The sequence below is a fragment of the Pseudophryne corroboree genome, chromosome 6, assembly GCF_028390025.1.
Source record: "Pseudophryne corroboree isolate aPseCor3 chromosome 6, aPseCor3.hap2, whole genome shotgun sequence".
NCBI lineage: Eukaryota > Metazoa > Chordata > Amphibia > Anura > Myobatrachidae > Pseudophryne > Pseudophryne corroboree.
Genome location: NC_086449.1, coordinates 56976321 through 57241550, shown reverse-complemented (window position 1 = coordinate 57241550; position 265230 = coordinate 56976321). Strand labels below are relative to the sequence as shown.

Genomic DNA, 265230 nt, shown 5'->3' with positions numbered 1-265230 from the left:
CATCTAGGAGTGGCACTGCAGTGTCACGCAGGATGGCCCTTCCAAAAAACCCTCCCCAAACAGCACATGACGCAAAGAAAAAAAGAGGCGCAATGAGGTAGCTGACTGTGTGAGTAAGATTAGCGACCCTAGTGGCCGACACAAACACCGGGCCCATCTAGGAGTGGCACTGCAGTGTCACGCAGGATGTCCCTTCCAAAAAACCCTCCCCAAAACAGCACATGACGCAAAGAAAAAAAGAGGCGCAATGAGGTAGCTGACTGTGTGAGTAAGATTAGCGACCCTAGTGGGCCGACACAAACACCCGGGCCCATCTAGGAGTGGCACTTGCAGTGTCACGCAGGATGTCCCTTCCAAAAAACCCTCCCCAATCAGCACATGATGCAAAGAAAAAGAAAAGAAAAAAGAGGTGCAAGATGGAATTGTCCTTGGGCCCTCCCACCCACCCTTATGTTGTATAAACAAAACAGGACATGCACACTTTAACCAACCCATCATTTCAGTGACAGGGTCTGCCACACGACTGTGACTGATATGACGGGTTGGTTTGGACCCCCCCAAAAAAGAAGCAATTAATCTCTCCTTGCACAAACTGGCTCTACAGAGGCAAGATGTCCACCTCATCTTCACCCTCCGATATATCACCGTGTACATCCCCCTCCTCACAGATTATCAATTCGTCCCCACTGGAATCCACCATCTCAGCTCCCTGTGTACTTTGTGGAGGCAATTGCTGCTGGTCAATGGTCTCCGCGGAGGAATTGATTATAATTCATTTTAATGAACATCATCTTCTCCACATTTTCTGGATGTAACCTCGTACGCCGATTGCTGACAAGGTGAGCGGCGGCACTAAACACTCTTTCGGAGTACACACTTGTGGGAGGGCAACTTAGGTAGAATAAAGCCAGTTTGTGCAAGGGCCTCCAAATTGCCTCTTTTTCCTGCCAGTATAAGTACGGACTGTGTGACGTGCCTACTTGGATGCGGTCACTCATATAATCCTCCACCATTCTATCAATGTTGAGAGAATCATATGCAGTGACAGTAGACGACATGTCCGTAATCGTTGTCAGGTCCTTCAGTCCGGACCAGATGTCAGCATCAGCAGTCGCTCCAGACTGCCCTGCATCACCGCCAGCGGGTGGGCTCGGAATTCTGAGCCTTTTCCTCGCACCCCCAGTTGCGGGAGAATGTGAAGGAGGAGATGTTGACAGGCCGCGTTCCGCTTGACTTGACAATTTTGTCACCAGCAGGTCTTTCAACCCCAGCAGACCTGTGTCTGCCGGAAAGAGAGATCCAAGGTAGGCTTTAAATCTAGGATCGAGCACGGTGGCCAAAATGTAGTGCTCTGATTTCAACAGATTGACCACCCGTGAATCCTTGTTAAGCGAATTAAGGGCTGCATCCACAAGTCCCACATGCCTAGCGGAATCGCTCCCTTTTAGCTCCTTCTTCAATGCCTCCAGCTTCTTCTGCAAAAGCCTGATGAGGGGAATGACCTGACTCAGGCTGGCAGTGTCTGAACTGACTTCACGTGTGGCAAGTTCAAAGGGCATCAGAACCTTGCACAACGTTGAAATCATTCTCCACTGCGCTTGAGACAGGTGCATTCCATCTCCTATATCGTGCTCAATTGTATAGGCTTGAATGGCCTTTTGCTGCTCCTCCAACCTCTGAAGCATATAGAGGGTTGAATTCCACCTCGTTACCACTTCTTGCTTCAGATGATGGCAGGGCAGGTTCAGTAGTTTTTGGTGGTGCTCCAGTCTTCTGTACGTGGTGCCTGTACGCCGAAAGTGTCCCGCAATTTTTCTGGCCACCGACAGCATCTCTTGCACGCCCCTGTCGTTTTTAAAAAAATTCTGCACCACCAAATTCAAGGTATGTGCAAAACATGGGACGTGCTGGAATTTGCCCATATTTAATGCACACACAATATTGCTGGCGTTGTCCGATGCCACAAATCCACAGGAGAGTCCAATTGGGGTAAGCCATTCCGCGATGATCTTCCTCAGTTGCCGTAAGAGGTTTTCAGCTGTGTGCGTATTCTTGAAAGCGGTGATACAAAGCGTAGCCTGCCTAGGAAAGAGTTGGCGTTTGCGAGATGCTGCTACTGGTGACGCCGCTGCTGTTCTTGCGGCGGGAGTCCATACATCTACCCAGTGGGCTGTCACAGTCATATAGTCCTGACCCTGCCCTGCTCCACTTGTCCACATGTCCGTGGTTAAGTGGACATTGGGTACAACTGCATTTTTTAGGACACTGGTGAGTCTTTTTCTGACGTCCGTGTACATTCTCGGTATCGCCTGCCTAGAGAAGTGGAACCTAGATGGTATTTGGTAACGGGGGCACACTGCCTCAATAAATTGTCTAGTTCCCTGTGAACTAACGGCGGATACCGGACGCACGTCTAACACCAACATAGTTGTCAAGGACTCAGTTATCCGCTTTGCAGTAGGATGACTGCTGTGATATTTCATCTTCCTCGCAAAGGACTGTTGAACAGTCAATTGCTTACTGGAAGTAGTACAAGTGGGCTTACGACTTCCCCTCTGGGATGACCATCGACTCCCAGCGGCAACAACAGCAGCGCCAGCAGCAGTAGGCGTTACACGCAAGGATGCATCGGAGGAATCCCAGGCAGGAGAGGACTCGTCAGACTTGCCAGTGACATGGCCTGCAGGACTATTGGCATTCCTGGGGAAGGAGGAAATTGACACTGAGGGAGTTGGTGGGGTGGTTTGCGTGAGCTTGGTTACAAGAGGAAGGGATTTACTGGTCAGTGGACTGCTTCCGCTGTCACCCAAAGTTTTTGAACTTGTCACTGACTTATTATGAATGCGCTGCAGGTGACGTATAAGGGAGGATGTTCCGAGGTGGTTAACGTCCTTACCCCTACTTATTACAGCTTGACAAAGGGAACACACGGCTTGACACCTGTTGTCCGCATTTCTGGTGAAATACCTCCACACCGAAGAGCTGATTTTTTTGGTATTTTCACCTGGCATGTCAACGGCCATATTCCTCCCACGGACAACAGGTGTCTCCCCGGGTGCCTGACTTAAACAAACCACCTCACCATCAGAATCCTCCTGGTCAATTTCCTCCCCAGCGCCAGCAACACCCATATCCTCCTCATCCTGGTGTACTTCAACACTGACATCTTCAATCTGACTATCAGGAACTGGACTGCGGGTGCTCCTTCCAGCACTTGCAGGGGGCGTGCAAATGGTGGAAGGCGCATGCTCTTCACGTCCAGTGTTGGGAAGGTCAGGCATCGCAACCGACACAATTGGACTCTCCTTGTGGATTTGGGATTTCAAAGAACGCACAGTTCTTTGCGGTGCTTTTGCCAGCTTGAGTCTTTTCAGTTTTCTAGCGAGAGGCTGAGTGCTTCCATCCTCATGTGAAGCTGAACCACTAGCCATGAACATAGGCCAGGGCCTCAGCCGTTCCTTGCCACTCCGTGTGGTAAATGGCATATTGGCAAGTTTACGCTTCTCCTCCGACAATTTTATTTTAGGTTTTGGAGTCCTTTTTTTACTGATATTTGGTGTTTTGGTTTTGACATGCTCTGTACTATGCCATTGGGCATCGGCCTTGGCAGACGACGTTGCTGGCATTTCATCGTCTCGGCCATGACTAGTGGCAGCAGCTTCAGCACGAGGTGGAAGTGGATCTTGATCTTTCCCTAATTTTGGAACCTCAACATTTTTGTTCTCCATATTTTAATAGGCACAACTAAAAGGCACCTCAGGTAAACAATGGAGATGGATGGATTGGATACTAGTATACAATTATGGACGGGCTGCCGAGTGCCGACACAGAGGTAGCCACAGCCGTGAACTACCGCACTGTACTGTGTCTGCTGCTAATATATAGACTGGTTGATAAAGAGATAGTATACTCGTAACTAGTATGTATGTATAAAGAAAGAAAAAAAAACCACGGTTAGGTGGTATATACAATTATGGACGGGCTGCCGAGTGCCGACACAGAGGTAGCCACAGCCGTGAACTACCGCACTGTACTGTGTCTGCTGCTAATATATAGACTGGTTGATAAAGAGATAGTATACTCGTAACTAGTATGTATGTATAAAGAAAGAAAAAAAAACCACGGTTAGGTGGTATATACAATTATGGACGGGCTGCCGAGTGCCGACACAGAGGTAGCCACAGCCGTGAACTACCACACTGTACTGTGTCTGCTGCTAATATATAGACTGGTTGATAAAGAGATAGTATACTCGTAACTAGTATGTATGTATAAAGAAAGAAAAAAAAACCACGGTTAGGTCACTGGTATATACAATTATGGACGGGCTGCCGAGTGCCGACACAGAGGTAGCCACAGCCGTGAACTACCGCACTGTACTGTGTCTGCTGCTAATATATAGACTGGTTGATAAAGAGATAGTATACTCGTAACTAGTATGTATGTATAAAGAAAGAAAAAAAAACCACGGTTAGGTGGTATATACAATTATGGACGGGCTGCCGAGTGCCGACACAGAGGTAGCCACAGCCGTGAACTACCGCACTGTACTGTGTCTGCTGCTAATATATAGACTGGTTGATAAAGAGATAGTATACTCGTAACTAGTATGTATGTATAAAGAAAGAAAAAAAAACCACGGTTAGGTGGTATATACAATTATGGACGGGCTGCCGAGTGCCGACACAGAGGTAGCCACAGCCGTGAACTACCGCACTGTTCTGTGTCTGCTGCTAATATATAGACTGGTTGATAAAGAGATAGTATACTCGTAACTAGTATGTATGTATAAAGAAAGAAAAAAAAACCACGGTTAGGTGGTATATACAATTATGGACGGGCTGCCGAGTGCCGACACAGAGGTAGCCACAGCCGTGAACTACCGCACTGTACTGTGTCTGCTGCTAATATATAGACTGGTTGATAAAGAGATAGTATACTCGTAACTAGTATGTATGTATAAAGAAAGAAAAAAAAACCACGGTTAGGTCACTGGTATATACAATTATGGACGGGCTGCCGAGTGCCGACACAGAGGTAGCAACAGCCGTGAACTACCGCACTGTACTGTGTCTGCTGCTAATATATAGACTGGTTGATAAAGAGATAGTATACTCGTAACTAGTATGTATGTATAAAGAAAAAAAAAAAACCACGGTTAGGTGGTATATACAATTATGGACGGGCTGCCGAGTGCCGACACAGAGGTAGCCACAGCCGTGAACTACCGCACTGTACTGTGTCTGCTGCTAATATATAGACTGGTTGATAAAGAGATAGTATACTCGTAACTAGTATGTATGTATAAAGAAAGAAAAAAAAAACCACGGTTAGGTCACTGGTATATACAATTATGGACGGGCTGCCGAGTGCCGACACAGAGGTAGCCACAGCCGTGAACTACCGCACTGTACTGTGTCTGCTGCTAATATATAGACTGGTTGATAAAGAGATAGTATACTCGTAACTAGTATGTATGTATAAAGAAAGAAAAAAAAACCACGGTTAGGTGGTATATACAATTATGGACGGGCTGCCGAGTGCCGACACAGAGGTAGCCACAGCCGTGAACTACCGCACTGTACTGTGTCTGCTGCTAATATATAGACTGGTTGATAAAGAGATAGTATACTCGTAACTAGTATGTATGTATAAAGAAAGAAAAAAAAACCACGGTTAGGTGGTATATACAATTATGGACGGGCTGCCGAGTGCCGACACAGAGGTAGCCACAGCCGTGAACTACCGCACTGTACTGTGTCTGCTGCTAATATATAGACTGGTTGATAAAGAGATAGTATACTCGTAACTAGTATGTATGTATAAAGAAAGAAAAAAAAACCACGGTTAGGTGGTATATACAATTATGGACGGGCTGCCGAGTGCCGACACAGAGGTAGCCACAGCCGTGAACTACCGCACTGTACTGTGTCTGCTGCTAATATATAGACTGGTTGATAAAGAGATAGTATACTCGTAACTAGTATGTATGTATAAAGAAAGAAAAAAAAACCACGGTTAGGTGGTATATACAATTATGGACGGGCTGCCGAGTGCCGACACAGAGGTAGCCACAGCCGTGAACTACCGCACTGTACTGTGTCTGCTGCTAATATAGACTGGTTGATAAAGAGATAGTATACTACTAATATTATATACTGGTGGTCACTGGTCAGGTCACTGGTCACTAGTCACACTGGCAGTGGCACTCCTGCAGCAAAAGTGTGCACTGTTTAATTTTAATATAATATTATGTACTCCTGGCTCCTGCTATAACCTATAACTGGCACTGCAGTAGTGCTCCCCAGTCTCCCCCACAATTATAAGCTGTGTGAGCTGAGCAGTCAGACAGATATATAATATATATAGATGATGCAGCACACTGGCCTGAGCCTGAGCAGTGCACACAGATATGGTATGTGACTGACTGAGTCACTGTGTGTATCGCTTTTTTCAGGCAGAGAACGGATATATTAAATAAACTGCACTGTGTGTCTGGTGGTCACTCACTATATAATATATTATGTACTCCTGGCTCCTGCTATAACCTATAACTGGCACTGCAGTAGTGCTCCCCAGTCTCCCCCACAATTATAAGCTGTGTGAGCTGAGCAGTCAGACAGATATATATAATATTATATATAGATAATAGATGATGCAGCACACTGGCCTGAGCCTGAGCAGTGCACACTGATATGGTATGTATGTGACTGAGTCACTGTGTGCTGTGTATCGCTTTTTTCAGGCAGAGAACGGATTATAAATAAAAGTGGTGGTCAGTCACTGGTCACTATCAGCAAAACTCTGCACTGTACACTACTGAGTACTCCTAATGCTCCCCAAAATTAGTAAATCAAGTGTCTAAACGGAGAGGACGCCAGCCACGTCCTCTCCCTATCAATCTCAATGCACGTGTGAAAATGGCGGCGACGCGCGGCTCCTTATATAGAATCCGAGTCTCGCGATAGAATCCGAGCCTCGCGAGAATCCGACAGCGTCATGATGACGTTCGGGCGCGCTCGGTTAACCGAGCAAGGCGGGAAGATCCGAGTCGCTCGGACCCGTGAAAAAAAACATGAAGTTCTGGCGGGTTCGGATTCAGAGAAACCGAACCCGCTCATCTCTAGTTCCAATATGTGTAATATAATGTTAAAGTCCTCTTTCATCCGATAGCATTCCAATAGACACAGATCTATTTACTAAGCCTTAGATGGAGATAAAGTCGCTGGAGATACAGTACCAGCCAATCAGCAACTACCTGGCATGCCACAGGCTGTGTTTTAAAAATGACAGGAGCCGATTGGCTGGTACTTTGGGGGTCATTCCTAGTTGATCGCTCGCTAGCTACTTTTTGCAGCCGTGCAAACGCATAGTCACCGCCCACGGGCGAGTGTATTTTAGCTGTGCAAGTGTGCGAACGCTTGTGCAGCCGAGCGGTACAAAAACAGTTTGTGCAGTTTCTGAATAGGTCAGAACTTACTCAGCCGCTGCGATCACTTCAGCCTCTCCGGTCCCGGAATTGACGTCAGATACCTGCCCTGCAAACGCTTGGACATGCCTGCGTTTTTCCAACCACTCCCTGAAAACAGTCATTTGACACCCATAAACGCCTTTTTCTGTCAATCTTCTTGCGATCGACTGTGCGAATGGATTCTTCATTAAATCCATCGCCCAGAAACGATCCGCTTTGTACCCGTACGACACGCCTCGCATTGCGGTGCATACGCATGCGCAGTAGTGACCTGATTGCTGCGCTGCGAAAAATGGCAGCGTGCGATCAGGTCGGAATGACCCCCTCTATCTCCATCCAAGGCTTAGTAAATAGACCCTTCAGCCTATGTTACAAAAAATATTTCGTGTCCTCTGGATCTCGCCCTCTTTACACCCAGTGAGAGTTCCTGAAGCGGGGACAGCATTTTGTACCCAGATTTACCAGAAAGTATTACAGCAGTCAGGTGGCGAAATATGTCAGTTAAAGAACCATTTTACCATAATATCCACAGTGTTGCAATTTCATGTCGGTGTAATATAAACAGCACAGTGTGCAGCAACAATTACAACATCTGCACAGTCCAATATTGCACCATAGAAGTTTCTGACCTGTTTCATTACAGGAATTACAAACAGGAGCAGGGGGCACTTTTTACATAGCCTCCTGTTCCAGTACATTGAAGATCATTATTATATAAAACAATTCAAATATCTGAACAATCATTTTGAAATATCAGCAGATAGAGTCGGACAAGCAAAAGCATTAGTAAAAAAAACAACAACATGTGGAGTTGTTGCCCAACTAATCTGATTCCAGCTATTATCTTCTAGAAGCAGCTAGATAAATGTTAAGTGGAATCTGATTGGTTCCTATTAGTGATGAGCGGGTTCGGTTCCTCGGGATCCTAACCCCCCCGAACTTCACCCATTTTTTCACGGTTCCGAGCAGACTCGGATCCTCCCGACTTGCTCGGTTAACCCGAGCACGCCCGAACGTCATCATCCCGCTGTCGGATTCTCGCGAGATTCGGATTCTATATAAGGAGCTGCGCATCGCCGCCATTTTTCACTCGTGCATTGGAGATGATAGTGAGAGGACGTGACTGGCGTTCTCTCGGTTTGGGTGTTCAGTGTGCTGCAAATATCAGTGCTCAGTGTGCTGCAAATATCTGTGCTCAGTGTGCTGCAAATATCTGTGCTCAGTGTGCTGCAAATATCTACGTTCTCTGCCTGAAAAACGCTCCATATCTGTGCTCAGTGTGCTGCAAATATCTGTGCTCAGTGTGCTTTATTGTGGGGACTGGGGACCACCAGTATTATATATTATATAGTAGGAGGACAGTGCAGAGTTTTGCTGACCAGTGACCACCAGTAATATACGTTCTCTGCCTTAAAAACGCTCCATATCTGTACTGCATTGTAGTATATAGTTGGAGGACAGTGCAGAATTTTGCTGACCAGTGACCACCAGAATTATATCAGTATGGTACAGTAGTCCACTGCTCTACCTACCTCTGTGTCGTCAAGTATACTATCCATCCATACCTGTGGTGCATTTAAGTTTTTGTGCACAGTATATATATATATAGTAGTAGGACAGTGCATAATTTTGCTGACCACCAGTATATAATATATAGCAGTACGGTACAGTAGGCCACTGCTCTACCTATCTCTGTGTCGTCAAGTATACTATCCTATCCATACCTGTGGTGCATTTAAGTTTTTGTGCGCAGTATATATATAGTAGAAGGACAGTGCATAATTTTGCTGACCACCAGTATATAATATATAGCAGCACGGTACAGTAGGCCACTGCTCTACCTACCTCTGTGTCGTCAAGTATACTATCCATCCATACCTGTGGTGCATTTAAGTTTTTGTGCGCAGTATATATATAGTAGTAGGACAGTGCATAATTTTGCTGACCACCAGTATATAATATATAGCAGTACGGTACAGTAGGCCACTGCTCTACCTACCTCTGTGTCGTCAAGTATACTATCCATCCATACCTGTGGTGCATTTAAGTTTTTGTGCGCAGTATATATATAGTAGTAGGACAGTGCATAATTTTGCTGACCACCAGTATATAATATATAGCAGTACGGTACAGCAGTCCACTGCTCTACCTACCTCTGTGTCATCAAGTATACTATCCCATCCATACCTGTGGTGCATTTAAGATTTTGGGCGCAGTATATATATAGTAGTAGGATAGTACATAATTTTGCGGACCACCAGTATATAATATATAGCAGTACGGTACAGTAGTCCACTGCTCTACCTACATCTGTGTCATCAAGTATACTATACCATCCATACCTGTGGTGCATTTAAGATTTTGTGCGCAGTATATATATAGTAGTAGGACAGTGCATAATTTTGCTGACCACCAATATATAATATATAGCAGTACAGTACAGTAGGCCACTGCTCTACCTACCTCTGTGTCGTCAAGTATACTATCCATCCATACCTGTGGTGCATTTCAGTTTTGCACAGTTTGCAGACCACCAGTATATAATATATAGCATTACGGTACAGTAGGCCACTGCTGTACCTACCTCTGTGTCGTCAAGTATACTATCCATCCATACCTGTGGTGCATTTAAGTTTTTGTGCGCAGTATGTATATAGTAGTAGGACAGTGCATAATTTTGCTGACCACCAGTATATAATATATAGCAGTAGGGTACAGTAGTCCACTGTTCCACCTACCTCTGTGTCATCAAGTAGACTATCCCATCCATACCTGTGGTGCATTTAAGTTTTTGTGCGCAGTATATATATAGTAGTAGGACAGTGCATAATTTTGCTGACCACCAGTATATAATATATAGCAGTACAGTACAGTAGGCCACTGCTCTACCTACCTCTGTGTCGTCAAGTATACTATCCATCCATACCTGTGGTGCATTTCAGTTTTGCACAGTTTGCAGACCACCAGTATATAATATATAGCATTACGGTACAGTAGGCCACTGCTGTACCTACCTCTGTGTCGTCAAGTATACTATCCATCCATACCTGTGGTGCATTTAAGTTTTTGTGCGCAGTATATATATAGTAGTAGGACAGTGCATAATTTTGCTGACCACCAGTATATAATATATAGCAGTAGGGTACAGTAGTCCACTGTTCCACCTACCTCTGTGTCATCAAGTAGACTATCCCATCCATACCTGTGGTGCATTTAAGTTTTTGTGCGCAGTATATATATAGTAGTAGGACAGTGCATAATTTTGCTGACCACCAGTATATAATATATAGCAGTACGGTACAGTAGACCACTGCTCTACCTACCTCTGTGTCGTCAAGTATACTATGCATCCATACCTGTGGTGCATTTAAGTTTTTGTGCGCAGTATATATATAGTAGTAGGACAGTGCATAATTTTGCTGACCACCAGTATATAATATATAGCAGTACGGTACAGTAGGCCACTGCTCTACCTACCTCTGTGTCGTCAAGTATACTATCCATCCATACCTGTGGTGCATTTAAGTTTTTGTGCGCAATATATATATAGTAGTAGGACAGTGCATAATTTTGCTGACCACCAGTATATAATATATAGCAGTACGGTACAGTAGTCCACTGCTCTACCTACCTCTGTGTCGTCAAGTATACTATCCCATCCATACCTGTGGTGCATTTAAGATTTTGGGCGCAGTATATATATAGTAGTAGGATAGTACATAATTTTGCGGACCACCAGTATATAATATATAGCAGTACGGTACAGTAGTCCACTGCTCTACCTACCTCTGTGTCATCAAGTATACTATACCATCCATACCTGTGGTGCATTTAAGTTTTTGTGCGCAGTATATATATATATAGTAGTAGGACAGTGCATAATTTTGCTGACCACCAGTATATAATATATAGCAGTACGGTACAGTAGTCCACTGCTCTACCTACATCTGTGTCATCAAGTATACTATACCATCCATACCTGTGGTGCATTTAAGATTTTGTGCGCAGTATATATATAGTAGTAGGACAGTGCATAATTTTGCTGACCACCAATATATAATATATAGCAGTACAGTACAGTAGGCCACTGCTCTACCTACCTCTGTGTCGTCAAGTATACTATCCATCCATACCTGTGGTGCATTTCAGTTTTGCACAGTTTGCAGACCACCAGTATATAATATATAGCATTACGGTACAGTAGGCCACTGCTGTACCTACCTCTGTGTCGTCAAGTATACTATCCATCCATACCTGTGGTGCATTTAAGTTTTTGTGCGCAGTATATATATAGTAGTAGGACAGTGCATAATTTTGCTGACCACCAGTATATAATATATAGCAGTAGGGTACAGTAGTCCACTGTTCCACCTACCTCTGTGTCATCAAGTAGACTATCCCATCCATACCTGTGGTGCATTTAAGTTTTTGTGCACAGTATATATATAGTAGTAGGACAGTGCATAATTTTGCTGACCACCAGTATATAATATATAGCAGTACAGTACAGTAGGCCACTGCTCTACCTACCTCTGTGTCGTCAAGTATACTATCCATCCATACCTGTGGTGCATTTCAGTTTTGCACAGTTTGCAGACCACCAGTATATAATATATAGCATTACGGTACAGTAGGCCACTGCTGTACCTACCTCTGTGTCGTCAAGTATACTATCCATCCATACCTGTGGTGCATTTAAGTTTTTGTGCGCAGTATATATATAGTAGTAGGACAGAGCATAATTTTGCTGACCACCAGTATATAATATATAGCAGTAGGGTACAGTAGTCCACTGTTCCACCTACCTCTGTGTCATCAAGTAGACTATCCCATCCATACCTGTGGTGCATTTAAGTTTTTGTGCGCAGTATATATATAGTAGTAGGACAGTGCATAATTTTGCTGACCACCAGTATATAATATATAGCAGTGCGGTACAGTAGACCACTGCTCTACCTACCTCTGTGTCGTCAAGTATACTATCCATCCATACCTGTGGTGCATTTAAGTTTTTGTGCGCAGTATATATATAGTAGTTGGACAGTGCATAATTTTGCTGACCACCAGTATATAATATATAGCAGTACGGTACAGTAGGCCACTGCTCTACCTACCTCTGTGTCGTCAAGTATACTATCCATCCATACCTGTGGTGCATTTAAGTTTTTGTGCGCAGTATATATATAGTAGTAGGACTGTGCATAATTTTGCTGACCACCAGTATATAATATATAGCAGTACGGTACAGTAGTCCACTGCTCTACCTACCTCTGTGTCGTCAAGTATACTATCCCATCCATACCTGTGGTGCATTTAAGATTTTGGGCGCAGTATATATATAGTAGTAGGATAGTACATAATTTTGCGGACCACCAGTATATAATATATAGCAGTACGGTACAGTAGTCCACTGCTCTACCTACCTCTGTGTCATCAAGTATACTATACCATCCATACCTGTGGTGCATTTAAGTTTTTGTGCGCAGTATATATATAGTAGTAGGACAGTGCATAATTTTGCTGACCACCAGTATATAATATATAGCAGTACGGTACAGTAGGCCACTGCTCTACCTACATCTGTGTCATCAAGTATACTATACCATCCATACCTGTGGTGCATTTAAGATTTTGTGCGCAGTATATATATAGTAGTAGGACAGTGCATAATTTTGCTGACCACCAATATATAATATATAGCAGTACAGTACAGTAGGCCACTGCTCTACCTACCTCTGTGTCGTCAAGTATACTATCCATCCATACCTGTGGTGCATTTCAGTTTTGCACAGTTTGCAGACCACCAGTATATAATATATAGCATTACGGTACAGTAGGCCACTGCTGTACCTACCTCTGTGTCGTCAAGTATACTATCCATCCATACCTGTGGTGCATTTAAGTTTTTGTGCGCAGTATATATATAGTAGTAGGACAGTGCATAATTTTGCTGACCACCAGTATATAATATATAGCAGTAGGGTACAGTAGTCCACTGTTCCACCTACCTCTGTGTCATCAAGTAGACTATCCCATCCATACCTGTGGTGCATTTAAGTTTTTGTGCGCAGTATATATATAGTAGTAGGACAGTGCATAATTTTGCTGACCACCAGTATATAATATATAGCAGTACAGTACAGTAGGCCACTGCTCTACCTACCTCTGTGTCGTCAAGTATACTATCCATCCATACCTGTGGTGCATTTCAGTTTTGCACAGTTTGCAGACCACCAGTATATAATATATAGCATTACGGTACAGTAGGCCACTGCTGTACCTACCTCTGTGTCGTCAAGTATACTATCCATCCATACCTGTGGTGCATTTAAGTTTTTGTGCGCAGTATATATATAGTAGTAGGACAGTGCATAATTTTGCTGACCACCAGTATATAATATATAGCAGTAGGGTACAGTAGTCCACTGTTCCACCTACCTCTGTGTCATCAAGTAGACTATCCCATCCATACCTGTGGTGCATTTAAATTTTTGTGCGCAGTATATATATAGTAGTAGGACAGTGCATAATTTTGCTGACCACCAGTATATAATATATAGCAGTACGGTACAGTAGACCACTGCTCTACCTACCTCTGTGTCGTCAAGTATACTATCCATCCATACCTGTAGTGCATTTAAGTTGTGCGCAGTATATATAGTAGTAGGCCATTGCTATTGATATATTACTGGCATTTAATGCCACACATTAAAAAATGGAGAACAAAAATGTGGAGGGTAAAATAGGGAAAGATCAAGATCCACTTCCACCTCGTGCTGAAGCTGCTGCCACTAATCATGGCCGAGACAATGAAATGCCATCAACGTTGTCTGTCAAGGCCGATGCCCAATGTCATAGTAGAGAGCATGTAAAATCACAAAAACAAAAGTTCAGTAAAATGACCCAAAAATCAAAATTAAAAGCGTCTGATGAGAAGCGTAAAACTTGCCAATATGCCATTTACGACACGTAGTGACAAGGAACGGCTGAGGCCCTGGCCTATGTTCATGGCTTGTGGTTCAGATTCACATGAGAATGGAAGCACTCATCCTAGAAAACTGCAGTGCCACTCCTAGATAGGCCAGGTGTTTGTGTCGGCCACTTGTGTCGCTTAGCTTTTTCACACAGCTACCTCATTGCACCTCTTTTTTTTCTTTGCATCATGTGCTGTTTGGGGACTATTTTTTGAAGTGCCATCCTGTCTGACACTGCAGTGCCACTCCTAGATGGGGCAGGTGTTTGTGTCGGCCACTTGGGTCGCTTAGCTTAGTCACACAGCTACCTCATTGCGCCTCTTTTTTTCTTTGCATCATGTGCTGTTTGTGGACTATTTTTTGAAGTGCCATCCTGTCTGACACTGCAGTGCCACTCCTAGATGGGCCAGGTGTTTGTGTCGGCCACTTGGGTCGCTTAGCTTAGCCATCCAGCGACCTTGGTGCACCTCTTTTTTTCTTTGCATCATGTGCTGTTTGGGGACTATTTTTTGAAGTGCCATCCTGTCTGACACTGCAGTGCCACTCCTAGATGGGGCAGGTGTTTGTGTCGGCCACTTGGGTCGCTTAGCTTAGTCACACAGCTACCTCATTGCGCCTCTTTTTTTCTTTGCATCATGTGCTGTTTGGGGACTATTTTTTGAAGTGCCATCCTGTCTGACACTGCAGTGCCACTCCTAGATGGGCCAGGTGTTTGTGTCGGCCACTTGGGTCGCTTAGCTTAGTCATCCAGCGACCTCGGTGCAAATTTTAGGACTAAAAATAATATTGTGAGGTGTGAGGTGTTCAGAATAGACTGGAAATTAGTGGAAATTATGGTTATTGAGGTTAATAATACTATGGGATCAAAATGACCCCCAAATTCTATGATTTAAGCTGTTTTTGAGGGGTTTTTGTAAAAAAACACCCGAATCCAAAACACACCCGAATCCGACAAAAAATTTTCAGGGAGGTTTTGCCAAAACACGTCCGAATCCAAAGCACGGCCGCGGAACCGAATTAAAAACCAAAACACAATACCCGAAAAATGTCCGGTGCACATCACTAGTTCCTATGGGCAGAATCTTCACTTCTAAAAAAGCTCACACCTTAGTAAACAAGGGCGGATCCAGAAGAAAATGATAGGGGGGGCACCATGGAAGTGGCAAGTACATTTGCGCGCGGCTTCGGTGCATGTGAGGTGTCGCTTCTTATACAATGCCCACAGTTGTAGCGCTCATTATGCAATGTCCACTATACTGGTAGTGCCCCTTATATAGACCCCATAGTAGTGGTGCCCCTTATGCAATGCCCGTATTGCCCCCAGTAGTAATGTTGCCTGTAGTTATGCCCCCAGTCATTTAGCGCCCTAGTAGTTATGCCCCCAGTGTTAATGCCCCTGCAGTTATGACCCCAGTAGTTTACCCCCGCCCCCTTTAGTTTAGCCTCCCAGTGGTAATGCCCCCAGTAGTTTGCCTGCTTGTAGTTTAGCCACCAGTAGTAATGCCCCCCTGTAGTTTGCACCATTGTAGTTTAGCCCCTGCAGTTATGCCCCCCTTGTAGTTTAGCCCCCAGTAGTAATGCCCCCAGTAGTTTGGCCCCTGTAGTTATGCCCCCATTAGTTTGGCCCCCCTATAGTTTATCCCCCAAGTAGTAATGTCCCTGTAGTGAAGCCGCCAGTAGTAATGCCCTCCTGTAGTATGCCCCCAGTAGTTAACCCCTTTGTAGTTGGCCCCCAGTAATAATGTCCCCCAGTAGTTTGCCCCCAGTAGATGCCCCCCAGTAATAATGTCCCCCAGTAGTTTGCCCCCAGTAGATGCCCCCAGTAATAATGTCCTCCAGTAGTTTGCCCCCAGTAGTAATGCCCCCTAGGAGTTTGCCCCCAATAGATGACCCCCCAGTAGTAATGCCCCCAGTAGATGCCCCCCAGTAATAATGCCCCTAGTAGATGGCCCCCAGTTAAAATGTCCCCCAGTAGCTGACCCCAGTAGTAATGCCCCCAACAGATGACCCCCCAGTAGTAATGCCCCCAGTAGATGGCCCCCAGTAATAATGCCCCCAGTAGTTTGCCCCCAGTAGTAATGCCCCCCCAGTAGTAATGCCCCTTGTTGATGCCCCCCCAGTAGTAATGTCCCCCCGTAGCTTGCCCCCAGTAGATGCCCCCTGCTGCACTAAGGAAGAAAAAAACATCATACTTACCGAGCCCCGTTCCCGCTTCCAGACCGCTGCAGTCCTCCTCTTGGCGTCCGCTCCTCAGCACTATGAGAGAGACGTCGTGACTGATGTCTCTCCCATAGTGCATGCCGCACAGTGACAGCGCCGGAGGCAGGAGCTCAGTACTGAGCTCCTGACTCCGGCTGCCGCTGTGCAGAGAGACGGGCGTCCGCTGGTAACACAATCTCAGTGGGCGCCCGTCATCTCCCTGTGCGGCGCAGGCACCGGGAGGGGACGGGGGAGGGAGGCCACAAACGACAGGGGGGGCACGGGCCCGAGTGCCCCCCCTCCCTGGATCCGCCACTGACTAGCACCTTTCACAGAGCTAATATTAACTTTTGGGATACCGCACTTTCCATAGAAGATGATAAGATTGTCAACTGTAGGCATCAAAAGCAGGTAGACTGTACAGTAATAGTTTCTTGAATTTTAGAAGTGGTCATTTAACTAGCTGAAAAACAAATTTCCCTATGGTCAGCTTCATCCAATTTGTCCCTCAGGGGTATAGTTACTAACAGTGGCGGATCCAGGGCGGGGGGGCACTCGGGCCCGTGCCCCCCCTGTCATTTGTGGCCTCCGTCCCCCGTCCCCTCCCGGCGCCGCACAGGGAGATGACGGGCGCCCGCTGAGATTGTGTTACCAGCGGACGCCCGTCTCCCTGCACAGCGGCAGCCGGAGTCAGGAGCTCAGTACTGAGCTCCGGCTTCCGGCGCTGTCACTGTGCGGCATGCACTATGGGAGAGACATCAGTCATGACGTCTCTCTCATAGTGCTGAGGAGCGGACGCCAAGAGGAGTACTGCAGCGGTCTGGAAGCGGGAACGGGGCTCGGTAAGTATGATGGTTTTTTCTTCCTTAGTGCAGCGGGGGCATCTACTGGGGGCAAACTACGGGGGGACATTACTACTGGGGAGGCATCAACAAGGGGCATTACTACTGGGGGGCATTACTACTGGGGGCAAACTACTGGGGGCATTATTACTGGGGGGCATCTACTGGGGGCATTACTACTTGGGGGTCATCTATTGGGGGCATTACTACTGGGGTCAGCTACTGGGGGACATTTTTACTGGGGGCCATCTACTGGGGGCATTATTACTGGGGGGCAGCTACTGGGGGCATTACTACTGGGGGATCATCTATTGGGGGCAAACTCCTAGGGGGCATTACTACTGGGGGCAAACTACTGGAGGACATTATTACTGGGGGCATCTACTGGGGGACATTATTACTGGGGGCATCTGCTGGGGGCAAACTATTGGGGGACATTATTACTGGGGGCCAACTACAAAGGGGTTAACTACTGGGGGCATACTACAGGAGGACACTACTACTGGCGGCGTAACTACAGGGGCATTACTACTGGCGGCTTATCTACGGGGAAATTACTACTTAGGGGCTAAACTACAGGGGGGCCAAACTACTGGGGGCATAACTACAGGGGCCAAACTACTGGGAGATAACTACAGGGGCCAAACTACTGGGGGCATTACTACTGGTGGCTAAACTACAAGGGGGGCATAACTACAGGGGCTAAACTACAATGGTGCAAACTACAGGGAGGCATTACTACTGGTGGCTAAACTACAAGCAGGCAAACTACTGGGGGCATTACCACTGGGAGGCTAAACTAAAGGGGGACGGGGGTAAACTACTGGGGTCATAACTGCAGGGGCATTAATACTGAGGGCATAACTACTAGGGCGCTAAATGACTGAGGGCATTACTACAGGCAACATTACTACTGGGGGCAATACGGGCATTGCATAAGGGGCACCACTACTATGGGGTCTATATAAGGGGCACTACCAGTACAGTGGACATTGCATAATGAGCGCTACAACTGTGGGCATTGTATAAGAAGCGCCACCTCCCATGCACCGTAGCCGCGCGCAAATGTACTTGCCCCTTCCATGGTGCCCCCCTATCATTTTCTTCTGGATCCGCCCTTGGTGCTAGTAACATGTAAATTATAATTATTCAAATTGGGTGACTCAACAAAAAGATTGCATAGAAATACTGTAGCTCATGTACAGTATCTAATGTAGAACACAGGGCCCAACCTTGGTCCACCAACCTACAAATGCTCCACCTCAAAGGAACCCATTTATAGATGTCAAATCAAAAGCTCTATGTAATAAAATTAAACTAATGGCACAACACACATAGGAGTGTGTTGTGTAATATCTGTTGACACATCTCCCTCTGTCACATTACAATAATCTCAGTATGCTAAGCAAAGTCTCATTTCAGCATAACAAGTTACAAAGGTGAATCTCTTCTGTATTTTAGTGAAACCACCTCCACACTTTCTATCATGCTTTCTAAACCTGTCCAAAAGTCGTCTTCTCCTCAACTGTGTCCATTCAACTCCCCAAACCTAAGTGCCCTGGTGGAAATCTAGGCACATTTGTGCAATTTGATGTGCCAACTGTGGGCCTAAAGTTGGATTTGTGCTATGGTGTGACCATTTTGCCCTTCATGAAGTATAGATGGGATTGAAATGAGTATGATTCTGCTTTGCTTGTACTTGCGTAGGCTGATTGTTGGTACATGTGCAGAGTCAACTCATGCCTGATATGCTCTGCAAAAGGGGTCATATTCAAATCTCCATCTGCCTCTTAATTAGGGTTACTACCTGCTGGGAATACTCCGGACAGTCCAGTAATGACAAAGACTGTCCAGAGTCCATATGCTTTCTGTTTGCTGATGGTTGGTGTCAGGGACATGCGGTGAGCTAAATGGCTCAGGAGGTACCAGAGCCAGATATATACACAATATGGGGGCATTATACACAGGTGAAGCAGTATATACTGCTGGAAATTTGGCTCTGCCTCACCCCACCGCATATCACTGGTTGGTGTCCAGTAATGCTCAGCTGCTGCTTGGCTCTGACCTGCATGATGCCACAGATAACACTGTGGCATGCTTCTGCTATGTCTCCTCCTCAATACTGGAAGGGCACCCTACCCCTAAGCCCATGTTCCACCTGCCCACCAGTCCTCCGCCATGGCCCATCTGTCCTCTACTGTATAAACCTAGCCACAAAGTGTTCTGTAGTCGGGAGAAACAGACCATATGAAGCTCAGATGGCCAGAGGAGGCAAAGTCTGCTTTGTGTCTGGATCACAGAGTGAGAGCAACCAGGTGGTGGTGGAGGAGAAGAGGTTCAACTTCATGATTTGGTAATCGGCGGGGAGACGACTAAGCTACTGTTGTTAAAATGGGTGGGAAGTACTAACCTTGCTGGGTACATCCCATCACACATCGCCAGACATCGCACCGATACTAATCGAATATGTACTTACTGTCGGGTCCCGGCAGCTGAAGCCAGTTCTCTTACCTGCATTCTGGTCTCTCCTGCTGCGGTCCAGCTCCTGACATTCAAGTGTCTGTGCAATGGCGTCCCACTGCCCTTGTGATCTTCCTGCATCTTCCTCGGGGTTCCTCACAGTCATTTCCTACAAGCTTTGCCCTTTGCACGGTGGGCACCTTCATCTTGGAGAGAGTCAGTTGACTGTGAATTAACCAATAGCACAACGGAGTCCAGTCATCTGATTTGGTTAACTAATCACAGTGCAGCAGGGGGTATAAAAGGACTTTCCAGACTAGGACAAATCGCACAAGCACCTTCGCTTACTAGCCACGTCTCTTGGCAACTGATTCCCGGTGGTCAGTTTCTTTGCTGTTTTCTGATCCAGTGTTCTGCAAACCACAGGTCCTAGCTAGCAAAGAGCTTCAACATTATCTCCAGATTGCTGATTTTTTTCCAGCCAGCTATAAACATTCTATTGTGCGACTACTGCTTCATATTAGCTGTGAAGCAAACTACAGGACTCAGCCAGTCGACTGCATCATATAGGCGGCACCTGAGCATTAGCGGTTACAGCCTGGTTCTATACTATAGCAACTCCAACTCAGCATCTGAGTATTACCAGTTCCAGCCCAGTTCCATATTATAGCCGGACCATCCTTTATCAGAAGCAGGGCTGTTTCTAGACAATTTGGCTCTCAGTATGAGCATTAAAAATTTGCGCCTCCCCCTCCATAGACATTCAAAAATGCACCAAAACACAGACATAAACATTTTTTTGTGTGCGCTCTTGGCGAGGGGGCATGGTCTTGCTAAGATGGGCATGGCCTCATTAAAATAGTCATGGTCTCGCAGGAAAAGACTACCTTTCCTCCTAAGTTTTTGACCCTGCAACAAAAGACCTCTGCCACTACAGGAAAAAAAAAACATTCCACCATATTAAGCCCAACAGAGTAATGCCCCCTGCACCATATTATGCCATACACCACAATGCCTGTGATACATTATGCCCTACAGTTAAGCTTCTAATTACTTTTAAATTACCTGCTCATTGCCAGGGGTTTTATGCACTGGGTGTCACGCTCATTGCCAGGAGTTTCATGCGCTGGTTGTCATGCTCGTTGCCAGGGGTTTTATGCGCTGGGTGTCATGCTCATTGCTCCCCCTCCTCTTCCATAGTACTCCACCCCCGAGCGGAGTACTATGGAAGAGGAGGGGGAGCAGGATAAGTGCCACAAAGTGCCGCGGCAGGCGTCCCATGCAACCACGCGGCTCATCCGCTGCTAGAAACAGCACAGATCAGAAGTATTACTGGTCCAGTCCAGTTATGACTAAAGTCGGGCCCAGCCTGACATCTGTCACTCCGCCAGCTCCTGGCTGGTTCCTGAGTATTCCATTCTAGGGTTGGTCTTCAGTTTGCCGGCTGTCGGTATCCCGGCGCACAGTATACCGGTGCCGGAATCCCTACAGCCGGCATACCGACACTTTATCTCCCTCTTGGGGGTCCATGACCCCCCTGGAGGGAGAATAAATAGCATGGCGCGCCACCGTGCCCGCAGCATGGCGAGCGCAGCGAGCCCGCAAGAAGCTCATTTTCACTCGCCACACTGTCGGGATGCCGGCGGTCGGGATTCTGGTGCCAGTATGCTGGTCGCCGGGAGCCCAGCCGCCAGCATACAATATTACACCCCATTCTAGAAGTCTCTTAAGCCCAGTACAGCTAGATTCCGTGCAGCCTATGAGTAGGAATTACACTTGTCCATCTCGATTCCTGTATACTAGAATTACTACCAAAGACACTCCAGCATCTTCTCTGAGAACACCCGAATCCAATGTTCACTGTGTAAGTCACGCCAGCCTGGCCTACTCAGCCCCAGCCCATGCTGTATGTTACGTGCAGGCAGCACCTAATAAATTATTTATATATTGCTGGCCTAGCCTAATGGCCTGCCTGTGTACACCGTATGCTGCCTTTGGGCAAGGCTTTATGCCATAGCATGGGGGAGGGGTGCTGTAGGGGTGACAATGCATGTAGGATGAAGGGGGAGGGGTGGCTGTATCAGGTAATTTGGAGATTGTAGCCATGTACTACATAGCAACATAGTAACTAAGGTTGAAAAAAGACAATTGTCCATCAAATTCAACCTATTTGTGGTCTCCTATGCAGTCTTGTTATAGGACTAGGACTAGTTCAATTAACTATAATGCGTGCCTACGCACCATAGCCCTGAATATCTTTATGCAATAGGAATTTAACCCATTTTTAAAGGTGTTGACTGAGTCCGCAGTTACTACTCTCTCAGGCAGGGATTCAAAACACGTATTGTCCTTACTGTGAAAAAACCTTTTCGCCTCAATGTGCAGAAACTCCTCTCCTCTAACCTAAGTGAGTGACCACGTGTTCTCTGTGCTGATCTTATAGAAAACAGGTCCCTCCAAAGCTCTGTGTATTGACCCCTTATATATTTGTATATATTGATCATGTCCCCTCTTAGTCTCCTCTTTTCCAATGTAAACATGCCTAGCCTTGCAAGCCTTTCCTCGTATTCCAGCGTCTCCATGCCCTTTATTAGTTTGGTCGCCCACCTCTGAACCTTTTCTAGCTCCAGGATATCCTTTTTGTAATATGGTGCCCAAAGTTGCACACAGTATTCAGGATGTTGCCTCACTAGTGAACATGGGGGAGGGGTGGTCCATTTATTACTGTGGTTTTGGTCACTTACCCTGATCACTACCCCTGGCCATGCCCGCTGTCTGGGAATCTGAAGATGAAAATTAAGTAAGACTACTCTACATTGGTATACGGCTCAGGGGCCACATGTCACATGACCATCCCCAGAAGTATAACTAATGAGAATGTGATCCTTACCTATTCGGAAAGTGGCTATGTAAAATGAGTTAGTCAGACCTTTGAAACTCTTTTGTAATTTTAACTGTATGTTCTGACTTACAGGGGGGATTTTCTATTGGCTTAATGCTTATCTAGTGATGGACTCTGTTCGATTCAAATGCAAATATGTACCATTGTGCATGGCTTAGAAATCATAGCTGATGAGAAAGTAGAAGGTCACCTGTATCAGCGCAAGACGGGAGGGAATTCAGCTAAACTCAGAATCACAATTGGCAAAGTTGCAATGCTTGAAAATATCACCTAGGGGGAGATTTATCAAAGCTTGGAGAGAGAGATAAAGTGGGGAGAGGCAAAAGTACCAACCAATCAACTCGTAACAGTCATGTTACACTAGATAGTAGGGAGGCCAAATCCGGGAACCCGGGATTGAAAAAACGGTCAATCCCAGGATTTCTAGGATAACCGGGATTGGCTAGGGAACAAAATAGAAATAAAAATACCCATCTCAGGTCTGACTGTTGGTGAGTTCGGGTGGCAACGGTGGTGCTGTCAGCAGCTATAGGAGGCGGGTCCGGCTGTCATTGAGTCTGGGTGGCAGATGCGGCCATTCCGGCCGGCAGCGCAGCTTGCACTGTGCTACACTACGAAACCTCTAACACCACGTCCCAAACTCCTAGACCAGGGACGTGCGGTGAGATAAGTGCCTCACACACAACGAATGAGCCAAAGGGTGCATCTGGACATTATACACAGGTGCAGTAGTATAAACGCAGGGAAATTTGGTGAGATTTTATCAGAGATGGGCAGAAAAGGTAGGCAGCGGCGGCACTGCCTCACCTGCCATAGGCTTTTTACTCCAGAGTTAGGGCTATAAAAATTATTAGAATAATGCAAAGAAGATATTTCAAGCATGTTCTTTGTATTTTTCATATACTTTATACAGTCAAAACACTGGTTAGTATGACAGGAAAGGCTCTGCCTCACCTGCCTCACTCCACCGTATGTCACTGACCTAGACCACTAATTTGGGTCTAGCTACGATGTAAATAATAAGGAAGATATAAGCATCACTACCTGTACCAGCCAATCAGCTCCTATCTGAAAGGTCACAGGCCCTTTTTGAAAAATGACACTTAGGAGCTGGTTGTTTGGTAGTTTATCACTCTCCACTTTATCACTTTTCAAGGCTTAGTACATCTAGCCCCCTGTATGGCAAAAAAGTATAATTGTAGGCGGACATATGTGCAAAACATAAAAACCAGATACAATCCCTGGTAAAGAGATATCGTGGGTAACTATGGAGATACCTATTTTTTCAGTCTCCTCTTCATCCGGGATAAGCCCAGGGAGGAGATGCTGTATGTCACTTAGGAGGGCGGGACCAAAAAATCACGTCATTAGGCCCCGTCCCCAAGCACTTGGAAACACCTGTGATTCACAGGTCCACGGTGAGGGGTGGAGCTTAAGATCCACCCCCCAACTCAGGGAAAAACCTGCGATTCGCAGGTCCACAGTCAGTGACGGCGCCAAGTGGCTAATTCCAGTCATTGGGTAGTGGGCAGCATGCAGGAGAGTCGCCCACTTGTGGGTTTGTGGGAGATTACACCAAAAATTGTAAGCCTCCTGCAGCTTCCTGGAGGGCAGGTAAGTAACGTTGTCAAATTAAAAGTCACAATTCAACTTCTGAAGTGAAAGCTGGATTGGTTTCAAGTGTTCATTGCTTTGATATCTGAAATATTTGTTAGCCAAAATTTCTGCAGAAAAAAAAAAGAGGTCAATTGTTCTACAGTAAGGATACAACATAGACAGGAAAGCAGTGATATGCTGCCAACCTGCATACACCTACATTGTGTAATTCTTTTATACTGTATCTATAGGAATGTGTGAGTGCTTGAGTGTGTGTGTGTGTGTGTGTGTGTGTGTGTGTGTGTGTGTGTGTGTGTTTGCAATTTCCCGTAAGCCTTGATTTTGTAATATAGACATTCCTGACCTGTACCTGACAGGTAAATATTTGTGTGCACACCTTGGCACCTAACTACCTTAAATTATCTGCAGTTACTGATTAAAAGGAATGTTTGCTCAGAGCTCCAGACCTCATAGGGTGACTCTCTATATAAACCCCCCACCACTCAGAGGCAGCACAGACCCCAGACGGAATCATGGGGGCCAGTGCACTCTGTGTCCTCCTGCTATGTGGGATTATTGGGGCCTACGCACAACAGTGAGTATGGGAATGTTCACATCTCCTGTCAGTTACACAGTAGTTATCAAATATATCTGTGTAAAGTGTTTTTTTTTTTTTTTTAAGCCACTGCATATATTGATTAAACATGCACAGTTTGCACTTATATAGACTTTCACATTATCAGCAACATTTTGTGTGCATGATTGTATTGACTTTATCTTATAAATTATCTATAAATGATCTAGCAATCTATAAATGATCTAGCAATCTATAAATAATTTAGTAATCTATAAATTATTTAGCAATCTATAAATGATCTAGCTATCTATAAATGATCTATCAACATATAAATGATCTAGCTATCTATAAATAATTTAGCAATCTATAAATGATTTAGCAACCTATAAATGATCTAGCTATCTATAAATTATTTAGCAATCTATAAATGATCTAGCAACCTATAAATGATCTAGCAATCTATATATGATCTAGCAACCTATAAATGATCTAGCTATCTATAAATGATCTAGCACATCTTTAAATGATCTAGCAATCTATAAAAGATTTAGCAATCTATAAATGATCTAGCATCTTATAAAGGATTTAGTAATCTAAAAATTATTTACTGTAGCAATCTATAAATTATCTAGCAATCTATAAATGATCTAGCAATCTAAAAAAATGCATCCAATGGTGATATAATCTCTTAAAGCATAAACAGAAGTGAAGATATAGATGGTCCTTTTACTGTTGCAGACAGACATCAATGTGAGCTGCTCAAACTGTTTTAATTCTGTGATTAGGTGCTCAAACACAATTGTGAGACCACATCAAGCAAAACTATCTGGAGATCCCAAAATCCAAAAAGCTATCGACAAAGCAGATAGTATTTAATGAACGGCTAAGTTCCAAATATTAGGAAGACTCTTAGATTTTAGACTAGGGTGTATGTTTACAAAAAGTAGATTTGCGTTGATTTGAGCGATTGTTGGTCTTTTTTTATTGATTGTTGGCCAATTTTTGATGGATTTTGTGTTTAAGGGTCTAAATCCTACATTTACTAACAAAAGTTTTTTAGACATTTTGTTTTAAAAATATGTCAAAAATCATCCATTAGTAAATGTGGGATTTATGGGTATAGTTACTAAAAATCGATCTGGGTAGATTATTGGTCATTGCATTTCAGGGTCTAAATCCCACATTTACTAAATGATGATTTTGTGGGATTTAGACCCTGAAACACAAAATCGATCAAAAATCAACCAAACATCGACCCAAATCAACTTTTCGTAAATATACCCCTAGATTGCCTGTGTTGTTAAAAGATATAGACAGTGTCTCTGTAGAATGTACCTGATAACAGAGAACAGTGGCTTTATTAAGTGATACAGTATGGCAAGTGGTACAGCAATTGTATGTATAATGTCAAACATGCAACTTTCTTTTACGGTATGGAAGCTTTGACATTTTTGTATTGTATTTAGGTTTGTGAATGATATTCTACTAGAGCACAGGTTGTGCCTCCTATATACAAAATTCAGAAAAAACAAGATATTTAGAAATATGTCATTTATTTTAGCACGAATGAGACAGTGACACCATTGTATTCTTACGGCTCAATGTACACCAACATTGTTTCATGTGCACAATGGTTAAACATAGTTTATAAATTTCCTTCTGTCTATGTGTATAAGGTGCAAATGAAACATAAATGCATTTCGTGTTTAGACCTGGGTCCCATCCCCAAGATCTCTCATTATGGTATGGAAATATTCCAAAATACAGAAAAATCTGAAATCCACAATAATTCTGATCCCAAGTATTTTGGATATAGGAGATTCAACCTGTATATAAAGGTAAACCAACATACAGGTTGAGTAATATCTACTTTTAGAAGAGCAAAACAGTCCAAATATGTTTCCAGGCCCTTTGGATGCAACACAAGCGGCAACAATATTCTCAATGCGTTTTAATGAATGCAGTAGATATACATTTGCTTTGTAAAGTAGGGAAGACTCTATTGGGTATATTTACTAAGGTGCAGGTTTATAGCAGTGGAGATGTTCTCCTGAGCAACCAATCAGATTCTGCTTCTCATTTATGGGTGTGGTTCATTAGGGCGACATGAGTTAGGTCGACATACATTGGGTCAATCATGTTTGGTCGACATGCATTAGGAAAAAGTTCGACATGAGATTTTTTCATTTTTTTACCTTTTTCTATACTTAACGATCCACGTGGACTGCAATTGGGAACGGTAACCGGTGACCTGCAAAGGGCCACGGTGCACTAATTGCCCTAATGACCGCCATCCCTTATTTATCGATCACCTTCTAGAAGATAATAGCTTGAATCTGATTGGTTGCAACATCTCCACTTTTATAAACTTGCACCTTAGTAAATATACCCCTATGTCACATTAACTTCATAGGTTACAAAGAACAATATATATATTTTTTTTGTTTAGAAAAAAAATAAAACATAAAAAAAATGATCGTGGGTGATGACTACCGTACTGAGCAATGACGATGTTGACTCTGTGTTCTGGTGTAAAACCTAAGGTGGGACCTGCTAACCTATCTGTACCTCCTCCAGTGCCCAGTATATTATGTGGACTGTGTAATGCATACTGGGCTTTGGAGGCAGCATTGTGCAGAGATCCCTGCATGGACCAGAAGTAGCTCCCCCTTCCCTACTGACATTGGGGGTAATTCCAAGTTGATCGCAGCAGGAATTCTGTTAGCAATTGGGCAAAACCATGTGCACTGCAGGGGAGGCAGATATAACATGTGCAGAGAGAGTTAGATTTGGGTGGGGTGTGTTCAATCTGCAATCTAATTTGCAGTGTATAAATAAAGCAGCCAGTATTTACCCTGCACAGAAATAAAATAACCCACCCAAATCTAACTCTTTCTGCACGTTATATCTGCCACACCTGCAGTGCACATGGTTTTGCCCAACTGCTAAAAAATTTCCTGCTGTGATCAACTTGGAATTACCCCCATTGGGCCTGATTCTGAGATGAGAATTGCGTAAGCATAGGCGTGCGTAGCACATTTTATTAGGGGGTGTACTGTCAGAGGGGCGTGTCTAGCACCATCTATTGACGGTCAACGCAATATAAAATATCCACCCTTGTACCAATCCTAATAATGCAGATACATTGTCAGATGTTGTGGTGTACACCAAAAAAACACCCCTGATGGCACTCACTGCTATTACACTGCTCCTCCTCAGCCTGGTCTGGTTCCCCCTCTCTTTCCCCAGCAAGCTGCAGCAGCTTACTTACAAGTAAGTCACTCACTGACACAAACAGTCGCAGACTAGTAGTGCTGCTGCTGGAAAAACGAGTGACGTGTCAATACTGCTGCCGGTCGCCTGCCAGTATTGAATTTGTCTTCTTAAGAGGAACGCTGGCTGCATGGTGATCCTCATCAGTGGCTGGCGTTGGCATAGCATAGAAGAAGAGAGGTGGGCGTGTGGCGGGTGGGCGTGCGAGCAGCATGACGTAATCACGTCACATCACACTGTTTTTGTACATGGAGGTGGAGTTTGAAAGCCGGTGGCAGTGGCACCCTTGATTAACCTATGCGTCCGGTCAGTAATGCAGTCCTGACAGGGTGCAGTGCAGAGGGGACAGTAATCAGCCTCAGAGGCGGAACTACCGCCAGTGCAACCAGTGCGTTGCACTGGGGCCCGCCTCTGTCCAGGGGCCCAAAGCATGTAATGAGTCAAACTGACTCATTACATGCCGCTGTGTGCTGCGGGCAACCGCTGCCCGCAGCACACAGCCGCCCAGAGAGGAGAGGAGCGCACTGCAGCGGCACAGAGGTGGAGCAGGAGGGAGGTGGAGGAGGGAACCGCAGCAGCGCTTTGTTACTGGTTGAGGCGCTGCTGCTGCTGTCCCTCTGCTTCACTATAGGCTGTCTTCCGAGAACAGCCTATAGTGAAGCAGAGGGGCAGCAGCAACAGCGCCTCCACCAATGACACATCGCTGCTGCGGCTCCCTCTCCTGCCCGGGAATCGTCAGAAGCTGCACGGAGGAGCCTGAGCCAGCGGAGATGGTAAGTATAATTCTTCTTTCTTTCTTTCTTTCTTTCTTTCTTTCTTTCTTTCTTTCTTTCTTTCTTTCTTTCTTTCTTTCTTTCTTTCTTTCTTGGGACTGCCTGCCGCAATGTGTAAAAATGGGGAATCTGCCTGCTGCAATGTGTAAAAAGGGGGAATCTGCCTGCCGCAATGTGTAAAAATGGGGAATCTGCTTGCCGCAATGTGTAAAAAGAGGGAATCTGCCTGACGTGATGTGTAAAAAGGGGGAATCTGCCTGCCGCAATGTGTAAAAAGGGGGACGCTGTCTGCCGTAATGTGTAACAAGGGCACGCTGTCTGCCGTTATGTGTAAAAAGTGTTCGCTGTCTGCCGCTATGTTTAACAAGGGCACGCTATCTGCCGTTATGTGTAAAAAGTGTACGCTGTCTGTCGCTGTGTGTAATAAGGGCGCGCTGTCTGCCGTTATGTGTAAAAAGGGCACGCTGTCTGCCGTTATGTGTAAAAAGGGGGATGCTGTCTGCCGTAATGTGTAAAAAGGGGACGCTGTCTGCCGTAATGTGTAAAAAGAGGAATCTGCCCGCTGTAAGGTGTAAAAGGGTCTCTACCTGGTGTAGTGGTGCTACTGAGCGGCGTAATTTGAATAATGGAGACTAATGTGCACCGTTTTATGAATTGGTATTATTTTGTGGCCACACCCCTTCCCCACGAAGCCACGCCACTATGTATTTTTGCGGGCGCCTACGGCGTGCACTGCCCGTTTTGCATGCAGTGGTGGGGCTCCGATGCCGTTTCTTGCACACAGTGCTAAAATGTCTAGTTATGGCACTGTTGCTAGGTATCCATTTCTCTGGCCCTGAGCAGGTCCCCCTCACCAGATCCTCTCCAGGGGTGAGGGGGTGGACTTGGATGGGATGGGGGGGGGGGGAAGCATTTTGTCGCACCTGGGCCCACCGCTCGCTAGTTCCACCACTGATCAGCCTGCTCGGCGATTGCTGCATCAGGCATGTGAGATCGGGGTGCTGGACATTAGGGGGTGCCTGTGCACACCGGGCACCCCTCTGTGCACACCTAAGGGCGTGAGAAAGAGGAAGGAACTGTACACCTGGGCAAAACCATGTTACTCTGCAAGGGGCTGCAGATATAAAAAGTGAGGAGAGATTTGTATTTGGGTGGGGCATGTCCAAACTGAAATCTAAAGGGCAGTGTAAACATAAAGCTGTTCAGTATTTGTGGGCTACATGGAAAAGCGGCCAGTATTTACCCTGCATGCAACATGGTTTGTCCAGTTGCACAGTTATGCTGATCATACACCAGAACGATATCATTCCAACCAGCCAACTGGTTGGACACCCCTCCAAAGCAGTGGAGCAGCCTCTCACCCACTGCGGGCGCTATGTCCTCCCCCACAGCTGCCATCAGCCGCTGTCCGGGCAGCCCAGGGCTCACTCATGCCCCCTCTCACTGTGAGCCAGTGGAAAAGTTGCCCATGGCAACCAATCAGCTGCTCTGTATAATTTTATAGTATGCAAGTGATAAATGTTACTTCAATGTTGATTGGTTGCCATGGGCAACTTCTCCACTGGTCATAGAACCAGAAGTCCAGCAGCCACAGAGCATTGAGAAGGACAGCTGGGATCGAAAGAGCTGTCCTTCGCAACACTAATCGTTGAACATATGTGATTAGCGTTGGTGTGATATGTGGCGGGATGTACCGCAACAGGTTAGTACATTCTGTCCTATGGCTTTAGTGCAGGTTCTTCTCTTCATGGTTGCGGGATTCTAGAGTGTTTCACTTTCTATAGCTTCTATACCTGACTCACAGATCAGAATTCCTATAAGAAGTAGGGATGGCCATCGGTGTGTTTACCATCGATGGTTGCCTTTGATGGCAAAATTGTGAGTGGCCATCGATGGTCACCAACTATGCTATAGGAAACCATTGATGGTTTCACTCATTGATGGACATCCCTGTTACTTGAGTGAATGACCCGTGAGCCAATCACGGCCCGGAGGTGTGGCTTCACGGGTGTTGGGGAAAGAGCTATGCTCCGAGTCCCAGCTCTTTGCAAAAAAAAAAAATGATGCTGTGCCATCAATGGAGGGAAACCATCTGGTTCTCTTCCATCGATGGCAAAAGCATTTGACATCGGCCATAAACCATCAATGATTGGGAATCATCGGTGGTTGATGGCCATCTCTAAGAGAAAGCTGATTGCAGGAAGATGTGTACTCATGCTGGATAATATAATAAACGCTGTGTGATGCCACTCTAAATAATTGCTATAGCTTTACATGTTGCAAGCACCGTAAAATAACATTTGCAACTACCTGCCTGTATGCCCGTAAATCCTTTCCGTGTTGTTAAAATATTTGATATGTTAATTTAAATGTATGTAGTTATATTATACTCATATATTTTCCACCTACCAGATGCCTCCTGATAACATCCAACGTCCTGCGAGCGGACAGCGAAGAGACTATTGTCGTGGATGGACAAGGCGCTGCATTTGAAGCTGACATCACGATCCAAGATTTCCCCCGGAAGAGAATGAATATAGCTCAGGGAAGAGTCTCTGTCAATAGTGCTAATAAATTCGTCGGAACAACTGCACTGACGGTAAGGCTCCGGTCTGTGATTTGTGACATGAACTAGTATCATGGGGAAACGCGGTGTGTAAATGTATACACGTAGATCAGATACAGACAGTAAGCACCACGGTATACAGAGATCTGGACCAATGAATACAGTAACCACATGTACAGGGGAGGGAGTAAGATTAGATGGCTGGTTACACTTTTTTTATACAGCAGCTGCGTTTGCTGAAATTAAGGGGTAGATGTATTGACGTAGGTATGACGAGAAGTGCTAGCAGCATACGTTATGTACACTATACCACTACTCTTCCATGTGTGTGGTATATCACAGGGGCGCTGTATCGGTGCTGCTATCTACACGATAGCACAAGCACACAGATATGCCGGGCAATGTATGAACGGTCAGTGGCACTGACTGTTCCGGCACCCGCAGCTATTGATTTTGACAGCTGCAGTTGTCATTGCCCCATCACCCCAGCAGGGGCAGCTCTGTCCTTGCTACGATGCAGCAGCCACATATTTTTTCCAAGCCAAGTTCCGTTGTGCTACTTACACAGACAGGGTCTATTTACTAAGTCTTGGATGGAGGAAAAGTGGACGGAGATAAAGTACCAACCAACCAGCTGCTAGCTGTCATTTTTCAGACACAGCTTGTGGCATAGCAGTTAGGAGTTGATTGGCTGGTACTTTATCTCCATCCACTTTTTCTCCATCCAAGGCTTAGTAAATAGACTGGGCCAGTCACATACAGAAAGTGTTGCATATCAAATATGCCATTGCCATACCTCTCACACTCCACCTCCATATCTCTCTCATTGCCCTCTCTATATCTTTCTAGTTACCGGCACCATTTTTCTCTCATTGGCCTTCCATATCACTGTTACAGTCCCTCCTTATCTCTCTCATTGCCCCCTCCATCCATATCACTGTTACAGTCCCTCCTTATCTCTCTCATTGCCCCCTCCATCCATAGCACTGTTACTGTCCCTCCTTATCTCTCTCATTGCCCCCTCCATCCATATCACTGTTACAGTCCCTCCTTATCTCTCTCATTGCCCCCTCCATCCATAGCACTGTTACTGTCCCTCCTTATCTCTCTCATTGCCCCCTCCATCCATATCACTGTTACTGTCCCTCCTTATCTCTCTCATTGCCCCCTCCATCCATATCACTGTTACAGTCCCTCCTTATCTCTCTCATTGCCCCCTCCATCCATATCACTGTTACTGTCCCTCCTTATCTCTCTCATTGTCCCCTCCATCCATATCACTGTTACTGTCCCTCATCTCTCTCATTGCCCCCTCCATCCATAGCACTGTTACTGTCCCTCATCTCTCTCATTTCTCCCTCCATCCATATCACTGTTACTGTCCCTCCTTATCTCTCTCATTGCCCCCTCCATCCATATCACTGTTACTGTCCCTCATCTCTCTCATTTCTCCCTCCATCCATATCACTGTTACTGTCCCTCCTTATCTCTCTCATTGCCCCCTCCATCCATATCACTGTTACTGTCCCTCCTTATCTCTCTCATTGCCCCCTCCATCCATATCACTGTTACTGTCCCTCATCTCTCTCATTTCTCCCTCCATCTATATCTATGTTACTGTCCCTCCTTATCTCTCTCATTGCCCCCTCCATCCATATCACTGTTACTGTCCCTCCTTATCTCTCTCATTGCCCCCTCCATCCATATCACTGTTACTGTCCCTCCTTATCTCTCTCATTGCCCCCTCCATCCATATCACTGTTACTGTCCCTCCTTATCTCTCTCATTGCCCCCTCCATCCATATCACTGTTACTGTCCCTCATCTCTCTCATTTCTCCCTCCATCTATATCTATGTTACTGTCCCTCCTTATCTCTCTCATTGCCCCCTCCATCCATATCACTGTTACTGTCCCTCCTTATCTCTCTCATTGCCCCCTCCATCCATATCACTGTTACTGTCCCTCCTTATCTCTCTCATTGCCCCCTCCATCCATATCACTGTTACTGTCCCTCATCTCTCTCATTGTCCCCTCCATCCATATCACTGTTACTGTCCCTCCTTATCTCTCTCATTGCCCCCTCCATCCATATCACTGTTACTGTCCCTCCTTATCTCTCTCATTGCCCCCTCCATCCATATCACTGTTACTGTCCCTCATCTCTCTCATTGCCCCCTCCATCCATAGCACTGTTACTGTCCCTCATCTCTCTCATTTCTCCCTCCATCTATATCTATGTTACTGTCCCTCCTTATCTCTCTCATTGCCCCCTCCATCCATATCACTGTTACAGTCCCTCCTTATCTCTCTCATTGCCCCCTCCATCCATATCACTGTTACTGTCCCTCCTTATCTCTCTCATTGCCCCCTCCATCCATATCACTGTTACTGTCCCTCATCTCTCTCATTGCCCCCTCCATCCATATCACTGTTACTGTCCCTCATCTCTCTCATTTCTCCCTCCATCCATATCACTGTTACTGTCCCTCCTCATCTCTCTCATTGCCCCCTCCATCCATATCACTGTTACTGTCCCTCCTTATCTCTCTCATTGCCCCCTCCATCCATATCACTGTTACTGTCCCTCATCTCTCTCATTTCTCCCTCCATCTATATCTATGTTACTGTCCCTCCTTATCTCTCTCATTGCCCCCTCCATCCATATCACTGTTACTGTCCCTCCTTATCTCTCTCATTGCCCCCTCCATCCATATCACTGTTACTGTCCCTCCTTATCTCTCTCATTGCCCCCTCCATCCATAGCACTGTTACTGTCCCTCCTTATCTCTCTCATTGCCCCCTCCATCCATATCACTGTTACTGTCCCTCCTTATCTCTCTCATTGCCCCCTCCATCCATATCTATGTTACTGTCCCTCATCTCTCTCATTTCTCCCTCCATCCATATCACTGTTACTGTCCCTCCTTATCTCTCTCATTGCCCCCTCCATCCATAGCACTGTTACTGTCCCTCCTTATCTCTCTCATTTCTCCCTCCATCCATATCACTGTTACTGTCCCTCCTTATCTCTCTCATTGCCCCCTCCATCCATATCACTGTTACTGTCCCTCCTTATCTCTCTCATTGCCCCCTCCATCCATATCACTGTTACTGTCCCTCCTTATCTCTCTCATTGCCCCCTCCATCCATATCTATGTTACTGTCCCTCCTTATCTCTCTCATTGCCCCCTCCATCCATATCACTGTTACTGTCCCTCCTTATCTCTCTCATTGCCCCCTCCATCCATATCACTGTTACTGTCCCTCCTTATCTCTCTCATTGCCACATTCATATCCCTCTTATTACTCTCTTTTACTGTACATTTATTTAATTCTTTACTCATCCTCTCTCATTGCCACCTACATGCCTCTCATTGCCACCTCAATATCTCTCTCACTGCCACCTGAATATCTGTGTCATTGTACACTCCCTAAACATCTCACTGCGTCCTCACAGCTCTGACTCCCCTCATAGGTCTCACTGCCCCCTTCATCTCTGTGTCATTGCCCCTTGTCGTCCTCTTCCATTGTTACTGGTGGACCAGGATAGGCTTCTTCTGCAGTGCCGCTCCAGTGAGCACTCCATCTACTGTGCTATTCAGTCAGGAAGTGACCACACTTCCCCTGAGTGCAGGGACATGGGCCTGACTTTTCCTCAGATCAGTTTGGTTAGTAATAATTTAGCTCTGCGGGTTAGGTATATAACAAGGTGCAGGTTTTCGCCAGGGATCCCTGCAAGGGGGTATAGGCCTGCTAAATACATGACCCTTCAGGTAAGCCCCAGATTAAGCTGCAGGATTCATTTTGGGGCATTTTCATGTATTGCAGATTCCGTCCAAAAATTTGGAAGCAGACCCAACTAAGAAACAGTTTGTCTATGTCAGTGTGCGGTCCCCCGGCTGCACTCTGGAGAAAGTCGTCTTGGTGTCCTTTCAGAGTGGATATATTTTCATACAGACCGACAAAACCATCTACACCCCGGGATCCACAGGTGAGGGACCGCAGATATACAATATTGGGCTGAATCTGAGTCGGATGCAAAGGGTCTGTGTTTGTGTGATGACGTGCAAGCCAGATGTATTTCCTTATGCTATTATGAGCATCCATAGGGTAACGTGAGGATCCGCGTGGCTTCAAGTGAGAATTGTTTTACCATCCACAGCCTCAATATTCATTGTTAGTAGTGGCCCTTGTACCTGTCCTGTTCTGGGTGTAAGAGATCCGGCAAAAACAGGCTTTCCTTCTCAATAGGCATGACTGAGAATATCATGGAACACTAGCTATAAATCCATGACACTCACATGATCCTCTCATAAGACAGAACAGTTCTGTGCATTTTACGATGTCATGCACCTATTTTTACACAATTGTTCTGATCATGGCAATTACTGTAGATGACTTATCTCTGCCATGTCAGCTGCATTTGTTGTACCCTGATTTACTCAGGTGTAGACAAGGTTTGGTGGTGGCAGGATAATGTGTCTCACCTTTGTAGTGTCCAAATTCAGGTCATCTCTTAGGCGATGTGGCTCATGTCTCAGATAGTTCCACCTGTTAGGAGTTGACCTGAGGAAGACACAAATATTAACAACCTACATACTGTACTGCACAACAACAACAACAACAACAACACATCACAACAACAACAACAACAACAACAAAAGATGACCTTGAAAACCTGCAGTATATCAAAACGGTATTGCTGACCCATATAACTATGGAAAAATGAAAGCACAAACTAGAACTGCATTAAATGACATAAAAAACTGACAATTTGTACATAAAATAAATTTCCTTAGAAATATAGATTCAAATAATTATGATGAAGCAATACACTGCAATAAAACTAAATAAAATCATTAGTGCCAAGGACTACTCATATTTGAGAGGCTCAATAAAATTGATGGATGAAATTAAAAGGTCACAGCTATTATTTACCTAAATAAAGATAATAACCAACAAAGAATTGGGTGGCTAAGAAGTGTGGTGTTCTCCGCTGTAGACTAATGACGATTATCGCAGTACATCTGAGGCAGATGTAAGCCACTGACGCAACCTGACCCACGTAGGTCACATCATCCTCTATTGGCAAAACACTACCAGGCCCGACCACTGGGAGGAAGCCTAGGCACCACTATTTTGGACAGAGATAGCTCGCCCTGAGAAAGGTAAGGTGCCCCACAGCTACCACTTGCTTCCCATGGAGCCGCCGAGAAGTAATGCTTACCCACCTCATCTGTGTCTCATCTGGAAAGCAAAAGTTAGAACATAAACACACAACAATTAAGTAATTAACACACCAGTCACGACACAAGAAGATGGGATGGAGCAAGGAGCACAGCAATCAACAAGATCCAGCCCTTTATAAAGAGCCCGAGACCCTCCCCAACCTTACCAGCAGTTGGCTAGAGAAGCAATTGTCAATCAAAAGGAAACTAAACCAACCCTTAACCTAATATCTGCTAATACATCCAGGGTTGGACTGGCCCACAGGGGCACAGTGGAAACCCTCAGTGGGCCCCACTGCTGAGCGCAGGGTCGGACTGGCCCCCAGGGGTACCAGGGAAACCACCGGTAGGCCCCACTGCCTGAGGGCCCAATCCTTCCTCTAGGGATCAGGTTCCAGACTGTGCATTTGTATTATACATGGTAGATATGTTGCATTACACTGCACTAAACTATTGTGCATTTCAAACCTCTGTGGAGGCTGGCCACACCCCCTTTGTAGGCTGGCCACACCCCTAAGTATGGGCCCCTATCACTGCATTCCCCGGTGGGCCCATCATGCCCCAGTCCGACACTGGCTGAGGACCAACCTCCTCCTCTAGGGACAGGGGTGGATTGGGAACAAAAAGCATCCCTGGAAAAATTTGTATTAGTGGCCCCACATGGGCAGCACCAGAGGTGTAAGGTCTAGCCACGGGCCATGGCAGCAGCACCCTCTCCCCAAGACTTTCCAGATAGTGGGCATGTCCAGCATCAAGGGGGAAGTTAAAAAGAAATAAAATTAAATATTATGAGCACATTATATGATACACCTTCAGAATTTAGGAAACTATATCATTCTTTAGAAAGATATATTTTCTTGCTTATTACACCAACCGTATCCCAATCACTATTCACTCAATCTTATATGTCAGCCAAGCAGGCAGACAGAGCATACACTAGATCATCTGCAATCACAGGCTAAGTGGCAAAGTCATTTTCATATATGCAAATTATTTTGCATCTTATTCATTATGTCTATAAAAAGGACCACATGTCCTCAAACAAAACAGGCCCCACGGGTGCGCCGGCCCACCGGGAATCTTCCCTGTGAACCCTATGGCCAATCTGCCTCTGTCTAGGCGGATCAGGTTCTAGACTGTGCATTCAAATTATACATACTGTATGTTAAATTATACAGAACAGGACTATGAAGTATTTTTTATGGTGCATTGCTGTTAGTATTCTGATATATAATCAAGCATGCACTAGCAGTATTTACTATATACTGTATATATTTATTAAGTGATCCTGACCATGCACTCTCTAATTGTCAGCCAAGCACTTGTGGTGGCTGGCCACACCCCTAAGCATGGGCCCCTAGCACTGCATACCTCCCAACTTTCTGTTGTTGTGGAGCGGGACACGTGCGCGGCGAAGCCGCGCGCGATCCCAAAAGGGGGCGTGACATATGAAAAGGGGGCGTGGTTTCACGGGAGGGCCCGCGATCGCGAGCCACGCCTCCGTTTTCGTCACTGGGGGGGCATGCCCAGCGCTCTGTGAGCAGCTGGCATGCTCCCTCTCCCTCTGACTCCACTGAATAGACGCTGTGCGCATGCGCACAGCGTCTATTTGCTGCTCTGCTAAGCAGAGCAGCGATTGACAGAGCCTCCCAACTGACCCCCCCCACCGCGGGACACTGTGGCCCGCGGGTGGGACAGCGGGACAGTCCCCAAAAAACGGGACTGTCCCGCGAAAATCGGGACAGTTGGGAGGTATGGCACTGTATTTCCCTGGGGGGGCCTTCATGCCTCAGTCCGTCACTGTATGCCTCAGTCCGACACTGAGTAAATCTACTGCCCGCCAAATTAATTTCCTATGTAAAACTATTATTATCCATTTGTATTGCAATACAGGTTGAGTATCCCATATCCAAATATTCCGAAATACAGAATATTCCGAAATACGGACTTTTTTGAGTGAGAGTGAGATAGTGAAACCTGTGTTTTTTGATGGCTCAATGTACACAAACTTTGTTTAATACACAAAGTTATTAAAAATATTGTATTAAATGATATCCAGACTGTGTGCATAAGGTGTATATGAAACATAAATGAATTGTGTGAATGTACACACACTTTGTTTAATGCACAAAGTTATAAAAATATTGGCTTAAATGATCTACAGGCTGTGTGTATAAGGTGTATATGTAACATAAATGCATTATGTGCTTAGATATAGGTCCCATCACCATGATATCTCATTATGGTATGCAATTATTCCAAAATACGGAAAAATCCCATATCCAAAATACCTCTGGTCCCAAGCATTTTGGATAAGGGATACTCATCCTGTATTAACTATATTTTATATATAAATGTTATATTAATTATAGTTACACAGTATTTCTTTGTTATGTGTGTCTACTTTATCTTTGTCATTTCTGTTAAAATTGTGTATTTTACACAATTTGACAGTTTTTAAAAGCTTTTTTATTTTTTGTTAATGTTTTATAGGGGCAGATGTACTTAGCCTTGGAGAGTGATAAAGTGAAAAGAGAAAGTACCAGCCATTAAGTTCCTAACTGTCATTTTTCAAACACAGCCTGTAACATGACAGGTAGGAGCTGATTGGCTGGCACTTTATCTCTCTCAACTTTATCATGCTCAAAGGCTTAATACATCTCCCCCTTAGAGCAATAAACACTTGTGAGATATATAAAGTCCTTTTAGCTTGTTTATTAGGGAGTAACATACAGGTATGATGGGGAAAGGATTCCTCAGGAATGGGAGTGATGGATAGGCAAACAAGGGGAACAAGGGGTGACATTGTCACACTTAGGGGGAGATGTATCAAAGATTGGAAAGAGATAAGGTGGAGCAGGAGAAAGTATCAGCCAATCAGATCCTAGCTGTTATCTTTCAAACACAGCCTGTAACATGGCAGTTAGGAGCTGATTGGTTGGTACTTTATCTCTCTCCACTTTATCATTCTCCGTGCTTTGATATGTCAAACCCCATATAAATTAAAATGATAACATTTTAACATGGGTTGTTTGGAAATACTGTACTTGGACATCATCATAATTTTTTTTTTTTGGGGTGGGGGGGGTATAAAGTAATAAATACTGCAATGCAGAACAGTCAGCATTATGAATCATACAAAATAGAAGTAAACGAACATAATAATAAGTACAGTACATATAAGAGCTTGTAGTCTAGTACTCTCTCTGCAAATGTTATATCTGCCCTCCCTGCAGTGCACATGGGGGGTCATTCCGAGTTGTTCGCTCGTTGATGATTTTCGCAACGGAGCGATTAAGGCGAAAATGCGCAGTGCGCATGCGCTAAGTATTTTAGCACAAAACTTAGTAGATTTACTCACAGCAGAACAAAGAATTTTCATCGTTGTAGTGATCGTAGTGTGATTGACAGGAAGTGGGTGTTTCTGGGCGGAAACTGGCCGTTTTCTGGGAGTGTGCGGAAAAACGCAGGCGTGCCAGGATAAAACGCGGGAGTGTCTGGAGAAACGGGGGAGTGGCTGGCCGAACGCAGGGCGTGTTTGTGACGTCAAACCAGGAACGAAACGGCCTGAGCTGATTGCAGTGTAGGAGCTACTCAGAAACTGCTAAGAATTTTCTATGCGCAATTCTGCTAATCTTTCGTTCGCAATTCTGCTAAGTGAAGATACACTCCCAGAGGGCGGCGGCCTAGCGTGTGCAATGCTGCTAAAAGCAGCTAGCGAGCGAACAACTCGAAATGAGGGCCATGGTTTTGACCAACTGCTAACAGATTTGCTGCTGCGATCAGGTCTGAATTACCCCCAGAGTGTGATTGGTATAATGTGCATGTTATTCTCTCCTCCCATTCAGTTCTCTATCGGATATTTACCATGAGTCCAAGTTTGAAACCTGTGGACAAGGCAGTGGTCATCGAGTTCCTGGTGAGTTGTTGTTCTTCTTCTCCAGTACCTGCACAGTACCTGTTACAGTAGATGACCAGACAGAGCGTTCATTGAATAAATGCTAATTACATAACACATGATTGCGTGTGTAATACAACAAAGTATTATGCTACTCTTCTATAGACAATCGTGAGGTGATATGATATATAAAGTATAGACTCTAGTTGTGATTAGAGATGAGCGGGTTCGGTTCCTCGAGATCCGAATACCCCCCCCACTCCCCCGAACTTCACCCATTTTACACGGTTCCGAGGCAAACTCGAATCTTCCCGCCTTGCTCGGTTAACCAGATCGCCCCCGAACGTCATCATCCCGCTGTCGGATTCTCACGAGATTCGTATTCTATATAAGGAGCCGCGTGTTGCCGCCATTTTCACTCGTGCATTGGAGATGATAGCGAGCGGACGTGGCTGTGTTCTCTCAGTTTCTGTGTTCAGTGTGCTGCAAATATCTGTGCTCAGTGTGCTGCAAATATCTACGTTCTCTGCCTGAAAACGCTCCATATATGTGCTGCATTGTAGTTGTGTGCAGTATATAGTAGGAGGACAGTGCATAATTTTGCTGACCACCAGTATATATATATAGCAGTACGGTACAGTAGTCCAGTGCTCTACCTCTGTGTCGTCAAGTATACTATCCATATCTGTGCTGCATTGTAGTTGTGCGCAGTATATAGTAGGAGGACAGTGCAGAATTTTGCTGACCACCAGTATATATATAGCAGTACGGTACAGTAGTCCATTGCTCTACCTCTGTGTCGTCAAGTATACTATCCATATCTGTGCCACATTGTAGTTGTGCGCAGTATATAGTAGGAGGACAGTGCAGAATTTTGCTGACCACCAGTATATATATATAGCAGTACGGTACAGTAGTCCATTGCTCTACCTCTGTGTCGTCAAGTATACTATCCATATCTGTGCTGCATTGTAGTTGTGCGCAGTATATAGTAGGAGGACAGTGCAGAATTTTGCTGACCACCAATACATATTTAGCAGTATGGTACAGTAGTCCATTGCTCTACCTCTGTGTCGTCAAGTATACTATCCATATCTGTGCTGCATTGTAGTTGTGCACACTATATAGTAGGAGGACAGTGCATAATTTTGCTGACCACCAGTATATATATATATTATATATATAGCAGTACGGTACAGTAGGCCATTGCTATTGATATATTACTGGCATATAATTCCACACATTAAAAGATGGAGAACAAAAATGTGGAGGGAGGCCGGCCACTTGGGTTGCTTAGCTTAGCCATCCAGCGACCTTGGTGCACCTCTTTTTTTCTTTGCATCATGTGCTGTTTGGGGACTATTTTTTTAAGTGCCATCCTGTCTGACACTGCACTGCCACTCCTAGATGGGCCAGGTGTTTGTGCCGGCCACTTGGGTCGCTTAGCTTAGCCATCCAGCGACCTTGGTGCACCTCTTTTTTTTCTTTGCATCATGTGCTGTTTGGGGACTATTTTTTTAAGTGCCATCCTGTCTGGCACTGCAGTACCACTCCTAGATGGGCCAGGTGTTTGTGCCGGCCACTTGGGTCGCTTAGCTTAGCCATCCAGCGACCTTGGTGCACCTCTTTTTTTTCTTTGCATCATGTGCTGTTTGGGGGCTATTTTTTTAAGTGCCATCCTGTCTGGCACTGCAGTACCACTCCTAGATGGGCCAGGTGTTTGTGCCGGCCACTTGGGTCGCTTAGCTTAGCCATCCAGCGACCTTGGTGCACCTCTTTTTTACTTTGCATCATGTGCTGTTTGGGGACTATTTTTTTAAGTGCCATCCTGTCTGACACTGCAGTGCCACTCCTAGATGGGCCAGGTGTTTGTGCCGGCCACTTGGGTCGCTTAGCTTAGCCATCCAGCGACCTTGGTGCACCTCTTTTTTTTCTTTGCATCATGTGCTGTTTGGGGACTATTTTTTTAAGTGCCATCCTGTCTGGCACTGCAGTACCACTCCTAGATGGGCCAGGTGTTTGTGCCGGCCACTTGGGTCGCTTAGCTTAGCCATCCAGCGACCTTGGTGCACCTCTTTTTTTTCTTTGCATCATGTGCTGTTTGGGGGCTATTTTTTTAAGTGCCATCCTGTCTGACACTGCAGTGCCACTCCTAGATGGGCCAGGTGTTTGTGCCGGCCACTTGGGTCGCTTAGCTTAGCCATCCAGCGACCTTGGTGCACCTCTTTTTTTTCTAAGAAACATAGAAACATAGAATTTGTTGGCAGATAAGAACCACTTGGCCCATCTAGTCTGCCCCTTTTTTTTTATATTATTTTTATCTCTAACTTTATTTGATCCTTATTTCTTTGTAAGGATATCCTTATGTCTATCCCATGCATGTTTAAATTGCTCTACTGTCTTAGCCTCTACCACCTCTGATGGGAGGCTATTCCACTTGTCCACTACCCTTTCTGTGAAATAATTTTTCCGCAAATTTCCCCTGAACCTCCCCCCCTCCAGTCTCAGTGCATGTCCTCGTGTCCTATTGCTTCTTTTCATTTGGAGAATGTTTCCCTCCTGGACTTTGTTAAAACCCTTGATATATTTGAAAGTTTCTATCATGTCCCCCCTTTCCCTTCTCTGCTCCAAACTATACATATTGAGATTTCTTAGTCTTTCTGGGTATGTTTTGTGATGTAGGCCATGCACCATTTTAGTTGCCCTCCTTTGTACAGTTTCTAATGTATTAATATCCTGTTGAAGATATGGCCTCCAGAATTGAATACAGTATTCTAGATGAGGCCGTACCAATGACCTATACAGTGGCATTATTACTTCTTTCTTTCTGCTGCTGATTCCTCTCCCAATGCAGCCAAGCATCTGACTAGCCTTCCTCATTGCCTTGTTACATTGCTTACCTGCCTTTAAGTCATCTGAAATAGTGACTCCTAGATCCCTTTCCTCCTCAGTAGTTTCCAGTATAGTGCCATTAATACTGTATTTAGCTTTAGGATTTTTGAGACCCAAGTGCATGATTTTGCATTTTTTTGGCATTAAACTGTAATTGCAGACTCTTGACCATTCCTCTAATCTACCTAGATCCTCAATCATTTGTTTTACCCCACCTGGTGTGTCTACCCTGTTGCATACCTTTGTGTCATCTGCAAAAAGGCATACTTTCCCTTTAATGCCATTTGCAATGTCACCAATAAAGATATTAAAAAGCACTGGTCCAAGTACAGATCCCTGGTGTACTCCACTGGTAACATTTCCCTCCTGTGAATGCACTCCATTTACCACAACTCTCTGTTTTCTATCCTTCAACCAAGATCTTATCTATTCAATAATCCTAATATCCAATCCCAAACTTTCAAGTTTATTTAGCAGTCTGCGATGTGGAACTGTGTCAAAAGCCTTACTAAAGTCTAGATAAGCTATATCCATGGCTCCACCTTTATCCATCACTTTAGTCACACAATCAAAAAAGTCAATAAGATTTGTTTGACATGATCTCCCCCCAGTGAATCCATGCTGTTTGGGATCCAGTAAATTGCCGGATTTGAGATAATCTACAACTCTTTCTTTTAAGAGTGTTTCCATCAATTTCCCTACTACTGATGTAAGACTCACTGGTCTGTAGTTGTTTGCCTCTTCCTTTCTTCCACTTTTGTGCAGTGGGACTACGTTTGCTCTTTTCCAGTCCCCTGGAATTACTCCTGTAGCTAATGACTGGTTGAATAATTCTGTCAATGGTGCTACCAGCACCTCTTTAAGTTCTTTTAGTATCCTTGGATGTATCCCATCTGGCCCCATAGATTTGTCCACTTTCAGCTTTGAGAGTTCTGTTAGGACCTTCTCCTCTGTAAATGTACTTGTTTCATTTTCCTGAATATCCCTGCAACTTAACTGTGGCCCCTTCCCCTCTCTTTCAGTAGTAAATACTGAGCAAAAATAATCATTAAGATGATCTGCTATTAAATTGTCTCCTTCAACAAGACTCCCAGTGTCCGTCTTTAGTTTTATAATTCCGCTTTTTGTTTTTCTCCTTTCGCTTATATACCTAAAAAAAGTTTTGCCTCCTTTACCCACTGACTGGGCCATTTTCTCCTCAGCTTGTGCCTTTGCACATCTGATTACCTTCTTTGTCTCCTTCTGTCTAACAAGATATATCTTTTTGTCTTCATTATTTTGTGTCTGCTTATATTTCCTAAAAGCCATCTTTTTTGCTCTCACAATATTTGCTACTTCTTTTGCAAACCACACTGGCTTCCTTTTCCTTGTGTTTTTCCTAACAGTTTTGATACAAAGGTCTGTTGCCTTCAATATTGCACATTTTAATGTTTCCCACCTCTCCTGCACTGTTTCCAAGTTCCTCCACTCTGCCAAAGAATCGCTTACACATTTTCCCATCCCTACAAAATCAGCCTTCCTAAAATCCAACACCTTTGATTTTGTATGGGACGAGTCAGTCTCTGTCTTAATGCTGAACCATACTGCTTGATGATCACTGGATCCCAGGTTTTCACCCACTTTTACGTCCGATAATCTGTCTCCATTTGTAAGTATTAAGTCTAATATTGCGTCTTTCCGAGTGGGCTCCCTCACCAATTGGTGGAGGGATGCTCCCTGAAAGGAATTTAAAATGTTCCTACTTCTAGTGGAACTAGCAACAGACACCTCCCAGTTTACATCAGGAAGATTAAAGTCTCCCATGATTATTACCTCTCCTTTTAATGCCATTTTAGTTATGTCCTGCAATAGGTTCTTGTCAAGTTCCTCTTCCTGACCTGGTGGCCTGTATATCACGCCAATACGAATAATCAACTTTTCCCCTGTTTCTATGGTCACCCAAAGGGCCTCAGTTTTTTCTTCAATACTTTGTATTAATGTAGTATTTATGGCATTTTTTTACATACATTGCTACCCCTCCTCTGATTTTTCCAATTCTGTCCTTCCTAAATAAAGTATATCCCGGTATAGCTATGTCCCAGTCATGATTTTCATTGTACCATGACTCTGTAATTGCCACAATGTCTAGATCATCCCTTGTCATTATTGCAGTTAGTTCTGGGATTTTATTTCCTAAGCTCCTAGCATTTGCACACATAGCTTTTAGAGTTTTGTTTGTGCTTTTTCTGTTCCTAGCTATGTTCTTCTCTCTGCCTATTTTTATTTGGTTTTGATCTGAATTATCTTCTGTTGCTGTGGATATGCTTCCTATTCCCTTTGCCTGCATAAACAATACCTCTGTGTTGGGGGAGCAGATTTCTTTATTCCTGTTTGGTTCACTGCCCCCCTTTGTTAGTTTAAATAGTTCTTGATGAAGCATCCAAACTGTTCAGTTAGTATTCTTGTTCCCCTTGAAGATGGGTGCAGGCCGTCACTTTTGTATAAGCTCCTATCTTGCCAGATGGTGTGACTGTGGCCTATAAATCCAAATCTCTCCTCATTGCACCATGTCCTTAGCCAAACATTGAAGTTTCTGATGCAATGAGTTCTGTCTTCCCCTCTGTGTACTGGCAATACTTCTGAAAAAGATACAGTGGTTGCCACCTGCTTCAGAGCAGTCCCTAACTTCCTATATTCATCTTTTACAGCCATGAGTACAGCATTTGCCAGGTCATTTGTCCCTAGGTATACAATGACATCCACCTCCCCATCTTTTCTTGCTGCCTTTACAATTCTTAGCATGCGCTCTTTATCCCTTGGAGCTGTGGCTCCAGGTAAGCACCTTACTTGTTTCTCTACTTCATTTGCATTTCCCAGATGTATTCCTCTAATAATGGAATCTCCCAAGAGAAGTGCAGTCCTTTTTGGAGATGCAATTTTCCTGTTCCATTTCCTGTTCCTATAGTTGGTAGAAGTCCCCATATCCTCCTGTTCTGTAGTGCCTCTATTAGTTGTATCTTCCAGCCCTGCAAGAGTAGCATACGCGTTTTGCAGTGTCACCGCTTGCGGGAGGTGTCTGTGTCCCTCTGGAAATCATCTTTGCATCATGTGCTGTTTGGGGACTATTTTTTTAAGTGCCATCCTGTCTGACACTGCAGTTCCACTCCTAGATGGGCCAGGTGTTTGTGTCGGCCACTTGGGTCGCTTAGCTTAGTCATCCAGCGACCTCGGTGCAAATTTTAGGACTAAAACTAATATTGTGAGGTGTGAGGTGTTCAGAATAGACTGGAAATGAGTGGAAATTATGGTTATTGAGGTTAATAAAACTATGGGATCAAAATGACCCCCAAATTCTATGATTTAAGCTGTTTTTGAGGTGTTTTTTTTTTTTTTTTTAAAACACCCGAATCCAAAACACACCCGAATCCGACAAAAAATTTTCAGGGAGGTTTTGCCAAAACGCGTCCGAATCAAAAACACGGCCGCGGAACCGAATCCAAAACCAAAACACAAAACCCGAAAAATTTCCGGTGCACATCTCTAGTTGTGATAGTATTTTATAGACATTTTCCATTCATGTGCCTCGTGAATAAAATAATGTATTTGTAAGTCAGTATTTGGTATTGGTGTCTGCATAACTTGGATTTTCTCTTTCCTTTGTAGACTCCCCAGGATGTGATTGTGAAAAAAGATTTGATCAAGCAAACCAGCAAAACAGGCATCATCTCTCTGTCTCATACTCTGTCTGAGCTTGTAAGGTGAGAATCAGGCACACAAGGTGGTGGAGCCTCTCTTTGGGCAAGACAGCTTCACTTTTTCGGGAAATGTCCCAACTTTCCACCAATGGGCTGCAGTGTAGAGTTGTAGGGAGCCAAAATAGATGCCAGAATTTCTGCAGTGCAGAGGAAGGGAACAATCCAGCATCTGCGGGAATGTTAGGTACACCCCCAAAGTGATGGAAATGGCAAATTGCCAAAATGACAGGCCTCTTCCCCATGAGGCCATGCCCCTTTATTGGTGCGCTGACACCCAAATTTAAAGTGTAGTTGTATTAATAGTAGTAGTAGTAGTAGTAGTAGTATCATTATTAATACTCCGATGAACTCATGCACATGTAGCCAGTTCTTACTATATATGGCTATATTAAGGTAATATGAGGTAAAAAAGTAATCTATTTGTGTAATAAAGACGTTATAGTAGTTGTGTTATGGTAATGATATTATGTATATTACCACTGACTGTTGTACAGTATGTAGACTGATGGTTTATAGAAACACCGAAGCATAGACTATTATAATATATGGTGATAGATACATAGGCAGCGGGGTTAAGGTGGAAACTTCTGGAGCTTCCATGCGCACAGTGTAAGGGAGTTGGAGTAGGGGTACGCAGAGATATAGTACCAGTCAATCAGCTCCTAACTGTCATTTTTCAAACCCAGCTTGTAACATGGCATGGAGCTGATTGGCTGGTACTTTATCTCCGTCCAAGGCTTTGTACATATCAGTCACTGGCAGGCAGGGTTTCCAATCAATGAAACCCTAAGTCCCTAGTCAGGTCTGATTCCGGAGTCGGGGGAATGCCAGCAGACATGAGATGAGCCTTATGCAGCAGCGCTTAAGACTCTTAACGGCGGGATGTACTGATCAATGGCTGTACATCCTGTTTTTGGTGCATGTGCAGAGTGTCGCAGCGGCCAGGGGGGATGCTGGGAGGGAAGCAATTGGATTTCTTTGAGAGCACAATGCAGAAAGAAGCCCATAGGCTTCTATAGGGTAATGCCAGCAAAAGCAAAGGCTTTTGGCCACAGATTCCCTTTAATACATCGCTCCCTGAGAGTGAGGTAGATTAAATAATAATTTAAAAAAAATAAAAAACAAAACAACTGCACTGTCCCCGCCAACAGCTGCCTCCTGCCCCCCCCCCCCCCCCCCGTCACTGTATTCATCATTATCTGCTGCTCTCACAGACTAAGCCAACATTGCGGCGCCCATAGGGAGCCAGCAACATGGCGCCTGCACCATCCTGATGCTGTCCTGTATTTGAGGTGTGTACAGGGGCAGGAGGCGCTGATGTGGGGGGAGGGGGAGTAATACTATGATTGTGCTAATGCCCAGTGACAAGGGAGGAGGACTGGGGTAACAGTGATCACCTCACCTGGGTACATGCCCTTCGCCTCACTGCCTGCTGGGGATGGCCATCGCTGCATCACCTGTGTAATGCCCCCGCCCTGTCTCCCCCCTCTCACAACATACCTGGGTACATGCCTCTCATTGCCCGCTAGAGATGGCCATCGCTGCATTACCTGTGTAATTCCCCCACCCTGTCTCGCCCCTCTCACACCTCACCTGAGTACGTGCCCCTCACTCACTAGGCATGGCCATCGCTGCGTTACCTGTGTAATGTCCCCGCTCTGTCTCCCTGGCTCTACCTGGTGCAATGTGTATAATGTACTCTGCCTGGCGCAAAGTGTATAATGTGCTTTACCTGGTGCAATGTGTATAATGTGCTCTGCCTGGCGCAAAGTGTATACCGTGATCTACCTGGCACAAGGTGTAGAACAGAGGTTCTCAAACTCGGTCCTCGGGGGCACACACAGTGCATGTTTTGCAGGTCTCCTCACAGAATCGCAAGTGAAATAATTAGCTCCACCTGTGGACCTTTTAAAATGTGTCAGTGAGTAATTAATACACCTGTGCACCTGCTGGGTTACCTGCAAAACATGCACTGTGTGTGCCTCCGAGGACCGAGTTTGAGAACCTCTGGTGTAGAATGTGCACTATCTGGCGCAATATGTATAACATGCTCTACCTGGCGCAGTGTGTATAGGAGGTTCTACCTGGTGCAATGTGTATAATCGGCACTACTGTGTGGTGTAATGTGAATTGGCACTATTATGTGGCCACGCCCCTTCCCACGAAGTCACGCCCCTCCAATTTTGCAAACTTTCCATCCATGCTTGTGGTCACGTTTGCTCAGGATTTCTGAGCAGTAATCCAGCCCACTTGACAGACTCCACTCCCTCAACAGACCCCCCACCGCCCTCCGATTAGGGCTTCTTCCATAAATTTCCCGGGCTGTTTTTCGATCCCAATCCGCCCCTGCAATGAACTGCTTACTATAAGCCCCATGCAGAATGACTATGAACTGATTTGACCTGAGCTCAACCAATCACAAGTACTATCCCACGGCCCAGCCGGGTTGCGTAGTGGCCAGCATGTATAACCTCACGGATGGCTGTGAAGGCTGGTCTGGATCAATTAAGTTTACCATACATCTAAGGAAGGGCAGAACTCATAGGGTGAACATAAGTGGACATAGGGTATTGAGAGTCATTACCGGATGATTGAATTGAATGCAGGATCATTAGTGCTTCCCTATCTAATTACAGCCTCTCTGTACAGTACACAAAACCTCACATATCTTGTCTTTCTTTACTCTCACACCCTCCTGACACTTGGCCAACGTTGCTGGGTGATCATATCATACAACCCTCTAAGGATCTAGCAATCTTGTGGACCATTATGCAATAGATAGCACCTATCCTTGTGTATCAAGGACTATTTCCCGATAGATTGTAAGGTTGTGAGCAGGGCCTTCCTACCACTATGTTTGTCTGTTTTTACCCAGTTTAGTTCTGTTACGGTTGTTCCAATTGTAAAGTGCAACGGAATATGCTGCGCTATATAAGAAACTGTTAACAAATAAATAATAAATCAAACAAATAAATAAATAATAAATCAATATGTATGTAAATCCTACCTAGTATACTTAATTATGATCGTTCCTTCATTGTAAGCTCCGTAGAAATCAGTGGCGGAACTAGCGAGCGGTGGGCCCAGGTGCGATAATACTTTGGGCCCCCCATCCCATCCAAGTCCACCCCCTCACCTCTGGAGAGGATCTGGTGAGGGGGACCTGCTCAGGGCCAGAGAAATGGATACCTAGCAACAGTGCCGTAACTAGACATTTTAGCACTGTGTGCAAGAAACGGCATCGGAGCCCCACCCCTGCATGTAAAACAGGGGCAGTGCGTGCCGTAGGCGCGCGCAAAAATACATAGTGGCGTGGCTTCGTGGGGAAGTGGCCACAAAATAATACCAATTCATAAAACGGTGCACAGTAGTCTCCATTATTAAAATTACGCTGCACAGTAGCACCACTACACCAGGTAGAGACCCTTTTACACCATACGGTGGACAGATTCCTCTTTTTACACATTACAGCAGACAGCGTCCCCTTTTTACACATTACGGCAGACAGCGTCCCCCTTTTTACACATAACGGCAGACAGTGTGCCCTTTTTACACATAGCGGCAGACAGCGTGCACTTTTTACACATAACGGCAGACAGCGTCCCCTTTTTACACATAACGGCAGACAGCGTGCCCTTGTTACACATAGCAGCAGACAGCGTACGCTTTTTACACATAACGGCAGACAGCGTGCCCTTGTTAAACATAGCGGCAGACAGCGTACACTTTTTACACATTACGGCAGACAGCATCCCCCTTTTTACACATTACGGCAGGCAGATTCCCCCTTTTTACACATTGCGGCAGACAGCGTCCCCTTTTTACACATCACGGCAGACAGATCCCCCCTTTTTACACATCATGTCAGGCAGATTCCCCCTTTTTACACATTGCGGCAAAGATTCCCCCATTTTACACATCACGGCAGACAGATTCCCCCTTTTTACACATCACGTCAGGCAGATTCCCCCTTTTTACACATTGCGGCAAAGATTCCCCCTTTTTACACATTACGGCAGGCAGATTCCCCCTTTTTACACATTGCGTCAGGCAGATTCCCCCTTTTTACACATTGCGGCAGGCAGGTTCCCCTTTTTACACATTGCGGCAGGCAGATTCCCCCTTTTAACACATTGCGGCAGACAGTCCCCCTTTTTGTACATGGAATGAAAGAAAGAAAGAAAGAAAGAAAGAAAGAGAAAGAAAGAAAGAAAGAAAGAAAGAAAGAAAGAAAGAAAGAAAGAAAGAAAGAAAGAAAGAAAGAAAGAAAGAAAGAAAGAAAGAAAGAATTATACTTACCCTCTCTGCTGGCTCAGGCTCCTCGATGCAGCTTCTGGTCACGATTCCCGGACAGGAGAGAAGGAGGAGGGAGGTGGAGGAGGGAGCCGCAGCAGTGCTGTGTTATTGGTGGAGGCGCTGCTGCTGCTGCCCCTCTGCTTCACTATAGGCTGTTCTCGGAAGACAGCCTATAGTGAAGCAGAGGGACAGCAGCAGCAGCAGCGCCTCAGCCAGTAGTAAAGCGCTGCTGCGGCTCCCTCCTCCACCTCCCTCCTCCTTCTCCCCGGTACCGCTCCTCTCCTCTCTGTCCGGGCGGCTGTGTGCTGCGGGCAGCGGTTGCCCGCAACACACAGCGGCATGTAATGAGTCAGTTTGACTCATTACATGCTTTGGGCCCCTGGACAGTGGCGGGCCCCAGTGCAACGCACTGGTTGCACTGGCGGTAGTTCCGCCTCTGGTAGAAATCCACAGGTTTAACAACAAATGCAAATAAAACTTTCAAAAGTACAAAATACAGAGCTGTTACTGTTAATTCTTCAAAGCAGTGTTATGCTGTCAAAAAGACTGCAATAGCTTTAAAGGGGTGGTCTTCAGTATGCCGAATGTCGGGATCCCGGCGCACAGTATACCGGCGCCGGGATCCCGACACCTGGCATACCGACAGCTATTCTCCCTCGTGGGGGTCCATGACCCCCCTGGAGGGAGAATAAATAGCGTGGCGCACGCTCGGATAGTCGCCACGCAGCCAGAGTGGAAATCCGCCCCGTGCAAGTCTGCAAAAAGCTTTGCAAACGTCAGTCAGCTGCAAATCCGTTCGCAACTCACTCACCATCGAATGTTTTATCTAGTCTGTGTAGTCTGTGCGTAGCCCAGGACCTACTCCTACACTGCGATAGAATCAGACTGATCGGGGCCGGAGCTGATGTCACACACCCTCCCTGAAAACGCCTGTGTTTTTCCTGACACTCCCAGAAAACGGGCAGTTACCACCCACAAATGTCCACATCCTGTCAATCAACCTGCGGTCGCCTTGCGATTGAAAAAAAAACCGCAGTATTTTTTGGCAGTTTGGCCCACGCATTACAATCTGTACACATGCGCCGCTGCGCGATTTTGCACAACAGCGGTCAGGTCTGAATTAGGCCCTTAGATAGAAATGTATATGGACTATGTAGTATGGGTGTTCTTCATGTACTTTAAGTATTTACTTTTTTATTTTATTTTACAGTTTGGGAGTATGGACAATATCAGCAAAGTTTGAAGACACACTGATACAGAATTACACCACAAACTTTGAAGTGAAAGAATATGGTATGATTTAGGCGCCTATAGGGGAGTGTATTTTTGCTTTGCAAGTGTGCGATCGCATGTGCAGCCGAGCGGTACAAAAAAGTTTTGTGCAGTTTCTGAGTAGCTCAGAACTTACTCAGCCGCTGCGATCACTTCAGCTTGTTCTTGCCAGGATTTGACGTCAGACACCCGCCCTGCAAACGCTTGGACACGCCTGCATTTTTCCAACCACTCCCAGAAAACGGTCAGTTGACAAACGCCTTCTTCCTGTCAATCTCCTTGCGATCGGCTGTGCGAATGGATTCTTCGTAAAATCCATCGCTCAGCAACGATCCGCTTTGTACCCGTACGACGCGCCTGCACATTACGGTGCATACGCATGCATAGTAGTGACCTGATCGCAGCGCAGCGAAAAATCCTAGGGTGCGATCAGGTCGGAATGACCCCTTATGTTGGGTGTAGGGTGAGTGGTGCACATGGGGCCTTGGGTTCAGGGGTGCCCAAGTCACACACCCTGCACCTATATATTATACTCGCCTCTCTGGAGTGCCCATGGCGGTACCCCCTTCTCTCTTAAACTTCCCCTGGTTTATATGGTACAACTATCTTATGGCTATGGTAAGGCCATTGAAAAGAAAAACAATAATAATTTTTTTCCCCCCAACTTACCTTACCCCCAAACTAGCATTGCCAGGGGCGCAATGTATGGGGCCATATGTTTTTAAGAGAAATACACACCCCTTGTCTTATTTAATGGATCCTTTTCTTGTTCAATTTCAGTGCTAGTTGTGGACAGTGGACAAACGCTATTCTGCTAGTTGGAATACAAGTGATATCATTAAATATAACATTTTTATGAAAATATCTTTATTTTCCGATGTGTGTGCATGGTGCATGGAAGCTGCAGGAGCAGGTCATAAATGGATGCATGTTTGCTGCAGAGAGATCTGGCATTCCGAAATGCATTTGAAAGGAGAAGTGGAGAAATGAAAGTGAGGGTGGAAGACTTGGAGGCATGTGGTGGGTGGGATATTTTGTACCGTAATTTATCAAGCTTTGGAGAGTGATAAATTGCACGGTGATAAAGTACAAACCAATCAGCTACTAACTGTCATTTTTTTCAAACACAGCCTGTAACATGTCAGTTAGGAGCTGATTCGTTGGTACTTCCACACCATACAATTGATCACTCTTCAAGTCTTGGTAAATCTGGGCGTAAAAGTGTAGACAGACAGTGGGAATTGTGTGGGGTTTGCTTTTAGGGTAATGCCAACAGAGTAGCAGGTTGGTAAGAAAAAAAACCAGGAAGAGAGTTTACAGGGTTAGAGGGTATATATAGGGAATGTAGACTACGCAATGATGAAGGAGTAGGGAGCAGGGCATTTAAAGTTACAAGGGGGAGATGTAATGAAGAGAATGATAAAAATAGATGTTAGAGACAATGTATTTTAAAAAAGTATGCATTCTAGTTGTCAACTAGACTAAAAACAGTCTTTACTTGAGTCATTATTGGTAAATCTATGGTTATATAGAGAATAGTGTAGGATCAAAAATAAAGATTGAACTCAATGGACAACTTGTCTTTTTTCAACCTCATTAACTGTTACTATGGGGGACATTTACTAAGCAGTGATAAGAGCGGAGAAGTGAGCCAGTGAAGAAGTTGCCCATGGCAACCAATCAGCACTGAAGTAACATTTATAATTTGCATACTAGGCAAACAAAAATTGTATCTGCACACACACTGTATTTGACTTAATCTATATTTGAAACATAAGTTCCATCATAAACCCCTGTTTAGATTCGTGGTAATTACCATCTATTATGGAGGTGCTACCAACTACAGTTGTCATAGATACATTAAAAAAAAGAAGAAGGAAAGGACTGTATTGTCGGTGCACAAAAGGAAGACTAGACCTGGTTATCACATCTGCCTATATTTGATTAAATTTTAATAAAATATAGGCAGATGTGATAACCAGGTCTAGTCTTCCTTTTGTGCACCGACAATACAGTCCTTTCCTTCTTCTTTTTTGTGTAATTTGCATACTATAAAATTATACAGAGCTGCTGATTGGTTGATGGGGCAACTTCTCCACTGGCTCACTTCTCCACTCTTATCACTGCTTAGTAAATATCCCCCTAAGTTACTATGTTCAGTATTCAACCATCCAGTTTTGCAAAAGGTACAGTAACTTGCACAGCAATCAGCACTCAGGGGAGTAGCTAGAAAAGGTCTGTTCCTGTATACTGTAACATTTTCATGGTGTACTCTTCAGCCAAATTTGAGAGGAGATCACCTAAATCCTAAAATGATCCCTTTTACTTTATTTAAGTACAGGAGTTAATTACAGCACATATCATTTTTTAATTTGACAGGAATCAACTTCGGTAATGATACTAATATCAGTTTCTTTCTTAACCCTTTCAGTCCTGCCAAGTTTTGAGATAAAGCTTGAGGCAGATCAAAAATTTTTCTACATAAAAGCTGAAGAACTAAGAGTGAAAATTTCTGCAAAGTGAGTAAATGTGTACTTCTGGTGATTGCCTTACATATGTACAAAAGATGTGCAGTTTAGTGATAAGTAATATACAGTAGGTACAGGATGCATCTGTGTGTAAAGGGCCCTACACACTCGGCGATTTGCTGTTGAGCTGCCAAATGGCCGATACGGCTGACGGACAACCCGGCGGCGGGAGAGAGGTGATGGGGCACTCCCCCCCATCACCCGGCTCCATAGCAGTGCATGCTAATATGGACGAGATTGTCCATATTGGCTTGCATGCATAAGCGACCCTGCACCAACGATGAACGAGCGCGGGGACGCTCATCGTTCACCGTTGGTGCCTACACGCTGAACGATATGAACAAGTTCTCATTCATATCGTTCAGTGATATATTTAAGTGTGTAGGTCCCTTTACAGTGATCTGTGATATATGTACAGGAGGTGTCTGTGTGTACTAGTGATCAGTGATATATGTACAGGAGGTGTCTGTGTGTACTAGTGATCAGTGATATATGTACAGGAGGTGTCTGTGTGTACTAGTGATCAGTGATATATGTACAGGAGGTGTCTGTGTGCTCTAGTGATCAGTGATATATGTACAGGAGGTGTCTGTGTGTCCTAGTGATCAGTGATATATGTAGAGGAGGTGTCTGTGTGTTCTAGTGATCAGTGATATATATACAGAAGGTGTATGTGTGTACTAGTGATCAGTGATATATGTACAGGAGGTGTCTGTGTGTCCTAGTGATCAGTGATATATGTACAGGAGGTGTCTGTGTGTGCTAGTGATCAGTGATATATGTACAGGAGGTGTCTGTGTGCTCTAGTGATCAGTGATATATGTACAGGAGGTGTCTGTGTGTACTAGTGATCAGTGATATATGTACAGGAGGTGTCTGTGTGCTCTAGTGATCAGTGATATATGTACAGGAGGTGTCTGTGTGTACTAGTGATCAGTGATATATGTACAGGAGGTGTCTGTGTGTACTAGTGATCAGTGATATATGTACAGGATGTGTCTGTGTGCACTAGTGATCAGTGATATATGTACAGGAGGTGTCTGTGTTCTAGTGATCAGTGATATATGCAGAGGAGGTGTCTGTGTGTTCTAGTGATCAGTGATATATGTACAGGAGGTGTATGTGTGTACTAGTGATCAGTGATATACATACAGGAGGTGTCTGTGTGCTCTAGTGATCAGTGATATATGTACAGGAGGTGTCTGTGTGTACTAGTGATCAGTGATATATGTACAGAAGGTGTCTGTGTGTACTGGTGATCAGTGATATATGTACAGGAGGTGTCTGTGTGTACTAGTGATCAGTGATATATGTACAGTAGGTGTATGTGTGTTCTAATGATCAGTGATATATGTACAGGAGGTGTCTGTGTGTACGATCAGGGTTATATGTACAGGAGGTGTCTGTATGTTCTAGTGATCAGTGATATATGTACAGGAGGTGTCTGTTTGTACTAGTGATCAGTAATAAATGTACAGGAGGTATCTGTTTGTACTAGTGATCAGTGATATATGTACAGGAGGTGTCTGTGTGTCCTAGTGATCAGTAATAAATGTACAGGAGGTATCTGTTTGTACTAGTGATCAGTGATATATGTACAGGAGGTGTCTGTGTGTCCTAGTGATCAGTGATATATGTACAGGAGGTGTCTGTGTGTACTAGTGATCAGTGATATATGTACAGGAGGTGTCTGTGTGTACTAGTAATCAGTGATATATGTACAGGAGGTGTCTGTGTGTACTAGTGATCAGTGATATATGTACAGGAGGTTTCTGTGTGTACTAGTGATCAGTGATATATGTACAGGAGGTGTCTGTGTGTACTATTGATCAGTGATATATGTACAGGAGGTGTATGTGTGTACTAGTGATCAGTGATATATGTACAGGAGGTGTCTGTGTGTACTAGTGATCAGTGATATATGTACAGGAGGTGTCTGTGTGTACTAGTGATCAGTGATATATGTACAGGAGATGTCTGTGTGTACTAGTGATCAGTGATATATGTACAGGAAGTGTCTGTGTGTACTAGTGATCAGTGATATATGTACAGGAGGTGTCTGTGTGCTCTAGTGATCAGTGATATATGTACAGGAAGTGTCTGTGTGTACTAGTGATCAGTGATATATGTACAGGAGGTGTCTGTGTGTACTAGTGATCAGTGATATATGTACAGGAGGTGTCTGTGTGTACTAGTGATCAGTGATATATGTACAGGAGGTGTCTGTGTGCTCTAGTGATCAGTGATATATGTACAGGAGGTGTCTGTGTGCTCTAGTGATCAGTGATATATATACAGGAGGTGTCTGTGTGTACTAGTGATCAGTGATATATGTACAGGAGGTGTCTGTGTGCTCTAGTGATCAGTGATATATGTACAGGAGGTGTCTGTGTGTACTAGTGATCAGTGATATATGTACAGGAGGTGTCTGTGTGTCCTAGTGATCAGTAATAAATGTACAGGAGGTGTCTGTGTACTAGTGATCAGTGATATATGTACAGGAGGTATCTGTGTGTACTAGTGATCAGTGATATATGTACAGGAGGTGTCTGTGTGATATAGTGATCAGTGATATATGTACAGGAGGTGTCTGTGTGCTCTAGTGATCAGTGATATATGTACAGGAGGTGTCTGTGTGTACTAGTGATCAGTGATATATATACAGGAGGTGTCTGAGTGCTCTAGTGATCAGTGATATATGTACATGAGGTGTCTGTTTGCTCTATTGATCAGTGATATATGTACAGTAGGTGTCTGTGTGTCCTAGTGATCAGTGATATATGTACAGGAGGTGTCTGTGTGTACTAGTGATCAGTGATATATGTACAGGAGGTGTCAGTGTGATCTAGTGATCAGTGATATATGCACAGGAGGTATCTGTGTGTACTAGTGATCAGTAATAAATGTACAGGAGGTATCTGTGTGATCTAGTGATCAGTGATATATGTACAGGAGGTGTCTGTGTGTACTAGTGATCAGTGATATATGTACAGGAGGTGTCTGTGTGTACTAGTGATCAGTGATACATGTAGACGAGGTGTCTGTGTGTGCTAGTAAAATTCACAGAATGTGTTGTATAAAGTTTGCTTTCTCAGTATTTTTTTCTCTTCTTAGTTATCTATATGGGAAGCCTGTGTATGGAAAGGCGTTTACACTGTTTGGAGTGAAGAAAGACAATGAAAGGAAAAGTCTGTCAGAATCTCTAAGAAGGGTTGAGGTACATAAATCTCTCTTACTGTATATCAGAACACAGCCTCTATATTCTACTGCTAATACTGTATGTATTAACATCCAGTTAATTAGGAATCCCACTGTCCTTTATTCTTTTTTCAGGCATAGCAAAGGCAGGTTTTGCCACCCTTTAATGTCAGCACTACCCACAGTAAGGGGTCTATTAGTCACTGGTTGCTGGACCGCTACTGATGATTAACCACTTGCCTAGCATGGTCGCATCAGATGCGACCACACCAGCAAGTGCTCTATCTGACCTGGTCGCACGGGATACGACCAGTCAGATAGAGAGTGTGTAAAAAAAAGGATTGAGTATCCCGCACAGAACATGGAAAATAATATATAAATGAAATTATTTTTAAACCAGCTTATGCATGAATTATCTCACATTAATTTAGTGTCAACGCCGGAGGTGCTCCACGGAACTGAATATCACATACTCAAAAAAAAAAAAACAGAAATGATTCCCAGAAGAAAAAAGTCCCTTTGTGGAGCACTCTTTTATGTATATAATTAGTAATTTAATAAAACATAACTTTTATTCACTCTTGTTAAAAGACTAACTAAACATGGACATATATTACAAATACAATGAACATGTATATCATACGCTCACCAAATATTAATGGTAGTGGTGGTATTTTTAAAGCATCAAATGAATAAATACATGTAACACATCAGTGCACCCGATAGAGCTTTAGATGCTATTTCATAGTCAACTCCAGCTAGTGGTACCCTTAAATCAATTCTTAATAGGTTACTATCATTTCAAAATATTCCATACAGTTCATTCATTGGCAATCTGTTTTGGATAACGTGCATTAAATCATAAACAATATGCCACAAGTGCTACACTTGAACATGATACCATAATTAGCATAAAACCTCATAAATGAGTTATGGCTCATGCTCCCTGTGAGCACCAGAGATTGTCATCCTATACACATAAATCTGGGAATTCTCCTGCAAGTTGCCCAGAAAGCCAAATATTCACAATAATTGTTAGTTCTTATAACAGTTACTATTGTAGCATGACTTTGGAATGATTGTATAGATTATAGAACCAAGGGGATGGCAAACATGCCCTATCCCTTTAGCAGGTGTCAGGTATTTATTTGAATGCACTAAATAGGATAGACAGAGACAGCGTGAGAATATGCCGCCCCTTCTGCTGCCGCCGTCTTCTGTGAGCGGACGGGGGTGAGAGCGGGACAGACAAACGCTGATCACGAAACGGGAGATACAGTGATAAGCCCTTTCTCCTCCGTTTGTGGTGTTAGATGGCCCTGATTACACTAGGCATCGCAGGGACCAAATTCGCCACCGGGAGGAGGGCAAACACCGAAAATGATGAGATAGAGGCACAGATCATATAAACATATACTGTAATGATTATAATCGGGTAGAATTTAATCCAAACACAACAGCACTGTAAGTATCTTGGCTGTATCCCGGAAAGTGGTCTTTATTACTATGTAACAATGCACTGAAAGATTACTGTCTCATCTATCGTTGTGCATATAAGTTGAGTTATTTATAAGCAACACAGTATCCCTGGCATAAGTGGATTCAATAAGTATCCAATAGATTGAGAGATAGGGACAGCGTGGGAATCTGCAGCCCCTTCTGCTGCCTCCGTCTTCAGTGAGCGGACGAAGGTGAGAGCGGAGCATGCAGCACGCTGGCCAGAGAAAGAGATACGGTGTGCGGCCCCGTCTCCCATATGCGGTGTTAGGTGGCCCTGAGTACACAGTGCATAGCAGGGACCAAATGCGCCGCCAGGAGAGGAGAGGACACCTGAAAGGGGAGAGAAAGGGTACCTGACTTTGTAAGCTGGAAGGTGTAGATGTGTAAATGCTGTTCCCCCTGCAGTGGGGAATCAGCAAACGGCCAGAACGCGTTTCACCACGGGCGGCTTAATCACCAGGTGATTAAGCCCTCCGTGGTGAAACGCGTTCTGGCCGACGGAAGACGGAGGCAGCAGAAGGGGCTGCAGATTCCCACGCTGCCCCTATCTCTCAATCTATTGGATACTTATTGAATCCACTTATGCCAGGGATACTGTGTTGCTTATAAATAACTCAACTTATATGCACAACGATAGATGAGACAGTAATCTTTCAGTGTATTGTTACATAGTAATAAAGACCACTTTCCGGGATACAGCCAAGATACTTACAGTGCTGTTGTGTTTGGATTAAATTCTACCCGATTATAATCATTACAGTATATGTTTATATGATCTGTGCCTCTATCTCATCATTTTCGGTGTTTGCCCTCCTCCCGGTGGCGAATTTGGTCCCTGCGATGCCTAGTGTAATCAGGGCCAGCTAACACCACAAACGGAGGAGAAAGGGCTTATCACTGTATCTCCCGTTTCGTGATCAGCGTTTGTCTGTCCCGCTCTCACCCCCGTCCGCTCACAGAAGACGGCGGCAGCAGAAGGGGCGGCATATTCTCACGCTGTCTCTGTCTATCCTATTTAGTGCATTCAAATAAATACCTGACACCTGCTAAAGGGATAGGGCATGTTTGCCATCCCCTTGGTTCTATAATCTATACAATCATTCCAAAGTCATGCTACAATAGTAACTGTTATAAGAACTAACAATTATTGTGAATATTTGGCTTTCTGGGCAACTTGCAGGAGAATTCCCAGATTTATGTGTATAGGATGACAATCTCTGGTGCTCACAGGGAGCATGAGCCATAACTCATTTATGAGGTTTTATGCTAATTATGGTATCATGTTCAAGTGTAGCACTTGTGGCATATTGTTTATGATTTAATGCACGTTATCCAAAACAGATTGCCAATGAATGAACTGTATGGAATGTTTTGAAATGATAGTAACCTATTAAGAATTGACTAAGGGTACCACTAGCTGGAGTTGACTATGAAATAGCATCTAAAGCTCTATCGGGTGCATTGATGTGTTACATGTATTTATTCATTTGATGCTTTAAAAATACCACCACTACCACTAATATTTGGTGAGCGTATGATATACATGTTCATTGTATTTGTAATATATGTCCATGTTTAGTTAGTCTTTTAACAAGAGTGAATAAAAGTTATGTTTTATTAAATTACTAATTATATACATAAAAGAGTGCTCCACAAAGGGACTTTTTTCTTCTGGGAATAATTTCTGGGTTTCTTTTTTTGAGATAGAGAGTGTTAGCAGCGGCAGGGGAAGATAAACTTCCTTCCGCTGCTGCTGTCAGAGGGAACGGAAGGTCCCCCTGCCTCCCTGCACTCTCCCCCTGTGTCTGCCGTGCTGCTGATCGGTCAGCACGGCAGTATCCCCCCTCTCCAGCAGCTGCAGCCAATGGCAGCCGCTGGGGAGTGTAACTGAACCCTCCCAAGCCCCCCCCCCCCCCCCCCCAAATCCCCCCCCCCCCCTGTATACCTGCAGGCTGTCCCGGCTTTCAAAATGAAAGCCGGGATGGTCGCGAAGTTCCGATGGTCACAATGTTCTCGATCGATGTTCGATGTTTGGGGGGAAAATTATAAAATATACCAAATAAACATTTTTTTCCCCTTTTTTTTTTAACTAAAATCATTTAGGATAGGGTTAAAGTCATGTTCTACACCTAATTCACTCATAAAAAAACCCGACAATTTTGGAGCGGTTTTCGGTGAAATAAATCGTCAGTTATGTGGTTAATTATCCAACTGACATGAGTTGTGGTGCTGGATACTTAATTAATGGAGCCATTCAGCATTGCTCTGGTGCAGGGACAGCCGTCCCCATAATCAGCAATACTGCTACTTCTGTAGCAGTGATACTTACCACCGATGCACCAACTTCTTCACATGTGTGACCTGCTGTTTTAGGCTGCACAATCAGGAGGCAGTGGATGAATCCATTCCGATTCCTCTTCACAACCCTGGAACTTCTTCCCACACTATAGGAAGGAGTAGAGTTCTGGGAACAAATGCCATCTGAAGATGGCATTCGTTTTCACAGACCAACTCTGTAAACTCCCCTAATAATGAATGATATGGATACTTAAAACATGTGGAAACTAGCATTTTTGCATGTGTAACAGGCCCTTGAGAGATGCTGAATACTGTAGGCTCCCAATTTGAAATGATATTGTCTAAAACAGTCCAGGTTTTTCTTATATCAAGTAGGAGAACCTAAATGTAAAATGCTCTATGCTAAATACAGTAGAAACGAGGATAAATGCCAAACATCTGTACATATTACAACGAGGGAAAGGCACTGTGAGAAAACCATTAAATAAAGCAACAATAAGTCAGACACATGAAGGGGCCTATTTTTTGAGGTGAACAGGCCCATTACAGTTTTGGAAACAGTAGTTTCTGCAAGGTTAAGTACCATCCCAATCATACTTAGGACCCTGCTGTGGACTCACTGGCGTATTTATAATGGGTCCAGTGTCTGCAGTGCCCACGGGCCCCCAGGGTCCAGGGTAGCCCACACTGCATACCCTCCACCCATTTTTTTTATATGTACTCTCCGCAGACCCACGTTGGGAACAGATGTGCTTCAGAAATCAACAGGAATATGGCGCAGCGGCCATTTTCCCAGTGTTTTGCATATGCACAGTATGGAAATCACTGGGAAAATGTCCGCCGCTGCATTTTCCCAGAGACCTGTGCATGTGCACGAGACTCTGGGACAGCGCTAGGGTCCCCTAGTGATCCTAGTGCCCATAGACTACAATACTGCAGGCTAGAGAGAAAGAGGCCCAGACAGAGTCAGCACGTTAGTCTCCTCTCCAGATGCGCCCCACTGTGGACTGTTACATTGGCAGAACCTATGTTAATAGGTGTCAGCGGTGTGTGATGGGGGTCAGTCCATATAATGAATAACTTAACCAGCATTTCAACCACTCTCCAAGGAAGCTTCACAAAAAGAGGCTTATAGGATTCTATAGGCATTTTCTGTAGCTGGTAATGCCTTTTGGGTAGAAGGACAGAAAGTTACGCTTTACAGAGCTTGGTGTATATAGGTCTGCTGTGCTGGTGGTCCACAGCAGATATCTCCACTTTAATACATATGGGGAATCATATTTATTGCTGTAAACCTCTGAAAATGGCAGTTATCAGAGCTTTGACTGCATTTTATTGATACATCCTATCCAGCAGCAGGTAAAAGGGGAATATTCTTGTTGATAGGTATACACTAAAAAAGACATGAAGTCAAACATACCGAAAATGTACTAAAAAATTTAATAATAATAATAATAAGAATAAGAATAAGAATAATAGTAATAAATAATAATAATAATAATAATATAGATAGAGAGAGCAGCATAAGATAAATTGGACGTATTGCAATAATGGGGGTCATTCCGAGTTGATCGCTTGCTGACGATTTTTGCAGCGCAGCGATCAGGTGAAAAACGGCATTTATGCGCCTGCGTATGCCCCGCAATGCGCACGCGCGACATACGGGTACAAAGTCCTTTGTTGTTGTGCTCAGGTTCTAGCGAAGTTTTTCTTTGCACTGGCGGCCGCAAGAAGATTGACAGAAAGCAGGCGTTACTGGGTGTCAACTGACCAGTTTAAGGGAGTGTTAGCAAACATGCAGGCGTGTCTGGAAAATGACATGAATAGGCTGAAGTGATCGCAAGCGCTGAGTAGGTTCAGAGCTACTGTGAAACTGCACAAAGTGTTTTTGCAGAGCTCGGCTGCACATGCGTCCGCACTTCTGCTAAGCTAGCATACACTCCCAGTGGGCGGCGGCATAGCGTTTGCACGGCTGCTAAAAACAGCTAGCAAGCAATCAACTTGGAATGACCCCCAATGTTCATTATAAGAAAACGGCGTCCACGTTGCAACAATTTGTTCAACAGAGCTCACATTCAGCATTATGTTGTTTTATCACTGCCTTCCGACACTATTTTATATACAGTACTTAGAAGTAGAGAAACATAGAAACATATAATTTGATGGCAGATAACAACCAGCTATTCTGCCCCTTTTTTAACCATATTATTATGTCACACCCTATTTGTTCCTTAAGTTTTTGTAAGGATATATTTATGTCTATCCCATGCATGTTTAATTTGTTCTACTTTCTTAGCCGCTACCACCTCTGACGGGAGGCTATTCCACTTGTCCACTACCCTTTCTGTGAAGTAATTTTCCTCCAATTTCCATTGAACCTCCCCCCTCCAGTCTCTGCTTTTTAGCAGAATCGGCAATTCTTTCAATTGCACGCTGGGGGCCAATCATGGCAAGGCAAGGCCGCTTAGCATGCAGCCCTCCCACTGTGATCACACTGAAATTGTGATGGCGCCGCAATTTCAGTGTGAATTTGCTAAAATTGTGGATGCCTCCTGCCGGCGCAGCCTGGCTGTGACGGCAGGAGACCCGACACCATTTTTTTAGTTCAGAGTGGGTGCGTGTGACAACATGCAGCTGCCCTGAAAACGCCTCCCTTCATACTGATACACCCCCGTTTACCCTGCGCCGCCCTCACAATGGACCGCCGCCCGCCCCTGCCCCACGAACACCTCTGCCTGTCAATCAGGCAGAGGCGATCACATGTTATGCTAACCATTAGCATTAGCTGTGTGTGTACGCACAGGGTGGGACCTGCGCAGTGGGAGCCATAAAAAAAAACTGTGGTTGGATCGCGATTTGCATTTCCTTGTGTTCTATTATTTATCTTCCATGGAAGAATGTTTCCCTCCTGGACTTTGTTAAAACCCTTGATGTATTTGAAAGTTTCTATCATGTTCCCCCTTTCCCTTCTCTGCTCCAAACTATACTTATTGAGATCTTTTAGTCTTGCCAGGGAAGTGTTGTGATGTAGGCCATGCACCATTTTATTTAACCTTCTTTGTACAGTGGTAATAGTCCCTGATGGTCGGTATGTTGACCGGCAGGATATTCAGGGTTCCGGATCCCGCCATCAGTATTGTGACCGGCAGTCTCCCGACCGCTGGTCACATAACTGCATGTCCTCTAATGTATTTATATTCTTCCAGAAATATGGACTCCAGAACTGGACAGAGTATTCTAGATGAGGTCATACCAATGGCTTATACAGCGGCATTATTACTTCTTTCTGCTGCTGATTCCTCTCCCAATGAAACAAAGCATCTGACTAGCCTTCCTCATTGCTTTGTTACATTACTTACTTGCCATTATGTCACTTGAAATAGTGACTCCTACTGTAGATCCCTTTCCTCCTCAGTAGTTTCCAGTATAGTGCCATTAATACTATATTTAGCCTTTGGGTTTCTGAGACCCAAGTGCATGATGTTGCCTTTTTTGTCATTAACCTGTAGTTGCCACATTCTTGACCATTCTCTAGTCTGCCTAGATCCCCTGTTGTATACCTTTGTGACATCTTCAAACAGGCATATTTTACCTTCAATACCACTTGCAATGTCACCAACAAAGATATTGAAAGCACTGGTCAAAGTACAGATCCCTGATGTACTTTACTGGTAACACTTCCCTCCTGTGAATACACTCCGGGCCAAATGTAATAGAGACTGCGCGTTTCAGAAAGTGAGAGTGGTAAGGTTTTTCAGTTTTTTTTAAAGTGGCAATCATTTACACTGTAAAACTAGGTTGATCTTGCTGTGTAAATGATTGCCACTTTTAAACAAAAGCCTACAAAACCTTACCAAATCTCTCACTTTTTGAAACTCTCACTCTATTACATTTGGCCCTCCGTTTGCTATAACCCTCTGTTTCATAACCTGCAATCAAGATCTTATCCAATCAACCATCTTAATTTCCAATACCATGCTTTCAAATTTATTCAACAGCAGACACTATATCATGTCACTAATATACCCCCCTTTTCAATTACTATAGGCACCCAGTCAAAAAGTCAATAAAATTTGTTTGGTATGATCTCCCCCAAAGTAAATCCATGCTGTTTGGTATCCTGTAAATTTCTGGATTTGAGATTATCTACAACTCTTTCTTTTAACAATGTTTTCATTATTTCTACTGCTGATGTAAGGCTCACTTGTCGATAATTACTTGCCTCTTCCTTGATTCCACTTTTGTGCAGTGGGACTATGTTCGCTCTTTTCCAGTCCTGTGGAATTACTCCTGTAGCTAGCGACTAGAATACATTTGTTATTGGTGTTACCATAACCCCTTTAATCTCTTTTAGACTCCTTCGATGTATCCCATCTGGCCCCAATGGCCTCCACATTCAGTTTTGAGGGATCTGTTAGGACCTTCTTCTCTGTAAACACAGTTTTTTAAATTAGTGTGGCAAAGGTCGCCACCGGGCCCACAGCGCATCGAGATCTCGGCGTCGGGCTCCTGACCACTGGGATCCCGACAACTGGGATTTCATACTGAATCCATCCACATGGCTGGTGTTAATTTCAAAATTCTGGTCACCAAATTATATGTTTGTTTTTGTTGCTCCCAACTGTGAGCCAGCCTCCAGCCTCAATGTACACATGATTGATCCTCATTACACATACATATTGTACCAAAGGTTTGTGTTCAGCTTAGGGTAATATTCCTCACCTGTGTTTGACTGGGCCATTTTAACAGCAGCATAGGCCCCCAGGCACAGCAATGCACTGGGCCTCCTACCCATCCTCCAGTGGTAGCGGTGGGGGGTACTATCAGAGGCAGCTTTGATGTCCTGCGAGCGGAAGGGGGTGTTGTATTATTTGCTCAGCATGTAGACCTGGAGCAGTAATTTCTGCTAATTACTCCCTTACTGCACAGATGGGGCAGGAGGGAAAATACTAAACTGCAGAAGTGGACATTGGGCTGAATGAAGGGGCCCTGGTACATGACTTTCAGGGTGGTAGGGGGTGTTTAAAATGTAGGGGAGGGGTGGTTAGTGGAGTGGGCTTAATATTCATAATTTTCTGGTGGGAGGGCAGCTTGCTTGACTGCAGATAACTCAAGTTCCTGAAAATAGATATTTTAGCTTTGAAAGGGATACAAAAACGAGAGAGTCCCTACTTTCAAGAGGTACTGGGGACATGGAGATCAGAGATCAGGAGCTAGAGCAACCCACCAATGACAATACAAAACTGCATATTAGGCATCTGGAGCGGTAGCAGGGACCAGCTGCTTGAAGGCTAATATCTCTGGTTCTGGACATAGTAGAGACAGTCTGCCAGTGTCCACCAAAAGGGGAGAATCCCAGTTTTTGGAGTATACACTCATAAAATCTCAGAACCCAGAAAGAACCCAAGATATCTAGCTGGGAAGAGCATTTAACAGGCTTGGTGGGGTCCACTGCAAGTCGGATATCTTTGGTTCCCCAAGGCTGATTTTTAAAAATATGGTACCCCTTGAAAGAGGGGATCCTCAGCTATCAGCCTAGGGCCCTTATACTCCTGGGGCCATTGGGCAAGTGCACACTGAGGCCATATGCGAAGACAACCTTGGTGTTTGATTTTTTATATTTATTTTTTTCCCATTGGTATGAACTAGATATATAATGGTGAAGGAGAAGCCATTTTGGAAAGGAAAGACCTAGTGAAGTATTTCCAGAATGAGGAAGACATGCTGCAGTGGAGGCTGTATCTGACTGTGACTGTCATCACTGGCTCTGGTAAGATATGCAGACCATTTTTTTCATTTCCTCCTTCACAGTCGATATTTGATATTTACTGTAGACCACTTGGCATAAGTATAGTCCATTAGCCAAGGAAATAAACATAGGTCTTTGCTTTTGTCCTTTTCAAAACCTAGTTACAGTATGATTAATCAACTGTTGAAACTTCTTTTGAAGGCAACAATAGATGTATTAGTCAAGGGCATATATGTAAAATTACAGGGGTGTTGTTGAAATACAGGGGTGCTGGCCCTGTCCTGTATGCTGTAAAAATACAGGGGTGCTGTTGTTGAAATAAAAGTACACTGGCCCAAATACAGGGGTGCTGTTGTTAAAATAAAATTATACTTGCCCTGTCTTGTGTACTGTAAAATTCCAGGGGAGTTGTTCAAATGCAGGGGTGCTGGTCCTGTTCTGTATGCTGTAAAAATACTGACAATGCTAAATTCCTTTGTCGTATAAACAACCCTTTATGAAGCTAAGAACACTGTACGCTGTTTACTTAAGAAGTACCGTAATGGTACGCTAGTTGCGTAACGATCGCTCAGCCGTAGGCGAGACGCTCAAGCGTCACGTTCGCTCACGGCCCAGGGATCACAGGACACGTTATTGGTTATGTCTAGGGTAATGATTCGCTATGGCGTAGCTTACGCTCGAGACCACGAGGAGGTCACCAGCGATGCAGACGCTCACAACACTATACCTTTATGATAAAACCTTATACCAATGAAATACACTGAATACCTTAATGTGAGTACAGGGTCTAAGTGCAACCTTGTGTAACCTGACTAACTACAAAGCTGCTTGAGCGTCACCGACGCTCAAGTGAACACTTAACACTATAGAAAATACACAGATACTGGTTTAGGTTCCAAGGCCTATTAACTGTATTATATCTAATATACTTGTAAAAGGGGATAACAGTACAAATGATACACTACAATATAACAGAGACTTCCTAACCACAGAACTAAACAATAAATACAAAAAGACAATACTACACTGACCTAAATGCAATACAATACAATACTATCTAATACAATACAATACTAGCCTAGTCTAGGGGAGATATGAGAGAACAGACCAGAGAGAGAGAGAGAGAGAGAGAGAGAGATGAGATGAGAGAAATTGGCTCACAGAAAGACAATGATAACGGAGAGAAACTTACGCACAAAGGGTATGATCGCCTGCGCCTCGATATCCAGCTCCCGGCTATCAGCAGATAACCGTTGATGAGAGAGTGAGAGCTGGATGTGGTCGGCCTGCCTATTTATGCCCCACACACAATGCAATCTCCTGGTCCTACAATCCCATTGTCCATTGGCCGAAGGAATTCGGCCCTGCATCATAACAAAAGGTCATAGGGTGATTCATACAGGTGGGCTGTGACGATTTCCAACAGCTCAGGTGGGTGGGAAACTGGGTTTCCCGCCGCATACCTGAGTATGTGTAAATAATAGAAATGGACATAAACTTCTTATGTCCATAACTATTCGCACGAGCGATTAATACGCTCCAAACCAACACCGGAATATTGCTAATTAAATACTCTTCCGATGGGTACCAAACACTGCTGTATGATTCCTGTTAGACCCTTTGTACGATATAAAGAGGGATTCCTCAGCTCTGGGACATTGTATTTTAACCAAACTTTCAGAATCCATCGAAGGGACCATGATCTATAAACTACATTAATTGTGAACATTTGTAACGAATGAGTCGCACGCTACGACTACATAAACTCTACCGTAAATACGCATACCGCGCCTGCGAGTGCACGTTATTGCGGGTATGCGCATCCACGGGAGAGCGCACGCACGCGCAGCGCGGACCAGTGTGCGGTGCAAATATGGCAACGTGCATTGAGACATTTTTCTGACTTTGACAGTCCACCCTTTGGCAGTCAATAATAACTGCCACAAAACATTTAAGGAGAAAAATGTAAGTCAGGGGTTAATTGATTTCCATGGTTGGGTAGGGGAGGAGAGAGGAGAAGGTGTGAAGAGGGTATGACCTAGTGAGATAGCAGAAGCATGTGTGTATGAATCCATGTTTGGGGGGTCATGTATCATCGTGCCGTACGTGTTGTAAATCAAGCTTCGAGGTATTGCGAAGTATACATTTGAATTCCTTCTTATCCTGTGGTACAGGTCTGTGGATGGGCTGTCAAACTCTACCGAGCTCATTTCGGCTGTGGTTGTAACAAAATGGGGATGCACATTTTAGTTGATGATACATGAATGGGGGAGGTATGTGGTTGCTGATATCTGTGCCTGTATTCCCTATCGTCTATGTGTGTCGTTACCTGAGGGTTGTAGAGATGAAGATAAAGAACACTTACGAAAAATGCAATGATATTCTATGTCAGGGAAATGTACATCTGTCGTCGAAGTTGTTTTCGGTATCTGTTGAGAGTCGTCTTCTTTGTGCTGTATTGCTCCTTAGGCATGAGCAAATAGCTTTGTCTGAGCCATCAGATTTACAAAAATGTTGGGCTAGCGTGAGTTTAAAGATACTAGGGAAACTGGGGATCCATGGCAAAGTTCATCAAGTGTCCATATTTAAAGTTGTCAAATCTTCTTCTTCGGTGCTTGTCTGTTGTCTGTATACATCTCGTCTCGTCAGCTTCCTCGTCCAAGGGGGTCTTTGTATCTTGGAGAAAAGCAGAAAAACAGGTGAAAGAAACGGACCGTATAATCGCATTTTCATCACATTCTGGTTTCTATCATTGGGTCATAAATCAAATCCAGGTTAATTACAGTTTCCTCACTCCTCAAGCTCATCACTTTTGTACTTTGTTTGCACCTCATTAAAGCCTGCCCGCATCTAAATATCAATCCAATCGATATAACGACACCCAAGATACATAGTAGAAACTTTCCAACATCCATTATGACTCCTTGAGCCCAGTCTCCTAAACCGGAGAACCAATTTCGCGGGTTCAACCATGACACCCAACCAGTCAGCTCATTACCTACAGCAGCAAGGGTGAGATTGTGTTTTCGACGAAATTCCCACTTCAATTGGAGAATATCGTCCATCTTTTGGTCTATGACCTCTACCGGATCCTCGGTGCTATTTGTGATATACGTGCAACACTTTATGCCGTACTGTGTTGCCAATGTAACACAATGGCCCTCATTCCGAGTTGTTCGCTCGCAAGGCGATTATAGCAGAGTTACACACGCTAAGCCGCCGCCTACTGGGAGTGAATCTAAACATCTTAAATGTGCGACCGATGTATTCGCAATATTGCGATCAAAACCGAGTTAGCAGTTTCTGAGTAACTCCAGACTTACTCTGCCTGTGCGATCAATTCAGTGCTTTTCGGTCCCGGCTGACGTCATAAACACACCCAGCGTTCGCCCAAGCACTCCCACCGTTTCTCCAGACACGCCTGCGTTTTTTCCGGAAACGGTAGCGTTTCCAGCCACACGCCCCTAAAACGCCGTACATCCGCCCAGTAACACCCATTTCCTGTCAATCACAATGCGTTCTCCGGAGCGACGAAAAAGCCGTGAGTAAAATTACTTTCTTCTTAGTAAAGTTACTTGACGCATGCGCAGTGCGAACATTACGCATGCGCACTAAGAGAATTCTCACTGCGATGCGATGAAAAATACCGAGCGAACAACTCGGAATGAGGGCCCATATCCGCCTGTTACTGCTGTAAGATAATTAAGAACCATCCTATGCTGAACTAGTTCTGTTTTATAAGCTTGAAGTTCTCTTCCAGTGTATCTAAACGTGTCATCATACATTTCAGTGATATTATCTAACAAATTGGCGAGTGCGGAAATGTATCTATAATTCATCACTCCCCGAGCGGTACGAGTGAAATCTAACGCTACCAGAACCTGAATCCCGGTGGATTCATGGATAAGATCAGAGGCCGGATGCTCTAACCTTTCTGACAGTTGTCTTTTAACTCGGTGCTCGTAATGAGTGTGAGTATAAGGAGCTTGGGCACCACGGTGTATGTCCTTCATTTTGTCATGTGTAACAGTCATCACTTCAGGCAATACTTTTCCAATATAACACAATCCTTCAGAGTTTGGGGCAAGCCATTTGTACGCCTTTCTCCCGCATATGAAATATGCATCATCGGGGAGAACATAAGGGACGGAGAAGGACATGACCATGTTACAAACCTTCCAGGTGAAATCTCCTGACCCTAATTCTTCCAACTGCTTAATGCACGTATCGGTTTGTACGATATGTGCACAGTATCCTGGTGATACCTCTCCAACTCTAGTAATCCTATTTCCTAAGGTATATCGATACCGGAAAGATTTTCCTCTACTGGCTATGTGGCGTACGAGCTCTGTATCTGTAGGCATTCTATCTGCTCTGTGTGAAAAGGTCATGGTAAGGTTGCTCCATGACACTTCCCAATTTCCCGGTTTTCTGGGATTGGAGATGTTAAAACATAAGAGGGACCTATCCACATGGTATTGGTGGAGCTTCAAACTAGGAGGGCTGGAGATATTAAACCTCCGGTCCACCGGTCTCCCACCACTTAGCTCAAGTACCTCCCCTAACGTTAAAGGAAATGGTACTAGCCCTGATTTGCTGTGACCCTGAGGTACTTGAGAGCATACCCAACAATCTGTTTGGTTTAACACGTTACCCACTAAGGAGTGATAGTCACTCAATGGATGCCGGTCTATATGGATATTAAAACTAGATTGGCATTTCTTTATGCATCCATCTTCAACCAGATTATCACAGAGCCTACAGATACAATTTTCTTCAGCTAACAATCCATCACAATTTCTTCTATCGGATCGTTTTCTGATACTCGCCTTTGCTTGTTGGTTTGGTTGATCTTGGAAAACTACGCCTCCATCATCATAATCGGAACCCATTCCAGAACCTCTTTCGACCTCTATGGTACTCTCGCCGGAACAGACTGCTCTGGTCAACATCATGGTTAACATCAAAATCCGGATCACAGTCTCTTGGGGCAAGTCCATCTTTGAGGAGGAAATAGAGAAGAATGAGGAGGGGGAAAAAGAAATTTTAAGGGAGAGGGGCTGGGAAGTGGAGAAAAACAATAAAAGGGAGAAGGGAGTCGACAACTGCTTTCGGTCTTCAAGGCTCAGGTGCCGCCTCAATCCTCCTGGAACAGACACTCCAGTGATACAACCTCTACCGTCTGTTCCTTATCGCGGGACTTCTCTGGATCAGCAACCTTTTTGCAGTGGGATGAATGGACCCAAGTCTCTCTCTCAGCAACCTTCAATGCTGTGGTGCTAGTCAATAAGACCTGGTATGGTCCTTCCCATCTATCAATAAGACAACCTGAGCGTAGAAAATTTCGTATCATTACATAATCCCCAGGTTCAATGTCATGACAATTACTATCTGGTAAATCAGGAATCACCAACTTCAGATTATCATTTTGATTCCTCAACTGTTTACTCATGTTAATCAAGTACTTTACAGTTACTTCATTGTTACATTTCAAATCATCCTGAGGGTTAATCATGACATGCGGTTGTCGACCAAACAAGATTTCAAAAGGAGACAGATTAAGAGGGGACCTGGGAGTGGTTCTGATGCTATACAAAACAATGGGTAAAGCTTCTGGCCACGTCAATCCTGTCTCTGCCATTACTTTACTCAATTTATTTTTAATAGTGCTGTTCACTCTTTCAACCTTCGCACTCGCCTGTGGACGGTACGGAGTGTGCAGCTTGCTATCAATACCCATCAATTTACACATTCCTTGAAAGACATCACCTGTAAAATGGGTACCCCTATCACTTTCAATGATTCTAGGGATACCATATCTACATACAAATTCCTGCACAATTTTCTTAGCTGTAAACATAGCGGTATTTGTAGCTGCTGGAAAAGCCTCGACCCAATTAGAGAAAACATCTATACAGACAAGTACATATTTCAAATTTCGACATGGGGGTAATTGAATGAAGTCAATTTGTATTACCTGGAAAGGGCCGCCGGCAGGTGGGATATGGGATGGTTCTGTAGGTATTGCTTTTCCAATATTCTTTCTCAGACAGGTAAGGCATGACATTGCTCTTTTACTCGCATGAGAGGAGAATCCTGGGGCGCACCAGTATGCTCTTACCAATTTGCACATCCCCTCCTTGCCTAGATGAGTCAGCCCGTGAGCTGCTTCAGCCAGACATGGAAGGTATGCCCTGGGGGCCACTGGTTTACCATGTCCATCCGTCCAGAGCCCTGAGGACTCCTGGCCATATCCCTTTGCCTTCCAGACTGCTCTTTCCTGTGTGGAACACAAATTCTGCATCTCACACAACTTCTGTGTGTTGATGGTATTAAATACCATCAACTGTGTGGTGTCTGTCCGTGTGGGGGTAGCAGCTGCAAGCTTTGCGGCTTCGTCTGCTCGGCTGTTACCAAGGGATACTGGGTCTTGGCTATATGTATGTGCTTTACATTTGATAACAGCCACTCTGTCGGGTTCCTGTATCGCTGTTAGAAGCCTTTTTATGTGAGCTGCATGCGCTATCGGTGTACCAGCTGCCGTCATGAAATTTCTGAGCCGCCATAGGGCTCCGAAATCATGGACTACCCCGAACGCGTATCTGGAATCGGTGTAGATATTGGCTGACTTACCCTTAGCCAATTCACATGCTCTGGTTAGGGCGACCAGTTCAGCAACCTGGGCTGAGTGAGGTGGGCCTAGCGGTTCCGCTTCTATGGTGTCTTGGTCATCTACGACTGCGTATCCAGTACACAAGTCTCCCGAGTCTGACTGTCTGTGACAACTACCGTCCGTGTAGAACGTGAGTTCTGCATCTTTCAGTGGATTGTCACTGATGTCAGGCCTTGCGGTAAAATTTTGGGTCAAATATTCCATACAATCATGTGTATCTTCCTTTGCATTAAATCCTCCTTCCCCATCACTCTCACCTTCCACCCTTTGTGTCTGACCAGGCACACCTGGGAGAAATGTTGCAGGATTTAATGCGCTGCATCTCCTTATGGTGATGTTTACGGGGGCCATTAATGCCAATTCCCATCTTGTAAACCTTGCTGATGAGACGTGTCTGGTTTGGGCAGAATTCAATAAGGCAGATACCGCATGCGGTGTATGGATTGTGAGGTTGTGGCCTAGCACGACATCTTCGCTTTTTGTCACTAGCAATGCTATTGCCGCAACGCTACGCAAGCATGTGGGGAGGGATCGCGCTACCGTATCTAGCTGGGCGCTGTAGTATGCAATTGGCCTGCTGGCATCACCGTGTTTTTGTGTTAGTACACCTGCTGCGCACCCAGCACTTTCTGTTCCGTATAGTTCAAAGGGTTTCCCATAGTCTGGCATACCTAGTGCTGGTGCCTGCGTTAGGCACTGTTTGAGTCTCTCAAATGCTGTTTCAGATTCGTCTGTATGCGAAATCCGATCAGGTTTGTTTGAAGAGACCATTTCCTGCAAAGGTAGCGCCAATATGGAAAACCCTGGGATCCAATTACGGCAATACCCACACATTCCTAAAAACGTCCTGATCTGTTGCTGGGTTTGTGGCAGTGTCATGTCTCTAATGGCTTGGATTCTATCAGCGGTCAGGTGTCTCAGTCCTTGTGTTAGACAGTGTCCCAAATATTTTACCTTAGTTTGGCATAATTGTAACTTGTCTTTGGAAACCTTGTGACCTGTGTCTGAAAGATGAAACAGGAGCTGTTTCGTATCCTTCAGAGATGCTTCCAGTGAATATGAACACAGTAATAAATCGTCCACATACTGTATCAATACTGATCCACTGTCTGGTTGGAAAGACTGTAAACAATCATGCAAAGCCTGAGAAAATATACTTGGACTATCTATGAAACCTTGGGGTAACCGAGTCCACGTGTATTGGACTCCTCTGTATGTGAATGCAAACAAATATTGGCTGTCAGGGTGCAGAGGTACCGAAAAGAAAGCGGAGCAGAGGTCAATAACAGTGAAAAATTTGGCAGTGGGAGGAATTTGCATTAGGATGACAGCTGGATTAGGCACTACGGGGAACTGACTCTCAACTATTTTGTTAATCCCCCTTAGATCCTGCACTAGCCTGTAACCCCTCCCCCCACTCTTTTTAACAGGGAAGATGGGACTATTTGCGGTGCTGGACGTTCTTACTAGAATGCCCTGTTGTAGCAAGCGCTCTATTACGGGAAAAACTCCTAGCTCCACCTCTGGCTTCAGAGGATACTGTGGGATTTTTGGAGCTATCCTACCATCTTTTACTTGCACAACTACTGGAGCTACGTTTGCCATTAATCCAGTGTCCTGTCCATCTTTTGTCCAAAGTGACTCTGGTATCTGAGATATCATCTCTTCTACTTGGGATGGATTCCTATTTGTCATAATGGAATGTGACATTAATTTTGATGGGGAGTCTAACATGTCTCGTACTTCCTGAGCGTGATTCTCAGGAATGTCCAAGAATACACCTTCAGGAGTACAATAAATGACGCAACCCATTTTACATAGTAAGTCTCTTCCCAGGAGATTAGTTGGTGCAGATGCAGCCAGCAAAAAGGAATGCTTGGTATGCAAAGGCCCTATTGTAATCTCGGCTGGTTTGCTAACAGGGTAGTGCTGGACTACTCCTGTTACTCCCATGGCTGGAATTGTCCTACCAGTGGTTCTCATGCCCACTGTCGAATTTATCACTGACTTGGCCGCCCCTGTGTCTACAAGAAAGTTTAAAGTTTTACCAGCTACATTGATTGCAATTTCTGGTTCGTTTCCAAGACTAGCAATCAACTTAACTGGCTGCAGATTACAGGTATGGCCACACCCCTATTGGGTATGCTGACCTCCCAGAATCCCGCTGGCAGCAACTACTTGTGAGGGAGTTAGCTGGGAACTACCAGAGGCATGCCAATCTCTGTTCGGGGGATATCTTTTTGTTTCCCCTGTATGTGGCTCAAAACTCCGCCTCTGTGGACCCTGCTCCCAATGTCGTGTGTTGTGTTGTTGTCTAGGGGGTTGAAAAGATCTTTGTACATTCTTTGTTCTACATTCTCGTGCAAAGTGTCCCGGTCTGTTACAAGAAAAACATGTTATTACACTTGCCTTACCCACAGGATTCGGTGGTACATACGCAGGCTGCCTTGTGGTCAGCGCCTGTATACTTACGGACATCAACTTATCACTTTGCGATTCCCTGTGCCTAGTGATGTTTCTGTCGTGATCAATAGCAGCTTCTCTCAAGCCGGACACTGACAGACCTCGCCAGCACGGTTGCGTGGTCTGAACCCTAGTCTTTAATGTTTCCTTTAAACCATCCATCAGTACAGATACTGCTACTTCCCGATGGTTTGGGTTGGTCTTAATGTCTTCTATACCAGTGTACTTTGCCATTTCTAATAGTGCCCGGTGAAAATATTCTGTTGCCGTTTCGGACTCCTTTTGCTTAATGGAAAATATTTTATTCCATTTAACAACGGCTGGGAAATACTCCTTTAGCTGTAAATTTATCCTTTTTACATTATCCTTGTTGTACACGTCTGTAAGCGGTACATCTTTATCCAATGCACAATCAGCTAAAAACTGAGTTGCATCAACATTGGAAGGTAAACAAGCTCTTAGCAGTATCTGCCAATCCTTGTTGTTGGGTTCTACAGTGTTACCTAGATCCCTGATGTATTTTTGGCTAGCAACTAAATCCTTCCTGGGGTCAGGAAATTCGGACACTATTGTTCTTAATTCCATTCTGGAAAATGGAGTGTACATGGCAATGTTCCTTATGGGAGTGGCTCCAGACACATCTGTTTTTCCATTGGGAACTGCTATTACCCTTACAGGAGCAATTCTAACAGCCTCTTCCTGTGTAGATTCTACAGCTTGTTGTGGTACAATTGTTTCAGTGTAGTGCATGGTGCCGTACTTACCCGTTGACACGACCTCACCTATCCCTCCGCTAGGGGCTTTCACTAATCTCGTGGGTGTCGCTGTGCCTACTGTGGTCTCTGCTATGGTGGCTGCAAGAGAGAGAGCTGAAATTGTTGCTGAATCGTCTTCTTGATCACACTCCTGAGGAAGGTTCAAAACAGGGTACATCTTGCACGGGTTAATACTTGCATGAGTTATTTGGTTAACATCATTAACATTTACAGGGTTACTAAGAGTTTGTGTTTTACAACCCAGTGCGTTTCTCTCCGCAATCAACTTCTCTCCTGCAATGTATGGTGGAGGAGGAGCTGTGGCAATCAACTTCCTGACTGCCCCAGATCCTGCCGCCAGAGCCAAACCTCTCTGTATCTCACCTTCCTGGTGCCATAACTGTAAACAATCATGATGTTGAATTCGTCTCTTTGTTGATTTTACGAGACATATCCTCCTCCTTAAATTTTGTAACACTTCTGGACTAAAGCTACCTATTCTTGGGAATTTGTCCCTGTCTTGTACAGTCATTCTCTCCCATTCATCACATAAAGATTCGGTGTGAATTCCATATTTTTCACACATTACATATCGTGCCGACCCAACTGGTCGGTTCACAGAATCAACCTGAACCAGGGTTGATCGCCCCCTACCTGAACAAATGGCCCCCATAATCTGCAGGCGTTGCTTATTCCTCCTTGAATATCAAGGCTTTCAGCGAACCCTTACAAACAAACCAAGATGTCCTTGGGCAGGCCGGCGGTGGTGGTTTATCAAGTACCCCACTTACTTCTCGCCCACGTTGGCCTGTGCTGCAATCACTGTAGCCAGAGCTGCTGTACCCAACCTAGGGCCCCTGTGAACCTTTATTTACTGGAACATATGAGGGTTACCCGCAGGACACTTACTCTTTCCAGTAAAGTTGGGGTTGTTAGATAGTTCCTGAGTGACCAGCGAACTTCCCTTCCAAAAATAAAAAATTACACAAATCACGTCAGAATGTACAGATAGCGTTTGTGACTACTTTACTCTAATGGTATTAGGTCAGATTACTAACTACTGCACACAATAACGTGCGGTCCAATCGTTCAGTATACGAGCACTACTTGTCATGTACTGAAAGATCAATGGAATCTATGTTTCCGGCTGCGATTCCTTCAGCCAGAGCTTGTATGGCCTATATGGGTTCTGCACCAACACCCCAGGCGTTGTGCCACTGGACTTTTATAGCGGACCTTTTACCTTACGACCTCCTGGTCTTGTTACCTTATGGTCCGCTATACTCTAATGCTCAAATATTATTTAACCAGGGATGCCTCCCTGGCCACCGTATATGTCACTTACACGTATGTCCCTTGACGAGTACCCGGCTTTCCTTTTGGTTCCACCTTAAAGTTATATAAACTTTTGTATACAAAACACACTCACTCAACACATGTACACTTTTGTTTTTATATCTATTTCTGCGCAGAAATTGTCTTTAGGCCAAAAGTGTTACCAATTAGGAGCAGGATCTGTTAAACTAAATTTCAGATTTTCCAAAAAATAGATTTGCGTTATTTACCGCTTCGCGTTATCTACCGCTGTGCGTTACTTATCGCCTTTGCGTTACTTCACTTTATCACAACTTGAGCTACGTGGGCGTAACCGGACGCTACGTTGCGTAATGAACGCTGCGTGCGTCTGCCTTTTGGATTGCGTACGCTAGTCTTTGTTAGCGACACGTGTATGCAATGCAAAGGATCCACCGTAACACAATATATTTTTATCAATGTAAATGATCCCTGATCATCTACCGCAATCCACACTGACTGCCTTGTATCTCAGACAAACCGTGTGTTTGTTCTATACTTTAACTATCACCTCTACTATTAAATAACAGCACATCTCTTTTTAGCACTTTCTATCAACTATAAAATTGGCAAACAGGAATAGTGATATACGAAAAATGAAACAGAAATGCAGATATATGTATGCGTGCGTGTATACGCAAGACAGAAGAGAAATAAAAGTTTTAAAAGACACAAGCGTTTTGTTCTTACTTCCGGTTCCCGGATTCCTTCAGCATTCTTTATCTAAGCGAAGCAGACGCTTATCCCGTCAGCACTGTGAGACAACCTCCCACCCTTTGCTGGAGGGATAATGTCTGCTGATCTACCTAGTGCAGATATGAGAAGGATAGGACGAGTCCCCAATTGACAATGCTAAATTCCTTTGTCGTATAAACAACCCTTTATGAAGCTAAGAACACTGTACGCTGTTTACTTAAGAAGTACCGTAATGGTACGCTAGTTGCGTAACGATCGCTCAGCCGTAGGCGAGACGCTCAAGCGTCACGTTCGCTCACGGCCCAGGGATCACAGGACACGTTATTGGTTATGTCTAGGGTAATGATTCGCTATGGCGTAGCTTACGCTCGAGACCACGAGGAGGTCACCAGCGATGCAGACGCTCACAACACTATACCTTTATGATAAAACCTTATACCAATGAAATACACTGAATACCTTAATGTGAGTACAGGGTGTAAGTGCAACCTTGTGTAACCTGACTAACTACAAAGCTGCTTGAGCGTCACCGACGCTCAAGTGAACACTTAACACTATAGAAAATACACAGATACTGGTTTAGGTTCCAAGGCCTATTAACTGTATTATATCTAATATACTTGTAAAAGGGGATAACAGTACAAATGATACACTACAATATAACAGAGACTTCCTAACCACAGAACTAAACAATAAATACAAAAAGACAATACTACACTGACCTAAATGCAATACAATACAATACTATCTAATACAATACAATACTAGCCTAGTCTAGGGGAGATATGAGAGAACAGACCAGAGAGAGAGAGAGAGAGAGAGAGAGAGAGAGAGAGAGAGAGAGATGAGATGAGAGAAATTGGCTCACAGAAAGACAATGATAACGGAGAGAAACTTACGCACAAAGGGTATGATCGCCTGCGCCTCGATATCCAGCTCCCGGCTATCAGCAGATAACCGTTGATGAGAGAGTGAGAGCTGGATGTGGTCGGCCTGCCTATTTATGCCCCACACACAATGCAATCTCCTGGTCCTACAATCCCATTGTCCATTGGCCGAAGGAATTCGGCCCTGCATCATAACAAAAGGTCATAGGGTGATTCATACAGGTGGGCTGTGACGATTTCCAACAGCTCAGGTGGGTGGGAAACTGGGTTTCCCGCCGCATACCTGAGTATGTGTAAATAATAGAAATGGACATAAACTTCTTATGTCCATAACTATTCGCACGAGCGATTAATACGCTCCAAACCAACACCGGAATATTGCTAATTAAATACTCTTCCGATGGGTACCAAACACTGCTGTATGATTCCTGTTAGACCCTTTGTACGATATAAAGAGGGATTCCTCAGCTCTGGGACATTGTATTTTAACCAAACTTTCAGAATCCATCGAAGGGACCATGATCTATAAACTACATTAATTGTGAACATTTGTAACGAATGAGTCGCACGCTACGACTACATAAACTCTACCGTAAATACGCATACCGCGCCTGCGAGTGCACGTTATTGCGGGTATGCGCATCCACGGGAGAGCGCACGCACGCGCAGCGCGGACCAGTGTGCGGTGCAAATATGGCAACGTGCATTGAGACATTTTTCTGACTTTGACAATACAGTGGTGCTGTTGTTAAAATAAAAGTACACTGGCCCAAATACAGGGGTGCTGTTAAAATAAAATTTACTGGCCCTGTCTTGTATACAGTAAAATTACAAGGGTGTTTTTTAAATTCAGGGGTGCCGGCCCTGTCCTGTATGCTGTAAAATACAGGGGTGCTGTTGTTAAAATAAAAGTACACTGGCCCAAATACAGGGGTGCTGTTGTTAAAATAAAAGTACACTGGCCCTTTCTTGTATACTGTAAAAATTCCAGGGTGTTGTTCAAATGCAGGGGTGCTGGCCCTGTCTGTATGCTGTAAAAATATAGGGGTGCTGTTGTTAAAATAAAAGTACACTGGCCCTGTCCTGTATGCTGTAAAAATACAAGGGTGCTGTTGGTAAAATAAAAGTATACTGGCCCAAATGCAGAGGTGCTGTTGTCAAAAAAATTACACAGGCCCTGTCCTATATGCTGTAAAAATACAGGGGTGTTGTTGTTAAAATAAAAGTACACTGGCCCTGTCCTATATGCCGTAAAAATACAGGGGTGCTGTTGTTAAAATAAATGTACACTGGCCCTGTCTTGTATTCTGTAAAAATACAGGGGTGTTGTGAAAACAAAGGGGCACTGTTCTGTGTGCTTTAATAATAAAGGGGTGTGGTCCTGTGAAATGGAGAACAAAAATGTGAAGGAAAAAATAGTGAAAGATCAAACCACTTCCAGTTCCTAGTACTAGTGCTGAAGATACTGCTGCCACCAGTCATGACATTGATGATGGAATTACATCAACGTTGTCTGCTAAGGCCGATGCCCAATGTCATATAAGGCATGTAAAATCCAAGAAGCAAAAATTAATAATCAGAAAAATTTTTTATCTGATGAGAAACGTAAAATTGGCAATATGCCATTTATGACACAAAATGACAAGGAAAAACTAAGGCCTTGGCCTATGTTCATGACTGGTTGTTTAGCTTCTCATAAGGAAGGAAGCCCTCCTTCCTCTTGAAAATTAAAAAAAAATTAAGCTTGTTAAAGCCCAGGAAAAAACAACTGTGCATTCAGAGTTATCACAAATCCCCAAAGCGAGTCCAAGTGTGTCCATGGTTGCAATGTCTAGGCCTGACCTTCCCTAGACTGTATGGGAAGTGGAGTCTCCTACCACCATTTTTTTAGCGCACCCTGAAAGTGCTGGAAGGAGCACCGCCAGTCCAGTTGCTAATATTGAGATTGAGGATGTCACTGTAGAAGTACACCGGGATGAGGAAGATATTGGTGTAGATGGCGCTGAGGCAGAAGTTGACGATGAGGATTCTGATGGTGATGTGGTTTGTTTGAATAAGGCACCAGTGGAGACAGTTGTTGGCTATGGGATGAAAAAGCCCATTGTCATGCCTGGGTAAAATACTAAAAAAGCTGCCACGTTGACGTGGAATTATTTCTCCACAAATACGGACAACAGGTGTCAATCCATGTATTGCCTTTGACAATCCATTATAAGTAGGGGAAAGGATGTTAACAACCTAGGAACATCCTCTCTTATATGTCACCTGCAGTGCATTCATCAGAAACTTTGGGTAATAGCGTAAGCAGTCAACTGACACCTAAATACCTTCTTCCTCCTTTACCCAAGCTCCTGCAATCCACAACAACAACTCTCTCAACATCAATTTCCTGCTCAGTCAGGAACGTCAGTAGTCCTGCAGGCCATGTCACTGACATGACTGACGAGTCCTCTCCTATTTGGGATTCCTCCGGAAGATACTTGAGTGGTATGCCTACTGCTACCGCTGCTGCTGTTGTTGCTACTGGGAGTCGATCGTCATCCCAGAGAGGATGTCGGAAGACAACTTGTACTACTTTAACTAAGCAATTGACTGTCTAACAGTCCTTTGAGAGGAAGATGAAATATGACAGCTGTAACCCTGTTGCAAAACGTATTACTAAGGCCATAACAACTATGCTGGTGTTAGACGTGCGTCTGGTATCTGCCATTAGTGCAGTGGGATTTAGACAGTTGCCAAATCCCATCTAGATTCTACTTCACTAGACAAGCGATTAACGGACTGTACAGGGACATTAAAAAAGTGTCCTCAGTGTCCTGAAAAATGCGGTTGTTTCCATTGTCCACTTAACCACGGACATGTGGACAAGTGGAGCAGGGAAAACTAAGGACTACATGACTGTGACAGCCCACTGGGTAGATGTATTGCCTTCTGCAGCAACAACAGCAGCGTCACAAGCAGCAGCATCTCACAAACACCAGCTCATTCCTAGGCAGGCTACGCTGTGTATCACCGGTTTCTGTAAGAGGCACACTGCAGACAACCTCTTAAGGAAACTGAGGAACATCATCGCACAATGGCTTACCCCACTTAGACTCTCCTGGGGATTTGTGATATCTGACAATGACACCAATATTGTGCGTGCATTACATGTGGACAAATTCCAGCACATCCCATGTTTTGCACATACAATTAATTTGGTGGTGCAAAATTTTTTTTTTAAACAACAGGCGTGCAGATGCTGTCGGTGGCCCGAAAAATTGCGGGCCACTTTCGACATTCAACGACTGTGTGCTGAAGACTGGATCGCCAACAAAAACTCCTGAACTTGCCCTGCCATCACCTGAAGCAAGAGGTAGTGATGAATTGGAATTCAACCCTCGATATGCTTCAGAGGATGGAGGATCAGCAAAAGACCACTCAAGCCTATGCATCCACCTATGATATAGTCAAAGGAGGGGGAATACACCTGACTCAAGCACAGTGTAGAATGATTTCCGTGTTGTACAAGGTTCTCCAACCCTTCGAACTTGCCACACGTGAAGTCAGTTCAGACACTGCAAACTTGAGTCAGGTCATTCCCCTCATCAGGCTTTTGCAGAAGCAGCTGTAGAAACTGAAGGAGGAGCTAAGACGGAGCGATTCCGCTAAGTATGTGGGACTTGTAGATTGAGCCCTTCATTCGCTTTGCCAGGATTCAAGGGTAGTTAATCTGTTGAAATCAGAGCACTACATTTTGGCCACCGTGCTCGATCCTAGGTTTAAAGCCTACGTTGTATCTTTGTTTCCGACGAACACAAGTCTGCAGAGGTGCAAAGACCTGCTGGTGAGAAAATTGTCAACTCAAGAGGAACATGACCCCTCAACAGCTCCTCCTTCATTTTCTTCTGCAACTGGGGCTGTGAAGAAAAGAATACAATTTCTGAGCCCACCCGCCTGCGGTGATGCAGGGCAGTCAGGAGCAGGTGTTGACATCTAGTCTTGACTGAAGGAGTTGCCAACAATTACGGACATGTCTACTGTCACTGTATGATGCTATCACCATTGAAAGAATGGTGGAGGATTATATCGTTGACAGCATCACTGTGGGCATGTCAGACAGTCCGTATGTATACTGGCTGGAAAAAGAGGCAATTTGGAGGCCCCTGCACAAACTGGCTTTATTTTACCTAAGTTGCCCCCCCCCTCCAGTGTGTACTCCAAAAGTGTGTTTAGTGCAGCTGGTAACCTTGTCAGCGATCGTCGCAGGAGGTTACTTCCACAAAATGTGGAGAAGATGATGTTCATCAAAATGAATTATAAATTCCTCCAGGAAGACCTTTACCAGCAATTGCCTCCAGAAAGTACACAGGGACCTGTGATGGTGATCTGCAGTCGTGCGGTAGACCCTGTCGCTGAAATGATGGGTTTGTTAAAGTGTGCATGTCCTGTTTATACAACATATGGGTGGTTGGGAGGGCCCAAGGACAATTCCATCCTGTACCTCTTTTTCTTTTTTGCATCATGTGCTCTATGGGTTCTAGTTTTTAAAACTGCCATCCTGTCTGCCACTGCAGTGCCACTCCTAGATGGGCCAGGTGTTTGTGCTGCCCACTTGTGTCGTATAGTTTAGTCATCCGGCTTCCTCGGTGCAACCATTTGGCCTGTAAGCAATATTGTGAGGTGTGAGGTGCTCAGTATAGACTGGAAATGAGTGGAAATTAATATTATTGAGGTTTATAATACCGTAGGATCAAAAATACCCCATATTCTGTGATTTTAGCTGTTTTATGTTGTTGTTTTTAAAAAAATACAGATCCAAAACCAAAACCCGAAAGGTTTTTTTTGGGCGAAACCAATCCAGATCCAAAACACAAAGAGAGATCCAGATCCAAAACCAAAACACAAAACCTGAAAAGTGTCTGCTGCACGTCTCTAGATACATAACATATTCTGGTGTTATTTCTGATACCTTTGTGACGCAGTTTATACGTCTTGGCACTGTTTCTTATTCATCTGTCTCTTTTGCAGGCAGTGATTTGGTAGAAGCAGAGCTGGATGATATTTATATTGTGAAGTCTCCTTATAAAGTTCTCTACACTAAAACCTCCAAATATTTCAAACCTGGAATGCCCTTCGACCTCATGGTAAAAAAATACCTTCATGAACTATTTCTAAATGTGCTACAGATATATCAGTGCATTGTAGTGTTGGCCATTGATTTATCGCCTCCTGCATACGTCAAAAAGTGTCTCACATCTCTTTTTTTTTTCTTCCTATCTTAGGCATTTGTTACTAACCCAGATGGGTCCCCGGCACATCGTGTCCCTGTAGAGGCTGAACCAGGGAAAGTGAGAGGAATAACACAGGAGGATGGGACAGTTAGACTTACCGTCAATACACCCACAGATAGAAACACACTGCAGATAACGGTAATCGTGGTGGTGGTGTGTGTATGTGTGTGGGAGGGAGGGTTATAAGAGCCTAGCAAATTGTACTAGGAAGGTTAGTATTTACTCCCCCCCCCCACCCATCTTCTTCACCACAAGAAGCAGTATGGGGACTCCCTTATTTGAAAGGGCCTGGTGATCGAGTCCTGGAATGAAAAGGGTGAGGGAGGGGCAGTATGTACTACCCCAACCTAGTTTCAAGTAATTCATGAGCACACACACATTTGAGAGTAGACCCCTTTTTCAAATAATGGGGGCCCTTAGTACTTATTGTATTATGATCACCTGTGGGCAGATGATATTTGCCTATATTATGGAAAACACATTTTCATTTTATGAGAAGGAGAGCACTATGTAACATAGTATTTGAGGTTGAATAGAGGCAAATTGCCCATCGTGTTCAACCTGTATTAAGTTGTGATGATTCTACATACCGGCTGAGTAATGTTTTATGACTAGTTAGCTACTATAACTCATGGTACCCCCGGATTAACCATGTTGATATTTTAAATATTATAACCTTTAATATCATTTTCATTCAGAAATGTATCCATTCCTTTTTTAAATCCATTTAAAGAGTCTGCCATTACCACCTTCCCTGGCAGGGAATTCCACATCCTAATTGCCCTAACAGTGAAGAACCCTTTCCTCCCTCGCGTTCTGAACTTTCTCTCCTCCAGCCGCAGCGAGTGGCCACGTGTCCTAAACTGTGTTCATTTAATAAATAATTCCTCTGATAACTCTTTGTAATGCCCCTTTACATATTTGAAGATATTAATAATATCCCCTCTTAGACGCCTCTTTTCTAGTATATATATATTCAACCTATTAAGCCTTTCATCATAATCCAGTCCCTCTAGGCCTTTAATCAATTTAGTAGCTCGCCTTTGAACCCTTTCGAGCTCACCGATATCTTTTTTATACAGTGGTGCCCAAAACTGTACACAATCTTCCAGGTGCGGACGTACCAATGCTTTATACAGCGACAGGATTACATCCGAGTCCCTTGACTCAATTCCCCGTTTTATGCACGCTAGCACTTTACTTGCCTTCTTTACTGCGCTTTGACATTGTATATGGTTATTAAGCCTGTTATCAATGAGTACCCCCAAATATTTTTGCAAATCTGTTTTACCTAGTCGTTCCCCATTTAGTATGTAGGCTACAAGTTTGTTTTTAGTCCCGAAATGCATAACCTTGCATTTGTCTGTATTGAACCTCATTTTCCATTTAGATGCCCAGAGTTCCAGTTTAGATAGATCATTCTGCAAGGACTCCACATCCAATTCCGAGTTAATTACCTTACACAGTTTAGTAACATCTGCATAGATTGACACTGTGCTTTCCAGGCCTATTTCTAGGTCATTGATAAATATGTTGAACAGTAGTGGACCGAGTATGGACCCTTGTGGTATTCCGCTGACTACTGGGAACCAGGTTGAGGACTTCCCGTTGACTACTACTCGCTGTACCCTGCTATCCTACCAGTTGCTTATCCATATGCAAATAGTTATTCCTAGGCCAAGCTCCTTTAATTTGATGATCAGTCTCCTGTGAGGCACTGTATCGAAGGCTTTTGCAAAATCTAGGAAGACTACATCCACTGCTTTTCCCTGATCAAGATTATTGCTCACTTCCTCAAAGAAGCTGATTAAGTTAGTCTGACATGACCTGTCCCTCACAAACCCATGCTGGTTCTTGCTAATAATCCTATTGGTCTGTAGATACTCCTGTATGCTGTCCCTTAGAATTCCTTCCAATATTTTTCACACTATAGACGTCAAACTAACTGGTCTGTAGTTGCCCGGAAGATTTTTGGATCCCTTTTTAAATAATAGCACTACCTCAGCTGTACGCCAATCCTTCGGTACCATGCCAGATCTAATTGAACTATTGGAAATCAAGTATAGGGGTCGTGCTAGTTGTGAACTAAGCTCCCTAAGAACCATCGGGTGAAGTCCTTCGGGACCAGGTGATTTATTAACCTTAATTTCTCTGACGTCCTAGTGGATGCTGGGAACTCCGTAAGGACCATGGGAATAGACGGGCTCCGCAGGAGACTGGGCACTCTAAAGAAAAGATTAGGTACTATCTGGTGTGCACTGGCTCCTCCCTCTATGCCCCTCCTCCAGACCTCAGTTAGAATCTGTGCCCGGCCAGAGCTGGGTGCTCCTAGTGGGCTCTCCTGAGCTTACTAGTAAAGAAAGTATTTATTAGGTTTTTTATTTTCAGTGAACTTCTGCTGGCAACAGACTCACTGCTACGTGGGACTAAGGGGAGAGAAGCAAACCTACCTGCTTGCAGCTAGCTTGTGCTTCTTAGGCTACTGGACACCATTAGCTCCAGAGGGTTCGAACACAGGCACCTGTCCTCGATCGTCCGTTCCCGGAGCCGCGCCGCCGCCCCCCTCGCAGAGCCAGAAGAACAGAAGCTTGAAGACGACGAAATCGGCGGCAGAATACTCCTGTCTTCATTTAAGGTAGCACACAGCACCGCAGCTGTGCGCCATTGCTCCCAGCACACTTACACACTCCGGTCACTGTAGGGTGCAGGGTGCTGGGGGGGGGGGGGGGCGCCCTGGGCAGCAATTGAAGTACCTTTTGGCAATAAAAATACATATATACAGTCTGGCACTGTATATATGTAAAAACCCCCGCCATTTTTTTACACAGAAAGCGGGACAGAAGCCCGCCACAGAGGGGGCGGGGCCTTCTTCCTCAGCACACCGGCGCCCTTTTCTCTTCACAGCTCCGCTGGAAGCAGCTCCCCAGGCTCTCCCCTGCAGTATCCAGGTACAAGACGGGTAAAAAAGAGAGGGGGGGCACATAAATTTAGGCGCAAATAACATATATAAGGCAGCTATTGGGTAATCACTTATTATAAGTGAAAATCCCTGTGTTATATAGCGCTGTGGTGTGTGCTGGCATAATCTCTCTCTGTCTCCCCAAAGGACTTTGTGGGGTCCTGTCCTCAGTCTGAGCATTCCCTGTGTGTGTGCGGTGTGTCGGTACGGCTGTGTCGACATGTTTGATGAGGAGGGTTACGTGGAGGCGGAGCAAGGGCAGATAAGTGTGGTGTCGCCCCCGTCGGGGCCGACACCTGATTGGATGGATATGTGGAAGGTCTTAAACGACAATGTAAGCTCCTTACATAAAAGGTTTGATGACGCTGCAGCCTTGGGACAGCCGGGGTCTCAGTCCGCGCCTGCCCAGGCGACTCAGAAACCGTCAGGGGCTCATAAACGCCCTCTATCTCAGATGGTTGACACAGATGTCGACACGGAGTCCGACTCCAGTGTCGACGATGATGAGGCACATTTACAGTCTAAAATGACCAAGGCCATCCGATACATGATTATTGCAATGAAAGATGTATTACACATTTCTGAGATTAACCCTGTTAATACCAAGAGGGTTTATATGTTTGGGGAGAAAAAGCAGCCAGTGACTTTTCCCCCATCTGATGAATTAAATGAATTATGTGAAGAAGCGTGGAGTTCCCCTGATAAGAAACTAGTGATTTCTAAGAGGTTACTGATGGCGTACCCTTTCCCGCCAACGGACAGGTTACGTTGGGAAACATCCCCTAGGGTGGACAAGGCGCTGACACGCTTATCTGAAAAGGTGGCCCTGCCGTCTCAGGATACGGCCGCCTTAAAGTAGCCTGCGGATAGAAAGCAGGAAGCTATCCTGAAGTCAGTGTATACACACTCTGGTACTCTACTGAGACCTGCTATTGCTTCAGCCTGGATGTGTAGTGCTGTAGCAGCATGGACAGATACTCTGTCAGACGACATAGATTCCCTCGACAGGGATACTGTTTTGCTAATGCTGGGCCATATAAAAGACGTTGTCTTATATATGCAGGATGCTCAGAGGGACATTTGCCTGCTGGGCTCTAGAATTAATGCTATGTCCATTTCTGCCATGAGGGTCTTATGGACTCGGCAATGGACGGGAGATGCTGATTCTAAAAAACACAAGGGTGAGGAATTGTTTGGGGACGGTCTCTCGGACCTCGTGTCCACAGCGACAGCTGGAAAGTCGACTTTCTTGTCTCAGGTTTCCTCACAGCCTAAGAAAGCACCGTATTATAAAATGCAGTCCTTTCGTTCTCAGAAAGGCAAGAGGGTCAGGGGTGCATCCTTTCTTGCCAGAGGCAGGGGTAGAGATAAGAAGCTGCACCATGCAGCCAGTTCCCAGGAACAAAAGTCCTCCCCTGCTTCCACTAAGTCCACCGCATGACGTTGGGGCTCCACAGGCGGAGCCAGGTGCGGTGGGGGTGCGTCTCCGAAACTTCAGCAACCAGTGGGTTCGCTCACAGGTGGATCTCTGGGCTGTACAAATTGTGGATACAAGCTGGAATTCGAAGCGACTCCCCCACGCCGTTACCTCAAATCAGCCTTGCCAGCAGAGGTAGTACTGGCGGCAATTCACAAGCTGTACCTCCAGCAAGTAATTGTCAGGGTCCCCCTCCTTCAACAGGGAAGGGGTTACTATTCCACAATGTTTGTGGTACCAAAACCGGACGGTTCGGTGAGACCCATTCTGAATTTAAAGTCCTTGAACACTTATATAAAGAAATTCAAGTTCAAAATGGAATCGCTCAGAGCGGTTACTGCAAGCCTGGAAGAGGGGGATTTTATGGTGTCGCTGGACATCAAGGATGCTTACTTGCATGTCCCCATTTACCCACTTCACCAGGAGTACCTCAGGTTTGTGGTACAGGACTGTCATTACCAGTTCCAGACGTTGCCGTTCGGCCTGTCCACGGCACCGAGGATATTTACCAAGGTAATGGCAGAAATGATGATACTCCTTCGGAAGAAGGGAGTTATAGTTATCCCGTACTTGGACGATCTCCTCATAAAGGCGAGGTCCAGAGAGCAGTTGTTGATCAGCGTAGCACTCTCTCAGGAAGTGTTGCAACAGCACGGCTGGATTCTGAATGTTCCAAAGACGCAGCTGATTCCTACGACGCGTCTGCTTTTCCTGGGCATGATTCTGGACACAGAACAGAAGAAGGTGTTTCTCCCGGTGGAGAAGGCCCAGGAATTAGCATCTCTGGTCAAGGACCTCCTGAAACCAAAACAGGTATTGGTGCATCACTGCACGCGAGTCCTGGGAAAGATGGTGGCTTCATACGAAGCCATTCCCTTCGGCAGGTTCCATGCAAGGATCTTTCAGTGGGATCTGTTGGACAAGTGGTCCGGATCGCATCTTCAGATGCATCGGCTGATCATCCTGTCCCCAATGGCCAGGGTGTCTCTTCTGTGGTGGCTGCAGAGTTCTCACCTTCTCGAGGGCCGCAGGTTCGGCATACAGGACTGGGTCCTGGTGACCACGGATGCAAGCCTCCGAGGTTGGGGGGCAGTCACTCAGGGAAGAAACTTCCAAGGGCTGTGGTCAAGTCTGGAGACTTCTCTACACATAAATATACTGGAACTAAGGGCCATTTACAACGCCCTGAGTCAAGCAGAGCCCCTGCTTCGAAACTGGCCAGTGCTGATTCAGTCAGACAACATCACGGCGGTCGCCCATGTAAACCGCCAGGGCGGCACAAGAAGCAGGATGGCAATGGCGGAAGCCACAAAGATTCTTCGGTGGGCGGAGAATCACGTGCAAGCACTGTCAGCAGTGTTCATTCCGGGAGTGGACAACTGGGAAGCAGACTTCCTCAGCAGACACGACCTCCACCCGGGAGAGTGGGGACTTCATCAAGAAGTCTTCACACAGATTGCAAAGCGATGGGAACTGCCACAGGTGGACATGATGGCGTTCCGCCTCAACAAAAAGCTAAAAAGATATTGCGCCAGGTCAAGGGACCCTCAGGCGATAGCTGTGGACGCCCTAGTGACACCGTGGGTGTACCAGTCGGTATATGTGTTTCCTCCTCTTCCTCTCATACCCAAGGTACTGAGAATAGTAAGAAAGAGAAAAATAAGAACAATACTCATTGTTCCGGATTGGCCAAGAAGGACTTGGTACCCGGAACTGCAAGAAATGCGCACAAAGGATCCATGGCCTCTGCCTCTCAGACAGGACCTGCTGCAACAAGGGCCCTGTCTGTTCCAAGAATTACCGCGGCTGCGTTTGACGGCATGGCGGTTGAACGCCGGATCCTAGCAGAAAAAGGCATTCCGGATGAAGTTATTCCTACGCTGATAAAGGCTAGGAAGGACGTAACAGCAAAGCATTATCACCGTATATGGCGAAAATATGTTGCTTGGTGTGAGGCCAGGACGGCCCCTACAGAGGAATTCCAGCTGTGTCGATTCCTGCACTTCCTACAGTCAGGGGTGACTATGGGCCTAAAATTGGGGTCCATAAAGGTCCAGATTTCGGCCCTATCCATTTTCTTTCAAAAAGAACTGGCTTCACTGCCTGAGGTACAGACGTTTGTTAAGGGAGTGCTGCATATTCAGCCCCCTTTTGTGCCACCAGTGGCACCCTGGGATCTTAACGTTGTGTTGGATTTCCTGAAATCCCACTGGTTTGAGCCACTTAAGACCGTGGAACTAAAGTATCTCACGTGGAAAGTGGTCATGCTATTGGCCTTAGCATCGGCTAGGCGTGTGTCGGAATTGGCGGCTTTGTCATGTAAAAGCCCATATCTGATCTTCCATATGGACAGGGCAGAATTGAGGACTCGTCCCCAATTTCTCCCAAAGGTGGTATCATCGTTTCATTTGTACCAACCTATTGTGGTGCCTGCGGCTACTCGGGACTTGGAGGACTCCAAGTTGCTGGACGTAGTCAGGGCTTTGAAAATATATGTTTCCAGAACGGCTGGAGTCAGGAAGACTGACTCGCTGTTTATCCTGCATGCACCCAACAAGCTGGGTGCTCCTGCTTCAAAGCAAACTATTGCTCGCTGGATCTGTAGCACGATTCAGCTGGCTCATTCTGCGGCTGGATTGCCGCATCCAAAATCAGTAAAAGCCCATTCCACAAGGAAGGTAGGCTCTTCTTGGGCGGCTGCCCGAGGGGTCTCGGCTTTACAGCTTTGCCGAGCGGCTACTTGGTCGGGTTCAAACACCTTTGCAAAGTTCTACAAGTTTGATACCCTGGCTGAGGAGGACCTTGTGTTTGCTCATTCGGTGCTGCAGAGTCATCCGCACTCTCCCGCCCGTTTGGGAGCTTTGGTATAATCCCCATGGTCCTTACGGAGTTCCCAGCATCCACTAGGACGTCAGAGAAAATAAGAATTTACTCACCGGTAATTCTATTTCTCGTAGTCCGTAGTGGATGCTGGGCGCCCGTCCCAAGTGCGGACTTTCTGCAATACGTGTATATAGTTATTGCTTAAATAAGGGTTATTGTTATGAGCCATCCGTTGAGTGAGGCTCAGTTGTTGTTCATACTGTTAACTGGGTAAGGTTATCACAAGTTGTACGGTGTGATTGGTGTGGCTTGTATGAGTCTTACCCTGGATTCCAAATATCCTTTCCTTGTAATGTCAGCTCTTCCGGGCACAGTTTCCCTAACTGAGGTCTGGAGGAGGGGCATAGAGGGAGGAGCCAGTGCACACCAGATAGTACCTAATCTTTTCTTTAGAGTGCCCAGTCTCCTGCGGAGCCCGTCTATTCCCATGGTCCTTACGGAGTTCCCAGCATCCACTACGGACTACGAGAAATAGAATTACCGGTGAGTAAATTCTTATTATTGCTTAATCTCTCTCGGATTACTTCTTCACTTAAACAAGTTTCTAACCATGGATCTTTACTGTCACAATTGTTATGCTCTACTCCCCCCATCAGTTCTTCTCTGGTGAGTACTGATGAAAAAAAAAATTGTTCAGTATTTCCGCTTTTATTTTGTCATCTTTTATCAATTCTCCAAATTCATCTTTTAATGTACCTATATTCTCCTTTTTTAACCTTTTACCGTTTATGTATTTAAAAAAATTTTTAGGATTGGTTTTACTCACTATAGCAATTTGCTTTTCATTTTCCATTTTAGCTGCTCTTATTGCTTTTTTTCATTTCTTATTACATTCCTTGTAATACTTGAAAGACTCTTCCTTTCCATTAGATTTAAATGCTTTGAAAGCCCGCTTTTTTTTTATCCATTTCTGTCTTAACTTTCTTGTTAAGCCACATCGGCTTGAGTTTAATACTCCTGCGTTTACTGCCCATGGGAATAAATTTATGAATATTGCTATCCAGCAACCTCTTTAAAACATACCACATTTCCGAAGTATTCTTCTTATTGAACAAAATCTCCCACTCTATGGCCCTCATTCCGAGTCGTTCGCTCTGTAAATTTCATCGCATCGCAGTGATTTTCCGCTTAGTGCGCATGCGTAATGTCCGCACTGCGACTGCGCCAAGTAATTTTGCAATGAAGATAGTATTTTTACTCACGGCTTTTTCTTCGCTCCGGCGATCGTAATGTGATTGACAGGAAATGGGTGTTACTGGGCGGAAATAGGCCGTTTTATGGGCGTGTGGGAAAAAACGCTACCGTTTCCGGAAAAAACGCGGGAGTGGCTGGAGAAACGGAGGAGTGTCTGGGCGAACGCTGGGAGTGTTTGTGACGTCAACCCAGGAACAACAAGCACTGAACTGATCGCAGATGCCGAGTAAGTCTGAAGCTACTCTGAAACTGCTAAGAAGTTTGTAATCGCAATATTGTGAATACATCGTTCGCAATTTTAAGAAGCTAAGATTCACTCCCAGTAGGCGGCGGCTTAGCGTGTGCAATACTGCTAAAATCGCCTTGCGAGCGAACAACTCGGAATGACCTCCTATGTCGTTTCGTGCACATCCTAAAATTAAAAGTTTTGGTGGAACCCCTGTAGCTATGTTTCCTGAAACTGATGTCGAATGTAATCATACAGTGGTCACTGTTACCCAAGGTCTCCCCAACTTTAGTGTTTGATATAATATCCACATTATTAGTAATTACTAGATCCAAGGTAGCTTTACCCCTAGTTGGGTCCTCGACTAATTGAGACAAGTAGTGATCGTTTAACATATTTAAGAACCTATTGCCCATCGTTTTAGCACATGAATCGTTACTCTAGTTTATATCCGGGTAATTAAAATCCGGGTAATTAAAATCCCCAATCACAGGGGTGCCCCCCAATCCCACTGCCGTTTCGATTTGTTGCAAGAGTTGTTCTTCCTCATGTGTGCTAATATCCGTCTGTTTGTGCCCTGTTATCCCCTAATTGAGCCTGAACATATGAGACTAACATCATTTGAAAAAGCGATTTCACTTTCACAAGATGTAACCCTTCAGCAAATATTGATCACATGCAAACACCGTATGGCTCCACAAGGGTACCGCAGCGCCAGACAATGTACATATAATCAAATTAGCAAAATAAGAAAAAACGCAGCTTACAGTACTAGACAATGTAGGAGAAGTACATGGTATATAAACATTCTGCATCAGCGGACCTGACACTGAAATAAGCATCAGGGTTGCGGAAACCAAGTTTCAGGTGCCATTGTTGTGAGCATGGAGTAGAAGATAGGAAAATCACATGAGGGAAGAGGACCCTGCTCGTGAGAGCTTACACTCTGATGGGGAGGGGCAGACAGACAGGGGAGACGCCTATCAAATCATTTCCCCATAGCCCTATCTTTCCTCTTTTGTATTCTGCTGTATCCAACACTTCCGGTTGGTACTTTCTCCATCTTTTTGGACAAAGGGCCCTTCGCTCTCTTGGTTCTCACCACGCACCATCCTTGTCTCCAACGTGTTCCCCTCTCACAATGACTCTAAGAGGAGATGCAGCAAACAGTGAAAAGAATGGCAAAATTGACAAGTACAAAGAGAAAGGTATTGAGACTGCGCTGAATTTGATGAATACAACAATGTTGATATATTAAATAAAACAGTTTTATTCCTAAAATAGTTACAGTAGGTATATATTAAAAACTAGATTGGTAAAATGAGTACATGTCAGAAACAGTAGGTATAATTTCTAATTTGCAAATTTTCAAATAAACATTCTAAGGGGTTACCCAATTCGCCAGGTAGAGAGAGTAGAGTTTGTGGAGATTTATGCATTGACCGTTCCAGATATTTTTCCCTGTAATGTTACAGTCCAGCTTTAAACAACAGTCTCAGAATTAAGCAAGGTCCAGTGGATGGACTATTTACCGTTAGAGGGTAATGTGCTCCAGAATCTTTGATGGAGAGCTCCTCATGCGTTACGGTTGATACAGTCCTTTATGAAGTACTTGCTATATGCAGTCCGAGAATTTGGAAAGGCCGTCTGGACAAAGGTTAGGGAAATGGTTCGGTCCTCCTTCAAATCAATTCCTGGCGAGGGTCCCTGGTTCACCTGACGCGTTTCGCTGCAATCAGCTGGCAGCTTTATCAAAGGTATCCACAGTTAAGACATGTGGGGTTTATATACCCCCTCTAATATGGTGGCTAATTAGCCCCTAGGGGCACCTGATTGTACAATTACGTGATCACTTTAGAATTAGATGTATAAAATTAGAGCAAGCTTATAAACTGAGACAGACCTACTTCAGATGGAATATAATAGACAACGAATGTGTAAATTATTCATAAAAACCAACTTGGTTAAAGGTTTTTTTAGTAAATAAATAAATAAATAAGAGCAAACAGGAAGTGTGCTGAGAAACAGTAACCAATGAGGGGATTTGTTGTTAGACATGTTGTCATGGAGATAACACTGATAGCTTTTGTTATTGGTGGGGGAACATAACGAAGGACGGTGCTGGGATTACGTATTTCCCAGTCAGTGTTCCGATCACGTGACCTGTGTGTCACGTGATCGGAGCTTTGTATTGCATGTCTCCGCCGTGCGGGAGGAGAAATGGTTACTAAGCAACCAAGTAACATAGTGGGTTGCACAGACCGGGGGCCGTAGCGGCTCTTCCGCCCTGGTCCGTGTAATGAGGGAGACGTGATTACGTCAATGTCAGTGACTAGGGGTAAGCATCACTTCCGCCCTCCAGTCTATCGGGGATGTGGTGCTTCCGCCAACCAGACAGTCAGAAAATAAAAGTTTATATTTAGGTGGAACAACGACCATTTAGATAGTTTTATAAATCTACCACAACAGGACTAGTATCCAAAGATAAATAAAAAGATTTCTTTTGATTTAGATACGAAATGACAAGTATCTTAATTGCAGCAATATCACATCCATTATATAGGAATTAAATAGTTAGTTTCCCAGAGGGGTAAATGGAATATAGTTTTACATATCTACTTAGTACTCGATATATTAGTTTTATTTATATTTATATGTTATGGTAAGTATGGTGATATAGGGACCGAGCATGTGTCCCCACAACTAATCTATATATATTTTTTATAATAAAAAAAAAAAAAATTTTTTTAGTAATTATTTGTAAGGTTCGGCAGGGTAAGTAAGGCACTGAGAAAGAGAAACGCATGTCCCGCCAGGGTGCAGCTGTTTTATAGAAAAGGTTGTAGCTTTTCAAAAGGAGCTATATAATCTTTATAGGGGAGAGAATTGATTATTGGCGATATGTCATATTATGGTGTTCAGTTCTACAGCCTCATTAAGACCCCCGGGGTAAATGGAGCCCATTCTTAACATCCAATATGTTTCCTGTTGGCATAATTTTTGTATCGATCCCCACCCCTATTAGTTGTTGGGATGTGTTCCACTCCAATTAGTTTAAGGCAGTTGGGATTGCCTTGGTGGAACTCATGGAAGTGTTGGGAAACACTATGGGATGTCAGTCTTTTAATAATATTTCTACGGTGTTCGAGAAACCTGATTTTAAGTTTTCTGGTAGTACGACCTACATATTTGAGACCGCATTCACATGAAAGAATATATATAACATAAGATGAATTACAGTTAATGAAGTGTTTAATTTCATATAGTGCCTCATTGTTTACAGTTTTAATAGTTTTAGTTCTGTTATCTATATGATTACAGGTAATGCATCTAGTTGCTCCACATTTAAAGAACCCCTTAGTGTTGGACGGAAGCCAGGAGTCTAATTGGGCCGTAAATTTTGAATCAGGTTTCAAGAAGCTGGGTGCTAGTGAGTTCCTGAGGGATCTGTTCTTCCTGAAAATAAAGACGGGGTCAACTGGTAATAGGGGAGCTATTAGGTAGTCCTGTTTAAGGATATTATGGTTTTTCTTTATAATTTGTTTAATTTGAGGACAATAACTATTGTAAGTGGAGATAAATGCTATTGGTTTCTTGTCTCCTATTATATTAACTTTGTCCTTTTTTTGAAATAATAATGCGTTTCTGTCTATTTTTCTGACTTCTTCAAGTGCTTTATTTAGGAGGGTTATAGGGTACCCTCTCTGTTCAAATGATTTTAGCATCTCTAATGCTTGAGCTTCAAAAGATGCTGTATCAGAACAATTGCGTCTGAGGCGTATGAGCTGTCCCCTGGGGATGTTCCTCTTCCAGGGGGGGTAGTGAGCACTAGAATAATGCAAATATGCATTAGTGCCTACTTCCTTGACATAGTTGTTGGTGTGTATTTTACCATCTTTGGCTTCTAGTGACACATCTAAAAAATTAATACATTGGGAGTGATATTGGTGAGTGAAGGTTAAGCCGTAAGTGTTGGAATTAAGAAAATCAACAAATAACTGTGCTGAGTGAGAATCCCCATCCCAAATAATAAAAAGATCGTCAATGTACCTGCCATATAGGACCAGGTGCGCCTCCCAACCCCCCTCCCAAATAAGATGTTCCTCCAGTTCACCCACATAGAGGTTGGCGTAGCTGGGGGCGAACCTGGTCCCCATGGCGGTACCCTTGACTTGTAAATAGTGAGATTGAAGAAATAAAAAATAATTGTGATGTAAGATGTAAGAAATAGAATCAATTATAAATTTCTTGTGGGTCTCACTCAGGTCCCCATCTTGATTAAGTCGGTTAGATATTGTGAGTAGGCCTTTTTCATGTGGAATATTTGAGTATAGGCTTTGAACATCTAGGGTAAGAAATGCATATGAATTTAACCATTTCACATCTTTAATAAGGGATAGGAAGTGAGTAGTGTCTTTGATGTGGGACCTGAGTGTGGGTACACGCGGTTGTAAATGTGAATCAACGTAAAAAGATAAATTGGACGTGAGGGAGTGAATGCCGGAAATAATAGGTCGCCCTGGGGGTGAAGTGAGGGATTTGTGTATCTTGGGTAAATGATAATATACCGGAGTGACAGGGTGTGCAGAATACAAAAAGTGGTATTCATCTTTGGATATGACTTCAGCGTCTAGGGCCCCCCCCAGAAGAGTTGCAAGCTCCCGGAGGAAATCTTGAGTGGGGTCACTACTCAGTTTGGTGTAAAACTCGGGATTTTCTAGCTGTCTCATAGCCTCCGATATGTAGTCGGTCTTGTTCTGTATAACAAGCCCACCCCCCTTGTCAGCTTCCTTAATAATTATGGATTTATCTTTGGTTAAGTTGTTAATTGCCCTCTTCTCTTGTCTGGACAGGTTAGATTTACTCTTTTGCGGATGAAGATAGATATCAGAACACATTGTCTTGAAATCATCTAATGTGACCTTGTAGAAAGTTTCTATACTTGAGCCTTTAGATTTAATTGGGAAGAATTCCGACCTTTGTTTGAAGTTCTTTCTAGATATGTCATACAGTTTCTCTGTTTTATTGATGGTACATTGTTCTGTGCTGCCTAGTTCCTCCAATATATCCAGGGCTAACTGGTCATCATTATCGAGCACTATGGGTATGGCCTCTTCTTTCCTTTGTTTTATGTGTTGTTTGGCAAAATATCTTTTGCGACATAGGGTTCTAATATATCTGTTAAGTTCCACAAACAGGGTAAAGATGTTTGGGGGAGTGGATGGGGAGAATTTTAGACCTTTATTTAAAAGAGTAATTTCTGAATCTGTGAGTACCTTTGAAGATAGATTGAAAATGGTTGTGGTCTTTATTCCCTTGTTCCTATTCCTATTTAGTTTCTTGTATTTTTCTTTCTTACCCCCTCTTCTACCTCTGAATCTGTACTTCTTCTCCCTCTTTTTGATGATATCTGTTGTTCGTTTGCGTATGGTATTTGGTCCCATTGTAGTTTGTTTGGGCGTTTGTCTAAAAAAACTTCTGTTGTAGTTTCTATCTTACTCATATTCAAATCTCTCTCTTTAGGTCTCGCTCCTCTACTCTGTGTGTCATGGGATGGTCTATCCCGTATTCTAGGGGATACTGGGTGGGAGTACCTAGAGTATGAGGTTTCTACTTCATTTCTTTTATCTCTCCTAGAGGAGGGAGAGCTATTGGGCCAGTATTGTCTAGTATGTTCCCCCTCTCTATGTTGGGGGTAATTAAGGTTCCTATATGGAGATGAATATGTTTTTCTAGTGGAGAAATTTCTACGTCTAGTTGATGTTGATTTGTTATATGGTCGACCCCGAATTCTTTCGTATGGTCTTCCTCGCTTCCCTTTTCCTGAGACTGCAGCTTGGCGAAACATCTCATACCTAAAGCGCCCGAGTACCCCTGGGCAACCAACCTTTCCACACCTACACATAGTCATCCTTGGGCTGCTAGGATATGAGCTGTTTCGCCAAATTTGATGAAAGAGCAAATAGAAGACAGACCTACTTCTCGAGGTGGGACACTGGGAATGAGGATAGAGGTGAAAAGTCTGAGCCACACCTTAGACTAACGGAGGAATTCTATAAATTAGAAGACCTACTAAAATCCGAGTTGAAACAATGGCTAGACGGTGTAAATTTACAAAAATACATCGACAAGAAAATGATCCCAAGGGGACTCAGACTCTTCAAACCCTCTATCTTCCAAGAGAATAAATTATTCCAGGAACAATGGGAGAATATTCTTGATAGATGCTCCCTCTCCTTAATGGAGTTAGTTATTAAATACAGACTAGAAAGAGCCAAACAAATAGAACAAGAAATTGAGGAAGTTAAAAAGAGACTTGAACCCCATGCTAACACATCTGAATTCAAAGAAAGGGACAGGATCATTACGGAAAAAATTGACAAATTCGAACAAACGCTTCTAGACACTAAATGTAAAAAATTTAGACGAGATTTTGATGACTATACAAAAGGAACAGTGAGAACATATAAACTAAAGAACAGGGAGGAACAGATGGAACAGCGAGGAAGACCATACGAAAGAATTCGGGGTCGACCATATAACAAATCAACATCAACTAGACGTAGAAATTTCTCCACTAGAAAAACATATTCATCTCCATATAGGAACCTTAATTACCCCCAACATAGAGAGGGGGAACATACTAGACAATACTGGCCCAATAGCTCTCCCTCCTCTAGGAGAGATAAAAGAAATGAAGTAGAAACCTCATACTCTAGGTACTCCCACCCAGTATCCCCTAGAATACGGGATAGACCATCCCATGACACACAGAGTAGAGGAGCGAGACCTAAAGAGAGAGATTTGAATATGAGTAAGATAGAAACTACAACAGAAGTTTTTTTAGACAAACGCCCAAACAAACTACAATGGGACCAAATACCATACGCAAACGAACAACAGATATCATCAAAAAGAGGGAGAAGAAGTACAGATTCAGAGGTAGAAGAGGGGGTAAGAAAGAAAAATACAAGAAACTAAATAGGAATAGGAACAAGGGAATAAAGACCCCAACCATTTTCAATCTATCTTCATAGGTACTCACAGATTCAGAAATTACTCTTTTAAATAAAGGTCTAAAATTCTCCCCATCCACTCCCCCAAACATCTTTACCCTGTTTGTGGAACTTAACAGATATATTAGAACCCTATGTCGCAAAAGATATTTTGCCAAACAACACATAAAACAAAGGAAAGAAGAGGCCATACCCATAGTGCTCGATCATGATGACCAGTTAGCCCTGGATATATTGGAGGAACTAGGCAGCACAGAACAATGTACCATCAATAAAACAGAGAAACTGTATGACATATCTAGAAAGAACTTCAAACAAAGGTCGGAATTCTTCCCAATTAAATCTAAAGGCTCAAGTATAGAAACTTTCTACAAGGTCACATTAGATGATTTCAAGACAATGTGTTCTGATATCTATCTTCATCCGCAAAAGAGTAAATCTAACCTGTCCAGACAAGAGAAGAGGGCAATTAACAACTTAACCAAAGATAAATCCATAATTATTAAGGAAGCTGACAAGGGGGGTGGGCTTGTTATACAGAACAAGACCGACTACATATCGGAGGCTATGAGACAGCTAGAAAATCCCGAGTTTTACACCAAACTGAGTAGTGACCCCACTCAAGATTTCCTCCGGGAGCTTGCAACTCTTCTGGGGGGGGCCCTAGACGCTGAAGTCATATCCAAAGATGAATACCACTTTTTGTATTCTGCACACCCTGTCACTCCGGTATATTATCATTTACCCAAGATACACAAATCCCTCACTTCACCCCCAGGGCGACCTATTATTTCCGGCATTCACTCCCTCACGTCCAATTTATCTTTTTACGTTGATTCACATTTACAACCGCGTGTACCCACACTCAGGTCCCACATCAAAGACACTACTCACTTCCTATCCCTTATTAAAGATGTGAAATGGTTAAATTCATATGCATTTCTTACCCTAGATGTTCAAAGCCTATACTCAAATATTCCACATGAAAAAGGCCTACTCACAATATCTAACCGACTTAATCAAGATGGGGACCTGAGTGAGACCCACAAGAAATTTATAATTGATTCTATTTCTTACATCCTACATCACAATTATTTTTTATTTCTTCAATCTCACTATTTACAAGTCAAGGGTACCGCCATGGGGACCAGGTTCGCCCCCAGCTACGCCAACCTCTATGTGGGTGAACTGGAGGAACATCTTATTTGGGAGGGGGGTTGGGAGGCGCACCTGGTCCTATATGGCAGGTACATTGACGATCTTTTTATTATTTGGGATGGGGATTCTCACTCAGCACAGTTATTTGTTGATTTTCTTAATTCCAACACTTACGGCTTAACCCTCACTCACCAATATCACTCCCAATGTATTAATTTTTTAGATGTGTCACTAGAAGCCAAAGATGGTAAAATACACACCAACAACTATGTCAAGGAAGTAGGCACTAATGCATATTTGCATTATTCTAGTGCTCACTACCCCCCCTGGAAGAGGAACATCCCCAGGGGACAGCTCATACGCCTCAGACGCAATTGTTCTGATACAGCATCTTTTGAAGCTCAAGCATTAGAGATGCTAAAATCATTTAAACAGAGAGGGTACCCTATAACCCTCCTAAATAAAGCACTTGAAGAAGTCAGAAAAATAGACAGAAACGCATTATTATTTCAAAAAAAGGACAAAGTTAATATAATAGGAGACAAGAAACCAATAGCATTTATCTCCACTTACAATAGTTATTGTCCTCAAATTAAACAAATTATAAAGAAAAACCATAATATCCTTAAACAGGACTACCTAATAGCTCCCCTATTACCAGTTGACCCCGTCTTTATTTTCAGGAAGAACAGATCCCTCAGGAACTCACTAGCACCCAGCTTCTTGAAACCTGATTCAAAATTTACGGCCCAATTAGACTCCTGGCTTCCGTCCAACACTAAGGGGTTCTTTAAATGTGGAGCAACTAGATGCATTACCTGTAATCATATAGATAACAGAACTAAAACTATTAAAACTGTAAACAATGAGGCACTATATGAAATTAAACACTTCATTAACTGTAATTCATCTTATGTTATATATATTCTTTCATGTGAATGCGGTCTCAAATATGTAGGTCGTACTACCAGAAAACTTAAAATCAGGTTTCTCGAACACCGTAGAAATATTATTAAAAGACTGACATCCCATAGTGTTTCCCAACACTTCCATGAGTTCCACCAAGGCAATCCCAACTGCCTTAAACTAATTGGAGTGGAACACATCCCAACAACTAATAGGGGTGGGGATCGATACAAAAAATTATGCCAACAGGAAACATATTGGATGTTCAGAATGGGCTCCATTTACCCCGGGGGTCTTAATGAGGCTGTAGAACTGAACACCATAATATGACATATCGCCAATAATCAATTCTCTCCCCTATATAGATTATATAGCTCCTTTTGAAAAGCTACAACCTTTTCTATAAAACAGCTGCACCCTGGCGGGACATGCGTTTCTCTTTCTCAGTGCCTTACTTACCCTGCCGAACCTTACAAATAATTACTAAAAATTTTTTATTTTTTTTATTATAAAAAATATATATAGATTAGTTGTGGGGACACATGCTCGGTCCCTATATCACCATACTTACCATAACATATAAATATAAATAAAACTAATATATCGAGTACTAAGTAGATATGTAAAACTATATTCCATTTACCCCTCTGGGAAACTAACTATTTAATTCCTATATAATGGATGTGATATTGCTGCAATTAAGATACTTGTCATTTCGTATCTAAATCAAAAGAAATCTTTTTATTTATCTTTGGATACTAGTCCTATTGTGGTAGATTTATAAAACTATCTAAATGGTCGTTGTTCCACCTAAATATAAACTTTTATTTTCTGACTGTCTGGTTGGCGGAAGCACCACATCCCCGATAGACTGGAGGGCGGAAGTGATGCTTACCCCTAGTCACTGACATTGACGTAATCACGTCTCCCTCATTACACGGACCAGGGCGGAAGAGCCGCTACGGCCCCCGGTCTGTGCAACCCACTATGTTACTAGGTTGCTTAGTAACCATTTCTCCTCCCGCACGGCGGAGACATGCAATACAAAGCTCCGATCACGTGACACACAGGTCACGTGATCGGAACACTGACTGGGAAATACGTAATCCCAGCACCGTCCTTCGTTATGTTCCCCCACCAATAACAAAAGCTATCAGTGTTATCTCCATGACAACATGTCTAACAACAAATCCCCTCATTGGTTACTGTTTCTCAGCACACTTCCTGTTTGCTCTTATTTATTTATTTATTTACTAAAAAAACCTTTAACCAAGTTGGTTTTTATGAATAATTTACACATTCGTTGTCTATTATATTCCATCTGAAGTAGGTCTGTCTCAGCTTATAAGCTTGCTCTAATTTTATACATCTAATTCTAAAGTGATCACGTAATTGTACAATCAGGTGCCCCTAGGGGCTAATTAGCCACCATATTAGAGGGGGTATATAAACCCCACATGTCTTAACTGTGGATACCTTTGATAAAGCTGCCAGCTGATTGCAGCGAAACGCGTCAGGTGAACCAGGGACCCTCGCCAGGAATTGATTTGAAGGAGGACCGAACCATTTCCCTAACCTTTGTCCAGACGGCCTTTCCAAATTCTCGGACTGCATATAGCAAGTACTTCATAAAGGACTGTATCAACCGTAACGCATGAGGAGCTCTCCATCAAAGATTCTGGAGCACATTACCCTCTAACGGTAAATAGTCCATCCACTGGACCTTGCTTAATTCTGAGACTGTTGTTTAAAGCTGGACTGTAACATTACAGGGAAAAATATCTGGAACGGTCAATGCATAAATCTCCACAAACTCTACTCTCTCTACCTGGCGAATTGGGTAACCCCTTAGAATGTTTATTTGAAAATTTGCAAATTAGAAATTATACCTACTGTTTCTGACATGTACTCATTTTACCAATCTAGTTTTTAATATATACCTACTGTAACTATTTTAGGAATAAAACTGTTTTATTTAATATATCAACATTGTTGTATTCATCAAATTCAGCGCAGTCTCAATACCTTTCTCTTTGTGCATTACATACGGGAGTGACTTCCCTTTTCCTGAGACTGCAGCTTGGCGAAACATCTCATACCTAAAGCGCCCGAGTACCCCTGGGCAACCAAAATTGACAAGTAGCCCATAACAACTGATATGCTTCTATCTATCATTCCATAGAATGCACTTGATAAATGCTACCTAAATCTGATTGGTTGCTATGGACAACTTCTTCACTTGACCACTTTACCACTCTTTACGCTAGTTGGTACATCTCCCCCAGGGTCTTTCTGTTTAAGCTGCCTCTGAGTGTCAAAACGCATGAAAAACTCAATACCTTCTGCACCCTTGAAGGGGTGGAGAGAGGAGATAGTAAACTCTACCTATGGTGGAATAAGGCATTAACTTTCCCTGGAATCCATTTATTGTTAAACAACTACTGATGCTGGCATGACTGGAAACTAAATGATGGTAACCTGTCCATTAACCTTTTGTAATTGCTAAATTAAATAGGAAAAGGGCCAAACAGGGACACCAAAAACAGGGTGGGGCTGGCACAGATTACCCGGGCCTGTCACGGCAGTGCGCACATTTGCAGCAATATGCCATCATAGAACCACATCTCCACTTTAGTACAGGGGCCCGACTTGATGTCTCGGCAGCCATGGTGACAACTATACATAGACCACGCAGATCAGTTTATAGGATTAATTGGTTCCACTGCTTACACTTTATTAAAGGTGGGATGTATCACATCTTAGAGAGAGAAAATGCAGAGTAGCTGCCCAGAGGAATCAAACAGCGTCTGTCATTTTAAAGATAGTACTACATAAATGACAGATTCTGTGGGCTACTTCCCCACTTTATTGGCCTGAAGCAGATGTGGACTTGAGCATCCAGGGCCATATTACCCATTAGGTTGACTAGGCTGAAGACTAGGGGCCTGGCATGGACAAGTGGCCCATCAGTTCTATACAATCCTCCATTGGCACACCATCATATGCACCATTGGCACTTGCACCTGACCTATGGCAGATGTGGTTCCGTCATCTGTACAGGACCTCTGTGTAAGCAGCTGTGCATCTGGGAACGCAGCCGCTATCACTGACACACCAGCGATACTCCCATAACATGCCCGTGAGACAGACTCTTTTTGCGTTTACTTCAGGCCACCTTCCAGTCACTGCCCTGGAACATCCATCACTTTTTCTGATCCTATCTGACCCATTTTCAACTGTGCCTTTGTGTAAACACTCAGGGTAATACAGGAGTGTTTACACAAAGGCACAATCGGGGATTTTCTGAATTGCAAACTTAAATATGACATAGTTATCACCATGCACCAAGAGCGTAAGAATGCTCTTTCTATAAATGTGAATAATGTTATTCTGGATAGACGATGAATGGGTCTGTAACTCTATATACCAAGCCTTGGAGAGACATAAAGCGGGGAGAGATAAAGTACCAACCAACCAGCTTCTAACTGCCTTGTTACAGGCTGTGGAGACCATTTTTGTATGAGTTTTAGCTATTTAAAACTCACTGTGTATGATAAATCCAGCCAATCAGCGCCTAACTGTCATGTCTTTGTACAATGACAGTTAGGTGCTGATTGGCTGGAGCACCATTTATCATATGCAGTGAGTTTTAAATAGCCAGAACTCATTCATATGGGCCGCACCGCCCGTAACAAGGCAGATAGGAGCTAATTGGCTGGTTCTTTCTCTCTCTCCACTTTACCTTTCTTCAAGGTTTAGTCCGCCCCGCATGTCAGGCCCTAACCCCCATTTCTGCACAAGTACAAAAGCATCGCACAGCAGCGATGGTTTTGTACTTGACGAGTAGCTCCCTACCTGCGCAGCTCCCGGGAGCTGTTCGTCACTGTCCGGGTCGCAGCGGCTGCGCCCGCCGTGGACCACCCCCATCTGCGTTGCTCAGACCGCGCCCCCAAAATGGCGGTCAGAAGCCGCCGGTCCGCCCCCTTCCGCCCAGCGACCGCCTCTACCTGTCAATCAGGTAGAGTCGATCGCTGGGCTAAAATGGCCATCGGCTGTCTGGCATACGAAAACGCACACCAGCGATCAGGTTTGAATTACGCCCACAGACGCCAAAATCCCAGTATAATTGGAAAACATGGGATTCTGTGAACCTGGTGATGATAAGGTGAAGTAAGCATGCCTAACCCAAACATGTGCACTGTTGTCATATACTGTATTGTTTTGGCTTCTCTCTACTTATAGGTAAAAACCACAGATCCTAAATTACAAGATGTCCTGCAAGCCTCTTCCACCATGGAAGCCAACGCATATAAACCTATTGGGGGCAATTACCTGCATCTCGGTGTCACAGGAGGGGTGCTGAAACCAGGAGAAAATCTTAATATCAACTTTAATATCCAGAATAAGGAAGCCGGAGTTCAAAACCAGATTACCCGCTTTAACTATGTGGTAAGGACCAAGATCATTGCTTGAGCTCCTACATCATTGGTGTCTCTTCTCACAAAGTACAGTTATACCCTTTTCCACTAGCTAAATTTACCTGTGTTTTTGCATGGGGGCGCACATCAACAGGAGTTTTTAGTTTGTGGCAACGTCTCGACACGCGTAGCTACCTTGGTTGAACACGGTAATGACTCGGATAACTGTGCAGTGGAAACGGTCATTACCCGTGTTTTCAGACCCGAATAACGAGTGACATCAATAGCTTTTACAGAGCTTACCCGGGATAAGTGGAAACAGATCCGACCCGGGGATAACCCGTGTCGAAGTGCAGTGGAAATGGCGGGAACAACACGGGTTGTAGCCGGGTTAAACATTCTGGATCGGACCAGGTACACAGGTGGAAAAGGGGTATAACTGTATCAATGGATTCTCCAGTTATCATCTCAAGACAGACAAAAGCTACCTCTTTTCAAGCTTATACATATATATATATATATATATATATATATATATTTGCAAATTATTATTTAAGGTTTTTTTCTTTCCTTGCTATTATTGGAGCAACAAACATGCAGGGGTTTATAATATTGACTGTGTATATGGATATATGCAGATTTCTGGGGAAATACTGACAAGTTACAAATTGCCATATGCAATAAAGACAAAGTGGGCAAAAGGGACTGATTCACTTTGGTAAGAAAAGCAGAAAAGTAAGTAACTGGGTAAACCCATCTTGCACTGCAGGTGGGGCAGATATAACATGTGCAAAGAGATTTAGATTTGGGTGGGGTGTGTCCAAAATGACACTGTCTAACATGTGTGGGCTCCATGCAAAAGCAGCAAGTATTTACCCTGCACAGAAAAAATAAAACCCACATAAAAATCTAAATCTCTGCACGTTACATCTGCCCCACCTGCAGTGCAACATGGTTTTGCCCAGTTGCTTGCTTTTTTTGCTTTACTTACAAACATGAATCAGGTCCAATTTCTTGAAGTAAAAGCGATAGACGTTGCAAGTCATCTTACTAGTTCTTTCTAGTGAGTTGATTACAAGTTTCTAGATAATGATTAAATAAAATAAAAAATATGGTAGGTGCTGATTACAGTGTCTAAATATGGCATCCTATGTAAGCGACTGAGTATCTCTGTACATAACCGCTTTTTGCGACATGCCACCAACAGCTTCACCACCCGCCTGTTTCATTTAATTTTCAAATTTGCAAATGACAATATACTGTACTTTTTTTTATTAGATATTAGATATACTTAGCAATGCAACAGATTTTGGGCCCGATTCAGGTTGTATCAGCATGCTGGGGGCCGCCTTGCCCTGCGATGGGCAGCCCCCAGCATGCAATCCTTACTCAACTGGGCCCATAGTCTGGTTTTGGGGGTATTTTCTTATAAATTGCATTTTACGTTGTTAATTGACAGCAATAATATCAAATAATATGATATTAAATTCAAAATCAGACCTCTTTTTGCATTTACAATTATTGCCAAATTAAGCTGTATGGGCAAAACATCAAACAATCGGCAGCTTTGAAATACACTCCTCAAGTTCCTGCTGGTACCTGAAAATAGTCCTGTGATCGAACAGTGGGGCTTGTGATCAACTCAGATCTACTTTATTTGTGTTCAATTCATATTCTATGCTACCTTACAAAGCCAGTAATAATAAAATAAAACAACACATCTGTACCATTGAACAGTTCAGTCTATTTAATATCCCTATCAAAAAGAATTAATTAATTTAATGAATCAAATTTATAATCATGGAGATGACGTGTAACATCTATCTGCTGTTGCTCAGACCAGTGGGACATATTCACATCAGTTGTATCTGTAAAGTACAAGTCACAAAGTTAGGGGCGGTCCAAGAGAGGAGTTAGCAATTTTTCTAACAATTTGAAGGACGAAAGATATCTTTGGAATTGGCACCTTTTTTTTTTTTTTTTTTTTTTTTACATATTTTAATATTGGGGAGGCATTTCTGGGTGTGTGGGCAGCGCTGTAGAAGGGGAAACCAATAAAGTTTTTTTCACCCACTGCCCCACCGATTTCCACTGTGCCACCAACTTATAGGCCCTACTTATTTACGGATACCACTGAAAGATATGAACGATCTTGTTTATTAATGAACAAGATATCATTCATATCTTTCAGTGTGTAGGCACCAATGATGAACGGTGCGTGGTCCCGTGCTCGTTCATCGTTGGTGCCGGCTCGTTCATACCTGCAAGCCAATATGGACATTATCGTCCATTTCAGTATGCAGAGCTATGGGGCCGGGTGATCGTCAACCGCCCCCCCCCCCCCTTCCCATTATAATGATTTTTTTTATTAAGTTGGTGGCACAGTGGAGATTGGTGGGACAGTGGGTGAAAAAAACTTAATTGGTGGGGCAGTGGTAGAAAATTAATTGGTGGTGCAGTGGGAGACGCTGGGCGTGCGGCTCCCGTCAGTGGCTCAGCTAGAATGGAGCCGCTGCCGGGGAGGAAGCCGCTGCTGGTGAGAAAGCCGCTGGCGGGGAGGAGGAGCAATGTTCACATCGTTAACATCGCTCATAGCGGCTCCGTACACAAATGTCATGATGAGCGATGTCACAAGTAACATTGCTGACATTGAGCATGCAGTGTTTCTGACCGCCAACCTGCAATCAACGAGCGCGAGTGCTTGCATCATTGATTGCTAGGACCATACACACTAGACGATGTGACGATGTTCACAATCATCGGTATAGGCCATATAGGTCATAATAATCATCTAGTGTGCATGGCCCTTTAGTGGGGCCCTTGTGCAGACTCCTAGCAGGTTCCCCCAAGCTCTTGCCGGTGCATGCACCAAGCAGACTCTAGCACTATGCCAAAGTTATTGTGTATGTACAAATCTCCAGGAAAATGGCTCCAGCATTATTTTCCTGGAGACCTTCACATGCCCAGTAGGCACTTGGTGGAGAGGTAAGGATATTCTATTGTGTGCGGAATAGGCCCCACTTGACCCGGGGAGCCGTGGGAATTGATAAGCTCAAGTGTCTGTACATGTAATTCTCTGTGTTAGTGCACTGTACGCTTATATGGACATGCATTTTCTTTATACAGATACTAAACAAAGGCAGAATAATGAGAGTGGGCACACAGGATAGGTCACCAGGTCAAAACCTGGTAACTCTGTTGCTTCCAATAACCGGGGACTTCATTCCATCTTTCCGCATTGTGGCTTATTATGTTGTGACAACTGGTGGAGTCCGTGAGGTGGTGGCTGACTCTGTCTGGATTGACGTGACAGATTCCTGTATGGGGACGGTAAGAGATTATTAGAGTATTTGTAATGTATATACTTAATCAGTGAAGATCAACAATCGAAATTGAAGATAACTCCCTCAATATTGTTGTCAGTTTTTCTTACTCTGGATCGAGTGTTCCACCCTATAGAGTTAGATCCCCCAAATCTGCTGTTGTGCGGCCGTACACTAAAGCTGGGTACACACTTTTGCGATCAGTCATATGATCGGGTACACGCTCCAGATCAACCAAGTACCTGAGGCTTTTAAAATACTGATACCTCATCAACGGGTTCAGTATGGTATGCCGGCGTTCGGGCTCCCGGCGACCAGCATACCGGCGCCGGGAGCCCGACCGCCGGCTTACCGACAGTGTGGTGAGCGCAAATGAGCCCCTTGCAGGCTCGCTGCGCTCGCCACGCTACGGGCACGGTGGCACGCTCTAATTCTCCCTCCAGGGGGGGCGTGGACCCCCACGAGGGAGAATAAGTGTCGGTATGCCGGCTGTCGGGATTCCGGCGCCGGTATACTGTGCGCCGGGATCCCGTCAGTCGGCATACTGAAGACCACCCCTCATCAATCAGTGCATTCTGTGATAATCTTGTCATTCCAGCTTACTAGCACTTTTACATAAGGGCGTCAGTTCCATGTTTTTATTGCTCAGATGTCAAATTTCATCAACTCCAGGTGGGGGTAGATGACTGTTATGGGGACCTGCCTCCACATCATGGGAAGGGATGTGACACCTTCAATGGTGTGGTCAGTGTAGATGGTTCCACCTAGAGATGTGCACCAGACATTTTTCGGGTTTTGTGTTTTTGGTTTTGGATCTGGATCTCCGTTCGTGTTTTGGATCTGGATTGGTTTTTGTTTTTAATGTGGATTTTTTTGAACCCGCCCCCCCCCCCCCCACATGAAAACAGCTAAAATCACAGGATTTGGTCTGTTTTTTTATCCTACTGTATTATTAACCTCAATAATATTCATTTCCAGTCTATTCTGAACACCTCACAATATTGTTTTTAGGCCAAAAGGTTGCACAGAGGTCGCTGGATGACTAAGCTAAGTGACACAAGTAGCAGCAAAACACGTGGCCCATCTAGGAGTAGCACTGCAGTGGCAGACAGGATGGCAGTTTTAAAAACTAGGCCCCAAAGAGCACATAATGCAAAGAAAAAAAGAGTAGCAAAATGAAATTGTCTTGGGCCGTCCCACCCACCCTTATGTTGTTTAAACAGGACATGCACAGTTTAATAAACCCATCATTTCAGCGACAGGTGGTTACCCTGGAAAAAGCTCACCAAGTTCTCCGAATCATAGCTAGTTACAAACATACCACCTCCATATTTGATGACTTTTCACATTATGAGAAGAGGCAAGAGAAAGAGGACAGTGTCAAGAAGGTGATTAAAAATTAGAGAGGCACACGCAATCAGGAACAACACACAGGCTTTCACCTCCACTCCTATATTGGTGTGGAACAGAAAGGACTTTAACCAAGCAAATATATAATTACCACATTACTGGAGAAACTGAACAACTAGGGGCCAAAGCCTCCAACTTTGTACCCCCTTCTCCATGTTCAGCGATTAAGATAGTCTTGGATTTAATGCTGGGATGCAAACAAACTGGTGTATACAACAGGATCAAGATTAGATATTTTCCCCCCCGCGGAGTCTGGAGACTTATTTTGTGGAAATCACGTGGGTTTTATTGCATTTTTATTTACATATGTTGTGGCGGATGCCTTATTTTAGTTTTTCACATCTCCCAGTTACACGCATGTGAGCATACCTGTATATTCCAATTACACACATGCGAGCATACCTGTGTGTCTTGTTTATTTTATTCATATTTTATTTTTAAATAAAGCAGCCCCTTAGATGTTTTAGCAGCCCCTCCTGAGTCCCCACAGCAGCCCCGGGTCGGGCAAGTTGAGTTCGGGTGAGTTTAGTACAGTACTAAGCAGGACTGTGCAGTGAATTTTTTGTTATTCAGCCCCTGCCATAGTGGAGCTTACCACTCTAGTCATAACTCATTTCATAGTACAAGTAGGACTGTGGGAGGAAGCAATGCTAACCTCTGTGCCACCAGCATGCCTCAGCCTGGCAAGCCAGACATCTTCCTGGATGTAAGACACCATGAGACTCCATACTGGGCCTTATTCAGTAACTGTTTGTGCCTCACAGGAGCTCCTGGCCCATTTAGTGCTGCAGTGCAATGGAAATCTGATGTAATGCAAGATCACTGAAACTCTGTTCTTCTAACACTGTGAGTTCTTGCGATAATCCTATGCAGCCCTTACATTGTACAATTATTAACGAGAAAACATTTACAAAATAAAGGAAAAGAACCCTGTACAACAAATGTGCATCTTGTAAATAATCCCAAAATGTGGAACATTAATAATAAATCAAAAATAAGGTTGACTAATTGAAGCCATTCATTTGAATCCCTAACATGAAATAATTGAGAAGAACCTCTCTAATCCTGGGTACACAGTGCACACTAGAAGATATACAGTATCTACTAGAGATGAGCGTGTTCAGACAGGGCACCCCGGGAATTATATGGCAGACATATAGACATAGGTGTGTTTGGAAAATCTAGTTTTCTCCGGCAGTTGCCAGAGAAAATGAAGTAGGAGATGTTGCCATGTCACGTTCCGCTGGATTATGATTCTGTCTCTTCTGAGTCTGACTGACTTTGGTCACAAATGTGGTCTCTCCCCACTTTATTGGAAAACACTTTGACAAAATTGAAATTTCCATTTCCACCATTGCAGCTGTATGTTTTCACAATTCTGGTTGTGATATTGAAGCTTGTTTCATATTCTGCTCTAGGCTTTAATTTAAACCTAGGATCAAATACCGGAGCATCCCTGGAATTATACGGCAGGGCCTCTGGATTTATACAGCAGATAGGCAACACCCCTGGATTTATACAGCATAGGCAGCACCCTTGGAGAATTACAAAGCACAGCAGACAGGCAACAGCACCCCTGGACTTAAACGGCAGTGGGGCAGCATCCCTGGACAGATAGGGCAGAGAGGCAGCACCCCATATAGGGCAACACCCCAGGAATGATGTGGCAGACAAAGAAAAGGCATGCAAGATGGAATTGTCTCATCCATCCTTATGTTGTATAAACAGGACATGCACACTTTAACAAACCAATCATTTCAGTGACAGGGTCTGCCACACGACTGTGGCTGAAATGATTGGTTTGAACAAACCAATCATTTCAGTGACAGGGTCTGCCACACGACTGTGGCTGAAATGATTGGTTTGTTTGGGCCCTCACCAAAAAAGAAGCAATAAATCTCCCCTTGAACAAACTGGCTCTACAGAGGCAAGATGTCGTCCTCATCCTCATCCACACAGAGAAATAATTCCACACCAAAGAGGCGGATTTTTGGTATTTTGCCTTGGTATGACAATGGGATTTTTCATCCCATGGCCAACAACTGTCTACACTGGTGCCTTATTCAAACAAACCACATCACCATCACAGTTCTCATTGTCAACTTCCTCCTCAACGCCAGCTACACCAATTTCCTCCTTATTCTGGTGTTCTTCTACAGTGACATCCTCAATCTCAATATCAGCAACTGGACTGGCAGTGCTCCTCCAAGCACTTGCAGGGGGCATGAAAATGGTGGTAGGAGCCTCCTTTTCCCATACAGTCTTGGGAAGGTCAGGCCTAGACATAGCAACTGCAGACACACTTGGACTCTCCTTGGGGATTTATGATATCTCTGAATGCATAGTTGTTTTTTCCTGTGCTTTAACCAGCTTTATTTTTTTAATTTTTCGAGAGGGAGGAGGGCTTCCATCTTCATGAGAAGCTGAACCACCAGTCATGAACATAGGCCAAGGCCTTAGCCTTTTCTTGCTACTTTGTGTCGTGAATGGCATATTGCTAATTTTACATTTCTTATCAGATAATTTCTTTTTTTTGTGTGGTTATTTTTGCTTCTTGGATGTTACATACCCTCTATGACATTGGGCATTGGCCTTAGCAGATGACGTTCATGGAATTCCATCATCAATGTCATGACTGGTGGCAGCAGCAGCTTCAGCACTAGAACTAGGAAATGGAAGTGGTTACTGATCTTTTACTAATTTTTTCCTTCAAATTTTTGTTCTCCATTTCACAGGAAAGCACCCTTTTATTATTATAACACACAGAACAGTGCCCATGCATTTTCACAGCACCCCTGTATTTTTACAGCATACAAGACAGGACCAGTGTACATTTATTTTCACAGCACCCCTGTAATTTTACAGTATACAAGACAGGGTCACTGTACATTTATTTTTACAGCACCCCTGTATTTTTACAGCATATAAGACAGGGCCAGTGTACATTTATTTTCACAGCACCTCTGTATTTTTACAGCATACAGGACAAGGCCAGTGTACCTTTGTTTTAACAACAGCACCCCTGTATTTTTTACAGCATACAGGATAGGGCAAGTGTACCTTTATTTTCACAGCACCCCTATATTTTTACAGCATACAAGACAGGGCTAGTGTACTTTTACATCATGCCTGAATTTTTTACTGCATATAGGACAGAACTAGTCCCCCTGTATTTCTGTATTTTCATAGCATCCCTGTTTTTTTTTACAGCATACAGAACAGGGCCAGCACCCATGTATTTTAACAACATCCTTGTAATTTGACAGCATACAAGACAGGGACAGTGTCCCTTTATTTTAACAACAGCACCCCTGTATTTTTACAGCATACAGGCCAGTGTACATTTATTTTCACAGCACCCCTGCATTTTTACAGCATACAGGACACACCCCTGTATTTTTTATAGCATACAGGACAGGGTCAGTGTATATTTATTTTCACAGCACCCCAGTAATTTTACAGCATACAAGACAGGGCCAGTTTACCTTTATTTTCACAGCTCCCCTGTAATTTTACAGCATACAAGACAGGGCCAGTGTACCTTTACAACACCCCTGTATCTTTTTTACAGCACACAGTACAGCACCCCTAAAGAGCCCACATGACGCCACCACCCACAGAGAGACAGAGGTCCATGGACCAATGAAAAACCTGGGGCGGGGCCTAGCAGGTATCAGGTGGGTGGAGCTATGCTCCATGTCCTGGCACCACATTAAAAAAGTATTTTTATCGATGGAGGGAAACCATCTGGTACTCCCCCATCGATGGCAAAATATTTTTCTACATCAACCATAAACCATCAATGATTTTGAATCATCGATGGTCGATGGCCATCCCTAGTTAAAAAGCAGAGAAAGTGGGAGTGAATGTGGATGGCAATGAAATCAGATATGTTAGAGGGAGTGGAACAACAGCATGGAGATTAACCAGTGGCAGATGGGGAGCCAGGGAAGCAATTTGGAGAGGGAAGGCTGACCCTGTGTGCTGACAAAGATAAATGAGACAGCTTATATGACTGCTCGCAATAAGTGACAGGAAGGCCAGAGAGGAGGAGAGGAGAAGAACATGGATGAGAGTTTTACTGGTAACTATGGTGAGAAATGGACTGATTCTAGATATAATTTGAAGGTGGAACAGCAATATTGTGAGATACACTGAATGGGGTCAGTGAAGGAAAGCGAGGCGTGAGGTTCGCACCTAGATTTTGTACAAGGCTCCTTCCCGGTGCGACCCGGCTGAGACTCCTTTCAGACTGGTGGCCCAACCTGGCTCATTGCCCTGTTGGTGACATCATCTCCGACATGTGCCGAGGTGGCGCTTGGAGACGAGATGATCTACAAACGCCGCCTTTTCCTATGCAGTAAACGAGTGCCGGGTTGCATCGACCCAGCTTACATGTTCACACTGCACTGCAAGCCAGGTTGTACCCTGTGTTCAACCCTACTTGCTACCCAGGTTGAAATACCGGGTGTATTGACCCAGGTTATTTCAACTGTCCCCTTTCAGATGGCGCCACAACCCTGGTTGCTACGCATTCACGTGCAAGAACCGGGGTTATTGCTGGCAGTCTGAAAGGGGTATAATTATGGCCATGACATTATAACTAAAGTACACACAAATGTATATGTGGAATTAAATATTGCAAAAATAAATATACAGTGCTGTTGCATGCAAGAGTTTATTGATAAACTAATATATAGTGATTGCGTCCCACAGCTGGAGTTGACGGGAGAAAAAAAACAGGACAATGCGATACAGAGTCCTGGGACATCAATGAAACTGAGACTGAGAGCAGATCACAAGGCCAGTGTGGGGCTGGTGGCTGTGGACAAAGGTGTCTACGTGCTGAACAGCAAGTTCAAGATCTCACAGAGCAAGGTGCGTAGAGTTATGTGTGTGAGGTATTGAAGTTTTTGTATAGTAGTAAGAAAGAACATGTTTCCAAATTATCCGCACCTCAAAAAAAACTTTTACATTTTTTTCCTTTTAATTTAGAAGTGTGTGATAGCTTCAGTATGTATATACTGTTTGTCTGATATCTCATGTGTCCTTCTTACTGTGCAAGGTCTGGGACGCTGTGGATAAGTATGACATTGGCTGCACACAGGGGAGCGGTGCAGACGCCCCAGGAGTGTTTTATGATGCTGGGCTGGCCCTACATACCAACTTCCAGATGACAACTGCTCAGAGATCAGGTGATTATTGTAGATTATTGCCAAAAGACACTAATGCAAATCCACACACAGATCACTTCTAATCTGATAGTGAAAGTATACAAATGGTTCAGTGCTTCTGTGGAGCTGAATCTGAAATGAAAGATGGCTTCGTCAAAACCAAACTGTAAAATGTACTTTTTAGTGGAGTTCCAATAAAAATGTTAAGTTGTAGTTATCCGAGTTGCAGGTTTCCTAGCATCCAGGCCCATTTCCTTCCAAGACTTTATAGATTCCATTTATAGTAGGTGACTATCAGAAAGCAGAGCAGTAAATCAATATAAAATGATCAGCTATAAAGAGACTTTAACCTTGCATCTTTCCCATGTATAGTGTAAATATTAAATGATGACTATATTCACGCTTCTTGTTGTAGGACATCACCAATTTTTATGATTGTAGCAATAAGCCTACTTTTAGAGCACAATAATTATTATTATAGTGTTATCTCTTCTCCATAATAACTTTAACTCCTTCAGAAATTCTTCAGCCAAATAGCTCTCCTCTATAATAATCAAATTCCTTGAGGATATTGTGTAATAACAATGAGCAGCGTTATATTGCTTGGACATTAAGTCATTGTGAAACACATGGATATTCATGCTAGGTTACACTGGGTCTTCGTGGAGTTCAGGACTGCACAGTCAAGGACACCAGTGGAGACACAACGGTATATTTATTGTATGGTATGAAACCATATAATACAGTAGGGTAAAACTACAAGCCATGGTGCATTAACAATGGCCAGATGATCACAAGTCTACGAGTTGAGGTTTAACCCACACAGTTCACCTGAAAGCATAGAGTAGAGCGCACTCCACTCCCTAGTAATCTGTGAACTTGTCTGATAGAAGGACTTTACAGATTTATATAAGGTTACTTGTATCATCAGGGATGTGACGTTGCTTACTCAGCCAAACTGGTGTTACTCTGCCAACAGATACTGACTGTGAACATCAACTGCAAACCGGTTCAGAGGTGTGGCTAGACCTATGGGGACCCCATAGCAAAATGCCCTCCCTGTTGTGCACCACTCAGTGTGGGTGTATATATTTAAACATAACTTTTTTGCTTATAATACTAAATGCTAATCAACCTTCATGTAATCTTGTATGTCAGCTAAGCAGGCAGATAGTGCAAACAGTAGATAATTCACAATCATAATGGATAAGTGGCAAATGATGTATATGCTAATTATTTTGCGGCTTAGCCATAAGCATTCAGCATGTTAATATTTTTAATTTTACATTTTGTTCACGTCTGCGTTTGCCATTAATAACTGATAGAGTCTAAAATTGTAATACACCTGATTAGAATTAAAAGGAAAAAGCTAATAATAATTTAATGTCTCTATTTACCAGAGCCAATTTTATAATATTGGAATGGTTGTTAAGTTAGTGATCATGTTATAGATAGCTCTTTGGAGAAGATCTACTAAACCTTAGAGATTGATAAACTGGAGAGATAAAGTATCAACCAATCAGATCCTAACTGCCATGTTGCAGGTTGTTCTTGAAAAATGATAGGAGCTGATTTGTTGGTGCTTTATCTCTTTCCAATTTATCACTCTCAGAGGCTTAATACTTCTGCCCCTTAAACTGTTAGCTTCTTCATATGATTGTCTTGTATTATTTTCCACAGAGCCTTTATGTCAACCAAAATTAAAGCGCAGACGACGATCATCAGCAGCACTGGTCCAGCATAAAGACACTAAAGGTAAAACTAAAATAGAATCCTCTAATTGTTCCCGGGACACTGAAACTGTCTATAATCTCAGATGCTGAAGGTTCTGATCACCTTAAGATAAATGTAATTTATTCCATTTCACACCACCCCAGCTCATTTCTATTAACTATTTTTACTTTTAATTAGTTTTATTAATTAGATTTAAAAAAATATATTTATTATCCAGTATGAAGGAGGAACAGATGATTCAGATGAGATTAGTGCATTATAGTTTGTCAACCCTTGCATTCTTTCTAGAATTAATTATTTTTCAAACTTTTAGTTGAGGAAATTGGAGGTAAACTTCCAGGACTCATTGCAACACCATAGTAAATCAATGCACAATAAATACTCTTCCTTTAAGTCTATACTGAGAAAATGGCATCATGCCTGCCTAACTCAGGGTAAAAAAAATGAGGGATGTTGTAATGTGCTGTTTCTCCAACCATACTAATTATAGCACATGCTGTGACTAGACAACTTGTTGATAATTAAATGATTCAGCTTTAATATCAAGGTCTTGTTAGACAAATGATGGACAATACTGACTATATTTTTCTTAGAACATACTTATTTCACCTCCTTCTAGGACTTTGCTAAGTTTTAAGCCATGTGCACTGGCACACTTTTTAGGAAAGAGAAAATCAAAAAGAAAAACCATTTTGCCAATGCACCAGGGACAGAGTGTAGCCCTGGTTTAGGTACTTACTAATTTTTCAGCCTTAATTATGCAATATCAGCATAAGACACTGCATAACTAAATGGTGGTAGTTATCTTTGTTATATGTAAAATACATTGATTTTAGTATTGTAAATAATAATTATATATTATACATTATGTATAGTTTTTTTTATTGTTAATGTGGTATTAATAGCTAATAGAGACCAGAAAACATGCTTTTTATTTAGGTAGGAGTGTCCATTATGCTGTGGGGTGTTTTGAAGGTTTCTATGGTTACCCAAGAGGAGCTATAAATAGCACTGTGACATGGAGGGTGACAATTGGTCTGAGATAGATAACTGGATGGGCAGATTCCTGCTGTCTCCCCTACCTCTGATGAATGGAAAGAGGGAGCATTTCATGAGGAAAAGGCCTGAGTGAGGAGACAGGCTCCAGAACTGGTGAAACCTGTCTAAGAGGCTTATCTGTGTGAAGGTAGTTTCCTCTGACAGCACAGGCAGAAGGAGAGGCGACTGGTCTTCAGGGAGTGGCTTGGGCTACTGAGATAATTAAACTTTCTGGCAACCAGAGAGATCAGCAGTGATAGAACAGCTGATGGAGCTGTGCACAGGCAGTTACTGTGGAGGTGACAGACAGAATACTGCAGGACCAGGTCTGTCAGATTATTTTAAAAGGAGAGAGCATATCTCTGGGACAGAGAAGGACAGATAAATAGATACTGTAGACTCTCACTGAGAATATTAGGATAGAAAGTAGGAGAGAGACTTAATAGTAACTATTATGGCCAGAACAGTTCTAGCATTCACATCTATCCATCAAGAGGGCAATATGTCCTCTTTGTGTTGTTGCCGCAATGGCATAAGTGTTGTGGGATAGCGGGAGTGTGCGTTTGAATGCAACCAATTACCCATTCAGTATTCTATATTTCACCGTCTACTCTAGTAAGCAAGAGTGAAGAGATCAACCCACAGACAAAATTCTCATCCAGCTTTAATAAACAGGAATTAGGTATTTTGGCTGTTTAAAGAAAGTAAAAAAAGTTCTACAACATTCTAAAAAATCTACTAGAGAAGAAAATGTATATGTGCAAAAATTACCATTCAGGTCTAGATATTTTGATAGTCCTTACAACAAGGGAATTTAATTTCTTCCTTTAAGTGTCATTTTAGTCTTAGTTTTAAGCAAAGAAAGTGAAACATTGTGTGTCACCCTGTATACAAGGTCTTAGTGGTTTCCTGATCCAATTCCTGGTTGGCTTTTCCTCTTCAAGCAATCAAAGAATGACTTAGGTGGAGGCACTGCAATACATACACAAATAAGAAAGTACAAAGTGACCTATTTCCACCAAGATCCTATAAGAAGTGAATCAGGTTTACACTAGTAATAAGCCAGGTCCAATAACTGGGTTTAGCATTCAACTTCCAAAATGTTAAACTTTTGTTTTCACCCAAACTTTTGTTTACTATTTACCTTTTGTTTATGTGCTGCGCGGGTAGCTTTACAGAACAAATACTAATTATGTGCCTCTATTCTGCAGCCTCCCAATACTCGGGCAAGGAGAAGATGTGTTGCCAGGATGGCATGCTAGAAAACCCCATGGGTGACAGCTGTGAGCGTCGCTCCCGTCACATACAGGATGGAGAGAAGTGTATTGCTGCCTTTATTGACTGCTGCAAGGAGATTGAGAAGCTGAAGTCATCTGAGAGGGAACTGAAAGATCATGATGATCTAGCAAGAAGTAAGGAGACCTAAAACAGAGAAATGCACCATAATCTACATACAGTATACATTAGAAACAAAACACATTAGGGACACTCTCACAAAACGTATGAAGGTAAAAGACAACATTTTCATTATTGAGAATCTATTTCCTATGTGGTGACAAGGCTCCTTTTTAAGGGCACACCACTGAGAGCAATCCCATTGGATGAACTCCTTTAAAAAAATACTTCTATTTCAAAACTTTAAATTAAAACTGGATATTAAGGAAATATAGCAAAATCTTAATATTTAATCCATATTTTTTTTTAACCTTTCTCAGTAACGGAATCACCCTTAAGGTGGGTACACACGTAGCGATGTGTGCTTAATTTCTAAGCAATCTGACTAGATTGCTTAGAAATTAAGCATGGATCTCTCTGTGTATATGCCCCATAGCGATTGTTGCACGTTTTAAGTTAACCATATCATGGAGAGAGAAATATTTATGGCTGTTAAATTGCCTTATTTCCATTATGTTAACACTGATATTGAGATATTGGTGTATATTTACTAAAGGTTGATTTTATTTGATTTTAGATCAATTTTAGATCTATTTAAATCAATCTTAATTGATGTTGTGCTTCCAGAGTTAAAACACTAATTTACTAATGTTTAAAAATGAATATAAAAATAGTCATTGATTAAGATCGATCTAATCATCTATCTAAAATCGAACAAAATCGATAAAAATTGACCTTGAGTAAATGTACCTCATTACGTAATATTTAATAAAACATACATAAGTCTTTAGAAAAATTTCTCCTTTCCAGGGGTTCATTCTCTTGCTCTGTGAATATCAGCACATTTGATCCTCACAGAGTCCAGTCCACAATAAGCCAATAGCTCAACTCGAGCTACTTTTTAGTGTGGAACTTGACCACGTGATACTCATCAGGCTCCAAATTCACATAGCTTCACAATCCTTAATTTTCCTTATTGATAAACTCAAAAGCAAACAGAAAAATAATGGTAGAGTCTTTGTTGCATATTGGAGTTTAGGTTTTGACTCCTAACTGCCATGTCTGAAATGCAATGTATCCTGCTGCACCGAGAACTCTATCCTCAAATATCTAAAGAAGGCTTGGCTTGCTGGAAAGGGTTGGTCAAAATCAGAAGTCTCTTGAATAAAGCTTCTACCAGGTTTTTGGCTTGCTAGCAGAACATGTATCCAATTAGAGATGTGCAAAGGCCCCTGTGTTTTGGTTTTGGTTTTGGCTATAAATCCTTGCCATGTTTTGGTTTTGGCAAAACCACCCTCAAGTCTTTTGGTTTTGGCTTTGGATCTTGGTTTCTATAAAATTGCTAACATCATGTCATTTGGACTGTTTTTTGTTCTTACAGTAATATTAACACCAATAACATTCATTTCCAGTCATTTCCAGTGTGAAATGGTTCCTGAAATCCTGAGGAAGGGACTTACATGCCATCCAAAATATGCATGATTAATTTTTCAGATCTGAGATCATTACTTGGTGGGATGACCGAGCCATGACTTGGTTTCACATTGGAACCCCCAAAGTGACCCAAGCCTAGACTTGGTTTTACTTGAAAACCCAAACTTCTGGTGTCTTAAGCAAAACCAAGTCACTCATCTCTATATACAATGTTTTTATTTGCTAATTAAATAAATTGGTAGTCATTTTCTAAGTACAGTTATGAATAGAAATGTGCAATACAGGTTATATACTACTCTTAAGCAAGGCAACAATGAAATCCTACCTTTTGGGAAGAATTCTCTAAGTCAATAGAATATGAACACTGATTATACACTGCTCAAAAAAATAAAGGAACACTAAAATAACACATCCTAGATCTGAATGAATGAAATATTCTTATTAAATACTTTGTTCTTTACATAGTTGAATGTGCTGACAACAAAATTACACAAAAATTATCAATGGAAATCAAATTTATTAACCCATGGAGGTCTGGATTTGGAGTCACCCTTAAAATTAAAGTGGAAAAACACACTACAGGCTGATCCAACTTTGATGTAATGTCCTTAAAACAAGTCAAAATGAGGCTCAGTAGTGTGTGTGGTCTCCACGTGCCTGTATGACCTTCCTACAACCCACACAAGTGGCTCAGGTAGTGCAGCTCATCCAGGATGGCACATCAATGCGAGCTGTGGCAAGAAGGTTTGCTGTGTCTGTCAGTGTAGTGTCCAGAGCTTGGAGGCGCTACGAGGAGACAGGCCAGTACATCAGGAGACGTGGAGGAGGCCGTAGGAGGGCAACAACCCAGCAGCAGGACCGCTACCTCCGCCTTTGTGCAAGGAGGAACAGGAGGAGCACTGCCAGAGCCCTGCAAAATGACCTCCAGCAAGCCACAAATGTGCATGTGTCTACTCAAATGATCAGAAACAGACTCCATGAGGGTGGTATGAGGGCCCGACGCCCACAGGTGGGGGTTGTGCTTACAGCCCAACACCGTGCAGGACGTTTGGCATTTGCCAGAGAACACCAAGATTGGCAAATTCGCCACTGACGCACCGTGCTCTTCACAGATGAAAGCAGGTTCTCACTGAGCACATGTGACAGACGTGACAGAGTCTGGAGACGCCAAGGAGAACGTTCTGCTGCCTGCAACATCCTCCAGCATGACCGGTTTGGCAGTGGGTCAGTAATGGTGTGGGGTGGCATTTATTTGGGGGGCCGCACAGCCCTCCATGTGCTCGCCAGAGGTAGCCTGACTGCCATTAGGTACCGAGATGAGATCCTCAGACCCCTTGTGAGACCATATGCTGGTGCAGTTGGACCTGGGTTCCTCCTAATGCAAGACAATGCTAGACCTTATGTGGCTGGATTGTGTCAGCAGTTCCTGCAAGACGAAGGCATTGATGCCATGGACTGGCCCACCCGTTCCCCAGACCTGAATCCAATTGAGCACATCTGGGACATCATGTCTCGCTCCATCCACCAATGCCACATTGCACCACAGACTGTCCAGGAGTTGGCGGATGCTTTAGTCCAGGTCTGGGAGGAGATCCCTCAGGAGACCATCTGCCACCTCATCAGGAGAATGCCCAGGCATTGTAGGGAGGTCATACAGGCACGTGGAGGCCACACACACTACTGAGCCTCATTTTGACTTGTTTTAAGGACATTACATCAAAGTTGGAGTAGCCTGTAGTGTGTTTTTCCACTTTAATTTTGAGGGTGACTCCAAATCCAGACCTCCATGGGTTAATAAATTTGATTTCCATTGATAATTTTTGTGTGATTTTGTTGTCAGCACATTCAACTATGTAAAGAACAAAGTATTTAATAAGAATATTTCATTCATTCAGATCTAGGATGTTTTATTTTAGTGTTCTCTTTATTTTTTTGAGCAGTGTATTTTTCTGATTTTTGAGATAAGGCAAAGCTAATGAAGCCTTTTAAATTTATATCAGGTGATGATGACAGTGATTACATTGAAGATTCTGAAATACAATCCAGGACAGAATTTCCAGAAAGTTGGCTCTGGAAGGTGGAGACAATGAATGAAAGACCAGATGCTGAAGGGTAAATATCCTGTTTTTTTATCAATCGGCAAACTTCACATATTTAACACGTTATTCAGCAAACAAAATTGGTCCCATAGAATGTACGCTGGATGCTCAAGTTATTCTTCCAAGATGAAAGTAAATTAATTAATTTTGGTTATTTGGCATATTGTCATATTCTGTTTAGCTATCTAGAGGTCTATTCATGAAGCAGTGAAAAGAGTGGCAAAGTGAGCCAGTGGAGAAATTGCCCATGGCAACCAATCAGCTTTTAAGTAACATTTGTCAGTGCATTCTATAAAATTATACGTAGCAGCTGATTGGTTACCATGGGCAACTACTCCTCTGGCTCACTTCTTCACTCTTTTCACTGCTTTATGAATATAATCCCTGATCTCCTAGCAATTATATTTACCTACATTTATATGATTCACTTGCAAAAAAACCAGGAAAATAATTGATAGGGAAAATATTATTAACACTATTAACTAAATGCTGAGTTTCAATACTGCTTAGTTTTTACGATATGAATAATCATACATAGAAGGAATTTCTGCAAAATACCCCCTGTCACTTATACATTAGCTATGGTATACAATGCAGTCATTTTGAGTAACAAGAGCATCATGGTGCACTAAATTGCACTAATGACTCCCTTTGTACCTCTTTGCAATAACAGATTAGACAGCCCTGTTCAATAATTCAAACCACTTCAGTGGCCATTAACAGAAAGTGGAGATGCTCTTCTGCGTTTGAGGTAGGCGCCAGAGCAATCCCATGAAAGTAAAGTCTATATTCCCTATTCTTGGTGTGTTTTAAAGAAACACTACTTAAAAATCAATGGGGTAAATTTACTAAGCTCCCGATTTTGACCGAGATGCCGTTTTTTCATCAAAGTGTCATCTCGGTAATTTACTAAGCAATAATCACGGCAGTGATGAGGGCATTCGTAATTTTTTGCAAGTCCAAGAAAAAAATTACGAATGAATACACCATCGGTCAAAACGCGGCTGTTTAAGTATGAATCTCGGTAATTTACTAAGAAGTGCAAAGCAAAAAAAAAACAAACACTGCCGTGAAAAATTACAACTCGTAAAAAAGAGCTAAAAAAAAAACAGACCTGCTTTTTTTTTCCGTGATTGGATAGGCATGCAGGGATCCATGAGATCCGTGCATGTATATCAGTGGGAAGGGGTGGGAAAGTTGTTATTTTATTTAAAAAAATTGCGTGGGGTCCCCCCTCCTAAGCATAACCAGCCTCGGGCTCTTTGAGCCGATCCTGGTTGCAGAAATATGGGGAAAAAATTGACAGGGGTTCCCCCATATTTAAGCAACCAGCATCGGGCTCTGCGCCTGGTCCTGGTTCCAAAAATACGGGGGAATAAAAGAGTAGGGGTCCCCCGTATTTTTAAAACCAGCACCGGGCTCCACTAGCTGGACAGATAATGCCACAGCCGGGGGTCACTTTGATATAGTGCCCTGCGGCCGTGGCATCAAAAATCCAACTAGTCACCCCTTGCCGGGGTACCCTGGGGAGTGGGGACCCCTTCAATCAAGGGGTCCCCCCCCAGCCACCCAAGGGCCAGGGGTGAAGCCCGAGGCTGTCCCCCCCCATCCAATGGGCTGCGGATGGGGAGGCTGATAGCCTTTTGTGATAATGAAAAGATATTGTTTTTAGTAGCAGTACTACAAGGCCCAGCAAGCCTCCCCCGCATGCTGGTACTTGGAGAACCACAAGTACCAGCATGCGACGGAAAAACGGGCCCGCTGGTACCTGTAGTACTACTACTAAAAAAATACCCAAAAAAAGACAAGACACAGACACCGTGAAAGTAAAGATTTATTACATACATGCACACAAACATACATACATACTTACCTTATGTTCACACGCAGGTCGGTCCTCTTCTCCAGTAGAATCCAAGGGGTACCTGTTGAATAAATTCTACTCACCAGATCGCGGGTCCCAGGGTCCTCGGGGCATCCATTTGTAATCCACGTACTTGCATAAAATAAGAAAACGGAAAGCCGAGCCACGAACTGAAAGGGGCCCCATGTTTTCACATGGGACTCCTTTCCCCGAATGCCAGAAACCCACTCTGACTGATGTCTAAGTGGGTTTATTCAGCCAATCAGGGAGTGCTACGTTGTAGCACTCTCCTGATCGGCTGTGTGCTCCTGTACTGAGTGACAGGCGGCACACGGCAGTGTTACAATGTAGCGCCTATGCGCTCCATTGTAACCAATGGTGGGAACTTTCTGCTCAGCGGTGACGTCACTTTAGGTCAACCGCAGGGCAGAAAGTTCCCACCATTGGTTACAATGGAGCGCATAGGCGCTACATTGTAACACTGCCGTGTGCCGCCTGTCACTCAGTACAGGAGCACACAGCCGATCAGTAGAGTGCTACAACGTAGCACTCCCTGATTGGCTGAAGAAACCCACTTAGACATCAGTCAGAGTGGGTTTCTGGCATTCGGGGAAAGGAGTCCCATGTGAAAACATGGGGCCCCTTTCAGTTCGTGGCTCGGCTTTCCGTTTTCTTATTTTATGCAAGTACGTGGATTACAAATGGATGCCCCGAGGACCCTGGGACCCGCGATCTGGTGAGTAGAATTTATTCAACAGGTACCCCTTGGATTCTACTGGAGAAGAGGACCGACCTGCGTGTGAACATAAGGTAAGTATGTATGTATGTTTGTGTGCATGTATGTAATAAATCTTTACTTTCACGGTGTGTGTGTCTTGTCTTTTTTTGGGTATTTTTTTAATATTAGTACTACAGGTACCAGCAGGCCCGTTTTTCCGTCGCATGCTGGTACTTGTGGTTCTCCAAGTACCAGCATGCGGGGGAGGCTTGCTGGGCCTTGTAGTACTGCTACTAAAAACAATATCTTTTCATTATCACAAAAGGCTATCAGCCTCCCCATCCGCAGCCCATTGGATGGGGGGGGACAGCCTCGGCTTCACCCCTGGCCCTTGGGTGGCTGGGGGGGGGGGACCCCTTGATTGAAGGGGTCCCCACTCCCCCAGGGTACCCCGGCAAGGGGTGACTAGTTGGATTATTGATGCCACGGCCGCAGGGCACTATATCAAAGTGACCCCCGGCTGTGGCATTATCTGTCCAGCTAGTGGAGCCCGGTGCTGGTTTTAAAAATACGGGGGACCCCTACTCTTTTTGTCCCCCGTATTTTTGGAACCAGGACCAGGCGCAGAGCCCGATGCTGGTTGCTTAAATATGGGGGAACCCCTGTCAATTTTTTCCCCATATTTCTGCAACCAGGATCGGCTCAAAGAGCCCGAGGCTGGTTATGCTTAGGAGGGGGGACCCCACGCAATTTTTTTTAAGGATTTTACAGTGTTTAATTTAAAAAAAAAAATGAACCCCAGCACGGATCACACAGATCCGGCCGAGATTCATTGTAAAAAAGTCGGCAGTGTTTTGCTAATCACTGCCGTAAAAATAAAAAATAAAACACGAATGACATCGACATCGGAACAAAAGAAAAACCCGAATACGGCAGCTTAGTAAATCCGTCGTAACAAATTCAAAAAGTTGCAGTTTTACACTTTCGATGTCATTCGTGATTGAACTTTGACCTGAAACGGGAAAATACGAATGTTAGTAAATTTACCCCAATGTATGTTAACCACTGTCTTGGTATGGTAGCATCAACGCTCTCATCCAGATATGGATGAAGATGCCATTGCTTCCTTGGAAGCAGCAATGATAGAGCTCTTTAGGGATGCAGAAGGAGGTGTTTATTACAGGTAGATGCCTCCCGCTACAGTAGTGATACAGCTTTGTTTGTTGTATTCTGAGGAAGGGGGTACATCTCCCAAAACGTTGATGTCCCAATAAATCACGATTGGAGGTTATTTGCACTTTAAATAAGTCTCTGAGTGCCGCCTATATATGCATGCTGTATTTTGGGGCTGCCATACCGCAGAAGAAGGCACCAGAAACATAAACATAATTTAATTACAGCAACAAATAGTGACAGAGCCATTGAGAACATCTATTCAGTGACTGCTGCATCTGAGGTCTTATGAAAGGATCATTTTCTGTCATGTATTTTGTCATATGGAATTTAAAGTTAGGAATGCAGCCCAGGGTATATATTGGTCCCAGCTGGGGAATTAATCAAAAACATTTGTTTTTAACAGAATTTCAACCAAAAGTCTCAGTGTATTCTTAAAAGATTCAATAACTACATGGGAGGTTCTGGCTGTAAGTTTGTCTGAAAGCAAAGGTAAGCATTCCCACAATTAGGACATGTGTGATCTAGGATCAGTATGACGTTTCCTCATGCTAGACATTTATGATTGTGGATCCAGATATTTTTAGAAGTCACTCTGACTAATCAACTACTTTCCATAGCTCTGTTATGAGCCAATCAGAATTCAGTACAACGTAAGTGACCAATAGGGCAGTGGAAGGGAGGGTTTAAGTACCTATGGGAAGAGAAATGCAGGGAGATGGGAGACAGATAAAAGACATGAAGCGGGAAGTATTGAAAATGGATACAGATGGGACAGAGAGCCAATGACTTGCCATGGGAGAGCTGCTGCAGGTGGTGGTGGCTGGAGATTAATAAAATTGGACCATGCACAGGCCAAGAGGAATCTCTGGAGTCTGCAACCACTGCAGGAAGTACCTGTGTTCATGGTGGAGCAGGAAAAAGAGGCACACACACAGTCAGGGCTGGCTCCACCATTAGGCAGCTGTAGGCGGCTGCCTAGGGGCACCAGCTCCTGGAGGGCGCCACTGAATTCATCTAGCAAAAAACTGAAGGATGTCTCTGTATGCGGCCTCCACCTTTTACACTGCACTGGCTGCTGCTGCGGGTCTAATAAGGTCCAGCCGCCACTATCAGGCTGTACCACATAGTGTTTCAGCGCTTCCTCTGTGCCGACATGAGTAACATCAAGTCATGTGAAGGCACATAGGATGTGGATGTAACTATGGCTCCCGAGGGGCACCCCAACGGCTGCTCCTAATAGCCATGATGCACCTCCTGCAGGAGAGTTGCATGTTAGGGGACACCAGGTTGAAGCTTTGCCTAGGGTGCATAGAGACCTTGCACCGGCCCTGCACACAGTCAGAGGGTGGTGCAGACAAGTGTCTTAAGTGCCCAGGGCCCCGCAAAGTCTTAATCCGTCCTTGGTACCAGAATTATTCTTACTCACATATGATGTTTGATGTTTCCTTCTTTTCTTTGCAACTTTAATGACAGGTATCTGTGTGTCTAAACCACATGACATCCAGGTTTTGTTAAACTTCTTCATTGACCTGAAGCTGCCATATTCTGTGGTGAGGAATGAACAAGTAGAGATACGGGCCATTCTCTACAACTATGGCAACAGCCCACAATCGGTAAGTCAACCAGTTTGTATAGTAGTAACAGTAACAATTAGAGTCACATACAACTCCACACTGCTAATTCTCTAGTGCAATGCCACATGCCTACTTTACTGCAAATATTATCAAGGAATTACCAAGATGTTTGAGCCAAGATGGTGGACTACTTATAGATACAAACGGTTGCAATGCGTTTGTAGAAGTTGGGAAGATCATTGATGTTCCATGCTGAGGTGGGATTTTTTGCATGTACAGTGCTCACAGGCTAAAAAATAGATGTCATTTTTTAGGACAATTTTAATTAAATGGGAAGTAGAGAAAATTTTACAGAGGCATTCCATGGTTTACAGGTGTATTTTCTTAAAAAAAACTCTACCATCTCTGTAGATACAGAATTCGAGATCCATCCAATGCATTAGATGGAACTAACCAATACCGTATTCTAAACTAACCAATACCGTATTCCATGAGCAAAATATTTCAGTTGAATTTAATGAAGGAGTTTCGCTAAATTGTTGGAAGAAAATTGACTATGATGTGGAAATTCCCTCTCGCCACCATGCTTGTATTAAAGTAGAATAATTGGATTGTCCAGCCTAGGGCATGATGTAATTTTCTTCTTATTTGTTTAAAAAGCAAAAAGAAATATGGTTGACATGAAACGGCTGAATTTCAGCCAAGCCATCAATAATTAAATTTCTTAGCTTAAGGCAGGGAAGGCTTGCTCTTAAATACATAAAATCTCATGCAAAATAAGTGGGTTAGTATCAGCATAATGCATACAGGATAAGGGTTAGTTTTAACTAGAGATGAGTGGGTTCGGTTTTACTCAGATTTACTCGGATTTACCCGAATCTCCTTATTGGCTCTCGGACGTCACGTGTTTTGGTTAGCCAATAAGAAAAATCCAGAAAAAAAGAAATGGCGATAATTCTAGCGTAAAGAACCGAGTATATCTGGACCCGCTCATCTCTAGTTTTAGCATTAACTATATGTAGGAGTTTCCTCATCATTGTTCTTCCCAAATAGGACAACTGCAAGAACAGTGCATTCTATATTGACCAGCAGATGACAGTAGAAGACAATTTATAGTATTCAGCAATCCTCTTTACAAATCATAGGATATGGATGCGTTCCTTCAAATGTCAACTTTGAAATTAAAACAAGATTGATACCAATGGAGCATCCTTTGCAAGAGGCTTGTTAAAACAGATTACATTCACATACATCCTTAGATTTTTGGACAACGGTTATACGTCCACTAAGGGTGAGGAAGCTAGAATCCTGACATCCTTATGCTTTTCCTGTAGACTCTTCTCTGTCACCAAAAGATTCAATACTATACACTTTTAGGCTCAATAATTAGCCATTACTTAAGTATTTTATATATTCTTAATATCTAGGCTACTAATATACAGTAAGAGTATACATTTTATATATTATATATATATATATATATATATAAAACGGATAGTGTAATGGTTAGCATTACTACCTGAAAGAACTGAGGTCATGGGTTCGATTCCCACCATGGCCCTAACTGTGTGTAGTTTGTATAGTCTCCCTGCGCTTGTGTGGGTTTCCTCTGGGTACTCCGGTTTCCTCCCACAATCCAAAAATAAACTGGTAGGTTAATTGGCTCCTAGCAAAATTAACCCTAGTGTGTGTGTGTGTGTGTGTGTGTGTTCATGTGGGAGGGAATATAGGGATCTATTTACTAAGCCTTAGATGGAGATAAAGTTGCTGGAGACCTGATCGCTCCTGCGCATTTTCGCATAGCGGGCGATCAGGTCTGAACTGCGCATGTGCATGCCAGAGATGCGATGGGCATCTCAACCCAACGATTGCCTCTGTCTGATTGACAGGCAGAGGGGTTCGCTGGGTGGGAGAGGGCGGGCCGGTGGCATTCGGCCACCGTTTTGGGGGCGCTGTCTGGACAACGCAAGCGTGCATGGACGGTCCGCGGATGATGTGTGACATCACACGCAGCCGCTGCGACCCTGGACACGGTGAAAAGTCACCTACCAGCACAGCAATGCTGCACAGGTAGGGACTTACTCACCTGGTGTGGTAGCATCACTGCCGTGGAAAGCAATCACACCTGTGCGGTGGGGGGAGGGCAAGACATGTGGAGCGGAACTAGCCCTGTGCTGGGCGTCCCCCCGCATGTCAAGGTGGCTGATCGTAGCGGCTACGATCAGGTCTGAATTAGCCCCAGTGTTTGAAAAATGACAGTTAGGAGCCAATTGGCTGGTACTTTATCTCCAGCGACTTTTTCTGCTGCGGGGTACACTGGGCTCCACAAGTCTGGACAATGGGGTGTAGAGTAGGATCTTGATCCGAGGCACCAACAGACTCAAAGCTTTGACTGTTCCCAGAATGCACAGCGCTGCCTCCTATATCACACCGCCTCCCAGCACAGGAGCTCAGTTTGTCAGTTGGTGCTGCAGTAAGCAGGCACTTAACAGAGGGGCTGCTCCAAGCAGCCCTGAGAAAAGCTTTTCATGAGGTAAAAAGTGAAGACTTCAAGGGCAGCAGCGGTGGTAAATGTTTTGTGACATTCACTGCTGCAGCTCCAGCTCTCCCCAGCGGCGCTGTAAACTCCCGAGCCCTGTTTGCCGGGTACCTACAGCGGAGGCTCCGGTTTTCTTCATGTTAGACACACACAGCTGGGGCTCTCCAGGATCACGTGACCGCGCTTCGGGAGGTGGTAAGTGGGTCCCACTCGCGGGACCCGGTCTTTATCGCGATCTGGCGTGGTCAGTGGTAGGCGGGCCGCGCGCGCTGGCGGTGGACACTGTGGCAGTACAGGCGATCCCACTAGATCACCAGGGCATGGGCGCAGGTCGGGTTTTCTCTCTAAACCACTTCTTATATCGCCCACAGTAACCGGTGGTTTTGCCAGCAAGGGGGATAAGGCTTAGACCTGAAGCCCCTCCCCCAGCCCCAGGGCGCCATTTCCCGCAAATGTTCCCACCCTGGAGCTGCATATCTGTCTTTTCCTCACTCCCAGTCAGTGTCTGCGGCGCCATTATCCCTCAGCTCACTGTTCCTGGGACTGCTTGGGCAAATCCTCCTATGTAAAGCCACCTGGTTGTCAGCGCTGTGCCTTTACATTAGTTAAGAAAGAGTGCATTTATTCAGGGTTTTATAGTACAATTACCCTGTGATATACATCCAGTTCTTACTGTGTACTGTTATATCTCCTGTTATATAGCTGTGTAAGCTAGTCCAGTGCAGTATTATTGTCTGAAATATTTATGCATTGTACAAACTGTGACTTTCTGTGTGTGCATTTGATAGCTGAGTGTTGTCCATCTCGTGTCTTTCACTCAACTTGCTATCCCTATATAGTGTTCACTCTAGGAGTGAAAAGGGGCAGGGCGCCGGACTCCGGGGGCACATGTGCGCTTGCGCGGCGAAGCCGCGTGCGCACCCGAAACGGGGCACTGCCGCGCAAATTAGGGGGCGTGGCCACACCTACGTCATTTTAGGGGCCGGGCGGCCCACAGACGCTACTATAGAGAGCATCTGTGGCCGGCGACGTCACTGTTGGGGGCGTGCCCAGCACCTCCGTCGGTGCTGGGCTTCCCCCAGCCCTCTCCCAATGCGTGAATGGATGCCGCGCGCATGCGCACGGCATCTATACACGCCGGGAGGGCAGGAAGCGGGCGGCTGTTCTAGCAGGGCGCCGCAAAAGGGGCAGGGCGGGTTTTGCCTGCTAAAAAACGGGCAGGGCGCGGCGCCCTGCTAAAACAGCCTAGAGTGAACACTACCTATATTCTATAACCTGAGGGGGCTTGGTGCGTCAGGTGCAGAGCTGGCCATAGGCATAGGCAAACTAGGCAATTGCCTAGGGCATTTGATATGCCATGGGGCATCAGCAGCTTCTGCTGATTAAAATGATATGCGGCATGCCTATATTCTGTGTGTAGCATTTCATATGCAGATACAGCCACAGTCTTACACAGTATATAGGCATGCTACATATAATTTTAATCAGCAGAAGCTGCTTGTGCACGCTAGCCACATACCAATCCAAATAAGATGCATTTTCATTAAAAAAAAAAGGTGCCCGACGTTAGCATTGAGGCAAGATTTATGAGGACACATCTGTTTCCAAGCAGAGGCAGAGGTCACAGTGTTAGTGGCAGTGTGAGTGATGTGTGCATGTGAGTGGGTTGGCTGTGCAGTAGTGTTCGGAATATGTGTAAGGAGCATTATGTGTGTCATGTAAAAATGCATTAATGATGTACAACATATGTGTAAGGGGCACTGTGTGTCATTATGTGTATAAGGGCATTAATAATGTGTGGCATATGTGTAACAGGGTACTACTGAATGTGTGTCATTATGTGTATAGGGGCACTAATAATGTGCAGCAAATGTGTAGGGGGCACTATGCATGTCATTTTACGTATAAGGGCATTAATAATGTACGGCATATGTGTAAGGGACATTATGTGTAAAAGGGCATTAATAAAGGTTGTCATAATGTGTAAGGCGCATTATGTTTATAAGGACATTAATAATGTATCTCATATGTGTAAGGGGCATTACTGTGTGGAATTATGTGTATAAATGCATTACTAATGTGTGGCATTATGTGTATAAGGTTCTCTACTATGTGGCGTTGTGTATAGAAAGGGCACTACTGTGTCGTCTAATGTGAATAAAGAGCGATAGGGGGTGTTGTAATGTGAATAAGGAGCAATTCAGTGTGATGTAATGTGAATAAGGGGCTCTACTGTGAGGAGTAACATTTATAAGGTAAAGTGATACTACTGTGGGATGTAATATAAATTATGGACACTATTGCATGATCAAATGTGAATAAAGTTGCAGTACTGTGTGGCATAATAGGAATTGGGGTTACTATTGTGTGGCCATGCCCCTTGCCAGCAAAAACACACTCCTTTTTGGCCTGTGCGCCAAATGTGCGAACTGTTCCTATTTAAAATATAGGGGGTACAAACCCCAAAATAAGGACTACTATGGGTGAGGGGTGATGGTGCTGGGAAAGAGGTACAAGGTCAGAGGCGGAACCAGTGGTGGTGCTAGGGGGCACCAGCCAAAATCTTGCCTAGGGCATCATATTGGTTAGGGCCGGCTCTGGTCAGGTGTTATCTAATATAGGATTTTCACAAAGATATACTGTATTACGTATTTTTCTCTGTGATTTGGTCACCATATCTCTCCTTTATCTCTGCTAGTGCTGACTACACTGCCCAGGGGTTTGGGTTTGGGATATTGTGCTGCTGATAATTGTACTGTGTTACCTGATACTGCAAGTTATATCATGTCTGCTTCTGAGGGTAACGGTTCTGGGGCGGAACACACTGCTGGTGTTGCTGAAGCCACAGGCACATATGAGGAGAATATAGCAGCTGTGGGCTCTGGTTCTGGGGGCTCCTTGCCCCCCAGTGGGACTGTGACAACGGAGGCACTTACTGACCCACCGTGTGCTGCTTTTTCCACGCTTCTGCATACGCTAGTTCATAAACTAACACCCCCAATGCCGGTACAACCGTATGTGGGCCCTGCAGCTAACGCGCCGTGGGCGGACGATTTATCTGCTCAATTAAAGAAGTTGAACCAGTCCTTGACTACTAAAAAGTCTGACCAAACCAACGCTCGCCTAAGTCCAAGAGGTCCTCTAAGCGAGCGCTCGTCTCCTCACAATCCACTGCTGTCACTGACACCTCGTCTGATGAGGACGGCACTTACACTGACCCCACAGGTTCTGACTCAGATACGGCTGATGGGGAGGGTAGTTTACATGTGGATGTTCCTGACCTTTTGGAGGCGATTAAGTTAATTCTGCAGATTACGGATGATCCTGAGCCATCCGTGCTTCCTAAGAAACCAGATAGGTTCAAGCGTCAGAAGGTGGTTAAACAGGTTTTACCTCACTCTGATCACCTAGTGGATATACGTCAGGAACCCTGGGAAAACCAGGGTACGAAGTTTGTGCCTCAAAAGAGGATGCTGGCTCGCTATCCCCTTGCGCCAGAGCTGTCTAAGAATTGGGAAACACCTCCTCCAGTGGACTCACATGTGGCTAGGATGGTGGTTTCCTCAGCTCTACCTGTCACTACCATCACGTCTCTGAAAGAGCCTACGGATAAACGTGTGGAGGGTTGTCTAAAAGCGATTTACACTCTCAAGGGTGCTGCACAAAGGCCTACTATTGCAGCTTCATGGGTTTCTGAGGCGATTGAAGCATGGGCCTTGGAGTTAGAAGCTGAAATCTCCTCTGACCATGCTAGACATTGCTTGACATATATTGTCACAGCTTCTCGATATATTAAAGAGGCGGCTTCTGATGCCGGTATCCTGGCAGCCAAGGCCTCTACTATGTCAGTTCTGGCTAGCCGGATATTGTGGCTGAGATCCTGGTCTGTGGATCTGGACTCTAGAAAAACCCTGGAGGTACTCCCTTTCAAGGGAGATATTCTGTTTGGTGAGGACTTAAATAAGATAGTAGCTGACTTGGCTACTGCCAAAACTGCCTGTCTACCTAATACCGCTCCTTCTATGTCGAAGGCTAAAGGCACGTCCTTTCGACCCTTTCGTCCTTCAAGTAAAGCAAAAGGTCAGGCGTACCATAAGCAGGCCCGCACTTCCAAACCTGGTAAGCCAAAGCCCAAAAGAGCCTGGGCTGCCCATCAGCCAGCTGCCAAGACGATAAGCCTGCCGCATGACGAGGCGGGCCTCCCCCTGGGGGATCCCAGGGTGGGAGGCCGGCTTCTAGGGTATACCCAGGAATGGTTGAAGACCACTTCAGATGCCTGGGTACGGGAAGTCATCACTCGAGGTTACGCCATTGCCTTTAAAAACCGACCCCCTCATCGATTTTGCCAGATAGACGTCCCTTTGGACCGGACAAAGGCAAAAACTCTACACTCGGTGGTACAGACCCTCCTGGATACAGGAGTCGTAGTACAGGTGCCTCTTGCTCAGAGGGGCCGGGGGTACTATTCTCTGCTGTTTCTAGTACCGAAACTGAATGGGTCCTCAGGCCCATTCTCAACCTCAAGGCATTGAACAGGTTTGTGAAGATTTCCAAGTTCCGTATGGAAACCCTTCGCTCTATAGTTCTGGCCTTGGTACCTGGGGACTACATGGTCTCCTTGGACATACAGGATGCTTACCTGCATATTCCTATAGCAGTGTCACATCAACAATACCTGAGGTTTGCTATTGGCAACATCCATTGCCAGTTTCGGGCGTTACCTTTTTGGTTTAACAACGGCTCTGCGAGTCTTCACCAAAGTTATGGCGGTGATGACGGTGGTACTCCGCCGTCAAGGGGTCAGGATACTGCCGTATCTGGACGACTTGTTAATCCTGGCAAATTCCCCAGATCTTCTCCTGTGTCATCTGGATATGACGGTCCGGTTTCTAAAAGCCCACGGGTGGCTCATCAACTGGAAGAAATCCTCCCTGGTCCCTGCTCAGAGCATGGTGTACCTGGGAGCGCTGTTAGACACTCACAACCAGAGGTTGTTCTTGTCTCAGGAGAAAGTCTTGAAGCTTCAGGACAGGATTCGTTGTTTCCTTTCTCGTCCGCAAGTGTCGATACATTCGGCTATGCAGGTGCTGGGCCTCATGGTGTCAGCATTCGACATGGTGGAGTATGCTCAATTCCATTCTCGCCCCCTCCAGAAGCTGATTCTAGCCAAGTGGGACGGCCTGCCTCACCGGATCAGGTCTCACATGATCTCATTGACTCCGGAGGTCCGTCTGTCGCTACTCTGGTGGCTCCAGGACCAACAATTGTGCAGGGGCCGTCCCTTCTGGATATCCAACTGGGTCCTGTTGATGACAGATGCCAGTCTAAGAGGTTGGGGCGCGGTGCAGGAGCAGCACTCCTTACAGGGTCGGTGGACCAAGGAGGAATCTCTCCTCTCGATCAACATTCTGGAGTTGCGGGCGGTCTTCAATGCGTTGAACCTGGCCCAGCATTTAATTCAGAACCGTCCTGTTCAAGTACAGTCGGACAACACCACCACAGTGGCTTACATAAATAATCAAGGCGGCACTCGAAGCCGTTTGGCAATGAAGGAAGCCTCACGGATTCTACAGTGGGCAGAACGCCATCTACCGGCAATATCGGCAATATTCATTCCGGGAGTCCTGAATTGGGAAGCGGACTTTCTCAGTCGTCAGGACGTGCATGCCGGCAAGTGGGGCCTCCATCCAGAAGTGTTTCAACTCCTCGTGGAAAGGTGGGGTCTTCCAGATGTGGATCTGATGGCTTCTCGACACAATCACAAGTTTCCGGGCTTCGGAGCAAGGACAAGGGATCCTCAAGCAGCAATCGTGGATGCGCTGGCGGTACTGTGGATGTTTCGGCTGCTGTACGTGTTTCCTCCGGTGTCAATCCTGCCCAGGGTAATTCGGAAGTTCAAGCAAGAAAAAGGAAATCTGCTTCTCATAGCTCCGGCGTGGCCCAGACGGCACTGGTTCTCAGACCTGCAAGGCCTATCGTCAGAGCGTCCACTTCTACTTCCACAACGCCCAGACTTCCTCGTTCAGGGCCCTTGTGTCTACCAGGACCTAGCCCGGCTATCTTTGACGGCGTGGCTCTTGAAGCTTCAGTCTTGAGGGCTAAGGATTTTTCTGAAGAGGTCATTAAAACTATGTTGCGGGCCCAGAAACCGGCTTCTGCTCGGATTTACCATAGGGTCTGGCATTCATACTTTGTTTGGTGCGCATCTAACAATTATGATGCTTTCAAGTTTAATACAGCCAAACTTTTGACTTTTCTGCAGCAAGGCCTAGATTTAGGCCTGCGTCTGGCCTCCCTCAAGGTTCATATTTCTGCCTTGTCGGTGTGGTTTCAGAGAAAAATTGCGACTTTACCTGATGTTCATACTTTCACTCAGGGTGTGTTGCGTATCCAACCTCCCTATGTCCCGCCTGTGGCTCCTTGGGACTTGTCGGTGGTTTTGGAGGCATTGCAGGAGCCTCCATTTGAACTTCTTGGTTCAGCTGACCTTAAGTGGCTTTCCCTTAAGGTGGTGTTCTTGCTGGCTTTTGCCTCTGCTAGAAGAGTGTTGGATCTGGGTGCCTTGTCTTGTAGTTCCCCATATCTGGTTTTTCACCGTGACCGGGCGGTTCTTAGGACTCGTCCCGGATATTTACCTAAGGTGGTTTCTTCGTTCCACCTTAATCAGGAGATTGTGGTTCCAGCCTTTGTCTCTCCTGATTTGTCTCCCAAAGAGCGGTCTTTGGATGTGGTACGGGCTCTCTGTATCTATGTGAAGAGAACTGCTTCTATTCGAAAATCTGATTCTCTCTTTGTTTTGTTTGGATTTCACAAACGTGGCTGGCCTGCTCACAAGCAGACCCTGGCCAGATGGATTAGAATGGTGATTGCACATGCTTATGTGAAGGCTGGTCTGTCAGCTCCTGCTCACATTACGGCCCATTCTACTCGGTCTGTTGGACCTTCTTGGGCGGCCCACCGTGGTGCGACCCTTGATCAATTGTGCAAGGCGGCTACATGGTCCTCCGGGAACACGTTCATAAGATTCTATGCCTTCGATACTGCCGCTTTCCAGGATGCTTCTTTTGGACGCCGGGTTCTTGTGCCCGCTACAGTGCGTCCCCTCCCATAAGGAACTGCTTTAGGACATCCCCATTGTCCAGAATTGTGGAGCCCAGTGTACCCCGCAGCAGAAAACGAGTTTTATGGTAAGAACTTACCTTTGTTAAAACTCTTTATGCGAGGTACACTGGGCTCCACAAGGCGCCCACCCTGACGCACTTAGCTTCTTTGGGTTGATATGGCATTAGCCGCTGACACTTCTCTTGTCATGAGAGTGTGGTATATGTGGCTACTAACCGTTGTCGTCTCTTTTCCTGCTACTGCATTGGGCTGGTTAACTAAACTGAGCTCCTGTGCTGGGAGGCGGGGTGATATAGGAGGCGGCGCTGTGCATTCTGGGAACAGTCAAAGCTTTGAGTCTGTTTGTGCCTCGGATCAAGATCCTACTCTACATCCCATTGTCCAGACTTGTGGAGCCCAGTGTACCTCGCAGAAAGAGTTTTAACAAGGGTAAGTTCTTACCATAAAACTCATTATCTCCATCCTAGGCTTAGTAAATGGACCCCATGGTTTTATAAGCTCCACATTGGGCAGGGACTGATGTGTATGGCCAAATATTCTGCAGAACATGTGCGCACATATAAATAACTGGTAAAAAATATGTGTATATATACATATATATATATATATACACACACACACACAGTGGTTGAAGTGGAAATTTTGAAGTGGGGGTATGGAAAAGTTAAGTATGCAGTTATGCGAGTGCTCCAGAAAAGGGGCGTGATCACCCAAAAGGGGGCATGTCCAGTGTAGTAGAACCCCTTATACTATCTATTACTGGTGCCTCTTTCACCTTATAGCACACGGTATGAGCCGAAATTCACATTATAGCACACTGAATAAGCCAAAATTCACATTATAGCACACTGAATAAGCCAAAATTCACATTATAGCACACTGAATAAGCCAAAATTCACATTATAGCACACTGAATGAGCCGAAATTCACATTTTAGCACACTGAATGAGCCGAAATTCACGTTATAGCACATGGTTTGATCCAGAGTGACAGCACGGACAGCCAGAGTGACAGCAGGGACAGGGAGAGAGAGAGTGACAGCAGGGACAGGGACAGGGAGAGTAACGACAGGGAGAAAGAGTGACATCTATGGAGTTCAATCTATGGAGGGAAATGTTACCAGTGGAGTTCCCCAGGGATCTGTACTTGGTCCAGTTCTCTTTAATATCTTTGTTGGTGACATTGCAGATGGTATTGAAGGGAAGGTATGCCTTTTTGCAGATGATACAAAGATATGCAACAGGGTAGACACACCGGGAGGTGTAAAACAAATGATTGATGACTTAGATAGGCTTGAGAATTGGTCAAGAACGTGGCAACTACAGTTTAATGCTAAAAAATGCAAAATCATGCACTTGGGTCTCAAAAACCCAAAGGCTAAATATAGTATCAAGGGTACTATAATGGAAACTACTGAGGAGGAAAGGGATTTAGGAGTCACTATTTCAAGTGACTTGAAGGCAGGAAAGCAATGCAACAAAGCAATGAGGAAGGCAAGTCAGATGCTTGGTTGCATAGGGAGAGGAATCAGTAGCAGGAAAAAAGAAATGATAATTACACTGTATAGGTCATTGGTGCGTCCCCATCTGGAATACTGTGTCCAGTTCTGGAGACCATATCTCCAGAAAGATATAAATACATTAGAGAGTGTACAAAGAAGGGCAACTAAAATGGTGCATTGCCTACATCACAAAACTTACCCGGAAAGGCTGAAAGATCTTCACATGTATAGTATGGAGGAGAGAAGAGAAAGGGGGGACATAATAGAAACTTTCAAATATATCAAGGGTCTTAACAAAGTTCAGGAGGGAAACATTCTTCAAAGGAAGAGAAGTATTAGAACTCGAGTACATACACTGAGACTGGAGGGGGGGGGGGTTTCAGGGGAAATGTAAGGAAAAATGACTTCACAGAAAGGGTAGTGGATAAGTGGAATAGCCTCCCATCAGAGGTGGTAGAGGCTAAGACTGTAGAGCAATTTAAACATGCTTGGGATAGGCATATGAATATCCTTACTAAGAATTAAGGTTCAAAAAGGGTTGAGATTGCCTAAAGGATAAAAAAAAGGGGCAGACTAGATGGGCCAAGTGGTTCTTATCTGCCGTCAAATTCTATGTTTCTATATTTCTATGTTTCTATCAGGGAGAGAGAGAGTGACAGCAGGGACAGGGAGAGTGACAGCAGGGACAGGGAGAGAGTGACAGCAGGGAGAGAGAGTGACAGCAGGGAGAGAGTGACAGCAGGGACAGGGACAGGGAGACTAATGACAGGGAGAGAGAGTGACAGCAGGGAGAGAGAGTGACAGCAGGGAAGCAGGGGAACATTACCTGACTGTGGTCGGCGGAGGCACCCATGGGCAGCGGCGGTGAAAAGGAGGCCTTTGGTGCAGTGAGGTCCCTCTGACCGCCATTTGTTGCGGGCGGGTGGCAGCCGGCTGGTGGCTGGCGGCGGCGAGCGGTGGGCGGCAGTGAGCATCGGGCAGCTGGTGGCTGGCGGCAGTGAGTGGTGGGCAGCTGGCGGTGGTGAGCAGCGGGCAGCTGGTGGCTGGCGGCAGTGAGCAGATGGGCAGCTGTGAGCTAGTCCAGCGCTCTACACTGCCGCCGATCAGGGACGGGAGCACCATGTGCAGCAGGATGGCCACTTCCCTCGCCTCCTGCTGCACACTCTTTCATTTAATTATAAAAAAAACCTTCTGGGTCAGTGGAAGAAGTGACGGTATGCCATACCGCCGTATACCGCCCTACTTCGAGCACTGTATATACAGTTATGATAGTCCATATAGATAAATCGATACACAAGCACATTGCTATTCTTATGCGTAACAGGATGAATGTTAGCCTTAAATTTGAAACACCTCATTGTTCAGTTGTATACAATAGAAGGAAACCTCATATATTATCTTGTCAATACAAAGACACATGTTTTAGCGGTTAGAGATTAGCTGTTTTTGTTTCTCATAAACTTCTTACAGAACTACAAGGTAGCAGATCTTGCTTACAGTAGAGATGTGCGGCTGGCACTTTTCGTGGTTTTTTTTTTTGGTTCTACTTCCACTTTCGTGTTTTGGTTTTGGCTTGGTTTTGCTAAAACCACCCTTTCGTGTTTTGGTTTTGGATCTGGATGATTTTTGAAAAAAACATAAAAACAGCTAAAATCACAGAATGTGGGGGTAATTTTGCTCCTACGGTATTATTAACCTCAATAACATTCATTTCCACTCATTTCCAGTCTATTCTGAATACCTCACACCTCACAATATTGTTTTTAAGCCTAAAAGTTGCACCAAGGTGGCTGTATGACTAAGCTAAGCGACACAAGTGTGCGGCACAAACACCTGGCCCATGTAGGAGTGGCACTGCAGTGTCAGACAGGATGGCACTTTTCAAAAACTAGGCCCCAAACAGCACCTCATGCAAAGATGTAGAAGAGGTGCAATGAGGTAGCTGTATAACTTAGTCAAGCGACACAAACAATTGGCCCATCTAGGAGTGGCACTGCAGTGGCAGACAGGAGGGCAGATATCAAAAAAAGGCCCCAAACAGCACATGATGCAAAGAAGAAAAAAAGGTGCATCGAGGTTGCTGTATGCCTAAGCTAAGCGACACAACCACCTAGCCCATCTAGTAGTGTCACGCAGTGGCTGAATGTCGAGAGTGGGCCGCAATTGTTCGGTCCACTGAAAGTATCTCCAGCACGCTCCTGTCGTTTTAAAAAAATTCTGCAATTGGTGGATTTATACGGTAGTACCCAAAGGACTAATACAGCAGTACCCTTGGACTCATAAAGCAGCGTCAGACAGGATGGCACTTTTCAAAAACTAGGCCCCAAACAGCACCTCATGCAAAGATGTCGAAGAGGTGCAATGAGGTAGCTGTATGACTGAGCCAAGCGACACAAACAATTCCCACTGGAATTATGTGTCCAAATCACTGGAATTATACGTACAAATCACTGGAATTATACGTCCAAATCACTGTAATTAAATGGCAAAATCACTGGAATTATATTTCCAAATCACTGGAGTTATATGTCCAAATCACTGGAATTATACGTCCAAATCACTGGAATTAAATGGCAAAATCACTGGAATTAGACGTCCAAATCACTGGAATTATATGTCCAAATCACTGAAATTATATGTCCAAATCACTAGAATTATATGGCCAAATCACTGGAATTAAATGGCAAAATCACTGGAATTATACTGCCAAATCACTGGAATTATAAATTCAAATAACTGGAATTATACATCCAAATCACTGGAATTAAATGGCAAAATCCCTGGAATTATACCTCCAAATCACTGGAATTAAATCGCAGTACCACTGAACATATACGGAAGTGTCAGACAGGATGGCACTTTAAAAAATAGTCCCCAAACAGCAGATGATGATAAGAAGAAAAAGAGGTGCAAGATGGAATTGTCCTCCCACCCACCCTTTTGTTGTATAAACAGGACATGCACACTTTAACAAACCAATCGTTTCAGCGACAGGGTCTGTCACACGACTGTAGCTGAAATTATTGGTTTGTTTGGGCCCCCACCAAAAAATGAAGCAATCAATCTCTCCTTGCACAAACTGGCTCTACAAAGGCAAGATGTCGACCTCACCCTCTGATTCCTCACCCCTTTCACTGTGTACTTCCTACTCCTCACAGAGTATTAATTCGTCCCCACTGGAATCCACCATCACAGATGCCTGTGTACTTTCTGGAGGCAACTGCTGGTAAAGGTCTTCCCCGAGGAATTTATCATTTGTTTTGATGAACATCATCTTCTCCACATTTTGTGGAAGTAACCTTCTACGCTGATCGCTGACAAGGTAACCGGTTGCACTAAACACTCTTTTGGAGTACACACTGGAGGGGGGGCAATTTAGGTAAAATAAAGCCAGTTTGTGCAAGGGCCTCCAAATTGCCTCTTTTTCCTGCCAGTATACGTACGGACTGTCTGACATGCCTACTTGGATGCTGTCACTCATATAATCCTCCACCATTCTTTCAATGGTGACAGAATCATATGCAGTGACAACAGACATGTCAGCAATCGTTGGCAGGTCCTTCAGTCCGGACCAGATGTCAGCACTCGCTCCTGACTTCCCTGCATCACCGCCAGTGGGTGGGCTAGGAAATTTTATCCTTTTCCTTGCAGCCCCAGTGGCGGGAGAAATTGAAGGAGGAGCTGTTGACGGGTCACATTCCGCTTGAGTTGACAATTTACTCACCAGCAGGTCTTTGCACCTCTGCAGACTTGTGTCTGCTGGAAATAGAGATACAACATAGGCTTTAAATTTAGGATTGAGCATGGTGGCCAAAATGTAGTGCTCTGATTTCAACAGATTGACCACCCTTGAATCCTGGCAAAGTGAATGAAGGGCTCCATCCACAAGTCCAACATACTTTGCGGAATCGCTCCATCTTAGCTCCTCCTTCAATTTATCCAGCTGCTTCTGCAAAAGCCTGATGAGGGGAATGACCTGACTCAAGCTGGCAGTGTCTGAACTGATTTCACGTGTGGCAAGTTCGAAGGGTTGGAGAACCTTGCACAAGACAGAAATCATTCTCCACTGCACTTGAGTCAGGTGCATTCCCCCTCCTTTGCCTATATAGTAGGGGGATATATAGGCTTTAATTGCCTTTTGCTGCTCCTCCATTCTCTGAAGCATATAGAGCAGAGATTTTCAACCTTTTACAACTCGCGGCACACTGAAAAAGATGAAAATATTGCCAAGGCACATTGAAATGTAATGGTGATGCATGGTGAAGTTGCGTGTCCTAGGATGTCATTTCGCAGCTTCTCCATAGGTAACACCTGAGGCACATCTGAGAAAGCCAGAAGAGCCCAAAATTAGAACTGACTTTTCAACCACTAAACCTACCAGTATTGATCGTTCAGGGCGTCAGTAGCGGCAAAACACTGACGGGCCTGGCTGTGCTTCTATGGCGGCACACCTGGAGACTGCTCAGGGCACACTAGTGTGCCACGGCACAGTGGTTGAAAAACACTGATATAGAGTGTTGAATTCCACCTCGTTACCACCTCTTGCTTCAGTTGATGGCAGGTCAGGTTCAGGAATTTTTGCTGTCGCTCCAGTCTTCGGCACGTGGTGGCAGAATGTCGAAAGTGTCCCGCAATTTTTGAGGCCACCGACAGCATCTCCTGCACACCCCTGTAAGAGGTTGTCAGCTGTGTCCCTCTTAAGGAAAGCGGTGATACATAGCGTAGCCTGCCTAGGAACGAGTTGGCATTTGCGAGATGCTGCTACTGGTGCCACTGCTGTTGTTGCTGTGGGAGGCCATACATCTACCCAGTGGGCTGTCACAGTCATATAGTCCTTAGTCTGCCCTGTTCCACTAGTCCACATATCCGTGGTTAAGTGGACACTGGATACAACCGCATTTTGTAGGACACTGGTGACTCTTTTTCTGACGTCTGTATACAATCTCGGTATCGCCTGCTTAGAGAAGTGGAACCTAGATGGGATTTGATACCAGGTACACAGTACCTCAAACAATTCTCTAAGTCCCACTGAACTAATGGTGGATACCGTACGCACGTCTAACACCAACATCGCTGTCAAGGCCTCAGTTATCCGCTTTGCAAAAGTATGACTGCTGTCATATTTCATCTTCCTCACAAAGGACTGTTGGACAGTCAATTGCTTAGTTGAAGTACTACAAGTGGTCTTCCAACTTCCCCTCTGGGATGACAATTGACTCCCAGCAGCAATAACAGCAGCGGCAGCAACAGCAGGCATACCACTCAAGGATCCTCCGGGAGAATCCTGATTAGGAGAGGACTTCTCAGTCTTGACAGTGACATGGCCTGCAGGACTGCTGACGTTCCTGACTGAGGAGGAAGTTTACATTGAGGGAGTTGGTGGTGTGGCTTGCAGGAGCTTGGGTACAGGAGGAAGAAGGGATTTAGGTGTCATTGGACTGCTTATGCTCTTACCCAAAGTTTCACAACTTCACACTGACTTATGATGAATGCGCTGCAGGTGACATATAAGGGAGGATGTTCCTAGGTGGTTAACATTACTTATTACAGATTGACAGAGGCAACAGATGGCTTGACACCTGTTGTCCGGATTTGTGGAGAAATAATTCCACACCAAAGAGGTGGTTCTTTGGTAGTTTGCCCAGGCAATGGGCTTCTTCATCCCACGGACAACAGGTGTCTCCCCCGGTACCTGACTTAAACAAACCACATCACCATCAGAATCCTCATTGTCCACTTTTTCCTTAGCGCCAGCAACACCCATATCCTCATCCTGATGTACTTCAACAGTGACATCTTCAATTTCAATATCAGGAACTGGACTGTGGGTGCTCCTTCCAGCACTTGCAGGGGACGTGAAAATGGTGGAAGGAGCCACCTCTTCCCGTCCAGTGTTGGAAAGGTCAGGCATCACAACCGCCAACACTTGGACTCTCCTTGGGGATTTGTAATAACATCTCAGAACGCACAGTTCTTTTCTGTGCTCTTTCCAGCTTAACTCTTTTAATTTTTCTAGCGGGAGGATGAGGGCTTCCATCATCATGTGAATCTGCACCACTAGTCATGAATATAGGCCAGGGCCTCAGCCGTTCTTTGCCACTCTGTGTTGTAAATGGCATATTGGCAAGTTTACATTTCTCCTCAGACCATTTAAATTTGTTTTTTGGGGGGCTTTTTACTGAACTTTGGCTTTTTGGATTTTACATGCCCTCTACTATCACATTGGGTATCGCCTTGGCAGACGACATTGATGGCATTTCATCATCTATGTCATGGCTAGTGGCAGCAGCTTCAGCACTAGGAGGAAGTGGTTCTTGATCTTTCCCTATTTTATCCTCAAAATTTTTGTTCTCCATTATGTCATGTGTCCTGTTTTAATTGGGTATTTTTTTTGCAGTGGAACTACAGGTACCAGCGGGCCCGTTTTACCCCTGCATGCTGGTACTTGTGGTTCTCCAAGTACCAGCTTGCGGGGAAGCATGCTGGGACTTGTAGTTCTGCTGCAAAAAAACAATATTCTTTAATTTTTACACATGGCTATCAGCCCCCCATCCGCAGCCCTTGGATGGGGGGGACAGCCTCGGGCTTCACCCCTGGCCTTTGGGTGGCTGGAGGGGGGGGACCCCTTGATTTAAGGGGTCCCCACTCCTCCAGGGTACCCCGGCCAGGGGTGACTAGTTGGGGTTTTAATGCCACGGCCGCAGGGACCGATATAAAAGTGTCCCCCGGCTGTGGCATTATCTCCCCAGCTAGTGAAGCCCGGTGCTGCTGTAAAAAATACGGGGGACCCCTACGTCTTTTGTCCCCCATATTTTTTGCACCAGGACCGGACGCAGAGCCCGGTGCTGGTTCTAAAAATACGGGGGATCCCATGTCAATTTTTCCCCCCTATTTTTACAACCAGGACCGGCTCAAAGAGCCCGAGGCTGGTTATGCTTAGGAGGGGGGACCCCACGCAATTTTTTTTCGGGTTTTTTAACGATTTTTGTGCCGTCGGAAAAGTCGTATCCAGGACGCACTTATCCGTCAATTGGTCCGTTTTTCGGCTGGAATTCGACGGTCGAATTGTGTCGAATTTAAAAACGGGCGAAAAAATGCCGCGATTCGCCCGGAATTGCATATACCCCAAAGGCGGGCCGGTTATATTGCAATTTTCATCTGAAAATTTACACATCCTGCAATTTGTTGCGATACGTCCCACCTCTATTTTCATGCATATCTGGAATTTTTAACGTGATACAGAACTGTCATGGTGATTAAATTAATCCCGAGTTTATGACTCAGGAGTCTTAATGCCATCCCAAGCCCATTCACAAGCTGCCAATGGGCATATTGCAACCACATGGAATTCCATGGCACTTGCTGATATCTGCTGCAGACCTTTTTGATACTTATGGGATTCCAAATATATTGCTGCAAACCTTCAAAAGGGTTCAGTATGATCTACCACTCGTCGGGATGCCGGTGGTCACATAACTGACACCGGCATCCCAATTTCGAATTCCCGATGTCAGAGGGGTAAGTATTTTTATTCTGCTAGTTACCCCCCCTAGTGCCTAACCCTAACCCTCCCCCCACAGGGCCCTAACCCTAACAGGTACCCTGATACCTACCTTTGGGATGTTGGCAGTCGGTCTTCCGAGTGGTGTCAGGATTCTGGTGTTTCTTCACATGACCACCGGTACCTTGTCCATGCATCTCCTTCAAAAACTGTCATTTCACTTTCTGCAGCTCGATGCATATAGGCACGTTGCAGCCCTATAAAATTATATGGGGACTGCTGTGTTGGGGGCCTGTAGCATGTATCTCCAATATCTGCTGCAGAACTTTTTAGTAGATATGGTGAGACATATGTATTGTGGTAAACCTCATTAAATGTAGGTTTTACCCCACTTTTACTAATGGTACATCCGACCCTTGCCTTTTTAAAAAGTACAATGGGGGTAATTCAGAGTTGATCGCAAAAGCAAATTTGTTAGCAGTTGGGCAAAACCATGTGCACTGCAGGGGGGCAGATATAACATGTGCAGGTAGAGTTAGATTTGGGTTATATTGTTTCTGTGCAGGGTAAATACTGACTTTTATTTTTACACTGCAATTTAGATTTCAGTTTGAACACACCCCACCCAAATTTAACTCTCTCTGCACATAGGTGGTCATTCCGAGTCGATCGCTAGCTGCATTTGTTCGCAGCGCAGCGATCAGGCTAAAAAACTTCAGTTCTGCGCATGCGTATGCAGCGAAATGCGCATGCGCATTGTGCGGCCACAACTAACGATGTAGTTTTGCACAGGGTCTAGCAAAGCATTTCAGACGCACTGGTGGCCACAGAGTGATTGACATGAGGTGGGCGTTTCTGGGTGTCAACTGACCATTTTCAGGGAGTGTTCGGAAAAACGCAGGCGTGGCTGGGCGAACGCTGGGCGGGTTTGTGACGTCAAAACAGGAACTGAACAGTCTGAAGTGATCGCAAGCGTTGAGTAGGTTTTTTGTAGCCGCTCTGCGATACATTCGTTCGCACTTCTGCTAAGCAAAAATACACTCCCAGTGGGCGGCGGCATAGCATTTGCACAGCTGCTAAAAACTGCTAGTGAACGATCAACTCGGAATGACCCCCATGGTTTTGCCCAACTGCTAACAAATTTGCTGCTGCGATCAACTCAGAATTAGACCCAGTGAGTCTTTGCTTTACAACAGTGATGATTGCTGAAATCAATGTTTATGGCTTTCAAGTTCAATGTTTATATTTGGTGTACTGTAGGTGCGCGTGGAGTGGACTTATAATGAAAACTTCTGCAGCCTCTCCACCGGTAAAAAGAAGTACCGCCAAGATGTCCACATCGAACCTGAATCATCAGTGGCTGTCCCATTTATCATTGTGCCGCTAACTTTGGGCTTTCATGATGTTGAGGTGAAGGCAGCTGGTCGGTTAGTCGCAGATGGGGTCAAGAAGAGGCTGAAGGTCGTGGTGAGTAATGAAGATCATTGTGTTGCTCCACTTGCTTTTGGGAATATAGTATCACTGAGAAGTAACAATATTTAATATTTATTTATTTATTATAACAATATAAACACAAACAATAATTGCTCTAAATTACAAACCTATTTAATTGTCTTGCCAATAGATTGCAAGTGATCGGTGATCAGTACATCACATTAGTCTTCATCATTCCAGCTTAGAGACTCCACTACACATCTCTCAAATGCATAACGGTATCCGGACTCCAGGTCGACAACAAAAAGGTCGACACACCTTAGGCCGACGCCAATTGGTCGACACACCTTAGGGCGACATGGACAAAAGGTCGACATGGACAAAAGGTCAACAGGAACAAGGTCGACATGGAAAAAGGTCGACATGAGTTTTTCACAATTTTTTTCTTTTTTTGGAACCTTTTTATACTTAACTATCCACGTGGACTACGATTGGAACGGTAATCTGTGCCGAGCGAAGTGAAGGCACCATGCCCGAAGCATGGTGAGCGAAGCGAGCCATGCGAGGGGACGCGGTGCACTAATTGGGGTTCCCGGTCACTCTACGAAGAAAACGACACCAAAAAAACATAAAAAAACTCATGTTGACTTTTTTCCATGTCGACCTTTTGTCCATGTCGACCTTTTGTCCGTGTCGACCTAAGGTGTGTCGACCAATTGGTGTCGACCTAAGGTGTGTCGACCTTTTTGTTGTTGACCTGGAGTCTCAGACCCTGAATAACACCTCTTTTGTTTCAGCCGGAAGGAAGACGCGTAACAGAGATTTTGAAATCAGTGGTATTGGATCCAGAAACAAAAGGCAAAGGTCTGTATTTCCACTCACTTTCAGTTTCATAATTGTAAAATATATAATTGTATTATGATAATAGTATCATTCCAATAAGATAGTTTATGTCAGTTTATAAATATTGGACATAAATTATGAAGTGCACAAAGGTCCTTGGTTCTCCACCAATGCACCTCACTATGACGTTCCACCAGGTACATATCAATGTGTAGTGCATCTTTCCACTCTAAAGAGATCCTTCCACAGACTAGGGGAGTCTGTGTGATTATTTGTAGTGCACAGATGCAGATGGGATGCTGCTTTCAGACAGGATTGTTTCAAGTAGCATAGAACACCCTTAATAATTTACCCTCTTATCTATTTTGTCATTAATTGGTAATCTCACCTGGCAATAGGGTATTTAGATGAGCCAGTGCACTGTTCAGAATACCAGCCAATCACCTTATAACTGTCATTTTTCAAACACAGCCTGAAAAATGAGTTGGCAGCTGATTGGTTGTTTTTTTCTTATCTCTCTCCACTTTGTCTATCTACAAACTTTGATAAATGTACACCTTAATAAGGAGCATTCTTAGCCCCAAATGTAATAGTCTGTGATTTATGGGCACTGACACTATTTTGGCCAAGTTAGCTGCTAGATTAAAGGCTGCAATAAGTTTTAAGTTAAAGCCAACCTGATTTTGCCTTAAAATGAATTGGCACTTTAAATCTGGTGGGCCTTACTCTTTTCTGTGCAATAACCTGTGCTTTTGAGATATAGTGCCACCATAGTGATTTTTGAGCCATACGTCTGCTATTTTGCAATTAGATAATTAATGTCAATAAAACCAGTTGTGTTTTAATTATTATTTTTATTTTTTTGGTGGTGTTGTGAGAAGCAACAGTTTTGACAGAGCATGTTATGTAATGTAAAATGTCTTTAATACAGGTGGGTTACAAGAAGAATTAATCCCATCTGTGGATGCCAAAAATATTGTTCCCAAAACAGAAAGTGAAACCATCGTCACCATACAAGGTAAACATTTGAAATGTTATAAACCGTGTACCAGGTCTCATTGTTTTATTCCCAGGTCTGGTCTCATAGCTGTGTTCTCCCTGCAGGAACTCCAGTTAGTGAAATGGTGGAGAAATCCATCGATGGTGCCAACATCAATCACCTGATCACAGCTCCTTTTGGATGCGGGGAACAGAACATGATGAGTTTGACTCCAACTGTAATTGCTACACATTTCCTGGATTCTACTGGCCAATGGGAGAGAGTAGGCGTACAACGCCGGGAACAAGCCATACAGTACATCAGAAATGGTGAGACAGCCCATACAAGCTAAGATAAGAAACTGGCATTCCATTGTGGTGACCGGGTGAGACAATAGATGGTGTCTCTGTCTCATGCTCTTGAACAAAGTATATGAACAAGTTTGAGTTGTTAATGAATATGGGCGTGGCAGAAGGATTAATGATTTACAAGGGTAACAGCTCCCAACTGTCATTTTTCAAAGACATGACAGTTGAGAGCTGAACACTTGACAGTTGGGAGCTGATTTGTCATATGCAACGAGTTTCATCACTCAATAAATTAGCCCCTTATTTTTGGTTTCTATATCCATACGTCACACCATAGAGCTCACACCCCCATTGGGGTGTTGGTGGGAAACGACATCTGTTACTGTTGGAAGTTGTTTTTGTGATACCTTTTAATTATGATATAAGAAGTTCTTTAAATTAATTTTTTTTTAAATATTTGTATCATGAATTAAAAGTATTCAGATATTTAAGTATTAAGAGGCTGTCTGAGCCATGTCTGAGGTGTTTCTGGTGAGAGGGTATATTACAGATTGATCGACTCATCGTGTTTATTTTCAGTGGCTCAAGTTCTGATGAAGAAAACTTCAATTCTGGAATAAGACCAAATCCAAGTCAACCAGTACTCACATATGGACATTTTTTTAACCAGTCCAAGTCAATCATGGACTTTTGAAATTATTATTATTATAGCGCCCCTTTGGTTTTGTTTTTTATATTGTTATTTATTTTGTTTCCATTGACAGGAGTTCTACTGTGAGATGCTGCTATAGATTAACTAGCATGTAATAAGGGTATTTGTGTGTGTATATATACACACTACCCGGGCGGGATGTAATGTTGCCCAAGTTCGGCGGCCGTGCAGGATGATGGCCAAACTTGGATCTTTTTTTAAAAGGGGCAATCACGTACAAGGCAAAACCATGCCTTGTAAGTGATTGCCCCTTTAAAAAACAGCCGAGTTCGGCCAGCATCCCGCATGGCCGCCGAACTTTGGCCGCATTACATCCCATCAAATGTGAGTTAAGATCAACACACCGCGACTTATTTCCCCTGTGTAAGTGATCACCACCTCCCTATGATTTTAGAATGCCACCATTTTTCCTTTGTCTTTAAAACAGGTATCGTCAGTCAGAAGGCATTTTGTAAACCAGACTCCTCATATGCCGCTTGGATCAATTCTCCATCCAGCACATGGTAATATAGACCTACCTATACAGACTTAGAGTATATCATTCTACACAATGAACATTGTTATCTTTCTCTTTATAATCTACTAGCTGGAGTACCTGGCGTTGCCCGGGATTTTGAGAATGCTTGTTTACAAAATTAATTTAAATATTAAACACAGTATAAATAACATAGTATAAAAAGGCATGTAAAATGTCATACACATCAATAAAATGAAAACCCAATGTGCTGTTGGGGGACCATGCTACTCCCACTATATAACTGTCAGTGTGTGGGTTCATGCTACCTCCATTCCCTTCCTCACATCATGTCACTGGCCCTGTCACATGCAGCCCTGTCATCACTGACATATCATGCATGTCCTGATATACTCTGTGCTGCTGGGGGACCATGCTACTTCCACTATATAACTCTCAGTGTATGGGTTTGTGCTACCTCCATTCCCCTCCTCACATCATGTCACTGCCACTGTCACATGCAGCCCTGTCATCACTGACATATCATGCATGTCCTGATATACTCTGTGCTGCTGGGGGACCATGCTACTCCCACTATATAACTCTCAGTGTGTGGGTTCATGCTACCTCCATTCCCTTCCTCACATCATGTCACTGCCACTGTCACATGCAGCCCTGTCATCACTGACATATCATGCATATCCTGATATACTCTGTGCTGCTTGGGGACTGTGCTACTTCCACTATATAACTCTCAGTGTGTGGGTTTGTGCTACCTCCATTCCCTTCCTCACATCATGTCACTGCTCCTGTCACATGCAGCCCTGTCATCACTGACATATCATGCATGTCCTGATATACTCTGTGCTGCTGGGGACCCTGCTCCTCCCACTATATAACTCTCAGTGTGTGGGTTTGTGCTACCTCCATTCCCCTCATCACATCATGTCACTGCCACTGTCACATGCAGCCCTGTCATCATCACTGACATATCATGCATGTTCTGATATACTCTGTGCTGCTGGCCCACCCCTAGGAGTGCTAGTGGTGTGTTACCCCCACAGTGTTTGTTCCCAGAGTGTAAGTCATATGTGTAGCAAGTTTGGTGTAAATTGCTGCAGGCATTCCAGAGTTATTCTGTCTGCTGAACAACTCTGTGCTACTGCTTTACCCCTAGGGGTGCAAGTGGTGTCTAACCCCGACAGTGTTTGTTCCTTGCTTGTAACTCATATGTGTACCCAGTTAGTTGTGAATTGTGCTAGGCATTCTGCAGTTAGGCTGTCTCCTGAAATACTCTGTACTGCTGTCCCACCCCTAGGGGTGCTAGGAGTGTCTTCCCCCACAGTGTTGTTGCCAGATTGTAAGGCATATATGTACCAATTTTTGAGTACATTGCTCCAGAAATTTCGGAGTTATGGTATCTCCTGATATACTCTGTGCTGCTGTCTGCCCCCCCCTAGGGGTGCTAGGGATTTCAAATTGTTTTAGTTGCCTCCGCCATGTTTTAATACGCATCTCTGTAAAATTTCACGATTTTCGCTTGTAAACTGTGAATTTGTATAGAAGGACAGACAAATTTTCATTTTTATATATTAGATTATCTGCTTTCCTTAAATTGTATCACTGATAGCCTATTTACTCTGGTTTCATTGTTCCCAGATCTATCAAGTAATCACCGCCTTTTATATATGTACTTTCTTATATTCAGCCTAGTACATGCTAATAATGAGTTCTCCTCTGCTGGATGCCAGGGATTATGTACCAACAGGGCCGGCGCTACCATTAGGCAGTTTCAGGCAGCTGCCTATGGGCGGCAGCCACTAGGGGGCGGCATGCTCCTGCTGAATCGCAGCCCGCAGTCTTATCCTCCCTCCCTCCTCCTTCCTGACTGCAACAGGGGGTGTAAAAGGGGAGTACAGCCAGCCTTCCTACCTGGTTGTACAGCCACTGGGGAGAGAGTCAGCGTGGGAAACGTCCGGGGACTCCTGAGGCGAGGTGTTAAAATGCAGTGTGCCTGGAGGAAGGGGAGTTTCTGGGGCGTGCTGTGACCGGAGGATCTTTGAGGAGCGCTGATCGGCTCCTTTCATCTGAGGCAGACAGCAGAGGCTGAAGTCCTGTGTGTCAGCCCCGGAGTGCTCTGGCAGCCTTTGTATCAGTGGCACTGCAGTGACAGCTGGGATTTCCACTGTGAGAGAGAGAGAGCATCGGGAGCAGAGATGACCTATGACACTCCTGCCCATATAAGGAGTGTATGGTGGGCAGCTTCAGTGAGGGAATCCCTGACAGGGGAGGGAGAGAAAGCTCCGCAGAGAACAGGGCTTTGCAGTGATCTCAGCCCGCCCATATAAGGGAAAGAGCAAGCAGCTGCAAACGGGGAGAGCCTCGAGGAGAAAGCACTGCAGAGTCAGCATCCAGAGGGAGCCCTAATGGGATTCTGGTGTCCATTCCAGAGGAGGATCAACACAAGTAAGCAGGGACACTGCTGGTACATCTCACACACCACTTAGTGACCTGTATTAGAGGGTACAATTCTTGTTGATGTGACACAGTGCGACCCATTGTCAGCACTTCACCTAGATTACCCCCTTCCTTATGTCACCACCCTGACTGTTAGCAGCAGCAGAGTCTTGTGTCAGCGTATCCACCAAGTAGATTTCGACTCCCACAAGTCAGTAACACTTTACCTCAGCCCAACAGTGCCAGGCAGGCAGAAGTGCAGAGGAGGCTGGAGAGGAGAGTATAGAGAAAGAAACTGAAATTGACAGGAAGAGGGGAGGTGGTACAAACCAGAGCCGTAACTAAGTGTGTGCCAGGTGTGCCTGCCACACAACGCAGGCGCCCTGAGGGCGCACAGCCAGCAACTATGTCAGCGGCTTGTAATGAGTCAAATTGACTCATTACAAGCCGCCTGTGCTGTGTGCGCCGCCGGAGGAGAAGAGGAGCAGCGTCAGGGGAGGACCCAGAGGAGGAGGAGGAGGGAGGGGGACTGGAGCCGCAGCAGCGCTATGTAATTGGTAGCGGCACCGCAGCAGCAGGTCTTCTACTTCCGCATTGGCAAGCCGGCGCTGCTATGAATGCTGGGATGCACTTCCCTCATCCCAGCATTCACAGCGGCGGCGGGCAGCCAATGTGGAAGCAGAGGGACTGCTGCAGCGATGCCACCACCAATTACACTGTGCTGCTGCGGCTACAGTCCCCCTCCCTCCTCCTCCTCCCCTGCCCGGGATCTGCCAGCACCGAGGAACCTGACTGCCTGAGCCAGCGGGGAGAGATGGTAAGTATCTGTCTATCTGTCTGTCTGTGTGTGTCTCTCTCTCTCTATCTCTCTATCGACACTGTTTGCCGTAATGTGTAAAAAGAGGGATGCCGTCTGCCATAATGTGTAAAAAGGGGGACGCTGTCTGCCATAATGTGTAAAAAGGGGGACGCTGTCTGCCATAATGTGTAAAAAGGGGGACGCTATCTGCCGTAATGTGTTAAAAGGGGGACGCTGTCTGCCATAATGTGTAAAAAGGGGGACGCTGTCTGCCATAATATGTAAAAAGGGGGATGCTGTCTGCCGTAATGTGTAAAAAGGGGACGCTGTCTGCCGTAATGTGTAAAAAGAGGGACGCTGTCTGCCATAATATGTAAAAAGGGGGACGCTGTCTGCTGTAATGTGTAAAAAGGGGGATGGTTTCTGCCGTAATGTGTAAAAAGGGGGACGCTGTCTGCCGTAATGTGTAAAAAGGGGGACGCTGTCTGCCGTAATGTGTAAAAAGGGGACGCTGTCTGCCGTAATGTGTAAAAAGGGGGACGCTGTCTGCCGTAATGTGTAAGAAGGGGGACTGTCTGCCGTAATGTGTAAAAAGGGGACGCTGTCTGCCGTAATGTGTAAAAAGGGGGACGCTGTCTGCCGTAATGTGTAAGAAGGGGGACTGTCTGCCGTAATGTGTAAAAAGGGGACGCTGTCTGCCGTAATGTGTAAAAAGGGGGACGCTGTCTGCCGTAATGTGTAAGAAGGGGGACTGTCTGCCGTAATGTGTAAAAGGGGCTCTACCTGGTGTAGTGGTGCTACTGTGCACCGTAATTTGAATAATGGAGACTACTGTGCACCGTAGTATGAATTGGTAATATTTTGTGGCCACACCCCTTCCCCATGAAACCACACCCCTAAATTTGTTGCGTGCCTACGGCGCACTGCCCGTATTTTTCTTTATATTTATTTATTTATAAACAGGAAAGGGGATATGGGGCACAGAATCAATAAATATATATACACGAAGGGGAGTGACTAGCATTTGCAACTATAATTAAAGAAGGAAACATAATAGGCACTCACTGACTGGGTTTCATGAAAAGAATATATTATATTATAAAAAGATTGGATTCATATATATATATGTTTATATAATACATATATAATGTCGTTTCATTGTTATGTATAATGTGTACCCTGGGAGCCATCAAAGCACACTGCAGGCAGTACTACTGTGTGGCATAACATGGATGTGTTCTACTGTGTGGTTTAATGTAAATGGGCTCTACTGTAGTGTAACGTGAACATGGGACACTACTGTGTGATGAAACATCAATAAGAGGCACTACTGTGATGTAATGTAAATATGGGGGGGTTAGGTTTCAGTTTTGCCTATGGTGCCGGAAAACCTTGCACCGGCCCTGTGTACCAAGCATATGATTTGACATCTTGGTGGCTAGTATACTACTACCCATGCTTGATTTATTGTGGGCATCCGTATTCCAATGCGTAACCAGGAGACAGTCAGTTGACCGCCAGTTTGGATCCCGACTGTCAGGATACCGACACCGGAATTCCGACACCAGGTGAAATACCGGTGGTCAGAATCCCGTCTACCGGCTGGTATCCTCACTTGGGTGGGGGTCCACGCCAGCACTTGAGGGGGAATAGAACCATGTGGCGACTGAAGTTCACCACCGGGCCTGACGAGTAATGAGGGGACATGCTGCGCTCGCGTTGGTCTCCTGACCTCTGGGATCCCAACCGCCAGGATTTCATACTGATCCCGTGCAGACAATATATCATATATGCGTACTTCGGTGCACACGCAGTCAGCTACCCCACTTGTCCCCATGAACATTTCAAGGTAGAGTCCCACATTAACGATATGGGGCTAAAAGTACCTGATATTGTGTGGTTCACAGATTCTCTGATATATATATATATATATATATATACAGTATATATATATATATATATATATATATACATATATATATAAGAGATGTGCGGCTGGCATTTTTCGTGTTTTGTGTTTTGGTTTTGGTTCTAATTCCACGTTCGTGTTTTGTATCTGGATAGGTTTTGCCTAAACCACCCTTTCATGTTTTGGTTTTGGATCTGGATGATTTAAAAAAAAAACATAAAAACAGCTAATATAACAGAATTTGGGGGTAATTTTGATCCTACGGTATTATTAACCTCAATAACATTAATTTCTACTCATTTCCGGTCTATTCTGAACACCTCACAATATTGATTGTAGGCCACAAGGTTGCATCGAGGTGACGGTATGACTAAGCTAAGCGATACAAGTGTGCGGCACAAACACCTGGACCATCTAGGAGTGGCACTGCAGTGGCAGACAGGATGGCAGATTTTAAAAATAGGCCGCAAACAGCACATGATTCAAAGAAGAAAAAGAGGTTCAATGAGGTAGCTGGATGACTAAGCTAAGCGACACAAGTGTGCGGCGCAAACACCTGGACCATCTAGGAGTGGCACTGCAGTTACAGTAAGGATGGCATTTAAAAAAACTAGTCCCCAAACATCACATGATGCAAAGAAGAAAAAAAGGTGCAAGATGGAATTGTCCTTGGGCACTCCCACCCACCCTTATGTTGTATAAACAGGACATGCACACTTTAACAAACCAATCATTTCAGCAACAGGGTCTGCCACACGACTGTGGCTGAGATGACTGGTTTGTTTGCGTCTCCACCAAAAAAGGAGCAATCAATCTCTCCTTGCACAAACTGGCTCTACAGAGGCAAGATGTCGACCTCATCCTCATCCTCCGATTCCTCACTCCTTTCACTATGTACATCCTCCTCCTCACAGAGTATTAATTGTCCCCACTGGAATCCACCATCACAGGTCCCTGTGTACTTTCTGGAGGCAATTGTTGGTAAAGGTCTTCCCGGAGGAATTTATAATTCATTTTGATAATCATCTTCTCCACATTTTGAGGAAGTAACCTCCTACGCCGATAGCTGGCAAGGTTACCGGCTACACTAAACACTCTTTCGGAGTACACATTGGAGGGGGGGGGGGGGGGGACTTAGGTAAAATAAAGCCAGTTTGTGCAAAAGCATCCAAATTGCCTCTTTTTCCTGCCAGTATACATATGGACTGTCTGACATGCCTACTTGGATGCTGTCACTCATATAATCCTCCACCATTCTTTAAATGGTGACAGAATCATATGCAGTGACAGTAGATGACATGTCAGTAATCGTTGGCAGGTCCTTCAGTCCGGACCAGATGTTAGCTTTTGCTCCTGACTGCCCTGCATTACCGCCAGTGGGTGGGCTAGGAAATCTTATCCTTTTCCTTGCAGCCCCAGTGGCAGGAGAAATTGAAGGAGGAGCAGTTGACGGGTCACGTTCCGCTTGAGTTGACAATTTACTCAACAGCAGGTCTTTGCACCTCTGCACACTTGTGTCTGCCGGAAAGAGAGATACAACGTAGGCTTTAAACCTAGGATCGAGCACGGTGGCCAAAATGTAGTGCTCTACAATGACTACCCTTGAATCCTGACATAGCGAATGAAGGGCTCCATCCACAAGTCCCACATACTTTGCGGAATCGTTCCATCTTAGCTCCTCCTTCAATTTCTCCAGCTGCTTCTGCACAAGCCTGATAAGGGGAAAGACCTGGCTCAAGCTGGCAGTGTCTGAACTGACTTCACGTGTGGCATGTTCGAAGGGATGGTGAACCTTGCACAAGATGGAAATCATTCTCCACTGCGCTTGAGTCAGGTGCATTACCCCTCCTTTGCCTATATCATAGGTGGATGTATAGGCTTGAATGGCCTTTTGCTGCTCCTCCATCCTCTGAAGCATATAGAGTGTTGAATTCCACCCCGTTACCACGTCTTGCTTCAGGTGATGGCAGGGCAGGTTCAGGCGTGTTTGATGGCGCTCCAGTCTTCGGCACGCGGTGGCTGAATGCCGAAAGTGGCCTGCAATTTTTTCGGGCCACCGACAGCATCTCTTGCACGCCCCTGTCATTTTTCAAAAAATTCTGCACCACCAAATTAATTGTATGTGCAAAACATGGTACGTGCTGGAATTTGCCCAGATGTAATGCACGCACAATATTGGTGGCGTTGTCCGATGTCACAAATTCCCAGGAGAGTCCAATTGGGGTAAGCCATTCTGCAATGATGTTCCACAGTTTCCATAAGAAGTTGTCAGCTGTGTGCCTCTTACGGAAAGCGGTTAAACATAGCGTAGCCTGCCTAGGAATGAGTTGGTGTTTGCGAGATGCTGCTACTGGTGCCGATGCTGTTGTTGCTGCAGGAGGCCATACATCTACCCAGTGGGCTGTCACAGTCATATAGTCCTTAGTCTGCCCTGTTCTACTTGTCCACATGTCCGTGGTTAAGTGGACAGTGGGTACAACTGCATTTTGTAGGATACTAAGGCCACTTTTTCTGACGTATCTGTACATTCTCAGTATCGCCTGCCAAGAGAAGTGGAACCTAGATGGGATTTGATACCGGGGACACAGTACCTCAAACAATTCTCTAAGTCCCACTGAACTAATGGCAGATACCGGATGCACGTCTAACACCAACACAGCTGTCAAGGCCTCAGTTATCCGCTTTGTAAAAGGATGACTGCTGTCATATTTCATCTTCCTCACAAAGGACTGTTGGACAGTCAATTGCTTACTGGAAGTAGTACAAGTGGTCTTCCGACTTTCCCTCTGGGATGACGATTGACTCCCAGCAACAACAATAGCAGCAGCGGCAGCAACAGCAGGCGTAACACTCAAGGATCCTATGGAGGAATCCCGGTTAGGAGAGGAATCCTCAGTCTTGACAGTGACATGGCCTGCAGGACTAATGACGTTCATGACTGAGGAGGAAGTTGACATTGAGGGAGTTGGTGGTGTGGCTTGCAGAAGCTTGGGTACAGGAGAAAGAAGTGATTTAGGTGTCAGTGGACTGCTTACGCTCTTACCCAAAGTTTCACAACTTAACACTGACTTAAGATGAATGCGCAGCAGGTGACGTATAAGGGAGAATGTTCCTAGGTGGTTAACATCCTTACCCCTACTTATTACAGATTGACAGAGGCAACAGATGGCTTGACATCTGTTGTCCAGATTTGTGGAGACATAATTCCACACCGAATAGGTGGCTTTTTTGGTAGTTTGCCCAGGCATCACAATGGGATTATTCATCCCATGGACAACAGGTGTCTCCCCCGGTGTCTCCCCGGTGCCACATCACCATCAGAATCCTCATCGTCAACTTCCTTCTCAGTGCCAGCAACACCCATATCCTCATCCTGGTGTACATCAACAGTGACATCTTCAATTTCAATATCAGGAACTGGACTGTGGGTTCTACTTTTCAACACTTTCAGGGGGGGGGTGCAAATAGTGGAAGAAGCCACTTCTTCCCGTCCAGTGTTGGGAAGGTCAGGAATCGCAACCGCCGACACACTTGAACTCTCCTTGGGGATTTGTGATACCATCTCAGAACGCACAGTTCTTTTCTGTGCTCTTTCTAGCTTAACTCTTTTAATTTTTCTAGCGGGAGGATGAGGGCTTCCATCGTCATGTGACGCTGAACCACTAGTCATGAACATAGGCCAGGGCCTCAGATGTTCCTTGCCACTGCGTGTTGTAAATGGCATATTCGCAAGTTTACGTTTCTCCTCAGGCCATTTAAAACATTTTTTGGGGTCTTTTTACTGAACTTTGGCTTTTTGGATTTTATATGCCCTCTACTATCACAATGGGCATCGGCCTTGGCAGATGACGTTGAAGGAATTTCATCATCTATGTCATGGCTAGTGGCAGCAGCTTCAGCAATAGGAGGATCTTTCCCTATTTTATCCTCCAAATGTTTGTTCTCCATTATTTTTCTGGAGTTATATAACACAATATGCGGCACAAGAGAGCATAACCCTACACCTCACAGGACAATCCCTGTAAAAATTATTTGGATTAAATATTAATAACCCTTTATTTGGAGTAAATAATATACAGTACAGGACAGCACCACTGAACTTATATGGCAGCACAACTGGACTGGATTCATACGGAATTATATGGATTTATATGGAATTATACGGCAGGATAACTGGAATTATATGGCAGTATCACGGGAATTATACGGCAATATCACAGGAATTATACAAAAATATCATAGGAATTATACAACAGTATTCTGAGAATTATACGGCAATGTCACAGGAATTATATGCCAGTATTCCGAGAATTATACGGCAATATCACAGGAATTATATGTCAGTATCACTGGAATTATATGGCAGTATCACAGGAATTATATGACAGTATTCCGAGAATTATACGGCAATATCACAGGAATTATACGCCAGTATCACAGGAATTATACGCCAGTATCACAGGAATTATACGCCAGTATTCCGAGAATTATATGGCAATATCACAGGAATTATACGCCAGTATCACAGGAATTATACGCCAGTATCACGGGAATTATATGGCAGTATCACAGGAATTATACGCCAGTATTCCGAGAATTATACGGCAATATCGCAGGAATTATACGACAATATCATAGGAATTATATGTCAGTATTCCGAGAATTATACAGCAATGTCACAGGAATTATACGCCAGTATTCCGAGAATTATACGCCAATGTCACAGGGATTATATGCCAGTATTCCGAGAATTATACGGCAATATCACAGGAATTATACGGCAATGTCATGTGAATTATGCGCCAGTATTCCGAGAATTATACGGCAATGTCACAGGAATTATACGCCAGTATCAAGGGAATTATACAGCAATATCACAGGAATTCTACGCCAGTATCACGGGATTCATACGCCAGTATCAAGGGAATTATACAGCAATATCACAGGAATTATACGACAGTATCACGGGAATCATACGCCAGTATCAAGGGAATTATACAGCAATATCACAGGAATTATACGCCAGTATCACGGGAATCATACGCCAGTATCAAGGGAATTATACAGCAATATCACAGGAATTATACGCCAGTATCTAGGAAATTATACGGCAGTAACACTGGATATATGGCAGCAGAGGACACCACCACTGTGACTGGTCACTGGACTGATGCTGCACAAGACACTACCCCTGGTCTAATGCAGGACAATACAGCACCACTGAAAGGGACTTATACAGCTACACCGGATATATGGCAGCAGAGGACACCACCACTGTGACTGGCTGGACTGATGCAGCATAAGACACTGACTACACTGGACTAAGCAGCACAAGACAGCACTAGAATCACCACCCCACTTTCCCGCCCCCATGCAGACACTGAGGACAGAGACACGTCCTCTCACTACACTCTCCGAGACTGGAGTGAAAATGGCCGTGACTTGCGGCTCCTTATATGGAATCCAAATCCCGCAAGAATCCGACAGCGGGATGATGACGTTTTGCCTCGTTCGGGTTTCCGAGTCAGGCGGGAAAACCCGAGCCTGGCTCGGAACCGGACTCGAATGGTGAAGTTCGGTATGGCTCATCTCTAACATATATATATATATATAAACATCAAACATCTTTCCTGGGTTCAGGGGGCCGGGGGGGGGGGGGGGAGGGAGGTTGACTGTGGCCCTAGAGACATAAATGTACTGGGCCCCCAAGATTTCTGTTGCTGCCCCTGTATTACACAAATGAGACATATGGCCGGTGCAGGCTGCATGTGATTAAAATGTATGTGCAGCTGCTCCTTTGTGTACCCCTCTGTACCTTGGGACCCGGTAGGAGTGTACCCTTTGAAGCCCCCTGCCTTGTGTGTTTTTTATTTGGCATGTAGGTCCCTCCTTCATGATTGGAAACGACTGGAAATTAATCTTCCAATTTCTATTAATGTTAATAATACTAAAAGAACAACAACAGGTCCAAATATTAATTGGTTGTATTTTTTATCAGTTTTACAGCAAACCAAAACACTTGAGTGTAGTTTTCTCAAAACCAAACCAAAACCAAAATATGGGTCTGCACACATGTGTAATTCTAGGTATAGAGAAGGCGCTGTCTCCACCACATCACAGATGTACAGTAAGGAATTGATCTTGGAGATAAAGTGGAGACAAAGAACCAACCAATCTGATTCTGTCTTTTTTCCAGAAGAGCCTGTAACATGGCAGTTAGGAGTTCATTGGCTGGTGCATTATCTCTCTCTCTCTCTCTCTCTCTCTCTCTCTCTCTCTCTCTGATTTGATAAATGTCTCATATTGCAAGAATAAAAGACTCCCTGCCACGAAGCAGCAAATGATGGTGTGTGATAATGTGCCATCTCCAGTACTTTATGTACAGTAGCTCAAACAATCCTGTCTCACTGCATGAAATATTGTGATCACACATTAAATGCAAATCTAGGCGCGTCCAGGAGAGTCCGGGAGAGCCTGCTCAGTACAAGTCAGCAGTCTTCAGTGGACAGATGACACAAAGGGAGGAATTCAAATGTTTGAATAGTCGGTTGGGTGTCTGATTTTTCCTATTAGATACCCAACTGACTTTTCAAACAATTGAATTTCCCCCAATGCATCTAACATAGTCTGTTAGCAGGGGCGTATCTACCCATTGGCCAGGATGGCACTCGCCAGGGGCGCCAGGCAAGGAGGGGGCGCCGCTTGGCGTTGCCACCCGCGGCCAAATGGTAGAAAAGTAGTACTGTCAGACTGTACCTGGTGAGAGTCTGTTAGTGCTGGAGCGGCGCTGGTGTCCGGCAACACCGCTCTTGTGATCAGACTCAAAATAAACTACAACTCCCAGCAGCATGGGCTGCTGGGAACTGTAGTTTATTTTGAGTCTGATTACAAGTGCGGTGTTGCCAGACACTAGTCTGATCACTAGTGCAGTGCGGTACGGACACCGGGGCCGCGGCGACAGTAACAGACTCTACCAGGTACACAGCAATTGTTATATAGCACAGTGCTATAGATCTATTTGTTGTTGACGATAATAAAAAAAGTGTCAGTGTTTGGGAGAAGGGACTGTAGTACCTGGAAAACGACATGATTTTCATGCATGTTAGATGTAAGTAGGTAGAGTAAGTAAGCGAAAACTTTAACTTGTTGAGTGTAATAAAGAAAATACATATCTTACCTATTTCAAGGCCAGGTTCAAGGAAATGTGTCTCAGTTAATCGTATAATTGATCATTTTATCTCGGAAGTGATGGCACTCTGATGTTTTTTCTAACAGGAAGCACTTCTACCATCCAACTAATGGTGTTTGGTTAATGGCTGGGTCCATTTGAGGCTCATCTCACAGCATCTCATTAGCATTTCATTCGGGATGCAGTCAAGATGCCGGCGTTTGGCATCCCAGCGGTCGGAAAGATGATGCCAGCATCCCGAAACTGCTCGGAATGCTGATGCTGGCATCCCAACATAGATAGCGATGCAGAATGCCGAGTTGGTGCCAAAATCTCCACTGGCAAGCTGCGTGGGAGGGTTAGGGTTAGGCTGCAGGGGTGGGAGGGTTAGGGTTAGGCTGCAAGAAGGAAGATTTGGAAGGGTAGATTAGGGTTAGGCACCACTGAAGAGGCTGGGGAGGGGGGGGGGGTTAGGGTCAGGCTGTGGGAAAGGTGGGTTAGGAGGGAGGAATGGTGTGACATAAATACGAGACACTACTTTGCGGTGTAATGTAATGTGAATACCTTACACCGCACAGTAATGGAGAGGGTAATAATGGCGGACTCTGTAAATGTATTTAAAAGCGGATTGGACAAATTCCTAACTTGTAAATGTATCCAGGGCTATAGCATTTAACATATGGACATTACATTATCTGGGAGTGGTAAGAATCATTGTTTTCATTTGGAACTAAGACATTACTTCAGCAGGCACATAATAATATGTATAGATTAACAAAATACAGGTTGAACCCGATGGGCAGTTTGCCTCTTTTCAACCTCACTGACTATGTAACTATGTAACTAATAAGGGACACTACTGTGTGGCATAATTTGAATTGAAAGTTCTATTGTGTCCATGCCCTTCCCCTATAAGACCATGCCCCATTTCCAATACTCACACCTTATTTCAAATGTCTGTAGGGGGTGGGGGTGGGGGGCACCAGCCCCTTACTTTGTCAGCGGTGTTCGGACCCCTAGATACACCCCTGTCTGTTAGGCCCAGATTTATCAACCTTGGAGAGTGATAAATTGCACAATGACAAAGTACCAGCCAACCAGCTCCTAACTGTCATGTTAAAGGCTGTGTTTGAAAAATGACAGCTAGGAGCTGATTGGTTGGTGCTTTATCACCGCACAATTTGTCATTCTTCAAGGCTTGATAAATCTGGGCCTTAGAGAGGAGTGCTCTTCAGAGCTATCCCCTGTTCCATTACTGAAGCCAGGGCAGCCACCTTTAACACGATGGCCACCTCAACCAATTAGCTTCAGCCTATCCTATTATTGAATGAACATGCTAGCTAGAGGCTGATTAGTTGCTATTGGCAACTTCCCCACTTGTCCGTTACTCCACTCTTTACAAGGTTTGATACACTACGCCCCCTTATTACTCTGTTCTTACTAACACCCATCGCCTCCATTGCTCAATGTAATTACCACTCATCATTCTTATTTCTGCAGCAGGGTACACTGGTATTCCACAGGGAATAACATCGGGGTGTAGAGTTGGATCTTGATCCGAGGCACCAACAGGCTAAAGCTTTGACTGTTCCCAGGATGCACTGCACTGCCTCCTCTATATCCCCACCTCCAGGCACCGGAGCTCAGTTTGTAAGTTGGTGCTTGCAGTGCAGGCAGCTAACAGGGAGGGCTGCACTAGGCAGCCCTGAAAAGAGCTTTTCTGACAAGAAAGAAGACTTCAAGGGCCGCAGCATAGGCACTTGGTGCTATATGTCATACTGACATATCGTGCTGCGTCTCCCTCACCTCCCCCAGCGGTGCTGTATACTCCCGCGCCCTGGTTGCCAGGTACTTACAGCGGAGGCGCTCCGGTCTCATCAGGCACACATACCACCGCTGCCTCCCTGGATTGCGTGGCCGCACGATAGGGAGGAGGTAAGAGGGTCCCCCAGGCGGGACCCGCCTAAATCGTGATCCAGCTGCGGTCTCCGGAGACGGACCGTGCCACTGGCGTGGACACTGTGGCCGTGCAGGGACCCCACTATATCCACCAGGGCAAGGACCACAGGTCGGATTTACTAAAATCCATTTAGTATAGGCTCCATAGTACCCGGTAGTGAATTCCAGCAGAGGGGATAAGGCTCTGACCTGTAGTCCCTCCCCCAGCCCCAGGCGCTATCTACAGCAGATGTTCCTGCCCTGGAGCTGCATCTCTCTCCCTCACTCCCAGTCAGCGTTTGGGCGCCATTACACAGAGCTGCGCTGATTCTGGGACTGCTGGGCACTGTCTCCTCTGTAAAGCCGCCTGTCTCATCAGCGCTGTGCATTTACAGGACACTTAAGTATTCTATATGTCATTTAGACAGTGTTAGTTAAGAACAAGTACATAACTACAGGGATATTTAGTACAAGTATCCTGTGATATATATCCAGTATTTACTGTGCATTGTTATATCAGTATACATATATAGCTTTGCTTAGTTTTGCTAGTCCAGTGCAGTTTTATTGTTGTTTGTAATAATTTCTGCATTGTACATGTGACTGTGTGTGTGCCAATAGCTGCTGTGTGGTTCCTATTCTGTGTATCTCACACATATTGCTATCCCTATATTCTGTGCCCTGACGGGGGCTAAGTGCATCAGGGTCCTATATATATATATATATATATATATATATATATATATTATATATATATAGTGTTTTACAGGATATACTGTTTGGTATTTTTCTCTGTGTATTTCAATCACCATATACCACTTTTCTCTGACGTCCTAGTGGATGCTGGGAACTCCGAAAGGACCATGGGGAATAGCGGGCTCCGAAGGAGGCTGGGCACTCTAGAAAGATTTATGACTACCTGGTGTGCACTGGCTCCTCCCACTATGACCCTCCTCCAAGCCACAGTTAGATTTTGTGCCCGGCCGAGGTTGGATGCACACTAGGGGCTCTCCTGAGCCCTTAGAAAGAAAGTATAGATTTAGGTTTTTTATTTTCAGTGAGACCTGCTGGCAACAGGCTCACTGCAGCGAGGGACTAAGGGGAGAAGAAGCGAACTTGCCTGCTGGCAGCTGGATTGGGCTTCTTAGGCTACTGGACACCATTAGCTCCAGAGGGATCGACCGCAGGCCCAGCCTTGATGTTCGGTCCCGGAGCCGCGCCGCCGTCCCCCTTACAGAGCCAGAAGCAAGAAGAGGTCCGGAAAATCGGCGGCATGAAGACTTCTGTCTTCACCAAGGTAGCGCACAGCACTGCAGCTGTGCGCCATTGCTCCTCTCACACACTTCACACTCCGGTCACTGAGGGTGCAGGGCGCTGGGGGGGGCGCCCTGAGGCAGCAATAAAAACACCTTGGCTGGCAAAACAATCACAATATATAGCCCCAGAGGCTATATATGTGATAAATACCCCTGCCAGAATCCATAAAAAAGCGGGAGAAAAGTCCGCGAAAAAGGGGCGGAGCTATCTCCCTCAGACACACTGGCGCCATTTTCTCTTCACAGTGCAGCTGGAAGAAAGCTCCCCAGGCTCTCCCCTGTAGTTTTCAGGCTCAAAGGGTTAAAAAGAGAGGGGGGGGGAGGGGGGGGGGGGACAAAATTTAGGCGCAATATTATATATACAAGCAGCTATTGGGGAAAATTCACTCAGTTATAGTGTTAATCCCCACATTATATAGCGCTCTGGTGTGTGCTGGCATACTCTCTCTCTGTCTCCCCAAAGGGCTTTGTGGGGTCCTGTCCTCAGTCAGAGCATTCCCTGTGTGTGTGCGGTGTGTCGGTACGGCTGTGTCGACATGTTTGATGAGGAGACTTATATGGTGACGGAGCAGATGCCGATAAATGGGATGTCGCCCCCTGTGGGGCCGACACCAGAGTGGATGGTTAGGTAAAAGGTATTAACCGACAGTGTCAACTCCTTACATAAAAGGCTGGATGACGTAACAGCTGTGGGACAGCCGGCTTCTCAGCCCGTGCCTGCCCAGGCGTCTCAAAGGCCATCAGGGGCTCAAAAACGCCCGCTCTCTCAAATGGCAGACACAGATGTCGACACGGAGTCTGACTCCAGTGTCGACAAGGTTAAGACATATACACAATCCACTAGGAACATCCGTGACTTGATCCCGGCAATAAAAAATGTGTTACACATTTCTGACATTAACCCAAGTACCTCTAAAAATGGGTTTTATGTTTGGGGAGAAAAAGCAGGCAGTGTTTTGTTCCCCCATCAGTTGAGTGAATGACGTGTGTGAAAAGCGTGGGTTTCCCCGATAAGAAACTGGTAATTTCTAAAAAATACTGATGGCGTACCCTTTCCCGCCAGAGGATAAGTTACGCTGGGAGATATCCCCTAGGGTGGATAAGGCGCTCACACGGTTGTCAAAAAAGGTGGCACTGCCGTTTTAGGAACGGCCACTTTGAAGGTACCTGTTGATAAAAAGCAGGAGGTTATCCTGAAGTCTGTATTACACACTCAGGTACTAGACTGAGACCTGCAGATCGTGCTGCTGCAGCGTGGTCGGTGACCCTATCAAACATGAGAACATATTAAAGACGTCGTCTTATATATGAGGGATGCACAGAGGGATATTTTGCCGGCTGGCATCCAAAAATGAATGTAATGTCCATTCTGTCAGGAGGGTATTAGAGACCTGTCACTGGACAGGTGATGCTGACTTTAAAAGGCGCATAGAGATTCTGCCTTATAAGGGTGAGGAATTATTTGGGGATGGTCTCTGGGACCTCGTATCCACAGCAACAGCTGGGAAGAAATATTTTTACCTCAGGTTTCCTCACAGACTAAGAAAGCACTGTATTATCAGGTACAGTCCTTTCGGCTTCAGAAAAGCAAGCGGGTCAAAGGCGCTTCCTTTCTGTACAGAGACAAGGGAAGAGGGAAAAAGCTGCACCAGTCAGCCTGTTCCCAGAATCAAAATTCTTCTCTCGCTTCCTCTGAGTCCACCGCATGACGCGGGGGCTCCACAGGTGTAGCCAGGTACGGTGGGGGGCCGTCTCAAAAATGTCAGCGATCAGTGGGCTCGCTCACAGGTGGATCCCTGTTTCATTCAAGTAGTATTTCAGGGATACAAGCTGGAATTCGAGATGTCTCCCCCCAGCCGTTTCCTCAAATATGCCTTGCCGACAACTCCCTCAGGCAGGGAGGCTGTGCTAGAGGCAATTAATAAGCTGTATTCCCAACAGGTAATACTCAAGGGCCCCTACTTCAACAAGGACGGGGTTACTATTCCACACGGTTTGGGGTACCGAAACCGCATGGTTCGGTGTGACCCATGTTATATTAAAATCCTTGAACACATACATAAAAAAATTCAAGTTCAAGATGGAATCGCTCAGGGCGGTTATTGCAAGCCTGGAAGGGGGATTACATGGTATCCCGGGACATCAAGGATGCTTACCTGCATGTCCCCATTTACCATCCTCGCCAGGAGTACCTCAGATTTGTGGTACAGGATTACCATTACCAAGTCCAGACACTGCCGTTTGGACTGTACATGGCACCGAGGGTGTTTACCAAGGTAATGGCCGAAATGATGATACTCCTTCGAGAAATGGGAGTTTTAATTATCCCGTACTTGGACAATCTCCTTATAAGGGCGAGGTCCAAGGAGCAGTTGCTAGTCGGGGTAGCACTATTTTGGAAAGTGCTAAAACAGCACGGTTGGATTCTAAACAGTCCAAAGTCACAGCTGGTTCCTATGACACGTCTACTGTTCCTGGGGATGGTTCTGGACACAGACCAGAAATAAGTGTTTCTCCCGGAGGAGAAAGCCAAGGAGCTGTCATCTCTAGTCAGAGACCTCCTGAAGCCAAAACAGGTATCGGTGCATCATTGCACGCGAGTCCTGGGAAAAAGGGTAGCTTCCTACGAAGCAATCCCATTCGGCAGGTTCCATGCAAGAACTTTTCAGTGGGACCTGTGGGACAAGTGGTCCGGATCGCATCTTCAGATGCATCGGCGGATAACCCTGTATCCAAGGACCAGGGTATCTCCACTGTGGTGGCTGCAGAGTGCCCATCTTCAAGAGGGCCGCAGGTTCGGCATATAAGACTAGGTCCTAGTGACCATGGATACCAGCCTTTGAGGCTGGGGGGGCAGTCACACAGGGAAGAAACTTCCAGGGACTTTGGTCAAGTCAGGTGACTTCCCTACACATAAATATTCTGGAACTGAGGGCCATTTACAATGCCCTGAGTCAGGCAAGGCCTCTGCTTCAAAACCAGCCGGTACTGATCCAATCAGACAACATCACGGCAGTCGCCCATGTAAACCAACAGGGCGGCACAAGAAGCAGGATGGCGAGGGCAGAAGCCACAAGGATTCTCCGATGGGCGGAAAATCAGGTGTTAGCACTGTCAGCAGTGTTCATTCCCGGAGTGGATAACTGGGAAGCAGATCTTCTCAGCAGACACGACCTCCACCCGGGTGAGTGGGGACTTCATCCAGAAGTCTTCCAAAGGATTGTACACCATTGGGAAATGCCACAGGTGGACATGATGGCGTCCCGCCTCAACAAAAAGCTATAAAAGATATTGCGCCAGGTCAAGGGACCCTCAGGCGATAGCTGTGGACGCTCTGGTAACACCGTGGGTGTACCAGTCGGTTTATGTGTTCTCCCCTCTGCCTCTCATACCAAAGGTACTGAGAATAATAAGAAGGCGAGGACTAAGAACGATACTCGTGGTTCCGGATTGGCCAAGAAGAGCTTGGTACCCAGAACTTCAAGAAATTATATCAGAGGACCCATGGCCTCTGCCACTCAGACAGGACCTGCGGCAGCAGGGGCCCTGTCTGTTCCAAGACTTACCGCGGCTACGTTGTGACGGCATGGCGGTTGAACGCCGGATCCTAAAGGAAAAGGGCATTCCGGAGGAAGTCATTCCTACGCTGATTCAAGCCAGGAAAGATGAAACTGCAAAACATTATCACCGCATATGGCGGAAATATGTTGCTTGGTGTGAGGCCAAAAAAGGCCCCAACAGAGGAATTTCAACTAGGTCGATTTCTGCATTTCCTACAAGCAGGAGTGTCTGTGGGCCTAAAATTAGGCTCCATTAAGATACAGATCTCGCTCTGTCAATTTTCTTCCAGAAAAAACTAGCTTCACTACCTGAAGTTCAGACATTGTAAAAGGAGTGCTGCATATTCAGCCCCGGTTGTACCTCCAGTGGCACCTTGGGATCTCAACGTGGTGTTGAGTTTCTTAAAAATCACATTGGTTTGAGCCACTAAAAACCGTAGATCTAAAATATCTCACGCGGAAAGTGGTCATGTTATTGGCCTTGGCTTCGGCCAGGCGTGTATCAGAATTGGCGGCTTTGTCATATAAAAGTCCTTATCTGATTTTCCATATGGATAGGGCAGAATTGAGGACTCGTCCCCAGTTTCTCCCTAAGGTGGTATCAGCTTTTCACTTGAACCAACCTATTGTAGTGCCTGCGGCTACTAGGGACTTGGAGGATTCCAAGTTACTGGACGTAGTCAGGGCCTTGAAAACTTATGTTTCCAGGATGGCTAGAGTCAGGAGAACTGACTCGCTGTTTATCCTGTATGCACCCAACAAACTGGGTGCTCCTGCTTCTAAGCAGATTATTGCTCGCTGGATTTGTAGCACAATTCAGCTGGCGCATTCTGCGGCTGGATTACCGCAGCCAAAATCTGTAAAAGCCCATTCCACAAGGAAGGGGGCTCATTTTGGGCAGCTGCCCGAGGGGTCTCGGCTTTACAACTTGCCGAGCTGCAACTTGGTCAGGGACAAACACATTTGCAAAATTCTATAAATTTGATACCCTGGCTGAGGAGGACCTGGAGTTCTCTCATTCGGTGCTTCAGAGTCATCCGCACTCTCCCGCCCGTTTGGGAGCTTTGGTATAATCCCCATGGTCCTTTCGGAGTTCCCAGCATCCTCTAGGACGTCAGAGAAAATAAGAATTTACTCACCGGTAATTCTATTTCTCGTAGTCCGTAGTGGATGCTGGGCGCCCATCCCAAGTGCGGATTGTCTGCAATACTTGTAAATAGTTATTGCTAACTAAAGGGTTATTGTTGAGCCATCGGTTGTGAGGCTCAGTTGTTTTCATACTGTCAAACTGGATATAGTATCACGAGTTGTACGGTGTGATTGGTGTGGCTGGTAGGAGTCTTACCCGGGATTCAAAATCCTTCCTTATTATGTCAGCTCGTCCGGGCACAGTGTCCTAACTGAGGCTTGGAGGAGGGTCATAGTGGGAGGAGCCAGTGCACACCAGGTAGTCATAAATCTTTCTAGAGTGCCCAGCCTCCTTCGGAGCCCGCTATTCCCCATGGTCCTTTCGGAGTTCCCAGCATCCACTACGGACTACGAGAAATAGAATTACCGGTGAGTAAATTCTTATTAAATCCTCTGTTTGTGATCTGCATTGCTGTCACACTCCACAGGGTTTTTTTTGTCAGGTACTGTGTCTGGCTGTATTGTACTGTTGCGCCCTAGAGCTACATTCTCCAATAATGTCTGCGTCACAGGTCGGGTGATCTGTGGCTGGTCCTGCGTCATGCAGTGCTGACACTGCGGATTTATCTGAGGAAAATATTCCAGCTGAGGGTCCAGGTATTGGGAGTTCTGTACCCATGGGTCAGCCTGTAGCACCGGTGGCACACCAAGACCCACCTTGGGCTGCTTTTTCCAATTTACTGACTACGCTAGTAACGAGACTTGCGCCCCCTGTGGGACCTTCTGTGCCGGTACAATCACATATTGTCCCTGTTGTAAATCCACCATGGGTGGATTCTCTGTCGACTCAGTTACAGCAGTTAAATCAGTCTTTGGTTAAACAAAAGCCTGACCCTCGCCCCCCTAGAACTAAAGGGTCATCTAAGCAGGCCACTTCTTCCTCACAATCCACGCATGTTTCGGATACTTCATCCGATGAAAATGGCGTATATACTGACCAATCAGACACTAATGCAGATGCTTCTGATGGGGAATCTACAACACAGGTGGATGTTCCTGACCTCTTGGAGGCTATCAAACTGATTCTTCAGATCGATGATGAAACTGAATCTCCAGATACGTCTAAGAAACCTGAAAAGTTCAAACGTCAGAAGGTTACAAAATTAGTTTTACCATATTCTGACCATTTCGTTGACATACGTCAGGAATCCTGGGAGTCTCCAGAAAAGAAATTCTCCCTGTCTAAAAAGATGCAAGCTCGTTATCCCCTCGCTGCAGCGTTAAGTAAAAATTGGGAAACACAGCTGCCGGCGGACTCACATGTTGCATGTCTGGTGGTGTCTTCTACTCTGCCTGTCACTACCGTCACCTCTCTGAAGATGCAGACAGATAAGCGTATGGAGGGTTGCTTGAAGTCTATTTACACTCTTGCGGGTGCTGTGCATAGGTCTACTATAGCGGCTTCTTGGGCTGTAAAAGCTATTGAAGCCTGGGTTCAAGAAGTTGAAGCGGGAGCTACCTCCTAATTTTTCTGATAATGCCAGACAGTGTCTTTCATATATTACCACAGCCTCTGATTACATTCAGGAGGTGGCCTCTGATGCCGGCGTGCTGGCAGCCAAAGCGTCTACTACGTCCATTCTGGCTCACCGGATTCTGTGGTTGCGGTCCTGGTCTATGGATCTGGACTCTAAAAAGTCATTGGAGGTGATCCCTTTTAAGAGAAACATCCTTTTTGGGGAAGATCTGAACAAGTTTGTTGCTGACTTAGCGTCTGCTAAAACTGCATGTCTGCCGAGAACTAATCCTTCGGTTCTGAAGGCTAAGAGTACCACTTTTCGTTCCTTTCGACCTCCAAGTAAAGCAAAGGGTCAGGAGTACCCGAAACAGGCTCACACTTCCAAAACCTCTAAGCCCAAACCTAAACGTTCCTGGGCTGCCCGTTAGCCTGCTTCCAAACCATAAAAGCCTGCTGCATGACGGGGCGGGCCTCCCCCTGGGGGACCCCAGAGTGGGAGGCCGACTTCTGTGGTTCACCCAGGTATGGTTACAGACCACTTCAGATGCCTGGGTGAGGGAAGTCGTCACTCACGGATACGACATATCTTTCAAGAAACGTCCCCCTCACCAGTTTTGCTCGACAAATATCCCTTTGGATCCGTTGAAAGCAAAAACTCTACATTTGGTGGTACAATCCCTCCTGGACACATTAGTGATAGTGTCGGTGCCTCTGGCTCAGAGTGGCAGGGGGTACTATTCAACTCTGTTCCTAGTTCCAAAACCGAATGGATCCTCACGGCCCATTCTCAATATCAAGTCTTTGAACAAATTTGTGAAGGTATCCAAATTCTGTATGGAAACTCTTTGCTCTATTGTTCTGGCCTTGGAGCCCAAGGACTATGTGGTATCCCTGGACATACAGGATGCTTACCTACATATACCTATTGCCATGTCGCTTCAGCAATATCTGCAGTTTGCTATTGGCAACCTACATTATCAATTCCAGACCTTGATTTTTGGACTGACCACGACTTCGCAAATCTTCACCAAGGTCATGGTGGTCATGACGGCCCTTCTCTGCTGTCAGGGTGTGAAGATACGGGGTTCTTCTAATCACTCAGACACAGAGCCGATGAAACCAAAGTGATGGTTTATTTCTCACAGCACACAGGAATAGATAATTCACAGGAAGCAGAAGTAAATATAGCCCAGAAACAGTATACAGGTAGCAGTCCAGATAGTAAGTCCCAGTAGAGGATTTAGGTCCACAGCAATTCCGTGCAGAAGTTCCAGATAAACAAGTCCATACAGCAGAACTATCACTGAGTCCACACAGCAGTGATAGCAGATTAGTCCATGCAGTAGTAGTAAGTACATATAACTCCACACAGCACTGTTGATGCGTTCCACAAGGTACCCTGGCAGAGAATCACCCCTTAGCCAAAGTCCTGCGACTAGTGATTAAATATGGTTGAAGGCTGCGCTCACATTGGGGGATGGTGGCTGAGTGTGCAGCTGACCTGGAGGTGTCCCACCTCCTGTTACAATTGCGTATTTCGTGGTGGTCAGCGCGCTCTAAAGGGTGTGCGAGGGATTGGATTGATTGGAGAGGTGGATGGTGGTGTGTGAAGTGATGTGTTCTCTGTGTATCTATTTGTAGGGGATGTGGTAATGATCACTCGATGTAAATGAAATATAGGATTTTATTTGGATGTAATAGGATTAATATTCCATAGTCAATAATGAATGTCCCAGGTTGGTTCACCACTTATCAGGTGTGTCTTGCAGACTACCCTTTCTCTGAGTATACCCTCCTATTGGTATACTGATGGAGCTACAGCTCAGGTAAATGTTAGGTATGCCCTAGGGGCCACCTTTACCATAGGTGTGGATGGTCCTATGTATCCTCTGATGCTGTGTCTATTGTTAGGTTTGTGGTTAAGTTTATGGTGTGACTAGTGCGGCGTCCCGCCTGTCAGACCCTTCCGTGTGTGGCAACGAGTGGCGTGGTCATATACTGTGTAATGAAACTTACCGCCGGGGGCAGGTGCTACCTGCCGCCGGTGACCAGTTCTTAGCCGTCCTCAAGCCTGTGTTCCTCGATGTATCCTCTCTGGGTGTCCTCCGTGTCTCAGAAGCCGCGCACCTTGTCTGTAAATGCCGGTCTCCTAAACTCCCGTCCCGTCCTCTGACTTCCTGGTTCGCGCGTCACGTGCCGGGTCACGTGAGCGCGATGTGTGCGGAAGCGTCTCCTTCTCCAGCCGGAGAGAGGAGAATGTATGTGGCAATGTCGGTAGTAAAGTCTGTGGGTCCCAACGCGTTTCAGCACTGATGCCTTTTTCTAGGGTTACCCATATGGTGTTCAGTGGCTTATTTATGCTGTGATCGCTTTCCTGATTGGTCCTTCCTCGGTGTCCCAATCTCTATTCTGATTGGGAGGCGGACATGTCAATCATCCAGATTAGGTGTCAGTGATTGGATGTGTGACTGTTTTGATTGTGTACATGAATTGGGTGTTAATCGGATATCCTTTACATAGGAAACCTTGTATTTATGTTGATGTGTGTTAACCTGCATGGTGGAAGAAGGTTGTGTACCAAAAAATGTACTGTTGGAGGGGAGATACTGAATGTTTTTTGTTGTGATATAAAGAAATTGTCACCGTTAGTGATACTGTGAATATTTTCTATATTGTGATAGAAGGAATTGTCACAGTTAATGGTACTGTGAACATGAATGGATATTTGTTAATATAATGCATGTGTGTTGTTATTGTGTGGTCGTAATTGTCACAGTTAATGGTACTGTGAACATGGTTGGATATTTGTTAATATATTGCATGTGTGTTGTTATTGTGTGGCCGTATATGTCCTTTACTGATGATTGCGGACCAGGGTGATATGGTGGTATGTGTCGATGACTGGCCCATATTGGGGAGGGAAGTGGTGCAGAAGGTCTCAAATGGGGGGATGTGGGATCAGCTTGTACTAAATGGCTGTTGCTGATTCTAGTAAATTGTTCTGGTGCGTGTATTGTATGCTGCACCAAAAGTGTCAGCAGTACCTAGCTAGATTTTGTTAATATGAACATTGAGGATGAGCGAGTGTGGGGGGGGGGATGAAAGGGCAGGTGGGGATAGGATTGCAGGTACATTATTTTTGCTGTAGCTGTGATTTACATGGCAGTGGTCGTGTTGTACTCTATATTAAGGCCTCGTGGTGCGAGTGTCTTTAGATTGAAGATCCACCTGAGTTCTTCTCTATTGATTTTTTTCACATAATCCCCCCCTCGCCAGTTGTTAGTAACCTGTTGTATTGCTATGAATTGTATTTTGGATGGGTCCTGCATGTGTGTCTCCTTGAAATGTTGTGAGACGCTGTGTTGTTCATAGCCTTTCTTTATGTTGTGGATGTGTTCAGAGATCCTGATCTTAAGTGTTCTAATGGTACGCCCGACATATTGTAGTCCGCACGGGCATGTGATCAGATAGTAGTCTGCAAGACACACCTGATAAGTGGTGAACCAACCTGGGACATTCATTATTGACTATGGAATATTAATCCTATTACATCCAAATAAAATCCTATATTTCATTTACATCGAGTGATCATTACCACATCCCCTACAAATAGATACACAGAGAACACATCACTTCACACACCACCATCCACCTCTCCAATCAATCCAATCCCTCGCACACCCTTTAGAGCGCGCTGACCACCACGAAATACGCAAAAGTCCTGCGACTAACATGAGGAGCTGACCTGCGCAACCTCTTTTAAAACCTTCCAAATGCCCATCATGCCACGCTCACCTGGGGAGGAGACGCAGGTTCCTGATTGGTGGTATCCCACCTCAGGTATTTCCCTACTCCCTCCCACAGCTGGCCTTCTCCTGCTGACCACATGCTGGGTCAGGCTCCGAGTTGTCTGTGAGAGACCAGGATGGGACAGGGGACAGTAAACAGAAGGAACAATGACAGGGAAATTGGTTTAAGTCCTGATTGTCCCCTGTGGAGGAGAAGCTTCAAAGAGACATTACCTGGTCCTCAAATGTATTTCCTGTGTGACCATATAAGGATCATAGATGGACTCAATAGGCATGGCAATGATAACCTGTAGTAACCTCATACCAGACTGGCATTCTCCTACAAGAACATAACATGACAGCACTAGGTGCAAGGTCACAGCACACCTGTATTTACCTGGGTAAGATTATAGTACAGAATATATAGGGTAATGGATGAACACACACATGGGGTAATAGTGACACAAGCCAGAGAGACATGGGAACAGAAGGAATAAAAAGTACATTAAACGCTATAAAGATTGCAATGCCATAAATACAGTTTTACCCTCTGTCTCATATCTTTACATTCCTTCCTCTACTTTTTATTCCTGTTCTGAAGTGTTGAGGAAACATTACCACCCAGGAGCGGTGGGTGCAGGGGAGAGAACATCATGCATGTGTGTACCACCTGAGTCCCACAGGGTGATGTCACACCAGACCCATGTGGTAAGAGGCAGTAGTGTTAAACAACCAGCAAAGACAATATTACAATATGACACATTCATTTTCACCAGCAGGGGATTTAGCAATTCAGATGTTGGGTATCCCCACTCCGCAACATTGCAAACTTTTACACCCGGCCCACCTATTGGGTGTACTAATACCTGTTCCTCTGGCACAACGGGGCAGGGAGTACCTTCCACCTCCCCCCCTTGCACAAGGAACAGCTGCCTAAAGGCAGGCCAATGTTGGGGTTCTGCCCCCAGCACTTCCGCAACTCTGTCCAGTCCTTCCTTCCTCAAACCCCAACTAGGGGGCTGGCAAATTTCCGTACAACACGTCTCAATACCTAGTGCTGAGGATGGACCCTTCATCAGAAACAATTCAGCTGGTGGCTGCAGGGGAGTCACCAGCACAGGCTGGTCCTGTGCCCGCGCTCCCCCCTCAAAAGCCAGTATCTCACCTGCAGCTCCTTCTGCGCACACCTCCTCCTGGATAATCTCCTCCCCCGCCAGTCCTGTGCGCTTGGTAGCTGGTGGGGTACCAGTCAGGGTTTTAACAACTGAAGCTTCCACAATTATCTCCACAACTTGCTCTTGCTCTGCAGATGGAAGGGGTGTGGGTGGCACTGTGCCTTCACCCTGGTAAAGGAGACGAGATAGCAAGCGGCATCTCCCAACCTCCACTTGATCTGTAGTTGCTAGGATCTGGCTTATGGCAGGCACATCCCTCGGCACATAGTTACAGTCCACACTTTCACAGGTATTACGGTGGTGCAACACATCCTTTTCTGGTTCCTGCTCTGATATTATGTTAACAGTCTCTGCTACCAATGTCACTGATGAATCACAGGGTACGTACCAGTATTCACATCGCAGCTCCTCATTCCCCAAATTGTTAAAATGGAATAATCCTTCATAAACTTCTTGTGGAGTTAGGGTAGCAGGAGATCCACAGGGCATGTTCTCATCAGCCTTCCTCAGTGAAATGAATGGGGCTGCCATTGCCAATCCGTCGCGATGAGCCTCCCCCAGCTGAATAAGCTGGGCATCCTGGAGCAAGAGGCCATCCGTGACTGGTATGTTTGTAGTCGGGGAGTGGAACAATACTCCCCCATCCATGGTGATCTCTTGGGCACAGTCTTCATTGATTCCCTGGCAGCTGGTTACTAGGTCTACATCTTCCACCTCAGCAAAAGGGAAGGTGTAGCACAGCTCCTCCTGGGATGTCTGTATTGTGGGCATAGCCTTCACTTCAGCGCTAGCCTCTCCCAGCATAGTACACCGGGCAACTGCTTCCCTTGGGTGTGGGAGAAGCTGTTGCAGACGGTGCCTTTCTGCATCCACCCTGCAACACTGGTCTAGCCATGCTGGGGTATCCAGGAGCCCCCGATCCATTGCCTCTTCCTCTGCCACAATGAAGCACTCCTCCAGACACTCCAGCTGTTCCCACACACTCATCCCTGGGCCGAGACGAAGGATCCACGTCCGGTAATCGGTGAACGCTTTTGTTGGATCCCGCTGATCCTGGAGAATAAGCTGGAGGATTTCCCTGCGAGTGCAGAATTGGAAAGGGATGCCTCGCAGCTGGCATTCTGCTATCAGCTCCTCCATGCTCATTTCTTCCAATGTGGTTATGGGCCCCGCTGACAATGACTTTACTCCCTTGGTAACAGGCACTTGCAAGGTGGACCCCTCAGTCATCTGCCTGGGTTGCAGTGGCCCCAATTTGGATATTTCCTCTGGCTCTAGCCCAGACGATAATTGATTCTGGACTTGCCCTTCAGCCTCAGAATATTGACTTCTCTGTATAATTTGGGTCACTGTAGCAATCACTTCCTCTGTGAATTCTACAAACTCTGGCTCCCTCAGCAGATTCCATGAGGCTGCCTCACTTTTACAGTGCAGGAATGCATCCCCCAGGTAACACAACTTGTCCTGTATGCTGGATACTCTCCAGCCACTGATCATCCGCATAGCTTCATTCCAGTACTCCCAAATGTACTGCATCTTTATAGCAATCAATAACAGATCCGGCTTACCAGCCTGCCGATACACCGACACACCTCCATCCACGAGCTCCACTGCCCTGGGAGACTTGAGGCATTCATTTTCTTTCCTCGGAAACATTTTCTTTTGCACAGGACTGACACCTGCTCACTTGTTACCACCTCACTGCAGATCCTCTTGCATTACATATGGCCTGATCCTCTGTTCTCTGCTGGGCCTTCACGCTTCCTGCGGTCGTTGTTTGGTGTCTGAATGATCCCACTGCTGCCGCCAAATGTGAAGATACGGGGTTCTTCTAATCACTCAGACACAGAGCCGATGAAACCAAAGTGATGGTTTATTTCTCACAGCACACAGGAATAGATAATTCACAGGAAGCAGAAGTAAATATAGCCCAGAAACAGTATACAGGTAGCAGTCCAGATAGTAAGTCCCAGTAGAGGATTTAGGTCCACAGCAATTCCGTGCAGAAGTTCCAGATAAACAAGTCCATACAGCAGAACTATCACTGAGTCCACACAGCAGTGATAGCAGATTAGTCCATGCAGTAGTAGTAAGTACATATAACTCCACACAGCACTGTTGATGCGTTCCACAAGGTACCCTGGCAGAGAATCACCCCTTAGCCAAAGTCCTGCGACTAACATGAGGAGCTGACCTGCGCAACCTCTTTTAAAACCTTCCAAATGCCCATCATGCCACGCTCACCTGGGGAGGAGACGCAGGTTCCTGATTGGTGGTATCCCACCTCAGGTATTTCCCTACTCCCTCCCACAGCTGGCCTTCTCCTGCTGACCACATGCTGGGTCAGGCTCCGAGTTGTCTGTGAGAGACCAGGATGGGACAGGGGACAGTAAACAGAAGGAACAATGACAGGGAAATTGGTTTAAGTCCTGATTGTCCCCTGTGGAGGAGAAGCTTCAAAGAGACATTACCTGGTCCTCAAATGTATTTCCTGTGTGACCATATAAGGATCATAGATGGACTCAATAGGCATGGCAATGATAACCTGTAGTAACCTCATACCAGACTGGCATTCTCCTACAAGAACATAACATGACAGCACTAGGTGCAAGGTCACAGCACACCTGTATTTACCTGGGTAAGATTATAGTACAGAATATATAGGGTAATGGATGAACACACACATGGGGTAATAGTGACACAAGCCAGAGAGACATGGGAACAGAAGGAATAAAAAGTACATTAAACGCTATAAAGATTGCAATGCCATAAATACAGTTTTACCCTCTGTCTCATATCTTTACACAGGGTATCAGGATCCTGCTGTATCTAGACAACTTGTTGATCCTGGCGAACTCCCCAGAGGTTCTTCTCCGTCATCTGAAACTGACGGTCCAATTCCTGCAAGCCCACGGGTGGCTCATCAACTGGAAGAAATCCTCTCTTGTTCCTGCTCAGAGCATGGTACATCTGGGGGCGTTACTGGACACACACAACAAACATTTTTTCTTGTCTCCGGAGAAGGTCCTGAAACTTCAGGACAGGATACGATGCTTCCTCTCTTGCCCTCGTGTGTTGATACACTCAGCGATGCAAGTACTAGGCCTCATGGTGTCGGCTTTCGACATGGTGGAGTACGCTCAATTTCATTCTCGCCCTCTGCAGCTGTTAATCCTTTCCAAGTGGGACGGCCTGCCTCACCGGATCAGGTCTCACATGATTTCCTTAACTCCGTAAGTTCGTCTGTCTCTGAGCTGGTGGCTCCAGGACCAACGATTGAGCAGGGGTCGTCCCTTCTGGATCTCCAACTGGGTCCTCCAAACGATGGATGCCAGTCTGCAGGGTTTGGGTGCGGTGTTGGAGCAACACTCTCTTCAGAGTCGGTGAACCAGGGAGGAATCTCTCCTCCCGATAAACATTCTGGAGTTGCGGGCAGTGTTCAATGCTCTGGTACAGAACAGGCCTATTCAAATACAGTCGGACAATGCCACCACGGTGGTGTACATAAATCATCAAGGTGGCACTCGAAGCTGAATGGCAATGCAGGAAGTGTCAAAGATTATTCTATGGGTGGAACGCCATCTGCCAGCCATATTGGCAGTGTTCATTCCGGGGGTCCTCAAAGGGGAAGTGGACTTCCTCAGTCATCAGGATGTACATGCCGGAGAGTGGAGCCTTCATCCGGAAGTTTTTCAACTCCTAGTGGATAAGTGGGGGCTACCAGATGTGAACCTGATGGCGTCTCGACACAATCACAAGGTTTCCGGTCTTCGGCGCAAAGGATAACAGATCCTCAAGCAGCTTTCGTGGACACCCTGGCAATTCCATGGAACTTTCGGCTGGAATACGTGTTTCCTCCAGTGCCACTCCTGCCCAGGGTAATAAGGAAGTTCAAGCAAGAAGGAAAATTACTACTTCTAATCGCTCCCGCGTGGCTCAGATAGCATTGGTTCTCAGACCTGCAGGGTCTCTCGATAGAGTGTCCTCTTCTACTTCTGCAACGCCCAGACCTCCTCGTTCAGGGCCCTTGTGTCTACCAGTATAAGGCCCGACTGGCTTTGACGGCGTGGCTCTTGAAGCTTCAGTTGTGAGGGCCAAGGGATTTTCTGAGGCGGTCATTCAAACTATGTTTAAAACCTGTAAACCGGCTTCGGCTCAGATTTATTATAGGGTCTGGAATTCTTACTTCACCTGGTGTGCAGCTAAGAATTGTGATGCGTATAAGTTCAGTACTGCCAAACGTTTGGCTTTTCTGCAACAGGGCATGGACTTAGGCCTTTGGCCTCCTTCAAGGTTCATATTTCAGCCTTGTCGATATGGTTTCAGAGAAAAATTGCAACTCTGCCTGACGTTCATACTTTCACTCAGGAAGTTTTACGGATTCAACCTCCCTATGTTCCTCCTGTGGCTCCTTGGGATTTGTCGGTTGTTCTGGATGCCCTACAAAAGTCTCCATTTGAACCTCTTGAGTCTGTGGACCTTAAATGGCTTACACTTAAGGTCTTATTTTTGCTGGCTATTGCCTCTGATAGAAGGGTTTCAGACTTAGGTGCCTTGTCCTGTCGGTCACCCTTTCTGATTTTTCACCGTGACCGTGCGGTTCTTAGAATCTGCCTAAGGTGGTGTCGTCTTTCCACCTTAACCAAGATATTGTGGTTATGACCTTTATCTCTCCTGGTTTGTCCTCCAAAGAACGGTCTTTGGATGTGGTACGGGCCCTCCGTATATATGTGAAGAGAACCGCCTCTCTTAGGAGATCTGATTCTCTCTTTGTCCTTTTTGGTTTTCACAAGTGTGGCTGGTCTGCGAATACGCAGACCTTGGCCAGATAGATTAGAATGGTGATTGCACAAGCTTATGTACAGACTGGACTTCCAGCTCCTGCTACTATCAAGGCCCAGTCTACTCGGTCTGCTGGACCTACTTGGGCGGCTCTCCGTGGCGCATCCCTAGAACAATTGTACAAGGAGGCTACGTGGGCCTCAGTGAACACGTTCTTCAGGTTCTATGCCTTTGATACTTCCCAGGATGATTCCTTTCGACGCCGGGTTCTTGTGCCCGCTACAGTGCATCCCCTCCCATGAGGAACTGCTTTAGGACATCCCTGATGTTATTCCCTGTGGAATACCAGTGTACCCCGCTGCAGAAAAGGAGATTTATGGTAAGACTTACCATGGTTAAATCTCTTTCTGCGAGGTACACTGGATTTCACAGGGCGCCCACCCTGACGCACTTAGCTTCTTTGGGTTTGTATGGCATTAGCCGCTTGTAACTTCTCCTGTCATGAGAATGTGGTTGTCTGTGGCTACTAACTACTGTCGTCTCTTTTACCTGCTACTGCATTGGACTGGTTGAAAAAACTGAGCTCCAGTGCCTGGAGGGGGTGATATAGAGGAGGCGGTGCAGTGCATCCAGGGAACAGTCAAAGCTTTAGCCTGTTGGTGCCTTGGATCAAGGTCCAACTCTACACCCTGATGTTATTCCCTGTGGAATCCAGTGTACCTCGCAGAAAGAGATTTAACAATGGTAAGTCTCCTTTTTAGCTCTTCCTCTGTGTAGTGTGCACTATTACTTCCCACCCGCTCAGTGGCAGTGCAATGCTTCCTCCTTATACTGTGGCATCTTCTCCTTAGGCTCACGGCTTATGTTGCGAAAGTGTTCGCCTTGGCTGCAAAATTAACCGATGTTAATAGAAATGAAATTTGCGATTCTGTGAAGTGGCTGATACTGAATAAACAAAAGCCGGATGGGTTATTCCAGGAGGATTTCCCCGTCTATCATCAGGAGATGGTGGTATGTATGAACACATTGTGGCTTTCTTTTCAAAAACAAAACACAAGTTTTGAACCTCATTTTATGCAAGATACATTTGACAACAGAGTTTTCCTGCACAAATGTAGTTTTACTCTGTGCTCTTATGGGACCCTGCTCCTACTTGTATTTACGTCCCAGTCTGTGTCTTCCTGCTGGCCTGCATTCCTCTCCTCACATTTTGGCATGGACCCAACATTTTCTTTCCTTACCATTATAATCATACAACAAAGACAACAAATTAGTACCCTCAGCCTTTGCTGGGATCATTCCTGTTATCTGATTGGCTACATATAATTTTATGCCTTCCCATTATAAAACTGAAGATGCTTTGGAGAAGCTGAGGTGTTTTAAGAGCTATAGGGCACAGTGTCCCCACCAAGCAGCTTTCCCTTACATATCTGTACCCGTTGATGCCATCTAAAGTGTGTCTCCTCTTGATAACATTTGAGACATGTATGAAAATTTCCAGAGGTAAGTCCTCTGAATCACATTAAAGAAATGTCCCTTGTACATAGTAGATGACCAAGAATTACATGATACACTGAAAATACGCAGTACGTCCTGGGTAGAAATAAAAGGGAAATTGGTAAGCCATTGCCTTAATCCAGTACTAGAGACCTCATGGTTAACAGGTTCCCTTAAAAAAACATATAGAAATAAGATATAGCCTTTTGAAACAGAGGACCCCCTAAGATAATTTTATCACATGGCTTATCACAATCCGATGCTGACTTACAGTGGACACATAGGCCCTGACTTATCAAGCCTTTGAGAGTGATAAATTGCACTGTGATAAAGTACCATCCAATCAGCTCCTAACTGTCATTTTTCAAACCCAGTCTGTAACATAACAGTTAGGAGCTGATTGATTGGCGCTTTATCACTCTCTAAGGCTTGATAAATCCGGGCCAAAGTGTTAGGCCTATGCAAGGCGAAATGGGAATTTAAAGTTGTCATGGAAAAAATTGCAAAAGTGGCCCTATGTGGGCTCTCTAGCAGCAGAGTGCGTCCAAGATATGGGGCATGGCCTTTATGTAAGGGGCCTGGCCTTGAGTAAAATACCATGCTCACAAGTCACCCCCTTCCGTCCCATTTTCATCATGCAGGGGCATGCCCAGTGATCCGAGAGCACCTAGCAACTATTCACTGATTGCTCTGCTAAGCACAGCTGGAGGAGATCTGTTTCATAAGACAAGGATGCCCTCATCTCGTAATGTTAAGAGACCCTCAGCGGGATACTCTGCTTCCTGTGACAGATGCCAACAGGCTGTTCATGCAAGTGAAACACTACTAGCAGGGACAGTTCTAGACCAAGAAGAGCCCTAGGGTGAAATGTTCCTTTGGCACTCCCCTTAAAAAGAAATCTATACTGTTTTTTTCTGTGTACAAAATAAAAATACACCTTACCTATTTGGTGGTTTGTCTGTAATAGGGAACATCAGGGGAAATTAACCCTCCCTGGCAGATAGTCATTTCAGTCACTATTCACGGTCCAGAAAATGCCTATTTTTGAAGAAATATATCCATCATCATCATAGAACAAAGGTTCAACCAGACTTGTGCCAATTCCTGCCCCCTTGGTTTCTCCATTCTCCTGTCCCAAAACCATGTGTTTGGCTTGCAGAATATGCATTTTTCTAATAGGCTGCAAGAAAACTTAAAAAAAAAAACATTCTATACAGTGGGAACTACTCTCCACCATGTCTAAGAAAAATAAATTACATTTTTATTTAATTGTAAAGATTATGGACACAAAAATGACCAAAGCAGCAGCTTGCATTAGTGGCACATTTGCATTCAACCAATCAGAAAGGTTTTGCATGTGTTAGCGAAGGTTGTTATTATTATCATTATCATCATCATCATCATCACCGTCATCCTCATCGTCGTCGTCGTCATCATCATCATCATCATCATCATCATCGTGTATTTCACATCTGCCCACAGCCACCTGAAAATTATACAGATTACACAGATATATGTTGTATGTGTTCTACATCCAGAGCCAGTGCAAGGTCTCTTGGCACCCTAGGTAAAACTTTAATCTCCCCACCCCCACACACACACATCAATACCCACTTCCAAACCCCTCAGGTGAAAGTGTAGATGTGGCATCTCAGTAGTTGAACAGTCGCTGTCTGAATGAAGTTCAACAAGGATGCCTCTCACAGAAACATCCTTACCTTTTTGATTGGTAGACTCAGATTGCCCCCCAGATCCCGACACCATAGGCAGCCGCCTAAAGCTGCCTAATGGTAGAGCTGGTCCCACCTACATCTATACTCAATTGTGTGGACATGGCCTTACTGTACTCTGCCTGTGTCCAATCAATCCGTCCACTATTCCCATATATATTCCACTATAGCCCAGGTTATGCACAAGTGGATTCAAGTTCTCAAAATCATGCAACACTCTACTTCATTCCCTCTATGTCATACAGTCATTTCAATCTCATATCTCCATCTTGAACTAACACATAGATAAATGTATGTTCTATGTATTTGTGTTTTACACAGGGTGGCTTAACACAGGGAGCTAAGGAGTTGGATACTACACTGACTGCCTTCGTCCTCATCGCTATGCTGGAAAGTGAAGATCTCTGTGGACACATTGCTGTAAGTGCCTGGACCAGTTCTCACCTGAACAGTTTCTCATCCCATTCAGCAACCATGACCCTTAAAGAGCCACCTCTTGTTTATGTCTTCTTTTTCCACCTGCTCTATTAGTAATGGGTTGTGAATGTAGAAAGCCCAGTCCATCAGAAAGCCTGAGTGTAGCATCTGGTATATTGATAATACAATCCACACTGACAGCATAGCACAATATCCCAATGTCCACCCATGAGCCAAAATATTATGACCACTGCCATATCAAATGAATGACATTGACTATCTTGTAACATCGGCACATGTCAAGGTCAGGGATATATTAGATGGTAAGCTGACATTCGGTACTCATAGTCAACATATTGAATAAGGACAATATGAGCAGGTGGTTTTGAGAAGGGCTAAATCATGGTGGTTATGCTAGCATTTCTAAAATGTAAGGTTGGTGATCTACCTTGACCTTGAGTCATGGTGAGTGCCTACTGACAGTGTATTAAGGAGGGAAAAAACCATGAACCACCGACAAGTTGTTGAGCAGCCAAGACTCATCTGGTATGAACCAACAGAAGGGCTACTGTTGCACAAAAATTACAGAAATATATAATGAAGATGATGGAAGTGATATGTCTTGACACTCAGTGCCTTGACCCTTGCTGCATATGAGGATACATAACCGCAGACCAGCAAGAGAGCCCACAATAGTCCCTGTCCATGGCCAAAAGTGCCTACATGGAGCATGCAAGTTTTAGAGTTGGACCCTAGAATAATGAAATAAGGTCACCTAAATCTCATTTTCTGTTGCATCCTGTTAATACACAAAAGGGGAGGGGGGAAAGGATTAGCACACTGGGTTAGTCCCCTAGGGGGAAAAAATATATATATCTCGATAACTGTGCCAGTATAAGAAGGGAATATCTATCAAATTGTTCGCTGTTTAGCATGAGAAAATGTTTATATAAAGGTTATTAAAGAACTGCTGGTGCTCCCCAGAGTTGTAAGTAACACTAATAGGATTTTTTGGGCACTCTTATTATTATTAATAAAAGTGCCAAAATAATAGAGTTGTCCTTTTGCATCCTGTTAATACCCAGCACTGTGTGCCTCACTTACTGTGCCTAGGGGAGAATTGACACCAGTATGCACTGTGGGGGAAAAAACACTCCAATAAATTCTGCTTCATCTGCATGGAGCATCTCCTGTACCCTACATACCTTTACTAAAAATAAACCTCCAAATATTGTTATAATAATATTTATTTGAGAACTTACTCTCTTTTTTCACCCCAGAATCTACGTGGAAGCATTGACAGTGCAGTATCCTATATAAGTGAACAATATCCATCTCTGAACAAACCATATTCTATAGCAATTGCTTCATATGCACTGGCCAGAGCCGGAAAGCTGCCGGATGCAGAGAAGCTGATGTCTGCATCTACAGGTATAGTAATGGGCATAAATTAAGTACCCCAACTCCATTTAGGAGACCTATCTCCTGCAGATGCTGGAGCACTAGTGGAATAATATTTATAGCTCATGATGACCATTGGCAATACTGTCTTGTCTGGCTGATTACATATTGGCCAGTCCAGCTGATAGTACTGACATTTGATGCTCCTATTTGATTATTAAAACAACATATGTTGATTTATTGGTATTTAATTACTTTTTAGATTGAAAATGAAGCTCTAAGTTTGCACTTGTCTATATGGCGCTTCATTACATATGTTATATTGTGTATAAATAGGGTAATGCATCCTCAGCATATACTACTAACACTGTCAAGCCTCAAATCTTTTATATTGTGTATCTGGTGCAAATGCTACTGTTCTTCAGCTCTACGGATCTTGAGAACAAAAATAAATTGGGCCTAATGCAGAGTTGTATGGAAACTTGATTGAGTATGTATGATCTTGCCCTGAAATCTCTTTCCAGATAACAATCACTGGGTAGAGCCGAACTCCCACCAATTATCCCTAGAGGCTACATCCTATGCAATCCTCGCACTTCTCAAGCTAAATAAGTTTGAGCAGTGTGGACCAGCAGTTAGATGGATAACAGAGCAGCAATTCCGTGGAGAAGCTTGGGGATCAACACAAGTATGTACCCCCTACATTAAACTCACATTGACAAATTGTATAAATGTAAACAGTTCATATGGGTGTGAGAGAGTCTGAGTAAGGGGCACATCACAATCAACTGATCCAAAAGGCAAATTTGACAATACTCGAGCTCAAGATGATCCTGAGTTTCTCATTGACAAATCATGGACGTCAGCAAAGATTTTCAGCGATATTCTCAATAGCATAAGAAGTCAGTTTCTGTTGAATTTATGCTTTAATCTTGGGTTAACCAGTTCCCTATCTCTATAATTATTGTAGCATTTATTTTGTTGATGAAAATATTGACTAAAAGTATTAGTCGACTACAGTTTATTTCAGAACTAAAATTAGAATAAAATGAAAACTGAGATCCACTGACTAAATCTTAACTAAAACAAAGCAAAAAAAAAAGCGACTAAGACTAAAACTCAATTTAAAATCCTTGTCAAAATGAACACTTAAAGTAGATTTTTACATTTTTTAAAGAACAATTATATGTTCTAGATATTTGCAGAAAACAAATATGCACTTGTTTATTCTAACAAACTTAAGGCATTCATTTGTATATGATATATGGGAGCAGTGTGGTAAGTCAGACTCAGTATGTAACACATTCTCAGCCTACTGAGCCTAGATTGCATACTGTAATTAAAGATATGCAAACTTCTCAAGGAAATGTTCTTCAGCAAAATTCACTACAGTATAATTTACTAGGAGCTACAATTCTCTACATTTAAAGATTATTCAGGATCAATGAGCATTGGTGAATTGTATATTCCACAAAGTGGTCTTCCTGTTGTCTGAGACATGTGTTTCTAAAGGAAAGACTCAGCCACTGATTTCACAGTCATTGCTACCTCTCATCACTGGGACTTTGGGCTGGGATGCAGTTAAAATGTTGACATCACAATGTTGACAGTTATGAGAATGCCGACATGGAAACAACAACATTCTGCATGGAACGCCAGTGGATATTAAGGGTTAGGCTACAGGAGGAAAGTTTTGCTTAGGCTGCCTGAGGGAATGTTTGAGTTAGGCAACTAGGGAGGATAGGATTAGGCACTAAGTGGAGGTTTAAGGGTATACTTGTCAATACTCTAACATAAGTTAAAATGTTTGTGCCCTGGAAGTACCTGTCTTACTTTACAAGCTGTGTATATTAGTACCATGCCTATTGGACAGGGATATTAGTACCATGCCTATTGGACAGGGTTATTGCACAGGGATATGATGTTGGCTAGATCTTAGTGAATACAAAATCTCATACAACCCTACAGTATGTAATATGTTTACAATAAATAATAATAATAATAATAATAATAATAATACTATGGATATTAGACATAGTTTCTCAATGTTTGGATGCATGTGTTATTGCAATGATATTTTTGATCCTAAACTCATTAGAATGCTGTTGTCATTAAAGTAAAACCTATACACTGTCCTACATCTTTTTGTTCTAGGCTACTATCATGATGTTCCAGGCTCTTTCTCAGTATCAGATTGATGTCCCACCTGCCAAAGATTTGGATATGGATGTCTCTTTTAAGCTCCCTGGTAGATCGCAAGGTACAACTCATCGCATCAATCTTCAAAATGCCATGTTGGCACGCTCGGACCAGGTGAGAGCTTACGTGGTTTGATGTGGGCAATGTTAAGCGTGGCACTTATCTTTGTGGTGCAGATATTGGAATGTGGGTGATTATCTGCAATGTGCTCACAGGGGAGAATGTAACACCGTGTACTTGATGGAGATGTTTTCAAGTGTTAACTGAAGCAATACGTCTCGTTGCAGACATCAATAAATCAAGAATTTGTGATCACTGCGAAAGGGAAGGGACAAGGTTCTTTGAGGGTAAGTGTAATACAGAGTTTATAACCAATTTATTTACTTAATTTTAAGATTTTGCAAATTGCATATAATTATATGTGACTAATAATAAATAAATAAATAAACAATATTCTGGCCACAGACACATGGATTTCTGCCTTGATGTAAGGTATTTTAAACAAAATCCAATTATTTTCCAATTATTCAATCACAATATACAGGTTGAGTATCCCTTATCCAAAATGCTTGGGACCAGAGGTATTTTGGATATCGGATTTTTCCGTATTTTGGAATAATTGCATACCATAATGAGATATCATGGCGATGAGACCTAAATTTAAGCACAGAATGCATTTATGTTACATATACACCTTATACACACAGCCTGAAGGGCATTTTATCCAATATTTTTTATAACTTTGTGCATTAAACAAAGTGTGTCTACATTCACACAATTCATTTATGTTTCATATACACCTTATACACACAGCCTGAAGGTCATTTAATACAGTATTTTTAATAACTTTGTGTATTAAACAAAGATTGTGTACATTGAGCCATCAAAAAACAAAGGTTTCACTATCTCACTCTCACTCAAAAAACTCTGTATTTCGGAATATTCCGTATTTCGGAATATTTGGATATGGGATACTCAACCTGTATTGGCTTATTCAGTGACATGTTGGTAAATCTGTAAGTCTGTGCAAATATACTTTGACTGTATTATTAGTGTCTCATGACAACACAAGAGATTGGCCAGATCAATGCTGCCACCTGCCTGAGAGAGTAGTAACTGAGGACTCAGTCAACACCTTTAAGATTGGGTTAGATAAATTCCTATTGGATAAAGGTATTCAGGGTTATGGTGCGTAGGCACGCATTATGGTTACTTTAACTAGTCCTAACATAAAAATGACTAGTCCTATAATAAGACTGCATAGGAGACCACAAATAGGTTGAACTCGATGGACAATTGTCTTTTTTCAACCTTAGTTACTATGTTACTATGTTACCTCAACATGCAACATACCTATGGTCAGATTAGCATTTTATGGCTTACACTTCTCCAAGTCTTTTTACTGTATCACGTCCCTAATGCAACCTCCCTCTCTGACAATACCCAGCAGCAATAATAGGTGGTTAGCAAAGATAATTTATGTTGCCACTTTTTCACTAAGTGTAACTAAAATTGTGCATATAAATATATATTTCTTAATATCTCTGGTCTGATCAGGTCTTTAAATAAAAAAAACGTTCTCTTCTATTTCACAAACCGCAACATTTATATCCAACATTAACATCTACATGCAGATATATTTGAGAAAAAATAGTGTGACCAATTGAACATAATTTTGGCTCATTTTATTATTATGTTTCTAAGTATGATTTTTCTGTGCAAAATTTACTAATTGGATATGTTTGTTTCTAGTACATCTTGCAGAATTTTTAAATGGACATGTTGCGCACACCCCTACACCCCAGTTTCTGTTAGTGCCCCAGGAATACTGATTACTTTGCATTAATTATTAATCAATGACAATGTCATTCTTACTCCAGGTGTCCTCTGTGTATTATGCTATTGAGACAGAAAAGGAGAAGAAATGTAATAACTTTGATCTCTCTGTGAAAATTAAAGATGAACCTTTAGGTGAGTATATGTGTCCTTAGAATTGTGTTTTACAGTAGCATCTTCTGTCTGTATGGCTATAAAGAGGAGACATCTATTATCTCTACAACAATTTCCAACAAGCCACAATGTTTTTGGATGTCTTATACGGCACAATGTTGATTTATTGTTTGTGTTACCAGGTGTTCAGTGCCAAATTTTGTTTTTCACTTTTAATCAAGAGGTTCTCAGTCGCGGTCCTCAAGGCACGCCAGTGGTCCAATATTTAGATATATCCATGGCTGAAGCACAGATGGTTAAATCAAATTGACTGAGGTGCTAATTCAGTTACCTGTGGCCAAGTATGGATACATTTAAAGCCTGGGCCATTGTGGTGCCTTGAGGACCGCGTTTGAGAACCTCTGCTTTAATTCTCAGTTTGTCTGGATAATCTATTTCCCAAGCACAGACAATGCATCAAGCCACGTATGTACAAGTTTAGGCTACCGGGGGGAAGATCCTAAGATTCTCTAGAGCAAAACTCTACAAAAAAGTATACGCTATAATGGCTATGGGAAAGTTAAGTTCCAGTCCACTTTAAAAACAATGGGGACTGCAGTAAATGTCATTACTTAGCTGAACGCAGGAGATATAGATGTGTTCTTATGCTCCAAACATCCACACACCATACGGCGTTGCAGAGCCTCTTCAAGAAGTGCAGCGCACCACATTTTTCTGTAAATTATGCATCTTATTCAGATGAAGTCTAACACCAATCACAATGTATTAGATTCACTAGGCTACGACTTTAACAACACAGGAATTAATTATAAACATGTTCTTAGTTGTAGACTTTCTCATGCACAACAGGACTTGGCATGAGAAAAAAGATTTAGACACAGTCACAAACAGATGTACAACTGTTGCCAGGGTTGGACTGGCCCACAGAGGTACAGGGGCACAGAGGCCCATCTCCTCCTCTAGGAATCAGGTTCCAAACTGTGCACTTGAGTTAAACATTCTGCATATTCCTCATTGTATTTACAGAAAATTGATATTTAGCAATATATATACTGTATATTTATTAAGTGACCCAGACCAGACCAAGCCTCTGTGTCCACACCCATAAATATGGGCCATTAAAAATGCATTCCCCCGGAGGGCCCTTTATGCCCCAGTCCGACACTGAGTGTCGCCCATCAAAATGATCAGTGTAAGCTAGCAATGTAGTTTTGTTGCTCACAGTTGTGTGAATTAGATACACATTTTGAACAAGAGAAACGCTCAGCATGGCCAAGTCGCCCAGGACATGGTGCTCCAAGTGGGGACATTTGCCACAACTAGAACCACAGTGTATGGGAACACATCTGTATTTCTGATTCAGAATTGCAAGATTAGGGTGATGGACAAACCATAAGAGGGGGGAGCTTTCATTTTACAGTGAGTCACCAGCCAAGGAAGTATAGATTGGTGCAGTTTCATAGGCAAGGAGAGAAGAAAGGAGAAGACACTGTATGAATTGAGAGACATGGGACACAGCTGTAATTTCAAGGGAATAAGCAGAAAGAGATATGAGAACTGAAGGGGCAGATAGCAGTTACAGCATAGTGTGGTAGAGTTCGAAGCAATGGAGGGGCAGAAACAGTACTGCTATGTGAGTGGGCAGCAATATATTGGGACAAGCAGTGTAAGAACCAATGGATACAGAGATACCAAGCAAAGACAGTGAACAAAGATTTCTGCAGTGACTTTATGCAGGAATTGAGAATGCAACAGACCTACAGAACTGTACACCGTATTTTCTCTGACGTCCTAGTGGATGCTGGGAACTCCGTAAGGACCATGGGGAATAGCGGCTCCGCAGGAGACTGGGCACAAAAGTAAAGCTTTAGGACTACCTGGTGTGCACTGGCTCCTCCCCCTATGACCCTCCTCCAAGCCTCAGTTAGATTTTTGTGCACGAACGAGAAGGGTGCACACTAGGTGGCTCTCCTGAGCTGCTTAGTGAAAAAGTTTAAGTATAGGTTTTTTATTTTCAGTGAGTCCTGCTGGCAACAGGTTCACTGCACCGAGGGACTAAGGGGAGAAGAAGCGAACTCACCTGCGTGCAGAGTGGATTGGGCTTCTTAGGCTACTGGACATTAGCTCCAGAGGGACGATCACAGGCCCAGCCATGGATGGGTCCCAGAGCCGCGCCGCCGGCCCCCTTACAGAGCCAGAAGACAGAAGAGGTCCGGGAAATCGGCGGCAGAAGACGTCCTGTCTTCAATAAGGTAGCGCACAGCACCGCAGCTGTGCGCCATTGCTCTCAGCACACTTCACACTCTGGTCACTGAGGGTGCAGGGCGCTGAGGGGGGGCGCCCTGAGACGCAATAAAAACACCTTAGATGGCGAAAAATACATCACATATAGCTCCTGGGCTATATGGATGCATTTAACCCCTGCCAGTTTTTCCTTAAAAAAGCGGGAGAAAGGCCGCCGAGAAGGGGGCGGAGTCTATCTCCTCAGCACACAAGCGCCATTTTCCCTCACAGCTCCGCTGGAAGGACGTCTCCCTGACTCTCCCCTGCAGTCCTGCACTACAGAAACAGGGTAAAACAAGAGAGGGGGGGCACTAATTTGGCAGATTAATCAATACAGCAGCTATATAAGGGAAAAACACTTATATAAGGTTATCCCTGTATATATATAGCGCTCTGGTGTGTGCTGGCAAACTCTCCCTCTGTCTCCCCAAAGGGCTAGTGGGGTCCTGTCCTCTATCAGAGCATTCCCTGTGTGTGTGCTGTGTGTCGGTACGTTGTGTCGACATGTATGAGGAGGAAAATGGTATGGAGGCGGAGCAATTGCCTGTAATAGTGATGTCACCCCCTAGGGAGTCGACACCTGACTGGATGGTCTTATGGAAGGAATTACGTGATAGCGTCAGCACTTTACAAAAGACTGTTGACGACATGAGACAGCCGGCAAATCAGTTAGTACCTGTCCAGGCGTCTCAAACACCGTCAGGGGCTCTAAAGCGCCTGTTACCTCAGATGGTCGACACAGACCCAGACACGGACACTGACTCCAGTGTCGACGGTGAGGAAACAAACGTGTTTTCCAGTAGGGCCACACGTTACATGATCACGGCAATGAAGGAGGTTTTGAACATTTCTGATACTACAAGTACCACAAAAAAGGGTATTATGTGGGGTGTGAAAAAACTACCCGTAGTTTTTCCTGAATCAGATGAATTAAATGAGGTGTGTGATGAAGCGTGGGTTTCCCCCGATAAAAAACTGCTAATTTCTAAAAAATTATTGGCATTATACCCTTTCCCGCCAGAGGTTAGGGCGCGTTGGGAAACACCCCCTAGGGTAGATAAGGCGCTCACACGCTTATCAAAACAAGTGACGTTACCGTCTCCTGATACGGCCGCCCTCAAGGAGCCAGCTGATAGGAAGCTGGAAAATATCCTAAAAAGTATATACACACATACTGGTGTTATACTGCGACCAGCAATCGCCTCAGCCTGGATGTGCAGTGCTGGGGTGGCTTGGTCGGATTCCCTGACTGAAAATATTGATACCCTGGACAGGGACAGTATATTATTGACTATAGAGGATTTAAAGGATGCATTTCTATATATGCGAGATGCACAGAGGGATATTTGCACTCTGGCATCAAGAGTAAGTGCGCTGTCCATTTCTGCCAGAAGAGGGTTATGGACGCGACAGTGGTCAGGTGATGCGGATTCCAAACGGCATATGGAAGTATTGCCGTATAAAGGGGAGGAGTTATTTGGGGTCGGTCCTGGTGGCCACGGCAACGGCTGGGAAATCCACCTTTTTACCCCAGGTCACCTCTCAGCAGAAAAAGACACCGTCTTTTCAGGCTCAGTCCTTTCGTCCCCATAAGGGCAAGCGGGCAAAAGGCCACTCATATCTGCCCCGGGGCAGAGGAAGGGGAAAAAGACTGCAGCAGGCAGCCTCTTCCCAGGAACAGAAGCCCTCCCCCGCTTCTGCCAAGTCCTCAGCATGACGCTGGGGCCTTACAAGCGGACTCAGGTACGGTGGGGGGTCGTCTCAAGAATTTCAGCGCGCAGTGGGCTCACTCGCAAGTGGACCCCTGGATCCTGCAGGTAGTATCTCAGGGGTACAAATTGGAATTCGAGACGTCTCCCCCTCGCCGGTTCCTGAAGTCTGCTTTACCAACGTCTCCCTCCGACAGGGAGGCGGTATTGGAAGCCATTCACAAGCTGTATTCCCAGCAGGTGATAATCAAGGTACCCCTCCTACAACAGGGAAAGGGGTATTATTCCACGCTGTTTGTGGTACCGAAGCCGGACGGCTCGGTGAGACCTATTTTAAATCTGAAATCCTTGAACACTTACATACAAAGGTTCAAATTCAAGATGGAGTCACTCAGAGCAGTGATAGCGAACCTGGAAGAAGGGGACTATATGGTGTCTCTGGACATCAAGGATGCTTACCTCCATGTCCCAATTTGCCCTTCTCACCAAGGGTACCTCAGGTTTGTGGTACAGAACTGTCACTATCAGTTTCAGACGCTGCCGTTTGGATTGTCCACGGCACCCCGGGTCTTTACCAAGGTAATGGCCGAAATGATGATTCTTCTTCGAAGAAAAGGCGTCTTAATTATCCCTTACTTGGACGATCTCCTGATAAGGGCAAGGTCCAGGGAACAGTTAGAGGTCGGAGTAGCACTATCTCAAGTAGTACTACGACAGCACGGGTGGATTCTAAATATTCCAAAATCGCAGCTGATTCCGACGACACGTCTGCTGTTCCTAGGGATGATTCTGGACACAGTCCAGAAAAAGGTGTTTCTCCCGGAGGAGAAAGCCAGGGAGTTATCCGAGCTAGTCAGGAACCTCCTAAAACCAGGCCAAGTGTCAGTGCATCAATGCACAAGGGTCCTGGGAAAAATGGTGGCTTCTTACGAAGCGATTCCATTCTGCAGATTCCACGCAAGAACTTTTCAGTGGGATCTGCTGGACAAATGGTCCGGATCGCATCTTCAGATGCATCAGCGGATAACCCTGTCTCCAAGGACAAGGGTGTCTCTCCTGTGGTGGTTGCAGAGTGCTCATCTTCTAGAGGGCCGCAGATTCGGCATTCAGGACTGGGTCCTGGTGACCACGGATGCCAGCCTGAGAGGCTGGGGAGCAGTCACACAGGGAAGACATTTCCAGGGCTTGTGGTCAAGCATGGAAACGTCATTTCACATAAATATCCTGGAACTAAGGGCCATTTACAATGCCCTAAGTCAAGCAAGGCCTCTGCTTCAGGGTCAGCCGGTGTTGATCCAGTCGGACAACATCACGGCAGTCGCCCACGTAAACAGACAGGGCGGCACAAGAAGCAGAAGGGCAATGGCAGAAGTTGCAAGGATTCTTCGCTGGGCGGAAAATCATGTGATAGCACTGTCAGCAGTGTTCATTCCGGGAGTGGACAACTGGGAAGCAGACTTCCTCAGCAGACACGACCTCCACCCGGGGGAGTGGGGACTTCACCCAGAAGTCTTCCACATGATTGTGAACCGTTGGTAAAAACCAAAGGTGGACATGATGGCGTCCCGCCTCAACAAAAAACTAGACAGATATTGCGCCAGGTCAAGGGACCCTCAGGCAATAGCTGTGGACGCTCTGGTAACACCGTGGGTGTACCAGACAGTGTATGTGTTCCCTCCTCTGCCTCTCATACCCAAGGTACTGAGAATCATAAGAAGGAGAGGAGTAAGAACTATACTTGTGGCTCCGGATTGGCCAAGAAGGACTTGGTACCCGGAACTTCAAGAGATGCTCACGGAGGACCCGTGGCCTCTACCTCTAAGAAAGGACCTGCTCCAGCAGGGACCCTGTCTGTTCCAAGACTTACCGCGGCTGCGTTTGACGGCATGGCGGTTGAACGCCGGATCCTGAAGGAAAAAGGCATTCCGGATGAAGTCATCCCTACCCTGATCAAAGCCAGGAAGGATGTAACCGTGCAACATTATCACCGTATTTGGCGTAAATATGTTGCGTGGTGTGAGGCCAGGAAGGCCCCTACAGAGGAATTTCAACTGGGTCGTTTCCTGCATTTCCTGCAAACAGGACTGTCTATGGGCCTAAAATTAGGGTCCATTAAGGTTCAAATTTCTGCCCTGTCGATTTTCTTCCAGAAAGAACTGGCTTCAGTTCCTGAAGTTCAGACGTTTGTCAAGGGGGTACTGCATATACAGCCTCCTTTTGTGCCTCCAGTGGCACCTTGGGATCTCAATGTAGTTTTGGGGTTCCTAAAATCACATTGGTTTGAACCACTCACCACTGTGGACTTAAAATATCTCACATGGAAAGTGGTAATGCTGTTAGCCCTGGCTTCAGCCAGGCGTGTCTCAGAATTGGCGGCTTTATCCTATAAAAGCCCTTACCTAATTTTTCATACGGACAGGGCAGAATTGAGGACTCGTCCTCAATTTCTCCCTAAGGTGGTTTCAGCGTTTCACTTGAACCAGCCTATTGTGGTACCTGCGGCTACTAGGGACTTGGAGGACTCCAAGTTGCTGGACGTAGTCAGGGCCCTGAAAATATATGTTTCCAGGACGGCTGGAGTCAGAAAATCTGACTCGCTGTTTATCCTGTATGCACCCAACAAGCTGGGTGCTCCTGCTTCTAAGCAGACTATTGCTCGTTGGATTTGTAGTACAATTCAGCTTGCACATTCTGTGGCAGGCCTGCCACAGCCAAAATCTGTAAAAGCCCATTCCACAAGGAAAGTGGGCTCATCTTGGGCGGCTGCCCGAGGGGTCTCGGCTTTACAACTTTGCCGAGCAGCTACTTGGTCAGGGGCAAACACGTTTGCTAAATTCTACAAATTTGATACCCTGGCTGAGGAGGACCTGGAGTTCTCTCATTCGGTGCTGCAGAGTCATCCACACTCTCCCGCCCGTTTGGGAGCTTTGGTATAATCCCCATGGTCCTTACGGAGTTCCCAGCATCCACTAGGACGTCAGAGAAAATAAGAATTTACTTACCGATAATTCTATTTCTCGTAGTCCGTAGTGGATGCTGGGCGCCCATCCCAAGTGCGGATTGTCTGCAATACTTGTACATAGTTATTGTTACAAAAATCGGGTTATTATTGTTGTGAGCCATCTTTTCAGAGGCTCCTCTGTTATCATGCTGTTAACTGGGTTCAGATCACAGGTTGTACGGTGTGATTGGTGTGGCTGGTATGAGTCTTACCCGGGATTCAAAATCCTTCCTTATTGTGTACGCTCGTCCGGGCACAGTATCCTAACTGAGGCTTGGAGGAGGGTCATAGGGGGAGGAGCCAGTGCACACCAGGTAGTCCTAAAGCTTTTACTTTTGTGCCCAGTCTCCTGCGGAGCCGCTATTCCCCATGGTCCTTACGGAGTTCCCAGCATCCACTACGGACTACGAGAAATAGAATTATCGGTAAGTAAATTCTTATTTATTATTATCACTAATGTAAAAACTTTCCACAACACAGCTAAGGGTCCAGAAGGCACAAAGTCAACAGTCTCCATTACCATCTGCACCAGGTAAGCCATATTTACTAATTACTCTGATCCATGCTCACATTATCTCCCGCATTGATAATGATTGTAATAGTCCCCTGACCGGTCTTCCCAAACACAGGCTCTCACCACTACAGTCCATTTTGAATGCAGCTGCGAGGTTAATCTTCCTCGCTAGACGTTCATCGTCTGCAGATCTGCTCTGTCAGTCCCTCCATTGGTTACCGGTAGTCTACCGTATTAAATATAAAATTCTTTTACTTACATACAAGGCTATTAACCAAACTGCATCAACATACATCTCTTCATTCATCTCAAGATATCTACCTAACCAACCTTTCCACTCTGCACAAGATCTGCGTCTCTCATCCACACGTATTACTTATTCCCTCTCAAAATTAGAAGACTTTATCCGGGCTTCACTTCACTCTGTGGAATGCCCTCCCATGCACTTTAAGACTCACCTCTAGTCTCCAAAGCTTTAAACGTTCCCTGAAAACTCACCTCTTCAGAGAAGCCTATCAAATTTTAGACCCACCTACATAAACCTTCAATGCTTCCATATCTAATTAAATCCTCTCTGTACTGTACACATAACCACACATATTTTGTCTTTCTTTACTCTCACACCCTCCTGACCCCATGCCAAAATTGCTGGGTGATCATATCATACAATCCATTAAGAACCTAGCAATCTGGTGGACCTTATGCAATAGGTAGCTTCTATCCTTGTGTAACAATGCCTATTTCCCTATAGATTGTAAGCTTGCGAGCAGGGCCTTCCTACCACTCTGTCTGACTGTTTTTACCCAGTTTTGTTCTATTACTGTTGTCCTAATTGTAAAGCGCAACGGAATATGCTGCGCTATATAATAAACTGTTAATTAATAAATAAATGATAAATAATTAAGCAAGTTTCTACTTCTACTACTAATGTGTATTACACGTGATCACATGCCAGGGATAAGAGACATCAGTATATAACTGACTACATTTTAGGCTCAATATAATCAATAAAATATAATATTTAAAACAAAATGCTGCTCTTAGGAGATCGGCTGTCCTGGAACTATGGGCCTTTGTTCAGTGTCACCTGTGCACAATGGAGTCAGTTAATCAAGTTGGACGTAGCATTTGCCCTGAAGTCCTTAGCTGAATTTGCTCTGTCCTGATTGTTATAATGGGAGAGCACCACTGTAACATAGTGGGAGATTCCGCTACCCGCATTCTGTGTATAGTCACTGGCTGGTGGGCTGCTATAACCCCACAGCGCTACAAGCTCTGCTTCAGGCCAGTGTAATCACAGTGTGTATGGCTGTACCTATAACAATCATAAACTACAATACTGGTTAAGTTACTAGACTGATCTTTGGATCAGTAACCTTCTGCTGGTATGTACACTACTACTACTATACCATCTCAGGTATACACACAGCAGGTTACAGGTCACAGCATACCACTCTGTGTTCTAACATGCAAAGGTGGAACAGACTTCAGCGGCTCCTTGCATAACACCACACACCCAGGCTATAGCCTGGGCGACTATTTCACCATCAGGAGCATTATCCCTGTGCACTAAAAGCATTTTTAAAGTTAGCTAATGCTACTTTCAGATCGCAAATGCCGGATCACACCCGGTAAGAGAAACGTGTGCTTACCAGGTGGGATCCGGCATTTGCGCTCCTTTGCTGGATTTCCAACCCGGCAATATACCGGGTCGGTTGCCATAGCAGCGGGGGGCGCAGCAGCAGCAGGGGCGGGGTGGAGGCGGCGCTGGGAGATGAGCTCATCTCCTGCGCCGCCTCTCCCTATGCTGTGAATGGGAGCCGTGTCGCATTGGAACGGCTCCCATTCACACTGCACCTGACCCGGTATTCAACCCGGTAATAACCCTTCTTTTTTACCGGGTTGAATTGCCGGGTCAGGTGACCCGCTAATTCAGCAAAGGAGCTTTCACATCGCACACTGACCCGTTTCGACACGGCAATATGCCGTGTCGATACCGGGTTATTTGTGCGATGTGAAAGGGGTATAACAGGTGCTACTAATCAGCTTAGCTGCAGTACTTTGACAAGAAAACCTGGACTGGATCCATGTTCAACTGCTCTTCCATATTTAAATAAGTGAAATCCTGCTGTCCCTGCCACAATATAGAGATAGATAGATAGATAGATAGATAGATAGATAGATAGATAGATAGATAGATAGATAGATAGATAGATAGATAGATTATGTTTGGTCAGTTTGGTCAGTAAACATAAATTAATTTGTTCTCTGTACTTGTAACTTTTCTTGTAGATACCTTAAAAGTCATGATGCCACCATGTCCATTTTTGATATTTCTATGATGACCGGCTTTGCTCCAGATATTAATGACCTAAATAAGGTGAGTTCCAAGGCCAGTAAACAGCATATATGTGTATAAGAGTCTCATTATCTAAGGGACTTAGGGATAACCAGCTCCGTGATCCTCTCACCAACTAGTCTAATTTGCCTCCTTCAAATTGTCCATGCAGCTTTGGTGAGAGAACCACAGATATAGAGTTGATGTACAGACAATGGGCATTCTGGATTAAAACTTGACGCTGGTATGACAAAATTCTCACATGCCTAAAGTGCTGTTTTGTTTTCAATTAGATCTTCTAGTTGGCCACATGTAGGCCTGTCATCTTCTACTGCGAACTTCCCTACACATTATTGAACATAAAATACTTGTAAACTTTGTATGTTCTTGTTCTCTTGGTCTGTTATTAGGTGTTATTTGACTTTAGTATCACATGTAATTGTGTCTGTCCAACGTTGGTGATTTTTGTGGAATCTTAGAAATAAATTGGACTGATGATGATCATACTAATAAAAATCATCAAGCCGCTATATTTTATTACATCACAAAAATCTAAAAGTATAAAAAATAATATTTAGATATAGTTAGATAATTACCATATTCTGCAAAAATGATATTTAAAACCACTGTTTAGCTCCTTTTAGAGCAATATAGAATTAATCTAGCACGTTCAAAATTTAATTTTCTCAGGCTCTGTCAATTCAGAATTTCCTGAGCAGTGTGACGCATTTAGTTCATTCTTCAGAGAAAGTTACACCTGAAGAAGAGGCCATCACGGAGGATATTTGAATAAAGGGTTCTTAATCATGCTATGAATAGTTTTTTCCCTTATGCCCATATATATTCTTCATACTGTATTGTGAACTATAAATTCCCTGATATCTACTCTAAGGCAGTGGTTCTCAAACTCAGTCCTCAGGACCCCACACGGTTCACATTTTCCATGTCACCCAGCAGGTGCGCTATGTATCACCAACTGTCACATTTTAAAAATCTACAGGTGACCTGCAAAAAATGAACCGTGTGGGGTCCTGAGGACCGAGTTTGAGAACCTGTGCTCTAAGGTAATAGATTTGTAGGTATATTATAATTTTTATTATTTAAAATGAGTATTTCCTTTACCTACAGCTTAAAAACAGAGTGGATAGATACATCTCCAACTACGAGATCAACAAAGGAGATAATGATAAAAGCACACTAATTCTGTATGTTGACAAGGTGAGATGACTTTCATTAACACATTACTGTTTATTGTATCTTTCAGTTATTCTTGAATGTTTTTCTCTAAATAATGTGGAGTTTTAACGATGGAGATGAAAATGTTTCATGATTATCATAGAACTAACAAGAATTGAAATAACATAGTGACCCTTGGGGTATGAAAAGGGTCGGACTGGCCCACAGGGGGTGCAGGGAAAACCCCCGGTGGGCCCCACTGCCTGCCCCCCACCTCCACCTCTAGGGAACAGAATACAGAATGTGCACTTGAATTATACATTATACATACAGATGGAGCCGTGCTCATCTGAGGCCGCTACATCGCAGGCGTGCACTCCTGGCGTGAACTAGGCGATCCTCCAACCTAGCCTCGCCGGGAGTGCACAGACAAGCTCTCCCATTCACTAGAATGGGGCGCGTCTCCGTCACGGATGCAAGCGCCCCGGATTGAGATGCTCTCCCATTCTAGTGAATGAGGCACGTCTCCGTCATGGGCGCACGCGAGCGCCCGCCCGGACGGAGATGCTCTCATCGATAGCGATAGCGTGGCTTTATCTGTATGTTACCTTTATAGTGCAGAGGACTATGGTCTATTTTCTACTGTACATTGCTGTTACTGCTTCGACACATGCTCATGTATGCACTAGCAGTATTTACTATATGTATTTTTATCTAGGGGCCCAACCCATGCACTCTGTAATGGTAAGGCAAACCAATGTGGTGGCTGGCCACACCCCTTTTGGATACTGGCCACACCCCTAAACATAGGCCCATTCCACTGCACTCCCCGGTGGGCCGTTTATGCCCCAAGCCGACACTGGGTAAAGTAAGAGCATCAATGGCACTCACTTGTATGAGAAGTGTTCCTAATATTGTGATTATTGTAGTTCAACTACTATTTCAATCTATATAACTATGTAACCTGCATTTTAGGTCAATATACCATTCACTTGTATATCATTGCATCCTCAGGTATCCCACAAAGAGGAGGACTGTGTAAAGTTTAATCTCTACCAGTACTTTGAAGTTGGTCTCATCCAGCCTGCGTCTGTCACAGTGTATGACTATTACTCCCCAGGTAAGAGATTTACCTACCAACACTGTAACCCTGCCGTCTGACCACTCTCTGATCATGACAGCATAATATAGTGTCATTGATTGTTATCATTCAGCAGAACACTGTCACGGGTCCTGCTTTGTGTTGGACTAGTAATAGGGAAAACATGAGAAGGATGGGAGGGGGGGGGGGGGTGGAGCACAGCCAGTATACCTTGAAATTGTATGCAAAAGAAACAGTCAAAAAGGAACTTTAAAAAAAAGATGTTTATGAAAGGAAAAATATTCAGTAAAGTTCCTTAATAAAGTAATTTTTTAATGCACTTTATTATACTTTTCTTTTTTTATACCTATCCTTATATTTGAACGTCCACCTTCATACAGGATGATTAGTGACCGTTTGAGGCTTTCATTTCATGCAAAGCTATATCAGAAAACCAAGGGCATGGCAGGTCCCAAATGTCCTCTGTATTCCTTCCATCATGTGTTTCTTGACAGCCAACAAGCCCTAACTCTTATGTCTGTCCCTTAGTCTGCTTATCAAAAGTTTCCCTGAGCCTCAACCCACAGAATTGTTGTTTTATTGTAACATGACATCCAGAAGTTGTAGTTAAGTATGCAGAGGGGTATGAAGATGAGGTTGGGTGTGGATTCTTATTACCCAGACCTTGGCATGTTGGAGGGGGCCAGTGCGGATTTGGGCAATATGCTTTGTCCCTCAGTGATGCCACTGGCGTCACCTGTTGGACCGCCCCCACCCCTTGCGACCACTGGTGCCCCATGTGGCCACTGGTGATGCTTTGCGGCACCTTAAAAAATCCTTTTTTTAGAGGTCATGGCCATGCCTCCATGGATTTTGTCATATTCCCCTCCGTACCAGACCCTTTGGCTGCTCTTGGTTGCACTGGGCATACAGATATGTCCTCTTACTCCTTTGCTCTAGGAAAATAACACATCAACTTTTGAAAAAAAAGACTCTTGCTGTGGCTTGGTTGCAAGGTCTCAAGTGGCTATTAGGTGGATCTATTCTTATTTATCTCCTTTATCAATTAGGTTATCTCAGATGAACACGACCAGGCATCAAAGAAATTGGTTTAAGTATCTGGTTTTTTTTTCCTCTTGACAGAAAACCGCTGCACCAAATTCTACCATGTGGATGAGGACAGTAAACTGCTGGGTAGGATCTGCCAGGGAGACGTGTGCCGCTGTGCTGAAGGTAACATACAAGGCAACATATTGTTTGGAGCATCTAACAGTAAATCGTATGTATATAGTCAAGGTGCATTGATGATGTATTTACATTTAAACAACATTAATGTAAAAAAAAAAGCAATAGCTATTTTTTAATATATAATGATTATCAAACCAATTGAAAAATATGCTGCAAAATAATTGTCATTTGAAAGCACATAACCCATGGATTTACAGGTAATTTGAACGGATTTTAGGGGGCATATGTAATAGGGTACGAAATTTTCGGAGGGGCGGGATGCCGGACCTACCTCTGAGTATTTTTTAAAATGGCAATATCCATGCGTTGTAAAATATTGCCACTTTAAAAAAACCTCAGAGATTTCCTGGCATTCTGCACCTCCGTCAAATTTGGCCCTTATTATATATGCCCCTCAATTGTGCCATTTACCTCCACCTGTTAAAATTATAATATAAAGTTTTTATGTCTGTACATAAAACAGTGAAAGTATTTAAAGACTTGCGTAGCATTGAGAAGCCACAGAGTTATTTTGAATGGGCTTTTACATAAACAGTCATCAGACAGCAATTTCTAATTAAATGCAAAGTGCATAACCATAAATTTCCTATAGACTCCAATGACTTTCAATCTTTCGTGTTGCAGAAAATTGTTTTATGCAGCAGCAGTTGGCGAAGGTTGACGCCAATGAACGATTTAAGAAAGCGTGTGACGTGTCTGTGGACTACGGTAGGATGATGATGATAACATGGATATTAATGAGAACAATAAAATGAAAACTATAGCGGGAAACTAGCTATAAACATTAACAATTGAGTCCTCTTAATGTTTGTTATAATATGAATCACTTAGTCCTTGGCTGTGGTCGCCTTATTACAAGTTATAAAAGGTTAATTTAATTTCAAGTATTCATTTTTTTCCCCACAGTGGTCAAGATCTTGCTGACTGCCATTGAGCACAAGGACAGCTACGACACCTATGTAATGAAAATTGTTCAAGTCATTAAGGAAGGTAACTCAGCCGTAATACAGTACATGTAATGCATCTTTTTTAAACCGTTCTCTGATTTCTTCGCATTCCCCTCTGTGGTGCATGGGAACCATAACACATAGCTGGATCAAGACCTCATGTTGATCTAGGCAATATGTTGTTTGGGACCCATTCCCACCTGTGTTTGTCCAAAAACAAAACCTGCATAAAGGTAGTTTAGGGAAATATGAACCCCTCAATGACCTAGGCAGGAGCTTAGCTTGCCTAACAGATGATCCAGCCATGTCATTAATGATTAAGCGGTTGGAGACGCTAGAATACGAGGAAAGGCTTGCTAGGCTAGGCATGTTTACACTGGAAAAAATGGAGATTAAGAGGGGACATGATTAACATTGACAAATATATAAGGGGTCAATACACAGAGCTAGCAGGGGATTTGTTTTTGGTAAGATCATCACAAAGGACACGTGGACACCCACTTAGGTTAGTGTAGAGGAGATTTTGCACACAGAGACGGAAAGGTTTCTTCACAGTAAGGCCAGTACATATTTGTAATTCCCTGCCTGAGAGAGTAGTAATGGCAGACTTGGTCAATACTTTTAAGAATGGACTAGATTTCTAATGGATAAGGATATACAGGGTTATGGTGGGTAAATCATGCACTATAGTAATAATATGAAGGAAAAAAAAGGAGGAATTGACAATGGCTAAACATTTACCACAGTTAAAATTACTCTCAAAAATATTACAGTGTAGGAGATCACTAACAGGTTGAGCTCAATGTACAAGTTGTCTTTTTTGAACCTCAGAAACTATGTTACTATGTATTACATTTAAGCTTTAAGTTATGACAGTGTCATTGGATACATTTGGCCTGATTCTGAGCCACACTCAATCCGCGTGTGTAAGGTGCACAAAAAGTTCTAAGAAACTGACATAGCACATGTGTCACATAGAGAGTAAACACAGAGTTACTGCAGTGATTGAGATGGAATCTGTCCCATAGTACATACATAATACATATTTATGGGTCCTTATTCATGAAGCAGTGAAAAGAGTACAGAAGTAAACCTGTGGAGAATTTGCCCAATGCAACCAATCAGCTGCTCCGTACAATTGTATAGTATGCAAATTATAAATGTTACTTCAATGCTGATTAGTTGCCATGGGCAACTTCTCCACTGGCTCACTTCTCCACTCTATTCACTGCTTCATGAATAGACCCCTTCGTAAATAAATAGTCCTCCTGCCTACACCTGGCAGAACTTTGAGGTCCATTATCAGGAAGCATAGCAGCTGGGATAATTGTCCCTCTCTAGTTCTGCTATGGATGTTCTCTCTGCATCAACCTGAGACTGAGAAGAGGAAGGACCTACAAGGGTATGGGGAGAGGTCTGGTGACTATTAATGGACCATGTGGGTGGGATTATCCTCTACACAGGAGGAAAATATAAAAAAAAGAAGAGAAAAGTTAATGAGTGGAATGGATTTAATAGTTTCAGTGAGCAAGATTTGCATTTAAGCAGACAACATTTCTTACAATAAACAATGTCCATCTTCTCATATAACCATCTTCTATTTTTTGTAAAATATTTAGAAAGTGGTGAATTATTGTTAAAAAAAATCATTGGGATGGATTGTTATTACAACATATCCCTTTATGGCATGTTAAACCATTCATTTAAACCCTTGAATTATGAATAACTCAATAAATGGAACACGGTCTTGTTTTGTCTTCTGTTCACTTATGGAGAGCCACCTTCACATGTCAATGTTTTCTGATTCTAGGCACCGAAGTAGAGCTTGAGGGCAAAACACGCAATTTTATCGCTCACAAAAAATGTCAAGGAGCCTTAAAGTTACAGATTGGTCGAGAATACCTGACCTGGGGTGTCAGTAAAGATCTCTGGAACACGGGTTCTGAGTAAGTACCAGTAAAGAAACATTAGAATGAATTACCAGTAAAATTTACTACAGTATATATAAATGCAATAATGTGCAAAGCGGGTGGTGTGCCATCAAAGCAGTCTTGTAATGCTCGTAGTAACAGTACATAATGACCGCAAGTCCGCAACATACAGATGGTTCCACGGTTACCTTGACTAGTTTTCTGCGCCTAGGCACAACATGATTTATTAGCATAAACCCTTCATCTATTGTTCTCAGATGCAATACAATACAGAGAACAATACAGCAGGGGATTATGTAATTACAGCAGGGGATTAAATCCGACTGGCCAGTCTCAGTTAATCCTATTAAAGGTCTAGATAAATGTGGACCCATCTGTAACCCTTTTTAACCTCTCATTCTTGTAGGGAACGACAGTAAATGAGTAATGCTGTTTGGGTGTGTGACCATGGACAGGCATGGAGTCACTGCACTCTCCAGCCTGTGAATATTATCCTGTAGCTGTTTACAGCTGGATTCTCTTACCTGTCTTGGCTGGCTGCTTCCTGCTGGTACCTCTGCAGCAGCTTTCGGCATTGAAGGGCCACTGGTGGACCTGGTGAGGCGCTATGGAGCCCGTGGTGCAGGACAGCTATAAACTGTGGGGGCCTGCCCCAGTTCCTTTCTGGGTGTGTTGCCAGGGGAACCAGGTGCTCTACTGGCATCTTCAATTGCCTCTCCCTACTCTGATTGCCCCCCATGCAGTTTCCTTTTGGGGATCCAGCAGTGCGGTCCTCCACAATTGCGGCTGCATCAGCCGCCATCTTGTGTCAGCGTCTCCTGTTGAGAGGCAGCAGTTCTTACCTGCTCTGGACTAAGGGGAACATTTACTAAGTAGTGATAAGAGTGGAGAAGTGACCCAGTGGAACATTTACTAAGTAGTGATAAGAGTGGAGAAGTGACCCAGTGGAGAAGTTGACCATGGCAACCAATCAGCACTGAAGTAACATCTATAATTTGCATACTATAAAATTATACAGAGCTGCTGATTGGTTGATGGGGAAACTTCTCCACTGGCTCACTTCTCCGCTCTTATCACTGCTTAGTAAATGTCCCCCTTACTCTCCTTGACCTCCCCTGCTGGGGGATGATTGTTGGACTGCTGTCTGCACTTGTCCCTCGTACACATGTACTGGTGACATACTCTGTGCCTGCCACCTCTGGGTCTACTCTCAGACACCATTTTGGAGTGTGTCTCTTATCTGTTCAGCCGAGGTACATCTTCCACATAGGGACAATGATTTGCTATTGTAACTGAGTCTGAGGGGTATATTTACTAAGGTGAGGATTTAGAGAAGTGGAGATGTTGCGCTAGCAACCAATCAGATTCTACTTATTATCTAGCACCGTCTAGAAGATAATAGCTGGTATGTGATTGATTGCTATGTGCAACATCTTCACTTTTCCCATATTAGAGGATACTATTTATCCTGTCCCGGGGGCATCTGACAACCCTGTAGTCTCAGATGGCGGCCTGCCAGCAGAAGCTATTAGAGATTGAAGGATGACTCCACAGTACTAATATGCAGCAGGTTGAAATTTGTTGGAGAAGGCCCTCTGACCTGGAGCACTTCTTACAAACCTGGTTGATTACCACTTTTGGATGGGACACGTTTACTCGTCAATTCGCTATTGAAAGAGCCCATCAGATCCCTACCAGGCAATTTCCTTTGGGGGCAATGCCGAGCGCTTTCATTGCAAAAATTCTACATTATAAAGACAAGGACAGTGTTTTTCGTCATGCCATAACAAAAGGCCTCTTGGAATATATGGATCACCATATTTCAGGACTTCTCCTGGGAAGCACAAAAATCCAGCGCAAGAAACACTTGCGGGATTTACAACTTCCATATTGCATGACTTTCATGGTCACTTGAGCTGTCTCAGATGGAAGTGTTGGTATAGCAGTGACGTGCGGTGAGGTAAATGGCTGGGGAGGCAGTGGCTAGCATCAGAGTCAGATTTACACACATTATTCAAAAATATATATATATACGTCACAAACACGCCCTGCGTTCGGCCAGCCATGCTTACGTTTTTCCTGGCATGCCTGCGTTTATTAGAACACTCCCTGAAAACGGTCAGTTTACACCCAGAAATGCCCTCTTCCTGTCAATCACTCTGCGGTCAGCAGTGCGACTGAAAAGCTTCGCTAGACCTTGTGTAACAATACATTGGCCATTGTGAAAGTACGTCGCGGGTGCACACTGCACCGCATACGCATGCGCAGAAGTGCCGTTTTTTCCTTAATCGCACCGCAGCGAACATTTTCAGCTAGCGATCAACTCGGAATGACCCCCATAGTTGGAACACAAGGTGACATCATCTTGACCCAGGAAATATAGTTGCAACATAAGGTAACATCATCCTGACCCAGGAAATATAGTTGCAACACAAGGTGACATCATCCTGACCCAGGAAATATAGTTGCAACACAAGGTGACATCATCCTAACCCAGGAAATATAGTTGGAACACAAGGTGACATCATCCTGACCCAGGAAATATAGTTGCAACACAAGGTGACATCATCCTGACCCAGGAAATATAGTTGCAACACAAGGTGACATCATCCTGACCCAGGAAATATAGTTGGAACACAAGGTGCCATCCTCCTGTGTCGCAGGAACCATTAGCACACGAATTCTGCGCATGCTCAAAGTACCAAACATCAGAACTTTGCGGAGCAGGACGGCACGCTATCCACATCTGAACCAGGATAGAACCTGGTTTATCTGAACCCTAGATAAAACATGGGGACCCTACCCCCTACCCCCCCCCCCCCCCATTCACGGCATTTGCATAAAGTCACAGATGTGTAGCCGGCAATAGATGCAGAGATGGATGCCACTGTAAAGCAGTTTTCTGAACACTTGTTGCACTGATATTTGTAGCCTCTTGCCGGACAGAACATGTGTACATAACGTATTTTTATTGTAAATGTCAAGTTTTCAAGTATATTTATATTTAAAACACGAATGGCAAAAGTGGCACACCCGCCACCCTGCGCTAATTCTACAGTCGCCCCCGAGCTCTACTGTACACACTTTCTATATTGGAGACGGTATATTGTCGATGTAGCCGCTCAATATTATATATGTCAACAGCAACAGATTAATCTCCCAAGTTATATCAGATTCGTCAACCAAATCACAATGTCATCCACATACCGCACACTCATCTCACAGTCTCCATTCTCTAGGCTTGCAGCTCACGTTCATATCTTCGCCTGATCAATTATTTAATCACTTTAGCGACTGCAGGACAGGGAAACGCCGCCAATACCTGCGGCTATCAGGAGGTGAGTCAGGATGACATCCCAAAGGTGAGTATCGGGGAGAGGGTTAGGGCCCGGGGAGTGGGGGATTAGGGGTAGGCACTAAGGGGGGGTTTAGAGTTAGCCCAAGCAGCCACCCCTGGAGGGATAGGGTTAGGGTAGAGGGCAGGGAAGGGTAAAAATTCTTACCCCCTCCAAAGTCAGGATTTTCAATGTTGGGATGCCGCAGTCAGTCATGTGACCACTGGCATCCAAACCGCCGGGATGCCATACCGAAACCCTCTCTGGAAGTGAGAGTGAGAAGGCAGTGGCTGCAAGCTATGGGGGGGGGGGGAGTCAGTAGTGCAAGTAGAAATATTTTCTAAGTGGTACTGAGTGTCAAAAAATGGGCGTGATCATATGTAGTGAGGGGGCGTAGCCACATGCTGCTAGTGGGAGTGGCTACATGACACCAGTGGCATGGCCACATGACACAGCCCCTTTTCTTTTTTTTTAAATCTGGAGGCAAGGCTGAAAATATATAGTAATGCCTCCAGTATATTAGAAATATATAGTGCTACCTCCAGTATAATAGAAATATATAGTAATACAGGTTGAGTATCCCATATCCATATATTCCGAAATACGGAATATTCCGAAATACGGACTTTTTTGAGTGAGAGTGAGATAGTGAAACCTTTGATTTTTGATGGCTTAAGGTACACAAACTTTGTTTAATACACAAAGTTATTAATAATATTGTATTAAATGTCCTTCAGGCTGTGTATATAAGGTGTATATGAAACATAAATGAATTGTGTGAATGTAGACACACTTTGTTTAATGCACAATGTTATAAAAAATATTGGCTAAAATTACCTTCAGGCTGTGTGTATAAGGTGTATATGTAACATAAATGCATTCTGTGCTTAGATTTAGGTCCCATAACCATGGTATCTCATTATGATATGCAATTATTCCAAAATACGGAAAAATCCCATATCCAAAATACCTCTGGTCCCAAGCATTTTGGATAAGGGAGACTCAACCTGTACCCCCAATTTAATAACAATATATAGTAATGCCTCCATTATAACAGGAAAATACAGCCACTGTCGCACTCTCAGTAACCCTGACAAAGTGGGAGGAGCCGTCATGCAGCCAAGCACCATGGTCTTGTTGCTTTGTGGCACATTATTATAATTGTGGTAATGGCAAAGTGTGTGGTAGTGGGTACTGCGTACCCGCTGCCAAATTCTTAAGGGTACTCCGTACCCGAGCGTACCCGCATACTTGCACCACTGGGGGGAGTATTGTGTTGCCCGACCTTGACTTAAGTCACTAAGGGAAGGGGGAGCTGAAATAGCCCATCCTATAGAAATGTGGGGCCCCTGGGCAACTGCCTTTTTTCTGTCCTTTTAAGGGCTCATAAACTAAAGTCATTATATAAAGCAGTTGTCATTTCTGTACTTGTGGCAATATTGTGTGTTCAGTATTGTGTGTTCCGAACCAGGGGTATTAATTATTTATATTACAGGCCAACCCTCCTCTTCCATACGTATAGGGTTTCTGTATGAGCAAGATACTTTTCCCTGGATAAGGAAGGTTGAGAGTTTATCAACTCCAACCCCTCTTTTGACCGGTGTGTCGACTTTCATCACTGACCTCATTTTCCTAGATCTTGTTTGTATCAAGGATACAATGGACACTTTGCAAAAGGAAACGTCATGTACTATAGGTTGTATGATTTTGATAGGGTCACTTGGCACACACCCAGGAGTTATTTGCTTGTTTTGAAGTTCCGACAGTAATGTGTTTTTATTTTACTGACATTAAAATCTTCTCTCTTCCTACAGCTTTTCTTACATGATAACAAAGGACACGTGGATTGAGTATTTTCCAGATAACAGGGAATGTCAGAGGGCTGAGAACAGGCAGCTCTGTGAGGAGTTATTGAGCTTCGCAGAAGAGTTGGTGGACCGTGGCTGTGCCAATTAAATCACCATAGTATTTACATATCCCATCCATAAATGTACTGATTTTATATAGTAATAAATGATGTCTTCTCTATTGTTGTGTTCTTTTTGTAAAACAATTATCAACTGTATTCTATTATATACGAAACACGCACCATGTAGTAAATGCAGTTTCCGGGGTCGTCTGTTTCTCTGAGCTTAAAAGTGACGATGGTAGAACCACTCTATCCAATACTCAGTATTAGCAACACACATAACACAGCACTGAAATATCTTTTGAAAGGAAAAAATAAATTAATACATTTACAGATGTGTCCGCATAAACCCTTTGCTCAGATTGTGCCAAATAGGCCCATTTAGCATGCCACAGACTTTGCAATTTATACTGGACATACACAATACAATTATCTGTCAGATAATCTGCCAGATCTGGCTGGTTGGAAAGAAAATCTGGTAATAGATGAGAGCATATGACAATGGAATATTTTCTCCCAAACTCTGGAAAATGGACACAAAATCTGTTGTGGATTTAACCAATTTGTATTAACAACAGTTTTTGTCTTCCAGTGTTTGGGAGGAAATGTTCTATTGTCATTTGCTCTTATCATTACCAGATTATCTTTCCAACCAGCCAGATCTGGCAGATTATCTGACAGATTATTGTATAGTGTATTCGCAGCATTAGCCACGGCAACCATCCTGACAGAGGATTTTCCCCCCAAAATATGTGTCTAAATTGCATCATTAATGCAACAAACCTAGACTGCATCGGTGCTCTGACTACTGGTGCAGGCATTTAATAAACTTCTGTGCAGTGGCGTAACTACAAATGTTGTGCCCCCCCATGCCAAAAAATGTTGTGTCCCCCCTCCTCTTCCTTTCCATGGTACCTGCTCATTGTCAGGACTTCTGCTCCCCCACCACAGCCACCGCTGCCTGCCTACTTCTATGTCCTTCCCAAAATGGCGGCCACCTCCTCTAGCATCTTTAATAACTGTCTTCTATGAGGCGGTGGCCATTTTGGGAAGGACATATCTCCCACTGTGAAGCTCCTCAGTCCGTCGGCTCCTCTCTGTTGCACTGACAGCAACGTGGCAGCTCGGGACAGCTATCCCCACAGTACCCCCAAGTGTCTCCAAACCGCAGCAGGTTCTGCGGAGACTGTTGCTATGCCACTGCTTCTGTGTCTGACTAAGTTGCTAATTTGGGTAAAACAGGCAAAAGACAGAGTTCTGATATGAGCAATAGCATCATGCATCATTAGGCAAAATCTGTGATTGTATACCAATTTATTTGTGCAAAGTACTACTCTTATCATAAACAATGTTGAAAATTGTACTTTATATAAAACATAGTAATTTACTGTATTATCTCCACTAGAATCCTCCCTTTAAAGGATGATATCACAGACCTGCAATGGAAACTTTATCTGAAAACAAACAGCTGCTATTTATAGGACTTTAGGTGCTTTTTTCAGAAAACATACTAAAAAAGATCATTATAACCCTTTGAGAAAAAATGTTATACTACCATTCTATCAAGTTTTGAAGAAAGAGCATTCTAAGAACAATGGGCAGTGGCGCACCCAGGGGGGGTTTCCGAGTACCCAGAAACCCCCCTCCACTAAAAAAATTTTTTTTAGCTGCATGAGTATTATTAATGACTGTCTAGCGTCCTCTGCAGCCTGCTGTCTTCCTGGTGGCACTTGCAAGTGCAATAAAAGTTTACTTTATTTTAATTATAGTACATATATATCCATGTGCCTACATATATACACATGTATATACATACATACATATAAACACACACACACACATATGATATATATATATATATATACATGTGTATATATATGTGTACTGTATGTGAATGTGTATATATATATATATATGTATGCATGTTTAATATGCTATGTATATGTGTATATGGGTTCACTACGACCTCCCGGCGGCCGGCATCCCGGCGACCAGCATACCGGCGCCGGGAGGCCGGCCGCCGGCTTACCAACAGTGTGGCGAGCGCAAATGAGCCCCTTGCGGGCTCGCTGCGCTCGCCACACTACGCGCACCACACTATTCTATTCACCCTCCAGGGGGGTCGTGGACCCCCACGAGGGAGAATAAGTGTCGGTATGCCGGCGGTCAGGCTCCCGGCGCCGGTATGCTGGTCACCGGGAGCCCGACCGCTGGCATACTGAAGACCACCCGTGTATATGTATGTGTGTGTATGTATATATATATATATATATATATATATATATGTGTGTGTAGATATATGTATATATATATATGTGTAGATATATATATATATACACACACACACAGACACACTAGTTTTACGGACCCAGCATATACTGGGTCACCTCAGTCCCCACCCCCGTGATTGGCTCCGCCCAGTTCTGGCAACCCCCCCATGCAAATCCTGCGTTTGCCACTGATGGGGGGTGGGGTTGGTGTTGGGTTGGCTATTCTGTGATTACAATAGGTACCATGAGTCATGAAGAATAAGTGCAGAGATGTAGCAGCGTTCATAAGAGACGGGGCACAACCAACAAACAAACTTAGCTTAATAATATCCAGAAATACCCAATGGTATTTAATGAGTGACAACATTTAAATTGTATACACTCATAATACATATAATAAAGGCATAAATAAACCAATGCCTTTGAGAAAGTCACGTGTATCCGTGATGAAATGCGTTAGGCCTCTACCCTTGTCAATTATTACGGATACGTCCCATACATACTGAGGACGGAACTTAGATCCCTGGCTTTTCCCTGCTATTCTGTCACTCCATTGCGTCATCCAGAGAGCTGGAGCGGGACACGGAATATTTCCCGGCAAGGTGGACTCAGCAACTTCATTGACAGCAGAACAGAATAACCCCCAGGATTGCACAGGAATTGGCCTCCATTTGGATGCTTGGGTATACCAGCCACCTGGGAGGTGACAATCTTAATCTTTATTTCTATACCACCCGCCGTTCTCCGGGAAAGGTGACTCATGTGAAAAGTCACTGATCTAAGCCTATGTACACACTATACAATTATCTGGCAGATAATCTGCAAGGTGTAGCTGGTTGGAATGAAAATGTGGTAATGGATGAGAGCAAAGGGCAATCGACCATTTGCTCCCAAAAACTGCAAAATGGACAAAAATAGTTGTTCATCCAAGTTGGTTACATTTGTGTTTAGCCAATTTGTATGAACGACAGGTTTTGTCAGTTTTCCAGTGTTTGGGAACAAATGGTCGATTGCCATTTGCTCTCATCCATTACCACATTTTCATTCCAACCGGCTACATCTGACAGATTATTTGACAGATAATTGTATAGTGTGTACCTACCTATAGTTTATTGATTGACTGCTGTTACAATTGTTGCCATATCAAAGTTACTAAACTCTTCAGTGGCTACAGCATAATTTCTGGAAAGTGTAACCATTCAAACCTGAAACACTTATCTGTAGCCAACAGCATAAGAGGGACTGACTGCAGATGATGATAATCCAAAACCAAAGATATCCTGTGACTAGGGTCTGCGATTACACCTTATTTCTACAAAGTGCTTTTTCTACCACACCACTTGTGACAGTTTTATATCTTATCTTTATTACAGGTATTTTAGTCATTGGTTTATTTATGCCTTTATTGTATGTATTGTTATTGTATACAATTAATATTTTGTCACTCATTAAATACCATTGGGTATTTCTGGCTCTCTCAGTATTATTAAGCTAAGTTTATTTGTTGGTTGTGTCCCAGCTCCCATGAGCTCTGCTACATCTCTGCACTTATTCCTTATGATCTTATAAAGGTTTTGCACAGACCCTTTCTTTAGCAGCGAACGTGGGATCAGTTTCACAGTCCATTTATGACAAACTTTGGCGCGCCATCAATTGTTAATTACCATGAGTCATCATGACTCATAGAGCGAGATTTAATTGCTATCCCACTAGATGGCGCCCAAACAGAGCTATTCAATTGTAGCTCCCTTCGGGCATGATGGTTGCTTGCCAGGGGTGGAGAGCTGAAATGTGTGCAAAAGTGCACCATTTGGGCACCCACATGGCACTTTTTGCATTCGTGCCGAGCACTTTGGTCGGGTTTAGCTGGTTTACGTGGCTAAACCAGGCCTTTATGGGCATAATAAATTTTTTTTTTTTTTAAATTGAATTGCGTCCCACAATCTCCCGTCACTTTAGACAGGAGATCAGGCTTGCAAAACAATTGAATATCACCCATAGACTATTTCCCTGGAAATCTTGTCACTGTAAGTAAAGAACAGGGGAAAGATTTCATGAAGATATCAAGGAGATGGAACGCAGATACCAGGGTAGGTGGAATGTCACCATGATTACGAAATACTGTTGGATGCTGCACAAAGAAGAACTGCAGGCCATCTACAAGAGAAAAAAATACCAAAAGGAGCTTTGAGTGGAAAAGGAAAAGGCAGTATAACAACTTTTACTGTAAATGTGCATAAAACTATTTTATAATGTCAAAATGGATTTCTATCAATCATGTTGTGTATAAAACTATGTTTTTTTCTCAAATAAATACGTTTCAACCAGAATACTTATTATTATGCTATTTATTATTATTTTCACATTCACTTGGTGGACATATTTTAAATCAGCGTGCCAAAAACAATAAGAATTAGTCATCAAATTGTTGACAATTACCAGTAAACCCAATTCTGCGGGCCAGTAACCCCAATTCTGCAGGCCAGTAACCCCAATTCTGCAGGCCTGTGTAATCTGTTAACAAAAGTCTTTTCATAAATCACAGTAATTTAAATGGATAGATGCAACGCATTTTTATTTAATATATTTTCATTTCAAATATACTATGTAAGTGCCAAATTTATGGGACCTTTTTGAGAAAACAGTACTTCACTTCCACGTATATGGCAGTCCCAGTGGATATCCAGATTTAAGGCACCTAATCAGCTGTACGAATGAATAATAGTTCTTATATGCAGTTCTTAGCTAAACATACTGTAGATATTGGAATTTTTTAGCTTCCAACTGCATAAAAGTCCATCTGTACAAAGTAACATTGTAACAATTTGTGAGACAGGCACCTGATCAATGCATGCAATTAGGAAGTTTAGAGTTAATAGTGGTATTAAAATTAGTGATGTGCACCGGACATTTTTCGGGTTTTGTGTTTTGGTTTTGGATTTGGTTCCGCGGCCGTGTTTTGGATTTGGACGCGTTTTGGCAAAACCTCACCAAAAATTTTTTGTCGGATTCGGGTGTGTTTTGGATTCGGGTGTTTTTTTCAAAAAACCCTAAAAAACAGCTTAAATCATAGAATTTGGGGGTCATTTTGATCCCATAGTATTATTAACCTCAATAACCATAATTTCCACTCATTTCCAGTCTATTCTGAACACCTCACAATATTATTTTAGTCCTAAAATTTGCACCGAGGTCGCTGGATGGCTAAGCTAAGCAACACAAGTGGCCAACACAAACACCTGGCCCATCTAGGAGTGGCACTGCAGTGTCAGGCAGGATGGCACTTCAAAAAAATAGTCCCCAAACAGCACATGATGCAAAGAAAAAAAGAGGCGCACCAAGGTCGCTGTGTGACTAAGATAAGCGACACAAGTGGCCGACACAAACACCTGGCCCATCTAGGAGTGGCACTGCAGTGTCAGACAGGATGGCACTTCAAAAAAATAGTCCACAAACAGCACATGATGCAAAGAAAAAAAGAGGCGCAATGAGTTAGCTGTGTGACTAAGCTAAGCAACACAAGTGGCCGACACAAACACCTGGCCCATCTAGGAGTGGCACTGCAGTGTCAGGCAGGATGGCACTTCAAAAAAATAGTCCCCAAACAGCACATGATGCAAAGAAAAAAAGGCGCACCAAGGTCGCTGTGTGACTAAGCTAAGCGACTGTTATGCACACCAGTGCCAGCAGGAATGTACTGGTGTCTGAACGGTGAGGGATGCAAAACAAATGAACTCACAGACAGACTGGGGAATATGACATTACATACACAGAAGGTGATAGGGTAACAAAATAAACACAAAGTGAACAGAAAAGCCCAAAGGCTAAGAAACTGGGTGTCTCCCTAGTATTAGGAATGCTCAGATGGAAAGAAGCGAGATGTAGTGATTTAATACGTAGAGAACCCGAAATGCTGTGCTAAGGGCAACAGCAAAACCCTAAAGGGTTACCAACGGGTGTGGCAGTAAACTCCTTGGTCAGAGATGGAATAATAGACACAAGGAGAGTCTCCACAATCCTAGTCCTCACTTGCAGTGCACTGGTTCAGCTTACTGCCACTAAACTGACACCTGAACACCTTGCACAGTGAGAAAGGATTTTGGCAGGCAAGTCTGAGAATACAGCCGCAAACTTGCTAGGTTCACAGAGTAGCAAAAGAACCCCAGCAGGTTAAACGACTGACTCCAGTCTTACTGCTAGGTCTGGATTGGCAGAGTGTAATACCAAATCCCAAGGCCTATTTGCAGTAAGCAACAAACAAATACAAAGTTTACACAGTACTAGCTAGCTTTCAGGAACTGACTAACCAACAAAGATTCAGCAGCATCTGCCTAACCTGAGAAGAGGGTTTATATAGCAGGTGCTGTCCATGCCCAACTCAGACCTCACAGACTGTGAGCACAAAAACCAGCACCGGATCCCCTGCCGTGCACAGAGTCTGTAACCACTGCACAGCAAAAGACCGGAAGCGGAGTATCAGCAACGCTCAGGTTACTCCGCTAGCACTTGTCTCCCGGTTGCCATGACAACGTGGCAGCACAGAGCAGGAGACCCTAACAGCGACACAAGTGGACGACACAAACACCTGGCCCATCTAAGAGTGGCACTGCAGTGTCAAACAGGATGGCACTTCAAAAAAATTGTCCCCAAACAGCACATGATGCAAAGAAAAATGAAAGAAAAAAGAGGTGCAAGATGGAATTGTCCTTGGGGCCTCCCACCCACCCTTATGTTGTATAAACAGGACATGCACACTTTAACGAACCCATCATTTCAGCGACAGGGTCTGCCACACGACTGTGACTGAAATGACTGGTTGGTTTGGGCCCCCACCAAAAAAGAAGCAATCAATCTCTCCTTGCACAAACTGGCTCTACAGAGGCAAGATGTCCTCCTCATCATCATCCTCTGATTCCTCACCCCTTTCACTGTGTACATCCCCCTCCTCACAGATTATTAATTCGTCCTCACTGGAATCCACCATCTCAGATCCCTGTGTACTTTCTGGAGGCAATTGCTGGTGAATGTTTCCACGGAGGAATTGATTATAATTCATTTTGATGAACATCATCTTCTCCACATTTTCTGGAAGTAACCTCGTACGCCGATTGCTGACAAGGTGAGCGGCTGCACTAAACACTCTTTCGGAGTACACACTGGAGGGAGGGCAACTTAGGTAGAATAAAGCCAGTTTGTGCAAGGGCCTCCAAATTGCCTCTTTTTCCTGCCAGTATACGTACGGACTGGACTGTCTGACGTGCCTACTTGGATGCGGTCACTCATATTATCCTCCACCATTCTTTCAATGGTGAAAGAATCATATGCAGTGACAGTAGACGACATGTCAGTAATCGTTGGCAGGTCCTTCAGTCCGGACCAGATGTCAGCACTCGCTCCAGACTGCCCTGCATCACCGCCAGCGGGTGGGCTCTAAATTCTTAGCCTTTTCCTCGCACCCCCAGTTGCGGGAGAATGTGAAGGAGGAGATGTTGACGGGTCACGTTCCGCTTGACTTGACAATTTTCTCACCAGCAGGTCTTTGAACCTCTGCAGACTTGTGTCTGCCGGAAAGAGAGATACAACGTAGGTTTTAAATCTAGGATCGAGCACGGTGGCCAAAATGTAGTGCTCTGATTTCAACAGATTGACCACCCGTGAATCCTGGTTAAGCGAATTAAGGGCTCCATTCACAAGTCCCACATGCCTAGCGAAATCGCTCTGTTTTAGCTCCTCCTTCAATGTCTCCAGCTTCTTCTGCAAAAGCCTGATGAGGGGAATGACCTAACTCAGGCTGGTAGTGTCTGAACTGACTTCACGTGTGGCAAGTTCAAAGGGTTGCAGAACCTTGCACAACGTTGAAATCATTCTCCACTGCGCTTGAGTCAGGTGCATTCCCCCTCCTTTGCCTATATCGTGGGCAGATGTATAGGCTTGAATGGCCTTTTGCTGCTCCTCCATCCTCTGAAGCATATAGATGGTTGAATTCCACCTCGTTACCACCTCTTGCTTCAGATGATGGCAGGGCAGGTTCAGGATTGTTTGGTGGCGCTCCAGTGTTCTGTACGCGGTGGCTGAATGCCAAAAGTGGCCCGCAATTCTTCGGGCTACTGACAGCATCTGTTGCACGCCCCTGTCGTTTTTTAAATAATTCTGCACCACCAAATTCAATGTATGTGCAAAACATGGGACGTGCTGGAATTTGCCCAGATGTAATGCACGCACAATATTGCTGGCGTTGTCCGATGTCACAAATCCCCAGGAGAGTCCAATTGGGGTAAGCCATTCTGCGATGATCTTCCTCAGTTTCCGTAAGAGGTTGTCAGCTGTGTGCCTCTTCTGGAAAGCGGTGATACAAAGCGTAGCCTGCCTAGGAACGAGTTGGCGTTTGCGAGATGCTGCTACTGGTGCCGCCGCTGCTGTTCTTGCTGCGGGAGGCAATACATCTACCCAGTGGGCTGTCACAGTCATATAGTCCTGAGTCTGCCCTGCTCCACTTGTCCACATGTCCGTAGTTAAGTGGACATTGGGTAAAACTGCATTTTTTAGGACACTGGTGACTCTTTTTCTGAGGTCTGTGTACATTTTTGATATCGCCTGCCTAGAGAAATGGAACCTAGATGGTATTTGGTACCGGGGACACAGTACCTCAATCAAGTCTCTAGTTGCCTCTGAATTAACGGTGGATACCGGAACCACGTTTCTCACCGCCCAGGCTGCCAAGGCCTGAGTTATCTGCTTTGCAGCAGGATGACTGCTGTGATATTTCATCTTCCTCGCAAAGGACTGTTGGACAGTCAATTGCTTACTGGAAGTAGTACAAGTGGTCTTCCGACTTCCCCTCTGGGATGACGATCGACTCCTAGCAGCAACAACAGCAGCACCAGCAGCAGTAGGCGTTACACTCAAGGATGCATCGGAGGAATCCCAGGCAGTAGAGGACTCGTCAGACTTGCCAGTGACATGGCCTGCAGGACTATTAGCTTTCCTGGGTAAGGAGGAAATTGACACTGAGGGAGTTGGTGGTGTGGTTTGCAGGAGCTTGGTTACAAGAGGAAGGGATTTAGTGGTCAGTGGACTGCTTCCGCTGTCATCCAAAGTTTTTGAACTTGTCACTGACTTATGATGAGTGCGCCGCAGGTGACGTATAAGGGAGGATGTTCTGAGGTGGTTAACGTCCTTACCCCTACTTATTACAGCTTGACAAAGGCAACACACGGCTTGACACCTGTTGTCCGCATTTGTGTTGAAATAATTCCACACCGAAGAGCTGATTTTTTTTGTATTTTGACCAGGCATGTCAATGGCCATATTCGTCCCACGGACAACAGGTGTCTCCCCTGGTGCCTGACTTAAACAAACCACCTCACCATCAGAATCCTCCTTGTCAATTTCCTCCCCAGCGCCAGCAACACCCATATCCTCATCCTGGTGTACTTCAACAGTGACATCTTCAATTTGACTATCAGGAACTGGACTGCTGGTGCTCCTTCCAGCACTTGCAGGGGGCGTGCAAATGGTGGAAGGCACAAGCTCTGCCCGTTCAGTGTTGGGAAGGTCAGGCATCGCAACCGACACAATTGGACTCTCCTTGGGGATTTGTGATTTAGAAGAACGCACAGTTCTTTGCTGTGCTTTTGCCAGCTTAAGTCTTTTCATTTTTCTAGCGAGAGGATGAGTGCTTCCATCCTCATGTGAATCTGAACCACTAGCCATGAACATAGGCCAGGGCCTCAGCCGTTCCTTGCCACTCTGTGTCGTAAATGGCATATTGGCAAGTTTACGCTTCTCATCAGACATTTTCAATTTTGATTTTTGGGTCATTTTACTGAACTTTTGTTTTTTGGATTTTTCATGCTCTCTACTATGACATCGGACGACGTTGATGGCATTTCATTGTCTCGGCCATGACAAGTGGCAGCAGCTTCAGCACGAGGTGGAAGTGGATCTTGATCTTTCCCTATTTTAACCTCCACATTTTTGTTCTCCATTTTTTAATGTGTGGAATTATATGCCAGTATCAATAGCAATGGCCTACTACTATATATACTGCGCACAACTAAAATGCACCACAGGTATAGAATGTAGATGGATAGTATACTTGACGACACAGAGGTAGGTACAGCAGTGGCCTTCCGTACCGTACTGATATATATACTGGTGGTCACTTTGTCAGCAAACTGCAAAACTAAAATGCACCACAGGTATAGAATGTAGATGGATAGTATACTTAATGACGACACAGAGGTAGGTACAGCAGTTGCCTTCCGTACCGTACTGCTATATATACTGGTGGTCACTGTGTCAGCAAACTGCAAAACTAAAATGCCCCACAGGTATAGAATGTAGATGGATAGTATACTTAATGACGACACAGAGGTAGGTACAGCAGTGGCCTTCCGTACCATACTGCTATATATACTGGTGGTCACTGTGTCAGCAAACTGCAAAACTAAAATGCACCACAGGTATAGAATGTAGATGGATAGTATACTTAATGACGACACAGAGGTAGGTACAGCAGTGGCCTTCCGTACCGTACTGCTATATATACTGGTGGTCACTGTGTCAGCAAACTGCAAAACTAAAATGCACCACAGGTATAGAATGTAGATGGATAGTATACTTAATGACAACACAGAGGTAGGTACAGCAGTGGCCTTCCGTACCGTACTGCTATATATACTGGTGGTCACTGTGTCAGCAAACTGCAAAACTAAAATGCACCACAGGTATAGAATGTAGATGGATAGTATACTTAATGACGACACAGAGGTAGGTACAGCAGTGGCCTTCCGTACCGTACTGCTATATATACGGGTGGTCACTGTGTCAGCAAACTGCAAAACTAAAATGCACCACAGGTATAGAATGTAGATGGATAGTATACTTAATGATGACACAGAGGTAGGTACAGCAGTGGCCTTCCGCACCGTACTGCTATATTTACTGGTGGTCACTGTGTCAGCAAACTGCAAAACTAAAATGCACCACAGGTATAGAATGTAGATGGATAGTGTACCTAATGATGACACAGAGGTAGGTACAGCAGTGGCCTTCCGTACCGTACTGCTATATATAATATAGTATACTGGTGATCACTGTGTCAGCAAACTGCAAAACTAAAATGCACCACAGGTATAGAATGTGGATGGATAGTATACTTGACGACACAGAGGTAGGTACAGCAGTGGCCTTCCGTACCGTACTGCTATATATACTGGTGGTCACTGTGTCAGCAAACTGCACAACTGAAATGCACCACAGGTATAGAATCTAGATGGATAGTATACATGACGACACAGAGGTAGGTACAGCAGTGGCCTACTGTACCGTAATGCTATATATTATTATATACTGGTGGTCACTGGTCAGCAAAACTCTGCACTGTACTCCTCCTGTATAATATTATACTGGTGGTCCCCAGTCCCCACAATAAAGCAGAACACTGAGCACAGATATGGAGTGTTTTTCAGGCAGACAACGTATACTGGTGGTCACTGTCAGCAAAACTCTGCACTGTACTCCTGCTATATAATACAGCTGCTCCCCAGTCCCCACAATTAAGCAGTGTGAGCACAGATATATGCAGCACACTGAGCACAGATAAGGAGCATTTTTTTCAGGCAGAGAACGGATAAAACTGGTGGTCACTGATCAGCAAAACTCTGCACTGTACTCCTCCTATATTATACAGCTGCTCCCCAGTCCTCCCCACAATTAAGCAATAAAGCACAATCAAGTTCAACAATAACGGAGAGGACGCCAGCCACGTCCTCTTCCTAACATTTCCAAAGCACGAGTGAAAATGGCGGCGACGCGCGGCTGCTTATATAGAATCCGAATCTCGCGAGAATCCGACAGCGGGATGATGACGTTCGGGCGCGCTCGGGTTAACCGAGCCATACGGGAGAATCCGAGTATGGCTCGGACCCGTGTAAAAAGGGTGAAGTTCAGGGGGGTTCGGTTTCCGAGGAACCGAACCCGCTCATCACTAATTAAAATCCACTCAGGCTGCTTCTACAACATAATAAATACTCCTTTTGTTAGGTCCTAACGCATTTCAGCGCGGTCTAGCACATTTCTCAAAGGTGAGTAAAAAGCAGACTGTCCACACAACCCAGTCTGCAGATTAGTCATTTGAACCAATGAGATAATTAGGCTTCCAGGTGTACTTAAATGAGTCATTAATGAGAAGATATACAATACTTCTCAAATACTGCCCAGTGTTCACCGAAAAATATTTATTAAATTACACGCATATATTCTCAAAATAACATTGAAAAAACTGATTGAAATACTGTAGATAATAAAACATTTAATGTACAAAATGTTTAAGATAAATAATATATGCCTCTTGTGAAGTGGTTCTCAAACTGTGTGCCGTGGCACCCTGGGGTGCCTCGGGACACTTGCAAGGGTGCCTTGGATTAGTGGCCCAGGACAAATTCAAATGATTTATGGTCAATGAAATAGGCAAAGCCAGTGCTGGTGGCTGTCAATCATAAAATATGTGGACAAACAGAAGCAAATCCTGTCCGTTACCACACAGTTGGACCTAAGGATGACATATAAACACAATTTGCTTAATTTAATATTTCTTTCCAAATAAGAAACTTTTGGCCTGGGGGTACCGTGAAAAAAATTCTGATGCTCTAGGGCGCCATGATTCAAAAAAGTTTGGGAACTTCTGCTCTAGTGTATTATCTCCTAAACTTTTTGGATAATGATAACACACACTCAAAACATGAATATGATTTGTATAAAATAATGACCACCAGTCTCCTAATATAAATGTAATAATAATAATAATAATAATAATAATAATAATATAAAAGACATGGACTTCAATAACAAAAATATGTCTGATAATAATAATAATAATAATAATAATAATAATAATAATAATAATAATAATAATATTATACATACATACATACATAAGCTTATAACCAAATATAATACAACATAACCAAAAGTAAAAAATACTGTGTGGTTCTATCTGGTTCTCAAACCCCACATAACAACTCATGTACATCATCTTCCCATCCATTGGTGAGCACATAACCTTACAGTTTATATTTTCATTATAAGAGTTAGTGGATCTTAGATCACTATTAAATTCTAGGTCAGTATTAGCTAATGACTAGCTGTTCTACCCGTTGTTCGCACGGGAGTTTCTGATTTTTACTGCTGTAAATATAATTGAGTGTTAAAAATTTGGTACTGTAAATCTATAGAGATGTAAATTTGAGACTTCTTAATGTAAGTAAATATGAATCCACGGTTCTTGGCATTACCCGAGGAACAACCGTAGCAGATACAGATGCAGTTTATTAAATTGGCCACACTGGAGATGCAATCCAAATTTTGATCCGATTATCCATTTGGGTGTAATCGTTCACGTAACGAAAGTCACACATTGGTAATGATGTCATTATGTCAAACCCAGATCATCCCCTTAGGGAATTAAAATTCTAATTTCATAGTTTTCCTATTTCCCACCTGAAGAATACCTACAGTATGTCAATTTCAGCTTCCTAACATATTGGGAAGTAAGAGAGTTAGTGATGAGTGAGTGAGTGAGTGAGTGAGTGAGTGAGTGAGTGAGTGAGTGAGTGAGGGCTTTCACATTGATATATATAGATTATATAAATATATAATTAATTAAATCTCTAAATTAAATGTGCCGAATTGATAGAAGTATAAATGTTAGTCTTAATAATGTTTCCATTTTTATGTTTTGGATTCAAAAGAGAAATCCCATCAAGCATCATAGATTTTTTTATAGGCTTCATTTAAAATATCATTAGGGCATGATGTCTGTCTCAAAAAGACTAAAAAATGTTTGGTCTGACTTCTAAATATTTCCACATCCATGTAGTTCTTATATAGTCTGCAAAGTTGTACAAATTGAATATTTGTGTGCCAATTATTAATGATTACTGCTAAAATGGATGTAGTTATTAGTATCTTCTGGCTTAAAATAAGTAGACGTGATAACAAAATCACCATCAGTCAGACAATTCCGAAATTAATTTGTTCAATAAATGCTCATGAATTTTAAAGTCAAATTATTGTGATTGAGGTTTTCAGTGACTAATGATATAGAATTAAAATCCCCATTTCCAAATGAAGAACATGTCATCTATGTAAGGTGTGTAAAGGATGTGATGTACTCTGAATCCAAGACATATGTAATAGTCCTTAAAATAATGTAAAAATATTCACAAAACTCGAGCAAATCTTGTCCCCATATCTATGCCAAATACTTGAAGATAGTATTGTTTATATTTAAAAAAACATATATATATATATATACACTGCTCAAAAAAATAAAGGGTACACTAAAATAACACATCCTTGATCTGAATGAATGAAATATTCTTATTAAATACTTTGTTCTTTACATAGTTGAATGTGCTGACAACAAAATCACACAAAAATTGTCAATGGAAATCAAATTTATTAACCCATGGAGGTCTGGATTTGGAGTCACACTCAAAATTAAAGTGGAAAAACACACTACAGGCTGATCCAACTTTGATGTAATGTCCTTAAAACAAGTCAAAATGAGGCTCAGTAGTGTGTGTGGCCTCCACGTGCCTGTATGATCTCCCTACAACCTACACAAGTGGCTCAGGTAGTGCAGCTCATCCAGGATGGCACATCAATGCGAGCTGTGGCAAGAAGGTTTGCTGTGTCTGTCAGTGTAGTGTCCAGAGCATGTAGGCGCTACCAGGAGACAGGGCAGTACATCAGGAGATGTGGAGGAGGCTGTAAGAGGGCAACAACCCAGCAGCAGGACCGCTACCTCCGCCTTTGTGCAAGGAGGAACAAGAGGAGCACTGCCAGAGCCCTGCAAAATGACCTTCAGCAAGCCACAAATGTGCATGTGTCTACTCAAACGATCAGAAACAGACTTCATGAGGGTGGTATGAGAGCCCGACGTCCACAGGTGGGGGTTGTGCTTACAGCCCAACACCGTGCAGGACGTTTGGCATTTGCCAGAGAACACCAAGATTGGCAAATTCGCCACTGGTGCCCTGTGCTCTTCACAGATGAAAGCAGGTTCTCACTGAGCACATGTGACACGTGAGAGTCTGGAGACGCCAAGGAGAACGTTCTGCTGCCTGCAACATCCTTCAGCATGACCGGTTTGGCAGTGGGTCAGTAATGGTGTGGGGTGGCATTTCTTTGGGGGGCCACACAGCCCTCCATGTGCTCACCAGAGGTAGCCTGACTGCCATTAGGTACCGAGATGAGATCCTCAGACTCCTTGTGAGACCATATGCTGGTGCAGTTAGCCCTGGGTTCCTCCTAATGCAAGACAATGCTAGACCTCATGTGGCTGGAGTGTGTCAGCAGTTTCTGCAAGACAAAGGAATTGATGCTATGGACTGGCCTGCTCGTTCCCCAGACCTGAATCCAATTGAGCACATCTGGGACATCATGTCTCGCTCCATCCACCAACACCACGTTGCACCACAGACTGTCCAGGAGTTGGCGGATGCTTTAGTCCAGGTCTTTGAGGAGATCCCTCAGGAGACCATCCGCCACCTCATCAGGAGCATGCCCAGGCATTGTAGGGAGGTCATACAGGCACGTGGAGGCCACACACACTACTGAGCCTCATTTTTACTTGTTTTAAGGACATTACATCAAAGTTGGATCAGCCTGTAGTGTGTTTTTCTACTTTCATTTTGAGTGTGTCTCCAAATCCAGACCTCCATGGGTTAATAAATTTGATTTCCATTGACAATTTTTGTGTGATTTTGTTGTCAGCACAGTCAACTATGTAAAGAACAAAGTATTTAATAAGAATATTTCATTCATTCAGAACTAGGATGTGTTATTTTAGTGTTCCCTTTATTTTTTTGAGCAGTGTATTATCCCGCAGGGCACACAGAAATTATTTTTAACCATTGTACCATTGGATGTGTGCCCAGGAATCGAATGCATTGTAGTACGAAAAAAAAAAAAAACAGCACATGGTAATTACAGCCAGATGATTTCTTTGTGGGCCAGTGCGCACCCTAGGCGTGCTTTAAAAATATAGGGGCGTGGCTTCATGCGGAAGGGGCATGGCCATAAATTAATAATATTATTCATATTACACTGTACAGTAGTCTTGATTTTTCAAATTACACTAGGTAGAGCCCCTATCACACATTACGGCAGGTAGAGTCACAATTTTAAACATTATGGCAGCAGAATCCCCCTTTCTACACATCAGGCCTTTATTTTTTTGAGCAGTGTATATGTATATATATATATATATATTTGTTCATATGTCAACATAAAGTGAATAGAGTCCAAAATAAACTTTTATGGTATTCTAAGACCCCAATATTCTTCATCAATGTCAATATAACAGCATCCAATCTCTGTTTATGGTCTATATTACTATACAGGGCTTGCCCATACATCATTATAAAGTGGCAGCCTTCAATCCACATTTCATCTTTAATCAGATTAAAAATGAATGTATAAATCTAGAGTGTGGGATCTCAGACTAACCACTAAAGATTGAAGATAGTAATCTATTTGTTGGAAATAAAATAGTTGAGAGAACCAACACCACTAATAATTGGACACCAGTGTTATAGGGTGTGTGGGAAACACAAAAATCGAAATCTTCCCTGGATAGCACCCTCTCTCTAAAGCTTTCTGAAGAAGTTTGGAAGGCAGGTTGTGGATCAGAAAGAAGAAACTTACAGAAAAAAATAGAATATAATTGTCTAAAAGTTTCCTTAAAATATTTTTTTTGATGACAATCCACCCCCTTTTTATAAATCTTTTATTATAATTTTTCTTTGTTTTGATATTTGTTTTTAAGCAGAGGTTTCGTCTCTGGATACGTTCCCCTTATTGATTTTTATTACCTTCTCACAAATTTGTTGAAATGATTCAAGAGTTGATTTATAAAAAAAATATCAAAATAAGATATGTTTACTTATAATGGAATACAGGATGACTTATATTTACATATAATAATTCAATCATAGTCTAATGAATTTTACAAATAATAAATATGTGACAAGTTGGCAGAACCTTCTTGTATTGAAGTTTCTTCCTGTAAAGATTCTAGAAACTATATTCTCACTACATCAGTTTAAGACAAATGATTGGGTTTAATTTCTTCATACAAAGCATGCAAATGTAGGATACCTACTGTATCTTCACGGACCTATTTTCGATCCCGACTTCATGACCAACTACAGATCAGTATCAAACCTTTTCTTTTCTAGAAAAGGTTATTGAGAAAGTGCTCAACTAGAAATCCAACTATCAACTTACTGCATGATATTTCTAATTGATTCCAGTCAGGATTCTGAAGAAGATAAAGTACTGAAATAGCCCCGTTATGTGTGCTTCATGATCTCCTGATGGCAAGAGACAGAAGTGACTGTTCAACCTTAATACTTCCGGATCTCTGTGTAGCAGTTGAAACCATGGACCATGAGATTCTAATTGAGCACCTGAACATTTTCTGTGGCCTGTATGGCACAGTCATTTGCTGGTTCAAATAATTTCTCACAGGTAGATCACAGTGAGTTTGTTATGGAGTTTACTCATTGTCACCAGCCACTGTTGTATGGTGTTCCACAGGGTTTAATACCTCCTCCATGTATTTTGCAGTAGACATGCTACCATGTTGTAAAATAATAAGATGCAATGATCTGTTCTACCACTTCTATGAGATGAGACACAGCTGTATTTGTATTTTGCTCTGGCTTCCAAGAAATCAATACCATTAGTTAATGACTGTTTAGATGAGCTCCAGGAGTTGATGTGTGCCAGTAGGCTGCAAATGAATCAATCTTAATAAACAGGGGACCTTGTGGTAGTATCTTAACATCAAATGACAAGATTACAGCTTAGTCAACCAACTGGACTTATGCTTGGTGGATAAGAATGGTAAAACACTGAACATGTGTGGAATCTTAGTATTGTCCTGGATTGTGGCTTGACACTTAAACGTTAGGTATTAACCATGATTAAATTCTCATTAATTCATCTGATGAGTACAGCAGAACCAAGCACTCAATTCCTTCAGTATATCTTGCTAAAGTCATGCATGCCTTTGTTTCTACTGCAATGCCCTCTACAGTACCTAGTAATTCCGGCAAAAGAATTGCACTTGTTGCAGCTGGTTAAAAATGCAGCTAACCTGCCTTCTTCTTGTCACATAAAAACTGTTCTCCAGTTTCTTCACTAGCTGCAAATATGTTTGAAGATTTGCTTACTGACTTTCAAAGAATTACATAAACAGAGACTAAGGTACGTGAAGCATATTATGATTCCTTACTCCAATCTGTAGATGAAGGACTGTTAGCAGTACATACTGTAGACTCTCCCTTCATTTGGAGGGTCAAGCTTTTTGATTTGCACCATTCAAGAGTACTCCACTCTACAATCCTTCAAAAACAGACTTAAGACTTAACTGTTTACTCATGCACTTCATTAATGACCCTTTAATGTAGTTCCTAAAAAAAAATACAGCACAAATTCTTAGTTATCTTTTTTGTTAAGTTTATTTTGTATCTTTTAAATGCAAATGTTATGCACTTTGAGTCCTACTGGGTAAAAAATTATATATATTGTATATAATATTATTATTATTATTATTATTATTATTATTATTATTATTATTAATAGTAGTAGTAGTAGTAGTAGTAGTAGTAGTAGTAGTAGTAGTAGTAGTAATTGAATAAGCTATTTATTTACAAGTGTAGCCTAAAAACAATAAAGAGGTCATTACCATGGGTTGGGTATGATTTACCGGCTGTTGGGGTGTCGGCATTCAGGATACCGATGCCAGAAACCCGCCAATTGAAATCCTGACATGGGTGAGCTAGCTACTGTATGTTCTCCCCTCTCTCCTACCCCCTTACCCTAACCCTACCTGCCTTCAGCCTAAGTCTAACCTCCCCATTTGGTGCCTAATCTTAACCTCCACCATTGATGCCTACACAAAATCCCCACTTTTCCACTGCCTAAACCTAACTCTCCCCCCTTAGTGCCTAAACCTAACCTCCACCCGGTGGTGTCTAACCCTAACCCCCCTCCCTGCAGCCTAACCCAAACCTCTCCCTGCCCACAGCCTAACCCTAGCCCCCGGGGTGGTGCCTAAACTTACTCCCTCAACCCTGGCCCTATACCTAACCCCCTTGCTATAATCACGGTTGGGATGCTAGCTGTTGGGATTCCTGCGTCAGTGTCCTGACCTTTTCAGGAATCCAGCATTGGTATACTGACTGATGTCAGGATTCCAGCGTCGGTATTCCTGCTGCCAGGACACTGACAGCCAGAATCTTGATGGGATCCCATTACCATTAACAAAATCATTCAGGATATAAATCTGACAAACTGGCTGTAAAGTGTTTAGAAGATAGAATATTTGTAATTTAAAAATAATTCCTCTCTTTTCAGCCCTTCATCTTAAGAAGCATATTTGATATAAGTTTATTATAGGCTGCTACTATTTCTTTGTTTCTTAGGGAGTATATGATAGGATTAAACAAAGGAGTAATAGAAGAGTTTATTAGAGACAAAATCTTATTTAAATTGAATGAATATCCTCTTGATGGAGCAACATAAAGTGTGATCAATGTTCCATAATAGATGCAGACGACGCACAAGTGGGAACTGCATGTAGAGAAGACTTTCTTCCTTTCCTTGATAGAGGATATGTGAAGGATAGAATTAAAGATGAAGATATAAGTAATAATTATAAAGAGCATCTGGGAAAAAGCCATCACAATGGCTACAACAGAAACATCAATTTGGATAACCAATATGTCAGAGCAGGACAGCTCAAGGATAGGACCAAGATCACAGAAGAAATGGTCAATGACATTTGGCCCACAGAATTGCAGATGAAGAACAAATGTGTGAGTAACCAATGCCTGCCCAAAGCCTATCATCCATGCACATATAACGAGGTAGTGAGGAAACCTGGCATTCATTATAGATGTGTAATGCAATGGATGACAAATGGCCAAGTATCTGTCATAAGACATCACTGTTAGAAGACAGCACTCCATAATTGCTGTTGCCCCAAAGAAATATAACTGAGTGATGCATGAAAGAAAAGACATGGTAGTGTTGCCTTGTAAAATTACCTTTAGTGTATTTGGAGTGACATTTGTGCTGATCACGATGTCACATAGAGAGAGATGGCTCAGAAATATGTACATTGGAGAATGGAGCTTCTCACTAGAAGATACCAGTGAAATAATCAGAAGATTTCCAGCTATCGTTATGGCATAAATCAGCGTGAGAAAAGCAAAGAAAGGGACTTTGAAATTGTGAAGATGCTGAAATCCAAGAAGTATGAATTCTGACACCATTGTTTGGTTGTCCTCGAACATCTTCTTAAAAGTATGTCAAAAGAAATCACAGTTATAAAAAAATATATATGTATATTTGGAATAATCTGGAGGAAGTGGTGGTATTGTACAATGTCTGTGCCGACACAGTGCCATGCAAACACTGACTTGTAAGATTATAATAGTATTGTACTTACTCTGGTTCCAATGATGCATCTAAGGTGACATCTAAGAAAAAAAACTATTTAAGGAATAGTTGAGAAACACATCATGGGTATGGCTGTATAGGAAGGACCAAAGTCAACATTTCAGATGAGCATGAAAATTGGATTTGAGCGTTTGGTTCACAAAAAACAAAATTTTAATAGGAAGCTATTGTTTGCAGCTAATCACAAGCATTATTTGGGGACCACACAAAAATACATATAAACAATTAATGAACATAATAAAATGAGTGTTCGTTCTCATACTTTTTTGGGAATAAGGCACACATATTACTGTTAGTCCAGTATTGCTTGAAGTCTGAGGAACATAACATATATAACATATATTACTGACATCTAAAATATAATTTGCATTAATATTGCTAAAGACGAAGTAAGAAAAAATAAAATGTGCATTCATATTACTAAATGTAAGGTACTATATGTGTAAAGTATGAAAGTGGTTAGTTTAATATTGCGAACTCAACTGAATGCAATTGAAATTCTAAACTAATAATTCAATGGTCTGAATAATTGTTTTTAGACACTCTGACTAGGATATTTTTTTTATTATTATTTAAAAACATTTTCTTATATAGAACAGCAAATTACGTTGTGCTGGGTAATAATAGAGAGTCATAGAGGTAGGAAGGCCCTGCTCGCAAGCTTACAATCTATTGGAAAGTAGGCATTGATAACAAGGATAGCTGGTATCTATTGCATAGTTGTCCACCAGATTGCAAAGCTTCTTGGTGGCCTGCATAGTAAGTATGTCACACAACAATGATGAACTGGGTCAGGAGAAAGTGAAAGTGAAAAAAGAGAAAATATGTGAGGATATGTGTGGACTTTACAGTGTGTATATAATTGGATAGGAAAGCTTATGATGGTTATGTAAATTGATCTGGAATTTGATAAGCTTGCCTGACGAGGTGAGTTTTCAGGGAACGCTTGAATGTTTGGAGACTAGAGGAGAGTCCTATTGTGTGTGGTAGGGCATTCCACAGAGTGAGTGCTGCCCAAAGAAAGTCCTGCATACGTGAATGCAGTGTTAATTTTATCCATGAAAATTTTGACTAAAAGTATTCGTCGAACATAATTTATTCCAGGACTAAAATTAGACTAAAATGAAAACTGAGATCCACTGACTAAATCTTAACTAAAACAAAGTAAGAAAAAGTGGCTAAGACTAAACTACATTTAAAATTCTTGTCAAATGACAATGGAATTAACAGTGGAAGTAGGGATTTAAATGAAATTATATGTTCTAGATATTTTCAGAAAATAAATATGACCTGCTGTGGAGGAAATAGGATTGTGTATTGCACTTGTTTGTTTTAACAAATTTAAGGGATTAATTTGTATATGATATATGGGAGCACTACGGTAAGTCAGGCTCCATATATAACACATTCTCAGCCTACTGAGTACAGATTACTAAACACATAGTTAAAGGTACAGTATGCAAACTTCACAAGGGAATTTTAAAGAAATGTTCTTCATCAAAATCCATTACAGTATCATTAAACTGTTTGCAAAAGTTATGTTTAAAATGCTGACTAAAATTAGAGTAAAATGAAAACTGAGATCCACTGAATTAATCTGGACTAAAATGAAGCAGAAGAAAAAGACTAAAATATGAATATAAACCAATTACAATTTTAAGTAAGCGACTAGGATAAAACTACATTTAAAATCATACATAGTAACATAGTAACATAGTATCTAAGGTTGAAAAAAGACAATTTGTCCATCGAGATCAACCTATTTGTGGTCTCCTATGCAGGATTATTTGGTATAAAATTTTGACTGATGCTGATGTCTGACGTTATGTTTTATCCCTCTTTTTTTATCATCACTATAGTGCGTGACTATGCACCATAACCCTGGATATCCTTATCCATTAGGAATTTATCTAATCCATTCTTAAAGGTGTTGACTGAGTCCGCCATTACAACTCCCTCAGGCAGGGAATTCCAAACATGTATCGTCCTTACCGTGAAAAAGCCTTTACGCCGTTTTGTACGGAATCTCTTCTCCTCTAACCTGAGCGAGTGTCCATGAGTTCTCTGTGTTGATCTAACCAAAACCAGGTCCTGCGCAAGATCTGTGTATTGTCCCCTTATATATTTGTAGATTTTGATCATGTCCCCTCTTAGTCTCCTCTTTTCCAATGTAAACATGCCTAGCCTTGCAAGCCTTTCCTCGTAATCCAGCGTCTCCATGCCCTTAATTAGTTTGGTCACCCGCCTCTGAACCTTTTCTAGCTCCAGGATATCCTTTTTGTAGTATGGTGCCCAGAATTTTGCACAGTATTCAAGGTGTGGCCTCACTAGTGATTTATACAATGGGAGTATAACACTCTCGTCCCTAGCATCAATTCCCCATTTTATGCATGCTAATATCTTATTAGCCTTCTTTGCTGCAATCCTACTTTGGATACTACTGCTTAGTTTGCTGTCTATGAGGACACCTAAGTCCTTTCCCAGTACAGAATACCCTAATTTTACCCCATTTAGTATGTAGGTGTTATTTTTGGTCTTGCCCCCACAGTGCATTACCTTACACTTGTCTGTATTGAAGCACATTCTCCATTTCGCTACCCATGCTTCTAACTGAAGTCATTCTGAAGCGACTCAGCATCCCCCTCTGTATTTATAACTTTACACAATTTGGTATTATTAATTAATTGTCAAAATTGACACTGTGTGACTGGGAGCGAATAATGAGTGTGAATGAGAGATGTCGATCTTGTGAAGACAATCAATTGAATATTGGAAAAATCAGCAGTTATAAAAGTATTAAGTTAAAATATATTTAGCTTTTCTGTGTACCTTATTATCGCCCATGATCCTTGCCTCATTTAGAATTGTATTTTAAAACCATACTGCCAGGTTGAATTTACAGATATATGTTTATGAATGGTCCATTTCCCCAAACAGCAGCCAACCTACTAGATACAAAGAGTGTCTCATATGGAAAGAAAAAAATCATGATTTAAATAACAATTCAAACTACCCTTAGGAATTACTTCAGGAAGGTTCCTTACTTTCCTTGGAGAAATGGATAATTAGATAAAACAAGAAAATACCATATATTATTATCATATAATTATATATACAAAAATACAGAACAGAAACATATACTTTAATTGGTAAACCTACTCATGTCCCATGGTGATTAATTAGGCTCAATTATTTTTTCTATGTTTTTTTATGCACATAAACAATCTTGTCTGTAATGTTATTTCTTCTCATAATGGAAGCTGATCTTAGTTACATATGTATTTGTTGTTAGAATTTTATCTTGTAATAAGTAGTGCCATTTCATTAGGCATCAACTGCTAGGTAGAATTTGTTCTATAATAAATATTTCCTATTTTAAACATCTACCTTTATCTCAAGTAAAGATTATAAATCAACTGCAAGGAATAGACTATTAGAAAATAGAGTCAAAATCAAGAAACAAAGCTTAAGTCTCTAATGGTATGTACTATATCTAAGAGGAATGTATATAATGCACTAATAGAAACATTAGGAAATTGTTTTCTCAGCATTTGCAGTGTGAAAAAAAGATATGTTTTTAGGGGTTGGGTATGTGTGATCAGTGGTCAGGAGACCGGCGGTCACAATACCGAAGGCAGGATCCCGGCTGTTAGATGGCCAGCGGGGGGAGGGGTGAGTGAAACGAAGTCCCTTGCGTGATCACTGTGCTCACCATGCAGGGGACTTGGTGACTCGCTACGCTTGCCAAAGGTTCTATTCCCACTCTATGGGTGTTGCTGACACTCATGAGTGGCAATAGTCCCTATTGGTTGGCATGCCGACCAGTGGTATTTTCAGATGCCGGCATTGGTATTGTAACTAGCAGTCTCCTGACCACCGGTCACATGAGCGCAACCCGTTTTTAGAAATGGGTATATGTTCGACTCTATCTCACATTATGAAACATATCAATGCTATCACTGATCAAAATAAATATGTAAAGAATCTGACTTTGTATTGTTAACAAATGATGCTGCCATCAGGAATTGAAACAGCCAGCACCAATCACTTCCACCAATAATTATCTGCACATAGAAAAGCCAATTTTAATTCCACCTATGTCATGGGAAGTTTCATTGACAAATTTCAGTTATTGGTAGAGAAATATAATGATGACATCAAACACCATGACAATAGTAATAAAAACATCAAATGGGAAGAAACTAAAACCCTAATGGAACTCAACAAAAAAACGAATTACTATAAAATCAGCTAATAATGGAGGAGGGTCCGTGATAATGAACACAAAGATGTCGGCACTTATAGTCGTAATTCACACAGCCTGCAACTCCCAGACTATTCCATAAGCTCCATAGTCTTACCAATGCATTTTCTACACCATAAGACTGCACTTGATAATGGCATATTAACTAAAAAAACTATTTTAATTATTAAATGTTACTCACCCACATATTCCTAATTTATAATGTCTCTCAAACTCCACAAGCACATGCTAAACCCTTCTGGAAGACACATAGGAGGAGATTCAAATGTTTGAAAAGTCAGTTGGGAGTCTGTTTTTTCCTATCTAATAGACAGGGAAAAACAGACACCCAACTGACTTTTCAAACATTTGAATCTCCCCCATAGACTCTGGTATTGACTCATTTCTACACTTCTAAAATTCGTGGACATATTTACAAAAGTTGGCTATTGCTCTTCCATCATACCTCTCAGACTCCATCAAATCATCAACATTTTAAAAGAATTCACCAGGGAAAAAGTTTTTATTCCGTGCACTACTAATGTGGCATCTGTATATACCGCCATTAAATACAACCAAGGGGTAGAGGTCATAAAATTCTTTTGAGAGAGGGAGAGAGAGAAACCTCAGAAAGAATCAAATTCTTTTTATTTTGGATAGCATAGTGTTTCTCTTAGAACATAACTGTTTTAAGTTCCTAAACTCTTTTTTCCCCCTACAAATGCAGGGAACAGCGATGGGAACTATACTACTGCCAAAAGCTAAGATTGTATTCATAAGAGCTCCAAACCTCAAATAGAACCTAACTTAACCTTCCATCAAAAGGTTTTATCCCTGTGTCAGCTGTAATGCAATCAAAGTCATTGTGAAAACCACCATATTATTTGCAGTTACAGCAAAAAAGCAAATATGATTTATGATAACATTATCTGTAACTAACTTCATTATATATTTATTGGAATACTGCTGTGGTCCTCAGTACACAGGGAAAATATTCAGACCACATAATAAGGGAATATTTGCTTAACATAGAAAAGGGAATATTGATGCATCGTGTGTCAAACTCAATGTGATGGTTTTAGACCAGGCATGTCAAACTCATTGTCATCAAGCTGTTGTGAAACTACAAGTCCCAGCATGCTTTACCAGCTGATCAGTCGAAGGTATGCTGGCAAAGCATGCTGGGACTTGTAGTTTCACAACAGCTGGGGTCACGAGTTTGACATGCCTGTTTTAGACTGTTGTGGAGTGTGTCTTTTTGTTTATGAACCTGAATGATCTAAAACAGAGCCTGCCAGCCTGGTTGGTCCTCTGGCTAAATAATGTGCTGGGATTTTTTGTTTCAGCAGGAGTTGCTGTCTTTTTTGACTACATCTCCCAGCATGCTCATTTGTGATTTCCAGTTTCTTTAGCATTAAATGGCTGGGGAGGCATTGACTAGTATCAGAGCCAGATTTACACACAATATATGAGTCCAAGAGTTCATGTGGGAATTATTCACAGGTACAGTAGTATATACTGCTGGAAATTTGGAGAGTGTGTATCAGTAATCTGCAGACAAGGCAGGCTAGGGAGGCAGAGCTTCACCTCTCATAGACCAGCATACTCCAGAGTTTTGACTATAAAATGATTAGATTTATATGAATAAGGTATTTAGAATATCTTCTTTGTAGTTTTCTTATCATTTTTATAGTCAACACTCTTGAGTATGACAGGAGAGGCTCTGCCTCACCTGCTTCACCTGACTGCACATCATTGTAACCTAGTAGGACTACATCTCCCAGTTTGCTCCTGTGGGATTTCTTGACTTTGCTGGCATTGTGAAATGAACGTGCCCCTATAGTAGTCATGTTTTCAAAAGGAAACAGGTTCTGGCTTAGGGGTGTGATGTGTTGCTGGAAGCTGCAGGAACTTTGCTTGTTTAGCAGCTTCAGAGAAGTGAGAGGCAGCACATATTCTGAAGGTGCTGGGATGTCTGCTGCCACACCCCTGTAAACTGCAGATGACAGGGTTTAACTGCTGGGACCCCACCATGTTAAAAATATTAAACTACCTATTGTCTGATGTCTGTCTACATTTTGTGTAGGTGTTAATGATAAACCAAAATGATACTATTTGAATAAAAAAACAGAAAGAAATTGGTGGGGAAAAAGTTTCAGCTTTATTTAGATATTAGGATGTGAGGAGGGAAATAATAATGGTGGCCACCAATGTTGGCTCCACGGGTGGGGCTGCAGCGCAGTTCAAATTTCAAATGTGGAAGCGACAATAACTGCCAGTGAGTCAGTTTGGGATGACAGTTGTTGCCGCTCCTCTATTTGAATTTGGACTTCGCTGCAGCCCCTTCTCTGGAGCTGCCATTGGTGGCCAAGAAAGAATAGTAATACACAGCACACTGCCTCAATCAGGCCTAACTAAGAGGTCTTCTTCCAGCCCATCATACACACATTTAAGGTACAGCATCCAAACTCCCCTCCAAATGACACAGAAAGGCCCACCAGGACCAGGGGTGCTGCTGATCTCATCAGAAATAAACTTAATCCATGCATTGGCATGGAGAGCTCCTCAAGCTCTACAAGCAAGACAGCCAGTGCTACCATTCTTTCCTGCAATAACGCTAACAACCATGATACAATAACAGGACGGGTGGGCAGAAATGACCAAAAACCAAGAGACCTCCCCTAGACAGAATTCATTAGAAAAACTATACACCACCCACAAACATACATACCCCTAGAGAGTTTATTGGCTAACTGAAACACTAGCCATAACGGAAACCAACGCAACAATATATTATCCCCTGCTAAACCAAAGCTAGACATGCACATACTAGGTGTTTAATTCATGACAAGCATATAGAAATGCCTTCTGTTCCTCAAAGGCCAGCTGCAGTGGGATCAGTACGAGATCCCGGCAGTTGGGATCGCGGCGGTGAGGAGACTGACGCAAGGATCCCGACATCCGGGATCCCAGCAGCGAGTGCAGTATGTCCCCTTGCCAGCTTGCTGCGCTCACCACACTTCGAGCCCGGTGGTGACCTTTGGACACCACAGGGTTCTATTTCCCTCCGGGTTGTGGCGTGGACCACCACCCAAGAGGGGTAACCAGCCGGCAGTCGGGACTCCGACCGCCGATATTTCAGTGGGTGTTGGGATTCTGGCATCGGTATTCTGACTGCTGGGATCCCGATAGGTGGTCAATTGACTGCCTCCTGCTGCAGCATATCTTCAAATTAATATTATCTGCATACAAAATGTTATATTGACTCTAAGGTAATGAATGATTGAAACTTTAGCACCATAATAATTGATTACTTGTTTTATAGTCAAAATGCATATATTAATAATAATAATAATAATAATAATAGTAATTATAATAATGATAAAAACAAGACTTAAAAGTAATGTCATTTTTACAATAAAAAACATTTTCTCTTAATGGGCAAAAATATTTATATTGTTTGGTGTACAGTATATGACGGTTAAAGACGTGTGCTTAAGCTCTATCTCAGAGACGGTACAGTATAACTAGAAGTAATGTTGAGCCACTTCCTGTCTCTGCTGCGTGTCTGCTATCCGCCACATATAGGGCCTAATTCAGGGTGGATCGCAAAAGCAAAATCTTCCTCTAATGGGCAAGCCATGTGCACTGCAGGGGGGGGGGGGGCAGATGTAACATGTGCAGAGAGAGTTAGATTTGGATGTTTTTTTTTGCTTCTGTGCAGGGTAAATGCTGCTTTATTTTTACACTGCAATTTAGATTTCAGTTTGAACACACCCCACCCAAATCTAACTCTCTCTGCACATGTTATATCTGGACACAAACAAAAACAATTTCTGCGCACTAATTGAGGGTGTAGGACATTATATTAGATGTCAATGAATAAAGAAACCCATCTGTATTAAATATTCAGAATGGGTATGTAGGAATAGTCTCAATGGATCTATTTCATATACATTTAGAGTTCAGAAAAATATATATGTATATTGCAGTCAATCCTTCTGTAGATCTTCTCTAAATACAGAGGATCAGGTGAAATAATTAGAAGTAGTGTCCCAATAAAATCAGTTATAAAAGTCAAATGTAGATTCTCTTATCTGGCCTCCTTCTTGGTCCTCCAACCAAACAGTAAACGTGATAAAACTTGAATTCAGTCAACCCCAAACGTTTTTCAATTCTTTGTCTCTGTCCTCAAGCAGTGATATATAAAAGACAAATACGGGGAATCATAGTGCAGACTTGTAAAAAGTTTATTTAAACACGTTTAAAAAATATAAAGACTTAGCATGCGTACCCTAAGTGACCTTCGGTGGAAGGCACAATAACAGGCATATAGGGGTGTTATGGAAGCTTCCCCTATTAAGCTTTTACCTTCACCAGGTTCTGGGCCGCAGGAAACACCAACGCGTTTCAACCAGTATGGTCTTTCTCAAGGTGTATGGAATGAATGGAGGACCAGGTATTTAAAGGAAACATAGACCACACCCATTTCCTGTTTGCAATGGGCGGGGTTTACAAAATAATTACATGAAACACATATAAAACATTTATATTCCAGCCTATATTGAAAGGATGGTTCCTCTTGTTAACACTGCTTTATCTATAAAAGGTTTCTAAGGATGAATATATCTCTAAATTCACATAAAACGCCGTGCGTTCCAATCCCTGGAACGCACGGGTAACATCCGGTTCCGCCGGGGATAAGGTGGTAACTGATTTATGTCAAATACGGAGGTGCGTGGCGACACTTCCGGTTTCGCCGGAAGTGACGTCGCGGATAGCCGGGGAGTGTAACTACATCTCTCACTCCCTGGAACGCATACGATGATTTCTATTTCCGCCGGAGATGAACACATGATTAGTCCGTATCACCTATGGGAATGCGCATTTCCGGTTCCACGGGAGGTGACGTTACGGATGGACGGAGGAGTGAGAGTGTAATGTTATTTCTCACTCCCTCCGGGGGAATATTCAGGCACCATTTTAGATGTGGGCAGCAGATTAACTTTTACCCAAATGCGGATGGATATTTATATAAAACTATTTAAAATATATTTGGCGTACATACATGCATTGCACTATTCAGATTAGTGATATCCATACTTTTTTTAGAAACAATAAAAAATGTAAAAAACATTTTATATAAAACTGTATGAAGACACAAAATAAAAAGTTATTTTTTTAAAAAACGTATCCTAACATGAAATGACATCAATCTATGTAGTATTAAATCAAAGACAAGGTGGACAAAAGGTGGCTATGAATCTACAGGATGGTTAAAGAAACCACTTGAGCTCGAAGTCTACATTTAGACCCCATGGGTCAAGTGTTTTAATTTCATGGATAGCTCTCATTTCAGCTTTAGCCAAAAAAGTTTCTGTTCCTTTTGTTCTCCAATGTCCTTCAATTTTTTTAATCCCTATTATACTTTTAATGTGGCTAGGGGAACATTGATGTTTAAGTGAAAAATGTTGAGAAAGGGAATGATTTGCAAAACCTTTCTTTATGTTTCTTAGATGTTCAGCCCATCGTTCTCTTAATTTTCTTGAAGTCTTTCCTATATATTGAAGACCACAACTGCATTCTATAAAATAGATGCAATTGGGACTATTGCATGTGATGAATTAGTTAATCTTGAGGGTTTTATTAGTAGTATTGGAGACATATTCAACCATTTTTGTTGGTTGTTTGGTATGGGTGGTACAGATGATGCATGAGCCACACCTATGGAAGCCTTTGGTTTTTATACGACCTGTTCTTTTTTCTGGAACAGCACTTTTAACTAATCTATTTTTTAGATTAGGCGCTCTCCGATATACAAATCTAGGTTTAGAGGGAATGATATCCTTTAAAATGGGGTCTTGGTGTAACAAATGCCAATTTTTTCAATAGTGATCCTTTCATAACCTTTGACCAGTAGTTTATCTTTCATATCCTTAATTTGGTCAGTGAAGACTTCTTTACTGGTGCAATTTCTTCGTACTCTTTGAAAAAGCCATAGAAGACTTTCAAGAAACACCCCAAGAATCGCTCCTGACGTATAAAACAAAAACACAACAGAAGGAGAAACCCCAGGTTCCTTTCATTACCACCTTCAACAATGAATACAAAACCATTGAACACATCATCAGAAAAAATTGGCATTTGTTACACCAAGACCCCATTTTAAAGGATATCATTCCCTCTAAACCTAGATTTGTATATCGGAGAGCGCCTAATCTAAAAAATAGATTAGTTAAAAGTGCTGTTCCAGAAAAAAGAACAGGTCGTATAAAAACCAAAGGCTTCCATAGGTGTGGCTCATGCATCATCTGTACCACCCATACCAAACAACCAACAAAAATGGTTGAATATGTCTCCAATACTACTAATAAAACCCTCAAGATTAACGAATTCATCACATGCAATAGTCCCAATTGCATCTATCTTATAGAATGCAGTTGTGGTCTTCAATATATAGGAAAGACTTCAAGAAAATTAAGAGAACGATGGGCTGAACATCTAAGAAACATAAAGAAAGGTTTTGCAAATCATTCCCTTTCTCAACATTTTTCACTTAAACATCAATGTTCCCCTAGCCACATTAAAAGTATAATAGGGATTAAAAAAATTGAAGGACATTGGAGAACAAAAGGAACAGAAACTTTTTTGGCTAAAGCTGAAATGAGAGCTATCCATGAAATTAAAACACTTGACCCATGGGGTCTAAATGTAGACTTCGAGCTCAAGTGGTTTCTTTAACCATCCTGTAGATTCATAGCCACCTTTTGTCCACCTTGTCTTTGATTTAATACTACATAGATTGATGTCATTTCATGTTAGGATACGTTTTTTAAAAAAATAACTTTTTATTTTGTGTCTTCATACAGTTTTATATAAAATGTTTTTTACATTTTTTATTGTTTCTAAAAAAAGTATGGATATCACTAATCTGAATAGTGCAATGCATGTATGTACGCCAAATATATTTTAAATAGTTTTATATAAATATCCATCCGCATTTGGGTAAAAGTTAATCTGCTGCCCACATCTAAAATGGTGCCTGAATATTCCCCCGGAGGGAGTGAGAAATAACATTACACTCTCACTCCTCCGTCCATCCGTAACGTCACCTCCCGTGGAACCGGAAATGCGCATTCCCATAGGTGATACGGACTAATCATGTGTTCATCTCCGGCGGAAATAGAAATCATCGTATGCGTTCCAGGGAGTGAGAGATGTAGTTACACTCCCCGGCTATCCGCGACGTCACTTCCGGCGAAACCGGAAGTGTCGCCACGCACCTCCGTATTTGACATAAATCAGTTACCACCTTATCCCCGGCGGAACCGGATGTTACCCGTGCGTTCCAGGGATTGGAACGCACGGCGTTTTATGTGAATTTAGAGATATATTCATCCTTAGAAACCTTTTATAGATAAAGCAGTGTTAACAAGAGGAACCATCCTTTCAATATAGGCTGGAATATAAATGTTTTATATGTGTTTCATGTAATTATTTTGTAAACCCCGCCCATTGCAAACAGGAAATGGGTGTGGTCTATGTTTCCTTTAAATACCTGGTCCTCCATTCATTCCATACACCTTGAGAAAGACCATACTGGTTGAAACGCGTTGGTGTTTCCTGCGGCCCAGAACCTGGTGAAGGTAAAAGCTTAATAGGGGAAGCTTCCATAACACCCCTATATGCCTGTTATTGTGCCTTCCACCGAAGGTCACTTAGGGTACGCATGCTAAGTCTTTATATTTTTTAAACGTGTTTAAATAAACTTTTTACAAGTCTGCACTATGATTCCCCGTATTTGTCTTTTATATATCACTGCTTGAGGACAGAGACAAAGAATTGAAAAACGTTTGGGGTTGACTGAATTCAAGTTTTATCACGTTTACTGTTTGGTTGGAGGACCAAGAAGGAGGCCAGATAAGAGAATCTACATTTGACTTTTATAACTGATTTTATTGGGACACTACTTCTAATTATTTCACCTGATCCTCTGTATTTAGAGAAGATCTACAGAAGGATTGACTGCAATATACATATATATTTTTCTGAACTCTAAATGTATATGAAATAGATCCATTGAGACTATTCCTACATACCCATTCTGAATATTTAATACAGATGGGTTTCTTTATTCATTGACATCTAATATAATGTCCTACACCCTCAATTAGTGCGCAGAAATTGTTTTTGTTTGTGTCTATATTGTGTCCTAGTGATTGGTGTGAGTCACGTTTTAATTTCTGCAGCCAGATTTTAAGCAAGGAGCGCAGTTGATTATCCATTTCCTTCCATATGTTGCATCTGCCCCACCTGCAGTGCACATGATTTTGCCCATTAGAGAAGATATTGCTTTTGCAATCAACCCTGAATTAGGCCCATTATCTTTCAGACCCTTTTTCATGTTGAAGAATCTTTTTTTTTGCAATTATCCACCGAACTGGGCAGATCTCCAACTGCACTGACTGCATCGCGCACAACTTTCCGTAACAGTTAAGCTGGCCATACACCTAAAGATTGATCTGTCAGATCTGGCTGGTTGGAATGAAAATCTGCTTTACTCTCTAGGCAGGTGTGTCTTCTGAGCCAATGATCCCACTAATCTGTCATACACATGTGCCATGGCAAACACCAGGACAGGTTACTGCATGATTAGAGTGGATATATGTGGATAACAGGTTTATGTGTGTGTTTTCTCGCCTATCCTCCATCACCACCTTGAGAGAGCCAGTGCTATAGCTCTTGTATGGTACCCAGGTTGCTTTATGGGTGCTGGGATCACAGCAGTAAGCACTCAATAGCAAAGTACTAAAGAACCTTTATTACATACACACTAGTTATGCATGTAAACTGTCACCACCCTATGGATAATACATACAGGCATCATTAATATCAATCACAGTTAAGACTAAGGGGGAGATGTACTCAGCAGTAATAAAAGTGGAGAAGTGAGCCAGTGGAGAAGTTGGCCATGGCAACCAATCAGCATTGACGTAACATTTATAATTTGCATACTAAAAAGGTATACAGAGCAGCTGATTGGTTGCCATGGGCAACTTCTCCACTGGCTCACTTCTCCACTTTTATTACTGCTTAGTACATGTCCCCCTAAAATGTGGTGATTAGTTACAAAAGTAACATCCCATACACCGCTGGCAGTGGCAAGGTACAGCAGTTAGAGCCAACAATATTCAATTTGAAATAATCCACTACACCTGATGTCCTTAGGATCAAACTGGTGCACAGGGGTACAGGAAAAATCCCTAGTGGGCCCCACATTCTGAGGGCCCACTCCCCCCCTCTATTAGCCAAGTTCCAGAGTGTCTACTTGAATTATACACTGCCAGACAATGACCGTGCACTCTGTAATGTTTATCCATGACACTGTGGTGCCTAGTCATAACTTCTCTGGGGTCTGGTGGATGATTCCTTACACATGAGACCCTACCGCTGCATTCTCCCAGTGGGTCCTTCCTGCCCCAGTCTGACACTGTCCATAGCCTGCTTTCCTTGGCCCAAGCAAGTCTCTTCTTATATCTCACCTACGGCAGAGTTTTCTTTGCAGCAATTCAACCATTAAGACGGGATTCAGGTCTGTTCCAAACAGTTGATGGTCATATGTTTCTGCTGCTTGTACTCAGTGGAAACTTAATTTTGCCTCTAATGCTAATACTAGGCAATATCTTAGGGTGGTGCCTCTAATAAATGTATCCTCTGCCTCTGCTGTGCTAAACCCCATATGAGCCTCTTACATCACAGCGCTGTATGGGGTTTCCAGCTGCACTTCATGAACTTTCAAAGTTGCTGCAATTTCCCGAATTGTGTGATCTTTATTTCTATAACTAATACAGGTTGAGTATCCCTTATCCAAAATGCTTGGGACCAGAGGTATTTTGGATAACGGATTTTTCCGTATTTTGGAATAATTAGATACCATAATGAGATTTCATGGTGATGGGACCTGAATCTAAGCACAGAATGCATTTATGTTTCATATACACTTTATACACACAGCCTGAAGGTAATTTTTGCCAATATTTTTTTATAACTTTGTGCATTAAACAAAGTGTGTGTACATACACACAATTCATTTATGTTTCATATACACCTTGTATACACAGCCTGAAGGTCATTTAATACAATATTATTAATAACTTTGTGTATTAAACAAAGTTTGTGTACACTGAGCCATCAAAAAACAAAGATTTCACTCTCTCACTCTCACTCAAAAAAGTCTGTATTTCGGAATATTCCATATTTCGGAATATATGGATATGGGATACTCAACCTGTAATGGATTGTCCTCTATCTCTGCTAACCTGAGATGTTCTTGTCATATTATGGACTTCAACATCAAGAAGAGATGGTTTTACACCAATTTAAGCTCCACTAGTACCTTCTATAGAACCCCAGGAATTGGCATTAGGCCACATTGAGCAAATGTGATGAATAACTCCTGGTTTATTATTTTTCCACTTATAACTTTTACTTAATTACTAAATGAAAACTACTCGATGGGGATGTGTGTAAAAGAAAAAAAAAATCTCCATTGATCTTAGATAGATAGATAGATAGATAGATAGATAGATAGATAGATAGCTGATCCTCTGCCTGGACAATAGGTGACTCCTCAACAAAAGGTCCCTTTGGTGACATAACAAGAGGCCAGAGGCTGCAGTGATCTAATTAGAATGCAAGGTGTTACCCCTGCCAGGGTGTAATTAGCATTTCCCATTGTAGTCAGTGACCATAGGAATATTTACACCTCATTTACAAGACAAGGAGCTGGGCACGAGAAGCTGATGTGCTGAATGACTATATACTAATGTTATGTGACCCTAATTTACATGTCACCTCTCAGTGTAAGAATTCCTTCTGGTCATCCTGGGAACTACTGGGGAGAGATGGGGGAGGAATGACTATAAATAGGCTGTATCAGGCACTGATAGCTGATGGAGGAGCTGCTGGATGAGTTACTGGTTGGAGAGCTGGCCGGATAAAAGAGTAAAGTCATTTGCAAGAATCTCCAAAGTAAGGTTATTAAATTATACCTGATAATATGTGTAACATAGCTACACATTCTCTATCAATAATGTTGCATGATTTATGTACCAAATAGCTATATCATGTATTCTCCACCAGAGCTGTGATGCCAGTTTGTAATAATATACGTTCCATATCAGTACTATTTTAGCATATGATTAATAGTTTAATATATCTGTATATTCTTATCATATCTGTTAGGACAGTGCAACAATGTGTGTGAATATATATTTCTATGTATTATTTATCATTACTGATTCAAATTTGCACAAAAGTTACTGTGAATATCAGTCATTTTGTCTCTTATTAAATATCTCTGAACCATACTATAATACTATAATAGAACCATACTATAAAATGTTCAGTATATGGTATATGTTGGTGCACAAAGAGTGGACCCATTGCTGCACATGAGAAAATGTATTGTAAAAGACAAAGTACTTTTTCATTATATTTGTTATATCATTACATTTTTAAAACAGTATTCCACCTCTATTACTCTAATTTCATGATTTATTATTGTGTAATCCAGGTTCCAGGAGATAAATGCAGTGTGTTCAGTGTATCCCGAGTACAATATATGATGATAATTGCTTCACAAAGCTGCAAGTTGACAAATCTGCTTTCTCTTTCAGTCTGTCCTCTAATTCCAGGTACTTTAGGTCTGCCTAGTGGATGTTTATTATTTTCATGAATCTTCAGTAATAAGTGCAAGGTTGAGATATTAGGACTTTTTATCCACAGATAGTCTCATTCTTTATTTCTAATTATTCTTTAAGTGTATGGGGTAATGTAATAGGGTGCAGGAAGCTTGAGGTCCAGGGGGGTTTTGTCCTTCAGTGGTCGTATTATAAAAATACGTCAATTCTTGGATGAAATCCCAGACTTCCAGCTTCTTGTACCCTATTACATTTACCTCCATGTCTCTCCCATCTTTTGTCATGTGATTTCAAGAAATTAACCCTGAGGTTAAAGATTTATTGTTTGTAAGACTATTTATCCTCCAGCTATCTATATAATTCCATCAGATATTCTTCCTGCCAAAGTGTTGTATTTCCACTATGGTCTGATGGTTTCAGGGTTGTATCATACCATTATTCAAGCTCCCTTATAGCAAGCTATTCCATCTTGCTGAAATTAGGTCCCTTAGAATTCTTGGCCAATTACTGCTCAAAGTCTCTGGAAACTAGTTTTATCCAAACTTTGACTTCAGAACATATATGGTAACTCTGGGTAAAGGTAAATTTTTCCTGCAGGGTGGATATCTGGTTGGTTGTTTCTATATTCACTCCTGACAGTAGGACACAGAAAGTCCACTCACACTTAACAGTCCCATGGTGTGACTATCACATGTAGTGGGTGTGGTCATATCACATTGTATTTGTAACATGGTTGTGTCTATGTTACCTTCATGCTAAGGACCTGGACGTGACAAAACGAGAAGGCAGGAGAGAACTTCCGCCCTTACAGCTCCTAAATGTTTTCTTCATTCTCCGATCGTCTGGGGGAATTTTTATTTTCTATGCAGCATTGGACCCTCGTGGGCTCGCTTCGCTCACCACGCTTCGGGCTCTGTGTCTCGCTCTGCTTCGCTCGCCACACTTTTCTATTCCAAATAGATTGTGACATGGACCCAGGGGGTTATGGGAAAGGTCCTCTCCACGAAGAGAAACTAGACGCTACCATTGTAACATACTTACCTGCTGTTCCAAAATTGTGGTCTATGGGGAGGGGGTGGAACCAATATGATGCAATGCTATGATAATTGAGTCATTTTGGCCACATTCTTTCTTAAATGTCATTTCATAATAATCCTCCCACACCCCTGTTGCAACACTCTCCCATACACCTATAATAACACATTCCTACCCTCGCTGTGACAAGCTAACACTGCCCCCCTATCCTGGCATTTGTTCATTTGTAGTCTCACTGCTTGGTTTTTGGATTCCTCTTAATCTCAGCAACCTGCTGTTACTCACCTCTCCCACTGATGGTACTCAGCCACTGTGCTCTAGTTGTAGGAGACTAGTCACTGCCCCAGTAGGCTCCTTTTTGTGGCACCTAGAACTGCTTACTGTGTGCCAGTATCTCTGCTGCATCATCTCCCTGCTGGCCACTGTGGTTAGAACCTCCATCCGAGCATTGACGGGGAGCTTGGTGATGGTACAGACAGGGAACATATTAACCTATTAGGCTATTACTGTAGCCCTGTAGGTCATAGAATTATACTGTAGCCTGTGTAGCATCTTCACAGTGACCATGATAGGCTGTGACTATGTGATCCCATTATTTGTGAATACATGAACTCTGAACAGCCCTGTGCATTTATGTTTGTCACCAGAGGCGTCACTCACCTCTTGGACACTTGGTGCGGCGGCAAAGAGGGGGGCGGGCTTCGCGCGAAGGGGCGGGGCTTCACAGGCTGGCATCCATTTTCACTGCTTGAATGACTGGAAAGGGGCGGTGCTTTCTGAGAAGGGGCGGAGCTTCGCGTCCCGACACCCGTTTTTTTAACACTCTCTATCTGACTGGTTGTATCCTGTGAGACCAGGTCAGATAGAGCACTTGCAGGCATGGTCGCATCTGATGCCACCATGCCAGGCAAGTGGTTAATGAAAAAATATTTGTATTAGATTGGTTGGTATGGAGCAATACTCTCACAGCTGATTAGCCAATAATTAGTAGTAGGGACCAATTACATTAGCTAAATTAATTTCTCCATAAACTGTTCACTAGTGTTCCTACTAATTAATTTTTCTATACCTCAGGCTAAACGTATATTGCAGGGTCCTGAATTCATAGCAGTAGTGTCAGCCCTAAATGTTCATTTGTTCAGGATGGAATGCAGTGCTAGATGACCGGAGCTCCGAGATTCCGGCAGAACTCATACATTGTTTTTAAAGTGGCAATAATATACCAGACAAAACCAGGTTGGTTTTGCCTTGTAAATAATTGCTGCAAATAAAAAAACATAAGAGTTCTGCCAGAATCTCGGAGCTCCAGCCGTCTCGCATTGTCTTACATCTGGCCCCATTAGTCCAAGGAGTTATTTTCTTCTGTATGAGAAGTAATATTTATTTGTATAATCAGGTGAATATTCTTATTATAATACAGAACATTGGCCCTCATTCCGAGTTGATCGCACGTAGCAACTTTTTGTTGCTTGTGCGATCAACTAATCTCCGCCTATGAGGGAGTGTATTTTAGCATAGTAGGGCTGCGATCGCTTGTGCAGCCCTGCTATGCTAAAAAAAGTTTCACACAAAACAAGACTAGCCCTAGACCTACTTACCCTGTGCGACGGATCCAGCGATGCAAGTCCCGGCTTTGATGTCAGACATCCGCCCTCCGTTCGCCTGGACACGCCTGCGTTTTTCTTACCACTCCCTGAAAACACCTGGAAACAGTGAGTATCCGCACCAGAACTCCTCCCGCCTGTCCATCTTCTTGCAATTGCCGCTGTGATCACATTTGTCGCTGTAGGCGTTGTTGCCCAGCGATGATCGTCACCAGGAAACGACGCACGTGCGTAATGCATCTGCCGTGCATGTGCATTTCTGGCCCGTTCGCACCGCAGCGAAGAACCGCTGCGTGCGAACGTGTCGGAATGACCCTGATAGCGTTAATAATTAGCCACTATATTGGGTTATAATAATCAAATGCTTTTTATATAAGAAAGTAGTGTGTTTAAATAAAGCTTGGATATATTCTGAACGAAGGTATATGAAAAATAAGCTAAGAAATCTCCATCTTGGCTCTTAGAGAAAAGCTAACATCTGGTATTCATCATGTATTGTCCACGACGACAGAAAATGGCTGTATGCAGTCTATGGAAAAATGTCGGAACAATAAATAGTCTGTGCTAAAGAAATGCTAACGTAGCAGAAAAGAATTGGCAATGTATGAGATGATTATGCTATAGGATTTACTGGATATTGTGCAATGTATGTTACGAAATGAATGGAAAATAACTGTGCCCCCTCCTTTGGAGAGAGAAATGTGAGCTGGACAATTAAAACCAGATGTACACTATATGCCTATAAATATGTGTTTTTTAACTCAATAAAGCAGAATACTTGTGAGACATATCCTGTGCGTTTGTTTCATTGAGTGTTCTCCCAACGCGTTGGCCCCTGCTTCAAAGAGGTGACTTGATAATTGAAGGACTTTTTCTTTAGTGACCAGACTGCGCTAATGAGGCTAGCGCTATCAATCATGGGGGCATCGTTGCCGGGATGACTGACTCAAGAAGAGACGTCTAATGATACTTTCTATTTTGGAAGCGTCCGGCTCTCACAGACTCTGATAATTCCCGGGTGAGTAACCACTGATTGCTTTCAATCATCTTTACTCAAAATCAGACTCTCTGAGTGTCGCTCTAGTACATTATAGAGAAAAAACTTTCATTAATGTCCTTTTTGACCGTCATCATAGTACCCGATTATCTTGTCACACATCCCCTAGACTAACTGAATTATGTTGTATTGCTTAGCTTAAAGGTGTATTGCTTGTTGCAGCTTAAAGCAGATAAGGTGTATTGCTTGTTGCAGCTTAAAGCAGATAAGGCGTATTGCTTGTTGTTGTTTATATGTTTATGTGTTGTATATGTGTATGAATATTTGGGTCAGCCTTCACGGGGACTGTTTGTTTAGCTGGAATTTGGGGTATCACCGGCCCACGGTTACCGCCTCAATGAACAGCTTACTGTCTTGTCTGTGTCACGTATCTGTCTGTTAAACTGTCTGTTTTAAGTATAAAAAAATAAGTGTAAAGTGTATAAAGGTGGTTAGTCCATAAGATCATCAAAGACGGCCCTTGGCATTTGTTATTAGAGGCTTGTCCTGTCTTCTGTATGAGAGAAAAGTCCAAACCTGGCCTTTACAATTGATCAAATCAGTGTTATATGTTGTACAAGTCTAATGTGGTTGAAAGGTTGATTCGAATTTTTGTCAATGCTTTATTAGCACATGCGCCCGCAGAGCAACCAGTGCTGTGTTATGGTACAAAGGAATACCTTGGTTGAAACTTTATGCTTAACTAACCAGTGAATTTTTTGCAACATAGATAAGCATCTCAGCATGAGAAAGGTGTTTTTACAGAATTGTGATTATTGTGGGATGTCATTTAAATGCTCAATTGTTGTCAGTGCATAGAAATGAACCATATCCTTTATGCTTAGCTGATTAACCTACTGATCATTTTAAAATACCAGCAGTGTGTCCAACAAGTTTTCAGAAATGTTAGAAGATTGAATATGGTGTTTAGATTGCATGTATTGTAGATGTGATAGGTTACAGCCAGACAAGTTAAGTTAATTTTCAGAAGAAACAGAAAAAGGAAAGAAAAGTGTGTGTCCAGACAAAGCCTAAGCCAGTGATACATAGTTAACTTCTCGCACATCTAGACATATCCCTCTTCGCCGCAAGTGTATACGGCCACACCCATAGGGCTTAATTACCCCAATGGGAGGGAAAGGGAGTAAGATGGAAACGCGTTCACCTATAGAGATTGTTGTAATGAGAGAAGGGAAGAAAAGCATCAAACACATTGATGCCATTCTTAAAAGGGCCAATTTTCCAAAAGACGGAATATTAGACCCACAAGCTTGGAAAAGATTTCAAGTCCCAGATTGTCACTGGTTACAGAGAAAGGGTTATCTGGACACTGTAAATATATGGCAAACTGTTTCACAAGAAGTTGAAGATGAAAAGACAGTTCGAAGGGAAGATTATCTGTCTGATGTAATGCCACCACCCTATGCTCCAATAATACATAATACCATTGACAGTGGTATACCCACTGAAGGTGTAGCAGGGGGGTCAGCTCCCTCAGTAGTACCAGTACAAGCAGAACAAAAGACACCAGCTGTTACAGGAGCCTTATATCCCTCACTAGTACCAGTACAAGCAGAACAAAAGACACCTGCTGTTACAGGAGGCTTATATCCCTCACTAATACCAATGCATGCAGAACAAAATACACCTGAAAAACGTTATTTAAATGCTTTAAGTTTTGTAGAGAACCCAGAAGGTATGCTAGTCCTTAGAGATGTAAACCAATACCCTGAAAGAAAGTGTCCTGTTTGTGAGAGATGTGTCCCGGAGGGCAGTGAAAAATGTCCATTCTGTGGTAACTGGGCAGACCCAAACTCAGGGCCATGTGAATCACAATATGTTAAAGAAGGGGGTAATGTAAAATCACAAGTTCCGTGGATGTTAAAGAGATTGTGGGATTTCAATAATAGTCCTGATAAAAATACAAAAGCAGTACCTGGTGATAAATACCACGTACTGCCTATCAGAGTTAATAGCCATCCTAATCCCAGACATACAACTGACAGGTTACCTGGTGCTGATGGTTATATTGCAGAATATGTGGAACAGGAACATTACATACCCTGGCTCCCTTCAGAGGTTATGCGTACTGTAAATGACTTACCAGATATCAGAAAAAGTCCAGCTGAATTTGAAAAGAAGATTAAACAAACTACTGTTGTGTATAGACCATGTTGGGTTGACTTAGAACAGATTCTTAAAGCCTCCATAGGAATAGGTGAATATAATAAAGTTTTAACTATAACTACCCAAGCTGCAGATGGTGATAGAGGGGAAATTAAGGCAGCTCCCTCTGAAGCGGACCGTTATACTCTAGCTTCAGGCTTGCAACTGTTATATAGAGTACAAGTCAGGTGTGCGCAGATCAGAGACACTGCCCCAGCTGAACCTGATCTGGTACAAAAAAACCTCAGCATAAAGGAATACTATGACAAATTGTCAGTTAAACAAGAAAATGAAGGATTTCCCATTGCAGAGGCTAATAACGCCAGACTGTTCAAGACCAGGTTCCTTAATGGACTTAGACCTGAATACAGGCAGCAGTTGTATGCTGTCCGACCAGAAGCAAATTTTAGGAACATTACCTCACTAGTAGAAGTCCTAGAATGGATTGAAGATAATGAGAAAGAAAGGAGGGATAAGAGAACTTCCAAAGCACCAGCTGTTACTATACATGTAGTGCAGGCTGCCCAGTCTAACACCAAGCAATTAAGGTCCAAAACCAAGGTAAAGGTGTTAATAACTCCAGGCCCTACACCACAAGAAATGTGCAGGGTGAAGACATGACTGGTAAATGTTTTTGGTGCAAGGTTTCAGCTCATCAGAAGAAGGAATGCAGAAAATACCAGGCATGGCTGAAATCTAAGGACTCTGTCCCAGCCTTCACGGTACAACAGGAATGACTGAATCCTGCTCCGGGGTCCACCTACTCAAGTGACACCTACACTGACCCCATTAAAGGTACTGTTATGCTTACTCTACCTACAGGAAACACCCTAGAATGCCTTTTGGACACTGGAGCAGCAGTCACTGTACTTAAGAAAACTGACGTCCCAGAAGAACTCTTAACCAGCTGACAATGCTAAATTCCTATGTCGTATAAACAACCCTTATGAAGCTAAGAACACTGTACGCTGTTTACTTAAGAAATACCGTAATGGTACGCTATCTGCGTAGCGATCGCTCAGCCGTAGGCGAGACGCTCAAGCGTCACGTTCGCTCACGGCCCAGCGATCACAGGACACGTTATTGGTTTTGTCTAGGGGAAAGATTCGCTATGGCGTAGCATACGCTCGAGACCACGAGGAGGTCACCAGCGATGCAGACGCTCACAACACTATACCTTGATATTAAACCTTATACCGATGAAACACACAGAATACCTTAATGTGAGTACAGGGTGTAAATGCAACCTTGTGTAACCTGACTACCTACAAAGCTGTTTGAGCGTCACCGACGCTCAAGTGAACACTTAACACTATAGTAAATACACTGATACTGGTTTAGGGTTCCAAAGCCTATTATCTGTATTATATCTAGTATACTTGTAAAAGAGTAACACAGTACAAATGATACACTACAATATAACAAAGACTTCCTAACCAAACACCTAACTAAGGGATAAACTACAATGCTATCCTGGTCTAACACAATACAATACAATACTATAATACTACGAAGTATTTAAGAGAAAAGAGGAGAGAGAGAGAGATAGAGAGAGAGAGAGAGAAAGAGAGATATTGGCTCGCAGAAAGACAATGATTACGGAGAGAACTTACGCACAAAGGGTATGATCGCCTGCGCCTCGATATCCAGCTCCCGATTATCAGCAGATAACCGTTGATGAGAGAGTGAGCGCTGGATGTGGTCGGCCTGCCTATTTATGCCCCACACACAATGCAATCTCCTAGTCCCTACAATCCTTCAGTTTATTGGACACAGGAATTCGACCCTGTACTGTAACCAAAGGTCATAGGGTGATTCATACAGGTGGGCTGTGACGATTTCCAACAGCTCAGGTGGGTGGGAAACTGGGTTTCCCGCCGCATACCTGAGTATGTGCAAATCATAGAAATGGACATAAACTTCTTATGTCCATAACTATTCGCACGAGCGATTAATACGCTCCAAACCAACACCGGAATATTGCTAATTAAATACTCTTCCGATGGGTACCAAACACTGCTGTATGACTCCTGTTAGACCCTTCGTGCAATACAAAGAGGGATTCCTCCGCTCAGGGACATCCTATCTAAACCAAACTTACAGAAACTATTGAGGGGAACATGATCTATAAACGACATTAATTGTGAACTTTTGTAACGAATGAGTCGCACGCTACGATCACATAAACTCTACCGTAAATGCGCATACTGCGCGTGCGAGTGCACGCTATTGCGGGTATGCGCTTCCACGGGAGAGCGTACGCATGCGCAGCACGGACCAGTGTGCGGTGCAAATATGGCAGTGTGCATTAAGACATTTTTCTGACTTCGACAGTCCACCCTTTGGCAGTCAATAATAACTGCCACAAAACATTTAAGGAGAAAAATGTAAGTCAGGGGTTAATTGATTTCCATGGTTGGGTAGGGGAGGAGAGAGGAGAAGGTGTGAAGAGGGTATGACCTAGTGAGAAAGTAGAAGCATGTGTGTATGAGTCCATGTTTGGGGGGGTCATGTATCATCGTGCCGTACGTGTGGTAAATCAAGCTTCGAGGTATTGCGAAGTATACATTTGAATTCCTTCTTATCCCGTACTAAGGGTCTGTGGATGGGCTGTCAAACTCTACCGAGCTCATTTCGGCTGTGGTTGCAACAAAATGGGGATGCACATTTTAGTTGATGATACATGAATGGGGGAGGTATGTGGTTGCTGATATCTGTGCCTGTATTCCCTATCGACTATGTGTGTCATTACCTGAGGGTTGTAGAGATGAAGATAAAGAACACTTATGGAAAATGCAATGATATTCTATGTCAGAGAAATGTACATTCGTCGATTGAGGTCTTGATTGGTGTCATTTGCTTGGAGTCTTCTTCTTTGTGCTTTTGCTCATAAATCGTGAGTAAAGCAATCAACGTCCATGGATTTACAAAAAAATGTTGGGCTAGCGTGATTTTAAAGTTCCTAGGGAAACTGGGGTACCCATGGCATTGTCCATCAAAATCTTGTATATCAGGTCGTCTGCTCTTCCTCTTTCCATCTTTCCGTTGTCGGCCCCTTGGCTCATCAAATCCTTCGTCTACGTGGGTCTTTGTACCTCGGAGGAAAACATAGAAATGGGTGAAAGACGGACCGTATACTCATTACATCATTACGTCATGGTTTCTAGCATTGGGTCATAAATCAAATCCAGGTTAATTACAGTTTCCTCACTCCTCAAGCTCATCACTTTCGTACTTTGTTTACACTTCGTCAAAGCCTGCCCGCATCTAAATATCAATCCAATCGATATAACGACACCCAAGATACACAGTAGAAACTTTCCAACATCCATTATGACTCCTTGAGCCCACTCTCCCAAACCGGAGAACCAATTTCGCGGGTTCAACCATGACACCCAACCAGTCAGCTCATTACCTACAGCAACAAGGGTGAGATTGTGTTTTCGACGAAATTCCCATTTTAATTGCAGAATATCATCCATCTTTTGGTCTATGACCTCTACCGGATCCTCGGTACTATTTGTGATATACGTGCAACACTTTATACCGTACTGTGTTGCCAATGTAACACAATATCCGCCTGTTACTGCTGTAAGGTAATTAAGAATCATCCTATGCTGAACTAGTTCTGTTTTATAAGCTTGGAGTTCCCTTCCAGTGTATCTAAACGTGTCATCATACATTTCAGTGATATTATCTAACAAATTGGCGAGTGCGGAAATGTATCTATAATTCATCACACCTCGAGCGGTACGAGTGAAATCTAACGCTACCAGAACCTGAATCCCGGTGGATTCATGGATAAGATCAGAGGCCGGATGCTCTAACCTTTCTGACAGTTGTCTTTTAACAAGGTGCTCGTAGTGAGTGTGAGTATAAGGAGCTTGGGCACCACGGTGTATGTCTTTCATTTTGTCATGTGTTACAGTCATCACTTCAGGCAATACTTTTCCAATATAACACAATCCTTCAGAGTTTGGGGCAAGCCACTTGTACGCCTTTCTCCCGCATATGAAATATGCATCATCGGGGAGAACATAAGGGACGGAGAAGGACATGACCATGTTACAAACCTTCCAGGTGAAATCTCCTGACCCTAATTCTTCCATCTGTCTAATGCACGTATCAGTTTGTACGATATGTGCACAGTATCCTGGTGATACCTCTCCAACTTTAGTAATCCTATTTCCTAAGGTATATCGATACCGAAAAGATTTTCCTCTACTGGCTATGTGGCGTACGAGCTCTGTATCTGTAGGCATTCTATCTGCTCTGTGTGAAAAGGTCATGGTAAGGTTGCTCCATGACACTTCCCAATTTCCCGGTTTTCTAGGATTGGAGATGTTAAAACATATGAGGGACCTATCCACATGGTATTGGTGGAGCTTCAAACTAGGAGGGCTGGAGATGTTAAACCTCCGGTCCACCGGTCTCCCACCACTTAGCTCAAGTACCTCCCCTAACGTTAAAGGAAATGGTACTAGCCCTGATTTGCTGTGACCCTGAGGTACTTGAGAGCATACCCAACAATCGGTCTTGTTTAATACGTTACCCACTAGAGAGTGATAGTCACTCAATGGATGCCGGTCCATATGGATATTAAAACTAGATTGGCATTTCTTTATGCATCCATCTTCAACCAGATTATCACAAAGCCTACAGATACAATTTTCTTCAGCTAACAATCCATCACAATTTCTTCTATCGGATCGTTTTCTGATACTCGCCTTTGCTTGTTGGATTGGTTGATCTTGGAAAACTACACCTCCATCATCATAATCGGAACCCATTCCAGAACCTCTCTCGACCTCTATGGTACTCTCGCCGGAACAGACTGCTCTGGTCAACATCATGGTCAACATCAAAATCCGGATTACAGTCTCTTGGGGCAAGTCCATCTTTGAGGAGGAAATGGAGAAGAATGAGAAAGGGGAAAAAGAAATATCAAGGGAGAAGGGATGGGAAGTGGAGAAAAACAATAAAAGGGAGTGGGGAGTCGACAGCTGCTTTCGATCTTCAAGGCTCAGGTGCCGCCTCAGTCCTCCTGAAACAGACACTCCAGTGATACAACCTCTACCGTCTGTTCCTTATCACGGGACTTCTCTGGGTCAGCAACCTTTTTGCAGTGGGATGAATGGACCCAAGTCTCTCTCTCAGCAACCTTCAATGCTGTGGTGCTAGTCAATAAGACCTGGTATGGTCCTTCCCATCTATCAATAAGACAACCTGAGCGTAGAAAATTTCGTATCATTACATAATCCCCAGGTTCAATGTCATGACAATTACTATCTGGTAAATCAGGAATCACCAACTTCAGATTATCATTTTGACTCCTCAACTGCTTACTCATGTTAATTAAGTACTTTACAGTTACTTCATTGTTACATTTCAAATCATCCTGAGGGTTAATCATGACGTGCGGTTGTCGACCAAACAGAATTTCAAAAGGAGACAGATTAAGAGGGGACCTGGGAGTGGTTCTGATGCTATACAAAACAATGGGTAAAGCTTCTGGCCACGTCAAACCTGTCTC

At 43.8% G+C, this 265230-nt stretch overlaps 2 protein-coding genes across 2 annotated transcripts; one reads left to right on the top strand and one right to left on the bottom strand.

Moving 5' to 3' along the window:
* Positions 1–24931: 24931 nt before the first annotated feature.
* On the top strand, positions 24932–217220 carry LOC134936120 (complement C3-like). Its single transcript, XM_063931029.1, has 41 exons — positions 24932–25039; positions 31480–31666; positions 35463–35625; positions 40711–40781; positions 47295–47389; positions 52893–52975; positions 55386–55473; positions 58597–58699; positions 68128–68248; positions 86065–86180; positions 86319–86465; positions 108389–108595; positions 111691–111894; positions 118014–118175; positions 118363–118492; positions 120152–120226; positions 122455–122655; positions 126073–126184; positions 130333–130418; positions 131403–131542; positions 151427–151633; positions 152398–152464; positions 153375–153461; positions 153548–153751; positions 154870–154945; positions 187287–187446; positions 189984–190082; positions 191360–191510; positions 192005–192168; positions 193635–193793; positions 193967–194026; positions 195560–195650; positions 203103–203154; positions 205429–205516; positions 206603–206692; positions 207665–207770; positions 208875–208964; positions 209604–209687; positions 209886–209969; positions 211737–211872; positions 217007–217220. Exons 1-41 carry the CDS (start codon positions 24978–24980, stop codon positions 217146–217148), a joined length of 4950 nt encoding a protein of 1649 aa, XP_063787099.1. The 5' UTR covers positions 24932–24977; the 3' UTR covers positions 217149–217220.
* Positions 217221–236800: 19580 nt separating this feature from the next.
* LOC134934245 (olfactory receptor 5G9-like) lies at positions 236801–237745 on the bottom strand. The gene has a single exon (XM_063929724.1). The coding sequence runs from the start codon at positions 237743–237745 to the stop codon at positions 236801–236803; it is 945 nt and encodes a 314-aa protein (XP_063785794.1).
* Between the last annotated feature and the right edge of the window lie 27485 nt (positions 237746–265230).

What these genes read in the sequence shown, in the direction of transcription:
- LOC134936120 (XM_063931029.1), top strand. Translation starts at nt 24,978, where the DNA reads ATGGGGGCCAGTGCACTCTGTGTCCTCCTGCTATGTGGGATTATTGGG. An exon ending in GAAACACACTGCAGATAACG is followed by an intron (nt 86,466 to 108,388) that starts GTAATCGTGGTG and finishes CTCTACTTATAG; the next exon opens with GTAAAAACCACAGATCCTAA. An exon ending in AAGCTTGGGGATCAACACAA is followed by an intron (nt 192,169 to 193,634) that starts GTATGTACCCCC and finishes TTTTTGTTCTAG; the next exon opens with GCTACTATCATGATGTTCCA.
- LOC134934245 (XM_063929724.1), bottom strand. Translation starts at nt 237,745, where the DNA reads ATGTTCGAGGACAACCAAACAATGGTGTCAGAATTCATACTTCTTGGA.